The sequence below is a fragment of the Nomascus leucogenys genome, chromosome 6 (assembly GCF_006542625.1).
Source record: "Nomascus leucogenys isolate Asia chromosome 6, Asia_NLE_v1, whole genome shotgun sequence".
Lineage (NCBI taxonomy): Eukaryota > Metazoa > Chordata > Mammalia > Primates > Hylobatidae > Nomascus > Nomascus leucogenys.
The window spans coordinates 100,235,993-100,524,350 of NC_044386.1; the positions used below are offsets into that span (position 1 = coordinate 100,235,993).

General features: G+C 45.8%; 3 protein-coding genes across 6 annotated transcripts; 2 read left to right on the forward strand and 1 right to left on the reverse strand.

The window, feature by feature from the left end:
- The first annotated feature begins 11,054 nt into the window (after positions 1-11,054).
- On the forward strand, positions 11,055-190,804 carry CEMIP (cell migration inducing hyaluronidase 1). Of its 3 annotated transcripts, XM_030814900.1 has the most exons (29): positions 11,055-11,345; positions 112,580-112,689; positions 117,402-117,548; positions 118,391-118,529; positions 119,577-119,813; positions 122,842-123,021; positions 126,373-126,443; positions 127,396-127,491; positions 128,166-128,287; positions 133,702-133,834; positions 134,580-134,771; positions 145,352-145,527; positions 147,764-147,973; positions 158,624-158,829; positions 159,570-159,639; positions 160,545-160,673; positions 163,151-163,236; positions 164,168-164,299; positions 167,424-167,459; positions 167,541-167,696; positions 170,383-170,563; positions 171,763-171,978; positions 175,164-175,375; positions 176,308-176,493; positions 180,825-181,029; positions 181,200-181,286; positions 181,948-182,105; positions 185,979-186,079; positions 187,828-190,804. In XM_030814900.1, the coding sequence occupies exons 2-29, from the start codon at positions 112,596-112,598 to the stop codon at positions 187,953-187,955; spliced, it is 4,086 nt and encodes a 1,361-aa protein (XP_030670760.1). In that variant the 5' UTR covers positions 11,055-11,345; positions 112,580-112,595; the 3' UTR covers positions 187,956-190,804. The 3 variants fall into 3 exon arrangements, with proteins under 3 accessions (XP_030670760.1, XP_030670761.1, XP_030670762.1); XM_030814901.1 differs by lacking the exons at positions 11,055-11,345; positions 160,545-160,673 and having other exon boundaries at positions 111,546-112,689; XM_030814902.1 differs by lacking the exons at positions 11,055-11,345; positions 147,764-147,973 and having other exon boundaries at positions 111,546-112,689.
- MESD (mesoderm development LRP chaperone) lies at positions 186,340-237,266 on the reverse strand. Of its 2 annotated transcripts, XR_004030577.1 has the most exons (4): positions 236,883-237,266; positions 229,264-229,496; positions 226,064-226,797; positions 186,340-187,929 (listed from the first exon to the last, which is right to left on the reverse strand). XR_004030577.1 is itself a non-coding variant. In XM_004093043.3 (3 exons), the coding sequence occupies exons 1-3, from the start codon at positions 237,093-237,095 to the stop codon at positions 226,539-226,541; spliced, it is 705 nt and encodes a 234-aa protein (XP_004093091.2). In that variant the 5' UTR covers positions 237,096-237,266; the 3' UTR covers positions 225,491-226,538. The 2 variants fall into 2 exon arrangements, 1 of the variants encoding a protein (XP_004093091.2); XM_004093043.3 differs by lacking the exon at positions 186,340-187,929 and having other exon boundaries at positions 225,491-226,797.
- Positions 237,267-248,270: 11,004 nt separating this feature from the next.
- Positions 248,271-253,126, forward strand: TLNRD1 (talin rod domain containing 1). Its single transcript, XM_030814903.1, has one exon. The coding sequence runs from the start codon at positions 249,608-249,610 to the stop codon at positions 250,694-250,696; it is 1,089 nt and encodes a 362-aa protein (XP_030670763.1). The 5' UTR covers positions 248,271-249,607; the 3' UTR covers positions 250,697-253,126.
- Positions 253,127-288,358: the final 35,232 nt, after the last annotated feature.

Below are 288,358 nucleotides of genomic sequence, written 5' to 3' on the forward strand. Positions count from 1 at the left end.
ACTTACCTCATAATATTAATGTGAGGATTATATGAGCCTAGAACATACTGAGATCTCAATAAATACTAGCTATTGTCATCTGGAGAAACAGAACATTTTATTCTTTACTGAAGGGATTTTCCACATGAGCACGTTAATAAAAAGCCTCTTGGAAATGTATGGGAAATGGCATCATTCATTCAATGTGTACTGAAACTTGATTCATTCCAGGCCCTGAATCATGCATAAGAATGGCTTTTGTATATAACAAAAGCCATTGGCTTTTAATTTTTTTTTAGTAAGTATTTTCTTTGTAAAAATTGTTATCTTTAGAAACACAGGAAGTGTTTTCATTTCTCTTCCACATATTTAGAACCAGTGTCCTCCCCTCAGAAGGTTGCAATGCAAACACAAGCGTGCACAGCTTTTCTTCTGAAGACAGCGTATGTTTCTCCAGCAAAATGGTTTATTTTAAAAGAACCAGAATGGCCTGACAGTATCCAACACTTCAACTGATGTAAAGGGGAACAGTTTTAGGGTAATTTCACAAGTCAGTCTTTCTCTCTCACACACACAGAGACATACAGAAACACAAACACCACTCACCAATTGTTTTGTAAACTTGCTTGCCTCCTGTATTTGCAAATTACATCAGCTTATTGACATGGCTTATACTTTGACTAGAAGAGTTCATGTGCCCAGGCAGGACCTGCAACAAATACAGAATCACAAAACTAGGAGATTCCTTGACAAATATCTGGTATAAGATTACCCAAGATGGAGTGGGCCACAAATTTCTGGGAAGTAGGCAGGTGGTAGGGAAAAGGAGAGGAGGAGAAGAGAGGAAGAATTACTGCAATATATCCTGGAATTTATACTTTCTAACCATTATCTGTAAATGAAATAAATATATTTCACCTACATATTGATGGTTCTTTTCTAATGTATATGATTAATAAGCCATTCTATAAATTCATTTTACAGCATTTTTGGACTCATTAGGACCCTATTTTTGTAAGTATTTTCTTAACCAATAATTAAGTACCAATCCTATCATGCTGGATTCTAATGGTTCTCAGAGTGTGGTCATTAGACCAGCAGCATCACCTGGAAACTCGTTAGAAATGCAGATTCTAAGGCTGGGTGCAGTGGCTCATGCTTGTAATCCCAGTACTTTTGTTACTGGAAAGGGGTCCTGATCCAGAACCCAAGAAGAGACAGTTACTGAATCTTGTGCAATTAAGAATTCGGAATGAATTCATAGAGTAAAGTAAAAGCAAGTTTATTAGAGAAGTAAGGTAACAAAAGAATGACTACTCCATAGGCAGAGCAGTGACATGGGCTGCTCGACTGAATATACTTATGGTTATTTCATCATTGCATGCTAAACAATGGGCGGATTATTCACGAGTTTTCTGGGAAAGGGTAGGCAATTCCTGGAACTGAGGGTTTCTCCCCCTTTTAGACTATGTAGGATGACTTTCCGATGTTGCCATGGCATTTGTAAACTGTATTGGTGCTGGTGGGAGTGGCTTTCAGCATGCTAATACATTATAATTAGCATATAATGAGGAGTGAGCAGTGAGGACCACTAGAGGTCACTTTCACCGTCATCTTGGTTTTGGAGGGTTTTGGTCGGCTTCTTCACCGCATCCTGTTTTATTAGCAGGGTCTTTGTGACCTTTATCTTGTGATACCAGTCCTAACCACCTCCTATCTCATCCTGTGACTAAGAATGCTTAACCTCTTGAGAATGTAGCCCAGCAGGTCTCAGCCTTATTTTACCCAGCCCGTGTTCAAGATGGAGTCGCTCTGGTTCGAATGCTGTGACGCTTCTGAGGCGAGAGGATCTCTTGAGCCTAGGATTTTAAGACCAGTCTGGGAAACATAGTGAGACCCTGTCTCTACCAAAAATAAAAAAATTAGTTGGGCATGGTGGTGCGTGCTACTGGGGAGGCTGAGGTAGGAGGATTGCATGGCCATGGGAGGTCAAGGCTGTAGTGAGCTGTGATAACAAGCCTTTCCAGTAATTTGATCTGATTCATGCTATATTTAAATAAATAAGGCATCCTACTGAGAATTAATTGCTCTAGAAATAGTTTTTAGAAGTAGTTCCTAGAAAGGAAAATACTTACTCTTCTTTGGTCCTAGTAATAAGTGAGAACTGCTTTTAAAGCTACCCCAGTCCTTTGGTGACAACTTCCTTCTGTCAGTACACATGCTTCTGAAGGCCAGCCAATCAGCAACAGCCTCCCTCCAGGGACCATGCTTCTAAAGCTTTTTTAATCCCTAAAAACTCCCACCGCTGAGTCGGCCAACCTCCAAGTCCTGCACTCCCCAAAGCTCTACAGAGATCAACAGCATGCTGTGTTCACTTCTCCCATTGCCGAGCTGCTATAGAGCAGCGGCCTCTTCCTTCCACAACTCCATGGAAAAGCTGGATTCAGTCCAGAGGTCACCCCACTGACACTTACAGGGGTATACATTGCAAACACATGAGGTGAGCCAGGTGCGAGGCAACGCTGAGTAAATGTGGTGACTTGGAGAGGCTGTCACATTGCTGTGACACATATACACACCACATGGGCCAAACCAAGCCCATCAGCAGCCGTGTGGTCTACAGGCCATCAGTCTGCAACATCCAAATTAGCGCAATCCTTTGCTTCATACATTTAATTCATTTTAGGCAGTCCAGGAAGTATTAGGATTCTCTGGAGAGACAGAAAATTAAATATGCATATCAAATACTTATATATACAGTCATGTGCCTCATAATGATGTTTTAATCAATGATGAACCACAGTAGTGGTCCCAAAAGATTATATTATTACTATCATTTTCTTTTTGAGATGGAGTCTCACTCTGTCACCCAGGCTGGAGTGCAGTGGTGCAATCTCGGCTCACTGCAACCTCCGCCTTCCAGGTTCAAGCGATTCTTCTGCCTCAGCCTCCAGAGTAGCTGAGATTACAGGCACACCCCACCAGGCCCAGCTAATTTCTTTTGTATTTTTAGCAGAGATGGGGTTTTGCCATGTTGGCCAGGCTGGTCTTGAACTCTAGACCTCAAGTAATCTGCCCACCTCAGCCTCCCAAAGTGCTGGGATTACAGGCGTGAGCCACTGCACCCAGCCAGATTATAATATTATAATTTTACTGGACCTCTTCTATGTTTAGATACATTGCCTACAGTATTCAGTACAGTAATGTGCTGTACAGGTTTGTAGCTTAGGAGAAATAGACTGTACCATATAGCCTAGGTGTGTAGTAGGCTGGACCATCTAGGCTTGTGTAAGTACGCATGCTATGATACCCACACAATGATGAAATCGCCTAACAATGCATTTCCCAGAACGCATTCCCCTCATGAAGTGATGCATGACTGGGTATAGATATATGAGAGGGGATTTATGAGGGGGATTGGCTCGCACAATTATGGAGGCTGAGAAGTTCCACCACAGGCTGTCTGCAAGCTGGTGACCCGGGGGGCCGGTAGGGTGCCCCAGTCCAAGTTCAAAAACCTCAGAACCGGGGAAACTGATGGTGTAACTCTCAATTGGGGACCGAAGGCCTGAGAACCAAGGGGCCAATGGTGCAAGTCCTGGAGTCCCAAGACTGGACAGGCTGAAGTTCGCATCTGCAAGGACAGGAGGAGGTGAATGTTCTAGGTCCTGGAAAGAGAGAGAGAAAGACAGAGGGGAAAAAAACGTTTTTCTCTCCTTTTCTGTTTTATCCATGCTCTCAGCTGCTTAGACGATGCCCACCCACACTGCGGGCGGATCTTCCCCACTCAGTCCACCAACTCATATGCCAATCTCCTTTGGAAACAGCCTCACAGACACATTCAGAAGGGATGCTTTACCAACTCCCTAGGTTTTTTGTTTGTTTATTTGTTTTTGAGATGGAGTCTTGCTCTGTTGCCCAGGCTGGAGTGCAGTGGCGCAATCTTGGCTCACTGCAAACTCCACCTCCCGGGTTCAAGCGATTCTTCTGCCTCAGCCTCCTGAGTAGCTGGGATTACAGGCACCCGCCACCACATCAGGCTAATTTTTGTATTTTTAGTAGAGACGGGGTTTCACCATTTTGGCCAGGCTGGTCTTGAACTCCTGACCTCATGATTCGCCTGCCTCAGCCTCCCAAAGTGCTGGGATTATAGGCGTGAGCCACTGCACCCAGCCCTCCCTAGGTATTTTTTGATCCAGGCAAGTTGACACTTAAAATTAAGCATCACACAGGGGAAGGGAATTGCCTGAGAGCAGAAACTGATCTAGTGACAGTTTAAACACAGCCCATTCCCATGCTGGTGCATTTTGTATGCTTTGAAAAGAAGGTAAAGGATTTCATGGCATTATAAAAAAATAACAATTATGCTTATGTTGTCATTGAAACCATGAGGCATGAGCGTTCTAGCTAAGGATATTGGCAAGTCTACTCCTTAGTTGTCTATGGATGAGCTAGAGTACCTAAACAGCATTTTACCTATCCAGATGGCCCCTGAACAACCTGAGTTTGAACTACATGGGTCCATTTATACATGGATTTTTTTCAGTAAATATATTAGAACATGTTTTGGAGATTTGTGTCAATTTGAAAATACTTTCAGATGAACCTTGTAGACTAGAAATAATAAAAAATTTAAGAAAAAGTTAGGCATGTCATGAATGCATAAAATATGTGTAGATACTAATCTATTTTATCATTTACTACTATAAAATATACACATATCTAGTATAGAAAGTTAAAATTTATCAAAACTTATGCACACACTTATAGACCATACATGGCACTATTGGAAGTCCAAAGAAATGCAAATATAAAGATGCAATATTAAACCATAACTGCATAAAATTACCTGTAGTACATGCTGTGCTACTGTAATGATTTCATAGCCACCTCCTGCTGCTATTGTGGTGAGCTCAAGTGTTGTGAGTATCCGCTTAAAACGCCCTGTGACGCTAATCATCTCAACATGAGCAATTGTTGCTCCAGTAAATTGCAGATCTCAATGGAAAGTGATCTCTTGTGGTTCTTGCATATTTTTCATCCTCTTTAGTGCAATACCGTAAACCTTGAATAACACCATGCCTCTACTGAAGCTGGAAAGGGTTCCAAGGAGCAGAGAAAAGTCATGACATTACAAGAAAAAGTTGAATTGCTTGATATGTGTCATAGATTGCAGTCTGCAGCTGCAGTTTTCTGACATTTCAGACGGAGGATTCGTCTTGTAAACAGACGTGTAAACTGACGGTATTGATACAGAACAGTACTGTAAATGTATTCTGTCATCCTGTGTTTTTCTTAATAACATTTTCTTTTCTGTAGCTTCTTTTATTGTAAGAATGAAGTATATAATACATATAACATAAAAAATATGTTTATGTTATTGGTGAGGATTCTGGTCAACAGTAGGTTATTGGTAGTTCAGTGTATGAGGAGTCAAAAGTTATACTTGGATTTTCTACTGTGCTGGGAGTTGGTGCCCCTAACTCGGCATTGTTCATGGCTCAATTGTATTTTTATTTTTTAAGCCAGGAGTTTCTCCTTGGGATTATTGTATGAATTGTAGTGAAGAAATGTTTATTTATTTGTGTGTCTACTGAGCATCTACTCAGGTTGTCTTGTGCTAGTCTGGGAACAGAAAGATAGGGAAGATGCATCCCTGTTCTCCAGTGCTCACAGCTGGAGGTGGGGAGGCAGTGGAAGACATGCAGGGTTGGAGAAATCAGAAAAGGTTTCCCAGAGACAGTGACATTTGAGTTGGGTCTTAAAGCATACCTTCGCATGAGCCATGCAAAAATAAATAAGAACTCTTGAGAAGTGCCCAAATTTTCCTGAAATGCACACATGGGAGTGTTCAGAATGCTGAAACCAGTAACAGGGGAGTGATTATATAAATTATGTCCATATTAGGAAATGGCATAACACTGTAAAATAATATTGAAAGAAATTTAAGGCTGGGCGTGGTGGCGCAGCCTGTAATCCCAGCACACTGGGAGGTGGAGGCAGGTGGAACGCTTGAGCCCAGGACTTCGAGACCAGACTGGGCAACATGGGAAACCCTGTCTCTTCCAAAAATACAAAAATTAGCCAGTCTCATAGCCTGGTTTCAAAATATATAAATAAATAAATAGATTAAAATTTAAAAACAAAGACGTAAACAAATTTATTAAAAATGCTAAAAAAATGAATAAAAGTTTTAAAAAAATTTTAGAAAGAGATTTAAAATGCAGGGAAATGTGTTTGACATATTACTAGTTGAAAAAACAGGCTTATCATTATATACAATTTTGGCATTTAAAAATTATTTATGTTTTTCTTCTTTTTTAGAGACAGGGTCTCTCTATGTTGCTCAGGCTGGAGTGCAGTGGCTATTTACAGCGCTGATCACAGTACACACAACCTTGAATGATTTTTCTGCCTCAGTTTCCTGAGTAGCTGGGGCTATAGGCTCAGGCCGCCACACCCAGTTTTAAATTTTTGACTAGGTAATAATTCACTTAGTTCAAAGAGAAAAAAATTACAAAAAAGCACATAAGGAAAAGTTGACATCCAACCCCTCTTCCATCTTCCCACCCCTCACCAAAACTATCAATTGCCAAACAGGAAACCATATTATTAGTTTCTTGTGTGTCATTCTAGATAATTTCCTATGCATCCATAATTAATTGCAAATACAGAGTATTTTTCCTCCCCTTCCTTTTTGCACAAGTGGCAGTGTGCAAGCGTATCATATACACATTGCTCTACGCTTTAATTTTTTTATTTAATTATATAAAATTTACCCTATTCCTGGCCAGGCACAGTGGCTCACGCCTGTAATCCCAGCACTTTGGGAGGCCAAGGTGGACAGATCACTTGAGGTCAGGAGTTCGAGACCAGCCTGGCCAACATGGTGAAACCCCGTCTCTACTAAAAATACAAAAATTAGCTGGGTGTGCTGGCACACAACTACAGTTCCAGCTACTCTGGAGGCTGAGGCAGGAGAATCACTTCAACCCAGGAGGCGGAGGTTGCAGTGAGCTGAGTTTGCACCACCACACTCCAGCCTCGGTGACAGAGTGAGACTCTGTCTCAAAAAATAAAAATAAAAATTCTGTTCAGTTTTTAAACAGCTGTATAATACTCCATCATATAGATGCAACATTATTTAATTAGCCCTACTACTGGGCACTTATGCTAGTTTGTTGTTGTTGTTGTTTTACTATTAAAAATAGGGCTACAACGTATAACCCGGTGCTATTCGTTTCACACATTATAGCTGTAAGATAAATTCCTGGAGTTGCTGAGTCAAACATTATGTATAGTTTCATAAATCTTGTCAAACTGCCCTCACAGGTTGTACCAACATAAGGTTTCAACAGTGATGTATGCAAAGGTTTATTCTCCACCCTTACTGGCCTCCCCTGCAGCAGAGGTACTGTCGAACTTTTGGATTTTTGCCAGCCTGACAGGTATTTCGGCGTAGTATTAATTTGTATTTCTTCATTTATGTGTAAAGTTGAGCATCTTTTCAAGTGTTTGTAAACCACTTGGGTCTCCTTTTCCATTGCATGTATGTTATTTTTATAGGAAATGCTCATTCGTGTATTCATTCATTGACAGTGGACTACATGTGGACTTTATGTTGGGCACTATAGGAGCTACTATAGGGTAGATGGGTAAACTTGAGAGACACAGCCCTTGCCCTCTCAGAACATGCAATCTGATGGAAGAGAATAATTTTGAGCTAGCTATTGAACATTTATGGAACACTTACATACATTTATCTATTTGTGCAACTATGTATGTAACTTATACACGGAAAAATGCTTGGCTATATACTGAAATGAACAGAAATAATTTTTGAGTAGAAGTGATTTTTTTTCTTTCCTTTGTGTTTTTCTGTATTTTTCAAGCTTTTGTAATGTATACATGTTATGTTTGATGTTAGGTAATTTATTTTCGGTTTGTTCATTGTTTAAGTTTTTCAAGGTTGGTTGGTTGGTTGATTTTTTTACAGGGAACAGGTATGATTTTTTGCAGTTAGAACAAAAGGAAATAAATAATAATAAGACATCATACATACACCGTTTACCTATGTTTTAGACATAAATAAAACACAGGAAAGAAGAGTTCTTTCTCTAGAGTGATGGTGAGTTTGAAGAGGAAGGTGTAGAAATCCACTTTCAGAGCTGGGATTTGCTGTCATAAGTTCCAGCACAGGCCTTCACTCACCAGAAAAGCTGAGGACATGTCTCTCTTCAGCTGGGCAGCCTCTTCTGTGTCCAACAAGACAGGAATCCAACAGCTCTGAGTGCTGGAAATCTGGCCTCCGGATCCAGGCCTGGGAATTTCCCTTTTCTGATGCCAGCTTCAGGCCCAGTGTCTAAGGGCGACCCCTGTTGGTGGAACTTAAATATGCTCATTATTCGTAGGCTGCTTCTCCAAGGGTGGAGATGCTCAATTCAGTTTTAATTTTTTTGCGGGTCTGCTGGAAACCTTGAGGCCCACAGCCCACTCACACATTACCCTAACTACATCCTGCTTCCCTTTTCTCCTTGTCCCCCACCCGTCTACTCCAGGTTTCCCTGGACAACTGGGTCTAGAGGCTTGGCGTATGGAGCCACAGGTGTGGCCAACCTTTTAAACTGTAATAAGGCAGGCTGCTGTCGGGGCAGGTGCTGTCTTTGCTGATCAGCAGGTGGAGTGTGGAGGCCCTTGTTTTAGGGAACAGATGTGGCATCCTGTCAGTAGACTGAGGATGCCAGACTTGGGCAACTTGAGGCAACAGTGAGCAGGCAGGCCATTCTACTGCACAAGGATGTAGCTGAGGGGGCTGCATCCCACCTGAGGAAGGTGGGTTGGAGGCAAATGCAAAGAATGGAGGAAGGGCAGGCTTTCTGGGTGGCAGGTCACACCATTGATGGGCGTTTCCCTTCTCTCTGGAGACTCTCTGCTGGGAGATTTCGGCAAGAGCCAGAAAACCAACACAGCCTTTCTTGACCAGCTCTTTCCTGTCTCTGCATTTATAAGAGCAAGACCTTGGATTGGGGAAGTGTGGGTAGTAAATCCACCAGTGTCATGTTGCTATATTTATCCATAAAGAATTACCCGGCCCGCCCCGTTCATCACTGAGTGCTGAATGGCAGTGCTGAATGGAGAACTGGCTGGAGAATCTGGTTTTAGACATGCGGAGCCTGTTTGTAACTCATCAGCACTGCTCTTTCCCCCTGGGCATTGGCCTGTGATAAAGAAAACTGGGTACCAGAGGAATGTGCTGGGCATTTCAGTGCTTTGAGAAAACATAACCAAGCACTTCTCAGGGCCCATCCCTAGACAGGACCCTGCCTTTACCACTTCATCTCCCAGATGCCTGTGGAGCCAGCCCCTCACCGGAGAGCTACCTGGCTCCACTCAGGCCTCAAATCTACTGTCTGCTGATGGAAAATCCTGCATGTCGTGCCAAGCAAGACTGATTCAAGGTCGACCTTTCTCCATTTGGGCCAAATGCCCAGCACCCCCAAACCCCTAACACACAACTCTTTGTGGGTCTGGTTTCTGGGAGCTCCTTAAGGAAGAAACAAATAAACAGAAATCATGGCGAGGACTGGGGAGAGGGGCCCTGGGTGGGGGGGGGGACTCCATTTTATTCGGCTGGAAAGAAAAGGCTGGGGAGGAGGGCTTGCCATTGGATCCAGTTCATTACTTCCCAATAAACCAAAGAAGGGCTGAGAATCCTGACCACCATCCCCAGTAAGGATCAAGTTCTGCTTTCTGGAAGAGGCCTAGAGGTGGATTGCAGTTTAACCAGGTGACAAAGGCTTCTGCTTCAGCCCAGGAGACGTGATCACAGACTTCCACAACTTCTGCCGACCACAGCCTGGCCTGAAAGTCCAGACCTAGATTCCCGAAGCTAGTGTGTACTGCACAGAACGGAGACCTTGCCTGAGGAGCCGGTTCTCAGAGAACACCGGCAGGAAGGAAGAAAGAAATGTATATTCTAGGAGGCCTCTGCTAACCAGGAAAGGGGGCTGAGTCACACTTTAAAAAGTGGAAGAGGCAGAGAGCAGGTATCAACGCCCTCATTTTACAGATTAAAACAAAACAAGAAAAACAAACACTCCTCACCTCCCTGCAAAAAAAAAAAACTGCCCTGAGACTCAGACAGGGGAAGTAGCTGGCCCTGGTCACACAGTAGGTTAGCGGCAGAGTTGAGAGGAGTCTCCATATGCCCTAGGGATGTGTTGTGATGAACTTTTCCTACTGGTACTGTTTCCTCCCGCAGGGGAATGTCTAGACCAGCCGCACCTTCTTACTTTGACCCTTCAGAACTTTGGCCTGTCCAGTTAAAGAGGCACAGAGCCCTCCTACCCACAGGGAATGTTTCTAACTTACCAAGCACCTATTATGTGCTTAGAACTTGGACTTTCCTGATCTCGTTTAAGCCGCAGCATTCTAGTGAGGAAGCATCACAGAACCCATTTTCCTGATGAGGAAACTGAGGCTGGGAGGGGTTAAGATCCTGTACACGGTCGTAACTGGCATGTCTGAATCCAGTTTCAAACCAAGGTGGCTTTCGGTGAACACCCACCCATTTTCCTCTCGGATTAACTGCTAGGCCAATACCAAAATCTCTTTCTCAGGCTACTCTTTTGCTGCTGAGTTAAAAAGAGATCCTGAGACTTAGCCTGGGACCCCGACTCGCGGCGATTCTGTGGCAGGAGCAGGCATTTTCTCCTGTCCTCCACTGCCTCTTTGCCTCGGAGGACGCCCCGGGGCGCGAGCGGGGCACGGGCGGGCGATCCTGGCTCCTTGGAGGCCCGGGGACTTGCTCTCCGCAGTCCGCCGCGGCCGCTCCACCGAGTCCTGGCCTCCAGCGCCCTCACCTGGCTGCTGCGGGCGGGACTCCGCGCGCCCGGGCTCCGCGGGCTCGGGTCTGCGTCTCCTAGAGCTGCCGCCAGAGCCCGCCCCGGTCCGGCCCGGGCGCAGGGCCCCCGCCCCACTTGGGCAAGGCGGGGGCGCGTGGAGGGAAGCTTCATCGGGGCGCGAGGGAGGGAGCCTCAGTGCCGCGCGGGCGTCAGGGGCTCTGCGGGGGAGGAGTCAGTAAAAGTGGCTATAAAAGCGACCTCTCCGGCTGACGGCCGGGGAGCTAGCGCTCAAGCAGAGCCCAGCGCGGTGCTATCGGACAGAGCCTGGCGAGCGCAAGCGGCGCGGGGAGCCAGCGGGGCTGAGCGCGGCCAGGGTCTGAACCCCGATTTCCCAGACTAGCTACCACTCAGCTTGCCAAAGCCCCGGGAGCTCGCGGCGCCTGGCGGGCAGCGACCAGACGTCCGGGGCCGCTGCGCTCCTGGCCCGCGAGGCGTGACACTGTCACGGCTACCGACCCAGAGGTAAGAGGGCCTGGCTGGGGGCGTCAGGGATGAGTTGACGGCCCATGCCACGGAAGAGAGGTAAGAAGCGGGGACCCACGCCTCCACCCGGCACAGAGTAAACGTTACCCGCCTCAGTTTCTGTTTGTCTGTCCACCCTGTGCTGTGCAGTCTACCTCTGTCTGTTTGTCCATGCGTCTGTTGATGGGCACACGCCCCTGGCACTGTCCTCTGTGGGATTTCGCTGAGATCTTGTGATGCTTTACAAGCTGCAGGTGCCGGGGGGCGCTGGAGTCCCCAGAGGGCATCCAGAGGGGGCAGATTCCTGCTTTCCGTAGATTTTCCCCCTTCTGAATGGCACCGGGGGCTTGCGCCCGGGAGAATGTCTCGCCGAGAAGGGAGTACCACAAGGGTCAGGTCTCGGTGTCCTGCCGACTGGGAGCCAGCTCACGCCGAGCTCTAGCAGGCGTGCGCCTAGCAACAGGTCTGCGCCCTGCTGCTCCTGCCTCAGCACGCTCTTCCTCCCAGTTTCCCTCGCCTCCCAGTGCCTCCGGGACAGCGCTAGGCACCCAGCGACGCGCTGGCGCGGGGCCGAGCTGAGGCAATTGCAGTGTTAGATGAACCCGGGAGGCTCTGCTGATGTTTAGACTGAGACTCCAAACGTGGCATCGCTGGAAGAAGGTTTGGTGGTCCCCGGCAAAGAACGTCGGCTCCAAGAAAGGTCGCGTTAGGTTGGGAGGAAAGGCAGAGAGTCCTGGCAGAACCCTGGCCAGGTCTCCAGCTCGCCGCTCTGGGAACGAGGGCCAGTGACATTCTGGAATGGACCCCACGGGATGCGTGTGCTCATGAGAGAGGAGTGCTGTGCGCCCTGGGTCCTCAGCCGCAGACACTCTCCGCGACAGCCGCTGTTCCACAAGGGTCGGACGCTACGGCAGTCCCAGGAGCTCCGCCAGCGGCCGGGTTTGAGGTCTTGAGTCCTTCTCCAAGCAGCCAACGCTACCCACAGGTGAGAGCTCCCTTTAAAAACTAACCCTCTGATGTGTGAGCCAGTGCCTGGCTGCAGCCCCATCCCAGGAACGGTGAGCCGGGGAGTGCGTCTCTCCATCCCTGCGGTCTGGAAAGTGATCCAGGGAGCGCCCGAGGGCGGGGAGCCGGCGGCTTTGCGTGCCCAGGCGCGACGCCACCATGGACAGCTCCCAGCCACTTCCTCCATTCGGGGTCTGTGGCCCTGGGTCTCCGGGGAAGTCGTGCGCTTTCTTCCCAGACCCAAGGCGTTGGGGCGCTGGGAAAGAGGAAAGGGATTGATAGTCCTCGGGGGCCCTCGGTATTACCATTCAGGAGGCAGCCCAGCCCTCAGGAGTCTGTGGTTTGTGACCAGGTCCTAGCTGAGCCGGCAGTTCTGCAGGACCTCCCGGGGGCACTCTGTGGTTCTCTGGCTTTTCTATGACACCACGGAGACCCCTCAGAGCTGTTAGGAAAGTACGGCCCCTGAGAATCCGACCCAGGCAGTGAGATAATGCCAGATACAATTACGCCAGACATAATTAGGGATCCAGCTCAAACTGTTTTCTGTGTAGGGCACGAGTTCATGTGTTCCATCAAATTAAATTATTTATTTAGTAAATATGATATTAGGAGGATATATTAGATTCACGATTAATGATAGAATGCAGAAGAAATCAAATAGACCAAATGTATAGAGAATGCAATCGGATGCATTTGCAAAAGCAACTATGCTGTTTTCTGATCCTAATAGTTTTGTTCAAAGCCCATGACATTCTTAAAGCAATTTCCAAAGGCTCCTCTTTAGCCCAGTAGATGACTTTTCAAGTTGGTCACTTGAAACAGGGTGGAAAAACCTGTAGGGTTTAATCTGTGCATCAAATTAAAGATCTCCCTCCTCTGGTAAGAAATGACACTGGACGGGGCTCTTTTTGTCATTTCCACCCATACTGAAGTGTGTATCTTCCTTTATTTTAAAATTACAAGAAACGCACGTCTGCTTTTGTTTGTGACTGACAAAGGCGGATGGAGAGTAAAAACAAACACCTCTTATAAAACAAATTTTGAGACAGCATCTGTGACTTTGGGAAAGTTGCTCAAATGTTTTGTGCCTGTTTGCTGATATGTAAATTGGGAATAACACAATCCCATCTTGCAGGGTTGCCATGAGAATTACAGTAATTGGTACAATGTAAAGCATTTAATCCAGTGCTGAGCACAGAGAAATCTTTTTAAATGGCAGCAATTACAGGTATATTTTAAAGACAGTTGTGCATTTCTTTTGAATTATGTTCACCATCCCTTTGCCCTCTCTCTTAACCTAGTAACTGTTTGATAGGGACTCCATCTTCAAGCTATTTTTGCATCCGAGAATTTGTTGATGGAATTGATGAAAGTGCTGGAGTTGATCACAATGCAAAAAAAATTCTTATTTAAAGACAAATGGAAGAACTTTTATGTGATAAAAATCAGTCAACTGTTTTCCCCTACCTACACTACTTGGAGGAAAGATAAAAGTGAGTTGTTTTCAAAATATTATCACAGCCCTCTGGTTCAGATGATCAATTTTTCCTGATTGTTCTCTCACAAGAATGCAAGGTCTTCTAAGAGGCTTTGTTGTCTTTCTGCCAGTGAAGTACTCTTGGGTATTGATGGAGAGTGGCCTCCAAGGCCTGGTTTCTAGATCACTCCAGGATGAAATAGGGGTTAGCTTTATGGAGTGGAACTTTGCCCAGGGTTTCACTGAGTGGTCATTGCCAAGCAGGAAGCACCTTACTTCATGCTTGAGCCTTGCTTAGGTGTGAGATTCTGAACAAGACACTTGCTCTGCCCGGAGCAGTGGGCACTTATTTGATCCCAGCTGGACTGGAGGGTCCCCTCCAGCTCTGCATTTCAGGGTTCTGTCTGGTAGACATCACTAATACATGACACACCACAGAAGTTTGGAGAATGGAATTGTATAGCACCCAATCTTCCAGTTAGAGTTTTTTTTTCCCCACAAAAGTGTGTGTGTGTGTGTGCGCATGTGAGTGTTTTTATCCCTGTCAGTTTTACATTCTGGTGCTCTTAGATTTTTATTCTTCTCCTCCCTCTGCTCTTAATAGCTCAGAAGGAATCTTAGCTTCTTCCATCTAAAAGGATTGGGGCTGAAGAATACATGCTACAGATGCTCAGAATCTTTCTATGAGACTGCTGGTGACACGAACAGAGCAGGAGGACATGGGGCCTTGGATGACCTTGAATTCCTGGCTGTCTTCTGTGGACTCCCATGCAGATTCCAGTTTCCAGCATACGCTTGGCTTTCTGGTAAGAAAACTATTGAACTACAGGACACTCTTGGAGTGAAGGGCCAGTGAGGGGAGGAACTGTCATGAGAAGTGGTAGAAACGAGCTCTTCATCAGTCCTGTGGCATTCTGCCTGTTGCAGCAGTGTCTGAGTCCTCAGGACAGACAGATCAAATGGCAAGAGTGGCATTCAGTGGGGAAGGCCAGCAGAGCGAAAGGGGTGAATTCAAGTATTCTCATCAGCCTCCTTTGAAGCCTGCTGCTTAAGTGACCTCTTTTTAGTACCTTCTGTGGTATTGGCAAAGCATCACAATTTGATGGATTAAATGCAATTTGCATGTGCAGTTATAGCTCAAAAGAGAAATGCAAACATGTAGGTTGGGTTCCTAAAGGGGAACGAAGTTGCATTTGTGAGCCGCATCCACAAGACTGCATATCTTTGGAAAGTCTGGACTACACATCTCTTTCTATATGATGGCACAGACCCAGATGTTTGATCTTATCAGGGTAAAGCATCAGCTATCTCTCACTGCTTGGTTTTTACCATTATCTGGAGGCAGTTTCAGTTTTCTTTGAACAGTGCATAGGAAAGGATCACATTCTTACTCTCTTGTATCTGGTTGGGTTGGCAGGAGTCTGGAAGTGGCAGTGGGTACTGGGGGAGACTTCTCAGTGCTGGGTTCCTTTCTACTGTTTTGCAAGCTATTCAGCTGGGCCTGAACCTCGTTTCCCTAAAGTCTGGCATGTGGAAACTTTGCTAATTTGAGTAGGATGGTGACTATCATAGTGACTTTTATTAACATCTGCACGTCTTTGCTTTAGCCACTTTCTTCAGGGGCCATCTTATCCTCTCTGGCAGGCCCCCTAGTCCTTTTTCTCTGTGTGCCCTGGCACCAGGCTTTGTTCAAGCTTGGTTCTTCAGAAGGGAGGCTGCTTGCAGAGAAATGTCATCAAATATACATTTGCTGTCTGCTTAGTTCCCTTGGTGTCAGGAAACACACATGGCTACCCAGAGGGAGAGGAGCTGCTATTCCTCTCTGCCCCCTATTTTTTAGAGCCTGTCCCTAAAAAAGGCTCAGCTTGGCTCCAGGTATCTGAATCCATCCTTCCCTCCCCACCCCTTGCAGGTGAGTGAGCACTGGGGAGCACAAGCAGGCAGGCCTTCCTTGCACAGGCACCTGCTCAGAGCAAGGAGCTGGACAGCCTGGCTCCTTGCACTGGGATATCTTTGAGTCTTCTGGAAGGGCAGTCATATCAGGGGTTTAGATGCAACTTCAATTTAAAGTGCTTTGCCCAGACTTTGAAACCCTTTGAAGACCAGGTCTTTGAAAGCCCTGTGAATTTCTTTCTCTCCTGTCAGTAGGAGAGCTGCACCATTAGACATTTTCTGTGACGGAGAAAGCGCATCTAGATAGTTGTTCTGGCAAGGAAGCTGTCCATGCCAGATTGCTGTCTCACCTGTTTTTAGACATCACACAGAGCGGGGAGGGCCACAGGCTTCCCCAGGAGCCTGCTGCACTCTTTGGCCCTCTCTGAGGTGAGGAGCTCATGCTGTTCTCCAGAGTCTTTATGGCTGTAAGGTATGCACCCAGCCCTTGGGACGAGGAAAGTGCAGTGGCCTGGAGGACAGGCACATTTTTCTGTGGCTCTGCCAGTCAGGAAAGATGGGCACCATTGGAGTGTTCCTTGGAGACTGCTTACTGCATACTGTGACTGTACTCCTTGCCTGGACTATCAGCCAGGACCCGGGCAGGTTCTTTGACTTCTCTAGTCTTTTGTTTAGGGGTTAGGTTAGACCAGTGCTTCTTAGACTTAAAATATGCCAACAACTCACAGGGGCACGTGTTAAAGTGAGAGCTCTGATTTGGCAGATCTGAGGTAGGGCCTGAGAGTCCACATTTCCAACATGCCCCCAGGTGATGCTGCTGGTGCACAGAGCTGCCTTCAAGTCATGGGGGCCTATGTCATTACGACATTGATGACTTTCTGTGATTCTGATTCCAATTCTTTTTGGTGTAATTTAAGTCAGTTCCTGTTGTCCGAGTTGAGGAAGCCCAGCTGCTCTGTGCCCTCCTAATGACCTTATAATGACCCTTAAAATTCTTGGAGATAATTATTGTCACTCCTAAGCCATCTTATCAGCAGACTAAATATCTTGGCCCCCTTTAAGTTTCCACTTTTCCCTGTCATAATAAATTTTCCAAAGCCCTCTGGACTGAGCTACTTTTAAGCACAAGATCGTTGTGCAAATGGCAATTTATCTTTGCCTGGCAGAGGCATTTGAATGTAATTTTGGTGGTATTAAGAGATCACTTAGGGAATTTCATCTAACTCTGGCTCCAGACACTGAGAATGGATGTTTACATTTAAACAACTTTTTTAGACTCCAAAGATCGCAATTTCTTCTTTTTTGAACCTGAAAATGAAATTTAAGGCCCAATTATCTTCCTCAACCCCCTCCCTGTGGGACTCCTGGGAGGATGAACTGGTCATCACCAGTACATTCTGGGTAGCTCAAGATGCTGGTGTGCCATTGCGTTCTGTCACCCACCACCACAATCGGAAGCAGAAAATAAGTTGAGTACAAGTTTTTGATCATCTTCTATGAGGCAGGCCCTGAACGAGTCACTGAGAAGGCAGTTGAATACATGGTCCCTGCTCTCAAAGAGCTAGCAGCCTGGTGAGAGGACAGACATCCCAGTCAGAAGTTGTCATACAGGGTGATGAGGGCTAGGACAGATTAGTCAAGAGGAGTGGAGGGCAGGAGACCTGCTGGAGAAATTAAGAAGACCATTAATTCAGCCAGAGGAGATCCGAGGAAGCTTCACTGAGGCATATGAGGAGAGTCAGAAGCTCAGAAAGGCCTAAACCCCTTACTTCCTGCAACCTTTCAGGTGCATGAAGTTTCTTACCTGCCTCAGATGCATAAGCTCCCTTACCTGTCCAGGTACATAAGCTCCCTTACTTGCATCATGTGCACAAACTCCCTTAACTGCCCAGACTTTGGGCTACACTGGGCATGAGAGAGTGCTTCTGAGCAGCTGTTAGGCCTCTTTCCTTTAGGAGACCTTTAGTCTTCTAGACTAGTAACTTAAAAATTACTTGAACCACAAAATGCTTTTTTTCCGATAAAATCTTAGTAAATCCAATTTAAAAACTAGATAAGAAGTGGCTGTGGTTGGGGATGGGAGCCGATTTTTGTCTTGAGGTCTCTCAAAAATTTCCGCAGAGCTCTGTGGGTTCCAAGGAGCACACTCTGAAAACTTCGGTCCTGGGTCATTTCATTTTGCTTTTGGCAGTCGTATCAATAGTGTTAGCTTAGTTTTATTGTGGTTTGTGTTGCTGTGTCTTTTTGTTTTGTTTTTGTGACAAGGTCTCACTTTCGTCACCCGGGCTGGAGAGCAGTGGCATGAAGACAGGTCCCTGCAGCCCCAACCTCCTAGGCTCAGGTGATCCTCAAGCCCCCCAAGTAGCTCAGACTAATTTTTTGGACTAATTTTAACATTTTTGTAAAGATGAGGTTTCATCGTGTTGCTCAGGCTGGTCTCGAACTCCTGAGCCCAAGATATCTGCCCACCGCTACCTCCCAAAGTGCTGGGATTACAGGCGTGAGCCATTGCACCTGGCCTGCTATGTCTTTTTAATATTCTGGATGTCTTGCTGTGTGTGTGTGTGTGTGTGTGTGTGTCCATCAACAATTTTCAGTGAAAATTGAAAACCAGAATTAAAATTAAAAATGGAAATCTGGAATTATCGCATGTGTGATAATCCAACAAAGATGGGGTACATGGAAGACCAGTGGGAAAGACTGTATGTGATAGGTGCAGGAAACTCCAACTTGTAGCTGAGCATGGAACGGACAAACAAAGCTGTGAGCTTTTTGCAAAAATAGGCTTCTTATTTACAACCTGGTCTGTTAATCTTGTTAAACCTCCCAATATTTTTTATATAAAAGCTGGTAAGGAAAAAGAAATCTTATTTTCAGGGTTTAAAATTTGGCAAGTTCTATCCAAGATCTTGCATCCTTTTTCATTGATGTCAAAAAGCCAAATTTGATTGACTGCAAGATGTTTTGAAGGTGGGGTTTGAAAAGAGGAGGCAAGTCCGATAGAGAGGAATGGAAGAGCTCTGCTGCAGAGGCGCAGGGTTGGGGGTGGTGGCTCCAATTTTTAGCTGTGGCTTCTATCTGCCTCCTACAAAGCTCTCCTCAAGGGAGAAAATGATACCCTGAATGGGATAACACCCGAAGAGAGGCTGCCCCTCGCTGATGGGTGGTCCCAGTCCTTAGAAAGGGAACTGAAGAGCCCCTTCTGGGCCTGGAGCCAGCTCTCAAAACATAATCATATGAATTATTGAAGATGGTGAGAGTAAGGCTTGTTCAGTCTAGAGAGTTTAGACAGCACCTTCACCTCTGGAAGAACCCTGCTAGGTATGTGAGGAACTCTAGCAGAGGGAAGGGGCCCCCTGGCAGATGGGTTTCCCTCCAGGATGGGCATTTGCAGTTGCCTGGGGCTCCTTCTGCTGGCCATACCAAAATACTTGCCCTGGACAGTGTCAGGGAAGGCTGAGTGTTGGTGGGTGATCAGCAGCATCTCTTTCTGGGGGGATCCAGCCTCCTGTCCGGAGGTCTTTGCATCAGCCCACATCACCACAGCAACTGGAACATACTAAAACAAAGACTGACTCCCAGACCTTGGGATTCAGCCTCTCTCTCTCCTACTTCCTAGATTTTTCCTCAAAGCTGGACTTAGGTTGGCTCCTTGGTGGTGCTGATCTCTTAGCACTGGTAGCCACAGATGCTGGTTTCTAAAATTCCATGGAACTGTCTTAGGGGGCTGGCCCGTGGTGAACCTGAGCCATCCACTTGTACACAGTGGCTGCTGCCTGGGCTCTCACCGTGTGTGGGCCCTTCTTCTCTCCAGCTTCCAGAGGAGGCAGTGGTATCTGCAGGTAGAAGACAAAAACACTAATGCTCAGAGTTACAGAGGTGATACAGGTGGATGCCCTTGGGTGTCTGTCTGACTCCTAGTCCAAAGCATTACTTGTTTGCCTTCTCTGGAGGACTCTTACCATGCTGTGAGGGACTTATTCCCAGCTTGGTCTCCTCAAGCCCCCTAAAGGCTCCCCTCAGGAGTCCTACTGAATCCTGGGTCTCCAGTGCCTCCCAGGCCCCTGTCGGTGTGCAAAGTCATGCTCCTTCTTATAAAGAACAATACGAATGAGCCCCAAAGGGAGTGCATAGGGGAGCTAGTTTGGGTGAACCATTAAAAAAAATTTTTTTAAGGCCGAGTGAGGTGGCTCACACCTGTAATCCCAGCACTTTGGGAGGCCGAGGCAGCCAGATCACTTGAGGTCAGGAGTTTGAGACCAGCCTGGCCAACATGGTGAAATCCTGTCTCTACTAAAAATACAAAAATTAGCCAGGCATGGTGACACATGCTTGTAATCCCAGCTACTCCAGAGGCTGAGGCAGGAGAATTGCTTGAACCCAAGAGGTGGAAGTTGCAGTGAGCCAAGATTGCGCCACTGCACTCCAGCCTGGGCAGCAAGAGTGAAACTCCATCTCAAAAAAAAAAAAAGAAAAAAGAAAAACATTTCTTTTAGAAGAAACTGGTGGTTTATGACAAGTCTATTTCAAAGCTGATTGTGTTACAGGCTCTGAGTAATTCACTGTTATGCTAGTTTTCCAAAGGTTTGAGTTCAGGAAAACCACAAACATAGTGGCTAAGTACTTTTCCTTTCCTTTCCTTTGAAAACCCTGTTTATTTTCAGAGGCGTTTAATCCATATGTTTTAGATCCATTTCCATGTTACTCAGCAAAAGGTTGTTTTGCACCAACATTGCTGAGCCATGAGTGAGCCCGCTCGTCTCTCTTCCGCTCCAACTGGTGCTTGCAGCTGAGCCGCATGCTCACGGCCAGACGACTCTAAAGCTTTATTAGACACAAGGAAACATAAGCACTAGAGGCAAAAGAAAAATCAATAATATTGACCTTATCTTTATTTAGAATTTTGATATTTCATTCATCGTGAAATTGTTGGTGCTGATTTTGGTTTTTAAAGTGTTGCATTGCACTATTCTTTATAGCAATGATTGAGTTTTTTGGTGGCCTCTTCAGTTTTGCACCCAAGGCGAGTGCCTCACTTATCTCACTCTCATCCTGTCTCTGGTAAACACCCACCTCCAGGGCCCATTCTGTTTGGAAGGTTAACATCCCAGTCGGTGAGGGTTCTGCTGTGGTCTCCCAGGCAGAGATCAGTACCAGAGACAAGGCAGACAAGACCTTTGGTGATGCTAAAGGCTCCTCTGAGCCCTGTTGATTTGAATTTGGGGTGTGGGACTCCCAGAGAAAGTGGAGAAGAGAGGAACATGTGTCCTCTTCAGACTTGGGATCTGACGTTGCTCTCTTCCCTTCTCCCTTCCTTCCCTTCCTTTTCGGAGAAGGCAGGAATTGTGGTGCTCTGTAGTAGAATGTTTTGCAAATTTTGCTGGGCTGATGTGTCACTAGTCTGTGACCACTTAAGAAACCACCGAGTTCATCAGATTTCTCAATTCAGTTCCTGTAGTGAGAGAGAAAGCAGTTGGAGGATTTTGGCTTTGGGATTTCCATATGCAGAGATTTCTTCTTGCTTAAATGATTTTTTTTTTTTAAATAAAAGGGCATGGCCATCTCAGCAGTGTCTGTTTGGTTGGTAGCTTTGAAGAGGCTTGGAGATTCCTCTGACCACATAATTGTGGGTTATGTGTGTGCCTGAACTTTCCAGGTGACTGAGAAACAGCTGAAATCTGTTCTACATTTTAAAATCACGGTGTAATGTTACAAATGGTAACACATTAACATATCCTGGAATTTTCTGAGAATGACCATGTAGTGAAGTTCATTTTTACTTTAAACATCTCCATATAAAATTTATTTAAATAAAAAGCTATTTTTGACATACAAAAAAGATGATACTTCCATTGAATCTTGCATAATAAGCATGAACTCGAGCTTCTGCTCTGTTGAGGTTGTTTGAGGACATCACCCCTCTGAGCTCAGGGGAACGAGGGGCAGAGAGGCAGAGTCACTATTTGAATAGAGCCCTGCTCATGAAGGGCCCTTAGTGGCCATTGTGGGATACGTGGTGCAGAAGTCTGTGGTTTCCCTCTGGAGATGGCTTCTCATCTCAGCCACGTCCCAATACAATAAAGAGTCCTTTCTTCATTCAGAGACAGGACCCCTACTTGGCTCAAAGGCAGAGACTTTTCATGTTCTGTTTTACTCCCAAGGGCTAGCACATAGTAGGTACTCAAATATTTTTTAAATATTCAAATGAATGAGTCCTGCATCTGAACACCAGCCCCCCAAGCATGTGCATTTCTCACTACATTTGATGTTGACTCTCATGTATTCTGCTCTGGTATTTGAATGAAACTAAAGCCTACTAGTCAATTTCTCAGAGGTCTGTACTCCTGTGGCTTTATGGTTATTTCCATCAACATCATTAATATTCAGTGTTTATTGGGCAACTAAAACATTCAGACTCACGCAGACAGCATTGCATGCATCAACTTATTTAAACTTCCTGACAACTGTAAACAAGACATTGTCCTGTTTTGCAGATGGAGAAGACTCAGTGAAGCTGCATCACTTATGCAGCTCCAGGTGGAGGTCACTCGGCTCAAGGTGGTGGAGTTGGAACTCAGACCTATGTCACCGTGAGTCCAAAAGCTCTTCATGATAACTAATGTTGCTCGAATCTTGAGTTTTGAAAAAGCATGTTGGGGGAATATTAGAATTCACAGTAGATCGGACTCATAGAACAGTATTCATAGAGTTGAATTCATTGAGAGTAATTGCAACCCGAATGTACTCATCGTTGACCCGCCAATTCTTTCTAGATACATGGGTTTCAGAGATGACTCCATTGCATCTCCCTGCAGTGGAAAAGCTCACAGTTTAGTTGAGGAGACAGACATACATTCAACTACCTACAATCCATGCTGTAACAGAGGCGTAAACAAAGCAATATGGAAGCAGTACAAAGTGATGGTAAACTACTTTGCTGGGGAAAGAGACAAGGTAACATGGAGGAAGTGATATTTGATTGGGCCTTAAAGAAAAGTACAGTTTCTCCCAGGCCAGAGAATGGAGGGTTAAGAAGGAAGGAATATCCTGAACTGAATGCAGAGGATTGTATAAAAAAAAAAAAAGATATTTGGAGAAGAACTAGAAGTTTCCTGTGGCTGGAAATGAGATCATAAAAGTGGGGCAGGGCTGTAGAACCTTAAAAGCTGAGTCAAGGAGTTCAGCTTTTCACCTGAGTGAAGTGTGTGATCAGTTGGTGGGTGTTAGGTCCTTGTACCTGGTGGCAGGTATCTAAGATTGGGCTTGTCTTCCTGCCTCCCAAGGGTGGTGTTCTTGGTAAGAAATACATTCCAGAATCCCACTTCTCACTCTAGATTAGCGGATAATGTCACTGCTAGGGCTCAGTAAATACCCTTCGGCAAGAAGGATAACTGCACTCCCGAAGTGAATTGTTGGTACCAGGGTAATAGGGCCCAGAAGGCGATAGATAGAAGATTAAATCAGGGACATTTCAGGGGTCTTGTGGCTCGAGTCGCTGCCACCATGAGGTTTCTTTCCGCTGCAAGTAGAGGCTCCAAGCCCTTGAGGAAAATTTTCCGAGGCTCCTAATCCCAGGCCCTTGTCTCACAATAGCCCTTTGGACAGATGCACCCCTGTTTCCTGTATCCAGCCTCAGGGCTGGGGTGAGGAGAGTTTATCCTGTGGCCTCTGTGCTGGCTTTTTTGTGAGCTGTGCAGATATTACGATTTTTTCACAATTCTTCATGAATTCTCAGGCAAATTTCTAACCACCTTGTTGACTGACCTGTAGCACAGGCAGTGGAGGGAAAGTGGGATAAAGGGACAGCATTTCAAGTGAGACTCACCTTTGGGGAGGAGGGAGTAGTCACCGCGAAGGATGCAGATTCAGCTCAAATTTCCTCAAAGCTTAACTGGATGAGATGGAAACTCTGAATGCGGTCTGGTCTGCAGATGCCCCCTGGGTGATCTTCCATGTCCTCATCTCTTCTCTGCACTGTAGTCGTCATCAGACATTTGGGTGATTTTAGCAAACTAAACCCACCCACAAATATTCCTTTCGTGTCATCCCTGTACGTGGTCTTAAAGCAAATCTGAGTATGCTCACCAAGTAGCCAGAGGAGAGAAAGTCACAAAGGCTGGGTTCTGCCATTCAACAGAAACACATTAAATTCAGATCACCAATATCTCCAAGATGGTTCTAATCAGACAAAAAGAGAGAAATACGAAGTATTCCAGGAAGGGCCCCCTTAGGTTTTGTTGACCGCAAAATAAACTGTTCTCCATATTCTTTCTCCATCAATTTGCATGCTCTCTACTTTATATCTTCCTTGGGTTGTAGAATATTAGAGCTGGCATAATGAACTGGGAAAGGGCATAAGCTTTGGAGCCCAACAGTCCCAGTTATAAATCTACCTCCTGCACTGATTAGCTGCATGACTTTGGACAGGTTACTTCACCTTTCTTTGCCTCAGTTGCTTATCCATCCCCTAAAATAGGATGATTATATATTATTCTGAGTACTATGTGAACTAATACATGGCAACTTCTTAGAGTTATGATCTTGTACATACTAGGTATACAAAATAGCATGTCTCTTCTACTTGTCAACGTAGCTGATTGAATTAGCAGACACTGTACGTAGAGATGGCCATGCTGTGACTTTGGGGAAATTTACAAACTTTAAACCTTTGGCAAGCTATGGGCAGTAGCTGGTCCTAGAACAAGCATCTGAATGGCCAAGGCATGTGCTGTAGCGGTCCCTTGCAGAACAAGAGATTGTGTCTCCTCGGTGTGGTGTCTGTCAAGCTCAACACTCCGTGAGATCAGGAACTAGTCCATCTCAGTCACCATTGTATCTTCAGAACTGAAACATTCAGGCATGAATGTTATCCTGAGAGGAGAGCTACTTACTAGCATTTCCTGAGATCTACTACTTACACTCACTTTTTAAGTGCTTTACATATATCGGGAGGACACAGAATAGAGAAAGGTAGTCCAAATCTTCTGACTTCTGATGAAAATACAGTTTAAGAAGTGTAAAAAGCAGACTTGCTAGTATCTCTGTGCCCTAGCTCAGAATATCACATTAAGAGGGTAAGCGTTGGAGCTGCAGATTTTGAGATCTGCATGGGTGGTAGCAGATTGGTGCAACAGTGAAATTTGAATGGCACAAACTCCTTGCCTAGCTTGGCTGTGTAACCTGTCCAATTATTTGCTTTCATTCAGGATGTCTTTCCCTCTTCTGCTCTCTGAAACTGGAAGATGTTGAGAGGCACATAATTGATTTGGGTGTGTAAGACCAACGCCCTCAAAGTTCCTTATTTACTTGTCATTATGCATAACTACACACATTATCGACATGAAGTTGAGTCTTCTGTGGTGGGTGTTTTTCTCTTACCCAAAGTAAAGGGGAGTGGTTACCATTGAATGGTGGAACTCTGGTTATCACAGCTGGGTTTCCCACAGGTAGGGTTACCCACAAGACCAGAATAATTTATCACTAATTAAGGTTTTGGAAATGAAGCTTAGATGAGCCCTTCCTAAAATGTATTTCTCAGGAGCATCGCTTCCTTGAGCTGTCACTAGATATTCTGAGGTCAAACAAGTTTGAGACAAACTGGGCTAAACAAAGTTGACCTGTTTTCATTTTCCAAGGTCTTCTCAATGCCTTTGTAAACCAGCATGTACCATGTCTCTCAGGGAGAGGTGCATAGTGTATAGTATCTCCCAGACGTGTTGGTCTAGGGAATTCCCTTTCTATTTTCACAGAGGACTTTCTGAGACTTGGGTGCTGTGGGACCTATGTTGGGGAAACACTGAGCTAAATATTCATTAGTGGGATAGGATGAAAAACAAACACCACATGCAACTGGGCATCCCCGCCAGAAATTCTTAATAGGTGCTCATTACAGTTTTATTAACACTAGGGTCATCTTTGAACTTAAGTAGAATGCTTTTGTCAAGTTGTTTCTGTTATTTATGATTTTATTTTTAGGTCAAAGTGTTGCCGAGTGTGTTCCTGGTTTTGGGGATTTGAAAAGTGGGACAACTTGAGGTCAAAGACCCTCCAGCAGTTTATCTTTGCCTTTCTGTTGTCTGTGATTTTTATCTGGTTTAACCACAGATGACCGAGTAGTCCCGTTTGGCCTCTAAAGAGGGTTGTAGCTTGTTCCAAATGGTCCCAAATCAGAAATTTCTCCCTCACACAAAATAACAGTGAGCTTACGAACTTGTAGTATCCATATTCATATGATTATTTTTTTAACCAGAAGTTTTTCCTTTGCTTGTCTGACTCATTCACTCATTTATTGCCTCATTTAGCAGTTTACTGAAGTCAGCTTATAATATTGCAGAGGCTGCTAGGCTCTGGGGATGCAGCAGTGACCAAAATGAGCTGAGACCTGCCTGCATGGAGATTACAGTCTAGAGCAGTGCTGTCCAGGAGACATACAATGGGTGCAACATTTGGAATTCTGAGCTTTCCAGTAGCCCCACTAAAACAAAGTTTAAAAAGAAACAGGTGAAATTAATTTTAATAATATACTTTGTTTTCACCTCTACGTCCAAAATATTGTCACTTCAACAGGTAGTCACCATAAAAAGTAATGAGATTGTTTACATTTTTTCATACTAAATCTTCAAAACTGGTATATATTTTCTGCTTACAGCATATCTCAGTTCGGACCTGCTATGTTTCCAGTGCTTAATAGCCACAGGTGGCTAGTGGGATAGTGTAGGTCTAGGGAGAGAGACAAATATAAAAAAAATAGATATGAAAAAATCACGGGCATATGTGATTCCAAACTGTGGTCAGTGATATGAAGAAAAGTTGAAAGGTTTAAGGAGAAAAATAGGGGATCTGCTGCAAGTGGCTGGTGGAAGTAGAAGTGGGAGCAGGGAGAGAAAGCCTCTTTTGGGAAGCAACACGTAGGCAGAGCCTAGGAGGATGGTGAGTAGAACCTAGAAAGACCAAGAGTGGGGGCAAGGATGTCCTAGGTAATGAGGAGGCAGAGAGGCCTCAAGATAGAGAGAGAAGCCCAGATTGGCTGGGGCAGGGAAAGTGAGGTGAGGAGCAAGGCAGGACTGAAGGGGAGGCAGGGGTGAGGGGGCAGCAAGGGGATCATGTAGCATCTTTTAAACCATGCTCACAACTGTGAACATCATCCTGAAAGCAATGGGAAGACATGAAATGGTTTCAAGCAGGGGAGTTACATTGTCTGATTTTTCTGTTTTTTAAAGGGATCCCTCTGGCTGCTCTCTGTCTGGGTAGGTGGGGGTGATAGGCAATAGTTAGCAAAAATAAATGCAGGAAGATGGCAGGGGATGCTATGGCGCTGGGCTAGGGACCTGGTGATGGGGGGTTGGAGTGGAGGCAGCAGGGAAGGAGAAGTGTGGGTGGCTCCAGCTGGTGTTAGGAGTTGCAATGGACAGACGGGATGGTGGATTGGACACAGGGTGAGGTGTCCAGGAGAACTCCCAGGTCATGGGATGAGCATCTTGGTGGATGTTAGGAAGACTAGAGGGGGTTTGGGCTGGAGATTATACTCCAGGATACCTTGGGCACGGCCAAGCAAGAAACTTTGCATCTTTTCAACAGGAGTTAGTCATTGCTCTTGAAAAGCCAGGCTAGGTGCAGTGGCTCAGACCTATAATCCCAGTGCTTTGGGAGGCCAAGGTGGGAGGATTTCCTGAGCCCAGGAGTTCAAGGCCAGCCTGGGCAACACAGCAAGACCCCCATCTATAAGAAAAAGAAGTTGCCAGGTGCCGTGGCTCACATGTACAGTCCTAGCTACTTGGGAGGCTAAGGCAGGAGGATCACTTGAGCCCAGGAGTTTGAGGCTGCAGTGAGCTATGATTGTACCACTACACTCCAGCCTGGATGACAGAGGAAAACAGAATTTTAAATGATATGGAGTTTTTTGTTATTATCTCTGAGGAAATGATACAAAACTACCTCTGATTCATTTTGCAATTTATTATTGCAGTAACACACAGCTTGTACCAGAAAATATTTTCATAAAGAGATGGCTTTTCCCACAACTTTAAACTTTAAAAATAGCATTTAATAAGAGCTTACTAGGATTTTATTTTGATTTCTTTTTTTTGTTTATTTATTTAGTTGTTTTTGAGATGGGGGGGTCTCACTATGTTGCCTAGGCTGGTTTCAAATTCCTGGGCCCAAGCAATCCTCCTGTGTCGGCCTCCCGAGCAGGTGGGACTACATGTACATGCCACCATGCCCAGCCTTAGCAAGTATTTTAAAGAGGGCTTTGAAGTAGCTTCTCTTTGTGGATTACACTCAGAACTATAGAGTGCTTAGTAAATGGATAGGGCTGCAGTGAAATCCACTGTCACTAATGTGTGCTCTCAGTGGGTCCATTTTTCATCCTGGAGAGCTCTGATGGAGAACTTGAAACCCAAGATGTATTCGAAAGGAGACTGCCAGGAAATGAATGAGCAGACTCAGGGTATTCTGGATGAAATGCTCTTATTACAAGACTCTTGGTGCGTGTTCCATGTCCCACTTATGTGTGTGATAAGCCACCGATACATTTATCAGTCTGACCTGTTTACCGAAAAAGATATCAAGGCTTGAGAGCTCTGAGTCACTGCCAGGTAGATCAATAAAACCATGAGATACTGCAGTTGCTTAGACCATTTATTCAGCAAACGTTTATTAATCAATCACTCTACACCAGACACGGAGAATGCAAAACCCAGTAACTTATGCTCCTACCTTTCAATCCGGGAGCATGGGGTGGGTGACTGGGGTCAGGTGAACACATGAGATTAATACATTTTATGTCCATATAAGGCAAAGAGTGGGCAGAAAAGTGGGACCTCATTATTCTTGAGGGAATTAATCTTTGACTTGAACCTTACAAAGTATAGTAAGAATTTGTCTGTTGATTAGAGAGGGCTCTTTAGGCAAAGGGCAATCAGATAACCTGGTACATTAGAGGAGCTATGAGTGGCTCAGGGTGGCCGGGGTGTAGGGATGAAGCCGAATGTGGAGAGAGATGGGGCTCTGGCATGAAAGATGTCCAGAGATGTCTTATTAGGTAAGGCTTGGAAAGGTTCCTGTGACACTTCATAGCATCGGTTTAAAGAACCTGGCCAGAACTGCCTACAGGAATTGTGCACAGCAACCCGTGATTGTCAGAAATTGAGAAGTGGAGGTGATTGCACATCATTATAGATGATTATAAATAGAGCACAATGTGTATTTGAATATAATCTGGGATCATGATATCTTTGGTGTAGACACAATCTCCATCGCTATTCAGTGCCACAGGGAGCACCTACAGCGTCCCAGTGCTTTGCCAGGCATGAGCAGTGCTGGTGTGTGGAGGGTAGAGAGAGTGCAGGGAGGACAGAGGCGTGCAGGGTCCAGCTGCTCCTGGGGTGCTCATGGTCTAAGGGGATAGAGAGATGTGTATGCACGAAAAGCAGCAGTCACACTGTTCACCAACATCCAGTGCCTCTTTTTTTCTGGGCACAAAGGAGGATAATGCATTCCACACTTTCGATGTTAGTTGTGGTCAAGTGTCTTGTCTTAGTCAATGAAATACGAACAGAAGTTGTGTGTGTCATTTCTAGAAGAAACGTACAAAAACTAACACACGATTCTTTAGCTCCTCTTTCCTCTGCTGCAGTGACTGGCAATGGTCTGGATGGAGGGGCCAGCTTGGGTACTTAGGTGCCCATAACAGCCCAGGTCCTTGGACCTGGGAACTAGATGAGAAAGAAGTCCTACAGCTTCGGGTTCTCTATTACTACAGCAGAGCATAACCCATCCTCACTAGGAAGCAATGCCAGGCAGTCTCCACTGTGTTTTAGGCCACTGTGTAGAAAGGAAATGCTCCTTCATTAATTAATTCATTCCACAAACATTTGGGTCTGTGCTCTAAGCACTGTGTGAAACCAGCCTGGTTCTAAGACTTTTGGAGGAAGGAGCAATAACTAGGAGTTGGAGTGGTCAAGGGAGGCATTTTATTACTTTTTAAAAAAGAATGTACATGGTGCATGTGTATATACATATTACATATTTTTCCATTATGTAAGCCGTATAACCGTGTATTTCCTTATCACTTGGAAAGTACAGAAATGAAAAAAAAACCCATAATCCTACTACTGAAGATAGACACTATAGGAATTTTGATGAATATTTTTCTGGTGTGATTACTGTATATTTTTAACCTAATATTGATAGAATTTTACCTTATACATAACACATCTTAAAGTTTATTCATAAGCATTTTCAGTTTTCAAAGTCATCTTTTTAATCGCTATAAAATAACATCAAATTTCTTTCTAAATTTTTACTATTAACATTTAAAATGACCATTTTATATATGTTTTTTTCCCAAGTTTTGCTGATTTCCCTAGAATGATTTCTAGAAGTATAAGTAAACAAGAAAATGGCCTCCAAAGATGTGTTCAAATTAACACTCTCACTAATTGTGTACAACAGTGTTATTTACACTAATATTTGATATTACTATAACTTAAAAAATCATTTTAATAGGTTAAAAATCATAGCTAATAGGTTTGTATTTCTTTGAGAACTGGAGAGGTTGAAAGCCATCCTATGTATTTGTTTACTGGTTATTTTTAGTTTTTGGAATTATGTATTCATATCATATGCTGATTTATGGGGTATTCATATTTTTCTTTTGGGTACGTCTGATCTCATTACATATTTGAAGTTTTCTCTCCCACTCTTCCCTTTCGGTTATTTTGTAAAATATGTAAAATATTTTCATGCAGTTCAATGTGTTGATCATTTACATATTGACTTATATTTTAATGTACAATTCTAGAGCCTTCTAGAGGTTCTGTGGATTGATTTTTAAGTTCTTTGACCTGTCTCAAATTTACTTCAGTTCATAGTGCAAGGAGAAACTCTAACACAATTTTCCCTTCAATTTACTAACTTGCTGTCCCAGGACAGCTTCATGGAACAATCTTTCCTTTCTCCGTTGATTTGTCCTGCCAGTAAGAGCTTATTTGATCCAGTTACCAGTGTGGAAGATGACAGGAATGAGATAAAGCTAGCACAGTGGGAATTCAGCCAGACATTTGATCTGACCATCTGGGCAAACTTCGGAGATTCCATCTTAGCAGACCAGGCCCGGGTCTATCTCAGGTTTTGCAAAGATGTGGCCAGCTTAGGGATGGTCTGCACTAAGGATTTAGCCAAGTGAGGATTAGCCCAGAGTGGCACACTGGGCTGCCATTCGCCTTGTGAGCACTAGATCTAGGCAGTCCCTGCGCGGCACTGGTTGGGAGAGGAAATAGATGGCTCTTCCCTAGGGCCTCGTCTGTGTTCCTCTCAATGAGTTGAGGCCTGAAAGGGGCCACATTGGGACTCCCACTTGTGGCCCAGGCTAGGGAAGGCCTGATCTGGAGAGAAGTCACAATTTTGAGTGTCATATATAGTTTCTTCTGCAAAATGAGAGCTTATGAAAGGCTTATTCACAAATAGTGTATGGAATAGAACTAGCCTACACGATCCTTTTGCTGAGCGTCTGCCCAAAGGGAAAGAAATCAATATATTAGTTTCAAAGAGATAGTTGCACTTATATTTTTAGCACAGTATTATTGACAATAGCAAAGATATGGAATCAATCTAAGTGTCCATCCATGGATGAATGGATAAAGAAAATGTATATATATGCAATGGAATACTATTCAGCCACAAAAAATAATGAAATCCTGTCTTTTGCAGCAACATGGTAGTATAACCAGAGGTCTTCATCGTAAGTGAAATAAGCCCTGACTTGATCACAAATGTTGTAAAGAAATTTACTATTTTTTATTCTTTAGAGAGACAAGGTCTCTCTCCGCCTCCCAGGCTGGAGTGCAGTAGCATGATCATAGCTCACTGCAGCCTCGAACTCCTGGGCTCAAGCAGTCCTCCTGCCTCAGCCTCCTGAGTAGCTGGGACTACAGGCACATACCACTATGCCAGCTAATTTTTTTTGTTTGTTTGTCTTTTTGTGGAGACAGGATCTCATCATCTTGCCCAGGCTAGTCTTGAACTCCTGGACTCAAGTGATCCTCCCACCTCAACCTCCAAAATTGCTGGGTTACAGGCATGAGTCACTGCACCTGGCTGGAAATCTGTTAATAGCCTATGTTGAAGGGGTAGCTGAAATCACCTCACCATTCTCTGGGTTTCCAGAGCACCTCCATTCTTATAGCCCATGTGAGTTGTATGGTGGGGCATGGTTCTATGTCCTTTCTCTCCTTCTGTCTGGGACTGCCAAGAGAGCAGGGCTCATGTCATTTATTTGTAGAGTCTCAGGGCCTATTACAGGATCTGACAGAGTCAATGACTGCTACCTTTGCGGAATGAATGAATAAAATTATTCATGGCTGAATGTAGCTGGCTTTTCCACGTCTTCCCACAGCTGGGGTACTTAATACTGGTTGAGGCGACTCCTTTTAAACTGTTGGTATTTCTCTTTAATAAAATCTTGGGAAAACCTTGACTTTCATGTCATTTTACTTTGGGACTTTTTCCAAAATCCAAGCTTTATTTTTCATCAAACACATGTCATGATCATGCTCTTAAGGGGTCTTTACAAACCATCATCACGCTCTTGAGGGAGTCTTTTGAAAACCTTACTTTAGATCAGAGTTAGAGAAGAAATTCACATTCTAATAGATTTGCAGGGTAATTGACATTCTCACCATCTCCGTTCATATTTGAAATATTTCCGTACTCGATGTGGGGGCAAAAACATTGAGTTTACACCTTCTAATAACTTTCCAAAAACCTGTGATAAAGTAAAACTGTTGATTTGGAGGTTTGGGGATCTCTGGGGATACAGCTCAGCCTTGGGGCCCAGGGCCTACCGTAGCTGGGCTACACCTTCCTCTCCAGCTTCTTGTCCAGTTGCTTCTCCCTTTCGTTTTAGACTCTAGCAACATCCCAGGATTGTTATGATCCTGTTGATGCAATGCTACTTCTTGCCATCTTGCTGTTGTAAATGCTGCTTTCTCTGCTTAATCATTTAGCAAACTACCATTCATTCTTCCTGACCCTGCTGAGGCGTCCCCTTCTCTGTGAAGAGTTCCCTGTCTCCTTCTCCAACGTATCAGTAAGCTACTGCTGTGTAATAAACCACCCCCAAGGCAGTGGCTTGAAACAACTGTGTATTATCGTCCTGTGGGTTGACCAGCTGGTTCTGCTGATCTGGACAGGCTTGGCTAATCTCAACTCCGTTTTGTGTCTATCGGCAGGACAACTGGAGGCTGGCTGGTCTAGGATGGCCTCATTTATGTGTTTGGCATTGGCCAGCTCTCAGTTCAGTGGATGAGGGTGACTGGACCATGTGTCTCTCATCACCCAGTAGACTAGCCTGGGTTTGTTCTCAAGGTGACTGATGCTATTCTGTGAGAGAGAAGGAAAGCATGCACGGCCTCTGGAGGCCTGGATCTAAAAACCCAATGGCACACCAGCACTTCTGCTGCTTTCTTTTGGCTGAAGCCAGGTCAGTTCATGTTCAAGGGGAGGACATTTAGATTCTACCTTTTAATGGGAGAAGCTGCATAGTTACATTGCAAAAGACAAGGATCTGAGGGGAGGAGAGAAGGATGAGCGGAATGGTTGATTGATTTTTGTGATCAATCCACCACACCCACCTTTGATAGAGGTACTTACTCTGTAGTACAATTGGCCTTCCATACTGTGGGTTCCATACCTATAGATTCAACCAATTGCAAACTGAAAATATTTGAAAAATGTTTGCATCTGCACTGAACATGTACAGACTATTTTTCTTGCCCTTACAGGATAATAATACAGGATAACAACTATTGACAAAGCATTTACATTGTATTAGGTATTATAAGTAATCTAGAGATGATTTAAAGTATACAGGAGGATGTATGTAGGTTATATGCAAATACTACACTCTTTTATATTAGGGACTTGAGCATCTGGAGAGTGTGGTATCTGAGGGAGTTCCTGGAACTAATCTGCAGATGCCAAAGGACAACTGTACTATTGTACTTGGAAGTACTCATGGGGTCATATTGCATTGTTTCTTTGAGTCCTAATTCTGCCAACATGGCCTGGTGCTTGCATTAATCAGGCTTCTAACCTCTGAGTAACAAGGCACAGTAACAAGGCGCAGTAACAAGGCACAGGGCTGGCACCTGAGAGTGGAGGTACCCAGGAGGCAGGCACCCTAAGGTGGGAAAGGGACATATGTACAGAATCATAGCTGCATGTCCTGAATGCTGGCTTAAGCCATCAATGGCTGCCGGGCAGGGGCCAAAGCCCTGTTATCCCTTTCGCCCTTCCTGGTGGCTCTGCCTCTGCCTTCAGCTGGGCGTGGGCAGGCCCCACCCACCGAGGCTCCAGCCCTTACCCACAGTGTCAGCAATGCAGCCTCCAGAGGATATGCTCAGGCCCTGCCCACACACCCGGATGTTGACAGGGGCATGGCTCCAGCGCCAGCTCTAATGGATGGTCTCATCGCTTTTAAAATAATGACCATGGGGCGTGGGCTGGCGAGAGCAGTGACATCACTTTCCTGCAATTCTGGGTCAGTTCCTGCTGCTTTTCTCTGTATGTTTGAATGACTGAAATAAATCTATTAGTTGGGTACATTTCCTGGAAGACTTCTGACATGTTCACATGCCTATCTTGGAATGGTGGTCAGGAGAGCAATGGCTTTGGACTTAGAGGTCCTGGGTTCAAGATTCTGCTACTAGCTTGCTGTATGAACTTGGACTAGTAACTTAACTTCTCCAGGCCTGTGTTTTCTCATTTGTACAATGATGGGAGGAACACCCTTGGTTTTGTAAAGGAATGGTGAGGACGAACTGGGATCTTTTATCAGAGCCACTGTCTTAGTCAGTTTGGGCTGCTATAACAAAGTTCTACAGATTAGGTGGCTTGTTAACAGCAGAAATATATTTCTCACAGTTCTGGAGGCTGGAAGTCCAGGCTCAGGATGCCAGTATGGCTGGGCTCTGGAGGGCTCCTAAACACCGTTATTCTTCATTCACGCTTCTCAGAGCCCTAAGGAAGAGAGTGATTCCTCAGCTCAATTGTGAACTTCTCCTGCCACTCTGTACTTCCTCGTGTAAAGAAACCAGACTTTACATCATGGGTGACCACCCCCACAGAGTTGTACAGAACCTCCCTTGGGGCCACAGGATGGCTGGATTCTGTCCCCCCATATACAAGGAGGTTATTGGGACAGGGTTTCTCCCTAGAACAAGTGTGTATATTTCAGAAAGCTATGGATGACTTCCCATGGTCATCAGATCACTAGGCAGGAATGATATTCTCCTGATAGATGTGTGGAAAGTATTCAATTCAATTTTGACCCAAAGTTCTAGGCATTGGATTAAGAAATGTCAAACCCAAAACGTTTAACTTTAGAATTAAAAAAAAATGAAAAAGAATCTTACAAGCAGCAAAATATTATAACGGAAAGTTCCCTGGATGGGAAGACAAGGTGGTGAAGATGACAATGATGACGCTGATGGCCAGACACTGTGATGAGTATTTGCATTCATTATCTCCTTTAGACTTCCCAACAGCTCCATGCAGTTGGTTCTAGACTATCCAGATTATCTAGCTGAGAAATAAAAGGGTCTGAGAGAGGTTAAGCAACTGTTCCACAGACACGCAGCTAATCTGTGGTGTGGGAGAGATCTGCTGTCTGACCTCAAGTCTGTCTTGGGCTCCAGACCCACAGGTCTCTGCTTTGCCTCTGACTCATTTTCTGTTGTGGGTAAATGGCTGTCTTTGGACTGCAATGATCCCATCTGGAATATAACTCAGATGGACCCTGTATTATTCTGTTCTCATACTGTTAATAAAGACAAACCCGAGACTGGATAATTTCTAAAGAAAAGAGATTTAATGGACTCACAGTTCCACGGCTGGGGAGGCCTCACCATGATGGTGAAAGGCAAAGGAGAAGCAAAGGCACATCTTGCATGGCAACAGGCAAGAGAGCTTGTGCAGGGGAACTCCCCTTCATAAAACCATCAGATCTTGCGATACTTATTCACTATCAAGAGAACAGCACCGGAAAGACCTGCCCCCATGATTCAATTACCTCCCTCCAGGTCCCTTTCACAATGCATGGGAATTATGAGAGCTACAGTTGAAGATGAGATTTGGGTGGGGACACAGGCAAACCATATCAGACCCCAAGATCTCTTTTCAGCTCTATACGCTGATCCTTGTGACTTGCATCTCGCAGAAGAAAACAATGGCTTTTCAGTGCCTTTTTTGGTAAATAATATGGCTGCATAGTCAGAGAATATGGGAGACAGTGTCTCCTTTATTTTGAAGACATAATTGTGGTTTGGTGGAAAGAGCTCTGGACCAAGAGACAGAAGGCCTAGTTTTACTTTTAGCTTCAATACCATGTGGCCATGTGACTGGAGGAAAGTTGACTCTTCCGAACTTCAGTTTCTCTACCTGAGAAACAAGAAGCTTGAACTGGACTGGCTCTAGGCTCCTGTCAGCTCTGACATCTGGGCAAGGATGCCAGGCGCCTCACCTACTGCTCCAGATGTCCCAGGAGAGGTTTCCATGTAGGATTTCAACTTGCTGAAAGCACGTGTGTCTTTCCTAATGAATGACTGGGATTCCTTCACAGGTGAAAATCTCAAAACCACTGGGAAAGTCTGTAATGTCAGAGCAAACTCATATTCTTTGTATGATAAAACCAAGGTCTTTCCTCTGGTTGATAATAAGTGGAGACAGAGTTCTTGTCATAGCACTTGAACTAGGGGACAAGCAAAAGGGCAACACAGGAAAGGCTTTTGGTTGTTGCTTAATAAAAGCAATAATAAGGTTTTGGAAAGGCTTTAATTCATCGCTCATGTAGGAGGTAGCCAGGCCTGAATTTCTAAAAGATCCAAAGCTGGGAGCAAGTCACATGGCTGCACGGAGAACTACCATGGCCACCCTGGAACTGCACGTTTTCCCCTTTGTGCATTTAGCTAGCATGAGAGAGCCCCAATTCCTGTATCAACACCTATCCTCCCACCAGGTCTCACGACCACATGAAAGCAGGAGAGGCGGATTTATGCCTTAACAGCCCCCAAAACAAGCTTTGTGCACTGATAAAATCAGTGGCTGGCTTAGAGATCACATCAGCCCTGGAGAAACTGCTTCATGATTTGACAAGGCTGCTAAAGGCTGTTTGCATTCTGTGAGTCAGGTCCGAAGCAAAAGGAATACACAGAAGAAGATGATTATGGGTGTTTTGAAAACCTGCCCCTTCCTGCCCGCCCGGGACAATATTTACAAAGCAGACATGCAAACAAGCAGACCTTCTTTTCAGGTTTAAATTGCCTACTGAGCCAGGCGGTTCCCGTGCTGGGGTGCTTGCCCAGCACTAAGTTAGGTGTTTAAAAAACGCGTTTGCCAGCCAGCTGCCTGCCTTCCCTTTGGTGGTTACTGTGTGGTTAGGAAGCTGGGGAGTACTGTTGTTCTTACCTGAGTAAGATACAGACTCTTTTTAAGGGAAAACATTCCCAAGGATGTCCACTGTTGACTTAAATTACCTTTATTAGTATGTTATTTCAATTTGTACAAACATAAAACTGGGTATAAATTCCTCAGCTTATAGTTCTTACACATCTATAAATCTAAAACAAATTTACAAATGATATGCAAACAAAACTCTAACATGAATCAAATTTAAATTGTTAACATAAACTTGATATGCCAAATCTACCAATGTTGGGCTTCACAGGAAAAAGTTTTATCTCTCCATTTTGCATTTCACTTGTTTTGGTCTCGGCTTATTTAATTTTGTCCATAAAGGACCATTGTTTGAGTCATCCTGTGTCACTTTTTCCCACTTTTTAACGCTGAACTCATAGTGGGCCACTAATTTATTATTTTATTAAGCTGGTTGCTATAAAAGGAAATCTCCCAATACTTAACACTAAAAGAAATTTCAAATACTGGTTAATGGAATATTCTACACTGTGTATTTACATACTGGTACTGAATAATTGAACGCTGCTGAGGGCAAAGACAAGGTATGTAAAATGCGTTTGTGCGCAACCAGAATATCTTATAACACACTTTATTGGGGAGGCTGGCATGCTCATACCAACGTATGTCATGTGATGACTCAGTTCTTCTGCCACTTAATTCTAATTACTGTGAAAACTTTTGAGGTGCCTAGGTATTGTTTGACCTTGACTTGGTCCAAGGTATTCACTAGTGCAGATGGCATTGAAATTGTGTGCAGCACTTCATTACAAGGGCTTATCCAGTTGATCTAGAAGAAAGGCTTGTATGACACAGCCCTTGAGACTATGTCCATAGGAGTCTTTGGACCCCAATTCTGAAAAATATTCTGGAGAGAAGCTCATGGTGAGCACTCATAGAAGAAAAAGGTCTCCTTGCAATGTGGGATGACCCAAGAGAATAATTTTCTTCCAGGAACCAGGAAAGAGGAAATGGGGATGAATTTGTCCATTTGATCATTTATTCACTAAATATGCATGAAATCCCATCTTTTTCACATACCTAGCAGAGGGGATGGGGAAAGGGTCATGGTAAAATTAAGTATAATTACTCCCCTGGACAGCTGATTGGGAGAGTTTGAAAAGCTCTTTGCAATTGCTTTCTGAACTAGATTATAAGCTCCAGAAGAAAATTAATCTCTAACCTTTGGAGTTATACCACACTTTAGGCATAGTGTTATACTGTTTGATCATCTGCTCACTTTCCAGTTTTCTTTTCAAGTGACCACTGTCTATTTCTGGGAATTAAATCCTAAGACGGATAAAAATTTGCCACTTTTAAGAATAGTCTTGAGGATGTGCTGAAGCCTTAAGGTCCCCAGTTCCTCCAGAGGGTGTGTTAGATGAGATAATCATTTGCATGTCTAAGTTCTGCTGTGTTTAAGATAGAAGAGCCTCAGCTTACAACACAAAGCAACACAAGAAATAGTGCATGGAAGTCAACTGGTGATCAATGTCAAATCAGTGTCAGAAACAAAAAGTATTATGAGTTTGGGTGAGAGACTAAAATTGTGGGCTGGGCTTTCTTAAAACAGGTTTAAAGAAAAGATGGGACTAGACGTAGGATAGGTGAGAAATAAATTGTAGATAGTAGGGAAAGGGACATTTGAGGTTAAAGGAAGAGTACAGACGAAGTATCTAGAGAGGGTTTTTTGTTTTTTTTTGAGACAGGGTCTTGTTCTGTCACCAAGGCTAGAATGCAGTGGCACAATCATAGCTCACTGCAGCCTCAAACTCCTGGGCTCAAGTGATCCTCCTACTTCAGCCTCCTAAGTAGCTGGGACTACAGGTGCATGCCACTATGCCTGCTAATTAATTTGTATAGAAACAGAGTTTCACTATGTTGTCCAGGCTGGTCTCAAACCACTGGCCTCAAATGATCCTCCTGCCTTGGCCTCCCAAAGTGTTGGGATTACAGACGTGAGCCACCACACCTGGCCTGAGGAGAGGATATTTGTAAGAATTAGAGGGAGGATAAGTCTGGAAAAATAGATTGGATCCAAATTTTGGAGGCCTTGGAGGCCAGAACAAGAGTGTGCATGATACTGTAGTCAGTGGGAGCCACTGGATCAACTGCTGAGGGACAGTAAGACGTCATAGCTAAAGGCTGTCTTAAAAACATTGAGTCATCAAAAGGTTATCAGCCAGCACAGTGGCCTTCATTTAAAACATTTTCTTTCCATTTCAATGTTTCTGTCAGTGCTGTGCCATTGCATTGACATTTATGAAGATCTGTTTGTAGTAGGGGTAGTTTATAGGTTGCTGAGATTATGTCCTGGTGTTTGTAGGCACCTGTGTGCTCTGGAGAGAGCATGTGTCAGGGAGCACTTGTCCGCAGGCTCCTGCTGGCAGTGTCCACTTGATCTTCCCTCTCTGTGTCTCCCCTCTACCCATTGCAGCCCTTTGCCATGCTTCATTCTAAATATAATACTTAACCCAGGATTTGTGGGCAGTTTATAAAACTCTTTGACACTTGTGTCACTCTTAGTAACCCTTTGAAGTCAGGAGACTAGGCTAGGTATTTTTCTCTTTATAGATGAAGCTAAGGCTCAAAAAGGAGAACTAAGTCATCCAGACCACCATGGCCTGTTCAGTATCCGGCATATTAGGAATGGTGAGTGGTGCATAGACACTGACTGACAAGGAGGCAGACCTGATGCTGGGGATGGCGCACCTGCAGCCTTCCACCGCTGAGACCCTCACAGCAGTAAATGGAAGGCATTACATACAACGCAGCTGCCTCCCATTGCCCCCACTTAGGCGGCTGCATCCTTGAGCTGGGAATATAAACTGGCATCAACCAGCCTCCATCCTAACTTCAGGTCGGCAGGCAGGGTTCTAGCAGCACCCATAGAGCTGACCTATGAGATTCAGAGCATCTACCAGTATCACACCTGTGAAAAATAACAAGCCAGGATACAGTGGTATCATCACAGATGAATAAATTATATAAAAAACAAAAAACAAAACTTAGGCCCATGAAAATGTTATGGAACAGACAAGAAGGAAATAACCATAGCATGGAAAGGTAGAGAAAAAAACAATACAAAAAATTGCTACAGGAAATAGAAGTAGTTTGGGTAGCATCTGCTTTGAACTCTGCAATAAAAAAAAAATCAGTTCTATGAAGTAAGAGATAACAGGTTCAAGCGAAATAACATATGGGGAAGCTAAAAAAAAAAAATACCCGTAAAGAAGCCAACAATGGGCTAGGATGGTTTAAAGCAGAAACAGAAAAAATTAGAAAGTAGAACTGACTTTGCTAAAAATTGTCAGTGATTTAATTGATCAACACCATATGCTGTCCCAGAATTGCAGAGAAATAGAAAGAAATGCTAGTGATTGGGGACAAGATGATAAATATGAATGCTCGAGGATGAAGAAACAAGAGTAAGTTATTGATTTTTCTTACATTACCTACTTGTGGTCAGATGTGGGGATTTGCACAGTTTCATATAATGTCCGTGAAAATATCAATTGTATTGAAAGATTTAAAAATGGGTACTATATTAAAGCTAGCAATTTCACTTCTAACACCTGATGTTAAAGACTTTATCAGGGAAGAGCACAGGAATGCCTCTACAATAATTTTTATTATAGTGATGTTTATAATAGTGAATAATTGGAAACCTCCCAAATGCCCAGCTGTGAGGGAAAGGTTGAGTCAATTATTGTGTTTCCATATAATGTAATCATATGTAGCTATTTAAAATCTTGCAAAAGAATGTTTATTTATATGGGAAAATGTTCATATTGTGAAGTCAGCATTTGAATCTATCCGAGACAGAGTGCTGCTATTAAATATTCCTTCAATCAACTAGAAGAAAATATAACAATTCAGTTTCTATCAAGTGTGAATTTCGTTTTATGGAATTGTTCCGGATGAAACTGGTAGGTTAATTTCATGGTACTGCATAACAAATTGCCATACACTTAGCAACTTAAAACAACACCAAGTTGTTAGTTCACAGTCCTGTGGATAGGAAGCATGGTGCAGAGTGACAGGGTTCTCTACCCATGGTGTCACCAGGCTGAAATCAAGGTGTTGACCAGGCTCAGTTCTTGTCTAGAGGCTATGGGGAAAAATCCGCTTCTGGGCCCTTTCTTGTGGTTTGCTGAATTCATTTCCTTAAGCTGGTAGGACTGAAGTCCATTTCCATGTTTGTTGTTAGCTGGGGGCTGCTGTAAGCACACAGAGGCCACCTGTACTTCTTGCCATGTGTTCCCCTCTGTCTTCAAGCCAACAATTGTGCAGCAAATATTGTTTGTGCTTTGAGTATCTAGGTTCTCTTTCTGCAACCAGCCAGAGAATACCTTCTTCTTTTAAAGGGCCCACGTGATTAAGTCAGACTCACCTGAATAATATCCGTATCTTAAAGTCAACTGATTTGGGACTTTAATTACATCTTCAAAGTCTCTGTACTGCAGTACCTACATTAGTGTTTGATTGGGTAACTGTGAGCAAGGTATGTGTGTATACCAGGTTCTGGGAATCTTGGGGGGGGGATCTTAAAATTCTGCCTGCCACACAATTGATAAATTCATTTTTTTCTTAACTAATAATACGGATGTGCAATATTGTGACATTATTGAGACCAGGCTTCATAAGATTTCATAAAGTCTTATGAAACAGAAAAGTCTTACAAATATAGCCTACAACTATGTTTCCCTTTGATTTGGGTAAGATTGGCTTTGGACTCTCCTGAAGGACAACCTTCCATTTTCTTTTTTGAGTCATTTGTGTTTTTTTTTTGTTTTGTTTTTGTTTGTTTTTTTTTGAGATGGAGTCTCACTCTGTCTCCCAGTCTGGAGTGCAGTGGCACGATCTCGGCTCACTGCAAGCTCCGCCTTCCAGGTTCACACCATTCTCCTGCCTCAGCCTCCCGAGTAGCTGGGACTACAGGGGCCCACCACCACGCCCAGCTAATTTTTTGTATTTTTAGTAGAGGCGGGATTTCACCGTGGTCTCAATCTCCTGACCTCGTGATACAGGCGTGAGCCACCGTGCCCGGCCCACCTGTGTACTTTAAACTTGTACTTAAAATGGCTCACTGACTTGGCTCCTTGAGAACTTGTCTGCTCCTTGTCTATTCATCTATCCACCCACTAGTATCTCCATCTACCAAATCACCCACAGTATATCCATCCATGTCATCCATCCACTCATTCATTCCATCCATCCGTCCATCCATCCATCCATCTATCCAACCAGCCACCCTCACATTCAGCCATCCATCTACTCTTCCAACCATCTGGCTGTCCATCCAGCAATAAAATTACAATTTCCCCATCCATTTGCCTACTCAGTCTTCTGTCCATTCATTTGCCTATCTATTTACCAACCTACCCATCACCCAGACATCATGCTTCTCATTGATTTAATAAACTACTTTGAACTCTAACTACATGCTGGGCCTTGTAGTAGACACCAGGATACTAGGATAAACCCTCTTCTCCCAACCTACTTATAGTCTAGTGGAGAAATGAGACAAAAAACTAAATAGAATTCAACATGAAAATTCCTATAATAGAAGAATGTCAGGTGGTTAAGGAGCCCAAAGTGGAGTAGGAAGTTTCTCTGGAAATTGTGAGAAAAGATATATAAACTGGCACTTGGAGGATGATAGTTGTCCATTCCTGAATGAAATCCTGCAAGTTTTTACTGCATCCATCATGGAGCCCGGAGATTGCAAGTGTTCTCAATGTCTATGAAGGTGATATTTTCCCAGTGTGACTGATGTACTGTAGAAATTACAGAGCACAGTCCTGGAGGGCTGGATCAATGGCATTGATTTTGCTGTCTTCTGCACATGGTCAAGTGATAATGACAGGGAAGATTGAGACATGCCAGAGGCAACCTTGCTAAACTGATAGTGATGAGTGTCTCATTTTAAATCACACTTCCTGTGAGCCTGATTTTATTTATTTATTTATTTATTTATTTATTTATTTATTTATTTTGAGACAGAGTCTCACTCTCTTACCCAGGCTGGAGTGCAGTGGCATGATCTCAGCTTATTGCAACTTCTGCCTCCCAGAGTCAAACGATCCTCCTGTCTCAGCCTCCTGAGTAGCTGGGGCCATAGGTGCTTGCCACTATGCCCGCCTAATGTTTTCTATTTCTTTGTAGAGATGGGGGTTTCACCATGTTGCCCAGGCTGGTCTTGAACTCTTGAGCTCAAGAAATCTGCCCGCCTCAGCCTCCCAAACTGTTGGGATTACAGGCATGAGCCACTACACCCAGCCCATGAGCCTGATTTAAACCTAGTCCACAAACACCTGGCTTTCTCTGGCATAATTTGAGAGTTGGTTTGAGTGCCAGAGAATTTACGTCATTGTGCCTGGGAGCTCACACTCAGCATGGTTTTTGCTTTGACTCCACATCCCGGTTTGTTGTTGTTTTTAGGGAAGGGGCTTTCTCTCTATGTTGCCCAGGCTGGAGTGCAGTGGCTATTCATAGGCACCAGCATAGCACACTACAGGGGTGAACTCCTGGGCTCAAGCAAACCTCCTGTCTCAGCCTCTCAAGTAGCTGGGATTACAGGCGCATGACACCGGGCTGGCTTGATGTCCTGTTTTAACCCGAGTTGTTTGTAGCCAGCTTTGGCAAACCTCTCATGAGCATATTCTGCAATGTTATAATTACCTGGGTGGTGGCCTGCATCTGGAGATCACTTAAATGCTTTCATCTTCATGTCCGTCTGAGGATAATTTCAATGAGAAGCTTCTAGGTCATTTCCATAGACTCCTCTTCCCCTCTTGTTTGTATTACAAACTTGTGTAAAAGAAGAGGATTTTGGAGACAGAGACTTGGATTCAAATCCTAGCCCTGCCATTAGTCAATTGCATGGCCTTGTATACCCTTGTTAAGCCTCAGATCTCTCACCTGTATAATGGGCCCAATAGTACCTGCTTGTGGGCCTGTTGTGAGGATTTTTGTAAAGCGTAGTAACACACTCAGGAAATGGGAGATGCTTTTGTGGTTGCTGTTACTGCAGTGATTCCCAGGGACATTTGATATTTTAAATTACATTGGAAGAATTTTCATATTTTTTTCACAGGCAGAATTGGCTCATGGATCAGACTAACCAGATTTATGGTTAAACATGTTTATAAAAAACATGAAGTCATGTTTTTTTAAATGCAGCAGGAAAGCAAATCATTAGGTCTAATTTGTTAGGCTGAGAAAACACTGGAATGAAAGTGCTGTTAACAAACACTTAGCATAGGCTGGGCAATAATCACATGCGCTTTAGCTTGAAAGGTTTGTGTGCCCTGTTGGAAGGGGTTGGGTCAGAGGCCTATGACGGCTTCATTGAAAATGCAGAGTTGGACATAGCCATCCCTACACCAGCATCATGCTGAAATTAAGGGGGATAGACTTCAAAAGAAATTTTGTGTTTTACATCACTGCCATGTTTTCCCTTTACAATGCATGATTAATTTTAATTTTTCTAATGCATTTGTTTTTGTCAATAAAGGCAGAAGATGAGGAATGAAAATAAGAGCTAATAGTAACTATCCCACTTGACCTTGAGCAAGATACCCAATTCTTCTGTGACCAGAAGCTGGTCACTTCTGGGTTGATAAAATGGGAGCAATAATAGCACCTCCTTCAAAAGGTTGTAGTGAGGGTTAAATGAGTTCATGCAGATGTGCTTAGAACCGTGGTTGGCACGTAGTCAGTGTTCAGCAAGTGTTAGCTGCCATCCTCCTCCTCATCATCATTTGTAATAGGAGCAGCAGTACTGTCTTTTTTTTTTTTTTTTGACAGAGTCTCACTCTGTCACCCAGGCTGGAGTGTAGTGGCGTGATCTCAGCTCAGTGCAACCCCTGTCTCCTGGGTTCAAGCGATTCTCCTGCCTCAGCCTCCCAAGTAGCTGGGATTACAGGTGCTGCCACACCCAGCTGATTTTTGTATTTTTAGTAGAGACAAGGTTTCACTATGTTGGCCAGGCTGGTCTCGAATTCCTGTCTTCAGGTGATCCACCTGCGTTGGCCTCCCAAAATGCTCGGATTACAGGTGTAAGCCACCACACCCGGCCGGAGCAGCAATTCTGTCTTAAGAGCAGGAACCTGAAGCACTCTAAAGGTGAAATAATTCCCTCAAGGTCCAGTGGCAAGTGGAACAGTCCAAATTTGAATTCGGGCAGATGATTTCAGAGCCAGCAGTCTGAATTATACTTTTCAAAATGATTTTGATGTTGTATAAGTAAGACTTAAAATTTATATCAATTACCACTAACTTTCTAAAAGGCAACTTTGATGATTTTTCTCTCACTTAAAATCCACTAGCCCCTGGGCTTCTCAAGGGTGGAAGACATGTTTCATTCACTTAAGTATCTCTAATACCTGGCTCCACACCTGTAGCAGCAAAGGTTTATTGATCAAAGCTGAGACACCCTCTCCCATCCATAAAAGGATAAAGTCCAAACTCATTGGGTTTTTTTTTTTTTTTTTGAGATGGAGTCTCGCTCTGTTGCCCAGGCTGGAGTGCAGTGGTGCAATCGGCTCACTGCAAGCTCCGCCTCCCGGGTTCACGCCATTCTCCTGCCTCAGCCTCCCCAGTAGCTGGCACTACAGGCACCCACCACCACGCCCGGCTAATTTTTTTGTATTTTTAGTAGAGACAGGGTTTCACCGCGTTAGCCAGGATGGTCTCGATCTCCTGACCTCATGATCCGCCTGCCTCGGCCTCCCTAAGTGCTGGGATTACAGGCGTGAGCCACTGGACCCGGCCTAAACTCTTTGGCTTGACACCAGAGCAACCCACGGCTTGGCCACCATCTCCAGCTCAGCCTGGTACCCAGCAGTTCTCTCTCCTCCCCAGCTGGGGCAGCACATTGGTCATTGATTTCTTTGGCTTGAAAGATCTTCTTCAAGGTTCATATGTCCCTGACAATCTCCTACACTTCCTTCAAGATCCAGCTCAATGTCACCCCCTCTTAGAATTCTTCTCCTGCATCTTCCCTATTCCCCAAACCTCAGGGCAGAACATGTGGGTGCCTTGGAAGATTGCTCACTGAGGGTCTTCAGTTGGACCTCAAAGGATAGGTAGGCTTTGGGCCTGTGAAGAAGGGAAAGGTACCTTAGCCAGAGTAACAGCATGGGCAACACACAGACCTGGAGAATGAATGGCTCTGAGAGAGATTTCACTAATTCCTCCAAATCGTTATTTTCTCCAGTGTGAGTTGTATTATTTCCTCCTCCCCATGCAGACTTAAATTCTAGGGGTGTGCTTTCTTTTTCTCTCCTTTTTTAAGAGATGGGAGTCTCACTCTGTTGGCCAGCTGGTCTCGAACTCCTGGCCTCAGTGATCCTCCCATCTTGGCCTCCCAAAGTGCTGGGATTATAGACATGAGCCCCTGGGCCAGCCCAATGGTTGCACTTTCAGTACAGGTGGAGAGTGTCCCTGCTGCTTTTCCTGATCCCTGAGAGGGTCTTTCGAAGGAGATCACAGTAGCAATTCACTTCTTTGGAAAAACTAGTCCAAGTAAGGAAAACCTGCCATATATACCCTGTGTGTAGAGAAGCCATTGGCCAGGATGCTGGGAGAACTGCGTTCTTATCCTAACTCTGTCACTCACTAACTTTCAGACTAGAGGCAAATGCCTCAGCCTCTCTGAGATTAGGTTTCTTCATCTGTAAAATGGGTATCCTGTGGCCTGCCTGGCCCAGTTCCCAGTGCTGTGGTGAAGACCAGATGAGCAACACTCTGTCCCTATCTGGCTACAAGACATTGGGAAAGGCATTTAATTACTGTGCCTTGAATTCTTTGGTCATGAAAACGAGGCCAAGAATACTTTCCAGATTGTTTGGCTATGAGGATTAGATGAAGTAACATATGGAAAATGCACAGTACAGTGCCTGGTATATAATAGATATTCAATGGATATTCTTTTCTTTTTTCCTTCCTTCCTCTCTCCCTTCCTACCTCCCTTCTTTCTTTCCTCCATCCTTCCCTCCTTTCCTCCTTCCTTCCCTCCCATTCCTTCTCCTTTGTTTCTTAGTTATAAAAATGAGGAGTTAGAATAAATATCCTCTCATTAAATAGTCTAAGTCTGTGCCTTTAAAAAAAATTAAAGATCATGTTTTATTAGTGAGATATTATTTGGAAACCCAAAGAAATATATTTTCCAAGTAGGAGGGAGAAGATCCAGTTTTTTCTGCCCTGGGAGCTCCAGAAGTTTAAGGCAAAATGATAAACATGTCAGAATGACTTCTTTATTTCTATTTATAATCTTTGCCATACAGCTCGGTGGATGGTGAGGTGCTTTTTCCAGCATAGAAACTTTCCTTGGCCGAGGAAAGGCAAGAATAAATACTTTTCCTGGGATGAGTCCATTACTGGTGCCCTCTTTCCAATATTCCTCCAGATTGAAATTTATGCTTAAAAATCCAAGTGAGTTAAGAGAGACTGTGACATTCTAAAGCAAACTCTTTTGCAATGCTATTTTGCTGTGAAAAGTCAGCGCTATTTTTTTTTTTAAGTTGTGATGGCTGCATGTGGATTTCAGGGCAAAGTGGGTATATGGTAACCCTGAAGAATTGTATCTGATCAAGACCACAGGAGAAACTTTCCTATCTCAGCAGGGCCCCTTAAGCCCTAAACGCTTCCCTTCTCTGCATCACCACTCAGTGGTGGCTGAGGCAGGCTAGGCTAGCTACCACTCACAGTTTTCCAGGGAGTGGAAAGCTCCGAAATCAAAGAAATGGGCCCTTGAGGGAGGCAGGAAAGTTCTGTCTGGACGTTTCCTCTGACCCCTGTCTGCTTCCTACTGCAGGGCCTCCTGCAGGCAGGTGTTTATGCTGATCATTAGCATCTTATTACCTCTCCTCTCCTTGCCTCATTTCTGCACCACCTGGGCCAATCCTCCCACAAATAAGCCACACCTCCTGGCCCAGGTCAAGCTGCTTCTCCTCTGGGAAGAACTCCCTGATTACTCCAGATACCAGAATTTTCTTTCCTGGAGTCTTTAAAAGGTTGAATCATCTCCACTGAATGATCTCCTCCAACACTCTAACCTGACCCCATCAGCTGGATTGAAACTCTTCTCGTGTATGTTTGCATGAGGAAGGGTGGGGATGGGTCTCAGGACGGGCACTGGGAGAGAAGACAGAGGTCAAACGAGGGTGAGAGGACATCGTGTCCTTGTACCTGCACAGCTCCAAGCCCAGCAATGAGCACAAACCAGGTGAGCAATGAATACTTGTGATTAGGAGCCTGCAGTGCACAGTTACTCTAGGAGAGTAACTGCAAACAAAGCGGGAGACAGGGTTCTCGCTCCTCGGGCTTCAGCACAGAGATCTTATTTATATGCCTGAACAAAGTAAAGATAAGTCTATTATTATATTTTTATGTTTGTAATATATACTCTGCCTACTTCCAAAAAAGAATGGAGTTGGCTGATAGTAAAGAGTTTATAACAAGGCTACTTATATAGAAATAGAAATGGAAAGCCATGATGAAGGAGGAAGGAGCTAAAATGATGATACCTTGGCTGATGTAATTATTATGATTATACACAGCGTGGAGCTGGGGATGTGGAAGGCTGTGGGACAGGCTGCCCTGGAACATGTAGTGTCTGTCATTTGAAGGAAAAGTGAGGAGAAAGTGGCTCAAATAATTGGATATTGCTTATAGGAGAATAGGATTTGCATAAATAATGTGTGAGTAGGCTGCACATAGTGGCTCACACCTGTAGTCCCAGCACTACACTACTGAGAGGACGAGGTGGGTGGATAGCTTGAGCTCAGGAGTTCAAGACCAGTCTGAGCAACATGGCAAAACCCCATCTCTACAAAAACAACAACAACGAAAAATTAGCCAGCCGTGGTGGTGTGTGCCTGTAATCCCAGCTACTCAGGAGGCTGAGGTGGGAGGATCACTTGAGTCCGGGAGGTAGAGGTTGTGGTGAGTGGTGATTGCATCACTGCACTCCAGCCTGAGTGACGGAGTGGGACCCTGTCTCAAAATAATAACAATAATAATAAGAATAAGAATAATATGTAAGTAGAAGCAGAGAGGATTATGGGAACATTTGGGGGTATCTGGCTGACTGTGAGGATCCTGACAACTGCTGCAAAGACGAGCGAGAACCGTAATTTAGGAGGCTGTGGTGGCAAATTGTGGCTTTATTCTTAGATGATTGTGTTTGGTGCTTCTGGGTCAATTTTCAGACAATAGTTAATTTTTCAGTGAGATCTATGACTTGCTTAAATGCACTACTTCTTGTAAAAATTATATGATCAGAGCATATACATTTCCATTTTGGTGATAGGTTGGTCAGTTAATGTAAAAGCTTTCAGTGTTTCTTAATTATTTAACCTCTCTGGGCATTCGTCATCTTATTTATATGATGTGGATAGTAGCATTTTTCCTATTTTACGTGGTTGTTGAGAGGATCCGATGGAATGAGTAGTTGAAAGTGTTTGTAAAAGTCAGGATAAGTAAAGCAATACTGCAGGAACAACCCCCAAATTTCAGCAGCTTACTACAAAAAAATATGTATTTCTCACTCATGTTCATGTCCAATGTGGGTCAGCAAGGAGATAGTGTGTCTCATAGTCATGCAAGACCCCTTGCTGGGGAAGCTGCACCTCCATATGTGCTTCCACCATCACCAGGGCAGAGGAAAGGGAGCATGGTGGATCACACACTGGGTCTTAAAATTTCACTTGTGTGACATATGTCACTTCTACTCATGTATCATCAGCCAAACCAAATCACATGGCCATAGTCTCACTTGAAAAGGGGCAGGAGAAGTGCAAACTTATCATGGGCCCAAAGGAGAAGAGAATCAGAGTATTTCTGGACAGTTTTAATTTTGGCACAGACTTGAAAGTACTTAGAATTTGCTCCAAAAATATATGAATATTTTCATTCTCCGAGCAGCTGTATTTGTATCACAACAGAAGTCCTGAACTCTAAGCTGCAGGGAGCATTACTGATGTCAGAATAGCTCATCAATTTCAACAGGTCAACTCCACGATGTAGCAGTGGTCCAAACTGAAGCCAGTGCGCCACTTACTAGCTACTGCAGACAGGCTGGAGAAATCTCACCTCGTGCCAATTCCCATTGATTGTTAGTGACTTCTGGGAGATTTGTGTAAAGGATTGGTTCTGGGGCTTGTAGAGAAAGAGTTGTAATTGATTAATAATGTGTAACATGTGAACAAGAAGTGGGGGGTGGAAGCCGTTGCCAGGCCTTTGTAATCCTTAATCAATCGCATCGCTCAGAGGGCTTCACAGTAGCTGATGAAAGGATTTGCCTACAGAGATCCATCCTGGGGAGTGGCTTCCAAACTCCTCTCTTCCCAGCGTATATTCCAGGACCAGTCCACAGCTTACAAAGGACCAGGCTATCTCTGCATTGTCCCAGGTTCAGCCCAGCCTGGGCATCTTCAGTCTTCTTTGGCTGTACCAGGTAACACATCTTTCTAGAGACCCTGAGAGAATGCCATTTTCTGAGTTTCCACAGGCTAGCCAGAAAGGCTGTTAAATAACTCACCCAGCTAGTTCTTTCCAAAAATACCCAGTCCTATTTTTAAAATGGAGGATTATATAATTCTTCAACTGGCCTCACTTATTTCCCTTTTTGCTTAGATGCCATGGCTGTCAGAGTGTGGTTAGGAGCTCAGGAAGCCATGGAGAGGCAGAGGATTTGAAATCTGCAGCCTCATGAGACAGGAAGTTGATTCCACTCATGGCAGGGTTGGGTCCTGTCTAGTGGATGGTCACTCTTAGGGATGGTTCCAGATGTCTTGCTGGGTTCGGCTTGCTTATGTTTGCTTTAATCAGGATGCCAGTGGTGTGGTTCAGAAGTTGCTTTTCGTCTGGGATCTTTGTCATATCCATTAATGTCTTAATCTTGACAAGATGTGACCTGGAATGGGAACATTGGTACAATTCCTCAAATTTATGTTCACCAAGACCAATGACAGCACGCTCTGTATATTCCCCCTTTACCCTCTACAGCATTCACAAACAGAAATTGGGGACTTTAATCATTTTAAATGATGGGCTAAATTGCTTTCAGCCTATTTTGTTTTAAGGAGGAAAGAGGATCTTCTCTTAGAGAAAGAGGAAGGGAATGGGGGAACATTTATTAAGCACCTACTTTAGGCCCATGCCAGGTATTTCTTACACATTATGACATTGATTCTCATGAATATCCTTGGGCTATAGGTCTCAATAACCCTATTTTGTGGATGGAGGAAACTGAGGCTCAGTTAAGTTGGTTGACTTGGTCACTTGGTCACAATAGGACAGAGTCAGGATTCAAAGGCAAGTCTGTCTGAAACCCCTCGACTTCTGCAGCCAACCAAAGAATTGAATTGTAGACATCTCAAAGTGGCCAGCATGACAAGGGTGGGACAGTGAAGCTCAACCAGCCTTTCTCTTGCCCATGTTAATCTTTGATTCTCGGCTAAGGTCACAGCTCCTGCTCTGGACTGTTCCAGAATTCCGTGGGGCTGTGCAAAAACATGCCACCTCTTCTGTCTCCCTCTCTCTCTGAGTTGGATGTTTCTTTTCCCTGATTGATTTTCCTCTATTTAATCTGGAATTCTCCAGGGCAGTGGTATTCCATGGTAGTGCTGCTACCCAGACTGGTCAGAGGAAAGTGGGCAGCCTGTTCCTTATAAATACCGTGAGTCACATGTCTTCCCAACTGCCAAAAATATTCAAGCAGAGCCCAGTATTCCTTTGGCCTGCATAAATTTCTGAGGACTGGTAGCATAGTGTATCCTTTATATTCATAGATGCGTATGCTTTCCTGGGGTCTTCTTAGCTTAGGAACCTGGTTTTTGATGGGTCAAAGTTTTTTCCTTGATTCATCCAACCTGAACCACAGTCAGGATCATCAGTTACAAGCAGTAGCAGTGGATCCCAGCATAGGATGTGGATTCAGGAGGGCTGGCTTGGCTGCTGACTAGCCAAGTGACCCTGAACTACCCCCTCAACTTTCTGATCCTCAGTTTCTGAGTCTGTACAAGGGGGTAATAGTAGTTATTAAGGGCACAGGCCATAGAAGCTGATAGATGTGGATTTAATTCCCAAGGACGGTGGGAACTAGGTAACTGTAGTTAAGTCCCTCAACCTTTTCAAACCTCAGTTTTCTCACCTATTATAGAAAAGAAATTATAATAATACTTAACCCACTGCGATGCTGTACACAGTAAATGAATGTAAACGTGGGAACACTTAGGACAATTTCTGGTATTTAATAAATGTTAAATATGTTTTTAATATTACTATTTTATGTTATTATTAAGTAGTTTCCAAGGTTGCAGTGAGGATCAAGTAAACTAAAAATGTGAAAGTGTCTGATACAGAGTTTGGAACCCAAAAGATGCTTCAAAATAGTGAAATTTGCACTTCATCATAAAGATGTGAAACCTTTGAGAAGGCAGTAGTTGGAAAGGAACTGTTTGAACAACTGGCTCTGTGCTGGTTGCTCAGAATTTAGAGATGAGCTTCACTCATCTGCTAGCCCCTTGGAGCACATAATCTCACAGGGAAATAGCTGCTGGCAGGATGGCATTGTGAGGATGCAGATGACTCAGGAATGAGGGAGCAGGGAGCATGGGAGACTCATTATTTCCTGGCTTATTGCATTCAGGAACCTTAATTTCTGTTTTATTCCCAGTGGTTTGATCTACCAGTGCTGTCAGTGACCAGAAAGAGAAGCAGAGGTCAAGTTATAAAAGCTCATGTTAGGAAGTTATGACCCATATATAGCCAAGAGCTGTGGAAAGCGTTTAGGCAGGAGAAAGGATGAGTACAGGTGCATTCTAGGAAGATAGTTCTGGCAACTACGTGGATTGGGTAGAAGCAGGTAGATAAAAGCAGAGAGATTGGCAGGGAGGCTTTTTTCCATCAACCAGGTGAAAATAATAGGGTCCAAAAATAGAAGGGCATATTCAAGAGGTCTATGAGAGATGAGTAGACAGGTTCATCCAAGAAGACAGGCTGAAGGGTTGCCACTCAATCAGGGTGTGAGGGGGGACAGTGTGAGGGAGAGGGAATGAGGTCTTTGGGGGAGAAAAGACCTTTGTGTATCCTTCACATCTCTTTCTCTCCATTGGAACTTCTGATGGGCTACTTAGATGTGCCCATGGGCCATGGAACAGATTGGGGCTGAGAGCAGATGGAGGACTGTCTGAAGGCACAGCTCTGTGTGGCAGATCCCTGAAAGGGACTCTCAGGACAGTCTCCCCTTGGGATTAGAAAGGTATGCATGTCAGGAGCTCTTGGAAGCACTTGAACTTTCTAGAGGCTGCCACATTGGAAGGCTGTTGTTTGCCATTGGGCACCTGAAGAGTGACACAGCTGGTTTTCTTTTCCTCCTGGTTGCTGCACCTTGAGACTGTGGAGCTATGATTGGATCAGTTCATCCTCAAGTGGAGAATAACTGGAAGTGTGCCAATGTGTCCCAGTCTTACCTGGGATCTGATAGCCCCTGAAGCCATTGTACATCCAATTGGCTTCGACAGAAGCTCCCAGTCAAGACTGAAACTTTGATGCTTCTTGTGCACAGCTTCCTGGCTCCCCCAGATGTGTTTCCCATCAGTGCCAGTGCCGAGCCCAGAGCCTGGTTTTCTTCAGGCCCTCAGAGCATGGCTGTTGACTGAATGCATGAGCCTCCATTGTTGCCTGCCACTGGGGCTACCACCTCAGAGACCTTGCAGGAAGTGAGGGTGATTGATGTTTGTAATGACCTCATGGTGTTTTGACAGTCTTCTCATATATGCAGTCACAGCTCTGTCCCTTTCCAACCCAAACCCAGCCTGTGCCAGGCATCAGGTCTCTGAAACGAGGGCCAGGTTCCCCTTGGTGTGGATTCATGAGCCTCCCTTTAAGCTGTCACTGTCCGGTTCTTGTGCAGGCTCTATTTTCACAAGACCCAGTCTTTCGCCTCGATTTTCCACATGAAGGACAGAAAAGATTGTGAATAAGCTCAGAGCAGAAAGGTCTGATCTGACATTAGCAGTGTCAATACCACATTGAAAACAGTGGCTTGCCCAGTGATGGTGAACACTCTAAGGTGGCTCGGTTTTTGTAGGACCAAGCACAGCTGCTTTGGCTAACGATTTGGTTTTATTTCCTCCTCTCATGTTGTTTGTGGCATCAAATGAGGATATTTCCACTTTGAGAGTGTCCCTCCCCCCAACATGGTGCCATTTGGTTTCTATGCCTTGATTGACTTCCATCTGCTGCCACATAGGACACCTCCTCACTCTTGAGCTTTTCAAACAGATGGTCAGAAATGAGAGCCAAGTTTGAGAAACAGTCAAACCAAGTGAGAACATGGGGCTGGGAGTCCAGGGGCCAGAATCCAGGCTTGGATGAGCTACTGACTGATTGTGTGGTCCTGAAAAATTGCTTAACGTTTCTGGTCGTCCGCTATTTTGCACATTAAAATAACAACAACAACAACAACCCGCAATCCTTTCTTACGCCAAGATTTAAATGGGAGAGAACAGGGTTTCAGGAAGGGAAATGGAGAAACGGTTTGAATTTCTTGTTTAAATGAGAGTATGCCTCTGTTTACACCCCTGGGGAGTCTCGGCCTGTGTGGTTTTTACAGATATTTGTATGTGTTAATTCCCCTTGAGCTAAGTACAAGTCATTCCATTGATGGCAACTAGCTTCAGACACAGTTGGAGTCCCCAGAGGGTTGGCCAGGAGCAAAGTGTGTACCCGTGTGAGGCCTTTGGAGATGATGCCATCAGTGAGAGGAATCTGCCCTGGCATTCCAGGGCCAGAATTAGTTAGGGCATGGATGGAGACTTGGGATCCTGTTGTCAACCACAGACGTCTCCTGATGTGGCTCTGCTGGGACTTTTCAGTCTTAGCTCATCTTTCCAACAGGTCCACCTTCTCCCCCAGACCCTGGGGACCCAGTCCCTTTCCCCTTCTATAATCCTCACACCACCCACGCCATCACTTGGGGTCTCCTGTCCTGAGACTAGATATGAGGAGGCCCCATTTTCCCAACTCAACCCTGATGGTGGGTTCCAGCTACACCAGGTATGGGTACATCTTAACAGGTTTACTAATTTTTAAGATAGGGAGAGGTGATAAGAATGTTCTGTGAGTTGTATATTTGGACTGAGGTCAAAACGAAGGCACTTCCAGAAGGTGAAATGATGAATACAAGAAAAAAGACGATGGACCTTCCTTTCACATTTACCGTGTGCACAACAGAAGGCCAGGTGTGGGAATTCTCTCATCCACCTGTAAACTATCCCTGTCTCACAGATGGGGAAACTGAGCACAGCTGGTAAGTGGTAAAGCTGAGATTTAACCCCCAATGTGCAGACTCTAAGACCCCAGCACAGCATCAAGAAGGGGCCTGGTCAATGCACCCCTGAACTTGGCATGTCTGAAGCACTCAACTCTCCCTGCTGTTGGGGCTGTAAGTCTTTTCGTTAGCCTGGGACAGCAATTAGGCTTTGTCTTGCTTATCAACTCAAGTGAGAAGGACCGTGAAGGCACACTGGGGGGCCTTGGGGATGGGTGTTGTGTTTGATGAGTGACATCTGCCTGGAGTTTGAAAAGAGGAAGTGAGGGGATGTTTGCTTTATGTTTCATGGCTGTGCTGTAAGATTCGAGGCAGTCCAGTCCACAGCTGCAGCTCCCCCACCCTCTCCTGCTGGTGCTTACCCACTAGTGCCACCTGCTCTTGGCCTCTGGAGGCACACGGTCTTTCCTTGTTCGGGCCTCAGATTCTTGTCTTTTGGGCTTCTGGGTGAAACTGTCACCAGGGCAGTCCCCTCTGACACAGTCTCAGCTGGCATCCCTGAGGAGTTCTGCTTGTTGCTGCTGTCCTCTCCTCTTAAGACCCAAGAGGACAGTCTCCAGCATCCTCTGCTCCAGACCCGCAGCCTCTTGCCCCATGAGCACTTGCAGCCATCCATGTCCCCAGCCGCTACACCTCAATTCAACACATTTGGATATTCTGGCCTCTTTATTTGGAGGGGAGGGGGCAGGAGGCCTGCACCTTATTCTGACATCAGCAGGCTGGCCCAACAGGGTGGCCGGTTCTTTAATATTGTCTCAATTCACTAATTTACATTTTATAAGTAGTTTGAAAGATGGTTACTAAATAGGAAAGGCTCATTGTCTCTTGTCTTTGATTCTTCCCACCTCTTTGAGCTAGGTAGGGTGGGTGCTTATGTTTCTGGTTCCCACATAGTAAGCAGACTAGTTAGGACAGACTCAATAGGTCCACCTTTCTCCAGTTCAGAAAGTGACCTCGCAGGGCCTGTGGCAGAAGCAGTGTTTTCCTATGTTTGGGCTCAGCTTTTATCATCAGATTGGGACATATGAAGTTCTGGAATATTCTTTAGCTGTGAACTGTGAGCTTGAGTAAAATAGATCCTTTGATCTCCATTTGGGTCTGCATGTATTCCCCACCAGCTAAAGAGGGAGGAAGGGGGTGTCATCAGCACCCCAGGCTGCTCACGTCTTACCTATGGGCTGTCATAACAAACCTGTGATGTAGGTTTGAGAGGTCTTGGTATCAACATTTATAGAGGAAGACAATAACTGAGAGTTAACTGTGTACCGGATGGGCATTGTATCACTATGAAGTGTGTGTGCGTGTGTGTGTAAAACTTTAATAACTCACAACAAACCTATGGTAGCATTACCTTCAATTTATAAATGAGGAAACTGAGGCTCAGTAAGGTTAAATGATGTGTCAAGAAAAACACACAGTAGGGAATAGCTGAACCAGGATAAAAATGTACAGTTCCTAACTTCAAGGCCTAAGCCCTTTCCCCCACCCTCGGTGAAGCAGGCATTATTTTCTCCTCTTATTCTTGTAAATGTTAATAAAAATTTCCAGGACAGGGCTGGGCTAGAAAGGCCTCTGTCTGACCTGCTATTTAAACCACTCCAAATGCTGAGCATTGGCCAAGCCACAGCATGCATGGCCATGGTTCAAACAAGTAAGCAAAGCCATTGCGCCTTCTCATTAGCATCTGGGAGGAGAACAAAAGTGAGAGAGGCAAAGTGTCCATCTGCGATTTCACTTTGAAGCCAAGGCCCTGGATTTGCATCTGGCCAGATCTCTCAGATATCATTCGGGGCACAGAACGGGTGGCAAGATGCAGGATGACCCCTCGGGCTTTAAGAATGCTCTCCCCTTTCCCCAACTAAGATCTACAGATAGCCCTCCTGTGCTGTTGCTTCCACTGTCCTCTGACCATCACAGACTGCCTGAGGGTACATTTGTCTGTTACTTCCCAGACAACAGAAATATCTGAGATAAAGAAAAGATTGTGGGCACCTGGCCTTCTCTGTTTGTATGACATAGACTCACCTTTTAGACTCTCCCACCTACAATTGTACAAGTTGTTACTTAGGAACTTCACTGTCTGCACGTCTTTCTTTCTTCTGTACGACTCCATCCAATCATTTTCATTCATTTCGTGTTAACCAAGCACCTTCTGCGTGCTAGGCTGCTTTATGCATGGTAGGGAATTAAAAATATATGTGATCCTACTCTCAAAAATCTTGTATTTTAGATAGTGTTGCATTTTCTCCAGATGCTACAAATAGTGCATTATTTACAAAATTCATTTGCTGTCAAGTTACCAGTCTGGGCATTTTTGTTGTCTGTCTGGGTTTATTCTGCATGCAGCTCTTTTCTCTCATTTCCCCTGCTGCCTTCCTGGTGCATAGTAACCTTTAGTGGCCTTGGCTTCTATGAGGCTTCTACATCTTGCCTTATGATAAGCAAAGGGCTATTTTAGAATAACCTGGTCAGTACCATGACTATCACTTAACACTTTATGGTGCTGTCTTTTGTGGTCATGGTAAGGGTTTTCCTGGATTTTCAGTGTACAAACTGAGTTATAGGTTTATGCAGCAACTCATGATCAGAGTGAGTCTGGCAGAGAACTAAGACCTGAACTTGAGCTATAGTCTCTTGGCTTTTAAATTATGCAGGCCTCACATTGCAGAGCCTCCACCTTTTGCTGTTATAATTAGGGTGTAATAAGTATTATATAATCATATGTGCCAGACTTGGGGCAGAGGCCACAGTCATAGGCAAAATTTGGCCCACAGAAGTCATGCATTTGGCCTTCCAGGGATGGATGCCTTTAACTGTGGCATTCATGCTTCAGTGTGCCCTCCAGTTGGCCACAGCCCCTACCGCTCCTCATTGCCTCTCACCCAGCCTCTCCCTTCATTTCTTAACTACCTGTTCCCTGATGGGTTTGAGTTTTCACCTTCTGTTTAGCATAACATCCTCATTTAATCCTCTTAATAACTTGATAAAAACATTTTATAGGTGAGGAAACCGAGGCCCATTTAGAGGTTGTGTTACTTGTCCCAAGTCCTACAATAAGAAGCAGGACCAAGGATGGGTTTACTCTTTCTAAGGTCATAGTCCCTGCCCTTTCACTCCACTGTGCTGCTTCCAACCTGCTCCTTTGTCCATTAGACAAATCACTACCATGCACGGCAGTGGGCCAGCTCTGACTCGAGGATAGGTGACATGCCCCCAGTGATGATTTTGTTCCACCATTTGAAGCACAGGATTAACTCAGTTCTTTTTACCTGATATGAGAAAGGGAGAGAAAGAGAGAAAATATAGCTCTGCCCCTAAGGTGGTCACCATGGGAGTGAGTAGTGGGAGAAGGGAGACTGGCTTATAAACAGATACTGCAGTATAGCCTGATAGTTTTCAGTCCAAAGTCAATGATCTGCACAGAATGTTAAACTTCCTGAAATGGGCAGATCACCTGAGCTCAGGAGTTCGAGACCAGCCTGGCCAACATGGTGAAACCCTGTCTCTACTAAAAATACAAAAATTAGCTGGGCATGGTGGCATGTCCCTGTAATCCCTGCTACTTGGGAAGCTGAGGCAGGAGAAACTCTTGAACCTGGGAGGCGGAGGTTGCAGTGAGCCGAGATCATACCACTGCACTCTAGCCTGGGCGACAGAGCGAGACTCTTTCAAAAACAAGCACAACCACAAAAAACTTCCCCCAGGAAAATCCATTGCAAACCACCAAACAGATTATATTAGGAAACATATTCCTTTGCTACTGGGGGAAGTATGCATCTACATACCTGAGACTTGGAGAAATTTTGTCAAAATTATGATGGAGAGGAGACTAGAGTGAAAAATCTCCTCCCTCCATTTCCCTCAAAACTGTGGAATCCCCAAGCTGGCAAAATTAATTTACTGTCAGTTTACCAGTTTGGCATTCCTATAGCAAATCTAAATTATCCCCATCTCCCCTTCCCCATCTCTGAAAGATTTGGAACAGTCTCATACCACCTCTGTCAGAATCCTAAGTAGATAGATCCAGTTGAAATATTTGAATGTGAGGCATGAAGGAAAAAAGTCATTATCAAAGGGTTAAAAAAAGGATTTCATGTGAGGAAAAGTGCTTTGGTTTTCCCCAAGACTTCTTAAGAATGCAGGCCAGGTGTGGTGGCTCACGCCTATAATCCCAGCACTTTGGGAGGCTGAGGCAGGCAGATCACCTGAGATCAGGGGTTGGAGACCAGCCTGGCCAACATGGTGAAACCCTGTCTCTACTAAAAATACAGAAAATTAGCCAGGTGTGGTGGCAGATGCCTGTAATCCCAGTCACTCAGGAGGCTCAGCCAGGACTATCACTTGAACCCAGGAGGTGGAGGTTGCAGTGAGCCGAGACTGTGCCACTGCACTCCAGGCTGGGTGAAAGAGTGAGACTCTGCATCAAAAAAAAAGAAAAGAATGCTGAATGCCACTCAGCAGTCCCAGAATCCAGAGGTGAAAAGTCTGGTTCAAACATCCCATTGTCCAAAATAATAAGGCAATACACAATTTGAATCATTTGATCATAGAGCTTGATTTGAAAGACATATTTTGAATACTAGAAGGGTTGTTCATTCCTTAGAATAAACCTATGGCTAATCATTTGTAAAGTGAATATTCTTATATAATGAATTTTTTCTGGTGATGTAAATATATATTTCCTAGGCTATTTGTGAATTTCACACATGGAGTTTTCGAAAAGCAGGGCATAGTGGAATTGAATCTTCTAAGAAAAATAGCTGGCACTTGGAGATGACAGGAACTGGTTTTCTTCCTCTTGTTTTTCTCAGTCTGTGTTGCAGGTGCTGTAATTAAAAATCAGGCTTTGGAGCAGGTCTCCACTGGAGTGGTCTTGAGTAGACTTACAGATGGCTGCAACGCTTCCAGTGGCAGTTGATCTGCGTGAGCCAGGAATGGGGTAGAAATCTGGGGACTGGAATTTCAGTCTGAGTTCAGGATTGCTCATCTGCAACTGGGAACAACGGCCTCTTCCTCTTTTCCCTGCACAGAAAGTGGTCTGTGAAATTAAAGTGGAGAACAGCTGCTAGGAGCTCATGCTGGGGACCCACAGTGGAGGCCACATTTTGTGATCCCAGAGGGATGCCCAAGCCCGCCCCACAGCTGCTCCAGGCCTTCTCTGTTCTCCTGATCCCTGCCCTGCTGGAGGCCTGACCCATCTGGCCAGAGTGCCTTCAACTCCCACCTTGAAATACCTGTCATCGCCCACATCCCTGGCCTTCCTCAGGACTTAGAGGTTGAGGGGCTTGTCTTTCCCGCTTGGGCCCTTCCCTCCCACTCCTTCCGTCTTCTGGGTTCCTGATATCTGAGCACCCTCATATGATTCCTGATCCTCATTCAGCTGCTGCTGTTGCTCAGCCAATGCCTTTGGGAATGAGATGCCTGCATCTGCCACCCTTAGCTCCCTGTCACACAGTTCCTCATTAGCTCCTGCTGTCTCACTTCCACCTTCGTGGTTCCACAGAGCCTCTCCTTTTAAAAGCTACCCACATTTTTCATCCTTCTGGACCTCCCTGCCATGTTGGGCACACCTTAGATCAGTTCTCAAACCGTGTTCCACGGAACCCTAGGATTTACACAAAGGTTTCTCTGGAGTTTTGAGGAAAGGAGGTAATAAGCTGGTCTTCACCCTATTTCAGCCAGTGCAACTGCTCTTATCAGTTAACTACTGGGATGTTATGAGGAGTTTCTTAGAAGAGGGATTTGCTGCACAGGCTCTGGGCCTAAAGTGGATGCACCTAGAAGGCCTGCTCTGGGGCTGTGCACAGCAGAGGCAGGAATTTCTGCAGGTTGACCAAATACCTCTAAGGAGTATTGGGTTTTTACGGGGAGTATGGGAAGGCTGGTAAACCAACGCTTCCTTTACACAATTTTCCCAAATCTTACTGTGCAAATCTCTTCTCACAAATCTCCAGGCAGTTATCATAGGATTGATGCTTCTTGACCTAGTACCATAGAAGGGAGGTGTGTGTGTGTGTGTGTGTGTGTGTGTGTGTGTGTGTGTGTGTACGTCCTTCCAATAAGCAACCAGGCCACTGCTCCAGAGGTTCTGGCCACTCCTAACCCAGTTTTTATGTTGTAAGGGGATCTGGGACCTCTCTACACAAATGATTCCTTGTCTCACAATTCCTCATGGGCCAAGTTTCCTGGTCCAGGCTGATGGCTGGTCACTTTTACATCCGCCCATAAACTTCCTTTGTTCAACCCTCCTATTGGTCATTGGCTCAGCATTTTGTAATTTACTTTTTTTCATATTTATCTGTTAGCAACAAGACACAATTCAACTTCCTGTAGTCATTACTGTAATTACCATAAAGCAGCAGCCCTTGACTGTGAGCGTGATTCCTGTAGTAGCCTGTATCCACAGTTCTTTGTCTCTTACAGTGTCAGACTGAGCCCAGGATGGAGGACGAGCCAGGACTGGCATGCCCTGGAGGTGCCCTTCTGGTTCTAGGACTGTGATTTCTCTGAGCTGTCTGTTCTGCCCACGACTAAGGATGGCCCCAGAGCCCTGGAGCTCAATGGGACCAACCTTCCTATCCCCTCCCTCCTGCCTCAATGGTAGTTTGAGCAGGAAAGTGGCACCTTGGAGTTTCCAGGGGATGAACGTCTTTGTTTTTTTTTTTTTTTTTTTAAGGTGACTCCCTGCATTTTATTTCTTTCATCTTGTGAGCTCTTTGGAAGTCTTTGTGTTAACCGGAAATAAAATTATCTTTATTTTTAAGCTATGTTTTTAGGTTATCTACTCATGACCCCATGGGCTGAGTAATGTTACTAGATAGCAAGGTGTGGAGGATGCAGATGACCTGGTTCAAGCTGTGGTTCTGCTACCTGCTTGTTGTATGACTAGGCACATCTGTTAACTTCTCTGAGGCTCAGTTTCCATACCTGTAAAATGGGGGCAATAATATCTGCTTGTATCCATTAAGTCATTCAACATGTACTGAATGTTTTATGTGTATTTTGCCTATACTAATCATGTGCTGGGTCCAGCACTGACCCCCTGGAGTTCACATGTAGGCAGAAGTAAATCAAGAGGCAGTTACCGTGCTGGGAGATTATGTACTGTTAGTTTTGAGAACCTTGGTCTAGCCTTCCAACCTCCCTTCTAACCTGGAAATTTGGGAGGTGTGGGAAACGGGTGACCTCAGGAGGCTGATAGGGCTCCGTGTGCTTGAGAAAGAACTGGCTTTTGGTCTAGGTAGGAGGTAGAGGGCACTTTCCATGAAGGTGTTGAGGTTTAGGCAAGGTTGTGAATTATAGAACAGGAGCTCTGGAAGGTATCGTGGGAGAGGCTCAGAGAAAGCATGGGGTGGCTGGGGGATTGGGGGAGGATAGAGCGAGCCTGTGAGGATGTCTTTCTGGCAGTGTCTAAGGTCACCTGACAAGCAGAGCTCGATGGGCTCAGTGGGCCACGGCACTTCCCAAGCCACTGATTCCAGTTTCGTGGTGGGCACAGAAGTGCAGATTAGGGTTAAGTTGGGGGGACAGGATGCACAGAGTGTTGGCTTGGGATCTCTGGGAGGTGCTACCTGTGACCTGGGCTAATCATGCTACTTTCAGAGTCAAGCAGCAGCCAACTGGTAGGGAAAGACCAGCCTCTCTGAATTGGGTCCCACGTGGAGATAGTGAATACAGGGCACTGGTGAGCGTTCCAGATGACTCCAAAGCCCCTGCTGGAGTATCCAGGTTCCAACTGTGTCTCCTTACAGAGACCTGCAGCTCTGTGTGTCCAGAGGGGTTCATGCTGGGCAACTGTGGTGGTGAAGGTCAGGTGTCCTCAAGCTGACCACAAGTCACAGCTTGTTGTCTTTCTTGTCAGAGGGACTCTGAATGCAGCTGCTGGCCACTGGGCTCATTCAAGGGCGTTAGTGCCAAATTCCTTCTCCCTGGCCTTCCTCACGCTGATCTGTGTACAAATGGAGCTCCAGGGGAAAGGTGGATTTACAAAAGGAGTGACAGTGAGGAAGAGACAGAGATAGAAAGAACCTGTTGCAAACATTTCCCATCTATTGTCATTCAAATGGATACTGTTTTAAGTATCACCTGTTCCGGTCATAAAAGACAAGAATGTGTTTGTAGAAGCTTCTAGGATGCCTGGCATACACCATGCAGGAAGCACCCTTCCAAGTCAGCCGGCCTGCTTTTGTTTTGCAAAATCTGGTTTGAAAATTTTGCACTTTCCATATTTAGCAACATTTCAGTGGGTGTGAATTTATATTGTTACAGTCATGGCTAAAAGTAATTTACTCTTTGATCTATGTTGCCTATATGTTACTATATCAGACAGGACTTCAGGTTTCTGGAGCTTTGGTTTAAAATAAACTGTGTGTGTGTGTGTGTGTGTGTGTGTGTGTGTGTGTGTGTGTGTAAGAGAAACAGACACTAGGGCATTGCTAGTTCCAATTGGTGGGACTTGCTTGTGACCTGTTTGGTCCAAAAGTTGGTCAAAACTGTAGATTTGCAAATCAGCAGGATTCACTCCCGGCTCTCATTTTGATGTTTCAAATGAGTGCATGTTGTGCATTTGAATTAGATTGGAATGAGTTTTGGGGGTCTCAATGAGACACTCATACATGTCAGGATTTGCCACTTTGGAAGCTGGAGGCAGTTAATATGTCCATTAACCCAGGGTCTCAAAGTGGCAGCTCATGAGTCAGATCTGGCCTGCAGTTGTTTTGTTCAGCCCATGCAGTCTTTTAAAAATCTGGAAAATTCACATTAAAATCCAGATATTCCAGGTATCCTTTAAGGCTTAACTCTCTCAAAACTCAGTGATTTTAAAGAACAGTGATATTTATCTGTTTCTCAAATCTCTGATGTGGACAGAGCCAACTTGTCTCTGTTCTGCATCAGCTGAGAGGCTGGGGCTGGAAGCATCTGAGGCTCACTCACTCACATGCCTGGCAGCTGATGCTGGCTCTCAACCGAAACCTCCCCAGGGACTACAGTGGCCTTTCCATGTGGTTTTCTCACAGCATGTTGGCTGTGTTCCAATGGTGAAAGTCCGCAGAGAGAGAAAGAGAGAGAGAGAGAGAGACCCCCCAGTGGAAGGCACATCATTTTTCTAAACGACTCTTGGAAGTTACACTTCTGCTCCATTCTGGTGATTAGAAGTCAGTCATTAAAGTTAGTCCATATGCACAGATGGGAATTAGACCCCACTTTTTTATGGAAGGACTATCAAAGAATGCAGACATGTTTTAAAACCAACATGCCAATCTCTCACTTCTCTTGGGAAATTCGGGGACCCAGCAAGATATGGCTTGAGCAGTGGCTGCCCCTGTAGACAGGGCATGGGCCCTCCAGTTTGCTGGGTCCCCTCCACCCACCGCACCCAACCCCTGTAGGCATTTCAGCTTGGGTCTGCCACTCTAGGCTTTCCATATCTGAGGGTTCAGACTCACTTTTCAGCTCCTTCAATTTACAAGGAATTCTCATTTTTGAAAAGTAAGGACTCAGAATTTACTCAGAAGTAAATTTTTTTCCTCCAAAGGAATCAGGTTATATCCAAACAGGTGATTTTTCTGAGAACCAAGCAACTCATTACCCATCCTTCCTTTGGGTATCAGAGATGCAGTTTGGAGGGCTGTGTGGGGGGCACGGGCAGAGGCAGCCAAGATGGCCCCTAGGTTAGTGGTGGATGGCAGAGCCTTTCTACACCTCCAAGGCTGGAAGGACTGGCTGAATCCACTCAGTGTATGTATCCAAGAAAAAAACAAAAATCTATGCAATGCTTTGTGTTCAGTTATTGAGATTATTCACAAGAGGACATTTAAAATTCTATTTAAAAAATCTCCAGCCTGGGCGACAAGAGGGACACTCCATCTCAAAAAAAAAAAATCTTGTTAGGCAGACATAACATACATCCAAGTGCATAGATCATACTGCACAGCTCAAAAAACTCCCACAAAATGAACATTACCAGCTCCCCAGAACCCCTCTCGTGGCCCCCCTCTATCATGATCCCCTTCTTGCTCCTCAAAAGTCAACATCATGCTGATCTCTAATACCATAGTTGAGTTTTGCCTGTTTGCTCAAGAAACTGTATATAAATGGTATACTACAGTATGACTCTACTGTGCCTGGCCTATTTTGTTTATGGAAGTCTATCGTGTTCTTCTTGCTTGTATCTTAGTTTGTTCATATTCATTGTCCATAGTATTCCCTTGTAGGGGTATATCACCACTTATTTATCCAGCCTACTCTTAATGGGCATTTAGATGGTTTGCACTTTTTGGCTAGCATGAATACCAGTGTCAAAGTGTGTATATTGGTTTACATTCTCACCAGTAGTGCATGAGAATTCTAGTTGTTCTGCATCTTTGCCAACACTTGGCTGTTAGTCTTTTGAATTTTAGCCATTCAGAGTGTGTTGTAGTAGCTCATTGTGGTTTTCGTTTATATTTTATTTATGTTTTCCTGTTAATTAATGGGGCTCTTTATAGACCATTAGGATTTCCTCTTTTGTGAAATTCCTATTCAAGTCTTTTGCTTATTTCTCTGTTAGTTTGTCTGTTTTGTTTTGTTTTTCTTTCTTTTTTTTTTTTTTCTGATTAAGAACAGAGTTTCTGAGCTTCAGCACTATTCTTTTTTTTTTCTTTTGAGACAGGGTCTTGCTCTTGTCACCCAGGCTGGAGTGCAGTGGCATGATCTCTGTTCACAGCAATCTCTGCCTCCCAGGCTCAAGTGATTCTCCTGCCTCAGCCTCCTTAGTAGCTGGGATTACAGGCTTGCATCACCACACCCAGCTAACTTTTTGTATTTTTAGTAGAGATGGAGTTTTGCCATGTTGGCCAGGCTGGTCTTGAACTCGTGTCCTCAAGTGATCTGCCTGCCTCAGCCTCCCAAAGTGCTGGGATTACAGACGTGAGTCACCGTGCTCAGCCTTCTTCAACACTATTGATATTTGGGGCTGGATGATTTTTTGTTTTGGCGGGCTATTCTGTGCATTGTAGGGTGTTTCGTGGCACCCTTAGCCTTAATCCACTAGGTGCCAATAGCACCGCCACCTCCCAGTTGTCTCCAAAAATGTCTCCAGACATGGCAATATGTCCTGAGGGGGTTGGAAAAAGGGTAAAATCACCCCCAGTTGAAAGCCACTGATTTATCTATGTATCTGGATAGGAACCCTTTGTCAGTTAAATATTTTGCAAATATCTCCTCCCACTCTGCAGCATGCCTTTTCAGGCTCTTAAAGGTGTTTTTGATGAATAGAAGTTCTTAGTGTAGTCCAGTTACCAATCTTTTTAAAAATTGTTAGTCCTTTTTTATTTCTGTTTTACACATCTTTGCCTGTCCTACCTTTTCTTCTGGAAACTTTATTTTTGTCTTTCACACTTAGAGCTACCATCTACATTGGGATTGACTTTTTGCATGGTCAAAAGTAGAGTCAGGCTTCATTTTTAAAATATGGCTATTCAATTGACTCAGCAACTTTTATGGAAAACATTACTCTTTCCTTATTGCCCTGGGGAGCCACAGTTGTCATAAATCAAATGTCTATAATCCGTGTGGCTGTCTTTTATTCTGTTTCATTGGTCCATTTATGCATCCTTGTAATAATACTACACTGTCTTAAAGACTTAGCTTTAGCATATGTCTTGAAATCCAGGAGATTAAGGCCTCCCACTTTGTTCTTTGAGATTGTCTTTACTGTTCTTGGCCCTTAGCAGTTTCATACAACTTCTAGAATCACCTTGTCAGTTTCCATTAAGGGAAACATAGTGGGGTTTTGTTTGGGATTCTCCCTCTCAGTTTGGAAAAAAAACAAATATTTACAATATTGAGGCTTCCAGTTCATGAAGATAGGATCTCTCCATTATTTAGGCCTTTGAAAATTTGTCTCTTTCTCAAAAAAAAAAAAAAAAAAAAATTGCTTTAAAAAAAAGAGCATGTGGCAGCTTCTTATATTACTCAAGTGTTGTTACTTTTCAAAATACGGATTGTTTGCATTTTTAGAAGATTATGTTTCTTGGACTAAAAACTATTCTGAGTTCTCATTGCAGAGAGAGAGAGAGAGCAAGAGAGCATGCAGCCAAATTTCTTAGCTTGGCATTCAGTGGGTTTAGCAAGCTAGTTCCAGCCTGCCTCCTGCCCTCCTTCTTCCTGTCTTATATATCTTTTGTTTTGGCCCTATGAAGCTACTCCAAGTTCCCCCAATTCACCATGCTTTTGCTCATACTATCCTCTCCGCCTGGAATGTCAGGAAGGGCTTCACGGAGAATATAGTACCATCGCTGAGTTCCAAAGTAGGAATTTCTAGGCAGAAACAAGGGAATACCCATGGGCCACCAATGCCTAACCAAGCCCAAGACACGGTAGGAGCTCAATCAGTATCTGCCCACCTGGGATATTTGTCAGCTCCCGGGCCTGGGTGATAGGCAGGGGCCCTGCATGGCCACCCTTCACCCTCCAGGGGCAGCCAGTCTCTGCTTTTCTGGCTCAAAGAAGGAAGCAGTTTGTCTCAAACATGTGGAATCTACCAGCCCGTCTTTCCGTAGTCTGCATCTACGGGGTGCCCATAAAGTCTGGAAACAGATATTATTTTGTTCATTACAGATTGGAAATGTCCTTGAGGACATTGTGTATGTTCACCTGTGTGTCCAGGGTTTGTGGGCACTGGGATTTCTTAAGGGTTTCCTCTTTCTTAGGGACCTTGCAGGCTGGTGCTACGATCATCCACGGTCTCCTTTCTCCCATGGTCTGTTTCTCTCTGCCTCACTGTTGCCACAGACAGTCTGGACAGATTAGAGCCTTGCCCCAACTTGAACCATGGATTTTTCTTTTCGAAATAAAACATAATAAAATTTTGGTGAAAATGGAAATATCTACATGTTTATTTTTAAGTGTTTTTTTTTTAATGTTAAGTTTTTTGGTTGGTTGGGAAACATCAAAATAGGTCATGTGTAACTTGGTTTGCTCATAAAAAAAAGTGGCTCATACTTGGTATATTTAGAGAGGAGACGGAAGTGATTTTTTTTTTTGTATTCAGTTTTTCTCTATTTTTCTTTTTAAACCAAAAAGTGCTTGGAAAATTTCTCCACCCTCTCCACTGTTAGTGCATTTTCCTGGCCTTAAAATTCTGGTAAAGGCTTCTGTTGCCCAAACTGAAGAGTTAAGTGTGCTGAGCTTGGCTTGACCTTCAGTTCTGCTTCTCTAAGAGTGAAAAGGCATCTTTTTCAGGACTGGTGGTATTAATGGGCTGAGGAGGACAGTGTTCCGAAGGGCAGAAAAATGCCTTCCTCTGTGAGAAATTAAGGCAGTGATTTCAAACAAATTGTTTCGCCAATGTCTGGCATCCCTGCGGGTTGTCTCTGGTTTTCGTCCACTTGTACCAAATGCGTTCATGAACATGGCAGACATTTTGCTGAAGGTCTCACAGAGAAGGACGACTTGGAGACACACATTCCATAAAAAACAGCTTGAAAACCTTCCTCAAACATTTTTGTTTTCCATAGTTCCTTTTTCAGTAGTGTCCAATCCTATGAGTTCTTTTGTTTTTCCTTTTCCTCCTGGATTTTCTGCCACCTTACCTCCTGGGTTTTCTGCCAGCCTTACCCTCTACCTCCATCACATCCAAAGGCCTCCCTGCTTATTATGCAGAGAAATCTGGTCTGGTGTCAGCTTCCACGCCCAGATTTTAATTTTTTATCCAACAGGGCATTCAGCAAATGAAGACCCTGCAGTTACCAGGACCAGAGCAGTAGGAAGTTATAAGTGATATTTTGCAGCAAGGCAGAATAATGTAATAGGATTGTAAGGGCTAAGTAGTGGAGTCCTAGAAGATGTTCTGAGCCCCTGGCTGCCTTGAGTTCTATTTTGGAAGTTTATTTCTAATTTCTGCCCAGTCCCTAGCTCCCAACTACCAGAGCTGGCCCCAGAACCACTCTTCCCTTCACTGGGAACAGACCCACACCCAACATCCCTATTCTATCTGCAATCATCTGCTGACTATGGTCTAAGGGATGTGTCTGGCCCCCAGCACAGTCCCTGAGGCCAAGAAGAAGATGAGGTTGCTAAAACTCCAGAGCACTACCAGGCCCTCCTCAGTTATCCCTGGTTGCTCAGAATGATTTGCTTCATTAGCACTCCGAGACGCACAGATGGGGGAGAGTGATGTCATACCAGATTCCATGCTTGGCAGACAGACAGATAGATATGCAAATGGAATGAACAAGAGAGATGGGAGGGGTGTAAATGATGGGTGATGGAGTCTAGAATCAGGTAAGCAGAGGGTTTCCCAGGCTCCTCTGGAAGAGGAGTTCAAAATGACAAGACCCAAAGAACACCATTCTTTATGACAACCTGGTACAGAACACAGGTACCAGCTCATGTCTGTCCTCACAACACCCTTGAGACGTCACTGGAGCTCAGGAAACCAGGGGTTGCCCAGAAACATACAGTCAAAACTCAGATTCTAATGCCAGAGTGCCAGCCACTTCACCAGATTGCGTCCAAGAAGTTGCCACTGGTTGGCTGGAACTCTTGTTCCAAATACTATCTGATGATATTTTCCTTCTTCCCCATCTGCCTTCCTTCAAGAGGAAGTAAACAGATATTCCAGAGCATCTGAACCAAGCATCTTTGCATTTATTTGGGGACATTATTAGTGCTCATTTCTTTTCATTCAAGATGCCAGCTGTTGGGGGCAAAGTTGCCCCGCTGAGCTCATGATATAGACATGGGCAGTTGCTAAAGTAATCCCTCCCCACCTGGAGGTTTCACCTTGCATCCCAAATACCACCCCTGCACAGACTGGGGTCTCTCATTGCTTTCCTTTGCACCCTCCACTGGCCACATCAACTTCCTTGTTTACCCATCTTAGGTGAGAACACCCTTTCTCCCATGGACTTCTACCGATGCATTTCCCACTCTGCCCCTCTGGCTGTCCCAGGTGTGCTGTATGCAACAGCCCCTCCAGGTCTCTATGCTGCCGTTCCCTGCCCCAGACTCTCTGCTTGTCCAGACCCTGACCTGCGATATGGAAGTATGATAGAGGAGAGGGAATTCCAGGCAGAGTAGGAGCGGAGATGACCCATCCACTCGCGTTCCACTCGCGGGGAGTGGAGGGTGGGGACGAGTCACTCACAGGGACTCCACACCCAGTTGGGTGGAGCAACGGGTCTTGCAGGTCAGCCCAGCCTGTCAGGACCCTCCTTCCTGGCAGGGACCCTGCTGGCCCGTGGGCGATCCCCTTCTCCTTGGCGCTGCCTCCAGAACTGTGGCGAGGCAGCCGTTTTCAAATGTTTGTTTGGGTTTTCTGGAAGCTCTTTGAAGTTGGAATGAACAATCTGCCTGGTGGTTCTGAAATGGCCTCACCGGCTCAGCGGGCCTGGGTCCTGCATCATTCCCTTGGTTCAAGGCCGAGTGCAATGCCACCTCCCATTGCTGCCCAAATACGCATGGTTGGATTGAAATTCCCAGATATGTCATCGGGCCCCTTTGCGAAGTTCTCTTTCCTCTATGTTGTTCTATGCGCCTCATCCACTTCACTAGTCAGGAGGTCCTTGAGGATAAAACCCCCCGCGTGATTTGTCTTTGTATTCCCAAGACTTACCCCAATGCCCTATACTCAGTGGCAACCACTATTGACACAGCTCTTTCCAATTCATTGAGTACTTCCACGTTCTCTCTTCAGAAGTATAAGGAAGGCATTCCCATTTTGCAGAGGAGCACACTGAGGTTCAGACAGGTTGGGCAACTTGCTTTCAGTGACTCAGCTAGGATGGGGCAGACTGAGTATTTGACCCTGTGTGACTCCAAAATCTGTGCTCCCCGGCTTCTGCCCTGCTTTCTCTGGACAGCCAAAGCACTCCATGCATGTTTGGCGCTGAGGTTTTAAGGGGGGGTTAAGGGAGTTTTTAGGGGGTTTAAGTCACAGGGTGTCCAGCACTCAGGAGCTGAGGCCGCCCTCAGCCACCTTGGTTTGCAGCTGATCCCTCTGAGGTGACAGGAAATGGAGGCAGCGGGACTCGAGCTGGGGTTGAGGTGTTCGGGGTAGCAGGAGAGGAGGAGAAGCCGCTGATGTGGTGGCAGCAGCCACACTCAGTGAAGTAACAGGCGCCCCTGCCCAGCGGCCTGAAAGCCACTTCTCCTCAGCCAGCAGGAATCGCATTCCATAGCACAGGAAGCCTCTGTTCAGAGGAGGCCCAGTCAGGAGCGAAGGCTGTGGAGTCAAGGCTGTGAGAGTGTGTGTGTGTGTGTGTGTGTGTGTGTGTGTGTGTGTCTGTGTGTGTGTGTGTGTGTGTTTTTAATTTGTGGCTTCAACAGAGGCCAGACTTAAGAATGAATGAAAGAGACAAACAAGGGCAGCTTGTCCCAAGTGGGGGAGGGAGAAGTGTGGAGCCAGAGGACACCAGCTTCTGAGGGAGTCAAGTGCAAAGTCCTGGGCTGCCTGCAAACTGGACCCTGCAGGAGGGCCAGGCACCCTCAGTAGCAGCGGAGCCGGCCAGACCTCCTGGCCTCCCTCACAGCAGAAGGGTGGGCCTTCAGCAACGGGGCCCTGTGCAGTGGGAAAAGGCAACACTGTGTTTGCCTTCGTGGCTAACTGGGGCTATATTGCAAATGCTTCAGGAAGAGTCCCTGCAGGCTGAGAGGCACATTAGAAAGTTCCATCCCCTTCATCTGCCCACCTCCCTTGGACTGTGGGCTGCGGGCTGCATGAGGCACCAGCACAGGGCTGGATGTGTGGGGCAGTTCACCCTCCCAGGCAGTCGTTCCTTCTGGCTTTTTATTTGTCCAATATTCCTTCAGTCTCGATTATGTCCCAGGCAGTGCTAGACACATCACACACATTTTCTTCCCTTGCCTTCACAACAACCCTACCAGGTAGGCACTATCCACCCCATTTTATAGCTGAGGACACAGAACTGTAAAAATGAAGAAGTGACAAGTCCAAGGCCACCCAGCTGGGAAAGGTGGGGTGGGACTTGAAGCTGCTGAGTCTTCTTGAATCTCCTCCTCTAAGGGGTCCCCCACGCCAGCAGGGAAGAGAAAGTCATAAGCACCCAATTCTGGTAGAAGGCAGAAAGTGGAAAGGGGGGTGTCTAAGTCCAAAGGTGCTTCCTAGGGGCTCGGAGGGTGGTCCCAGAAAACCCCGGGGGATCAGTGTTCTCCAGGAGTCTTGAAGGGCAAGTGTGATGTTGAAGTGTGATAGAGAGGGAATTCCACGCAGAGTAGGAGCAGAGATGACCCATCCACTCGTGTTCTACTCACGGGGCGTGGGGGGTGGGGACGAGTCATTCATGGGGACTCCACACCCAGTTGGCTGGAGCAGCAGGTCTTGCAGGTCAGCCCAGCCTGTCAGGACCCTCCTTCCTGGCAGGGACCCTGGCTGGCCCACGGGTGATGCCTTTCTCCTTGGCGCTGACTCCAGAACTGTGGCGAGGCAGCTGTTTTTAAATGTTTGTTTGGGTTTTCTGGAAGCTCCTTGAAGTTGGAATGAAAAATCTGCCTGGTGGTTCTGAAATGGCCTCTCCGGCTCAGTGGGCCTGGCTCCTACAGCATTCCCTGAAGAAGTAAACAGCCCTGTGCACGGGGAGCTGCAGGGGCCACACTGCTGGACTGCTGGGTGTCCCTGGCCTGAGGCCTGGGAGGCCGGCCCTGGGCCCTGCAGTGCCCGAGTGTTTGCCCAGGTGCCCTGGACACACCAGCCTGGGGTGCAGGGGCCACTGCCGCCTGAGAGGGAGTCCTAGGGGGTCCAGAACAGGAAGCCAGCGGTGTTTTATGTTACGTTAGGAACACCAGCAGGCTTCCTGGAGTGGACTGAGCCTCGTGGTTGAGAAATAGGCAGGCTTGGAGGCTGTTGGGCTTCCCACCGTGCAGCCGCCATGCCTCACCTTCATTAGCTGACAAAGCAGTTCTCTGTCCTCACTGGCCACAAGGGGAGGAGGACACAGCTTTTGGAAACCTCCAGGCTGCTATCCTGGAACCTGGGGCCATGGCCAGGGACAGCCTAAGCGTCCCCTCCCCTCTCATCTCGTCCTCTGAGGGGTAGGCTGTGCCCCAGCTGAACGGGGCAGCCGTGGCTTTGCCAGCTGATGGCTACCAATTTGGACCTGGATTGCCAGATCTTCAGATTTTCCAGCAAAGCTGGAAATCCAGATGTTTGTATGAAACTTCCCCAATTTAAAAAATGCTTGAAAACACTATGCAGGATGACCTATAAACATCTGCAGGCCAGACTCGATCCCTAGGCAGCCAGTTAGTGACCTCTACTCTCTGCCTTCAGACACCCGGGGCCACCGAAGCAAAGGGCCCCCATGACAGTGATGGGGTCAGGGTGGAGAAAATGCTCTAGGAGGGACCCCAGAGTCCACAGGCAAGAAGGGCATGGGATCATCCTTCTCCTACTCCTCCCAAAGGGCAGGCACTGCTCCACCTCTTGGTTCCCGTCCACTCTGTTGGTACAGACATGGGGGAAGGGAGCGAGGGATACGACTTCTAGAATTTGGACCTTGTTTCTCTCTCAGGCACTTCCACTTGCCCTTGGCCTGATCTCCTGCTGGTTCAGTCCACCTGGTATGTTTATCAGGAGGCTCTTTCTTTTTCCTTCCTTCTCTTCTCTGTCCATGGCTTTCCCTCTTACAGGTCCTTGGTAGCTGCCAGAGCCCTCCCTCCAGGGTGTGTTGGCCAATGACAAGGCTGGGAGGCCAGGGCCGACCAATCAGAGCAGTTGGCCATATTCCTGGGAATTAATAGCAACATTGCATATGGGGAAAGCATGAGATTTGGGATCAAACAGACCTAGATTCAACTGCTTCCCTAACTGGCTAAAAGACCTTGAGATAGCTGCACAAATTTCCCACAACTCTGTTCTTCATCTGTAAATGGTGATGCTAATTCCTGGTGGGGATTACATACAAAGATGCATGGAAAATGCCTAGCACAGTGCCTGGGATATATTAAGAGCTCATCCATAGTTGTCACTGATCTGAGACAGTGACAACTATGGATGAGCTCTCAATATATTCTTGAGTTGCATGTCTATCAGAAGATGTGATGCCAGGTTCTCAACAGTCAACTTAGAAACACACTCTTGGAATAGAAACAAGTTGGGTACCATTTGTACATATATTATAGATGTATTTCCTTTTCATCTTTTACCTATTCTCTTGTAAACAAAATCATGGTGGATTAAAAGGTAATAAATTACGCACAAAGTAGCTTCTCACTTCTCACTGCCTTTCATTTTTCTTCTCCTCCTACTTGGCCTTTCTCCCCCACCAGAACCTTTACTCTGGTCTTCTGTGTTTGCTAATTCATTAGTCAACAAATATTTACTAAGCACAAAGACTCGTTCTTTGTTCTCAAGGGGCTGATAGCTAGGGAGGGAGGCAGACAGATGATTGCAGCAAGGTTGAGGATAAAGAGAAATCCAGGGTTGGATGTGGTGACTCACACCTGTACTCCCAGAACTTTGGGAGGCCGAGTTGGGTGGATCACTTGAGGTCAGGAGTTCGAGACCAGCCTGGCCAACATGGTGAAACCCCATCTCTACTAAAAATACAAAAATTAGCTGGGTGTGGTGGCAGGCACCTGTAATTCCAGCTACTGGGGAGGCTGAGGCAGGAGAATCGCTTGAACCTGGGAGGCAGAGGTTGCAGTGAGCCGTGATTGTGCCACTGTACTCCAGCCTGGGCAACAAGAGCAAGACTCCATCTCAAAAAAAAAAAAAAAAAAAAAAAAAAAAAGAGAGAGAAATCCAGGGTGTGGAGGGGCCTGGAGTGCAGAAGACATCTGGAGATCTTAGAGCAAGGCTTGAGGTTTGAGAGAGAATAAGGGTCATGGCAGCAGGAATGAGGAAGAGATGGATTCATGAGACCTGTAGAGGGACCTTCCAGGAGGTCCCAGGGGTCAGGGGATGGGAAGAGCCAAGAGGAACTCCCCATTTCTGTTTAGATGATTGAGTGGATGACATTGTCACCAACTGAAAGCAGAAGCAGCAGAGAACATCTTGCTAGTGAGAGGTGATGAGCTGGACCATACAAGGTGACCTTTAAAATGCTGGTGGGACATCCAGGTAGAACCACCCCATAAATGATAACAGTGAACCCACTACATGCCAGATTGTCTTAGGTGTTGTATCTTATTTAATCTCCATGATGGCCTTATGAGGGAAGGCACCATCCTGATCCCCACTTTTCAGGTGACTATTTTAAGGGTCAGAAATATTAAGTAACTCACCAGTCCAATGGTCACTGGTCCAAGTAGAGCTAGTCTGACTCCAGAGCCCATCTTCTTGCCCATTTCATGTATTTATTCAATTAACATTTACTGAAGACCTACTATGAGGCTGGCACCATTTAGATGCTTTGAATGTATCAGTCAAGAGGACCTGCCTTCACACAGGTCCTATTCTACTGCGCACATTGCCTCTGCTTAGAGACAGCTGAGGATATGGATGACAGTTCTGGCTGGAGGGATGGGGGGCTGCTACACCCACTCCCACTCTGAAATCTCACTTCCAGGGTGAGGGACAGGTGCTTCCTTCACCCACCCACATAAGTCTATATCCCCATACTAACCATTTTGCTTTGTGCCAGGCCAGGTGGCAGAAGGAAGGACAGATGCTTGAGAAGGACAGTCATAGAACGGTTCCTTCTAACCCTTTAGTGGCGTCAGTCTGAGGGTTTTTATATGGAGCTGGACATATCCCTCCATCTCTATCAGCTCATGGTGGAGACCTTGTGTTGAGGAGATCATGAAGGGGCTCTTCCTCTGGGCACTCTGCCACCCAACCCCCAGCAGCCCACCCAGGTGTCAAGAGACAGACCTGCCCCTCACTCCAGAGAATAGCTAGGATCCTGGTGGCATGGCACTTTGGAAAGTATGAGACCCCTCCTTGTTTTACAGAAGAAGAAACTGAGGCAGGGAGCAGCCAGTCATTGCCCAGGGCTTCCTGGTGAATTAGTGACAGAGCCAGGAGAGAATGCAGCCCGCGTTTGTGTTGCTTCAACTCAGCCCCAGATCCTTCACTCTCCATGCGGGCTGCTTTGGGGAAGCCAACTTTGCACCCCCACTTCCCTGGAAGGCAGAGCACTAAGGCTGCCACCCAGCCATCGCTCAGACGGGTCCACACAGCCCTGGGCCAGCCTCCCTGGCACTCACACCTAGTGTCCGGAGCAGCTGGTCGGTGGGCATGGAGTTCCTGCTTGTGTGCCCCCACCCCTGTCGCACCCTCCCCCTGCCTGGGATGAGCTGCAGCTGCCTCGGGGCCTCTCTGCCTGCGCCCCCCAGCCAGCCTGTGCCCTGCTTTAATGTCTCCTGGGGAAAATAGCTGGCAATGCTCAGGCGATGAGCAAAGGCCATTTTTTAAAAAAAGCCTAACCCCAGGATGAGGGGGCAGGAGGGGGTGGAAACAGCTGCAGGCTCCTCTTCCAAATTTAGCCAGGTGACTGCTTTGCCCTGCTCCTCCTTCTCTGGGGTTTTTGGGTGGCCATTGCCTCCACGGTAGGACCGTGTTCCTGATAAACCACCCCCCAGATGACTCACAGAGCTGTGGCAGCTCAGAGAGGAATGTCTATTCATTTCAGCTGGGGCTCTTTTAAGCCAGTTGGACCTGACCAGCGGCTCCACTGTGGCAGAATTGGGCTGCCTCCCACTTCCTGTGTCCCCATCTGATTTCAGGGCCTACCATCCCCAAAGTGACAGAAGATAGCATGGAATGAGACAGCCATGCCCAGATATCAGAGGTGCTGAAAACATCCTGAGGCTGCTGTAGAAACACAGTGAAGATTGGGGCGTGGAGCGGGAGCAGGAGAGAAGCCAGGTGGCCCAGGCTTGTGTTGGGAGAACAGGGCATGGCCCCAGCCCCAGGGTGCCCATGGGCAGGACTCAGAGCCCCAGAACCCAGCACTCACCATTTCCACTTCTCATTTATTCTTTAAGTGTTAGAGGGACCTTCAATTCAGCTCATCCAGATGTTTCTAAGTATGAATGATTTGTAAAACGATTTTATGGATATATATGGATAACATATATCCATAAATATTATCCATATACATATATAGATAAAGTTAAATTGTTCTGCATAACCAGTAATTTGACAGTTATTTATTGGGGGGTGAAGCTAATGTCTGAGGAGGAATACATTTCAAAAACATATTGAGGCCGGGTGTGATGGCACTTTGGGAGCCAAGGCAGGAGGATTGCTTGAGCCCAGGAGTTTGAGATCATCCTGGGCAACGTAGCTAGACCCTGTCTTTACAAAAAATTTAAAATTTAGCCAGGCGTGGTGGTGCATGCCTGTGGTTCTAGCTACTCGGGAAGCTGAGGCGGGAGGATCTCTTGAGCCTGGGAGGTCGAGGCTGCAGTGAGCAGTGATCACACCACTGCACTCTAGCCTGGGCAACAAAGTGAGACCCTGTTTCAAAAAAAGTACCCAGAAATATATTGAGCAAATATTGTGCTACATACAGTGTGGATGATGCAGGTAGTATGTGAACATGGCACTAAAAAACCTGTCAGTGGAGCCTACTTGAGAAAACATGGGAAATGCTGATCATCACTTTCCTCTTTGTTGTGGTTTTCTGGTCTTCTTCTCTGATCTCCTTCTCCTGGGTCTTCATCCAGAGAAGACAGTTCCATGAACTGATTTTGGTGTAATGGGATCTGGGACAGCAGGCATTCCAGCCTTTAACCCTCCCACAGTGACTTTGGCTGTGACCTGGGATGGGGTGGGCAGGCCATAACTGAGGTGGAAAATCCTGTCAGTGAGCTAGATCGAGTCACCAGGCGGGGCTGGATGGGACCAGAGAAAATGGCTTAGACCCTGGAGTGTCATGAAAAGACACATAAGGCAACTAGTGAAGCCAGCAGACATTCTAGCACCTGCCCTCCTCCCTCCATCCCTTAGATCTGGGAGACTCCTCCTGACACACCCACCTCAGACACTTCAGCCTGACCCTGTTCTGGGCGAGCATGCTCTCTGCTAGATACACTCCCACCCCGAAACCTCACTTCTAGGCTGAGGGACGGGTGCTTCCTTTACCCATCCACCTCAGTGTAAATCTCCATACAGACCATTTTGCTTTGGACCAGGCCAGGTGGCAGAGGGAAGGGGAGACACTTGGGAAGGACAGTCATGGAATACTTTCTATCTAACCTTTTGGCAGTGTCAGGCCCAGAGGGTTTCTATCATGGAGGTGGACATTGCCCCCATCCCCATAAACTCACCCACATAGGCCCGTGTGGGACATGCATTGACTCATTCACTTATAGTCATTCAACCAACCAGAGCGCTTTTCCCCCCTCTCTCTCTGGGTCAGTCATGCTTGTCTTGCAGGTCTCCAGATACCCCGAGACAGGCTTTTCCTCCCCCAGGAAAACCTTTCCTGTGCTTCACCTGCTGGGTGGATCACCTGTCAGTAGTGCTTAGCTTGTCCTAATCATCGTTGTAGGTCAGAGGCCTCTGGAGCAGCTATTCGTGTGCTTGGCCGTCTGGGTCAAGGGAACTGATGTTCAAACAGGATGTGTGCAAGCTCGTCTTCTCACTGGGGTGGTACTGATACTGCCCAGGAAACTAGTGAGGAGTGAACTTGATGACTAACAGCAGCTTAGAGACAATGTCATCTCTTTTCTCAAACCCGTGTGGAAGGGAGAAAGGCCTGCCTGCCAGTGGTCCCGATGCCACTCAGTGGGGCAGGATTTGAGTGATCAGCTCAAGATCTGAAAGATCAAAGGTGGCTGAAATGAAAAGGATGCTTTCTAAGCATAAGTGTGAAGTCCTAATTCCTGGCTCAGCAACTCAGCTGTTGATACTAGAGCCTAATAATCACTCATTCTGGTGACAAGACTTGGGGGCTTTAGTCAGTGGTTTCCATTTCCTGGCCGTGTACTGGAAGCCCTGAGCACATTTTTAAAAGATCAAGTCCTGGGTCCCATCCCAGAATGTTCAGAATGAAGATCTCCAGGAAAGGACTTAGGAAATTGTGTATTTTAGAAGTTCTCCAGGTGGTTCTTATGTAGCTTTTGATTATTTTGGAGGTGGGGTGGGCAGGACAGGATCTCACTCTGCCACGCAGGCTGGAGTGCAGTGGCACAATCTTGGCCTTGACCTCCCCAGCTCAAGCCATCCTCCCACCTTAGCCTCCCAAGTAGCTAGGATTACAGGCATGCGCCATCATGCCTGGATAATTTTTGTATTTTTAGTAGAGACGGGGTTTCGCCATGTTGGCCAGGCTGGTTTTGAACTCTGGCCTCAAGTGATCAGCTCACCTTGGCCTCCCAATGTGTTGAAACTGCAGGCATGAGCTGCTGCACCCAGCCCTTATGTAGCTTTTGGAAACGAGTGAGGAGTGAACTTAGGGCTTTATGGGAAGCATCAATAAATCACATCAATAAAGCAAATGTGAGCCAACAGAAAGCTTCCAGGTTGGGGTGCAGTCTGGGCTCACCACAGCTCCAGCAGCAACTCAGGATCATGTTGTGAAGAAAGTAAAGATCCAGTCCCTTCACTGCTGTACCACCTGGGAGTAGGACCCCCAGAATCCAGTATTTCAGGTATTTCATCCGCTCTAGCAAGATGCCTTTGACAAAGAGCTGCAATTTGTGCCTGTATGATGCTCCTAGTCACCAAGGGTGGTGGCCAGCAAGGCTACTGAGAAAATAGATCCTCACTCCATGGGCTCAGAAGGCTGATGCTGGGACCATCTTCTTTCATTCTGGCAAAACCGTGGGTTTCTTCAGAATGTCAAAGTGCAGAAGGGCGCTGTGGGTGGCAGGATGCTTGCTGGCCAGGTAGCAGATGCAAATCAGTGTCCCTGCCCACCCAGGAGAAGCCAGGAGCAGAAGGTGAAACAGTGAGCCATGGAGATGCTCGGCTCTTCCTGAGATTCCTTCCATGATTTCCAGAGACGGTGAAGTCACAATGCACAGCTCTCCAGCATGTGCATCTCCTCCTCAAATGCCTTCTGCAGGGACAAAGAGGACTCTGTCCTCAAGAGTGGGACATAGTTCTGTACCAAAATGTGGCAGGTTGAATGGAGATAATGATCTTGAGAACTTTAAGAAGGAGATGACCCAGATAAAACAGAAATGAGGTAATTTATCAGAAAGCCTGGAAAAACATCTGAGAGGGACCCCTGCAGGAGACTGAGGTCTGGAAGGGCTGAGGTAGCGTATTCTTATTCTGGCCTCCACAAGCCACATGGACTCCTCCTATCTGGCCTCGTCACCTGGCCTCCACCAGCCTTTTTCCTATAGAGAAGCCACTCATGCTCCACAGTTCTGGGAAACGGACTGATGAGAGATTTAGTTCCTGGACAACTGCCCCTCAACTGTTCCTGTTCCATGCTCTGACACCTTGGATTGGCCTCAGACAATCCACTCAACATCTTGTAATACATTCATAGACCTGTGGCTCAGGAAAAGCTGTGGGGAAGGACAAAGCTTCAGCAGGCCAAGCCCCAAGCCTGTGGGGCCTTTTCTTCTTGGACTCATGCAGTGGCTGGCATTTCTAGGGAGAGAGCTGAAGTTCAGTTCACATCATCCCATTTATGGAGGATCTTTCTTGGGGTTATTCTTCCAAGAAGCATCAGCAAGAAAGGAAGGAAGCCATCTCTTGATGTCCTGGGGCACCGCCTGCCCATAGATGAGAAGGGGTTCCCAGGTGGAAAGAAGGGGTGCAGGAAGCTGTGCCCAAGAAACCAGTTTCCCCAGCTTCTGAAAGTAGGGCCAGCCCTGCAATGTGGGGTGCAGCTGCCTAAGAGGGGCTAAATGGACCTTGCAGGGTCACTCCAGATGAATCTTTTTCTGCACTCCCAGAACTCAGGCCTCAACCTCCTCATGGTCAGTGTGTTCTCTGATGAGCACGTGCGCACCACACACACACACACCACACACACACCACACACACACACACCCTGGCTTCAGGGATCTCTTCAGAATTTTTTTTTTTTTTTTTTGGGAGAGATAGAGCCTTGCTCTGTTGCCCAGGCTGGAGTGCAGTGGTGCTATATTGGCTCACTGCAAACTCTGCTTCCCAGGTTAAAGTGATCCTCCCACCTCAGCCTCCCAAGTAGCTGGGATTACAGGCATGCATCACCACATCTGGCAATTTTTTTGTAGAGACGGGGTTTCACTGTGTTGGCCAGGCTGGTCTCAAACTCCTGACCTCAAGTGCTGCCTTGGCCTCCCAAAGCGCTGGGATTATAGGTGAATGAGCCACTGCACCTGGCCAATCTCTTTAAAATATGTCTAGAGTCCATGTCTCTCTCTTGATCTCTGGACTCACCTATGCACCTGCCTACTGCATCTCTACACTGGCCACCTGAAAGCATTTCCAATTCAGCAGGAACTTCCAGCCAGCTGGGAAATCTGCTCACCATTGCCTTGGCAAGGAGCCTACCCTCTACTCCAGCCACAAACCCCTGAGTCACCCTGGCCTCCTCCCTCTTGCTCACCCACTTCTCGCCGTGGGATCAGTTACCAACTCTGCCAGTGACCTGAGAGCTCTCGGGCCAGTTCACTCCTTAGGCCCAGTTCCAGTTACTCATGTACTGGACAAATGAGGTGGATGAGGCTACTCTTAATCTAAATGTCCTGTGTGGTTGAGCAGAATGACTACCAGAGACAGAGAGAGACAGAGAGAGAGAGAGAGTAAGCAAGTAGGTTAACTAGGAAGTCCGCTGTCAAATTGATGTTATCAGGGAGGTTCTCAAAAATGAGGCCAGATTTAAATATACTAAAGGAAGTGAAATACCTGAATGGGTAGGAAGGGATTCCAGGCAGGGGAGCTGAGCAAGTGAAGGCAGAGAGACAGAGATGCTCAAGGATGACCCAAGAGACAACGCATGGCCCACTGTGCCTGACACATGCTAGAGATGAGTTGGCCCAAGGTGTGATGAGTTAGGTAAGGGCCACCCTCTGCTAAGCCATCAAGAGTTTGTAAGCAGTGGTGGTGGGGAGGGGGTGGTACTGCAAGCTTTAGAACAAGACTGGAGCATAGTGAATATGCGTTTGGGAAGGTTCCATTGGCAAAGCGGTGTTCAGGGAGAGGAGGCTGTTATGGCTGTCCAGGCAAGGGATGGGCAGAGCAAGTAAATGTCAGAGTCAGGGGTGGGAGAGGTGGGAGGTACACGTAGGAGGGGTCAGAGGGGTGTCTTTGGCAGGAGCTGGCCAGGGGAGTGATTCCTAGTCAGGGGTTTTGGGCATGTGTAGAAGGACAGAGTGGTGGCAGCTTCTTTATTGTCGTCATCTTTTTTTTTGGAGATAGAGTCCCACTCTGTCGCCTAGGCTGGAGTGCAGTAGCGCAATCTCAGTTCAATGCAACCTTCACCTTCCAGGTTTGAGTGATTCTCATGCCTCAGCCTCCCAAGTAGCTGGGATTACAAACATGTGCCACCATGCCTAGCTAATTTTTTTGTATTTTTAGTAGAGATAGGGTTTTACCATGTTGGCCAGGCTGGTCTCAAACTCCTGGCTTCAAGTGATCCACCCACCTCGGCCACGCAAAGTGCTGGGATTACAGGTGTGAGGCATCACGCCCAGCCGTCATCTTCTTGTTATTTTCCCAAGGAGACATGTCCTGTAGGGTGGGTGAGGAGAAGCCATGTTGTCAGGGACTTGGCTGCTCCCTAAAGTTGATGGTGGGTGGGGGAAGGGGGTTCCTTTTCACTGCAGTGATCCCCATGGAGTCAGCTACAGCCTGGCTCAGTTTTGTCCCGGGTCTGTCAGCTCACTCCCTTACTCCTCAGGGCGCTGGGATTGTCAGTGACAGAAACCCAGCTCCAAGCCAACAGAGCAGGTGAAGGTGCAGGGAATCCGAGGTAGGATTGAGAAACGAAATTCTGGAAACATCTTTGGGGGAGGCAGGCTCAGGGATGGCTGAAAGCAGGGCTGCAGGGCTCCAGTGCCAACAGGGAACAGGGCAGCTGATGGGGCTGCTGCCTTGTACTGAGTAACTTTCACCCCAGCAATAAGACTGACTTCAGACTCTCTCTAGCTCCAAGCCCAGGATCCTGGGAAGCAACTCATTGGTCTGGCTTGAGTCAGGCATTGGCCTGTGGACCAGTTGGCAGGGGCCAGTGCCAGGGTGGTGCTAGCCCTCATGGGAGTCCCTGGAGTGACTATGTGGGAGGGGGAGGGGCAGGGCATAGAGGAGGGGAGGCAGGCAGACAATCCTGGGGTCACTGCAACTCCACAGCAGGGCCAGGGAGCAAACAAAGGGTGAACAGGAGACAGGGACGTGGCCAGTGATTGGCTAACAAATCTAATCCCTCTCTAGGTGAGGTTCTTTTTAGAGTTAACGTGAGTCATTTGTTCATTGATCCGTTGAGCGTTGATTCTGTGATTCATCCAACAAGGCTTTACTGAATTCCTATTCTAGGCCAGGCCCTCGATCACAGATAGAAAAGGGAAGAAAATAAGGTTCCCTGCCCTGCAGTAGTTCATGTTCTAGCATGGGAAATCCATGTAATAAAATTCTATAATAATAAGAGACTTATGCTGAATAGAGGTGGGAAATAAGGAAGAAAGAGTGATTCATTCTTCTTGGAAATTTATTAAAGGCTTGATGGGTAGTAGGGTTCCTCCAGGCATTGGTGCTGGAGAATAGCCTTCCAGCAGAAACAGCAGTGTGACAAAAGGCACAGACCATGAGCTCATGTTGGACATTGGATAGGCAGGGGGTCTTCTGGTGGTCGAGCGTGGCCAGATTGTAAGTTAGAAGGTGGCCAGAGTGTAAGTTACAAGGTGGCCAGAGTGTAAGTTACAAGGTGGCATGGGGCATAAAGCAAAAGAACGGGTGAGGTTGAGTAGACATCTAGGGGCCACTTCTCGAGGGACCTCACACAGCAACACGGGTTTTGGAAGGGTGTAAAATACAAGATTTGCCTTTGAGAAAGACTATCCTGGCAGCAGTGTAGGCGACGGACTGGAAGGAGGAGGAGACTGGAGATGGGCTGACCATCAGGAGGCCACTATGAATGTCAGGATAGAGAGGTCCTCCTGCACTGAAGAGATGATGAGGAAGTAGAAGGCTGTGGGTAGAACTTCAAGCGGGACAGGGTGAGTTCAAGAGCAAGAGTGAGAGGAGGCAAACTTTGCAGGGCAGGAAGGAGTGCTTGATTGAGAGTTCACTGCTGTCTTCTGATGGAACTGTTCATTCCTTGGAAGAGCAGAGTGGTGAGAAAATGCAATAGCTTGAAATTCTGATAACTAGAACCCTGGAACAGAAGTACCACTTGCCAATTATGTAAATTGGACAAATCACTTAACCTCTGAGATGTGGTGGGAGTTAAACCATGTAGTAAGCAGATAGCCTGATACCTGGCACACAGAAGGCCCTTGAAGTGTGACACTTATATCAGAATCAGAACCTTTTTGGATTCCATGGCTACTTCCAATGTGTGTGTGTGTTTTTTTTAACTGGAGAGGTACAATTAGTAACTAGTAGGAGCAACATTATTCTAGGTTGGTGCAAAAGTAATTGCATTTTTGCTGTTACTTTTAATAGTTGCGTATCGAAGACAGCATTTGTGTTTATGGCATTGGAAACATTCTGACTCAGCTTACTGACATTTCCTCTGCCATCATCTTCTTTCATACTGAAGTGTGGTTTAAAATATGTATATGTATATATATATATCATTTCTCCCCATTCAAAGAAGGGTTTACGCCTCTGCTTTCATGTCCCAACATACTTTGAGGGATAGTCTCACCCCCTCCCTTTTCCCCTTTTATGCCAGGACCCTGGAGGACAGCCAAGTAAGGTGGTGCTTATCTCATTTTCAGTCCTGAAGGAGGAGGAAGATCAAGTGTGTGCAGTGTTAAGTGTCTGGAAGGCGTTTATTTGATTTTCAGCTTGTCTTTGTTCCAACATGGATTGAATGGTAAACACACGAGAGTAGTTCCCAATAGGCGCCTGAATAGCTGAGGGGCAAAATGTCCCGGTGGCCCACACCCACATGTACCATCATCATGAGTCCTTCAAGCCGGCACAGCTCACTCCTGTCCAGCCCTGGGATACCAGGTGAGTCAGGAGAATGACTTCCTCTGTTCTTACAAAGTCCTGGCCACCAGAGATGGTACTGTTAGCACAGGAGAGACATTGAGAATAGGGTAGAAATCTATGCAGAAAAGTGTTTGTTGCGGCTGAGAGTTCCAATGCCCATTTAAGACCCTGGGAGAAAAAAGTCAGATCACTCATGTATGGGCTGAAGAACTAAGATTTTGGTTGCAAGTAAGAGAAACCAAGTTGAGCTAAATTTAGTCAAATGGAAAGGGGGAAAAAGCATGGGGTTTGGATTTATGATAAGGACATAGGGAGTGTCTCCCAGCATCAAAGGCAGGAATAAAGCCAGGCCACAAGGAGGGACTGGAACCAGGAGAAAAATAATCAGCCCAGCTTTGGTCCATTGTGCCTCTGGTCCAGTCTGTTTTGCCTGGGAGTCAGAAATCTCGCTGAACAAGCGTGACTCTAGGAGGTCCATTTTGTGAAAGGGTAGATCACAGAGAGGGCTCTGCAACAGAGTGGAGACCCTGGCTCAAGGCAGAGATTTGGGAAGCCTTACGATATGGTGGCCTTTGAAGCCCTAAAAAGGGAATTGACCCAATTCAAATGGCATGGATCTCATAGTAAGAGGTAGGACTACTTGAGAGAGAAGATCAAAACAGAGAGATTAGATTCCAAGGGCTCTAGAACAAAGCTCTAAGGGCAAGCATTGTTTTCTCATCTCTCTGCTCCCACAACCCCACTTCCCAGACTTAAGGACAATGGTGTATACATAAGAAAGGCTGAATAAACATATAGGTTGAATGGCATAGAACAGACATTCTTATAGATCAAGACAGTTGAATATGGACGATTTCGTGTTGTTCAACCTAATATGTGATGCACGAGCATTGAGCTGAATTGAGACCTTGCTTTGAACCTTTGTTATGGGACCTTGGGGCAGGTCATGGTCTCGATGGTTTTTAAGGTTATTCCTTGGACCCAGGTGCTGGAAGCACAACTTCCAAATGTTCAATACCCAGAAGCAAACTGACAGAGGCAGGAACAAGCTGGAGTCAGAGAGATCCGTGTTCAGATTCCAACTAGGCACTGTCCCCTGGGCCTCTGCAGGCCCTGAGTGAGCCATCGAGGCCTGCCCTGAGATGGCAGTGCTACCTCCTCTCTCTGCCAGGACCACTTTCTCTCATTTTATGGAGAAAAGCAAGGAATAACTTTTTCCAACTGAAGCCTCTGGAAGATCTTAGGCAACACAGCCGACTGGAGCTGAACCTAGGCCAGCATCCTGGGCCACAGCTCAGCTCTGCAAATGCAGCCAGAGCCTGAGGCGGGGGCTCTTCTCCCTGCCTGGCAACTTCTCCTGGCTATAAACCAAGCGTGGGCTGCAGCTCCTGGGAGACCAGGCTGAAGGCCCAGGAGATGCTTCAGGCAATTTGCAGTTGCTCCCTTGAATTCCATTTTTAATAGCATCTGTAGGGCAGGGAGCGCAAGGCTGACCTGTGAGCCTGGTGTCCTGACTTCTCAGGGCAAGACTCTTTCAAAAGTATTCCTTGAGCATCCACATTTGTTTTCAGCAAATCAGTCTCTGCTCTACCCTTTTGAAGAACACAGCTAACAATGGAAAACAACTTTTATATAAGAGAGCTAACTGCAATCCGGGTGCTTTCCTAAGCATTTTGTGTATGTTACTTCTTTGAATCCTCTCGAAACCTCAATTAGGCAGAAGATACTTAATAGCTTTATAAGCGAGACAGGAATCTTAGCCTAAAAATGCAAAGGGAAGTCCTGGGGAGGGAAAGGAGAAAACCAGGAAGAGGAAAAATAAATCCACGAGATAATGTTATAAAATATAATAAAGCCATACCTACTTTAAAAAAACCTACAGGAATTTCCCAGACCTGCAGAGCCACTAAGTGGCACATGCAGGGGTCAAACTATGTCTATGGTGGCTCACGCCTGTAATCCCAGCCCTTTGGGAGGCCAAGGCAGGAGGATCACTTCAGTCCAGGAGTTCAAGACCAGCCTGGGCAACATGACATAGTGAGAATAAACAAATTAAAAAATTAGCTCGGCATGGTGGTGTGTGCCTGTAGTCCTAGCCACTCGGGAGGCTGAGATGGAAGGATCACTTGAGTACAGGGGTTTGAGGCTGCAGTGAGATGTGATCATGCCACTGCACTGAAGCTCTTTGAGACAGAGTGAGACATCATCTCAAAAAATAAATAAATAAAAATAAAAGTCAAAGCTCCTCCTCAGCAACATATAGTAACATTTATGGAATACATGCTTACCTCACTCTTCCTCAAAACTGCTGTTTGAGGAAGGTCCTGTTGTCACGAGCATCTTTCAGATGAAGAAGCCGCAGAACAGGGAGATAACAGAACTTGCCCAGGTTCACACAGCAGATGAGTGGTGGAACTGGGAACTGAGCCGAGGACACCTCCCTCCAAAGCATCTTGTTGGGTTGGAGAAGGACAGTGGCAAACACAGCTCATTCTCACTGCATTTTGGTAGCAAAGTTGTGCCTTCTTTTTTTTTCTTTTTCTTTTTTTTTTTTTCTTTTTGTAGATGGAGTGTCACTCTGTTCCCCAGGCTGGAGTGCAGTGGCACGATCTCGGCTTACTGCAACTTCTGCCTCCTGGGTTCAAGCTCCTGCCTCCCGGTTTGGCTCCTGTCTTGGCCCCCAAGTAGCTGGGACTATAGACATGCGCCACCACACTTGGCTAATTTTTGTACTTTTAGTAGAGGCGGGGTTTCGCCATGTTGGCCAGGCTAGTCTCGAACTCCTGTTCTCAAGTGATCTGCCTGCCTCAGCCTCTCAAAGTGCTGGGATTACAGGTGTGAGCCACTGCACCCAGCCCGTGCCTTCTTTTTGCTCCCAAATCCCATCTTATTGGAGTTCCCTGAAGCAGTAATAGTAAGGCAGTTGTGTAGTAGAGCATATTAATGCAATTGGGTATTCCTTTGCCATTCTAGGAAATTATCTACTGATACACACAGCAACATAGGTGAATCCCAAAAACATGCTGAGTGAAAGAAACTTGTACAAAGGTCTACATACTGGATCATTCCATTTACGTGAAGTCCTAGCAGAGGCAAAGTGAATCTATGGAATGTTTCTGGTATTTCTCACTTAGAAGAGTGGTTGCCTCTTATTGGAATTGACTGGGAAGGGGATGAGGGAACTTTCTGGGGTGATGATAATGTTTTGGACCTTTCTGGGGATCTGGGTTTCAGAGACATATGCATTTGTCAAAACTCAACAAGTGTGCATTTTAGGTTTGTGTGTTTTATTTACATGTAAAATTTCCCTCAAAAGATGAAAAAAAAGAATATGGAACTCTAGTTAATAATACGCAGGTTGAAGTGTTTAAGGGGAAATGTGGTGGTGGTGTCTTTAATTTACTGTAAAATGCATCCAAAGACTAAGACTGATCTCTGGATGGATAGATAGATGTGCAATAACGCAGCAAAATGTTACTGGTAGCATCTAGGTTGTGGCTGTATTAGTGTTCACTGTGAGATTCTTTCAACTTGGCTGTGTGTTTGAAAATTTTCATAGCAAAATGTTGGGTTGGAGGGGAAAGCGATTATGTGGAACCCTGGGGTCCCCTAGTGGTGAGTTAGGGGCCCCGGAGCTCAGGATTTCGAGCTGAGATTATGCAGTCAAGAACTGTCATCCTTACATATCTCTGTCAAAGCTCCCTGGCCCTGAGTAAGCACTAAAATATGCATTTCCCTGGGTCTCACTTTAGAGAGAGAATACTGAGGCCCAGGGAAGGTCTGCCAAGGTCTCCCAGAACTAGAACCCAGGACTCCCTGTTTCTGGCCACTCCTCCCAGCTAGCTTTATCAGAACCCATTTTCTTCCATAGAACAGGGCCTTTTGTTCTATAGCCCAGGGCTGTAAATTTCACCTGCGTGCAGGGATCCAGGTAACTGATCCCATCACAATGAGCCGATGGCACTCAGGGCAGTAAAACAGGTCTATGCGTTAGAACCCCACCTGCCAGTGGCTTCCTGTAGGTGTATTTGAAGTACTAGGAAACCAGAGTGGTTTCTACAAATAAATAACCCAGGAAAAGACAAGCCTCTCAGATCAAAGGAGGACTCTGGCCCAAACTTGAACTAAAATCAAGCGTGCTCTTTCGACTCCACTCTGGCTGGGCAGAGGGAGGAGTGGAGAAAGTCTATCTGCTGTGCAAACATTCCCTGTCTCTGCCCTTCCTGGGTTTGTGTGAGTCTGAGAACAGGAGCCCGGGAGGAAGGCTGCACTCTCTGAACTGCTGCCAGGCCCTGCTTCATGACATTCCAGCCTGGCTTCCAGGCACAGCAGGTGCCAACAAATTGGCCTCTTGTGTGTCCGAGCCTAAGGGGCTCATTCATGGGCTGCACGCCTGTCTCAAGGCTCTCATGTAAGCCCGCAAGGGCCCCCAGCTCTTTGAGGAAATTTCATGGCATCCTCTGTGTTTCGTGGCCCTACTGGTTAATATTAATGCTTCCCAGGGGAAGGGAAGGAGAATGGAAAGAGATGGACAGAAGCCAGCAGCTCTGACTCCTTTCACAGTGGGGAAGGATGAGGGCAGAAGGTGTGTTAGAGCAGAGGAAGGACCCTTAGAAGTTGAAGTTTGCAAACTTCACTGTGCACATTAGTCACTGAGGATTGCCAGTCAGTGGCCTGGGGCAAGACCTCTGGTTTCTAACAGGCTCTTGGGTGATGCTGATGTTGCTGGTCCCTTGACCACACTCTGAGTAGCATCACCAATGGCCAAATCCCTCCCCTCGTGAAGTTAATGGACAATAAGCAAACTCATTAGTGAATATATGATTATAAACTGTGTGAAGAAAATAACCAGGATGCTACAAAGGGTATTGAGGGAGGGACCTTCAGATGGGAAGAAGATGGCAGGAAAAGCATCTGTAAGAACAGGACTTTAGACTGGTACCTGAGGGTGAGTGGAGTTGGGAAAGCATTCCAGGCAGTAGGAGCAGCATGTGAAAAGTCCCTGGGGCAGAATCAAGTTTGGCATCTTCAAGGAAATGACAGAGAGGCCCATGTTGCATGGGTGGAGACTGGCGTGAGATGAGGCTGGAAAAGGGTCAGGCCACACAGGGCTGGATAAAGGGCTCTGACTTCATTCTAGGTGTGATGGGAAGCCCTTGGAGGGTTTTAAGCAAAAATGTGCCATGATCCATGCTGGTGGATCTGTGGAAGATGGATTGGGATAAAGTGGGGAGTAGGCTGGTGTGTGGTTCTTGCACAATCCTTCATGAAATAGTCTTCAACCTTAGTGGTAGTAAAGATTTTCATTCTTTCTGATGTGGGTCACATTTTCTAGGGAACTGCATGTTTTGGGGACACAATACAATTGAGGAAAATAAGTCTTCTTTTCCAATAAAGTAATGTAAGGCCTCATTAATTAAATAAACACTTTATGAGAGCAAAAAGACTTGTAAAGAACTAACCTTCGGCTGGGCTTGGTGGCTCATGCCTGTAATCCCGGCACTTTGGAAGGCCAAGGCGGGCGAATCACCTGAGGTTGGGAGTTCAAGAGCAGCCTGACCAACATGGAGAAACCTGGTCTCTACTAAAAAAAAAAAAAATACAAAATTAGCTGGGCGTGGTGGCGCATGCTTGTAATCCCAGCTACTCAGGAGGCTGAGGCAGGAGAATCCCTTGAACCTGGGAGGCAGAGGTTGCAGTGAGCCAAGATTGCGCCATTGCACTCCAGCCTGAGCAACAAGAGTGAAACTCCATCTCAAAAAAAAAAAAGAAAAAAAAGAACTAACCTTCATCTTTCCTTCTCCTTTTGGCTTCTTATTAGTTAGGGTTGTTCCCATAGTGAATGTCAAAAACACAATTCAAATTGGCTTAAATGAAAAAGGAACTTTGTTGGCTCATGCAATTGAAAAGTCCAAGGATAGTAGTAGCTTCAGGCATAATTGGGTCTGGGTGCTCAAGTATTAGCTTTCTCCATCTCTAGGCTCCACATTCCTCTGTGCGAGCTTCACTCTTAGGGAGCCTCTCTCAATATAGAGCTAAGGGTGGCCCCAGCAACTCTAGGCTTGCCAACCACAGTGGGATGAGATCCAGCTTTCCCAGTAGTTCCAGCCAATGTCCCTTTTTTTTGACTTGGGTCATGTGAACATCCCTGAACCAATCACAGCAGCCAGGGGAATGGATCTATCCATTGGCCAGGCCAGGTCACACATCTACCTTAGGAGCAAGGTGAGTGGGTCAGCCCCCGTTGAGCCACATGGACTGAGAGTAAAGGGAGAGATGGCTGCAAAGGAAGATCAAGGGGCTGAATTCGGGAGCAGGGAATGAAACTCACAAATATCCTCTGTGGGCTTCTCATTCATTTTGAATGTAGCACCTTCTCCCATCAATCATTAAGGCTGGTTCCAATTCATCACCTTTTGTTCTAAACCCGTGTCTGGATCTTGCCTCTCCTGAAGACATCTAGCCCTGGGAGCAGAAGGCATCTTGCTGGCAGTGATGCCCTACCTGTCCCATCTCTCCTGCTGCTCCCAGCAGAATATGCCTTTGCCCAGGTCAGAAGGCCTTTGCCCCACAAGGCCCTTGTTTCCAGTTTGAAGGACACCCCTAGTTCACAGTCCACATGCTGGAAGGCAATGGTGGGCCTGCCGTGGGTCCAAACATAGATCTCAGTCCATGGCATCTGTGCTAACTCCAGGTAGACAGTATCAGAATCGAATGGATTGTAGAGCACCTAGTTATTGTGCACCAGGAACTGCAGAATTGCTTGGTTTGAAAATCCCTTGCACATTTAGTGGTCGGAAGTATTGGAGTAGTGGAGGGAAAAAGCAGTTTTTCCTTTAGTCAGTGGAGAGAAGAAAACCCGTTTTCCCCTTTCCGCTGTACCTCTAGAAGGGTTTTACCTGCATCAGAATCTTTCAGGGTGTCTGGCAGGGGTGCAAATGCAGATTACTGAGTCCTGCCCCAGATCCACAGTCAGAAGCCTAAGGGTAGGGTGCATCTGCCTGCTTGTCAAGCTCTGCAGAGTAATCTCCCTGTCTCTCACTCATACACAGTCACACACGCACACACACATACACACACAGGCACACGCACACACACTTTCTAGACCTTTCCAGCTCAGGTTGTTGGCTCCACCTGCTTTCAAGGCCGCTGGGTGAGTCTCTCCGGCGCTTCGTTCCCCTTGTTCCTTCGTTTAATTTGGAAAGTGGGTGCTTTAGAATTACACTTCTATCATACAAAAATAGTTTGAACACACAAAACAGAGCCACACATAGAACCATTCCAATAGCAGCTAACATTTTCCAGGATCTACCGGTTTTGAGAACTTCTTTCATGTCCAGGTGTGTATGGTATGGCCCACTTAGCTAGGATCCAGCCTTCTTGGACCCTGTCACATTACCTGTCTTCCCTCTGGGCACTAGAATCTTAAGAACAGTTGTAAGTTGGGCCCACACAGTCTGAGATGATGTACTTGCAGTGCCTGGAGGCATCGCTCCAAAAGGATTAGTTGTTAGTGTGAAAGCCGTGGATGGGATGAGAATGGTACAATGCTTGCTGCGGAGTTTATTTAAGCCAGCATTGCAGCACTGCAAACACCACATCCAGTGGTGAGGATTTTCAATGCCCATCTCACCTAACAGGTAATCAATGAAGCGCTGAGCTGAGTGGGCATCTGCTGCAGAGAAAGGCATCGTTTCTACAGCATGCCCTGCCTCAGACACTACGCATGTCCCTCCTTTCCCTTCTCACCCCCACTTTGCCTCCACCCCAGTTTCAGCCACCTGGGTGTTCACATCTTATCACCCTCAACTTACCCTACCCCTTAGCTGTGCTGACCCCTCTGCCCTCTGACCTCACTATGCAGCTCCAGCCCCTGCCTGCTGTACTCCCTCACGCCCTTCTCTTGCTGTGTTCCCTCTGCCTGTGTGTTCCCATGGCATCTCCTAACCGTGTTGTCTCTTTCTTCCGGTGCCTGCTTCAATGTCACCTTATCAGAGAGAGCTTTCCTCTCCTGTGCTTGATTTCTCTCTGTAGTTCTTTGGATGATCAAACATATATGGGATGCCTTTCCTTGCTGATTGGCTTCTATTCTTCCTCCTGTAACCCCTGTCTCCGACAACTGGACTGTGAGCTCTAACCTGATCCAGGGCAGGGGCTTTTCCTGAGTTGTTTCCTGCCGTGTCTCAATGCCCAGAACCATCATGCAGTAGGCACTAATAATAAACATGGATTGATTAATTAAATTCCAGCAGAGACCTCCAGGCTGCACTCCTATTCCCCTCCCATTCCTCCTCCCTGTCCCTGGCAGTGGTATCTTTTAAAAGTACACATCAACTCACTCCTCTGGCGGCTCCTGTCCGCCAGTGCCCCACACCCACGCTTTCAGGATAAAATCCAGACTCCTTAACTTTGCACTGAAGGTGCTTCATGAATGAACCCTGCACTAAGCTCATCTTTGCTGATCCTTGTCCAGGCATCCTCACTCTGCTTAAGCACTGATTTTCTCCTCTTTGAAACAAAGGTCTTCCTGGGACTAGGAGCCTCCCTTCCCCCATTGGGTCGGGAACCCCCCAGCGGGGAGAATGAGGAAAAAAGGGCACCTAAATAACCTCGATGAGGGGTGATGTGGGTCTTGACCCTCGTAGGGGGTGATGGGGAGAGGTCAGGGGGCATCTGGTAGAAATTTTTCTTGAGCCCCAGAAACAAGTAGGCACACATAGAATAACTTCAGGCCAGAAGAAATGCCAAGCCAACTGCTGATGCTAGTATTTTCAGTTAACAAATACAACTGATGAAGTGTTTATTGCTACAATCACTTACCAAGTCAGTACAGTGCATACAACCATCTGGGAAGATGTATAGCCCAGTGAGTAGACTTGGGTAGCTCCAAGTTCTGACTCAGGGTCTCAAGAGAGGCTCATCTTACCTTTGAGGTCTTTGAACTCTGATCTAGCTGCTCTTGGCATCACCTGACCTTCTAGCTGCCGGCTCTGAGGAGCCAGCCCACAACGCACTTGCCCAGGGAACTGGGAATAAAAAGGCTCATGGCGGGGCAGCCTCCTGGGCTCCCCTGATGCTGGCAGACTTTCCCTGCCTGGACGAGAGCCAGCTGGCAGAGCCTTCTGTGGATGATGCCTGGGGAAGCCAGAGTTGGGACTCAGGTCAACTCGTCTTTGACGTCAGGTGGCAGCTCCTCTCCTGAAATACCTACTTGCATCCACTGATTTATAAGGAGGCTGAGGAGCCTGGGCTGGGCTGGTGGAATTTAAACTGTCTTTGCAGATGAGGCTCACTTGTTTACAGACCATCTGATGGACTGGGAAGGCCAGACAGATGCTCAAATTCAGGAAAGGACAATAAGGCCTCCAAGAGAAGAATCCCATCATGGAAGAAGCCATCCTGTGCCATGCAGACTCAAAGTTGGGGCTGGAGGGACAGTCGGGAGAGGTTTAAGGTGGAGAGCGACCCAGCTACCAGAGCAGCATTCATTACCGGGTCCTATGTGTGTTGAATGAACCTCTCTGTTAGCCTCCCTAATACCGTGGGAGCCAGGTCACCTGGCTATGGAACATGTAACTGAGCATGGACTCTCCCTCTCCATGCAGATAAGATGGGCCACTTTCGCTGTGAGGTAGGAGGCAGCTTCCAGGGCAGGCTGGGCTGGGGGAGAATCCCTCATGTCCCAAGCACAAAGACAGCAGCAGGTGGACGAGGAGCAGGGGTGGAGATGGAGCTTAGCTAAACCCCCAGCGAGAGGCTGTGGCTGTGAAATCCCAGGATACTTGCAGCATGAGCTGGGACAGGATTTGTGTAGGCACCCGTGGGGAGTCCCAGAAATACCTGGAGGAATCATGCAAGAGGCCTGTCCTATGGGAATAAGTGAATCTCAGAGGTGATGGGTGTCTATGGCCTGGGGACTGAGGACAGGGAAAACTGGGACACTTGGCTTACCTTTTATAGTGGGTAGCACCCTCTCCAGAGAGTCCTGGGATTGGCAGGAGAGGCCAGGACCCTTCCTCGCTGCAGCCTCCAGTCACTCCAAACTGTAGGAGGGGCAGGCTGGCCTTGGACTTGGTGAGCCTGGGAGCACCTGTATCAGTAACAAGACTTCCCCTCTTGCTTTATGATGCTGGGAGACAAAACCAACTTTAACAGGGAAAATACTCTTTTTTTCCTCAATTGAGGGTAATGCTTAAATGACAAAAAAAGAGTAATGTATTTTTTTTAAAAATCTGTTCATTTTAATGTCTCCAATTTCTACTTCAAAATACACCCACCTGTTTTGATAGAGGTGTTGGACAGAGAGTTGAAAGTTGCAGAGCCGGCAAATAGCCAGATTCATTTGGCAAACACATTCACTCGGTCCAATGTTGACTGGGCAGCCTTGGTGTGCCAAGCTACTGAACTCTAAGGTCTGTTGGGAAGGAAAAATGTGTTCACGGAGTCCCTGCCCTCAAGGAGCCCGCAGCCCAGGGTGGAAAATGTTCTGGAACTCTGAAGACAGAATGAGATAAGTTTAAAGAAGGGTTTGATGAATATGATGTGGATGCAGAGGGACAAGGAATGGATAGGAAATTTAGGGCCAGGGAGAACCCTCTAGGGGAGGTAGAAATTATTTTATTTTGTAATTAAAACAAATTATGCATTTCAAAAGCTTGAGCATGGCAGCTGGGAGGATGGTCTGGAAGAGAAAAAACATTGAAATCAAGGAAGCAAACATCAGAATGGGGCAAGGCCTTTGGGGGCCAGGAGGAAGTTCGTGGGACTAAGAAGAGATCTGCTCCCTATATGCTGCATTTCCATCACCCTTTCTCTTCTTTCCCAGCCCCTCGCCCAGCAGGTGTTGTGTTTTCATTCATGGAATCCCCCAGAAGGGTGGGAATTTAATACTGGGATGGGTAAACAAGGCCATATTTTATCTTTTAATCCCTCTCCTCTCCTGTCCTCTCCTTTGCCCTCCACTCCCTTCCCCTCCGCTCTTCTCCCCTGTCTTCTCCCTTCCCCTTCCCTCTTTTGGGAGCTATGCTTTGCTTGAATGTGAGAGACAAGCAAAGCCCCCTGGAATAAAACAATGAGCCAGGCTGCCAGCAAGAAATGACCTCTTCTCATACCCCGGCCCTCTGGGGTAGCAGGAACCTCCCTTTCTCCGCTCCTGAATTCTCTGCTAGAAGGCTTACTGTTCCAGGACCCCAGGACTCTGGCTTGGTGCATCTGCCACACTTCACATAATCCAGGCAGAACTTTTGCCCAGAGCCCAGTGAGGGACTCTCATTAGGTCATATTTGGGTTTTTTCCCCAGGTCATAAACATATTGCCCAGCAGGGGTGAGTTTCCTGCATAAGCCCTCTGTGACAAGCTTTCGAGAAAGCACCTCTTGTTTAGATGTAACTCTCATCTGCAGACGCAGTTCTACCAATTTATTAGTGAAAAGGGCTACCCTAAAAAGCCCATGTAGTAAGCCAGGCTGATGGTCAGCTGCATCCATCACCGCCTGGGAGGCAGACCTGGGTAATGGCGACACACTGACCTTCATCCGGGCTGGCCCATGTACCACACACATTGCGTGCATCATCTCATCCCATCTAACAGACCTCTAAGACAGCTACTCTTATTCCCCCATTTTACAACTGAGCAGACAGAGGCTTAGATTGTTGAGTAATTGGCCAACTACACATACAGCCCTTAAGTGGCAGGTCTGAGACTTAAATTTGGATCTATCTTGTTATGATAAAGCCTGATACATTTTCAAATATTTAGGAGGTTGACATTTAACTGATGGCTGACAAGTGTCTTTGGGGATTTAATTAATACTCTGTAACTAATGGTTCTCAAATGTAAGCGCATATCAGAATCACCTGGAGGATTTGTTATGACAGCTTTCTGGGCCCCACCCTCAGATTTTTCTGAGTCACTTGGTCAGTAGGTCTGGAGTGGAACTGGGAATCTGTGTTTCTAACAGGTAGTGTGATGCTGCTGTTAGGGAATACCACCATGAGAACTGTCTCTCTGAACTGAATTGTAGCTCTAGTGTGGACCTCCTACACCACTCTGAGTCCTGAGGCTCAGAGCTGTTCCATAGAAGTCTCTACAGTGATAAATGTGTCCTGAACCTGTGATGTCCAATATAGTAGCCCCTAACCATATACAAGCTATGGAGCACTTGAAATGTACCTAGTGCAACTGAGGAACTAAATTTTTTATTTTTTTATTTTTATTTTTTATTTTTTTGAGACAGTCTCGCTGTGTCACCCAGGCTGGAGTGCAGTGGCTCAATCTTGGCTCACTGCAACCTCCGCCTTCCGGGTTGAAGCGATTCTCTTGCCTCAGCCTCCTGAGTAGCTGGGTCTACAGGCTTGCGCCACCACGCCCAGCTAATGTTTGTATTTTTAGTAGGCATGGGGTTTCACCATGCTGGCCAGGATGGTCTCTATCTCCTGACCTTGTGACCCACCAGCCTCGGCCTCCCAAAGTGCTGGGATTACAGGCACGAGCCACCACGCCCAGCCAAGGAACTAAATTTTTAATTTTACCTAATTATAATTAAATTTAAATTTACATAGCCACATGTGATTCATGGACACTGTACTGGACAGCATGCAGCCGTGTCCAGCCCTTTGAACGTGAGGACTTTTTTGCTGATCTGTGATGGTGGATATCATGAAAATTATGCACAGCCCTTTTTTTTTTTTAAGCTCATCAGCTACTGTTAGTGTATTTTATGTGTGGCCCAAGACAATTCTTCTTCTTCCAATATGGCCCAGGAAAACCAAAAGTTTGGACACCCTGCCAGATTTATCATTGTGGCTAAATTATTTACTCTTATGTTTAATCTCAAGTGAGTAATTACAGGTTGACTTTTCTTTTTTTTATTTTTATTTTATTTTATTATTATACTTTAAGTTTTAGGGTACATGCGCACAATGTGCAGGCTTGTTACATATATATACATGTGCCATGTTGTTTTGCTGCACCCATTAACTCGTCATTTAGCATTAGGTATATCTCCTAATGCTATCCCTCCCCCCACCCCACAACAGTCCCCGGAGTGTGACGTTCCCCTTCCTGTGTCCATGTGTTCTCATTGTTCAAGTCCCACCTATGAGTGAGAACATGTGGTGTTTGGTTTTTTGTCCTTGCGATAGTTTACTGAGAATGATGATTTCCAGTTTCATCCATGTCCCTACAAAGGACATGAACTCATCGTTTTTTATGGCTGCATAGTATTCCATGGTGGATATGTGCCACATTTTCTTAATCCAGTCTCTTGTTGTTGGACATTTGGGTTGGCTCCAAGTCTTTGCTATTGTGAATAGTGCCACAATAAACATACGTGTGCATGTGTCTTTATAGCAGCATGATTTATAGTCCTTTGGGTATATACCCCGTAATGGGATGGCTGGGTCAAATGGTATTTCTGGTTCTAGATCCCTGAAGAATCGCCACACTGACTTCCACAATGGTTGAACTAGTTTACAGTCCCACCAACAGTGTAAAAGTGTTCCTATTTCTCCACATCCTCTCCAGCACCTGTTGTTTCCTGACTTTTTAATGATGGCCATTCTAACTGGTGTGAGATGGTATCTCATTGTGGTTTTGATTTGCATTTCTCTGATGGCCAGTGATGATGAGCATTTTTGCATGTGTTTTTTGGCTGCATAAATGTCTTCTTTTGAGAAGTGTCTGTTCATGTCCTTCACCCACTTTTTGATGGGGTTGTTTGTTTTTTTCTTGTAGATTTGTTTGAGTTCATTGTAGATTCTGGATATTAGCCCTTTGTCAGATGAATAACTTGCGAAAATTTTCTCCCATTTTGTAGGTTGCCTGTTCACTCTGATGGTAGTTTCTTTTGCTGTGCAGAAGCTCTTTAGTTTAATTAGATCCCATTTGTCAATTTTGGCTTTTGTTGCCATTGCTTTTGGTGTTTTAGACATGAAGTCCTTGCCCATGCCTATGTCCTGAACGGTATTGCCTAGGTTTTCTTCTAGGGTTTTTATGGTTTTAGGTCTAACATTTAAGTCTTTAATCCATCTTGAATTAATTTTTGTATAAGGTGTAAGGAAGGGATCCAGTTTCAGCTTTCTACATATGGCAAGCCAGTTTTCCCAGCACCATTTATTAAACAGGGAATCCTTTCCCCATTGCTTGTTTTTGTCAGGTTTGACAAAGATCAGATACTTGTAGATATGTGGCGTTATTTCTGAGGGCTCTGTTCTGTTCCATTGATCTATATCTGTGTTTTGGTACCAGTACCATGCTGTTTTGGTTACTGTAGCCTTGTAGTATAGTTTGAAGTCAGGTAGCGTGATGCCTCCAGCTTTGTTCTTTTGGCTTAGGATTGACTTGGCGATGCGGGCTGTTTTTTGGTTCCATATGAACTTTAAAGTAGTTTTTTCCAATTCTGTGAAGAAAGTCATTGGTAGCTTGATGGGGATGGCATTGAATCTATAAATTACCTTGGGCAGTATGGCCATTTTCACGATATTGATTCTTCCAACCCATGAGCATGGAATGTTCTTCCATTTGTTTGTATCCTCTTTTATTTCATTGAGCAGTGGTTTGTAGTTCTCCTTGAAGAGGTCCTTCATGTCTCCTGTAAGTTGGATTCCTAGGTATTTTATTCTCTTTGAAGCAATTGTGAATGGGAGCTCACTCATGATTTGGCTCTCTGTCTGTTATTGGTGTATAAGAATGCTTGTGGTTTTTGTACATTGATTTTGTATCCTGAGACTTTGCTGAAGTTGCTTATCAGTTTAAGGAGATTTTGGGCTGAGACAATGGGGTTTTCTAGATATATAATCATGTCATCTGCAAACAGGGACAATTTGGCTTCCTCTTTTCCTAATTGAGCACCCTTTATTTCCTTCTCCTGCCTAATTGCCCTGGCCAGAACTTCCAACACTATGTTGAATAGGAGTGGTGAGAGAGGGCATCCCTGTCTTGTGCCAGTTTTCAAAGGGAATGCTTCAAGTTTTTGCCCATTCAGTATGATATTGGCTGTGGGTTTGTCATAGATAGCTCTTATTATTTTGAGATAAGTCAAATCAATACCTAATTTGTTGAGAGTTTTTAGCATGAAGGGTTGTTGAATTTTGTCAAAGGCCTTTTCTGCATCTATTGAGGTAATCATGCGGTTTTTGTCTTTGGTTCTGTTTATATGCTGGATTACATTTATTGATTTGCATATGTTGAACCAGCCTTGCATCCCAGGGATGAAGCCAACTTGATCTTGATGGATAAGCTTTTTGATGTGCTGCTGGATTCGGTTTGCCAGTATTTTATTGAGGATTTTTGCATCAATGTTCATCAAGGGTATTGTTCTAAAATTCTCTTTTTTGGTTGTGTCTCTGCCAGGCTTTGGCATCAGGATGATGCTGGCCTCATAAAATGAGTTAGGGAAGATTCCCTCTTTTTCTATTGATTGGAATAGTTTCAGAAGGAATGGTACCAATTCCTCCTTGTACCTCTGGTAGAATTCGGCTGTGAATCCATCTGGTCCTGGACTCATTTTGGTTGGTAAGCTATTGATTATTGCCACAATTTCAGAGCCTGTTATTGGTCTATTCAGAGATTCAACTTCTTCCTGGTTTAGTCTTGGGAGGGTGTATGTGTCGAGGAATTTATACATTTCTTCTAGATTTTCTAGTTTATTTGCGTAGAGGTGTTTGTAGTATTCTCTGATGGTAGTTTGTATTTCTGTGGGATCAGTGGTGATGTCCCCTTTATCATTTTTTATTGCATCTATTTGATTCTTCTCTCTTTTCTTCTTTATTAGTCTTGTTAGCAGTCTATCGATTTTGTTGATCTTTTCCAAAAAACCAGCTCCTGGATTCATTAATTTTTTGAAGGGTTTTTTGTGTCTCTATTTCCTTCAGTTCTGCTCTGATTTTAGTTATTTCTTGCCTTCTGCTAGCTTTTGAATGTGTTTGCTGTTGCTTTTCTAGTTCTTTTAATTGTGATGTTAGGGTGTCAGTTTTGGATCTTTCCTGCTTTCTCTTGTGGGCATTTAGTGCTATAAATTTCCCTCTACACACTGCTTTGAATGTGTCCCAGAGATTCTGGTATGTTGTGTCTTGGTTCTCGTTGGTTTCAAAGAACATCTTTATTTCTGCCTTCATTTCGTTATGTACCCAGTAGTCATTCAGGAGCAGGTTGTTCAGTTTCCATGTAGTTGAGCAGTTTTGAGTGAGTTTCTTAATCCTGAGTTCTAGTTTGATTGCACTGTGGTCTGAGAGACAATTTGTTATAATTTCTGTTCTTTTACATTTGCTGAGGAGAGCTTTACTTCCAACTATGTGGTCAATTTTGGAATAGGTGTGGTGTGGTGCTGAAAAAAATGTATATTCTGTTGATTTGGGGTGGAGAGTTCTGTAGACGTCTATTAGGTCTGCTTGGTGCAGAGCTGAGTTCACTTCCTGGGTATCCTTGTTAGCTTTCTGTCTCATTGATCTGTCTAATGTTGACAGTGGGGTGTTAAAGTCTCCCATTATTATTGTGTGGGAGTAAGTCTCTTTGTAGGTCACTCAGGACTTGCTTTATGAATCTGGGTGCTCCTATATTGGGTGCATATATATTTAGGATAGTTAGCTCTTCTTGTTGAATTGATCCCTTTACCATTCTGTAATGGCCTTGTCTCTTTTGATCTTTGTTGGTTTAAAGTCTGTTTTATCAGAGACTAGGATTGCAACCACTGCCTTTTTTTGTTTTCCATTTGCTTGGTAGATCTTCCTCCATCCTTTTATTTTGAGCCTATGTGTGTCTCTGCACGTGAGATGGGTTTCCTGACTACAGCACACTGATGGGTCTTGACTCTTTATCCAATTTGTCAGTCTGTGTCTTTTAATGGGAGCATTTAGTCCATTTACATTTAAAGTTAATATTGTTATGTGTGAATTTGATCCTGTCGTTATGATGTTAGCTGGTTATTTTGCTCGTTAGTTGATGCAGTTTCTTCCTAGCCTCGATGATCTTTACAATTTGGCATGATTTTGCAGTGGCTGGTACTGGTTGTTCCTTTCCATGTTTAGTGCTTCCTTCAGGAACTCTTTTAGGGCAGGCCTGGTGGTGACAAAATCTCTCAGCATTTGCATGTCTGTAAAGTATTTTATTTCTCCTTCACTTATGAAGCTTAGTTTGGCTGGATATGAAATTCTGGGTTGAAAATTCTTTTCTTTAAGAATGTTGAATATTGGCCCCCACTCTCTTCTGGCTTGTAGAGTTTCTGCCGAAAGATGAGCTGTTAGTCTGATGGGCTTCCCTTTGTGGATAACCCCACCTTTCTCTCTGGCTGCCCTTAACATTTTTTCCTTCATTTCAACTTTGGTGAATCTGACAATTATATGTCTTGGAGTTGCTCTTCTCGAGGAGTATCTTTGTGGCATTCTCTGTATTTCCTGAATCTGAATGTTGGCCTGCCTTGCTAGATTGGGGAAGTTCTCCTGGATAATATCCTGCAGAGTGTTTTCCAACTTGGCTCCATTCTCCCCATCACTTTCAGGTACACCAATGAGACATAGGTTTGGTCTTTTCACATAGTCCCATATTTCTTGGAGGCTTTGTTCGTTTCTTTTTATTCTTTTTTCGCTAAAATTCCCTTCTCGCTTCATTTCATTCATTTCATCTTCCATCACTGATACCCTTTCTTCCAATTGATCACATTGGCTCCTGAGGCTTCTGCATTCTTCACGTAGTTCTTGAGCCTTGGCTTTCAGCTCCATCAGCTCCTTTAAACACTTCTCTGTATTGGTTATTCTAGTTATACATTCCTCTAAATTTTTTTCAAAGTTTTTAACTTCTTTGCCTTTGGTTTGAATTTCCTCCTGTAACTCGAAGTAGTTTGATCGTCTGAAGCCTTCTTCTCTCAACTCATCAAAGTCATTCTCCGTCCAGCTTTGTTCCATTGCTGGTGAGGAACTGCGTTCCTTTGGAGTAGGAGAGGCACTCTGCTTTTTAGAATTTCCAGTTTTTCTGCTCTGTTTTTTCCCCATCTTTGTGGTTTTATCTACTTTTGGTCTTTGATGATGGTGATGTACAGATGGGTTTTTGGTGTGGACGTCCTTTCTGTTTGTTAGTTTTCCTTCTAACAGACAGGACCCTCAGCTGCAGGTCTGTTGGAGTTTGCTAGAGGTCCACTCCAGACCCTGTTTGCCTGGGTCTCAGCAGCGGAGGCTGCAGAACAGCGGATTTTTGTGAACCGCGAATGCTGCTGCCTGATTGTTCCTCTGGAAATTTTATCTCAGAGGAGTACCTGGCCGTGTGAGGTGTCAGTCTGCCCCTACTTGGGGGTGCCTCCCAGTTAGGCTGCTTGGGGGTCAGGGGTCAGGGACCCACTTGAGGAGGCAGTCTGCCCGTTCTCAGATCTCCAGCTGCGTGCTGGGAGAACCACTACTCTCTTCAAAGCTGTCATACAGGGACATTTAAGTCTGCAGAGGTTACTGCTGTCTTTTTGTTTGTCTGTGCCCTGCCCCCAGAGGTGGAGCCTACAGAGGCAGGCAGGTCTTGAGCTGTGGTGGGCTCCACCCAGTTCAATCTTCCCGGCTGCTTCGTTTACCTAAGCAAGCCTGGGCAATGGTGGGTGCCCCTCCCCAGCCTCACTGCCACTTTGCAGTTTGATCTCAGACTGCCGTGCTAGCAATCAGCGAGACTCCGTGGGCATAGGACCCTCCAAGCCAGATGCGGGATATAATATCCTGGTGTGCCATTTTTTAAGCCCGTCGGAAAAGCGCAGTATTAGGGTGGGAGTGACCCGATTTTCCAGGTGCCGTCTGTCACCCCTTTCTTTGACTAGGAAAGGGAACTCCCTGACCCCTTGTGCTTCCCGAGTGAGGCAATGCCTCGCCCTGCTTTGGCTCATGCACAGTGCGCTGCACCCACTGTCCTGCGCCCACTGTCTGGCACTCCCTAGTGAGATGAACCCAGTACCTCAGATGGAAATGCAGGAGTCACCCGTCTTCTGCGTTGCTCATGCTGGGAGCTGTAGACCGGAGCTGTTCCTATTCCACCATCTTGGCTCCCTCCCCCAGGTTGACTTTTCATTAGGACATATCTGGTTTGCTGGGAGGGTCACGTGCGTTATTTAGATTTCAGTGCCTCTTGCACAGGGGGATGGGACTGGGGGATCCTTGAGGGTGGGGATCTTACTTTCCTTTTCCCCCAGCACCAGTGTAGTAGCCGCCCACAAGGTAACGATGTGAGCTGAATGAATAGGAGGATGTTAAATAGTTTCAGAGCTACATTTCTCCCAATTGCAATTGCCAAAGGCTTTGGAACCATCCCTCCCCTACAGCTGATTGGTGGCGTAAGGAGGGATTTGGACTTGATGGCACAGCAGGATCAAATGGGATTCACTCTGCCATGCTTGGAGATAGAGTGAGTCCGTGAGGGTGAATTTCTGTTATCACAGGGAACTGTAGCATCTCTCCTCTTTGGCTCTGTAGGTGGTTCCCCATTGGAAATTTCCCATATCAATGTATTTTAGGAAAAAGATAATTTAAGACTCTTGGCTGGGCACGTTGGCTCATGCCTGTCATCCCAGCACTTTGGGAGGCCGAGGCGGGTGGATCACTTGAGGTCAGGAGTTCAAGACCAGCCTGACCAACATGGTGAAACCCCATGTCTACTAAAAATACAAAAAAAATAGCCAGGCATGGTGGTGGGCGCCTGTAATCCCAGCTACTGGGAAGGCTGAGGCAGAGAATTGCTTGAACCCAGGAGGCGGAGGTTGCAGTGAGCCGAGATGGTGCCACTGCACTCCAGCCTAGGTGACAGAGCGAGACTCTGTCTCAAAAATAAATAAATAAATAAATTAATTAAATTAAATAAGCCAGGTGTGGTGGCACATTCCTGTAATCCCAGCTACTTGAGAGGCTGAGGCAGGAGAATGGCATGAACCCGGGAGGCAGAGGTTGCAGTGAGCCGAGATCGCACCATTGTACTCCAGCCTGGGCAACAAGAACAAAACTCTGTTTAAAAAAAAAAAAAAAAAGACTCTATGGATACATAATAGGTACCCAAGGCATGTGTTTACTATCCAAATAATGATTTTAAGTGTTGCCTCAATAGAAACAGAAGAAGGAATAAATAGGCCTAGTCCTCCCCTCTCTCGCCCTTCCTCCTCCCAAGCAAGCAGAGTGACAGAGAAGATGATGTGCCTCGTAACTTGAGCTCAGATAGCAATTCCCCTATCAGATACTGGTTCAGGTTTCCATTTAGTTGCTCCTAATCAACATGAGCAATTCTCTTCTACTCTGTGGGCCTCAGTTTACAAATCTGTAAAATGGGGAGGGCGGGGATGAACTAGATCCTTGCTGCTTAAAGCATGGTCCACCAACCAGCAGCAACAGCCTCCCCTGAGAGTTTGTTAGAAACGCAGAATCAGACCCTACCCCAGACCTGCCCTATCAGAATCTGCATTTTAACAAGTCCCCTCCCCTATATTGATAGGCATAAGAAAGTGCGTGCTGGAATAGGTGTCTTATTTCAGCTCCTAACTTCTGTGAGCCTGAAGCTAAACTACAAGATGTTTTATTTTTCGGAATTAGAAGCACAGTTTCTGGAAGAGAGACCAGGCTTTGGAGGGCCTCTGGGGTTTTTGGTCTTTGCAGCAATGGGAGAGGTCTGGGCAGGTGTGTTTTCAAAAGGTAAAAGTAACTCATGCCAGAGAAACATGTTTCTTGCAGCATCCTGGGATGCCCCGATCTGCAGAGGCAAAGGGTTTTCTAAGTGCTTCTCTCCAAGGATGCAGGTCGGGGTGCCCTGTCCCTGGGCTCCCTGCACAGCAGTCCCACACATCCTGTCTAAGGAGACTGTGCTGACAGCAAGCCCTCTGAGAAAGGGCTGGCAGGAGGGAGCTCAGGGCTGCTGGAAGTTCCCCAGGCTTGGGACTCTTCCTGTGTTTATCTGTGATCCAGAGGGGTGCTTAGATTGTTCTGTCTCCCACTTCCTTCTCTCTAGGGATACTGTGTCAGGACCAGGTGACCAGAGAGATGCATTTCTCTGTCAGGAGACAGCTGGGCCTGGGGAGGAATAAGTGGCAGATGGATGTGGTGGGGCATGGGGGGCACGGTGTGTTTGGCTACCCCTTACCTGACCCAGGAGAGGAGGACAAGGCTCTTACTGGGCAATGTCAGAGAAGGGTTTCTGCATCACAATTTGTCAGGGAAGATTTCTGTCCTGTGTGAACAAGATCTCTGAGCTCTGCTTTCCTGTTTCTGTGGTTTCTGGTGTCCACAAAGGTGGACTTTTGGGTCCTTAGCCAGAAAAGGATCTTAGTGGACCCTGTGCAGGCGATCCAGTCCTCCAGGAGCCATGGCATGGATTTAAGAGTCCATGAACAAGAAACCTAGGTCAGAAAGGAAGGGGGAAACAGAAGCTTCCCTGGCCACCACAAGAAAGCTGGAGGGAGATTCTTGCCCACCTTCCCCCAAGCTCACCCAGGCTTGATTTCAAGATCATTATTTTGTCTACCAGGGGCAGAGAAATGGCTCAAATCGAGCATTTACTCTTCCCAGTAAACCTGGGTGAGAGATAGGCAGGGAGTGGTGTTCTTGTTCCCATTTTATAGAATGTGGGTTCTGGAGCCAGACCACCTGGGTTCAAATCCTGACTAAGCCACCTACTAGTTCTGTAACCCTTGGCAGCACCTCAGCCCCCAACCCAGACCTACAGGATCAGAATCTGCATTTCTCAGCAAGACCTACAGAATCAGAATCTGCATTTCTTAGCAAGTTTCCTGGGAAAACATAGGTGCACACTGAAGTTTGAGAAGTGCTGGCTCTATAATCTCTCATATTCCTACCAGCACCTGTATTCTGAGATCCTGAGATTATACTGCAAATAGTTTAATCCTTAGAAGCACAACTTCTGGAGAAGAAAGGCAGGCTTTGAACTTTGTCACCTACTTCCTGTGTGACCTTGGGCAAGTTATATACTTTGTGCCTCAGTTTCCCCATCCATAAACTAGAGCTAATAATGATATCTAGCTCAGAGTATTGCTTTGAGATAGTAAATTAGTCAATATATGAAAAGTGCATAAAGCAGTGCCTCGCACCTAACAGGACCCTGGTAGTGTTTGCTTCAGTTATTACTATTATCATTACAGGGGAGAAACCTGTGGGCTTCAGAAAAGCTAGATGATTTACTCGAGGATGCTGTATTAGTTTGCTAGGGCTGCCATAACCAAGTAGCAGGGACTGGGTGAATTCAACAACAGAAATGTATTTGCTCATAGTTCTGGAGGCTAGAAGTCTGAGATCGAGGTGTCAGGAGGGTTAGCTTCTTCTGAAACCTCTCTCCTTGGCTTGTAGATGGCTGTCTTCTCCCTGTCTCTTTACATGGTCTCCCCTTTGTGTCTGCATCCTACTCTCCTCTTCTTATGAGGACACCAGTCATATTGGATTAGGGCCCACCCATATGACCTCATTTTACCTTAGTTACCTCTTTAAAGGTCCTGTCTCCAAATACAGTCACATTCTGAGGTACTGGGGGACAGGATTTCCACATATGAATTTGGGGAGTGCACAATTCAGCCCATAACAGATATATAACCATTAAGTGACATATAAGCATAAACAAAACTGTGCCCAGAAAATTCACAAGGATGTGGTATTGATTCCAAAGCCTGCCACCTCTCAACAGGAGAAAAAATGACTTATATTCTCATATGTCATTTTAAGGAAAGTGTCCAGAGTCATTAGGCTCAAATAAAATATTTCCCTTGAACTTTGCTAAGTGAAGCAAAGAGTGACTATCTAGATTGTGCTATCCTGTCAATGGTACCATCTCTTTATTTTCCTTTGCCTAAGAAGATAGCGGCTTGCCATTTGGGAGTGCAGTTCCTTGTGTACTTGCCTCTCTCTCCTCTTGCCAGTAAGATACTCGAGAGGCAGGATTCACATCCGATTCCTCTCTGCACCTCCCAAAGCTCCTACTCCAAAGACCAGTGATATATATGAGTTGACGTTTTTCAAGTTAGTATATCTCAGTTGACCCTCACAACAATAACTCATGGTTATCAGTAGTAGTATTATTCCCATGTTCACAATGAGAAGGCACAGAGAGATTGAATGGGCTGCTGGAGGTCACACAGCTGATGAGAGCCAGAGTTGGAATTCAAACCCAGATTTTCAGGTCCCGTCTCCCATCTCTTCTCTCATGCCACGGACTGTCCTTGAAACCACGAGCCCTCATGGCTTGAGCACTGACCACGGGTCAGTGTCTCTTTTGATTCTCAGTGACCCTGGAATTTACAGTGCATCATCTCAGCGTTACAGACTTTTAAATGCGGTACAGGTGTCCAGATGGCACCCTCCATGTGAGCTGCATGGCTGGGATGAAAGACTCTGGAGCTCATGCTCCTGGCTACCCCACCGTCCTGCTAGTCACTGAGCTGAACCTTGCCTAGGTTTGCCTAAAACAAGAATCATATCATGCAGGGTGGGTAGGGATGGGGATGGCTGTCCCTCTGCTGTCTTATCCCAGGAACTTCCAGGTCACCCTGCAGGTCTCATCTCGCCTCCTACCTCACAGCTTAAACTGACCCTTTCTCTTACCTCCTGCTCCCTCTTCTTCCAATAATCCCTAGAAAAGATCCTAGCTTCTGTAGCCTCTCTGGGCAGCAGGAATCCTCATGCCCATGAGGTTGAGGATGCCATGGGAGTGCCTTGCTCTGCAGCCCCTCTGGAGGCTCCTGTTAACACTTGGCTCCTCTTCCCCTGTCTCCCGTTGCTCTGCAGGTGACAAGCCCTGGACTCCGGTGCGGCTGGGCCTGGGGCTACCTGAAGGGAGAGCAGAGACTCAGGTGCCCGGTGAGCAATGGCAGTGAGGAGAAGCAGAGAGCGACGCCAGCAAGCAATGCCTCCTGCCCCTGCTTTTGCTCTTGTGTCTCTTGACCCTGTGAAGCCCAGCAACCATGGGGACTGAGCAGCAGTTGGACTTGGGGGCAGCTGAGCTTCTGGAAAATTTTAGCTTGTTATTGTGAAGACTTGTGGAGTATCCCAAAGTGCTGGCTTTCGGAAAAGGGTGCCTGCATTTTCTTCTGCACGGGCTCTGCTGAAGGAGTTTGCTGCACCCTTGAAGGGACAGGCCAGCTCAGGTCCTCATGGCTCAATCTCTGAGCAGGCCTCTAACCCAGTGAGGACAGCGGTCAACCAGTCTCCAGCTAACAGCTTCCTGCAGAGACTTCCAGCATTGTTAGCTAACATGCACTCTTCTGAGGCCTTCAACAGCTGGAAACTGTTTCAGGACTATCTTGCCAGCTAAGAAGCGGAATCCCAGTTCTTGTTGCCAGGAAGCTTTTAATGGCCAATGGAGAATGCTGTCCTCCCTTGGTGAAAGAATTCCCAAGAGAAATTTGGGAATCTTTTAGGATTCACTTCAATGGAATGTTTCTCGGGACATGTGTCTTCAGGCACTGGAAGCCACTTAGGGGCAAGAAGGCACGGATGACCCCTTGCTCAGCAATGTGGGATTAGCCTCTTTGGGCAGGGGCAATCTCCCTGCCCCCAGTGGCTTAGACAGCTGGCTCTGAGACATAGCAGAAGGGCTCACAAATGTTAGGAAAAGGGGGTTGAGCATATTCCTCCATGTGGAATTATTTTTGCATTTATCCAGAAAGTGACTCTTTTTTGGTCTTTGAAATCACCTGTGATATAATTAGAAGATGTCAGAGCTTCAGTGTCCATGTCACCAAATTCCCCACTTGGTACCTGGGAAGTCTGAGGTCCGCAGAAGGAAATGTCTTAATGAGGGTCACCCAATAAGTTAGGGCAGGAGGGATGCCCCCACCCAGCCTACCTCCCATACCCTGCCACATCCAACCTTGCTGCCTGTCATCTTCCTTTACCAAGGAAGGGCTCCTCTGAAGCCATGATGATTTGGGGCCCTTTGGCAGCAGACAGCAAACTATTCATACCTTTGGTTTTTCTAAACTGGTGGAGACCTGAGACCAGGGTTCTGTTGTTTCCATGAGGACCATGAAATGCTCCTATTCCTGGTGTTCCCTTCTTTCTCTTGCAAGGAGCATGAAATGGAGCACTCCTCTTCTGGGGGCCATGGGAAAGGAGCCATTCCCAGATGCTGTGATTCATGACTTCAGCAATCTGGCTGAAGTGACTAGGATGGGCCCTGTCGTTCTCAGCAGAGCAGGCTTGGGTCAGGCAGGATGGCTGTTAAGAGGACACAGCTGGCATTGATTCTGGGAGTATCATGTCCTCCCTCCCCCGGCCTCCCAAGCACACCTGTGTGGGAGGTCCCAGGCAGCGGTCCCAGTGTGCTCCTTTCAGTCCCCTTGCCTGTCCCAACTCGCTGAACTCACACAAAGAGCTTCACTTTGAACCGAAAGGTCAGGGGTGATCAGATTTTTCACTGAGCTGATTCAAAGGGAGGAGCCTGGGCCGGGTGAGATAGATTTTGGCCCTTTTCTCAGTGTGGGAGAGTATCTGTTTGTTCCTGGGCACAACTACAGTCAGATTCAGAGGAGGAATTGGGGAGATGGCATAGATGCTGAAGCTGGCCACCCCCAAAGCCCATCTAAGTTCTCTATGTGTGCTACAGAGGGCTTGCACAGACATCTCTCCAAGTGATATTATAGCCTGAAAAGGAAATCTCACATCTTTCTCTTTATTAAGTTCCTGTCTCGAGGTTTACCTAGACAGATTCCCATAGTAAACTTCTATACGAGTAAAAGGAAAACAAATAACAGTGGCTTAAATAAAATCGAAGTTTAATAAACTAGAAGTTTAATTCAGGCGGGGCATGGTGGCTCACGCCTGTAATCCCAACACTTTGGGATCACTTGAGGTCAGGAGTTTGAGACCAACCTGGCCAACATGGTGAAATGCTGTCTCTACTAAAAATACGAAAATTAGCCAGGTGTGGTGGTGCATGCCTGCAATCCCAACTACTGGGGAGGCTGAGGCAGGAGAATTGCTGGAACCCAGGAGGTGGGAGTTGCAGCGAGCCGAGATCCTGCCACTACACTCTAGCCTGGGTGACAGAGCAAGACTCTGTCTTAATAAAATAAAATAATAAAATAACTTAATTCTCTCTCAATAAAATGAGTCCATCATCTAGGGTATTTTGGTTCTACACAGGGTCAGGGCCTAAGTTTTCTCTCTGCTTGCATTGGCATCCTCAGTGCATGCATGGCTCCTACTATATGGCCCAAGATAGCTGCTGAAAATCCAGCCATCACATCTTCCTTCCAGCTAGCAGGAAGGAGAAGGGAGAGAAGAAAGTCTCTCTGTCCTTCCTTTAAGAGAATTTCCTGGAATTCAAACACTACACTTCTGCTATATTGGCCAGAGCTGAATTCCAAGGCCACAACTAATGCAAGGGAGACTGAGGAATGTAATCTTTATTCTAGGTAGCCATGTGCCCAGATAAAAACCAGGGATTCTGTTACTGAGGAAGGAGAAGAAAACGAATATTGGGGACAATTAGCTATCTTTGCCACATCTTCCTCCTAGATAGATAAGAAGAGGGCTTATAACATGTGGGCATCTGTATTTATGTTTCCAATATTATTATCCAGGACTGGATTAGAAGCATAGACTGATAATGTAAAGGTTAGAAATCAGCCAGTCCACACCCTCATTTTAAAGGTTAGAAAACTGAGATCCAGAGAGATTAAACAGATCATCTGAGATCACACAGCGAGTTGGTGGAATCTAATTCCCAGCTCATGTTCAGTGGGAGTATTTTTGTTCTGCTCTGTTTCTTAAGAAAAAAGCTTCATTCTGGAGGGGAGGGAGTTTTGAGTGCCAAGGATGAAATTCCACCCATCACTCGGTCTCTGAGCTGCAGGACACAGGCAGGACAACGGTAGGATTTTCATGCCCCAATCTGCCCGGCCTTGAGTTGTGGCAGCTGGGGAAGCCACTGGTGAGGACGCCGCACTGGAGTGTGGGCTGGCTGGAGTGTGCCCATTCTGGCACTGCCTGTCCCGTGTCTGTGCGTGTGCATGTGGCTCTGTCTGTCTCCATGTCGGCCCTGTATACTGACTCCAGCCTGCCAAGGCTGCATGTCTGACTCTGTGTGTGCTTCTCTTTCAGGGAGCACGCTGCCAGGATGGGAGCTGCTGGGAGGCAGGACTTCTCCTTCAAGGCCATGCTGACCGTCAGCTGGCTCACTCTGACCTACTTCCCTGGGGCCACATCCACAGGTGAGCACTGCAAACAGATGGACCTCTGTATCTCAGCATGGAAGGCACGGCCCCTCACTGGAGCAAGGCTGCTGTTGGGGGAGCCAGGAGAAGGAGCCATGGGAGTGGGTCAGGGTGCCTGGGCCTTGGCCCGACCTTACTAAACTCCTTGGTCTCCGGCACGTTTCATCCTGGGCTTCAGTTTCATCATCCACAAAATGAAGGGGTTGGACTAGAATCAGGGATTGCAAACTCAGTGCCTACAGGAGCCAGGCACCTGATACAAATGAGTGAAGCTGACCAGGTAGGGACTGTGGTCAACTGGAGAACTGAGGCCCTTCTAAAGGGAAACACTGTCCTCAGTTCTAGCCAGTTGCTACTGTGGGAAGGTGGGTCCCCTTTTGCAGGATCTGAATTTTTAAGAGAAGCCAGACATCTAGAGCTTTATGTAAAATCTCCCTGGTTTTTAAATGTTACCAGTGAATTCAACATGTACAAACCACTCTAAGAGGCTGTTAAAAAAAAAAACAAAACACATATCTGAGAGATATCTTTCCAACTCTGTCTGGACCACCTGGTCTCAATGCTCCCTTCCTGCTTTGGTGTCATAGGATCTGGGTACATTAAAGTACTTTTCAGTCCTAATGCTCTAAGCCAGGTTTAGATCTGTTTTTCTATCTCAACATTGTCAGCTTTTTCTTCAAGTGATTTTCGATTAACATCTAGAAGTGTAAGGTAAGTTTCCCTGGGCTACAGGAAACACTGATCAGATAATCCAAACTTGGGACAGAAGACAGTGAGAGACAGGGACAATTTTTAAATTTCAAATGGGGGTTTAGTGTTGCAATATTATCATCACCATTGATTGCTCTTGTATTAATGCTATTTTTATGTCCATTGAGTTTGATGCTTTTCTATAAGAATAAAGAACCTTACATTGAATTTATATTTTGTTTTTCTCAACCCATTGATAGAAGAAAATAATTGATAACTAGTGAAATTCCTTCACTGTGATTTTTTGAAGAATCTTTCTGATCCTTAGGGGACATAGCAAGTAGCATTTTTTTTTTTTTTTGAGATAGGGTCTCACTCTGTTGCCTAAGCTGGAGTGCAGTGGATATGATCATGGTTCACTGCAGCCTCTACCTCCTGGGCTCAAAAGATTCTCTCAGATCAGCCTCCCTAGTAGCTGGGACCACAGGTGCACACCACTATGCCTGGCTATTTTTAAAATTTTTTAGTAGAGACAGTGTCCCACTGTGTTGTCCAGGCTAGTCTCAAACTCCTAGGCTCAAGGGATCCTCCAGCCTTGGTCTCCCAAAGTGCTGGGATTACAGGTGTGAGCCACCATGCCCAGCCAGTAGTCCTTATTTTAACTTTCCAGGCAATAATTGGCTATATTACCTGAATTCATTCATTTATCTTTCTTTCATTTATTCAATTAACAAACACAAAGCAAGCATTGATTCTGTGCCAGGAACTGGGTTTGGGTTTATCTTTTAGGGTGACTTACCCTAAAAGTGATCCACCTTGGAGAGGTGCCCTCAGGTACTTCCCTTGATTATTTCTTCCCGCATCCTGGCACCTCTCTTGCTGTTTGCATATCAGCCATGTGGAAAGGGGCTGAGCCTCTGGTTCCCTCTGGCCTGTGCTTTTCTCTGATGTCAGAGGGATGTAGAAGCCAACCCTTGCTATTCATGCTCCAAGTAGGTCGGGCTTGCACTCCCTCTCAATCCCGCTTCTAGTGGCCCCTCCTGGAAAAGTGAGGGTGGTTTCCATGGTGATAGTTCAGCAAAAGCCCTGGCCCTCTTTAGACACTTTCTGATTCATACAAATGAAAAGCCACTGACACTGGCCTTCACCGAGAGGAAAATGTCCAGCTCCAAAAAAGGAGTGTCCATTCAAGGCCAGTCTTGCACTTGCTGTGCTTTAGCCATGGTGTCAGAGCTTCTGGAGAGCTGGGATGTATGCTCACGCAGGTCAGACTGACCACCTCCAAATCCAGATGCAAAGTCTATGCAAACTCTTGCACTTGGAGAGTGAAAAGAACAGTCAGGATTGTCCTGGCAGATGCGGACTACGAGGCTGCAAGGCTTTGTCCAGTGGAGTTGCAATGGCTCCTTCCCAGCATATTCATGGCTCCTTGCCTGGACCACTGGGATCCTCAGTTGGCCACATATGTTCCCCACGTGGCTGGGAATTCACCACCTTGGAGCCTGACACTCTTGTCCAGGACTTGCTGGAAGGCAGCCCAGGGCCTCTGACTGGCCCCTACTGGAAGCCAGCCAAGCACCTGACCCCGTCTGGAGATAAAACCAACAGTGGGTTTCACAGCCCAGCCTTCATGACCATCCTTGGCTGCTCAGTATCACCGCAGAGAGCCCACCCCACCACTGGCGACTCTGCTCCTACATTAAAATGGAAAGTCCACTGATGAGCAAGCCCACGTCTTCCCACATTTTTTCCTTTTGTTGCCACTGCTTGAGCCCCTTGACATTTACAATAGCTGGAAGAGCTACTTTGGTGAAACTCCAAAAAATGTGAAATTCTTTTCTTAATGAAAGAGAACCAAAGCCTGCACTAGGGCTGACAGCAAGGCAGAGGGAGCCTAGAGGAGGGTTGTTATGGGGCTGGAAGCGGGGATGAGGATGAGACCCAGCAAGCGGACACTGAGTGCCTACACTCTGCTTTGCAGAGAAGAGAAGGGCCAGTAGCTGCCTTCGGATGGGCAAAGAGGACAACTCAGTGTGGGTGTGGGGTCCGTTATCTGGTGCTTGTTGAGTGCAGATGAAGGGGGAACTTCCAGTTTTCCTTGACATATATAAACATGGGACAGACACTCTTACTCTGGAGATAGCTGAACAAAAATCAAGGAGCATTTAGAACTGACATGCCCGTCATTGCACTGTATTAGTCTGTTTTCACGCTGCTGATAAAGACATACCCGAGGCTGGATAATTTGTAAAGAGAAAGAGGTTTAATAGGCTCACAGCTCCACATGACCGGGGAGGCCTCACAATCATGGTAGAAGTGAAAGGCACATCTTACAGGTCAGCGGACAAGAGGAAATGAGAACGAAGTGAAAGGCGATTCCCCTGATAAAACCATCAGATTTCCTGAGACGTATTCACCACCACGAGAACACTATGGAGAAACCCCCCCATGATTCAATTACATCCCACTGGGTCCCTCTCACAACACATGGGAATTGTGAGAGCTACAATTCAAGATGAGATTTGGGTGGGGGCACAGCCAAACCATAGCATGCACTGAAGCCAGAATCCCTCCCAGGGTTCATGGCACCTTCTTTGCTCGAGAGACACAGCCTCTCCTAGGCTCCCTTCTGCAGGGCCTGAGCTGTGAGCTTGCTTCCATTCCTTCCAGTACTTGCCCCAGAGTTTCTCATCTGAAATCTTGCCCTGCTATGAGCTTACCTGCACGTCACCTTCCCACCTCCTCACCACTACCCCAGGTTGATTTGAAAGCTACTGTTTCATACTTAGCACCCTTCTGGTCACAGAAAAAAGGAGGGCATTGGGGCTTGTTCTTGGAGCCAGTTCATTCTTGTCTTGTTTTGTCCATTGTCTCTTCCCGCCTGTTTCCCTCTGGATTTTCCATGCTATTGATGGAGATTGTTCCAGTTTCTGTGACAGTGCCAGTCCTCCTCACTCAAGCCCACCTCAGGACACTGCCGGGTCAAGTCTTGTTAGCCATGTGAACATTGAGACTCCTTCCTGTGCTTCTAAAGAGGTCAGGGAGAAGTGCCGCTGCAATACCCACCCTGGGTCTTTTTAGGCTCAACTAAACATTCACACTGGTGACCACATGTCACACTGGTCATCAGACTGCTTTGAAAAATATAGAATAGGAAACACAGATGCCATCAGAGCAGCATAAGCCTCCTCTCTTCCATGGGAGTGGTCCTGGCAGCCTTCCAGACAGCCATCCAGAAGCTATTCTCTTTGGTTCTCTAGGTGACAGCTCAGGTGAGAGGAAATCAGACTGTAACTGGACAAGTGTGGAGACCACTGTGTCTTAGAAGCCTCATGCCCCACTGGAGCCAGTAGCAACTCCATAGATGTAACTTTCAGGGTTCTTGCAAAATGTCCCATTTTAAGAGTCACTGCACTCAGGGAAGCCTACAGTGTGACATCTCTACCATGTATAAATATAAACTATAGTTCCTCCCAGTTTAGATGATATTCACCAATCAGGGGTCACTTTGTTATAAATAATGTTGCTAGGTAACAATTTATATAATACTATCTTTCTCAGGTTTCCAGGGGAACAGAGCTAGAAAATTAACCAAAGGTCTAATTCTCATGCAGAAAGGGAAAGAGCTTTATTAGCTATTCAAATGTTGCTTTCCAGAAGACAGAATGTCTTGGAATCTGAGTAGTCTAGGTAAATCATTGCATAACTTCAGAGCTTGGAATGTCCTGAGAAGCCATCTGGTCTACGCTTTATTTTGTAAATGGGGAAACTGAACCCAGAAAAGGGAAGTGACTTATTCACAGATATGTGATGAATTCATGCGAAATATATGACTGGTCCCCAAGGTGTCCTGCCTCCTATGTCAGGAGGTCTCTCAGCTCTCTAAGGTCTTGCTTTTAGCTCTAACAGAGAGGAGGCAGGGGCCTTAAAGATGCATGGGAGCCCCCCTTTTGGCCTGTAGCATTCTTGCTTGGTGAGGCTGGTAGATGGGAGCAGTGACATCTCTCTGTCCTTGGTAGTGGCTGCTGGGTGCCCTGACCAGAGCCCTGAGTTGCAACCCTGGAACCCTGGCCATGACCAAGACCGCCACGTGCATATTGGCCAGGGCAAGACACTGCTGCTCACCTCTTCTGCCACAGTCTATTCCATCCACATCTCAGAGGGAGGTAAGCCAATCTCTCTCTGCTGTTCCCTCTTCCCTCCACTGCCCCGGAGCTTAGCAGATAGGATGCAGGTTGCCATGAGCTCAGGTGGACAGAATAAACATCACATGCTTTGGGTTCATGCTGGCATTTGGTTGTTTGAGATAACCATCAGCTCTGAGCTGTTAGGAATGGCTTGTCGGAGATCCAATCTTAGTGAAAGGAGCATTTATAGAGGAAACTCCTTATTAGTGTTTTGAGTAATTCTGTTTATCTTACCTTCAGAGGCCTGGTCATTGAATGCAGTACATGCAGTGATGGCATTTGACCAGACAGGCATTATTTACACATTGCAAAGAGAGAGCATAGAAAAGTAATTACAGCCAGCCATCTGTATCTGTGGGTTCTGCTCATGAATTCAACCAATACCAGATTGAAAATATTCCAAAAAATTTGCACCTGTACCAAACATGTACAGATTTCTTCTTGTCATTATTTCCTAAAAATACAGTTTAACAACTATTTATACAGTATTTACATTGAACTAGGTATTATAAACAATCTAGAGATGATTTCAAGTATATGAGAGGATGTGCATAGGTTAGGTGCAAATATGCAAATACTATGCCATTTAATCAGCTACTGGAACATCCATGGAGTTGGTATCTGGGAGGTGCTGGAACCAATTCCCTTCAGATACTGAGGGATGACTGTACTTGTACACCAAGTATAGAAATGTTTGGAAGATATGCCTTTTTACCTGCCCCAGTGAGATTGGGAGTGCTTAGGGAGTCTGCCCTTGGCTCTGATATAACCTTATCCTTAATGCTGTGTTATTAAACCTCCTCCCAATGCTACCTCTTCAGGCAAGCTAGTCATTAAAGACCATGATGAGCCGATTGTTTTGCGAACCCGGCACATCCTGATTGACAACGGAGGAGAGCTGCATGCTGGGAGTGCCCTCTGCCCTTTCCAGGGCAATTTCACCATCATTTTGTATGGAAGGTGCGTAGACCACTCCTACAGATCAAATGCTACCCATGGATCTGACAAGAGGGAGACTTCCCAAGACAGAGAGAGAGGCAAGAGGGCAAGCTTGCCTGTAAGATAGGAATCATTCTGTCCTGCCAGATGGGGATCATGAACAAGACAGACGTGGTGATTTGGGAGAGCTGAAGTCCATAAGGCATGTTATTTATAGTGGCCTGGATGCTGTACTTGTTTTAGAGACGGACCTGCCAGCCTTTCAGCAACCTTCCAATCATGTCATGTTCAGGGAGGCTCTGCAAGCGTTTATATAATAGGCTATGATAGACAAGATACAGGAAAATTCCATGTGGTACTTGCCCCTGGCTGTGTTCCTCTTTAAACAATTAAGAGTGCTAAGAAGTGAGAGCCAGGAATGCACAAGGGTATGCAGTGCATGTCCAGGTGATTCCGCATCTGATATGGACCAAAATACAAAACACTTAGAACTGAATGGAAAATGTGCCAACCTGTGAACTAATAATTGGCACGTCTGCTTGGCCCTGAGGGCTTTATTTTGGTCTGGCTTACGAAGACTGGGTTGCTAACGTTTTTGTTGTTATTGTTGTTGTTGTTGTTTTGAGATGGAATCTTGCTCTGTGGCCCAGGCTGGAGTGCAGTGGCATGATCTCAGTTCACCACAACCTCTGCCTCCTGGTTCAAGCAATTCTGGTGCCTCAGCCTCCCAAATAGCTGAAACTACAGGCGTGTTCCACCACGCCTGGCTGATTCTTGTATTTTTAGTAGAGATGGAGTTTCATCATGTTGGCCAGGCTGGTCTTGAACTCCTGACCTCAAGTGATCTGCCCGTCTCGGCCTCTCAAAGTGCTGGGATGACAGGCATGAGCCACAAGCCCAGCCGCTAGTGTTATTTTTACTGACCTTAGGTGATAAAAGTGTGACTGGCTCTATGGTGGCCATGGTGGGGGATCAGGGAGCTGAGCTGTGACTCCCAGGTTCCCTCTGGGTTCAGTATCCAGTAAACAGATGTGTCAGCCAACTTTGGGAAGCTGTTTTCTCTTGCAGGGCTGATGAAGGTATTCAGCCGGATCCTTACTATGGTCTGAAGTACATTGGGGTTGGTAGAGGAGGCACTCTTGAGTTACATGGACAGAAAAAGCTCTCCTGGACATTTCTGAACAAGACCCTTCACCCAGGTGGCATGGCAGAAGGAGGCTATTTTTTTGAAAGGAGCTGGGGCCACCGTGGAGTTATTGTTCATGTCATCGACCCCAAATCAGGCACAGTCATCCATTCTGATCGGTAAGGTTTGCCTTCACTTAAACGTATACTCATTCATTCAAAGTACACTTATTGAGTGCGCTCCCTGGCCAGGTGCCACTCTAGGTGCTGGGAGAACAGCAGTGAATGAAACAGATGGGAATCCCTGCCTTCAAGGAGTTCTGTCCTTCCCCAGGCATTGGCCTAATGATGCCGAATTGAAGAGGATCAAGCATGCCCACATATGTACACACAACGTAGTTTCAGATTGTGATAATTTGTAGTAAGGGGGAAAAAAGACAGAGTGAGATGCTAGAGTGTAACTAGGGAAGACCACTTTGGATAGGGTGGTAAGGGAAAGGCAGCGTAAGGACGCAACATTTGAGCTGAGAAATGAAGGGTGAGGATATGTCAGGGAAAGAGTGTTCAAGACAGAGAGCAAGTGCAGAAGGCCAGAGGCATGAAAGGGCATGACATTCTCAAATGATGGAAAGGCCACCAGAGTGGTGGGAGCACAGCAAGTGGCAGAAAAGCAGCATGCAGTCACATGGGAGTTACAAATGGGGGTGGGACAGGACCTTGGAGGCTGTGGTAAGGAGGTGGGTTTTCTTCTAAATGGGATGCAAAGTCACTGAAAGGCTTTAAGAAGAGCATGATCTGATTTAAAATCACTTTCTGGCTGCCATGTAGAGAATGGTTTTAATTGTGGAGGCAAAAGCAAAGACAGTGCAGGGGGTTAGGAAGCTTCTGCTGTGGTCTAGGCAAGACATGGCAGTGGTGAGGACCCAGAAGGAATGGCTGCTAGTGGATGTACCTGAGAGATGTTTGGAAGGCAGCATGGGCAGGTGTAAGCTGGCAGATTCTGCCAAGGCTGGACCTGCCCTGCAATCCCAGGGGCTCTCATCCTGGCCCTTTAGAGGGAAGGACAGAGGTGGGGTAGACAAACAGGGACAGAGCTATCCTGGGGCTGCTGGGGAAGGGAGACAGGCATTCCTCAACAACAGGGCCCGAGCTGTGGGTGTCACCATGAAGGCAGCAGGAGCCAGCTGCGGTCAAGGGCAGGGTGGGCAGGAGCTGAAGTGCTTGCTGGTGCTCACAGACACCCAATCTTGCCAGTAAACATTAGTAACTATAATAGTCACTGGACTTTCTCCCCGCAAAACACTGTTCATCACTTTACCTGTCAAATATACTTCAATCTTCATCAAAATTCTGTGAGGCAAGTTCTGTTATTATCCACCTTGTAGAGATGAAAGCACTTAGGTTCACAGGGCTAAATTTACTCAGTCACAAGGTTGGAAAGTGTTGGAGATGGGATTCAAACCCAGGTGTGCCTGTATTGCCTCCACGGATAACGGCTGACACCTTGATTGACACAAAGTATGTCAGGTAGCCCCTGCCTTCATACTAGAGAGGATGTCCTCTTCAATTGTGTGCTGATCTTTTTGGTGCTGTTTCTTAAGTACAACACTGTTACTTGAAGAGATCCAACTTAAAGTTTATTTACTGACCTCTTAATGAGAAGTGATCTGGACAGATGCTGTGGAGATGGCAAGGACAGAATGTCTGCTTGTTCTGAATGTCTTTTGCTTAAAGTATGTGTTGGAGATCTCAATAATCTGATAGATGAATGTGTATGAGTAAAGATATTAATAAGCGCGCACACACACACACACACACACACACACATACACAAGTAAATGCAGGCAAAAGTCATCTGAGAAGATTACTTAGAGAAGCAGGAACTTAGGTCAGCTCTTGAAAGGTAGTAGGTGTTTGATCAGGTAGAGAAAAGGTGGGAAGGAATGATGAAGACAGGAGTGGGCAGGTGAGGTGGTCACTGGGCACTGAGGAGCACTAGGCTTGCAGCAGGAGCTTCCTGGGGAGAGTCAGTGGAGGGCGCGAGGTTAGGTGGGACTGGATCAGATTGTGCCAACAGTTGGAAACAAGTGTGAGGACCCAGGAGCAGCTATCCAGCTACCACCGGTACCAACACTGTTTTTCTTTTCCAAAAACCTCCTTAGATTACTTTTCCAGATTCATTTTAGAACTATTTTCCTTAAGTTCCAAGACATACTCTTTAGGAATTTCCACTGTAATTGCACAAAATCTATATTCTTACATGGAGAAGAGCTGGAATCATTACAAAATTGTGTCTTTGCTTTGTAAATTATTCTCACCAGGGGTATAGATTTTTTGTGTGTGATTTGTATTTCATGGATATTTTATGTGTATGAGGGTAGGTTATCAGTCAATTTGGAGATTATTAATTCTTGCTATTATATCTGCTGTCTAACATTGCAAAATCTGTATAGTACACTTAAAATTTTAAGAGGGTAGATCTCAAGGTAAGTGTTCTTACCACAATAAAGTAAAATAATTTTTAAAAAGTAAACAGGAGAAAATAGCAATGCAACAACATTTACAATACTCAAATGTTATATGATTGCTACTGTGTGAATCAGAGATTACATTTTAATGATTCTAAGATGCATTATCATAAGAATCATGAACAGTTCAATAAATAAACTTTAAGTTGGATCTCTGCAAGTAACTCTCTGCAAGCTGCTCTATGGGTGGGAGAAGGGATTTGGGATAGTCTCCATGTCATTTCCAAGAATTCTGGGATTGGTGTTTTACTCTGGATCAGAGATATAAATTCCTAATGCCCTAGCTATCGGAACTATCTCCTAAAGTCAGGCTCTTGCAAGAGGCATGATCCTCTGCCTCCAGGATGAAAGGGGAACATCAAAAGGCCTAGACCTCAAGTATGTGACCCACTCAACATCCTGGAGCTTGAAGTCTTCACTGCTGCAATCATTTCTTTGGCATTTTACTCAGCGAATGAACATTATGGTCAAGTCAAAACCCTTCTTCTTGGATATCACTGTATGGTATGCAAAATAATGAAACTTGTTTGCTCTTTAAAGAAAAGGCTTCCTTCTTTAAGAATCGCAGCCCTGGGATCATCAGATAGCATGTTAGCTGTTGCAGCACAGACATGTGCTTAGAGCTCTTTGTTTTGGCTGCTGTCAAGACTATTCAGATCTCTTCTCTCTGCCCTTTTTAGGTTTGACACCTATAGATCCAAGAAAGAGAGTGAACGTCTGGTCCAGTATTTGAACGCGGTGCCCGATGGCAGGATCCTTTCTGTTGCAGTGAATGATGAAGGTTCTCGAAATCTGGATGACATGGCCAGGAAGGCAATGACCAAATTGGGAAGCAAACACTTCCTGCACCTTGGATTTAGGTACTGCCCCTCACTTCAGCTTCCACTGGGCTCTGGGACATTGAAGTCACCCTATCCCACTGAGAATTTACCTTTCCCATCTCCTCTCCCCACAGCCGTACCATCCTAAATGACCTAGTGGATGCAGGCATTTGCATTTGACATCTGCATTTGGCATATTTGGGAACTGTTCTTAAAGAATGCTTGTTTTTTCTTACAAGCATAGTTCACTCAAAAAAAAAAAAAAAAAACCAAAAGCTCTCTGTTTATATGAACTCATTCATTTAGCTGGCCACTTACAAAATATTGAGTATCTACTGTGTGTAAGAGCCATGCCTCCAATGCACAGCTAATATTCGTTTTCCCTTTCTTTGGCAAAGAGGTCATGTCATGGCTTGGGGATTGGCAGACAGTTTTTCAGAGATTATGTAAAGTGTCTCCGCTGAGGCAAATGACCAAGGAGAAGCAGCCCTTTGACATGTTCTGATGTGTGTTTTGTTTGCCTTGGAGTGCAGCATCATGCCTGACATTGGCATGCACACACATTGACACCAAGAGGAAGCTGTTTGCCCCATAGTAAACACGCCTTTTTAAAAAATTTAATTTAAAGTCCCAGAATATATATGCAGGACGTGCATGTTTGTTACATAGGTAAATGTGTGCCGTGATGGTTTGCTGAACTATCAACCCATTACCCGGGTACTAAGCCCAGTATCCACTAGCTATTTGTCCTGATCCTCTCCCTCCCTCTGCCCCTCGCCCCTGCCAGGCCCCAGTGTGTGTTGTTCCCCTCCCTGTGTCCATGGTAAGCACACCTTTCTATCATGTTGAATCAAATCTCAGCTCAGTGGAAAGTTGAGGTTATCTGTCCCATGGCTGTTTAGAGATTACAGTGCTCCTCCCTTCAGCTTCCCACATCTGGGAGCAAGATCAGAGGGAAGCCAGAGACTTTTCTGGGCTTGGAGCAAAGCAATTTTGCTGGCTGGGCAGAAATTCCCTGGGCGAGGGAGGGGTGCTCCAGGTTCCAGAGTGCATTCTCCGACAGCCCAGAGTCTACTTCTTCTGGACAGGAAACTCAAGCAGGAAACTTAAGCAGCCAAAGATGACAATGATACCTTGGCATTGCAAGGCTCCTTTGTTAGAAAACACTAAGTGCACTTCCATTCTGTTGTTTTATAAACCAAAAGGCCAGTTTATTAATTTACAGTGAGAGTTAGAAACACCAGGAAACTGACTACTTAGGGCCTCAGCAGAAGAAGAACGTGGCTAAGGGCCCAAGATCTGGCATCCAGTGGCTTGAGTTTGAGTCTGGGTTGCACCTTCTAGGAGGTGTGACTGCAGAAAAGTGACTCATTCTCTTTGCCTGGTCCTGCATCTGTAAAATGGGATATACCAGGAGCTATCTCAAAGGACTATAGGACAATTAAATGTGATAATATGAACAAAATATTTGTCATCATGTCTGGCACCGAATAAGTACTCCATAAATGTTAGCAACTATTTTCTCCTTATAAACGAGCCACTGGAAAGGTGGGCACTCGCCATCTTTTGCCAGGGCTGTTCACATGGGCAAAGGAGATACGTACGCGGGAATTACATGTCCACACCTCATTTGTATAGAGACATTCTTTGAGTGATAAACTTGAAGCATGTAAAATCAGTAGGAGAACTGAGACTTGGACCCTTCATTTGTTCACCCATTCAGGAAATGAACACATACTGGTGGGAGGTACTCGGTTAGACCAGGTGTCCTGAGCTCCTGGGGGAAGGCAGGTATGAATGGAAATTGGTGACGGGGCATGAGAGAGCAAGAGAGTGGGCAAGTGTAGTTTAGTGCAGACGAACACATGAGGATGAGGCCGAGCTGTTTCCCATAGACAGATCAGCAGCTTCGGAGGCCCAGGGGCAAAAGCGTGCTTCTCCCAAAGAAGGTGGGGATGGCCAGGCAGTGGCAGTATATGAGAGAGGCAAGGGGTGAGAGGTGAGGCTGGAGGGGGGCGGGGGGCAAAGGACCTTCGAATCTGTGCCAAGGAATTTGGATTTTATCCAAACGGCAATGGGGAGCTACTGAAGGATTTAAGCAGGAAAGTGGACAGTCAAATCCCCAACCTCAGTTAAACACCATTCAATAGTGACTCATTTTCGAAGACAAGAGATCAAAACAAGAATAATGAGAGCTATTCAGCACCAAAATCGATTGATAGCTTATAGTAAGAGAGGGCTACTGTAGGAGAGGAAAATCTCTTTCCTTCTGCTCTTCTAAGTTCTTGGCTGGAGCACCTGCAACAAATCACTGATTAACAGGAGAAAAGCACACAAATGTATTTCAGATAGTAAGTTTTAAACGACATGGGAGCCTTCATAAGGAAATGAGGACCCAAAGAAACAGTTAAACCTGCGTGTCTGTAAACAAGGTTTGATGAAGTGGAGAGCTGTGGGAAAATGTGGTAGGATAAGGGGCTTGAGTTAAGCACAGTAAACAGGGGAAACTTAGCAAGGTCTCTGTTCCTTCAGGTTCCTCTTGGCTTCCTTCTGTGTTTGGGGATAAGGATGACCTTTTTCTCAGAATAAGGAAGGCCCTCTCACATAAGGGTCTTAGACCTGCTTCAGGGGAAAGTCAGAAACTCCTTCCTGCCATTTCACAAATTCCTTGAGCTTGAAATATTCAATATGCCAAGTTGCCATTTTGGGGGATAGCATCTCCTGAACTTCATTACTGCATTAGGCATTACACAAAATGCCTAAAACAAAACGGGGTAAGAAAACCTTCCTGCCCTAAAGCAGCACATGCTTTCACGGAGGAAAGATGGATGTACAATTTTTCAAAACCTTAGACCTTTTTTTTTGCTTCCCTCCCTATTAAGAAGAAGAGAGATTTCTCTCCTTTCCACGGCCCAAGGTGGATGGCTAGGGTAGTCAGTCACATTAGCCTCTGGTATTTTCCTCGAGCTCAACTCTAGGGGAGCTGAGCATGAGAGAAATAACCTTTCTCTCTTGGAACATATTTTCCTGAAGGTATCCAAGCACTTGCTTCAGGACATAATTGAGCTTGGCGGGTGGTATGGTAGGTCTGTTGGCTTGTTTGTTTATTTGTGATTCATACTCCCATCTTCTGCCAGAATGGAGCTGAAGAGGCTCACAGGGAGCAAACATCAGGCAGGCCAGGGAGCGAGGAAGCCCAGAGGAGTGCTTGTAAAGAAAGGTGCTGCTTCTGGAGAAGAGAAGCCCAGCAAGTGAATGAATTTCCCCCAAACAGCAGGGAGGGACCCTCTTTCACCTGACGCTGCTTCAACTCTGCCCCATCCCCCCACACCCTGTGCAGGTTCAGACTCGTGCAGAACTTTCCTTTTTGTTATTTTTTTCTTTTTTCAGACACCCTTGGAGTTTTCTAACTGTGAAAGGAAATCCATCTTCTTCAGTGGAAGACCATATTGAATATCATGGTAATACATAGCTGGCTGGAGGCCTGATTCCCTCCAGTGTCTCTCTGACCAAGAGGTGCAGGGCTTTTCTGAACAGCTCACTTTTCTCTGAGCATGATTGCCCAGCTCCCAACGCCTAGATGAGAGAGCAGCCGCTTAACTGGCCACCTTACATGGAAGTGGCAAAGGCCAATGCTGGCCAAAGGCCCATCACTTGCAATAATATTTACCTTTTCATGGAAATCTTCATTGATTTAATCAAAAACCTAGAATTGGCATAGAAAAGATAAGAACTGAGATAGAGCCCGCAGGGGTGGTACTTTCAGCGCTAAAATGAGGCCAGGTGTGGTGGCTCACGCTTGTAATCCCAGCACTTTGGGAGGCTGAGGCGGGTGGATCACTTGAGGTCAGGAGTTCGAAACCACCCTGGCCAATATGGTAAAACCGTGTCTCTACTAAAATTACAAAAAAAAAAAAAAAAAAAAAAAAAGCCAGGCATGGTGGCGGGCGCCTGTAGTCCCAGCTACTTGGGAGGAGATTGCACCACTGCACTCCAGCCTGGGCGACAGAGACAGATCCCATCTCAAAAAAATTTAAAATAAAAAAGAGCTAAAATGACACTTTAGATGGGCCTTCAGGACACAATGGTAGCCTCCTTTGCCCAGCAAAGGCTGTGGGAAGTGCTGCAGTTCTAATGCCAAGGAGGAATTCAGACCATGAGACATGCTAGAGCTCTACAATCTGAATTTGTTGGGAGGCTGGAACTAAACTTTCAAAACTGAAACAAAAGAATGGATGATAATCTGCTTCCCAAGTGAACGAATGTCCTAATTTTCTTTTATCTACTTAAAAAAATATTTTTAAAGAAATGAGTCAATGTCCATGTGTGTAGGGGGGTTTCCTTGCCTTGGAATCACAACTTTTTGAATTAAGGGGTCTGTCCAGCTCCTAAAAGATCTCGTTTCTCTGACAGGACATCGAGGCTCTGCTGCTGCCCGGGTATTCAAATTGTTCCAGACTGAGCATGGCGAATATTTCAATGTTTCTTTGTCCAGCGAGTGGGTTCAAGGTGAGGAGTTTCAGACAACTTGGTGACATCTAAGAGTGGGATAGAAGACCAGAAATCACTGTCTTTGCAGAACTAGGATTTATCTCTTATACCAGTAGGACTACTTTAATTTTTGCAGAATCAACTAAAAATGTGCAACCGAAAGTTGTCTTTAATTAGACAAGCCACTTTAGACCATAGCCCAGAAGGATGTTCTCCTCTGGCTAAGATTTCAATTTCACCTCAGTCAGGGTCTGCGGCATTCAGCTGAGTTCATGAAATATCTTTAATGTGGCAGGCAATGGCACTGAACAGGAAATGCAGATAGGAATAGAACCTGCCCTTCAAAGAGCCCACACGCAGGGATTGCAGAAAGCAGCAATCCTAGTTGCAGTCCTTGCATAATGGGTTTACAGATGGATTTTCTTTCTTTTCTCTTTAATTTGCTTTTGCAATAACAAAGAATATAAATTGCTTTTATAAAAGTAAGAAACTCATTAAGAGAAACTCCTTTTTTAATTAAAACTTGGGAGTGTAGGCCGATTGATTAGAGCCACCCATGCCCCAGCCTGGTGCAACCACGGACAGATAGTATTCCGTTCCCATGGTGCTGAGGATGCTTGGAGACAGCACTGAGTGTGACTTGCCCTCACGGACAACCTCCTGTCTGACTGTGCTGTTTGCTTTCTGCCTAGATGTGGAGTGGACGGAGTGGTTCGATCATGATAAAGTATCTCAGACTAAAGGTGGGGAGAAAATTTCAGACCTCTGGAAAGCTCACCCAGGAAAAATCTGCAATCGTCCCATTGATATACAGGTACCAAACTCACAGCAAAAATAGAAAATAGAAACGTGTTGTTTTGAAGAAGACTCTATAGATCACAGACATTCTTGTCACTTGGGTGCTGTGATTCTCACGGCCCTCCTGTGAGGTAGGTCAGCCAAAGAGTGTTTCCACTTTAGAGACTGAAGCAGAGGCTTACTATCTGCCCAAAAGCCAGGGTTCAGATTCTCTCCTGGGTCCAGCTTCTGAGTTCCTTCTCTTTAACTCGCTTCTTCAGCCATGACTGAGTGTGTCCCCATCACAGGGGTGGGTTTGGCCTCCCCAGCCTCACTTCCCAGTCGATTTCCTTAGGGACTTTGAGTGCACAGGATGCAGCTAGGATTTGGGGTGCAGGCCAGGCCAGCCCAGATGGAGAACACACGCAAGGCCTTATTCTCGACTGAGCTAAATCAAAGCCAGCATTCATAGAATGGACGGTGTTTGCTCAAAATCTTCACTTGGAGTTAATTCCATCTGAAGGGGACCTTGATGTTCTCAGTTGGCTCCATCAAGAGAGTGTTGAATAAATACATAAGCCTCACCATTAACCAGCTGAGCCAGTGGGATACTAGGCTTTGGGAACAACAGGAGAGACAGAAGAAATAGGCAAGGTAAATGAGATTTATTTCCTTATGCCCAGTCTCATTCCAAGACAAGATTTGAGGCTGCTTAAATGCTTGATAGAGAATTAGAAGTCATTTGAGCTGGGCTCAGTGGCTCATGCCTGTAATCCCAGCACTTTGGGAGGCCAAGGTCGGCAGATCACTTGAGGTCAGGAGTTAGAGACCAGCCTGGCCAGTATGGTGAAACCCCCTCTCGACCAAAAATACGAAAAAAAAAAAAAATTAGCTTGGTGTGGTGGCGGGTGCCTGTAGTCCCAGATACTCAGGGGTCTGAGGCAGGAGAATTGCTTAAACCCAGGAGGTGGAGGTTGCAGGGAGCTGGGATCGCACCACTGCACTCCAGCCTGGGTGACCGAGCAAGACTCTGGCTCAAAAAAAAAAAAAAAAAAAAAAAAAGCATTTGAGAAAGGCCATCTCCACCCATCTTATCCTCCTTCAGCCAATAAAAATAGCTACCACATTTGTACAACACTTTTTCCTAGAATATCAAAGCTTAGGTCCCAGGTCAGCTCGAGTCCCAGGCCATCTGTCTGTGCTTTCACCCCACCACGCCATCTGGGCAGAACTCCTGCCCTCTGTCTTGCACTGTAGGAAGGACCACTTATCCAAGGGAGGAGCCCTGTTCTGCACTTAGCAAAGGCTGAGGAAAACATTCTCATTATTTGGCTGAGGCTCTTCCCTTCACATGCCTTCAATGTTATTGAGAAGGATTTACCCAGATTAAGTTTCAAGTTGCAGATTCTCCTTGGGTCCAACAGAATCAAAAAGCACTGATCCCCCACAGCACATTCTTTCCAGATTTAATTTTAATTTTCTCTCATAACCTTGAATGTTCCAGCTTTAATTCTGAAATAGCCATAATCTTATCCCTCCAGTTCACTTGACCACAGGAAGTCTAGCTCTTCACCAACCTCCCCTCTCCAAATACTTCTGGAAATGCTCAAGGAATGCTAACATGGTCTACAAATCTTTCCTGGTGTTTGCTCTGCCAGTCATCTGGCTCCAGACACTGTTGATTGGAAGACCACCTCTCAGTGCCAGGAAAACAGCATTCCTTAGACATTCCCCACTCTTGCATTTACTTTTCTCCCAGCACAGACACAGGCCCTTCCTAGAGTGTCCCAAAACACAATTAAACCCAGGCTGAGAGCTCCATAAGCCAAGACCTTCATAGGGACCCAACCCTACACTCTATAACTATTAGTCTGTTGCCATATTGCAAGACCTAGTTTTCTTCTAACAAAAAGAGTTCCCTTGGCAATACATTCCCCAAATTCAAGTTCTCCATTATTTGAGGTTCAGAGAACAGAAGATTCAACAGCAGTGTGGTCCCCTTACTCAGAAGCTTAGGGAAGTCTTCCCACAATGAAAGCATTCAGAACTCCCAATTCCATAATAAGACCTTTGGCTTTTTCTTGGCAAAACCAAGGTCTATTGAGATGGTCATCTAAAAGATAAGAGTCATGTGCCTCCAAGGGTGAATTCAAACCTCCATCTCTACCAAAGAGAAGGTGTTGCCACGCTGGAGAGATCAGGCTTACTCCTAATTCTCGCCACCAATCTTTAATCAATGTTCATCCCCAGACTTAGCTAGAGCATCTCTTCATACTCATCAAAGGTAAAAATGGTGATGTAGAATATGCTCCTGGATGTTTCCAAGGCCAGAAAAGCAAAGCTAGTCTTGTCTACGCTCACAAGAGGTGAGAGAAGCAGGATTTCCTCATTTTTAGCAGGTGACAAATGCATCAGCCAAAAGCTAAATGCCCTAGTTAATTAACCCAGGGAGAGACTAAAATGAAACAGAACTCCCCACATGCTTATTTTTGCCACTATTGCAAAAATGCAGTTTTTCTCTGGTCACCTGGTGCCTCTCACCTCCCCGGGCCCTGAGCTCTTACGTGCTCCTCTTCCTGCTTGTGCCTGCCCCCAGTGCCCAACTCCGTGTCATACATAGTGGGTCCCGGGATACCTGCCACGCACTGACATAGCCAGATCCTCTGGGCCAGCGAGTGTCAAGGACATTTGCAATCTAGGCAAGATTGGAGGAGGCAGGTTGGGAAGAAAGAGGAAGCAGCAAGACTGCACAGTTGACCTTAAGAAAAGCTTTTCCAAGATCTGATATTTTGTGATTCTGAAAAAAATAATAATAACAAAAACACACTGTTTCTATGTCTTGCCCTTCGTTCGGTTCTCCTTGGCTGAAAATCCTCTTGCCTCCCACCTTCTCTCTTAAAACCCAGCCACCCTTCAAGGCCAGTGGGATCTACTGGACTCAGATTTCCTTGGGGACATCAGGCAGTCTGTGTGTTCCCCACAGCAGCTGGTGCAGTGGCTAGAGGTCGGCCTGATGGTAACGAAAACATATTTTGAAGCCAGAGAGATCTAAGCTAGCCAGAGCGATCACAGCTCTACCACTTGTGAGCTTTGGCATATCAGCAAGTGAGGTGCCCACGGTGCAAAATTTAAGGCAGCCCGCTCCCTCCAGTGCCAACTCTGCACTTGCATGACCCTAAGAGTGGGTGCTGTCTTAAATTTTGTGCCCTGGGTACCTCACTCACAGTCTTGTTACTTAGTGCCTCAGTTTCCTCACAGTAAAAATAGGGATAATAATTGTTTCCTCATGGGCATGTTTTGTGGATTCAGTGCAATGAAGTGTGCAGACCGAAAAGTGGCCCACACGTTTTTTATTATTTAAAATTAATTTATTGGCTGGACTGGTGGCCCATGCCTATAATCCCAGCACTTTGGGAGGCCAAATTGGGTGGATCAATTGAGGTTAGGAGTTTGAGACCAGCCTGGCCAACCTGATGAAACCCTATCTCTACTAAAAACACAAAAATTAGCTGGGTGTGGTGGCGGGCACCTGTAATCCCAGCTACTCGGGAGGCTGAGGCAGAAGAATCGCTTGAACAGGTGGAGGTTGCAGTGAGCTGAGGTGGCGCCATTGTACTCCAGCCTGGGCAACAGAGTGAGGCTGTGTCTCAAAATAAATAAATAAATGAAATGAAATGAAATAAAATAAGTTTACTATTAGTTATAATATTGATAATTATTTTGTTAAAATTTATTATTATCAAGAATAATAGTAAACTCAAGTCTACTTAAAGATCTGTTTCTCTGAATGATGATGGATTCCTTTTACTCTTCTTATTCCCAAACTGAGATCATCCTTCAGGTTAGAAAAAGGACAAAAAGAAGAAACAGCAGAATTGAGTAGACGTTCTCCTGGAATTATTGTTGGATGTTGTACCTGGAAAAAATCTCCAGCCCCCTTCCATGATGTTTTCAGGCTCAGTTCTCAATCTTATGGGGTCTCCCATTGAAGAACATGCTAGCCTCAGGGGAAAATGTCAGGAGGCCCGAGGAGCTGGGCTTACCTTAACTGACCTTGAGCTTACATCTGAACCCCTCTAAGCATCAGCGTTGACCTCCATCTAAAAGCAAGTTTGCAACCCCTGTCTCTCTGGCTACTGCAGAGACCACCTGAGATAGTGGGTGTGAGTGTGTTTTTGCAGGAAATGACTGAGTTTTAATTGTGGCTGAACTCACATCCACATGGCTCTTCTTTCAAGCCAAAGATAACGGATCTGCTGGGTTTAAAACAATGTTTCCTAAAAAGTCTCCTCTTTTTTTTTTTGATTGGCTATACTTTCCTTCCTTATTACCCCAGTCTGGTCCCTTTGGTCTCTATGCCAAAGATGACAGCAGCTGCAGCCCTTGCTCTAAATTGCATGTCTCTGAATGATAGTCATGGTCAGGATGCAGACACACCCTGGCTCTGGGATGGGCCCCAGCTGGCAGGGATCATGCCCTCCCTGGAAGCCTGCTCCCTAAATTCTCCACCTGGCCTTGTAGCTGCTCACCAGCCAGCCCTCATCCACTGAGACCTCACTCTGTGCCAGGCCCTGGGCTGAATGCTGGGGACAAGGGGGCAAAAACCAGCTCTTTGCCCTCCCAGAGCCCACCATGTGGTGGGAGGAGGCAGACATTTGAACAAAAGACATTAGGCGGCTTCTGCCTTAGGGCAAGAGTGGATGGGGCTTAGAAGTGTTGCGTTGTAGTTACATAAGTCTGGGTTCAAGTTTTAGCTCTGCCACCTACTGGCTTTGTGATCCTGGGTAAGTGACTGAACCTCTCTGAGGACGAGTTTCCTTATCTGTAAAACTAACAGCAGCCTGATAGTTTTGCTATGAAGATGAAATGAGATAATATAGGTAAACATCTAGCTTTATAACTACACAAGTGGTTCTCAAACTGTCTTGCCCATTAGAATCACCTGGGCAACTTTTAAAAGTCCAGATGTCCATGCTGCACCCCAGACACAATCAAATCTGAGACTCCGAGGATGGGGACTGGGCATGAGTATTTTTTAAAGACTCCTCCCCATGGGATGCGGAACCATGTTTGGACTGTTGGCTGCTGTTCATGGTGCTGGTAGTGGTGGTGCAAATTGTAAAAAATGGCCAGCCCAGATCCTAGAAGAGTGGCTACTTATTGTAGATGCTCCGTAAAATGTTCACCCAGCCATAAGCAGTAGATCACTGGTTTCGATATTGAGTACTGTAGGACCTCAGGCCAGGCATTTTTCTATTCCAAGACTTTAGGCTGTCTTTCTTATAACAAAACTGATGGGGGCAATCACTGGGATAATCATCTCGGGCCGTTGTAAATAGTGTTGCAACAGGGACAATTTTAGACTTCTGAGTATATGTTTAGAACATTAATCATCACCTTCCTTCTTTATAAAAAAAAGACTTTGCTCTGTAATTTGTGTGTCATTCCCAGGCCACTACAATGGATGGAGTTAACCTCAGCACCGAGGTTGTCTACAAAAAAGGCCAGGATTATAGGTTTGCTTGCTACGACCGGGGCAGAGCCTGCCGGAGCTACCGTGTGCGGTTCCTCTGTGGGAAGCCTGGTAAGCAGCCCCTTGTCAGGGACACAGATGCAACTATGGCTTGGTTTCTTGAACTGGCAGCTATGCAGGCAACTTCCAGACCTCTCAGTGAGACAGTGCTCCCAAAGGAGAGCACTTCTGTGACACGGGAGCAGTGGGAGGATCCTTGGAGTTGGCAGGAGACAGCAGAACCCCACCCTGCCCGTAAGCCTTTCAGGAAGGGGAAAGGCCTAGTCTAAGACAGTCAAGGTACAGATGGATAGAGCTGTTCTCCCCTGCAGAGATGTGCAGCTCTTTGCCTCTTTGGGTGCTATTATTTTAAACCCAGTTCCTAAGGTGCTTGTTAGAAGAGATTGGAAATGGTTGGGTTGTTCTCGGAGGCACTTGGCCATCTCCAGAAGGCAGTCATTAGGAATGAAAGTTTAGGGGGAGAGGTTTATGGCTACCGAAAATAATAGTTGAGAGGAACTATATTTGTTTTACATCTTGAGCAAAGTGGGTGGGGTGAGGCAGCCACATTTAACTCCAGCTAAGAAGTTAGTGGAAAATTCCCCCACCCAGAGCTAATGAATGGCTCTTTTCTGGTAGGGTTTTGTTGACTTCAAAACCCTTTACCAAGAGTGGGATGGCGCAAGCCAGTGATTTGGGTTTTGGATAGGCAAACCTGGCATTTAGTTATTTAGGGAGGGGAAGGGAAAAAAGAGGTAGCCAAAAGTTTGCCAAGAGCAAAGGGCTCTATCTCAGTCTTTCCTGTTTTGGGTTACAGTGAGGCCCAAACTCACAGTCACCATTGACACCAATGTGAACAGCACCATTCTGAACTTGGAGGATAATGTACAGTCATGGAAACCTGGAGATACCCTGGTCATTGCCAGTACTGATTACTCCATGTACCAGGCAGAAGAGTTCCAGGTGCTTCCCTGCAGATCCTGCGCCCCCAACCAGGTCAAAGTGGCAGGTAGGACTTTTACTAATCCCTTCCTAGACTGGATGAATCTGAAAATTGTTAGGCTTAAAGTAAACTGAAGTTACAACAAATCTGTATCAGTCAGCTATGGCTGTAATATGCTGCATAACAAAAAAAAATCTTAAAACCTCATGACAGGTCTTTATTTCTTACTCATGTATCTGCAGGTTGTCTAGGGATCAGCTTCTCTAGACTGAGCCTGACTCCAGGCTGAGAGTTGGGTTCAAGTCACTTCCATGTGACTCCCATTCTTCCCAAAACATGTTCTTCTCATGGGGGAGATTGCAAACTCCTAGTGGTGAACAGAAACACAGAACTCTTAAGGCCTAGGCTCAAAGATGGCACATTCTCACACTCACATTCCATTGGCTAAAGTAAGTCACATGGTAAAGCACAACACAAATAGGCTAGGGAAGCATATGTCTCTCACCAGTTTGAGGGGGAGGAAGTGAATATTTGTTAGACAGTTATTCAACCTACTACAAAATTTTTAATCTCTTGTATCTGTGAGTTTGGGGTTTTTCTTTTTCTTCTCCTAAATCTTGATTTAGATGTCCTGTAATTTATGTTATTGGAGGTTACTGGAATCACAGATTGTTGAAGGTAAAAAGAGACTTCAAATATAATCCAGGTCAATTATTCTTAGTAGGGGGAGTTACGTATCAATTAGAGTTCTTTGGTTGTTAGCAACAGAATCCAACTTGACTATCTTAAGCAAAACAGGAATTTATTGAGAGGCTATTCAACTTGGAGAACTAAAGGAGAAGCTGAATAACTAACCTCCAAAAGGACAGGGAACAGGGTAGCTTCTGATATCTGGGTAGCAGGAACTAAGGACTGCATCCTTAAGGCATCATCTTTAAGAACCATGCTTAGGCCCTGGGACATAGTGCTCAAAAGTCACCTTCCAGGGAGAGAGCATCTGCTTGGGCTGGTGGCTTGTGTGCTCACCCTTTGGCTAGGAAAGGCAGGAACGGTCATTGAAAGTTCTTCTAAGACTGCATCAAGTGGATAAATGGCTGTTCCCCAAAGGAAAATTGGGATGTATTACCAGAAGAAAGGGGAATCAGCACTTAAGGGGTGTTAAAAATATCACATGCTACAGGACCGTAGCACCTGGAGGAGTATTAGAATATGGGGTTCGGAGAAAGACCATGGATTGAGAAAGCATATCCAATATACTCACCATATCTATTATTTTGGAAAGAAACCCACAGAACATAAAATTCAACACAATCTTTTTGGCTGCCTGAGATGTGCTTGCAGAAGAATCTGTGGAGGCAAAGTTTAAAAAATCTGAGAACATTGATGGAATTCAGTCCCCTTTTCTCACCCACTGGGGAGGCGGACCCTGGAGGTCATGTGGCGGAGGCAGTCCACAAACAATGCGGCTGTGATGTCAGGGTGCCCACCTTACACCTCAGACCCTGAAAAAGAAGGCTTACATGTTTTGGAGGGAAATGGTAATTTGGTGAATGTAGCTAAAGAGAGGGAAAGAAGTAGCAGCTTGTGGGTAGAGGCCGGGATGACTAGACGTTTGTTCCTTGACAAAGTAACAGAGTCTGCTTTTATAAATGACAATATTTGAAAAAGGTTTCGGGGTATCTTACCATAAACACAAGTCCAAGTAAATCTGGCAACGAGGATAAAAAAGATGGAAGGAGAATAAATTCAGCAAAAGCAGAGGGGGAGGTGACTGAGATTAGCAGAAGAGCAGAAGATACTAAAATAGACAATAAACTTTATCTCTAAGCTATCTGGAAGCCAGAGCAAAGAAAGCAACTTCACAAATTACTTAACTATCATTATCCACTGAAAGGAAGGCAACAAGGAGCCCAGAAGACCAAGAGGGACAACTTTCCCTTAGCTCTGAGCCACTGAGGAATTTGCCACAGCGGTTTTCATAAGAAAGATATTCACAACAATGTGAGCAGCAATGCTGGGAGCAGTTTTATGCAAAGATGCTCTGTGTGGGGCTATTTGCAGTTTGACTCCTAATAGTAGATGGGGGACATGCTGTTGGTCACATTCTATGAAGACGTTTTGAAGAAGACATTTTTGGTTTGGGTTTTGTTTGGCAGAGGCAGAATAGAATAAAGAATGTGGGCTTTGGAACCAGACACCTGGAATTTGGGTTCCAGGAATGCCAGTTATTTGCTGTATGATCTTAGACAATTACGTAATCTTTCTTTATGTCAGCTTCCTCATCTGTAAAATGGAGATAATGATTGTGACTACTTCATGGGATTGTTGTGAGGATTAAAGGAGTTTGTATATGTGAGGCACTTACAATATTGCCTAGCACACAGTAAGTGCTTAATGAATGTTAGCTCTTATTATTATCATTAGTGCAATAATTTAGCAGCTATGCTTAAAGATGGGAAAGGAGGAAGGGGTGTGGCTAACAGCAATCTATACCAATTCTGTTCCTTTGGGACATGCAGGTAGAGGGTGTTGTAGTGAGAGGGAAACAAACTATTTCTATCATTATTATTATTGTTATTTCTTTATAGAGACAGAGCCTCACTATGTTGCCCAGGCTGTTCTCGAAATCCTGGGCTTAAGTGATCCTCCCTCCTCAGCCCTCCCAAAGTGCTGGGATTACAAGCATAAGCCACCACACCCGGCTATCATCATTATTAATGAACATAGGTCTGTCATAGGCCTGCAGCTATTTCTCTGCATGTCTCCAGTGCCTCAAGGTGTGGATGCCATCTCTGTGCGTGTGCATGTTGCACACTTCCCCCACCCTTAGGCTGGGCAGGTGGCCTTGCCCCACCCTTCCTCCACGAGGAGGTGGGCAGGAGCATTTCATCATGTATTCAACAAGCCATTAGAAAGCATATACAGGCCCGGCGCGGTGGCTCACGCCTGTAATCCCAGGACTTTGGGATACTGAGGCAGGCGGATCACAAGGTCAAGAGTTCGAGGCCAGCCTGGCCAACATGGTGAAACCCCATCTCTACTAAAAATACAAAAATTAGCCGGGTGTAGTGGCACGTGCCTGTAATCCCAGCTACTCAGGAGGCTGAGGCAGGAGAATCACTTGAACCTGGGAGGCAGAAGTTGCAGTGAGCCAAGATCATGCCACTGCACTCCAGCCTGGGTGACAGAGTGATACTCTGTCTCAAAAAAAAAAAAGAAAGAGAGAAAGAAAACACATACAATGTGCCAGGCAGTGTGCCAGGCTTGCATATGCCATGGTGAGCAAGACAGATGCATTCCCTGTCCTCAGGGAGCCTGCAGTTCAGCAGTGAAGATAGATATCCACCAAAGTATTGTTCCAATCAAAATAGAATTCCAAAATAGAACGATGACAACTGCTATCAAAGTGGAATATGGGAGGTGCTGGGAGTATAGAAAAGGGAGATTTGGCAAAGACAGACAGGCATGTGAGTCTTCCCAGAGGAATGAGTGACTGAGCTGAGACAGAATAGAAGCTACCTAGGGAAAACTACTGCCACAGGGGAACATAAAGTTGAGGGGTGCATGAGGTGTTCCAGCTACCAAGAGGCCGGAGTAGCTGAAGTAGAGAATGGGAGAGCTGAGCTGTATGGGGCTCAAGAGAGAGGGAGGGGCCGTGGTGCAGTTAGGGGCTTTATTCTGAGTGCACAGGGAAGTCACTGAAGGGCAGAAGCCTATTGGATTTCCCCTGGCAGGGAAAGACTGTCTAGATCTGTGTTTATAGGAGGGAGCCAAGAGAAGCAAGTTCCTAATGATTGTTAAACCCTTGGGTCTTCACTGAATGACTATGTGTCACCCAGGGACAATTGTGAAGAAGCCTCTGGGAGGTCAGACGTCCCCCTGGACTCTTGGCAGGAGAGGCATTCAGACCATCTGAGCTGATGTCACTGCTCACTATAAGATGATCCATGGACTTGGGGTAGCATTTGGACTATTTAGGAGGGTGAAAGCCTGACTGTGGGCCCTTGCCTGCATGGAGATGGGAGGGCATTCCAGGGAGAGGTGCTCGGGGTTTCTTCAGACCAGTCCCCATCTGCACCCCAGGGTGGGTCACCCCGAGGCCTGCATGGGAGATCTGACTTTGAGCAGGTCCTGACAAGGCAGCTGTGGTGCTGAGGGTGGCCCTGAGAATGGAGAACCTGTGTGCGTCGGAGCTTTCTGCCTCAGCCTACAGTGGGGTTGGGGTGTCCATGCAGGAGAGCTGCTCTTCTTGATCACGTTTGACTGCCAGGGTCAGCTGCTTCTGGAGGTCTCTGAAGGCTGGACAGAATGCAGGGGGGCAGCTCCAAGCCTGGAGTACCAAGCGGGAGAGGATAAGTGGAGAAGATGCTGCGCCCACCTCAACAGCCCCCACTTTCCTTGGGGTTAGCACTGCCTGGGCTTGTTCTCCCATTAGCCCCACCCCAGCCTACCTCCCCTCCCTTAAAGACATTCGGCTCGGAGTGGCCACCTCCTTTGCCCTGCGCAGGAGCTGTGGGGCCCCCATGAAAACAGCAGCTCCTGGTGAACAGCACCAGAAAAGCCCCAGGTAGGGGTGCGTGTGTGTGTGTGTGTGTGTGTGTGTGTGTGTGTGTGTGTGTTGTGTCTGTCTGTTCTGGAGGGGCTCACATTCCTCCTATTCATCCCCAAGCCCATTCTCTGGCTCTCCATCTTCCCCTTGACAGGATCAAGGACTCCACCTGCTTCTCCCTTTTTTGTGAGCCCCACCCACCCACCTAGGGACACAGCTATCTCTTAGGCTTCTCTTCCCCAGGCTGGCTGCAGACACGGACACGATCTCCCTGGGTCCTCCTTCCTCACTGCTCCCAGATTTCATTCTACAGGACTGTTTGCATTTCCCTTAAGGCCTTTCTGATGGGAAACAGAAGGGGGTAACATAGTAATGAAAATGCATGAATCATCTAAAAAAAAATTTCAAAATTTTGTCAACCACACTATGATTCCCAACATCTCACAGTGTGGCAGTTGGAACTCTCCTCCCTTGATTTTCTGCCTGGTTGTCTTTGCCACCTCCCCACTTTGCCCGTGAACACCCCTCACACCTTTAAAGAATGCCGCTATTAGCTAGAATTAACATGAATTTCGTTTTCTGGGATATTCCAAGTACTTCACATAAACCATCTTGTTCACTCTTCACAACAACCTAATACAGTAGGGGCTACTGTTTTCTTCATGACACCAATGAGGAAACTGAGGCTCATGGAAATTAAATATCTAGACATTTAATTTCCATTATGGTGGCCACCAGCCACATGTGGCTACTTAAATCTAAATTGGATTAAATTAAGTCAAAAGTTCTATTCCTGGCCGGGCGTGGTGGCTTACACCTGTAATCCCAACACTTTGGGAGGCTGCGGCGGGTGGATCACTTGAGGTCAGGAGTTTGAGACCAGCCTGGCCAACATGGTGAAACCCTGTCGCTACTAAAAATACAAAAATTAACCGGGCATGGTGGCAGGCACCTGTAACCCCAGCTACTTGGGAGGCTGCAGCAGGAGAATCGCTTGAACCTCAGAGGCGGAGGTTGCAGTGAGCTGAGATCGCATCATTGCACTCCAGCCTGGGGGACAAGAGTGAGACTTTGTCTCAAAAAAAAAAAAAATTTGATTCCTCAGTCACAGCAGCCAGGTTTCACGTGTCCAGTAGCCACCGGTGACTAGTGGCTACCATACTGGACAACCCACAATACAGCATTTACTTTATCACAGGAAGTTCTAGTGGGTGGCACTGATGTCGGTCAAGCAAGTCAACAGCTGAGCCAGGATTCCAACTCAGAGCTATCTGGTTCCAAGGCTACACGCACTGCTTCATTCTCCCTCCGTGAAGGCCCTTGTTCCCAAAGTCTCTACCTGAAGATGACTGCGAGGAACCTGGGTTTAAGTTTGCTTTCTGGGGCCCTCCAGCTTGAGTCCCTCTGGGCTTGTCCTCATACCCGATCTGAGAAGGTCAGGCCCCATCTCCCCCTCCACCAGACTCACTGAGTCCTGCTAGGTCTGAGCGGCATGTGCACACTCTGGCTCCTTCCATTGGAAGGTCCTTGATGTTTTTTCTTCTCTTGACCCCGGCGTACCTAGCACCCTGTGTACTCTGTAGAGAGGTGTCTGTGGGTTGTGGAAGCAGGACACCTGCAGAGTAAAGACTAGGGAAGGGCGGCACCTGCAGCCTTGTGTAGGGCAATTGTGCAGAACCCCTCTGCTTCCCAGGCCTCCTCCCCACTCACCCAGGTGCTCATGGCTTTTCTGGATTATTTGAGACAAGGCTAGTTTGGCCACATCTGCTTTTCCCTGGTTGGGCTTCACGTATCAGTACTTTGAGGAGGAAGGGAGGAGTGGAGGCTGGTGGGAGAATTCTGAGGCAGGATGGGGTGCGGGGGAGTCAGGCACACACACTGTCCCTCATCTCTCAGATAGCAGCCTGGGAGTGGCCAGTGAAGGCGGCAGCAGGACAGATAAGGCGGCTGCCGCAGCTAACAGCCACGGCCAGGTCTTGTAAAAGGTTCTGATAGGACGCTCTGTAGCCGGGAAGACGGCTGTGGGACTGAAATATTCTTGCAGCTCTCAATCTGACTTATATTTCCTTGGCTGACAGAAGTCTGATAAACACAGTGCCTCCACCTACCTGACAGTCACTCCTACACCCTGCCCAACTTCCCCTACGGAACAAAGAAAGATGCCAAATTTGCTATCTACCAACTCCCGTTATTATAGGTGTGAAGCCAGCGGTGGGAGCCTTGGGGATGGTGCTAGTGACAGCTGCAGGTGTCATTTCTGTTACACTAGCCTCCTACCATATGCCAGGGGCTTAATTTCTAGGCACATCTCATGGATTAACTCATTTAACAATCACAGCCAACTTTTGAGGTATGTGCTATTATTATCTCCATTTTATAGATGAAGAGCCTCAGGTTCCAGGAGCTTAAATATGCTCAGGGACTCACAGCTGTGAGCTGAGTTGGAATCTGACCCTCCTGGCTCCAAGTCTGGCTCCAGAGTCACAATCCTCCCCATCACATTATCTTACCTCTGCAGCCACGTTCAAGACCAGATCCCTGAGGAAGGTCCTCTGGCCACCTACGAGAGCAGAAGCCTCTAGTCAGTGTCCTTCCTGGACACCATATTTTAAGTTGGATTCTGGCAAGTTGAGAGAAGCACCCAGAGCACCATGATACACGTGCTATGAGGGATGGTTGGAAGACAAGGATGAATGTCCTGCAGGCGGGGAGGCTCAGCCTGGTTTCCTGGCTCTGCTGGGCACTGCAGGAACTCCCAGAAGGAAAGACTAACACTGAGTGTGGTCAGGGAGGACATCACTGAGAAGGAGAAACTGGAGCTAAGTGGGACAAAGTGGAGAAAGCTTGCTGCAGGTAGAGGGAGATACATGAGATTACATCTCAGATGCATGAAAGCTCTGAGATGTAAAATAGCAAAGGCATGTTCAAGGAAGGATGATGGTCTGGTCTGGCTGGAACAGAAGAGGGTTATGTGGGAGTGATGAGAGATGAACCCACAGGAGTTGGAGTTTCACTGTGTCAACCCCTTAGACTGGTAAACGGGGCGCTGAGTTTTGCATGGAGACCTCTTCGCCATCCCCTGCCTGGCAAGACTGAGCCTGTTGCTCTCTGTGCCTGTTCCCTCAACATGCTCAACCCTTTGGGGAGTTTGGGAAGTCTGCTTCCTTTCCTTGGTGAAGTTTGCTGTGTGCTCTCAGGATCCACTCAGAAGCCAGTGCAAAGCTCTATTTCAGAAAGATTCTGCCCCCCATACCTGGGAAGGCCCCGTAACTGAAGGCCACAGAGCTGATGGATGGGAGATGAGTCAGGGATGGAAGGAGAGGTTTTTCTGTGGGTGGCCGGAGGGAGCCCTGCTTCTGGATCTTAGAACTGTAAAGACACATGGCCCTGTAGCCCAAATGAGAAGCCATGTTCAGTGGGCTGCCCTGGAGGAGGGGGCTCCAGCATTCTCCAGAGTTAACTCATTTCATATCATTTCCCCTGGTTGGTGTCAGAACCCTGGATGAAACTGAAGGCCTGACAGCTTCCACGTGTGGTGTCCACTCCTGACCCCTTTGGCAGGGCACAGAGCTTTTTGGCATCTGCATATCAGGGAATAAGAGTCCATTGCAGTAAATGAAATCTTTCTAAGATGATTATTATTTAATGTCTGACACTTATTTAAAGAAGGATTCTGTGCTGGGTGTGGTGGCACCCACCTGTAGTCCCGGCATTTTGGGATCCCCAGGCAGAAGGATTTTTTGAGCCCAGGAGTTCGAGACTACAGTGAGCTGTGATCACACTACTGCACTCCAGCCTGGGTGACAGGGCAAGACCCAACCCAGTATCTGCAAAAAAAGGAGGACTCTGTGATAGATGGAATAATGACCCCTAAATATATTCATGTCCTGATCTTCAGTACCCATGAATGTTAGCTTATGTGACAAAAGGGACTTTGCAGATATGATAAATTAAGGTTCTGGAGATGGGAGATTATCTTGGATTATCTGGGTGGGCCAAATGTGATCACAAGGGTCCTTAAAAGAGGGACATAGGAAGGTCGGAGTCAGAAGAAAGTGACGTGATGACAGGGGCAGCGACTGGAGTGATGCACGTTAAAGAGGGCGGAAGGGGTCATGAGCCAAGGAACACAGGCAGCCACTCAAATCTGAAAAGGGCAAGGAACACATTCTTCTCTGGAGTCTCCACGAGGAACCAGCCCTGTTGACACCTTGATTTATCCCCGTTAGATTCATTTCATACTTGTGACTCCCAAGGCTATAAGAGAATAAATTTATGTTGTTTTAAGCCCCTAAGTTTACAGTAATTCGTTACTGCAGGATAGGAAACTAATACCAACTCCACAGGAGAGATTTTCTCGAATTTGCCATGTGTCAATTTCACATCTTGAATAAGATACTTCAAAAAAACACCCACAATCTCCCTGAGTCTGCAGAATCCCAAAACAGTAAACATCCCTAGAAACACTGCAGGCACATAGGATATGTGCAGGGTGAAGGGGCAGGCAAGAGTCAGCTCTTCCTGTGGAGGAGACAGCAGGACAGTGTCACTGGAGTGGGTGTTGCTCAGGGCTAATTATAACCATGGCCTTCACATGTGAACACTGGCAGTGTCTGGGGGCTGAGGCCGGTGCTCCATTGCTCCAGTTAATATCACAGTGAAAGCCAAGCCGTGTAGGTGGTGTGGTTCAGGCTGGGAATCCACATGGGAGGTTATTGCTGTCTGTAATTGCATCCTCAAATGGAAGAGAAAGTATCCATAAGCCAGGTCAGCAATCTCAGTGATGAGCCCAACGAATTTAGAGCCCGCCTAAGATCTCTTTATTCCATAAAAGAGTGTGGGATTGTTGTGGAGGCAGAATTTGGGGCTAGAAACCAAAGGCAGTTCCCAAGTTTGAATTCTGTCACCCTGCACCGTTCTTGAGATGCATTTTCTGCACAGAGTCGGGAGGAAGGGACTGCAATTTGGCAAGAGATTGAGTGGAGTGATGGGAGGGAGAGAGTGGAGAGAAAACGGAGGGGTTAGGTGCAAAACACAAGTTCAGGGGCTCTGATTACAGCAGGAGAGAGACTGGCAGTTGCTAGGAGGGGTAGCAGAACTGGAAAAGGTCTTTTGTTTGTTTGTTTTTTAAGGATGGGAAAGTCTAGAGAAGTTTGAAAATGGAATATAAGGAGCCCAAATGAAGGAAGAAATGAAATTACTAGTGGAGGGAGTCCAGGGCCTTAAGGATATGGAAAGGGGTGAGACTGGGGGTCAGCGCACAAGTGGGGAGAGCATCCTCTCCACCGACACCAGAGGAAGGGTGGGGGATGGTGAGGAGCTCAGTACAGAGTCGGGTGGAGGCCGTTCTTCACTGCTCCACGTGACTCTAGGTGGAGGCATCTAGAGCCAGGCCACAGTGTTGGATGCAGAAGCTCCAATCTGGCTCTTTCTGGAGTCCCAGGCTGTAGATACACACTCTACATGAGGCTGAGGTAAGCAGAATAGGGATTTGCCTGCTCTAACAGATTATGAATTTGCACAGCTGTAAAGCAGGGGCTTTAAAGACAGAGGGGTTCTGTTTTATATTCCTAAGATTGGCAATCTATGGTATCATCCAGACACCAGGTTTCTTCTCTCCCGTTGCTCTGCCATCTCTGGGGCATGGTGCTCACCTGCATGGGCGAGGCTGGCCTGCCAGCCCCCAGGAAAGAGCAAGAGGAGGGCAGTCTGGAGGTGGCACTTATCACTTCTCAAACCTTACGGCCACACCTAACTGCAGGGAGACTGAGAAATGTCATTCCCTTGGGTGGCCCTGTGTCCAGCTAAAATGCAGGAGTCTAGGACTGAAAAGCAGAAGAGGAGACAAATATTAGGGGACAATTAGCCATTTCTGCCAAGGGCTTCAGACCTAAGCGTGTGTAACTGTGAGATCTGGCTCTGCATGCAAGCGTGTGACTTCACCTCCCTGACCTTCATCCTTCTGTAACATGAGACCACTGTGCACACCAGGCATGGCGATGAGTAAGCAGCAGCCATGGAAGCACCTGGCAGGGGCCCGGAACTCAGTGGGCATGCAGTGCCTGCTGTTGTTTACCTTCCTCCCTTTCTGCCCTAGGGAAACCAATGTACCTGCACATCGGGGAGGAGATAGACGGCGTGGACATGCGGGCAGAGGTTGGGCTTCTGAGCCGGAATATCATAGTGATGGGGGAGATGGAGGACAAATGCTACCCCTACAGAAACCACATCTGCAATTTCTTTGACTTCGATACCTTTGGGGGCCACATCAAGGTATGTGTCTCTCTGGCAGAGCCTTTCAACCCAACCAGGAGAGTTCCTATGATGTCAGCCTCTAGACGGGCCTTCTTGGTAGGGATGAGGGTGGGGGAACAGGAGGTGGGATCAAGGGGAGGGCGCCTTCTGGGAGTTTGAGAAGTCTTATGTATTATCCATTGGTGTGCAGCTCCCCCCACCAATATTTGGGAATAAGAGAGATGATGGAGCTAACTCGGCAACAAACAGCTCTCTGCTCTCGGCCACATGATACACATCACACTGTTTCAACATTGCCTTAATTCCTTGTCTTCATTATTTCATGATTACTTCATTATTGCCCTGATCACTTCCTAAAAGAACTAGCACTTAACTTGCAAAAGGTCACATTTACAATAGATCCATTACCATATAGATAAAACAATAAGCATGTGAGAGGAACTAGAAGTCGTAGCATTGGCTGGGCACAGTGGCTCACACCTGTAATCCCAGCACTTTGGGGAGCCGAGGCGGGCGGATCACCTGAAGTCAGGAGTTCGAGACCAGACTGGCCAGCATGGTGAAACCCCATCTCTACTAAAAATAAAAATATTAGCTGGGCTGGTGGCCGGCGCCTGTAATCCCAGCTACTCGGGAGACTGAGACGAGAATTGCTTGAACCCGGGAGGCAGAGGCTCAATGAGCCGAGATCGCGCCACTGCACTGCAGCCTGGTGACAGAGTGAGACTCCGTCTCAAAACAAAACAACAACAAAAAGAAGTTGTAGCATTAAATTTACCTGTGAGTTTCTTGGCTAGAGTCAAGACAAAGAAGAGACATAGTGAGCTGCAGGGTTCTTACTGCACAATATAGAAAAACGATACTAATTTATTGGTGCTTACATTTTCCTAGTATTAAGCTCAAAGAGGAATTCTTTTTATACCACAATGCGAAGTGCCTTGCTTAAGATACCCAAAATTTCTTCATGTGGTAATTGGTTTCAATGCCAATAGCATAATATTACCTCTGAGTTTTGTGAAGACAGTTCTTGTAAAGCTAATATCATGCACTTTAAGAATAAGACTTTTTGGTAGTGGAACTGAAGAGACAAATAGAGTGAAACTTACAGCATTCACAATGGGGGCCCTACTGGCATTTTATGTGAGATAATTCTTTGTCACATAGGCCTATATTATAGGATTTCTATCATCCCTGGCCCCTACTCATTCAATGCTAGCAGTGCTCCCCAGTCATTATCACCACCAAAAACACTTCATATATCCCGTCATCTCCTGGGTATAGGGTGGGGCAGAGGTGACAGTACTGTCCTCAGTTGAGAAACTCATTAGTGATACTAAAGCAGAAACAGCAGGTCTATGTTACACAAGCTGCTGTAGCCCCCTTTCCAATCCTGAGGGCAGTCCCTGAGTGATCAGGGGACTCTTTCCCACTGAGCTCAAACTAGCCCTCAGAATCATTCTCAACACAGCTCTCCAGGGCAGCCACTACTGGAGTTGACACTCCAGTTGACACCTATTTTTGGAAGAAATGGTTAGCATGCCAAGATTATCCTTCTTTAGTAGAGGTTAGCTGAGCCTAGGACTTTTGACAGGATTCATTTGCAGACTGTGTTTTCATGGTGAGCACCTGGAGGGTAGGAGTTCCGTGTGGTCAAGTGGTTTTCTTGAGCCTGAAAGGAATGGCTCTATGCATATAGTGAAGTGAGTGTGTGGCGGTGGTGTCCCCTCCACTCACACACATGCCACCAGAACATGGGCTCATGAAGATTTCTGAGTCGGTGTTCCCTTTCCCTCTACTAGGAGAAGGTCTTAGGTGGGAGACAATGGCAAAGGCTCTTGCTGCTCCATAGTTCACTGTAACCTGGATTCCTCATGCTCATAGGGCATGCTTTTTGCCAGCCCACTCCTCCAGATTATCTCAGAGTTATCCCTTGCTCATAACACTTGATGGTTTGGGAGACAGGAAAGGAGGTTCAAAGTGAGCCCCAGCTATAGCATAGCCCTTCAGAACATCTCATTTCCAAGCACTCCGTTCCTCACAATGTCCTCTGTCATTAGCAGTGCCTTGCCTGTCTTCCACAGTATAAGAAGGGCCAGGCATTCTAACCCATTTGCAGAGAATATCTTTGACTTACTGAGTACTAGGCGGGGACTGACAAAGAACAATGCCTCTGCATCTTTGGAATATGGGCACCAGCCAGGGAAATCACAAAGCATCTCATGGGCTCCTCTGACTCTCAGTTCTCCTCTCCTAGTTTGCTCTGGGATTTAAGGCAGCACATCTGGAGGGCATGGAGCTGACGCATATGGGACAGCAGCTGATGGGTCAGTACCCGATTCACTTCCATCTGGCCGGTGATGTAGACGAAAGGGGAGGCTATGACCCACCCACATACATCAGGGACCTCTCCATCCATCATACATTCTCTCGCTGCGTCACAGTCCATGGCTCCAATGGCTTGTTGGTAAGAACCTCCTTCCCTCAGGGAACTCTGGGGATGGGCCATGGATGGTTAGCACTGGAGGGCTCTTTGGATGTAGACACTTAATCCAGGGCCTTTGGGGGTTCAACCATCCTTAGCTCAGGTTTTAGAAAGATATCAACTGGGAGCAGATCACCAACCAAACAGGAAGGAGAAAATAGACGTTTGTCCTTACCAAAGGTACCAAGCAGAGATGGGAGAGTGATTACTTTGTGGTGGTTTCTGGGAGTCCAGTTTTTCCTGTGCTTCACTGGCATCACATGAAATCTGGAGATCATTCCATGGCCACACAGCATGAAAGCTCTGCTAACTGCACACAGGGGGTCATGCCAAGACTCGGCTGTGGTATCTACCCAACGGATTTGAGATGGTGACAACAATGGGCTTTTTTTCTTCTGTTGAACCAAGTGTTCCTTCAGAGCAAGTGCTACTGGGAGAAATACTCTTATTAGCAAATTGTCATGTGTATCAGAGGCTTGTCTTGATTTCCACAAATAATTTTTATACTAAATTGACCCTTCTTGAAGTGAACTACATTTCTATCCTCTATAAACTTTAACACTGGACATCACAAAATGGCACCCTGCAAGCTGAATCTAGCAACCTGATGTGTTTTGTTTGGCTTATACTGTGTTTAGAGAAACATTTGAACATTTTTACAATAAATTGATAATTTTACACTAAATTGGACTTTCTTTAAATGAACTACACTTTATATCCTCTATAAACTTTAAAACCGGATGTCATAAAACGACACCCTTCAAGCTGAATCCAGCTACACGATGTGTTTTGTTTGGCTTAAAGAGTTGTTAAAGAAACATTTGAATTAGTTTCCATTATTTAAAAATTAAGAGATTCTACATAAAAATCTGGATTCCTGGCTTCTTTTGAAAAGTAGGATGAGTTGGCAATACCCATCCTGCCTCCCTGCATGGCAACAATGGCTTAGAGCAGAGTCAAGGCTGCCTCCGCTAAGACAGGTGTGCATTCTCCAGTGTGCAGTGGGCCTACCATGGCTGTTACAATTACTGTAAACCCCCCCAGGCCGGTGCCACTCCTTTCATTGCCTGCTGGCCCCTGTGGGCATTTGAGTTTGTAAGCCCTGCTTTAAACCAAGCAGAGCGAGCCTCACCAACAGGCATATGGTTATGGGAAAATGAGGAGGCTGTCCGTGTGACACTAGTGTGGTTCTATTCAATATACTCTTCTATTATAAAGGAGTGTCTGTTGTTTCTGTGTTTTACATGCTCTGATTTAAAACCTCCCACTGAGTAAAGAGAAGAGATCATTGGCTTTGGAGCCCAGTCTAGGGGGGCCTGGGTTCAAGGGCTTGATCCACAGATTGTGAGCTGTGGGACCTTGGGCAAGTAGCTTAACCTCTCTGAACCTCAGTTTCATGCTCAGTCAAGTGGAGAAACAACACCAAACACATAGGGCTGTCGTGAGGAAGAATGAGATGCAAGTGGGTTTCATGTGGAGGTGCTGTCCACACATGAAGGCTGATTCTCCCCAGCAGGTGGTAGAGGACTGTGCTGGAGCCATTGCTGGAAGATGTAGGATTTTTTTCTGTCTCAAGGAAAAAGGAAAGGAGAATGTTTTCTGGCTGAAGCTGAAAGACATCAAGATTTACAATAAATTCAGAATGTCAGGGATACGCATGGGCTCTGGAGCCAGACTTCCTGGGTTGCAGTTGGAGTTCTGCCACTTACAAGCCGTGCGATCTTGGGCCAGTCATTTTACCGCTCTGTGCTTGTGTAAAATGGAGAGGATGGCACTGCTTACCCTACATGGTTGCTTCCAGGATTGAGTAAGCAGAGAACATGGAAAGCATGGAGCCCAGTGTGTGGCCCACACTTTGCCCTGGATGCAGGCTTCAGGTCTGTCCTGCTCCCCCATGCGATTTGCAGAACCAGTGCAATGGATGCAATCACACCTTTCTCACACAGGGTGGTGATGGAGGTCAAGATACATGGTGAAGAGAACAATGTAGAATTGGTTAGGAAAGATAACAGGCTTCACTGAGTCTTTGGAGCTTTACTTGTTCTAAGCATTTTTGTTGAAGTTCTGTTCATAAATGTAGCTTAAATTCACCTATATTTAACTTTACTAAAAAGAAAGATATTAAGATTACTGGAAGCCTGTAATTACAGATCTGGAGCAGTTTGAATGGAAACTGTTGTGAATCTCAGGGAAAATACACACCACACCACACACACACACACACACACACACACACACACACACACACACCCTGAGTGTGGATGTGTGGCTGTGCTTTCTCACTCACTTGCTGTGTGACCGCTGGCAAGCTACTTAACCAGGCAGGTCTTCAGTTTCCTCACATGTGCTGTGGAGAATGTGATGGCTTCCTCTCAGGGTGGTTCAGTTAGAAAATGCCTGTGAAATGTTTTTGGCTGTCTTTGGAATAGCAAACCTTTCTCAGAGCGCTGAGCCCAGGTCTCAGCTGCAGCAATGGACTCGAAAAGGGGGAAGCGGTACAAGAATGGCTGGTGGCAGGGGCAGAGGCCTTGGGCACTCTAGGACACCCAGCAGGGCAGTGTTGAGAGTGAGCATCCCGGCAGGGCTGCAGGCTGGGAGAGGCTGGGATTGCTGGGAAAGGCTCAGAGAGCTGGGAGAGGCTGGGATTGCTGGGAAAGGCTGGGAGAGCTGGGAGAGGCTGGGAGAGCTGGGAGAGCTGGGAGAGCTGGGAGAGGCTGGGAAAGATGGCACAGGCCTTGAGCCAGGAGTGTGAGTTCATGAAGATAGACTGGGGGATTGAGAGATACGTGGGGCAAGAGGGAAGGCAGCAGATCAGGGGTAGCCCACGGAGCTGTATCTGGAGCAGCCACGTGGGTCACTTGTACCCAGAGTGGAGGTGGACTTTTGTAGCCAGAGCCTTGGACAACCTCTCAGAACCAGAAGACCCTTGCTGCCCTGTATGCCAAGGTCTCCCTCCAGCCTGGCTCTCAGGGATGCCAGCTGCCAAACTGGGAGGGCCATTGTCCAGACACTAGGTGGCCAAAGTACCAGTTACAGCTTGGTCCTGGTGGCCACATAGGACTCCAGCCTCACTCAACTCAGGGCTGAGCTTGATGGCCAAGCTGGTGAGTTAGGATTTGGAGTCTGCAGCCCTTGAGGCCTTCCCAAGGTAAAACCAAATTGTCCTGGCTTAGAATCTAGATGAAATGCAGGCCTCTAACTCTTTAAGCCAGACAGACAGCAGGGTAACGGAGCACATTCCAGTGCCCTTCCCTAAGATTTCCAAGAGCCATCCCCCGCATGGGAATTGGGTTTATGGATTGGCACCTCACCCTGTAAATGCTCCACCACTGGGGCAGAGATTTCCACATTCGGAGATGCTGCCTTGGGAACTGGATGATCTCCATCAGTATTTTACATTTGCTTCCTTCATTTTGGCTTGAAGGATTTACTCACGGCTGACTATGTTTGGAAAGATGTTTTTAGCTGATGGGACAAAAAGAGGCCAAATACAGACAAAGACGAGATCTTGATTTGGAATGCAGAGGCCACTCAGTAGCGTCACAGAAGCCTTTTTCCTAACAGCATCCCTGATCTGAAGGAGGAAAAGATTCCAGACAAGCAGATACTGGCTCAGGAGAAAGAGGGGTTTGTAGGTGTGCAGAGCCAAGAGTGCCTTAAAGCCTGGTGCTGGGTTGATCCTACAGTGTCCTGGGAGCCCCTTGCTCATGAGCTCCTCTCTCCCTGCTGCCTGTAGACAGGCTCTGATATCCTTTATCCTCAGAGGACAGCTTCCCTCATCCCTAATTCCCCCTTGGGCAGCCACCTTTGCTCTTTCCCTTTCTTCACCACCAACTCTTGGGAAGGGTGGTCTGAAATTCCACCAACTCCTACTTCTTACTCCTGTCCTGACACAAATGTGGCCTTCTCAACTTTTGCTCTCTCTGAGCCTTGGTGATGGTTCTCAACAATGTAATTCAAAATGTCACCACCAAGCTCAGCAAACCCACTGCTGTCTCTCCTGCTTCATTCAACTCCTAACTCTTTCTCGATATAACAGTTATTGTGGGCTTCAGTAGAACATTGAGGTAAAAGAGCATAGAGTCACAGAGACCTGTGTTTTCATCTGCCAGTATGGCCTTGGGGGACTGATGGAAATTTTGTGGGACTCAGTTCCTTCCTGTGTGAAGTGAGGATGATGATAGAACTAACTTCAAAGGGTCTTTAGAAAGACTAAACCAGATAATGTATGTGATATAGTCAGCAATGATATTAAATAGTACTACTTATTAAATAGTATCACTATGTGCCTCTGTATCTAACTGTGTTCTGTGTAAACATCGCTGGTTCTGTGAGATAGTAGCAAGTATCCAAACAAACAAAAAGAGACTGGTCTCTGTAGTTAAATGACCTTGGCAAACACAGCATACATGCTTTCTTTCCCTGTTTTGGAAATTCATGATGCGTGCTAGCAGAGCAAAGGCTTGCAATAAAAATACACGCTTAGCTTTGGTTATCCTAGCGATGCCTAAACTCCTTCACATCTCACAGAGCTGGTGTTCTGTAACACAGTTTGGAAAATGCTTCTCACTATGTTGATATTATCAATGGTGTCTTTCTTGAAATGCAATGGTTAGCGCCAAAGCTGCAGGATGCAGGCAGATGTGGGGTGCAGTCTGCCTTCAAAGGAATGCTCTATGGCACAGTATCTGTAGGCTGGATAGTGGCGGTGGGGGATGCAAAATGGGCCCCCACTTCATCTTAACATGTGTTTCTGAACTGAGGCAGGACATAGGGGGATTCGCCTTCCTGTTTTTTCCTGGAGGAAATGAATCCATTCCAGTACTTTTGTGGAAAGACAAAATGACTTCAATATGGGTTCTGCTTGTTTCCTCCTCCCTTCCCTCTTTAAGGCAGAGAATGGGAGAAGAAACCATGCCCTTTCCTTCTTTTCCTCCTTGTGCATTGCTCAAAATGTGCTACCTTTGACATAGATGCTTCCAATAGCCACAAGATGCTTGAAACCAGGATGTCCCCAAAAGGCTGCCACATGTGGCCCTGCAGGTTGTGCCCTGCACTGATCCAGGGGTGCCATCTATATGGACTGCAGCCAGTCCCCAAATGCCCCAGCCCCAGGGACACATCCTCCCTCTGGCATTCTATGAAAGATGGCTGAGCCCCATGTGTCTTTGGCAGGAAATCCAGTGCCCTCTCTCCCCGACTCAAAGCTCTGGGATTTGTGGGAGAGGCTTCTGTTTTTCCTGGTTACCTCCCTCTTTCAGGTTCTTGAATTCATATTCTCAATTCTTGATGCATGTAGCTGCTCTCATCTTGGAACTGCTCAACAGGCTCACCTTTCCTGCTACTTAGACAGAGCTGATTTATCAAGACAGGGGAATTGCAATAAAGAGTTTAATTCATGCAGAGCTGGCTGTATGGGAGACCAGAGTTTTATTATTACTCAGATCAGTCTCCCCCAAAATTGGGGGATCAGGGTTTTTAAGGATAATTTGATGGTTAGAGGGTCAGAAAGGGGGAGTGCTGACTGGTGGGGTCAGATATGAAATCATAGGGAGTCAAAGCTGTCCTCTTGTGCTGAGTCAGTTCCTGGGTGGGGGCCACAAGACCAGATGAGCCAGTTTATCAATGTGGGAGGCACTAGCTGATCCATTTAGTGCCGGATCTGAAGAATATCTCAAGCACTAATCTTAGGTTTTATAATAGTGATGTTGTTCCCAGGAGCAGTTGGGGAGGTTCAGAATCTTGTGGCCTCTAGCTGCATGACTCCTAAACCATAATTTCTAATCTCGTGGCTAATTTGTTAGTCCTACAAAAGCAGTTTAGTGCCCACCCCCCCGTAAGATGGGGGTTTGTTTTGGGAAGGGGCTGTTACCGTTTTTGTTTCAAAGTTAAACTATAAACTAAGTTCTTCCCAAAGTCAGTTTGGCCTGCGCCCAGGAATGACCAAAGATAGCTTGGAGGTTAGAAGCAAGATGGAGTTGGTTAGGTCAGATCTCTTTCACTGTCATAATTTTCTAACTCTTATAATTGTTGCAAAGGCATTTTCAATCTCTCCTTTCCATATGAGCCCAAATATGAAACTCAGACTCTTGTCCTTGATTTCCCCAAAAGTTTCATTGGCCCAGGGCTTTTACTGGTGGATTGGGGTAAGAGATGGGAGGGAGAGGGGGTACGTTACAGATCAGCACCGAAACCAACAGTAAGAGATGGATTAACAAGTCCCTCTATAGACCAAATACTTCCCCCCAGGCTGCTCCCTTCCCATCCCCAACCTGGTTGTTGAGTTCTTGTCCCCTCCTCCCTCATTCTCCCATCCTCCTCCCCACCTCTCCTGGGCTGCCTTAGAAACTCATTCCTGTCCTTGTTAGGCAGAGTAATTGGGTTGTCCGGGTTTTTTTCTTCCACCCAGTTTTAATTTGCATATTCAAAAACTCATTAAGACACTCTAAAACAAATGACCCACCACCCTACTCTATGGCAATCTTCAGCAGTTCAAAAAGAAATTTTTAAAAAAGTAATGGCAGAAGATTGGAAATTCCAGTCTTCTTTATAACATGGCTGTATTTCTTGTCGAGTTTCTCATTAACATAAATCATATCATACCCACCCTAGAAGGCAGAAACAAGTAAAGTTCACTTCTGTCTGCATTTGTTTGTTTTAAACAGCAGTTTCTTTTACTTGCTGAATACAGGTTGATGGTGGAAATCATTACATACAGATATGTCCTGATTTGCACAGAATGGTCCATTTTAGACTTGTTGTCCCAGCTTAACTACTAATCACACCTCCTTCACTTCAAACGTGTCCTGGTTCAGACCATAAACCAAATAAAATGATCACACCCTCCCCCGCCACTGAAGCAGTCCCTGCAGGCTCTTTCTAGCTCTTTGTCAGGCAGAGCCCAGGAGTTTTCTCCTACATAATCTTATGCCTGGACCGCACCTAACGACAATTGAAGACTTAAAACAGTGTTCAGGAATTGCTTTCACGACTGCCAACCATCAGCAGGTAGGAAGATATCCAGAAGAACAAAGGGAAAAATACAATTTGTGCAAAAGAATTGGGGGAGAACTTATGTATTACTTCTGTTTGGCATACATAGGGACTGAATGGCCACTGTGAATCTATATGCATGTTTGTTTATGCAGCTACTATTTATGTATCTGCTATCTATCCATCCATCTATCCATCTATCTACATCTGTCATCTCAAGCTATGTCACAGTTTAAATATTTAACTCTGGTTAATGTTCTAAGGAGGAACAATCCCGGAATTTTAGAGCTGGAAGAAACTTTAGACGTCATCCCATCACACAGGGACACTTAGGCAAGTCACACACAGCAAGTTTGTGGCTGAGTAACTTGTGTCTTCTACCCCCACCCCAGGGCTGTCCTCGGCCTTATCATGCTTCCCTCTTGATTCTGTGTGCCATCCTCACCCCACTCCTAATGAGAAGAAAGAAATGCAGCCCAAAGTGAGAGCGTCTTTTTCTTTCTGGCATTGTTAAGTATTGATTAACACACAGGTTATGGACTCAGACAGATGGGGAATCAAGTCCCAATCCGGTCCGTGCAAAAGAAGTGACTTGGGGCAACTTTCTATGTCTGTGTCACTTATAGAATCGTAGTTGCGATGAGGTTTAAATAAGACAACATGTAAAAACATTTAGTATCCAATAAACAGTGGTCATTTTTCTTCCTTTCAATGAGGCTTTTTCTCTCAGGAGGGAATTTCTTTCTCTGGCAATTTTTAGAATAAGAATATACCTAACTCATTATTTACTCCTATTCAGAGAAAGACTACCCAAAGTATGAACCACACAGCAGGGTAAATGGGTCCCTAAGATTTAGAAAGAGCTATGGGCAGGAGGCAGGAGGCAAGAGGCCTGAGTTTGATCACAGCTGCAGAATGAGGTTGCTGAGCGTCCTGGGACACTCCACATCCCTTCTCTGGGCCTTGGCATCCTCCTCTGTAGAGCTGAAGGCATTAAACTTGACCTCAAATGTTCTGGCCAGCTCGGAAAGCCCACATTTCCTTGCCTTTTTCTCCCATGCTTGTCTGTCCAGGCTATTTATAACAAACTTTTAGGGCTTAATAGGAGAAAGGAAAGCAGTCCCATTGGCTGACCTTGATATTGATTGACCTATTAAACAGGTGAATAGGATTCAAGATCATACCCTTGCCTATTACTAAAGATGAAGGGAAGGATGTTTATTCAGAAGAACAGACAGCTTGCCTGGAACAGAGCTACTTGTATGTTGGGCTGTCCCTTATGGAGTGAGTGGACACAGAAAACTATGCTTCCTGCCTTGACCTTGTACATATGGCTCATGTGACCTTTGGCAAATCACTTGCCTTCTCTGAGTCTCATTTTCCTCATCTCTTAAAAAAATTAAAATTGAATAGAGGATGGTGTGAGATTTCAGCCAGATTGAAAGGTGTAAGAGGCCAGTCCAGTGCTGGGATATGGAGTGTGGTTTGAGGATGCTTTTAAAGAATGGCTGCCTGGGAGTTGGGGAGTAGGTGGCTGTCATATGAAAGACCCTGGGCCAGGTGCAGTGGCTCATGCCTGTAATCCTAGCACTTTGGGAGGCCAAGGCAGAAGGATTGCTTGAGCCCAGGAGTTTGAGACCAGCCTGGGCAACACAGTGAAAGCCCATCTTTGCCAAAAATACAAAAATTAGTCATTCGTGGTGGTGCACACTTGTAGTCCCAGCGCCCCGGTGGGGGCTGAGGTGGGAGAATGGTTTGAGCTCAGGAGGCAGAGGTTGCAGTGAGCCGAGATTATGCCACTGCACTCCAGCCTGGGCAACAGAGCCAGACCTTGTCTCAAAAAAAAAAAAAAAAAAAAAAAAAAAAAAAAAAAAAAAAAAAAAAAAAAAACTGGAAGGAACTGTGATGTCTACATCAGGGCCTCTCAATCAGGGATGATTCTGTCACCCTTCCTCCCTCCTACCCAATGGAATATTTGGCAACGAATGTCTGGAGACAGTCTTGGTTGTCACAGCTGAAGAGGTTTTCCTGGCATCTAGTAGGTAGAGGCCAGGGAGGCTGCTAAACATCCTGCAAGGCATGGGACAGCCTCTCGAAATGTTCACAGTGCCAGGGGTGGGAGGTGGAGGATTGTTACTGGTTGGTATGTGGATTTTCCAGTGCTTGGCATGGTGGCAGGTACTGAATAGGCATGGGTTGAATTGATGTCATTGGGAATCAGGAACTCCCTTGGTGGATGACATCATCGGGCAGTGTGTACCCAGGGGTGGGGATGAAGGGTGTAAGATAAGTGAGGTTTTTCTTGCCATTGCCCCATTGTGGAACAGGCCACCTTGCAAGGAAGTGAGCATCTCTCTGGAGTGTCTGAGCAGAAGCAGGGTATCTGTTTGCCAGTTATGCTTGGGAACAGAGTCTGGGATTGGACGGGTGGTAGGGCCCAGGCTACAGGCCCTCTGAAGACCTGAGTTCTGAGACTGATAAGTTTAGAGATTCAGACCCAGAAGGGGCTTCAGAGATCATGGAGTTCAAGTCCTTCATTTTTGCGGTGGAAAAAAAAGTGACTGAAGAGAAGATAGGAGGCTTGTCTAAGATCCCCCTGCTGCTTGGATGTGCTGCTGAAACTGCATCCCTGGTATCTCAATATCCATGCAAATGTTCTTTCTGCTTTCCCCACTAACTGTGTGATTCCAAGAAGGAAACCAAAGAGCTGGAGTTTGCAGCCCTTTCTAGTTCTGAACCCAGGCGTTGCACATGTGGCTTGATGTGCGTCTTGGGCTAACAAGCTGGCTTGGATTTCTGAATGAGGGTACAATAAGGAGTATCAATATTGGTCTTAATAAAAAGCACACCTGCTCCAGCTCAGGTGCTGCTCCTAGATGAAGTTCCCTCATCCACCCTTACTCAGTGGGATCTCCTCTGTGGAGTCCCTCCATGGCAAGTCCTTGTACACAGGGCACTCAGCTGTGTGCTCCATCAGAGTGGGTGCACGTGGCCCAGCCTATGGCCTCCTCTTGGATTCACCTTCTCACGTATGATATCTTGCCCCCTTTCCTACCCTATAGAGCCTCACCACCCCCAACTCCTCCAGCTGGAAAGGACTTTTAAAAGTCACCATCCCTGGCATGGCACGGTGGCTCACACCTGTAATCCCAGCACTTTGGGAGCCCAAGGCGGGCGGATCACGAGGTCAGGAGATTGAGACCAGCCTGGCCATCATTGTGAAACCTGGTCTCTACTAAAAACACACAAAAAATTAGCTGGGCGTGGGGGCATGTGCCTATAGTCCCAGCTACTTGGGAGGCTGAGGCAGGAGAGTCGCTTGAACCCTGGAAGCGGAGGTTGCAGTGAGCCGAGATTGTGCCACTGCACTCCAGCCTGGACGACAGAGTGAGACTCCATCTCGAAAAAAAGAAGTCACCATCCCACCCCTTGTCCCACTTTCCCCAGGCCTATCACTTGTGTCATATTCATCTCCAAACCTCCAGTGCTCCTCCCAGGGCCTGGTGTACGGCTGAGACTATTTAGTGTTTGTTGAATGAATGAATGAGCACATGAGGCTATTTAGTGTTTGCTGAATGCAGGAATGAGCACATGAATAACTGGATGCTTGGTGAAACATCCCTGTCTTGACCCCTGCAGATCAAGGACGTTGTGGGCTATAACTCTTTGGGCCATTGCTTCTTCACGGAAGATGGGCCAGAGGAACGCAACACTTTTGACCACTGTCTTGGCCTCCTTGTCAAGTCTGGAACCCTCCTCCCCTCGGACCGTGACAGCAAGATGTGCAAGATGATCACAGAGGACTCCTATCCGGGGTACATCCCCAAGCCCAGGCAAGACTGCAAGTAAGTGCCTGGACCGGCTCTGTATGCTGGGGGGAAGGGGTGTACGTGTGTGAGCATGTGTTCACTCAGCTCAGCCCAGCACCAAACTTCTGCACTCGGGGCTCTGAGCAGCTTGGGCCTCACAGCCCTTAACCACCTACGGCTCCAGCTTCCTGCAAAGCAGGCGGGAGGGAGGGGGTCTTCTCCCTTCTCCCTTCTCCCTTCTCAGTTTGCCTCATGTGCATTTTTCTTGTCCAAAGAGGATCCCTGTTCTCATCTGCGGGGCTTCTCCTGATCCACACAGTGCTCTTTGATGAGAAGTGGCTGCCACCTCAGCTGCCACAGAGGCCCCGACCACATGGACACTTTTCTAGATATTAGAGAGAGAGAGACAGAGAGACGGGGTGAGAGCTCTCTGTGCAGCCAGCCTTCCGAGTGCAGGGCCCCTCCCTTAGAAAGGGCTACTTTCCTGGGTTCTTCTGACCTACATGTATTTTACAGCCAATCTCAGACATCACTTGCACACTGCTTCTATTTTCAAGACGCATGCTCTTTTTAATTTCTGAATATTTTAAATGCTTAAACTAGCACCACACTTTAATCAGAAAACTGGGTTTCAGATCAACAAGTCAATGATTTCTCAGATCTCTGATAGGAGACTCTCAGGCCAATATCAGAGTGCCCAGCCTGCACCCGCCATGTGGCAGGATGACCCCTGGTGGCCTTTTATCTGACCTCAGGTATCTCTGCCCTCCCTGCAGTGCTGTGTCCACCTTCTGGATGGCCAATCCCAACAACAACCTCATCAACTGTGCCGCTGCAGGATCTGAGGTGAGCAGAAATATCCCTTCTTCGGCAGAAAGTGAGGGTGGGGGCTGGAGTCAGGGAGACAGCCGAGGCTTACCTTGAAACATGTGTGCTCTAAGCCCCAAGCCCAGATATCCATGCAGACAGGTTTAGCTGCAGTGAAGAGGAAAACAACAGACTGGGGGTGGTGGGGCAGGGGGCGTTCTTTGGACTTGGTTTTAAAGGACAGCCCTGTCACTTCATAATACTGGTGACCATAGTTAGTGAACACTGAACGCTTTATATATAATAAATCATTAGAATGCCATGATTTTAGCTTAGAATGGTACCTGACACATCAGTGTTGTAGGCTCACATAATTTGATTTTTGTAAGAACTCAGTGACGTAGGTACTATTATTATCCGCATCTGATGGGGGAGGAAGCTAAGGCTAGGAGTGCTGACATGCCCAGGGGCACACATAGCTGGGAGGTGGCGCCCAGGGTGGCAACACAGCATTCCATCCACACGGCCCTGCTCTCACCCACCAGTCCATGCTGCTGGCCTTCCATGGGACCCTGACCTTGACCTGGAACTTAGCTTCCTTATCTGTAGAATGAAGGGGAAAGCAGAGAACACTCATGAAATCCCCCCATTGTGTGTCAGGAAGAGTTTAAGCCCTGCAGTAGTTGAAACGCAGCAGTTCTGAGCCATGTCTGATAGAGTAGGAGCCCATCAACGGCTTTAACTGTCACGGTGGGCTCTACTTTTCACTGTTTTCCCTCCAGACTGGACCACATGGAGGTGTGTTGGGGGTGGGCATCGAGGGCTCCTGTGGGTGATGGCACTAGGTACTAGACCCACCTCCGGCATGGGCCGTGTGGCCACCTTGCCCAGGAGCTCTCTGGGGCTGAACGCTGTGGCTTTTCCCTTGTGTCCTTCCCCAACAGGAAACTGGATTTTGGTTTATTTTTCACCACGTACCAACGGGCCCCTCCGAGGGAATGTACTCCCCAGGTTATTCAGAGCACATTCCACTGGGAAAATTCTATAACAACCGAGCACATTCCAACTACCGGGTGAGTCTTTCCAGGCTGCGCCTCTCTGGCCAGCCTCTCGGTCCCCTTCCCAGGCCTGCAGATGATTAGGGCCAGGACAGCCAGTTGGCGACAGCTGGGAACAACTGCATTCTTAATGCTGGTCTCGAAGAAAATGGAGCAGCCTCGCGAGGCCTCCCAGGCCATTGGCCACATTCTTCACACAAACCTCCTGTGGTGGTTCCTGCACGGGCATGGACGGAGAATATGGCCAGAGCCAAAAGGAGCAAGTTGTGCCTTCACTCATGCTGACGGGGGGAGAGCTTCTCTTGGTGGCCCCTGAGCTGGGCACTTGAATTTGGTTTGCAATTCACTTGGCGGGGCTGGATGTAGTCTCAACTATGAAAAGTTAGGCCTGATCCATAAGCTGAAGGAAATCAAGACGTGGTTCTGAAGGAAGGTGGAGGCAGCATTGGCATCCTCTCTGCTGTTCCCTCTTGTCTTGTTTCTTGGGAAATGAATGGGTTGCTGCATCCACACAGAGCTAAGTGGGCAGGTGGGACACAAAGTCCTCAGTCATCTTCATTTGCTCATCAACATCTCCTAAGCACCTGCTGTTGTGTCCAGCACCAAGCTAGGCACTGGGGGACAGAGGGCATACCAAGATGACTGGATCTCGAGTCTGTCAAGGACCTCCCAGTAAGGACAGCAGTCAAGACCAGAGTCATGGGGCATGGGATTGGAGCTTGGAGCATGGCTGAGACCAGAGACGCTGTTCGTTGGGGCAGAGGTGGTCTCAAGGATGCCAGGGCAGTGCACATACAGACTCCCAAATGCCTAGGCTGGTGTTCTGGTCCAATCCCTAATGGTACTGATGAAGAAAAACTGACGTTCCTCAAAGGGAACAATACATTCAGAGGCAAAAAGTAAAAAGATTTTTAAAAGCCCAACCAGAGAGAAGACCAAAAGGAAGAGATGCAGTCTCAGAATAGACCTGTGCTTACACCTAGGAGATGGGGTGGGGCAAGGGGTGAGCAGTTGCAGGGTGGGGTGGCAGAAAGAGAAGAAGAGTCCCCAGGCAGTTGTCATATCCCAGGAACTAGGAAAGAGGGTAGTGTCATGGGGCAGTAAGCAGAGGTGTGGAGGACAACAGTCTCATCTTGACAGAGGAGAATTAGTGCAGGGTATCAGGGCATTTCTGAGGCTGACATGGCCCTCAGAGGGCTGTCTCCACACAGAGGCAGGTGCAGGAGGCATATTGCTGTTGGTGGCAGGGGGAACAGTGGAGAGAATGTGTTGGCTGCTTGTCGAGAAACCCCCCACACTCACCCTTTGGGAAGGCTTCCATGAGCAGGGAGGTGGGCCACATAGAACCTAGCAGGGGTGGAGAGGCTGGAAAGGGGAAGAGTGCATGCAGGTGAATGGTTTCTAACAAGCAGGCACGCAAGGGCTCATGGGTGCGGGTGGGGATGGGCCTTGAGGAAGGTGGCAGGTCTCATTCTCTGAGGCAGGGAGGGAAGGAGTGAAGAGGAACCTCCAGCTGGATTGATTCAATTGTTTAAGCCAAGGAAGAGATCCCGTCCTTGGTGTTCATGCCCGGTAAGCCTTGACTCCACATCCACAGTGAGAGGCACCTATTCCAGAAGGCTTCACCTGGGCTTCTCTTATGGGGTCCTCATAACCATCCTGCGACATAGGTGTGACTAGCCCATTTTGCAGATGATATGACTGACGCTAAAGAGGTGAAGGGACTTGCCCAGTCATAGTTAGTGGGAGTAGAGCTGAGAGTCAACCCCATGTCATCTGACTCACATCGCCATTGCTGAATTATAAGCCAGAGGGAGAATGAAATGGCCACAGTGCCCTCCAGTTATCTAAAGAAGAGAAATCTGAGTTTGAGCATTCACAAGAGGCCAAGAGAATCCAGACAGGAATGAAGACCAAATGGTGGCCTCCCTGGGCAGCATCAGTCAGCTGCCTCGATTTCTCCCTATCCCATGGCTGACAAAGTGGACATATTTGGAGTCAAACAAGAAAGCCAGATTCTCTCTTCAAGACAGGCAGGAGCTAAAATGAGACTGTGGGAAGGTCAGTGACCCCCGCCCAAGGTAAAGATGGGACTTAGGTTCACCATTTCCTTTAACTCACAGCAGATAAATTTCCTAAGAGTGTACACCTGTTGTTCCTGACTTGGGGCCTGGGCTAATAACTATCCAAAACAGTGTGGGTTCTGCACATGGACTTTGCTATGTGGCCTTGGACGAGACACATAACCTCTCTAGACCTCAGTTTCCACATCTGCTCCTCAAAGAGGTCAAATATTCCAGATTTGGTCTGAGCAATGCAGAATAAGGCAGCATGTTCACCTCCCTTACTGTAGATCCTCTACTTCTGTTGATGCAGCCTGAGAACAGAGCTGGTTTTCCCAGAGCATTCAGAAATATGCAGTGAGGCTGAGTGTGAGATGCCTGCAGCCCACAGTAGAAGCTAATGTGTCCCTGAATATCTCTTCCCGGCAGGCTGGCATGATCATAGACAACGGAGTCAAAACCACCGAGGCCTCTGCCAAGGACAAGCGGCCCTTCCTCTCGATCATCTCTGCCAGGTAATCAGCCATTGGGAAGACACAGTCCACGGTGACCTTGCAGTCCAGCTCCTGCCTCCCCCTCCTTCAATCACTCATTCATTCCCTGAGCATCTGTCGAGCCCTTGCTTTGTGCTGAGCATTGAGCTAGTTGCTGGGGGTACAATGGTGAAAACCTGAGCAGGGTGAAATCTGAATTAGGATTCCGGCTCCAGTAGCTAAATGAAGATAGACATTCCCAGAGGTTTCTAGATCCCTCAGCAAAGTGAATAGCTGGTAAGTCAACAGAAATGAGCAGGGCCATGGTAGGTTGGGCCAGGATGAAAAGATGAAGAGAATAGAAAGGAAGAATTTTACCATCAATTTAATAGGAAAGAACATGCAGGTCATGCCTATAAATAAACCTACTGTTCAGCTGAAGGCCAGGGGCAACTTTTCAAAGGTACTTTTGAAACCTCAAGGTAATTAGCAAAACCAATCTCCTTTAAAGAGACAAGTTGCTTGGTCTCCATCAAAAGTGGGTAACACTGGTAACATGATACTGCACTCCGTTTTGTAGCTAAGAAATGCTCATAAAAGGCACTAGTTCAAGGTGACCTGCCAGTTAGTGGAAGAGCTGGGTATCTCCAGACTCTTCTCTTGGGCTACGAGGACTGTGTTGCATGCCCTTGTGGGAATGGCTGTCTGAACTGTCCTCTGTGCTTTGACCCCATTTGGGGCAGGCTCTTCAGTATGCGAGGGGCCTCCATGGGCTGGTGGAGGAGTGACCTCTTGCTTCTGTGATGAACTCAGAAACTTCATTCCAGAGCCCAGGCAATGCGAATGGGTTTCTGTTTAGTCGGTGCCTTCCCGGGCACTGTGAGTAGAGAGAGGCTCACAGAACCCAGAAGGGAGTCAGCAGAGGCATGCCCCCAACACCGCCACCTGTGCCCTCCCCATGGTTGTGCTGCAGATACAGCCCTCACCAGGACGCCGACCCGCTGAAGCCCCGGGAGCCGGCCATCATCAGACACTTCATTGCCTACAAGAACCAGGACCACGGGGCCTGGCTGCGCGGCGGGGACGTGTGGCTGGACAGCTGCCGGTGAGTCAGAGCGGTGTGTGGCTTTGGCACAAAGGGGGCATGGCGCATCTTCCCCTAGCCCCCTACAGAGAGAGGAGAGCAAAGCAGAGAGGGGAAGCCAGACATACTGACGTTTGGCCTTCTGGTCCCCCAGCCAGGCAGGGGCATAGAATGGCAGCAGGCAGTGGCCAGAAAAACACAAAACCTAAAAGCAGCATATTGGCTTCAGCCCACAGTGCCAGGTGCTGTGGGTTATGATTTGCTTCCAAATAGTCACTGGGCTTGGCTCTCTCAAGGTCACGCATCCCATCAGCTAAGGGAAGGAAGAAGAAAGAAGCCAGAATAGTCTAGGCACTTACTATGTGGAAGCCTTGGTTGCATTTCTTTCTTACCATGTTTCTCAAACATATAAATTATGATCTCCATTTTAGAGATGATAAACTGAGGTTCAGTTTAGTGAATTTCCCAAGGTCACACAGTTAGCTAGACTTTGAACTGGAACTTCGAGCTACAGTTCACTGGACTCCAAGACCCAAATGAAAAAGGCAGGGAATGCTGAGCTCACATATGAGGTCCCTATGTAAGTGACTGGCACATGCTGGACAAGGACCAGAAGGCACAGGCAGTGGAGCTGGGATTTGTTTTCAGGGAGTATTGTGAAATGTCTCCTTGTCTGCCTTTTGTGTTAAAAATGGGAAATCAGAAACCCTATTAGGAAATAAACATATTTCTCTATTTTATTGTGACCAAGTAAAGGAGAAATAAGGTGAAAGGGAACAAGAGAAATTGAAATGTGAGGAGAAAAGCAGAGACACAGCACTGACAGAGGGAGGCAGAGAAAGGCTGCTCAGAAATGCAGAGATCTGGGGAGAAACTGACTTAGCAATGGAGCCCCAGGAAGATGCATGAGAGACAGAGAAGGGGAGGTGCAAAGGCTTTTGGGTCCCCCAGCCAGGCAGGGACATAGGATGGCAGCAGGCAGTGGCCAAAAATAAACAATAAAATTTTTTTTAAAAAGTCAAAACAAAACCTAAAAACAGAGGCAGAGAGACTGAGGGAGACTTCTTTTTTTTTTTTTTTTTTTTTTTGAGATGGAATCTTACTCTGTCACCCAGGCTGGAGTGCAGCGGTGCAATCTCGACTCACTGCAACCTCTGCTTCCTGGGTTCAAGCAGTTCTTCTGCCCCAGCCTCCCGAGTAGCTGGGATTACAGGCATGTGCCACCACGCCCAGCTAATTTTTGTGTTTTTAGTAGAGATGGGGTTTCACCACATTGGCCAGGCTGGTCGCAAGCTCCTGACCTTGTGATTCGCCCACCTCGGCCTCCCGAAGTGCTGGGATTACAGGTGTGAGCCACTGTGCCCAGCCGAGGGGCCTTCATTTTGCACAGGAGAAAAGAAGTCATTCGTTTTAAGAAGAAGGGAAGGGAGAAAAGGGAGCTGATTCTGGGTTTCTGAAGGGCATTTAGGGGAAGGGGGCAGGGTTGTTCTGATTGGCTCTAGAAGGCAGAAATGATAGGCGTGGAGCAGATTCCAGCTCTGGATAAGGAAGAGCCTTCCTACCATATGAGACACCAGTCTATGGGATAAGCTGCCAGGCTCCTCATCCCTAGAGCAGACCCTAGAGCATCCTTGGGAGGGGCACTACACAGAAGGTGGGTGGCAGCCCTGGGTTGAAGAGAAACTAGATGGTGTCAATGCCAAAATTCTTTGCAATATCCTAAGTTTGGTAAATCTCTTGGTTCTGGTTGTTGGGCATTTCAGAGTTTAGGTCCCTAAAGAGATGGTAAATGCCAGATTTAGGGCAGCAAGAAAAATTGCAAAGACCCCTCCTGCCAAAGTGGGTGTGTCTTTTAATCCCCCACCAGACTCATTCCAAGGTAGCCTAGGATCTGGCTGGCACCAAGGCTGTGGTCCTACGTGTGGACAAGGTTGGTGCAATTGGGGCTGATAGAAGATAGGGATCCCTTCAAAGATTGGAAGAATGAGGGGACCAGGAGCCTAGCACTGGGGGACAGAAGCAATGAGGAAAAGCCATGGAGGGATCTGGGAGATAAGACTCAGGAAGTTTGGGAAAATAAATGGAGAAGATAGTGCCCTAATGATGGGACTGGAATGATTGATTTGAACTAAATGGGCTTCGGAAACAGAAAAAGGTCCATGTGTCTGAAAGAGGGTGAGCAGAATATGAAAAAGTACATTGGGAATTAGAGAGCATGTCTGCCACCGGGACCAGCCTGGTGCAGCTGATGTGGATTCACCAGGCCCTTGAGCTTGGATCTATGAAGGATATAAAGCCACGGAAGTTTTAGGGAGCAGAGAGGTTGGTGAGAATGGCACTTTGAGATGAGCCTAGCAGGGTGGACAGGACAGGTGGAAGGAGCAGAGGCATGGAGACCAGTTAAATCTACCCCTGGGACACAGGAAGTGAAGGCGGCCACTGTATTTGGCCCTAGAGTCTGTGGTAGCACAGACCCAAGGCTCAGCTCTGGATTCTGTGTAATCCCTTGTCCCTCGCAATCAGACGCCCCCCAGAAGCATGCTCATTTGACCCCTAGAAAGGGCAGAGGTGAAAGGGAGCTGACGAGATGGCCCCAGAGCAATTGCAAAATGACTTCCTGCCCTTCTCAGGGCCAGCATCTGCGTGGCTTCCTGGAAACTTGAAAAGTAGCTATTGGTGCCTCTCTCTGTGGCTGAAACAGCAGTGAAGATGGTAAAAGAAAAAAAATAGAAGTGCATTCACATATTCCATCTTTCCCTGGTGCTGGTCCTGAGAGCGGAAGGCCCTTCAAGTTCTCCTGATCCAACCTCAAACTATGCCCTGGAATCACAGAGGATGGGGCTGGAGAGGGAGGCACATGGACCCCAGTCTGCATGCTGTCAATGCCGTTGAACGTGGAGAGCCACAGGGGTTACCGTTTTCTCTCTAGAGTCAGAGTCGGAGTGGGAGGGGACCCAGAACATCCCCTTCCTGTGCAGAACAGGAGAGCCACAACTCCCTGAGCACGCCTCTGCTTACGTAGAGACCCCTTCCTCTGCACGGTATTCAGTTTGACTCCAAGGGCAGGGAAGTGTCCTTCTCTCCACGACTCCACTGAATTTGAAGCCAGGGCATGCTCTGACTATCTATCTGCTCTTGCCCACAGGTTTGCTGACAATGGCATTGGCCTGACCCTGGCCAGGTAAGGGCAACTGTCATTGTACTTGGTCCTCTGTGGGATCTTGTCTCTGGACATTTCACCTTAAACATCTTCTCTCTACAGTGGTGGAACCTTCCCGTATGATGACGGCTCCAAGCAAGAGATAAAGAACAGCTTGTTTGTTGGCGAGAGCGGCAACGTGGGGACGGAAATGATGGACAATAGGATCTGGGGCCCTGGCGGCTTGGACCATAGTGGAAGGACCCTCCCTATAGGCCAGTAGGTTTGCAACCGTGTAGCTCCTTGTTCTGAGTGGCTTAACCTAAGTGGCTGTGATGGAAGGGAAAAAGTTAATGGGTAGTTTCTACCTGTTGACTATGAATTCTTCTGTCTTCTACCAGCCAGAGGAATCACTGAGGTGACTAAGACTAACAATTAAGGGATGAAATCTGGAATGGGGAGACAGAAGTCAAAAAATGGTGTTGAATATGAGTCAACAGGGTGATGTGGCCATCAAAATGCGTAATGCATTCCTGGGCTATGTTAATGGGAATTTAGTGTGTCTGGGATCAGGGACCGTGAGTCCTTTTCTCTGACAGCACCCTCACTTGGAGTGTAGCATCCATCCTGAGGATGGCAGAGCAATAGAGTCAGGCCAAAGCACACTTAAAGGAGAATAACCAGGAGGGTGACAAAAGCTGAAGCCATGTCACATGCAGGTTGGGGTCTTCAACCAGGAGACAGGATCATCACTTCGGGGACAACATGGGGGATATTGTTACATGTTCTCAGAGCTGCTGTGCACATAGGGGATGAGACTCATTCTACACGGGCCCCGTAGGTTAGGGTTGGTTTAGTGCAAGAAGGATGGATCTTTTTAATGTCAGATATGCTCAACAACAGAATAGCAGGACTGTCCTGAGGAGTCCTGGGCTCTGCGGCTGGGGGAGTTCAAATGAAGGTCAGATAGATGATAAGCAGGTGGGTAGAGAATGAATGGGTGACTTGGAAGGTTGATGAGCAAACGGATAATGGACTCAGTCAATTCCTTGGAAAGCCACAGGCTGGGTCACTGGTGAGGAAATCTCCTTTCTTCTGCTGGTGTTTCTGCTCAGGTGTGAATTCAAGCCAGACAGCAAGGCTCTGAGCCTGTGAGCAGCATGGTGGTCCCTGTGCTCCTGGTGATAAGATCAGCCCTTCTTGTCTGTCTGAGCTTTCTACTCTTTCTCTAGGAAGATATAATTTCTACTACTAGAGTCAGGACACAAAATACACATTGACCTAAAACTTCCAACCCAAGTGGACATGGAAAAGACTTTGCAAAGGCAAAATCATGGTCTCCTTCAACACAAGCTGTGAGAAGCCCTTCCTTTTGTCTAACCTGAGTGATGGAGCAGTCCCTTTCAGCATTTGTATGAGTGACCCTGAATCTGCATGTTCAAGGTTTCTTTGCCAAGGGTTACCAGGCTCCCAGGGCCGGAATGCTCTGATGACTTCCAAAGGTGATCCTGTTTATGGAAACCTGTAAGATTGAGGCAGGTTCCTCAAATTGCATCTGCAAGTAGGAACCTAAGACCTTGCAGTCCTAATCATGGTTGATCCATTTTGTATAGAGCTAGGTCAGGGTCTGAAGTCCAAAACCTAAGTATAGAGCTAGTAAAAATGGACTGTCCCTAAAATATGTGAAATGAAAAAATGCATGGAGCCACCCCATGAGAATCAGGATTTTAGGTCATGATGTTAATCAATTAGAAACATAAAAATATAGAAATGCAAGGAGTCTTTGGTGCCCACTGAAGGCATGTTACCATGACTGATGTGTCCTCAAGGAACCATATTGGAATGGAAGGGAGCCCAGGGTTGAAGATCAGGGACAACTGGAGTATGGTCTCTCCCTGTGGGCAGATATTTTTTCTGCTTCTTTTTCCATCTTTCTATCTTTTCTTCTTTATATTTGCTGTGGAAGAGAATGGGCTTGACCCAGATATAGAGACACCAGCATAAGCATACATGTTGGGTTTGGAGAAGGAGCAAGCCTAGACTGGGGCCAGGCCCAAGGAGGACCACCAGGAAGCCCAGCCAGCCTCGCAGACCCTCGCTTCCTGTGCTATGCTCAGGAGTCTGAGGCAATGGGAGAAGTGTGTCTGAGCAACCTACTCCATGCTAGGCCAAGGCAAAATCTTCAAGTCACCAGTTCTTGTCCAGTCTCTCCTACCTCCATGTCCAAGCCTGTTGCCACTTCCCACCTCTTTCTGGGTTTCAGGGCCTTCTTGGGGTTCTCTGTCAGCCCACAGTCTTGCTTTTCAGTGGGGCCTCCCTTTCTTCTAGGGGTGCTGAAAATGTTGCCTTACAATTATTTTTATCACATGTTTATCACCTTCCATTCTGTGTCCTTTTCCCGTTTCCCAAACCCAGCACACTGCCAATGTGAAAGGCTTACTCACAGAGGAGAAACTCATGTGGGTCTTAATCTGATTAAATTGTTATAGCAACTAAAACTAAGGCGATAATGACTAACAGCTCTATCTTCCCAAGAAACATAATATTGGCACGTTCCAGTGGTATTTACAGTATTTACCCAATGACTCTTTATATAATGGAAAAATTGGGGGAGATGTTGAAATACAGAACCATTCTCCAAACTCCAAACTAGCAACTAGATGGATATTCATCCACTCATCCATCCATTCATCCATCCATCCATTCATCCGGCAGTCATTCATTGACACTTAGTGTGTCTATACATGCTTTAAATTAATGATTTAATAATTAATTAATCAATAACGATCTAGGGCAGGGAGAGTTGCTAGAGGTGGGGATCAGGATTGGTTTTACCCAGGAAGTCTCTGCTACCATCCACCTCAGAAGGGGCAAACAACATGGCATTTAGACTGACGTCTTACTTCCTTAACTCCATAGAAATGGACAACATTTAGACTGACATCTTACTTCCTTAACTCCGTAGGAATTTTCCAATTAGAGGAATTCAGTTTTATGATGGCCCCATCAACATCCAAAACTGCACTTTCCGAAAGTTTGTGGCCCTGGAGGGCCGGCACACCAGCGCCCTGGCCTTCCGCCTGAATAATGCCTGGCAGAGCTGCCCCCATAACAACGTGACCGGCATTGCCTTTGAGGACGTTCCGGTGAGTGAGGCACCAGGGCAGACTAACGGCAAACCCAGACTTTGGATGGTGATTCACAAGTCCCCTGGGGCCCAGAGTTTGAGCTATTGCCACCACCACAGGGGTTGAAAAGCCTCCTCTAACTAGGCTGGGCCATGTACCAGTTTGCTCTTCATCCAAACTGGAAAAATACAAGCGTAGGTTGCCCCACAGGTCAGGTCTGGGTAAATGCCCGCTTGCTCTCTCCCTGCTCAAAACTCAGGCAAGCCTCCAGAGGAACCCGACGTGTGGATTGGGATTCCTAGGCTGTTCCTCCAAGGGACTTGACTTTGACAAACTGAGTCTTGTGACCAGGCCACCCGAGTTGGCACAAAGAATCTAACAAGCCCCACAGTTTCCAAGGGAAGTCTTAACTGATGATGTTCTGTTTAATCTCTCCCCGAGAGCAGACTATAAACAGAGGCCTCCTTGCCCTAGACAGAGAAGGCAGAAGAGGGGCTGAGGATTTAGGAGATCAAGAGCAAGGGCTGCCCTGTGAGACCAGCTGGGGCCAGGCCTCCTGTGCACTTCCTTCAGGTTATGGATTCCCAGACTTTTCCCTCCTTCTCCTCCCTGCTCCTGCCTTTTGCCTGTTTGCCCAGTTCCTGGCAGGCTGAGGGAAACGATGTGAAACTGAAATGACTTAATGTCTTTACTCAGGCAACTGAGGGCCTGAAAGAGGTCAGTCATGGAAATCTGCAAGGGCTCATGCTGCAAAACTGTCTTCCTGAAACATGCCACATGCACATTTTCTCTCGCACATGGATGCCCCCGTGTATGTGTGTATGTGTAAAAGTGTGTGTACCCTTTCTCATACACACATCACCACCACCTCCCTCTCACACACACTCACAGTCCTCAGTCCCCCTCCTCCATCTCTGCAGTTGGTGAAGTCTGTGTGTCAGAGCAGTCTCCAAGCTCATCCACAGCAGCCAACCCTCCAGTGAGCAGAGGCCAAAAGCATGTGCTAGGTCTGGGAGTTGAGGCACGGTGAACCTTTGACTGTGACTCCAGTTGCATCGGAGGGGGTCAGCCATGCGGTTTCTCTCAGTGCCCGAGAGCATCTTTGTTTTGGCTGGCTTGTAATGTCAGTGGAAATCGGAAACCTCGCCCTGGCCTGATGACGGCTGCAGTTTCCCTTCACCTTCTAGCCCTGCCTAACTTTCCTGGGCTCTGTTTAGATTACTTCCAGAGTGTTCTTCGGAGAGCCTGGGCCCTGGTTCAACCAGCTGGACATGGATGGGGATAAGACATCTGTGTTCCATGACGTCGACGGCTCCGTGTCCGAGTACCCTGGCTCCTACCTCACAAAGAATGACAACTGGCTGGTCCGGCACCCAGACTGCATCAATGTTCCCGACTGGAGAGGGGCCATTTGCAGTGGGCGCTATGCACAGGTAGGGACACCTTTCTGGGGGCCGGCCACTCACTTATTCACTCATGCAACAAGCATTCAGTGAGTGTCTACTGTATGCCTGGCTCTGTTTCAGGCCAGAAAGAGATACAGAATTTTTTTTTCTTTTTCTTTCTTTCTATTTTTTCCCCTCACCCAGTAGGATTTTTACAAAAGTTAAAGTCAAAACACTTGGTAAGCAAAATGCTTAGAAAAAAAGAACCCTCTGGGTCAAATGCTTCGATTCAAGTCAGGCTCCCACACTTACCATTGGACCTTGGGCAAATTACTTGGTCTCTTGGAGCCTCAGTTTCCTCACCTGTAAAACAGTTGAACTTTCCTAGTGAGATTTTGGGGGTGGCTTCAGAAAATACATGTAAAATGTTTCACCAGCCCTATCCAATAGAATGCCACACATGTAATCTTGAATTTTCTGGTAGCCATGTTAAAAAGTAAAAAGAAACAGAATTTAATTTTAATAATACTTTAATTATATTCAAAATACTATCATTCAACATGAATCAGTGTAGAAAATCATTAAACACTTCTCATTTTTTTTCTAAGTCTTCAAAATCTACTGTGTACTTTACACTTACAGCCCACTCAATTCTCAACCAAGGGAAGCGCAGTCCTACTGAAACAATAACGTCGTGTTTAATGTGAATTTCTTATTTTTAATTTATTTTTGCATTTTTATTGCTATATCATAGTATATTCTCTTGGAGCATGTGTGATATTTTGATATATGTATGCGATGTGTAATGATCAAATCAGGGTAATGGGATAGGAAAAAATATTTACATTGCTTTTGTTTTGAAATTTAAATGAATTAAAGTTTAAAATTCAGATCCTGAGTCACAGTGGCCACATGTCCAGTGCTCAGTGGCCACATGAGGGACAGGGCAGGTCTAGACGGTGCCTAGAACAGGGCAGAACTGAAAATATTAGTTAGCTATTATTATATTATTGTTACTTCTAGTATTTTGATGAATGACTAATGAATAAATGAGTAATGGGAGAGAGGCCTGAGAAAATGAACTGTCAGGTTCACAGTGAGCCAGCTCGTCTCAGAGAATGAAGGAAACATGTATGAATGAAGACACTGTCTTCACAACGATCCTACAAGGCAGGCATTATTACCACCACTGTGGGTGTCAGGAATTGGGGTGTGAGAAAAGAGCTAAATGGTGGTTTGGGGGTGGTGGAGTGATAGGAGAGGGAGATGGTGTCTGGCTGAAGGAAAAGGGCCATAAGGGGCAAAGACGGCACAGGGTGCAGCTGGTGGGGGTCAGGTGCCAGAGTAGGTGGCAGGGCTAGCATTTGGCAGGAAGAAGGACCAGAGGAAGATGGGGCAGAGGGCAGGAAGCTGAGGGTGTTTCTGCAGTAGAAGGTGATGTCATGTGCTGAGAATGTGGGGACTGGGCTTGAGGAAAGTAACCTCCAGAGAGCGATAAAGATTTGGAAGAGCTGCTGCAGAGTGGAAAATGTTGACAAGAAGCTTGTGGAAGGAGCGCCTGGCAGTGTTGAAAACCCAGTGGAGACTGGAGGCGGTGCATTTGCAGAGGCACCTCTCTCCCAGGCTGTGGGATTTTCTCAGCCCTGCTCAAGAGCCCTGGGAGAGGCGGAGCTGTGCAATGAGCCATGGGGAGGCTTCTGCTGCAGGTGTGGGCAGAGGAAGGGCCAAGATGCTAATGGGAGTGAGTGGATGATATGATGGTCTGAGGAAGATAAGAAGGGAAGTGGAGTCAGAAGGGAGCTGATGGAGGACAGTCATGTCCTGAATAATTGAAGGATGACCAAACCCTCAAGCCTGGCATCCATGCTCTCAGCATTACACAGCCTCAGCTCAAGGTCTAGGTATCCCATATGGAGCCTTGATTTTCCTTCCCACACTTTCTTTCTGATATGTTGCTTATCTTCTGTGAAAAAAAGCTCATCGTTAGAGCTTGCCAGATTATCATAACTGGCAACTGGTTAACTGTTATTCATAATATTTTCCCTTCACTTTACATCTTACAAAATGCTTTAATGTACCCTTTACCTTCTGATACTCAGGGCAACTCCCTAAGATGGGCAGGGTTGGTTCTCTTTCCATCTTATATGCGATAAAACTAGAGGAGAAGATAACCACTTCCTTCCAAAAGCACAATATCATTGCACATTGGTGTGACTGTCTCTCTTGGCCACAGTTATGGGGATATTGTCTTATGAATTTGGGATGTGCCATAAAACAGGACACAGTGGGTTTTTTTTGTTTTTTTTTGTTTTGTTTTTTGAGATGGAGTTTCACTCTTGTTGCCCAGGCTGGAGTGCAATGGCGTGATCTCGGCTCACTGCAACCTCCACCTCCCAGGTTCAAGCGATTCTCCTGCCTCAGCCTCCCTAGTAGCTGGGATTACAAGCATGTGCCACCATGCCCGGCTAATTTTGTATTTTTAGTAGAGACAGGGTTTCTCCATGTTGGTCAGGCTGGTCTCGAACTCCCAACCTCAGGTGATCCGCCCGCCTCGGCCTCCCAAAGTGCTGGGATTACAGGCATGAGCCACTGCACCCGGCCAACACAGTGTTTTCAACCAATGCTGGGATAAAGCATCCAGACTCTTAGGTCCCTGGAACTCAATGGCTGACAGTCTTGCTTTCAGTTTTTCCTCTGAAATTAGGCACCCATTTATTCATGCAGTGTGTTGTGGCACCACAAGGACTGGCCTCAGGGGCCAGACAGAAAGGGAGTAGGAGGGAGAAGTAGGCCAACACACCCAGGCACTCTCTCAAATGCAGGCAGAGCAACTGCCAGTTATAGGCAAGTTGCATTTTATGGTAGAATTATAAAAGTTCTCTCTCTCTCTCACTCCCTTCCTCCTCCATCCACATCTCTGTCCTTTGTCCAAAATCTGCCATCTGACTATTATGCAGACTCTTCTCAAATTTCCACTGGAAGCTCAACAGAGCACTTTTATGAAGATGAACAGAAAGCATTAGCTGGATTACACAGTAAGGCCTGGGCTGCGTCCACCAGCAGAAAGAGATGTCCCCTTATTTGGCCTTTCTTTCATTCAAGCCTTCTAAAAAGGGTTCTGTAAAGAGAAAGTGCCTTTGAAAGTGCGGTCTGTAGTCAGATGTTAGCCAGACGCTCTTGGAATAATCCTTCGTAATAGCCTCATTGTGTGTTTCCTTTTTGGGTTTTAAAAGATGTACATTCAAGCCTACAAGACCAGTAACCTGCGAATGAAGATCATCAAGAATGACTTCCCCAGCCACCCTCTCTACCTGGAGGGGGCGCTCACCAGAAGCACCCATTACCAGCAATACCAGCCTGTTGTCACCCTGCAGAAGGGCTACACCATCCACTGGGACCAGACGGCCCCCGCCGAACTCGCCATCTGGCTCATCAACTTCAACAAGTGAGTGGGTATCCCGCCAGGAGCAGTGAGATCTGGGGGCAGCTGCTCTGGCTGAGCTCAAAGCTGATAACGATGCCTTGTTGCAAAGTCCTGGCCTTGCGTTTAACAGAGCCACAGGCTAGCCCATGTGATCCCTGCAGGAGTACCTAGAGGGGTTGATATCACCCAGGAGTTAAGAATTAAAGGACACAGGCCAAGCCCCTGCTCCGGCATGGGTGACCTTGGACAGGGCATGTAACCTCTTGAGCCTGAGCTCCTTGATCTTTGAGTTGAGGATAGTATTACCTTGCAGGAGTGCAACGAGGACCTAAGGGAGATAAGGTATGGCGGGCACCCAGGACCTGGCATTAGCCAGTGCTCGATAGATGACAAAAATATCTGGGTATTGTTGTCACCACCCTACAGAGAGGGAAATGAGGCCCTGCGAGATAAAGTGATGAGGCCGAGAGCATCTGGATAGGGCTTCATATATTTAGATTCCAGTATTTTCTATGCACATTATTTACTTGTCACAGTATTTCTGTGAGACAGACATTTACCAGATGTGGGAAATGAGACCAAAGAGATGAAATGGGCCCTACAATCAAGCTGGACCCAGAAGGGGCTGAGCCCAGGTCCTTTGGATCCTGTGCTCTTTAACTACAAAAAGAATGTCTTTTTCCCAAGTTCCATATGGAGCACCCCCAGGGTTGGCCCTGGAGACACATCAGTGAGGCATTCAGACTCTGCTCATGGGCAGCCATTGTCTCTCCCTCTCTCCTTGAACACTGCAACTCAGTCACCATGACAGCAAATGTTCTTTCAAAATTTCCCATACAAAAGTGGAGGTGTCATTTGGTGGAGATTTTTTGGTCTCTTTCTCCAAGGCATGCTCCAAAGGCCCTGTGGCCTGGACACCCTTGCTTGTAACCTGACTCTACTTCCAATCCTAGGGGCGACTGGATCCGAGTGGGGCTCTGCTACCCGCGAGGCACCACATTCTCCATCCTCTCGGATGTTCACAATCGCCTGCTGAAGCAAACGTCCAAGACGGGCGTCTTCGTGAGGACCCTGCAGATGGACAAAGTGGAGCAGAGCTATCCTGGCAGGAGCCACTACTACTGGGACGAGGACTCAGGGTGAGCAGGTGCCCACTTGGCTACAGGAAAGTGGCTCGACCTCATCCTGTCTCCTTGGCCTTTCCAATAAGTCCAATAAGAACAGCCATGTAGTTAATGCCAATTAATGTAAGACACCTTTCTAGGCATTTTGACTCTAAGGCTGACTGTCCCATACATTAACGACATTTTTAAAGCTACTAAGCTTTAAAAGTAAAATAGACACTCTATTAAATATACATGTGAATTGTAGGGAATTTACATATTTCAGAAAAAAATAAAGTGAAGGCAGTAAATCTTAGAATCCAGAAAACATGGTACATTATCTCAAATCCTCACAACAACCGACTTGGAGCAGAGGATTAAGAGATGGGCACCCTGGCGTGGTGACTCACGCCTCCCAGCACTTTGGGAGGCTGAGGTGGGCAGATCACGAGGTCAGGAGTTCGAGACCAGCCTGGCCTACATGGTGAAACCCTGTCTCTACAAAAAATACAAAAATTAGCTGGGCATGGTGGCACGTGCCTAAAAATCCAAGCTACTCAGGAGGCTGAGGCAGGAGAATTACTTGAACCTGGGAGGCAGAGGTTGCAGTGAGCCAAGATCCTGCCATTGCATTCCAGCCTGGGTGACAGAGAAAGTGAGAGATGGGCAAAGAAGGCACAGGGAAAATAGGAGAGACTTCCTGAGATCATACCATAAAGTTGACCCAGCTGGATTTGAACCTAGATCTGTCTTCAAAGCCCTCACCCTTTTGCTAACCTGCACTAGGTTCTATTCAATAGAGATATAATGAAAACAGAGTATCTGTTCCTGGGAGTTCTTCGATCCCTTCTCTTAACAAGAAATTTAGTCTAATATCTTAAGAATGCCAACCCAGCTCCACGGTGATATCAATAGCAAACTGTGAGGAGTAAGGGTAGAAGATCATTTGATGGCCAGTTTTCTATTCTTATATGGAAGTCAATGATAAAGAAACTGATAACAGGTGATCCATCTTATTTATGGCTCCATCAGTTTGATTAAGGGAAAATTAAAATTTAGAATCAAAAATATAAGTAAAATGTTGGGATGGGAGGGCAATAAAAAACACCTCTTTCCCCACACAAGCGCTAAGCCAGTTGGGGGCACACAAGCTGGCAAGTGAAGAGGAAGTGATCCATTTTATTGATGATAAAGCTGTTGGAGAATAGAGCTTCCCAATACCATCCCCAACTTTACCTCCTCCGCCCCAGGGAGCACTGAGCAATTACAGGCTCCCCACATAGGGCCCAGCCCCAAAACCTCAGAGCATGGAAGACAGACCAGAGTGCCCCTGCTCTACGGGCTGAGCCAAATACCCAAAACCAACCAATTGTATGAGACACTCTCTTCCCATGGGAAGAAGTGGATGAGGGGAAGGCCCAGGGGCCAGAAGTATTTAGGAAAATCCTCCCATATGAATACCAGAGGAGGAGGAATGAGACATGCCCCACATACCACTAGGAAATATTATGATTAAAGTAACAGAAGTTGATAAGGTAAACTCCCTGGGATACCATCCATGCAGATTTTCTTTTCGGCTCATGAGTGAAATGTTCAAAAGATGTGAATTTTTCAAATGGAAACTTCTACTAAGTAAGTTGAACCTCTTTGATCAAAGTCTTAAAAATCTAACGCTGGTCTGCTTGTCACCTTACGCACATTTTTTGGTTGGTAGCTTAGCTCAGCCCTATGCCTGTTGATTATTACGTTGTGTTTCAATTCAGCAATGCCTTAGGGACCAGGAGTTGGGTTATAGGGGGTCTGTTTCCTATGGAGAAGGGCTGCAAACTCTTGGGCTTTTAAAAATCTTTCTGCCTTATACATTTGTTGTTTAAGACAGGAGCCACTACTACTGGGACGAGGACTCAGGGTGAGCAGGCACCCACTTGGCTGCAGGAAAGTGGCTCGACCTCATCCTGTCCCCTTGGCCTTTCCAATAAGTCTAAGAACAGCCATGTAGTTAATGCCAATTAATGTAAGACACCTTTCTAGGCATTTTGACTCTAAGGCTGACTGTCCCATACATTAACGACATTTTTAAAGCTATTAAGCTTTAAAAGTAAAATAAACACTCTATTAAATATACATGTGAATTGTAGGGAATTTACATATTTCAGAAAAAATAAAGTGAAGGCAGTAAATCTTAGAATCCAGAAAACATGGTACATTATCTCAAATCCTCACAACAACCGACTTGGAGCAGAGGATTAAGAGATGGGCACCCTGGCGTGGTGACTCACGCCTCCCAGCGTGAGGGAGGCTGAGGTGGGCAGATCACGAGGTCAGGAGTTCGAGACCAGCCTGGCCTACAGAGCACCTGCCTGTAGCAGCTACCTTCTAATAATCTACTATGGGCTAGGATACTTAACAACCAGCTTGCTATAATTAGGGGTAAAATTAAAATAAGTCAGCTAAAAGGGAGGGGGTTTCAAAGTGTGAAATATATAAGCTCTGAATCATCTCTCATTTTTTCCAGGTTAAAAAAACTGTTAAGTGATTGTAGCTGTGTTCTGGATAGCTAAGTTTGCTTACCACCACCTCAGTGAATTATTATAATGATTCTTACTAAATTATAAACAAGTATGTTATTTAAGGTGCACAGCCATCAGGAGCGCTGCTCTGCAACATTACTTGGTCATAGCCAGGATTTGAGCACTGGGCTGGCAGGTGCCCAGGCCATGCTCCTTTCATGCCTCCCAGGGCTTTGCAATTCAGCCTTGCACACTTCCAAGTTGTAGGTCAGGATTAGGGAAGGCAGCTGCTACCTACCATGGGCTAGATGGTCTTTTAGGTCACTCCCGGTTTAGATAATCTGATATATAATGGCAACAAGGAAACGTGAATACTGTTAAATTTTGTGCAGAAGCGTCAGGACCAATCCCATTTCTGTGCCTTGGTCCCAGGAGTGGTTTGGAGCATGTTGGGAGCCTCCAGGGAGACGTGACCATGGGCAGCACTGAACTGCCTTCCTCCTAAGCTGCTCAAAGCGGGTGCTCACCTGCCTCCTCAGCTTCCCCACCATGCAGGGCATGGAATGCAGATATGGCTGCTCTGCTCTCAGCCCTGAGCACAAGGCCTCTGTAACAGTCAGTTTCTACTTTACTCTGAGATCACTTGATGTGGATGGCTTGAAACATAAAGCCTCTCAAGGAAGCTCAGATTAAGTGGAGATGCTAGAGAGAGAAGACCAAGGGGTCTTCAAGAAATAAAAACACAGCTGGGCCTCATGGGCTCAGGTGCTGAAAACAACAAAGCCAGCAGGGAGGAGGTAGCCTGCCTACCCCTTGTGTCTCTCCATCTCCCCATGTTCACACACATACGCACACATGCTTGGCCTCTTGTTTCAGCTACTTGCTACAAACTGCCTTCCTCTAGCGATTCCTTAGCAGGCACAGGGCACAACAAGGTTGTCAGCCCCAACTCCATGTGGTCTTTTAGTTCAAGCACCAACCAGTGGTGGACAATACCTGCTAGGTCCCATAAGAGCGAGAATCTTGGTTACCGGGTAGCCAATTCATGGCCTGTCTGAGTCCAATGTGTGCCCCTGGTCTGAGCAGCTGTGTGGTAGGGGTTTGGGGCCGATGGCATTGTGGTGCAAACCCAGCTCCCTAGTCTGACCAGACTCAGTGAAGGGTTGGTTCCCAGAGCAAGATGGGTGGTAGATACCCCATATCCTATCTTCCTATGTTTCAGATGCAGGACTCAGCCTGAAAGCGCTTTTCTGCACTAAAAGAACAATAATGAATCCCAAGTTAGTACTGTGCTTTCCTCATAATCTGACTCCCTGTAACACTGGGTCAGCTTCCTTTACAATAATAATTATTATTTTAAATAAATCATAAAATAATTTTTGGAATAAATTATGGTTTGGAGAAAAGTAGAGTTAGGAAGACAGAGCATTTCCTCACCGGGCACCATGCTGGGATGGAAAATGCTGGCTCTGTCACTTCCCAGCTGTGTGGTCCTGGGCGAGTCACTTCACTTCTCTGAGCAACCATTTTCCCATCCAGGAATTCAGGATGATAATGGTACCTACTGGACAGGATTGTTTGAGGATTAAATGAGATATGTCGATTTATGATGTGTGCATGATGTGGCACATAGAACATGTTCAGAATAGAATTGCCATTCTCATTAGCTTCTTCTTCAATGCATTTGTTCCTTAGTTCTCCAACTACATAGAACTCTGTGGTAGACGTGGTTCCATTCTATAAGGTCACTGGGTCTACCTGCTGTGACCAGCTCAGAGTAAATGTCTCGGTGGGTGGGAGGAGAAGAGGGAGGTTTGAGTGTCCAATCAAATGCCCAGCAATGCTCCTTGTGTGCAGGCTGTTGTTCCTGAAACTGAAAGCTCAGAACGAGAGGGAGAAGTTTGCTTTCTGCTCCATGAAAGGCTGTGAGAGGATAAAGATTAAAGCTCTGATCCCAAAGAACGCAGGCGTCAGTGACTGCACAGCCACAGCCTACCCCAAGTTCACCGAGAGGGCTGTCGTGGACGTGCCGATGCCCAAGAAGCTCTTTGGTTCTCAGCTGGTGAGTGGCTGAGAGCAAAGCCTGGACCCCTCTGCCATTCAGTCGGGCCCAGACCCAATTAGATCCCTCACTCAGCTCCACAAACCATTTCCTATGACTGGGGATACGGGAAGAGGAGGGGAATGACCACCCAAACCTAACAACTGCATTGGGTTCAATGTGTTTTCCAGAAAACAAAGGACCATTTCTTGGAGGTGAAGATGGAGAGTTCCAAGGAGCACTTCTTCCACCTCTGGAACGACTTTGCTTACATTGAAGTAAGTGCCTCTGGCCCCTGGAGGATTTGGGTTTGCTCATTGAGAGGTGATACTGTGTCCTGGGGCTGCTGTCACAAATTACTACAAACTGGGTGGCTTGCATTAAACAAGAGAAAGTTATTCTCACAGTTCAGGAGGCCAGAAGTCCAAGAGCAAGGTGTTGGCAGGGGTGGTTTCCTCCGGGGGCTCGGGGCAGGGAACCTGTTCCATGCCTCTTCTCGCTCCTGGTGGAGCCGGCACTCCTGCGCATGCCTCGGCTTGCAGACACATTAATCTCTGTTTTTATGTGCCTTTTCTCCTGAGTGTCTGTGTCTCACCTCTCCTCCTGCCTTTCTTTTGCAAAGGCACCTATCTTTGAATTTAGGGCCCACCCTAAAAATCCAGATGGTTTCATAAAAAAATCTTTAACTTAATTCCGTCTGCAAAGATTCTATTTCCAGATAAGTCCACTTTCACAGGTTCCGGGTGGACATAACTTTTGCAGGGCTACTATTTGACCCACTACTGAGGGCTACAAGGAGTTAAGTGGATAATGGAGTTTATGCTTCGAATAGCTGCACAGGCAACTTCTGCCTTCAGGGTCTGCTTGGGAACCACCTGGGCAGGAGAACCTTGGGGCTTTGGCACCCCGCCTCACACCTGGATTGCTCTGACTCTGCAGGTGGATGGGAAGAAGTATCCCAGTTTGGAGGATGGCATCCAGGTGGTGGTGATTGACGGGAACCAAGGGCGCGTGGTGAGCCACACGAGCTTCAGGAACTCCATTCTGCAAGGCATACCATGGCAGCTTTTCAACTATGTGGCGACCATCCCTGACAAGTGAGTCTGTGCCTCTGCTTCTGGAATTGGCTGCTGGCACAGCAGACCCCTGGGCAAGGGCCCCCTCCCTCTCACAAAGGCCTTCATCACAGATCAGTCTGGAAAAGCTCAGGCAGTCTCTACAGCCTGCCCACAAATAATGGGTGTTGGACGAGAGCATCCTTGCCTGTGGACTCTGGTGTTGGAGCCGGGCTGCTGTGAATGTAGGTCAGGCGGAGGCAGGCGGGACAGCCCCGCTGCACATGGGAAGGTTGCCCTGGCCCTCCTCACTACACTCCCGGCATGATCTCATCCCCTCCCACACCTTCAATATGATCCAAGTGCTGGTGGCTACTATCTCCAGCCCGGATCTCCTTCCTAAGCACCAGACACTCCAATCCAACTGCTACTTGGACAACGCCACCTGGACGTCTTGTAGGGAACTGAATTCTCAGCCTTTTAAAATGTTTAACCTCCCAAACCAGCCACTCATCCTACTTCTTCAGTTTTGATGAAATCATCACAATCCATCCTGATAACCAGGCCAGAATCTGGGCATTCTGTTTGTCTCCTCTTTCTTTCCTCCACACGCTATCATCACACCCTATCAATTCCATCCGCATTACTGCTCGCCTGCTAGTTCCCTCCACAGCGTCCTCTCTTCTGCCGCTCTGCCCAGGCCTTTGCTGGTCATCACCGGCACTGTTGGCACAGTCTCCTAACGGGCCTCCCTCTTCCAGTTGCCCCAACTCCAACCCATCTTCCATATTGGCTGCTGGTTTAAACTTCTTAAATATAGGGAAAACCTGTGCCCCCTTTCCTTAGGAATCTTTGGTAATTCCCTAATACCTTACAAGTCTCCCCACATCACCTCCTCGGTGAGGTCTTTTCCCAGCCAACCCAAAAGTTCTACCTTGGCAGGGCGCATTGGCTCACACCTGTAATCCCAGCACTTTGGGAGGCCGAGGTGGGTGGATCATGAGGTCAGGAGTTTGAGATCAGCCTGGCCAATATGGTGAAACCCCGTCTCTACTAAAAATACAAAAAAATTAGCTCGGTGTGCTGGTGCGCACCTGTAGTCCCAGCTACTCAGGAGGCTGAGGCAGGAGAATCGCTTGAACCCGGGAGGCGGAGGTTGCAGTGAGCCGAGATTGCGCCGCTGCACTCCAGCCTGGGTGACAGAGCAAGACTCTGTCTCAAAAAAAAAAAAAAAAAAAAAAAGTTCTACCTCTGCTAAAGCACTACTCACAATAGGTCTGGTGGACACATCTGTTGCCCCATCAAGAGTGTGGCCTTCTCAATGTTGGGGCCATGTCTAACTTCCCTTTGCATTTCTAGCACAGAACATGGCTAGTTAAGTGAGTGTACAGTTCACTCAGGAGCCACAACCTGGTGGAAAGTCTAAGCGCTTCATGTGGTACCTGCTACATAGTAGGTGCTTAGTAAACATTTGTAGTTATTAAATGAAAGCAAATATACTTCCCAGATGCTGACTCCATGAGGGGCATGACGTGAACTGGGCACCTGGTGAGATTTTGGATAATGGGATTTTGCTTAACCACATTTACTCCCTCCCTCATTCCCCCATCAGATGCTTCTTTGGCCTTCTATTTTTCATATGCAGATTCGGACAGAAGGACAAGGTTGACCAAATTGGGAAAAACAGTTATCCTCTAGAGATCATGCCGTTTGGGGCAGAGAATTTTCTTTTGAAATGAAAGAAGATGCAGAAGTTTGGAATAAGAAACTAGACTGCAGTGCTACTCTGTTTGGAACCGTGTGCAAGGCTCCTTCCAGCCCGAGCAGCAGCACCTCTCTGGGGGAAGCCCTCACTGGAATGGGCCACTCCCTGGGCTGGCTCTGGGTACCCAGGCAGGCATTGGTACCATTAGACCCCTCTCTAACCTCCTGGAAAGCAGCAGGGAATGAGGCAAGGCAGATCCTGTTCTACTGTGGCTGCGGGCCCTGCCTAGCCTGGCCCATGCTTCCTACCCCATCCAGCAGGCCACTATTGGCCCCAGGGTCCTGGGGAGAGAAGAGGGCAGCTGCTCACACCAGAAACATCTAGCATGGCTTCTGAGAGCTGCCTCTGCACTGCCACTCTGTGGGAGACCCTGAGCTGGCTGCTGCATGGGCTTAGAGGCCATGAGGATGGCATATCAGGCAAAGAAGTGTGCCCAACATAGGTAGGCAGGCTTCTGGGCATCAATGGGAGGCGGTGGGGACACAAGAAGCCCGTCTCCCTGTCCCACTCCTGTGAGCTAACCTAGATCCCCATCAGAAGGGCAGGACCTACATTTGAGTCCCCCTAGTAGGAAGGCTGAGCTCCAACAAAGGACCATTAGCTTTTGTTCTGAAATGAAACAATGCAGAAATATCCTCCTGAGAACAGATCCTGAATCTAGAGTGGAGGATGTGTTAGCGATAAAACCTGTCTCCTTAAGGGGCCTCACCCTACCAAGCCTTTGGGCCTCCCTCTCCAGCCTTCCTCAAGGGCTTGAGGCAGCCCCAGCTCCCTTCCCATCTATCCTTATTTCACACAAGCCCTTTGCATCTTAAGATCTTTCCTGCTGTTCCCAGTGGGACACAAATGGGGGTAACAACAGGTTCCAGAATCCTATACGGTTTTTCCATGTCTGAACTGTGGTCTGTGGTTACAGAGTTCCTCTGAGATACGAACTGGATGCCCCATTGAGCTTCTGCCCCATTTCTATTCCCAAGGGAGGTGCTCACTTCCTCCTGTCTGGCCCAGCGTGCTGAGTCTGCCACTGTGAAGGCTATTTTCCCAGCACTTTGGACTGAATACACCCCGAGGCAGGGGATAGACACTCCTTATTCCCAAGTCGAACTTTTGCAAGTTGGGACCTTCAGGCTGGGCACACACATTGCTCCAAACCTCTGCCTCTGTTAAGCACATTTCCCTTTGGCAGGTCCTCTGAGATACTTGGTAACTATTTGCTTCAATCTCCCCATTTGCAAAATAGAGGCAATAGCCCTGTGTTGCCTAACCAGAGAGAGAGGTGACATGAACGTAAGAGGTCAATCTGAGCTCTTGGTATAACCCAAGCATCATGGTAACGATATGGTGTTCTCCCCAGAAAGACTTCAAACCTGGCCATGCTCTTCCTGCAGCTCAGAGAAGGCTGGCTCTGGACTACACTAAGCCTGTGTCCATCAAAAGAAGACAGCAAAAGAAAGACGGGCTCCAAGAGAAATCCTCTAGCATGGGGCTTCTCGAGCTTTAATGTATACATGATCACCTGCAGATCTTGTAAAAACACAGATTCTGACTCAGAAAGTCTGCAGTGGAGGAATTCTGTGGTTCTAATAAAATCCCAGGGGATGCCAAATGGAGCTGGTCTCTAGAACCTTCAGGATCTAGAACCTTCAGGAGCTCCTGGATGGTTTTATGGTTTGACAGATACTCCCCCTCCTCCTTCCCTCACCTCCTCTCTTTCTCATCGCTTTCCCCTTCCTTCCTCCATCACCACATTTCTATCTGGTCTTACCTAACCAGGGTTGAGAACATTCAAGGGAAGAGATACATATTGAAGTCCTACTGTGTGCCGAGCCCTAGCATGGTATGCTCTGCTTACATCCTCTCCTCTGTTTGGAGAGAGACATGTAAACGCGGTGAGCCGAGTCCAGGCTTGGAGAAGGCTGTGGGCACCAACTGTGGCCAGATGCGTGGGAGGGAGCTCAGGATGTTCGTCACCACATGGAAAGAGCCCGTCAGCTGGGAACACAGGAGAGGCTGCCCTTTCCCGAATCCCTGGACAGGCCTCTGGGCACTGCTAACTCCAGTCCCACCATGCACAAACCAACATCCCTCCCCATGCCCACTTTCTCCAGTTTGCTCTCTCCCTCTGGTCTAATTGGTTTCTTCTCACACAGTTCCATAGTGCTTATGGCATCAAAGGGAAGATACGTCTCCAGAGGCCCATGGACCAGAGTGCTGGAAAAGCTTGGGGCAGACAGGGGTATCAAGTTGAAAGGTAAGGGTTTGAACTGGGGTTTAAACTGACCCCAAAACCAGAGAAGGCAAATGCCTGGCATGGAGGTTGCTGTCATCTTTTGCTGAGTTGAGAATATGCTTTGTACTAAACTTGGGTACAACCTCAGAATCCCCCACACAACTAGTGGTCTACTGGAATGGATGGGCAAGATGCCACCTGTTTACCAACCCTGCACTGCAGCAAATTTATTATAACTTGCTACCAGCCACTGAAAGAAAATTGCTATAGTTGTTCACTCATTTGCTTGGAAAGTGGCCCTTTATTCAACAAAAGTATCATAAGAAAAGTGGCTTAGTCTCACCCTCCTACCCAATTCCTGCTATTCAGAATGGCCAGGGGTCCTGCATCTTCTTCAACATTCTACCTGATGCCTAGCATTTGCACAGTCCTTTGCAGCTTGCAAAACTCTTATTTGTTCCTCTGAGACAGGTAGATGAAAAGAAAACTAAAGCCCAGAGAACCTATATGGCTTGTCCAAGGCCAGGCAGCTTCGGTGGTGAAGCCTAGCACAGGCTTGCTGGCTGTGCTGGAAGAAGCCATTCAGGAGGGACACGTCAGCATGACACCCATTATCATCACAAAAACTAGGTGCAGGGAGAGTCCTCAGAGAGGTTGTGTGGGCAGCAGAGAATCTCCACGGGCAATAATGATAATGATCATTGGGGTTGCTATTTAATGTTCAGCCTTGCACTTTGCAGAACATGTTATAATTATCTCACTTACTCATTAATAACTTGTGCAGCAGGTACTATTATTTCCATTTAAGATGAGGACACCAAGAATTTAACAGCCAAGCCACTTGCTTAAGGTTAGGACTTGGATCCTAATCTTCCTAACTCAAAGCTGGGCTTCTTAGTTATACACCATCCTCACTATGGAAAACATCAAAATCAGAAGCCCATCATATAGGGTGATGAGAAAGATCAGAAGCAATGCAAACCCTTCAAACCAGCCAAAGGAGGACATAAGGAAAAGAGAAGTATCCTTTCCAGCCCAGTCCTGAAATCATTTTGGAGCCTCTGTCTTTTAAATTAAGATCCCGGTTGCCAAAAGCTGATGTATGTAAGGTGACCTAAGTTGAATGGCACTTTCCTGGTGGTGATAAATGCATGTTGCCTGCCAAGATGGGCTGAGTACAGACGTAGTTTGCCATGCCCCTTGGATGCTCAAGCTCTGAACTGCAAGATAGAGAGTGCTGGTGGGTTTCAGGGGTTTAGAGTTCTAATCTGGGGTGCACCATTTACTCCACACTCTTGGTCAAATTCCTTCACCTCTCAAAACTCCTTCTAGAGCCACAGAGTGATAGAGCCGGGGAGGAGATCTTGTAGATCAATGCCATCGTTTGACGGATGGGAACACTGGGCTTCAGAGAGGGGCACGGACTTGCTGGTTGTCCTAGGGGCAGCTCGAAGGTAGGCAGGTTCCTAGGAGGTCTCCCCCCTTACAGTTTGCCCCATTTCCTGCTGTGCATGGCTCCCCTGTCTATAGCAAAGCCATCACCCTGCCTAGGTGGCAGTGAGGCTCAGGTGAGACCCTGCCTGCCCCATACAAACACATGTCAGGCACCATCAGTAGCTGAGCACAGCTCTTCCCAAGGGACAACAGTGCAGTGTGGCTAGGGGTTACCTGGTGGGGGTGGGGGGCTGGCAATGGGGAGCCATGGAACGGGGTGGGGCAGCCGTCCTCTCATAGGGCTTTTGCTCAGGAGACTTATCATTGCTTTTCAGAGCAAATGGCATTCGTTGGCTTCAAAGGCAGCTTCCGGCCCATCTGGGTGACACTGGACACTGAGGATCACAAAGCCAAAATCTTCCAAGTTGTGCCCATCCCTGTGGTGAAGAAGAAGAAGTTGTGAGGACAGCTAACGCCTGGTGCCACCTCGTGGTAGACTATGACGGTGACTCTTGGCAGCAGACCAGTGGGGGATGGCTGGGTCCCCCAGCCCCTGCCAGCAGCTGCCTGGGAAGGCCGTGTTTCAGCCCTGATGGGCCAAGGGAAGGATATCAGAGACCCTGGTGCTGCCACCTGCCCCTACTCAAGTGTTTACCTGGAGCCCCTGGGGTGGTGCTGGCCAATGCTGGAAACATTCACTTTCCTGCAGCCTCTTGGGTGCTTCTCTCCTATCTGTGCCTCTTCAGTGGGGGTTTGGGGACCATATCAGGAGACCTGGGTTGTGCTGACAGCAAAGATCTACTTTGGCAGGAGCCCTGACCCAGCTAGGAGGTAGCCTGGAGGGCTGGTCATTCACAGATCCCCATGGTCTTCAGAAGACAAGTGAGGGTGGTAAATGTAGGAAAAAGAGCCTTGGCCTTAAGGAAATCTTTACTCCTGTAAGCAAGAGCCAACCTCATAGGATTAGGAGCTGGGGTAGAACTGGCTATCCTTGGGGAAGAGGCAAGCCCTACCTCTGGCCGTGTCCACCTTTCAGGAGACTTTGAGTGGCAGGTTTGGACTTGGACTAGACGACTCTCAAAGGCCCTTTTAGTTCTGAGATTCCAGAAATCTGCATTTCACATGGTACCTGGAACCCAACAGTTCATGGATATCCACTGATATCCATGATGCTGGGGGCCCCAGGGCACACGGGATGGAAAGGTGAGAACTAATGCCTAGCTCGAGGGGCCTGCAGTCCAGTAGGGCAGGCAGTCAGGTTCATGTGCATTGCAATGCCAGGTGGAGAAATCACAGGGAGGTAAAATGGAGACCAGTGCCATTTCAGAGGGGAGGGTCAGGAAGGCTTCTTGTTTACAGGAATGAAGGCTGGGAGCATTTTGCTGGGGGGAGATAAGGCAGCCTCTGGAATGGCTCAGGGATTCAGCCCTCCCTGCCGCTGCCTGCTGAAGCTGGTGACTACGGGGTCGCCCTTTGCCCACGCCTCTCTGGCCCACTCATGATGGAGAAGTGTGGTCAGAGGGGAGCAATGGGCTTCGCTGCTTATGAGCACAGAGGAATTCGGTCCCCAGGCAGCCCTGCCTCTGACTCCAAGAGGGTGGAGTGAAGTCCACAGAAGTGAGCTCCTGCCTTGGGGCCTCATTTGCTCTTCATCCAGGGAACTGAGCACAGGGGCCTCCAGGAGACCCTAGATGTGCTCATACTCCCTCGGCCTGGGATTTCAGAGCTGGAAATAACAGAAAATATATAGTCCAAAGCCTTCATTTTAACAGATGGGGAAGTAAGCCCCCGAGATGGGAAAGAACCACACAGCCAGGGGAGGGCCTGGGGAGCCCCACCCTAGCCCTTGCTGCCACACCACATTGCCTCAACAACCGGCCCCAGAGTACCCAGGCACTTCTGAGGTAGCTTCTGGAAATTGGGACAAGTCCCCTTGAAGGAAAGGAATTGACTAGAGTAGAATGACAGCTAGCCGCTCTCTTCCCTCCTGCTCCCAGCGCACACAAACCCGCCCTCCCCTTGGTGTTGGCGGTCCCTGTGGCCTTCATTTTGTTCACTACCTGTCAGGCCAGCCTGGGTGCACAGTAGCTGCCAACTCCCCATTGGTGCTACCTGGCTCTCCTGTCTCTGCAGCTCTATAGATGAGGCCCAGCAGAGGGAGGAGGGCCCGCCATGTTTCTGGTGAGCCAATTTGGCTGATCTTGGGTGTCTGAACAGCTATTGGGTCCACCCCAGTCCCTTTCAGCTGCTGCTTAAGGCCCTGCTCTCTCCCTGGCCTACCTTAGAGAGAGCCCGAAGAGCTCCTGTAAGAGGGAGAACTCTATCTGTGGTTTATAATCTCGCACAAGGCACCAGGGTCTCCATGGGTCTTGTGATGAACTACGTTTATCCCCTTTCCTGCCCCAACCACAAACTCTTTCCTTCAAAGAGGGCCTGCCTGGCTCCCTCCACCCAACTGCACCCATGAGACTCGTCCAAGAGTCCATTCCCCAGGTGGGAGCCAACTGCCAGGGAGGTCTTTCCCACCAAACATCTTTCAGCTGCTGGGAGGTGACCACAGGGCTCTGCTTTTAAAGATATGGCTGCTTCAAAGGCCAGAGTCACAGGAAGGACTTCTTCCAGGGAGATTAGCAGTGATGGAGAGGAGAGTTAAAATGACCTCATGTCCTTCTTGTCCACGGTTTTGTTGAGTTTTCACTCTTTTAATGCAAGGGTCTCACACTGTGAACCACTTAGGATGTGATCACTTTCTGGTGGCCAGGAATGTTGAATGTCTTTGGCTCAGTTCATTTAAAAAATATATCTATTATTTGAAAGTTCTCAGAGTTGTACATATGTTTCACAGTACAGGATCTGTACATAAAACTTTCTTTCCTAAACCATTCACCAAGAGCCAATATCTAGGCATTTTCTTGGTAGCACAAATTTTCTTGTTGCTTAGAAAATTGTCCTCCTTGTTATTTCTGTTTGTAAGACTTAAGTGAGTTAGGTCTTTAAGGAAAGCAACGCTCCTCTGAAATGCTTGTCTTTCTTCTGTTGCCGAAATAGCTGGTCCTTTTTCGGGAGTTAGATGTATAGAGTGTTTGTATGTAAACATTTCTTGTAGGCATCACCATGAACAAAGATATATTTTCTATTTATTTATTATATGTGCACTTCAAGAAGTCACTGTCAGAGAAATAAAGAATTGTCTTAAATGTCATGATTGGAGATGTCCTTTGCATTGCTTGGAAGGGGTGTACCTAGAGCCAAGGAAATTGGCTCTGGTCTGGAAAATTTTGCTGTATTATAGTAAACATACAAAGGATGTCATCATCTTGTCTGTTTCATTTTCTATTAAAATGGGCTTCACCGGGTAGAGACACAACCAAAAAAGATAATTTTAGACCAATATCCTTGATGAACATTGATGCAAAAATCCTCAATAAAATATTGGCAAACCAAATCCAGCAGCACATCAAAAAGCTTATCCACCAGGATCAAGTGGGCATCATCCCTGGGATGCAAGGCTGGTTCAACATATGCAAATCAATAAATGTAATCCAGCATATAAACAGAACCAAAGACAAAAACCACATGATTATCTCAATAGATGCAGAAAAGGCCTTTGACAAAATTCAACAACCCTTCATGCTAAAAACTCTCAATAAATTAGGTATTGATTTGACGTATCTCAAAATAATAAGAGCTATCTATGACAAACCCACAGCCAATATCATACTGAATGGACAAAAACTGGAAGCATTCCCTCTGAAAACTGGCACAAGACAGGGATGCCCTCTCTCACCACTCCTATTCAACATAGTGTTGGAAGTTCTGGCCAGGACAATTAGGCAGGAGAAGGAAATAAAGGGTATTCAATTAGGAAAAGAGGAAGTCAAATTGTCCCTGTTTGCAGATGACATGATTGTATATCTAGAAAACCCCATTGTCTCAGCCCAAAATCTCCTTAAGCTGATAAGCAACTTCAGCAAAGTCTCAGGATACAAAATCAATGTACAAAAATCACAAGCATTCTTATACACCAATAACAGACAAACAGAGAGCCAAATCATGAGTGAACTCCCATTCACAATTGCTTCAAAGAGAATAAAATACCTAGGAATCCAACTTACAAGGGATGTGAAGGACCTCTTCAAGGAGAACTACAAACCACTGCTCAATGAAATAAAAGAGGATACAAACAAATGGAAGAATATTCCATGCTCATGGGTTGGAAGAATCAATATCGTGAAAATGGCCATACTGCCCAAAGTAATTTATAGATTCAATGCCACCCCCATCAAGCTACCAATGACTTTCTTCACAGAATTGGATAAAAACTAAAGTTCATATGGAACCAAAAAAGAGCCCGCATTGCCAAGTCAATCCTAAGCCAAAAGAACAAAGCTGGAGGCATCACGCTACCTGACTTCAAACTATACTACAAGGCTACAGTAACCAAAACAGCATGGTACTGGTACCAAAACACAGATATAGATCAATGGAAACGAACAGAGCCCTCAGAAATAACGCTGCATATCTACAAGTATCTGATCTTTGTCAAACCTGACAAAAACAAGCAATGGGGAAAGGATTCCCTATTTAATAAATGGTGCTGGGAAAACTGGCTTGCCATATGTAGAAAGCTGAAACTGGATCCCTTCCTTACACCTTATACAAAAATTAATTCAAGATGGATTAAAGACTTAAATGTTAGACCTAAAACCATAAAAACCCTAGAAGAAAACCTAGGCATTACCATTCAGGACATAGGCATGGGCAAGGACTTCATGTCTAAAACACCAAAAGCAATGGCAACAAAAGCCAAAATTGACAAATGGGATCTCATTAAACTAAAGAGCTTCTGCACAGCAAAAGAAACTACCATCAGAGTGAACAGGCAACCTACAAAATGGGAGAAAATTTTCGCAAGTTATTCATCTGACAAAGGGCTAATATCCAGAATCTACAATGAACTCAAACAAATCTACAAGAAAAAAACAAACAACCCCATCAAAAAGTGGGTGAAGGACATGAACAGACACTTCTCAAAAGAAGACATTTATGCAGCCAAAAAACACATGCAAAAATGCTCATCATCACTGGCCATCAGAGAAATGCAAATCAAAACCACAATGAGATACCATCTCACACCAGTTAGAATGGCCATCATTAAAAAGTCAGGAAACAACAGGTGCTGGAGAGGATGTGGAGAAATAGGAACACTTTTACACTGTTGGTGGGACTGTAAACTAGTTCAACCATTGTGGAAGTCAGTGTGGCGATTCTTCAGGGATCTAGAACCAGAAATACCATTTGACCCAGCCATCCCATTACTGGGTATATACCCAAAGGACTATAAATCATGCTGCTATAAAGACACATGCACACGTATGTTTATTGCGGCACTATTCATAATAGCAAAGACTTGGAACCAACCCAAATGTCCAACAACGAGAGACTGGATTAAGAAAATATGGCACATATACACCATGGAATACTATGCAGCCATAAAAAATGATGAGTTCATGTCCTTTGTAGGGACACGGATGAAACTGGAAATCATCATTCTCAGTAAACTATCGCAAGGACAAAAAAACCAAACACCGCATGTTCTCACTCATAGGTGGGAATTGAACAGTAAGAACACATGGACACAGGAAGGGGAACATCACACTCCGGGGACTGTTGTGGGGTGCGGGGAGTGGGGAGGGATAGCATTAGGAGATACACCTAATGCTAAATGAGGAGTTAATGGGTGCAGCACACCAACATGGCACATGGATACATATGTAACAAAGCTGCACATTGTGCACATGTACCCTAAAACTTAAAGTACAATAATAAAAAAAATTAAAATTAAATAAATAAATAAAATAAAATGGGCTTCATTTTATCTAGGGATAATAACTTATCTAAGGATAACCTAAGATAACCAGTTACCTTAGGATAATAAGGCTGATGAAATCACCCCATGTGTCTGCCTTACTTCCATGGCCTTATTCCCAAGAGCTAGTCATATGTCAAGATCCTACTTTGCCCCACCCCAAGGCAGGGTGTCCGTAAGAACAGGTGGAGATGGTTCAAAGAAAGAGAAGATATCATTCATATGGCCGGCCATGTCCAGAACATGCTGTGTCCTCCACATTTCTAAGCCGTCAGGAGGCTGTCAGTCACTTCAACTCCCCTCCCCGATGGGGAAGCCAGGCAGAAGCAGGACCCTCTTTTCCTCCCAGGCCGTTTGGCTAGAGGCCAAACACATGTTTGACAAGAGAATGGGGGCTGAGGTGGGAAAAACAGGTCCAAATCAAACTGGCAGACAAGAGAGGCAGGCACAGGTATAGGGCACCTCAGGCAGCACTGGAAGGGGCTCAGGGGTCTGGAGGGGAGAAAGTGAGGGGCAGAGGTTAGAGCAGGTGAACTGGGAGTGGTCCAGAACTGCCAGTCCAGGAGGGCAGCCACTAGCTTCATGGGGCTACATACATTTAAATTAATTTAAATTAAATGCAATTAAAAATCCAGTTCCTCAATCACATTGGCCACATTTCAAGTGCTCAATGGCTATGTGTGTCTAGTGACTACCATATAGGATAGAGCTGATATAAAACATTTCCATCATCACAGAGAGTTCTTCTCTTGATGATTTCCAAAGACCTCCTGGGTCTTATACATTGGGCTTAAAAACAAAACAACTATGTTTCATGTGTGTGTGTGTGTCTGTCTGTCTGTCTGTGTGCATCTGTGTATAGTCAATTCACTTAAAGAGGCTGGTACCAGATTGGTGGTTTTAAGCTGCCAATACACAAATATATCTGGCAGACTAGCTTTGGGCATAAAGTCAGCTGTGCAGTAGAGAGTACATGGCCTCTACCTTCAGGAAACTTTGCCAGGAGAAAGAGATCACATTTGCACACTCAGTCAACAAATATTTTTGCACCCCTGCTCTACGCCAGGCACAGTGCACACAGAGGAACACAGAATCACCCCATGGAGAACATGAAATTACCTGCCCAGTGAGTGGTGTGGCAGGGTTCCGAGGGCAGTGAGTGGTCATCACCTGGATTGGTCAGCGAAGGTCAGTGAGTGGAAGTAGGAAAGGTGTTGGCCTGAGAGTCAGAGATAGATAAGAGAAGGGCCTTTTGTAAGAGGCACAGTCTGACAGAGGGGCAGCTATCAGGGTATGGGCTTGAGGACACCTGGGCATAAATCAAGGATCAGTCATGACAGGCAAAGTGGAAGGTGGGTTGGGCCAAACACAGGGCCAGCTTTAGGGCCCACTGGCTGTGATGATAGGGGGTGGGAGGTTACTAGTGACTTCTCAGCCAGAAGTGTCACCGCATGAAAGAGCACAGCCCACTGATTCAGTAGGGGCAATAGAAGAGGCATCCAGGGAGGACTAGGAAAGATGCCAACAAGGAATCGTCGAGCAACGGGACACTGCACCCAGCTAGACGCACAGCAAAAGAAGCCAGAGAGGTTGGGGTGGAGGGACAGGCAGGCACTTCAGGGTCCTTCAACATTTGTCCCTGCAATAGTCACCACATCCCACAGGTAGTCACCGTGCAATGCATTAGGTGACCAGTGGGCACCTCCCATTCCTGTCCACAGGGAGACAGGATGATCTGCTCTGCCTCACCAGCCTGGGAGGGGACAGGTCAGAAAAGCGTGGCAGAGGAAGTTTTGCAGAATGCATAGGAATGAACTAAGTGAAGAAGGGCAAAGAACATTCCTGGTGAGGGAATGGTGCTGAAAAGTCCTGGAGGCGATGTGTAGGAGTTGCTGGAGGAAAGGGGGTGGGGTTCCTCCCCAGACTGGAGGGGTGAAGGCGTGGGCGTTCACTCATGGAGGCTGGGGTGGCCTTAGAGGTCAGTGCAGTGACAGCTAAGAACATCTGCCTAAAGAAAACGCAACGGCACAAAGCCAGAAGCAGGCATTTGGGAGAATTTTGTTCCCATACCCACAGGCACACAGGGTATGCTGAGTTGGGCACACAGTCCCTGAGGTGGCATATGCCTACATCTCCAGTCTGGTCACCCATTCCTTCCTCATCCCCAATCCCCAGATGAGCCCTAATCCTCATCCCCTCCCACTGGCTCAAGGATCTTAGAGTCCTCATAACATGGCGGATGACCTGACCCACCCTGCCCTCTCTCCTCTCGGTTTGGCTCATGCCTACTCATGTTCCAGGGTGTAGCTCCACACAAAGCCTTCTCTGACCCATGCTTGGCAGCTTTCTCCTTCCTCTCCTGGGCTCAGGGCCCAGTGCCTTGATATTGCGCCCCCTGTCCCAGGCTGTCACTCACCCCTTCCCTTAGACTGTAGCCTCCTGCAGAGCATAGGCCATAGGTTTTCCAGTATCTGGCAGAGTTCTGTTGGGTAATGCATGCTTGCTGTGTTGAACAAAGGCATAAAAGCCGACCCTGGCGCAACTCTTGTGCCTCCAGTACTGAAGCCAAAATCCTGAGCCCTTTGACCCCATCCTAGCTGTTTTAGCCTGGGGGCTAGGTAGGTGGCAGAGGTTTTCTCAACGGCAGGGAAAGGAGTAGGATGTGGGTGGTGGGAAGGGCTTAATCCTGGGAGGATCAAGTCCACAGGTACCTGGCAGTGCCCTCATGTCCTCAGGGCTGGGTTGGGGTGAGAAGGGGAGCAGACAAAGGTAATGGTGAGGGTTGGCGGGGGGATGGAGGAATAGAGGAGTTCATTGTCCCAGGAACTGCCCTCCCTCTCAGAAAACAATCAGGAGCATCAAACAGAATCAACGACATGCATGACTCAGCTTTGAAAGCTATAAAGCAAGCTCATCTAACCCATAGCCAGTGGGCTACATGCAGCCCTGGATGGCTTTGAATGCAGCCCAACACTAATTCGTAAACTTTCTTAAAATATTATGAGATTTTTTTGCATTTTTTTAAAGCTCATCAGCTATCGTTAGTGTTAGTGTATTTTATGTATGGCCCAAGACAATTCTTCCAATGTGGCCCAGGGAAGCCAAAAGATTGGATGCCTATGCTCTAAAGCCTGCTCCTCAGTGTGGTCCATGGGCCAAGGGCATCAGCATCATCAGCATCAGCTGGGGGAGGTGGTTCACACCTGCAGCCCCAGCACTCTGGGAGGCTGAGGCAGGTGAATCGCTTGAGCCCAGGAATTCAAAACCAGCCTGGGCAACATAGCAAGACCTTGTCTCTACTAGAAAAAAAAAAAAAAATTCAGCACCACCCAGGAGTATAACCAGGAGCTGGTTAGAAATGCCCAATCTCAGGCTCTCCCAGATCAGCTGAATCAGAATCTGCATTTTAAGAAGGGACCCAGGGTAGTTGTTTGCACAGTAAAGTTTGAGAAGTGTGTGTTTGTGTGTGTGTGTGTGTGTGTGTGTGTGTGTGTGTGTGTGTGAGAGACAGAGTCTCTTTAGCCCAGGCTGGAGTGAAGTGATGCGATCTCGGCTCCCTGCAACCTCCGCCCCTCAAGTTCAAGCGATTCTCCTGCCTCAGCCTCCTGAGTAGCTGTGATTACAGGCCTGAGCCACCATGTCTGGCTATTTTTTTGTATTTTTAGTACAGACGGGGTTTCGCCATGTTGGCCAGGCTATTCTTAAACTCCTTGCCTCAGGTGATCCACCAGCCTCGGCCTCCCAAAGTGCTAGGATTACAGGTGTGAGCCACTGTGCCCAGCTGAGAAGTGTGGTTTTAGGAGTCTCTAAGAGACCAGGCACAGTGGCTCACGCCTGTAATCCCAACACTTTGGGAGGCCGAAGCAAGAGGATTGCTTAAGCCCAGGAGTTCGAGACCAGACTGGCAACATGGCAAAACCTCATCTCTACAAAAAATACAAAAATTACCCAGGCGTGGTGGTGCATGCCTGTGGTCCCAGCTACTCAGCAGGCTGAGGTGGAAGGATCACTTGAACCTGGAAGGTGGAGTCTGCGGTGAGCCGAGATCACGCCACTACACTCCAGCCTGGGTGACAGAGTGAGATCCTGTCTAAAAAAAAATAATAAAATAAAATAAAAAAGACCCTAAGAGCCTAGTGTTAGGCCTCTGAGCCCAAGCCAAGCCATTGCATCCCCTGTGACTTGCACGTATACATCCAGATGGCCTGAAGTAACTGAAGATCCACAAAAGAAGTAAAAATAGCCTTAACTGATGACATTCCACCATTGTGATTTGTTTCTGCCCCACCCTAACTGATCAATGTACTTTGTAATCTCCCCCACCCTTAAGAAAGTACTTTGTAATCTCCCCCACTCTTAAGAAGGTTCTTCGCAATTCTCCCTACCCCGAGAATATACTTTGCGACATCCACCTCCTGCCCCCAAAACATTGCTCCAACTCCACGGCCTATCCCAAAACCTATAAGAACTAATGATAATCCACCACCCTTTGCTGACTCTCTTTTCGGACTCAGCCTGCCTGCACCCAGGTGAAATAAACAGCCATGTTGCTCACACGAAGCCTGTTTGGTGGTCTCTTCACACGGACGCGCATGAAATTTGGTGCCCTGACTCGGATCGGGGGACCTCCCTTGGGAGATCAAACCCCTGTCCTCCTGCTCTTTGCTCCGTGAGAAAGATCCACCTATGACCTCAGGTCCTCAGACCGACCAGCCCAAGAAACATCTCACCAATTTCAAATCCGGTAAGCGGCCTCTTTTTACTCTCTTCTCCAACTTCCCTCACTATCCCTCAACCTCTTTCTCCTTTCAATCTTGGCGCCACACTTCAAGCTCTCCCTTAATTTCAATTCCTTTCATTTTCTGGTAGAGACAAAGGAGACACGTTTTATCTGTGGACCCAAAACTCTGGCGCGGGTCACAGACTGGGAAGGCAGCCTTCCCTTGGTGTTTAATCATTGCAGGGACGCCTCTCTGATTATTCACCCACGTTTTAAAGGTGTCAGACCACGCAGGGACGCCTGCCTTGGTCCTTCACCCTTAGCGGCAAGTCCCACTTTCCTGGGGCAGGGGCAAGTATACCTCAACCCCTTCTCCTCCACCCTTAGCGGCAAGTCCCGATTTCCTGGGGCAGGGGCAAGTACCCCTCAACCCCTTCTCCTTCACCCTTAGCGGCAAGTCCCGCTTTCCTGGGGCAGGGGCAAGTACCCCTCAACCCCTTCTCCTTCACCCTTAGAGGTAAGTCCCGCTTTCCTGGGGCAGGGGCAAGTACCCCTCAACCCCTTCTCCTTCACCCTTAGCGGCAAGTCCCGCTTTTCTAGGGGGCAAGAACTCCCAATCGCTTATTTCTGCACCCCGACCTCTTATCTCTGTGTCCCAATCCCTTATTTCTGTGCCTCAACCCCTTCTCTGCTCTTCTGGAGGGCAAGAATCCCCCACCCCTTCTCCATGCCTCTACTCTTTTCTCTGGGCTTGCCTCTTTCACTATAGGCAAGCTTCCACCTTCCATTCCTCCTACTTCTCCCTTAGCCTGTGTTCTTAAGAACTTAAAACCTCTTCAACTCTCACCTGACCTAAAATCTAAGCATCTTATTTTCTTCTGCAATGCCGCCTGACCCCAATACAAACTCCACAGTAGTTCCAAATAGCCGGAAAATGGCACTTTCAATTTTTCCATCCTACAAGATCTAAATAATTCTTGTCGTAAAATGGGCAAATGGTCTGAGGTGCCTGATGTCCAGGCATTCTTTTACACATCAGTCCCTTCCTAGTCTCTGTGCCCAGTGCAACTCATCCCAAATCTTCCTTCTTTCCCTCCCGCCTGTCCCCTCAGTCCCAACCCCAAGCGTCGCTGAGTCTTTCTAATTACAAAGTACCTTCTTAAGGGTGGGGGAGATAACAAAGTACATTGATCAGTTAGGGTGGGGCAGAAACAAATCACAATGGTGGAATGTTGTCAGTTAAGGCTATTTTTACTTCTTTTCTACAGACCCATCTGACCTCTCCCCTCCTCGCCAGGCCGAGCTAGGTCCCAATTCTTCCTCAGCCTCCGCTCCTCCACCCTATAATCCTTTTGTCACCTCCCCTCCTCACACCCGGTCCAGCTTACAGTTTCGTTCCGTGACTAGCCCTCCCCCACCTGCCCAGCAATTTATTCTTAAAAAGACAGCTGGAGCTAAAGGCATAGTCAAGGTTAATGCTCCTTTTTCTTTATCCCAAATCGGATAGCGTTTAGGCTCTTTTTCATCAAATATAAAAATCCGGCCCAGTTCATGGCTTGTTTGGCAGCAACCCTCAGACGCTTTACAGCCATACACCCTAAAAGGTCAAAAGGCCGTCTTATTCTCAATATATATTTTATTACCCAATCTGCTCCCGACATTAAATAAAACTCCAAAAATTAGAATCTGGCCCTCAAACCCCACAACAGGACTTAATTAACCTCACCTTCAAGGTGTACGATAATAGAAAAAAGTTTCAATTCCTTGCCTCCACTGTGAGACAAACCCCAGCCACATCTCCAGCACACAAGAACTTCCAAACGCCTGAACCACAGCAGCCAGGCGTTCCTCCAGGACCTCCTCCCCTAGGAGCTTGCTACAGATTTCTGTGCCGGAAATCTGGCCACTGGGCCAAGGAATGCCCGCAGCCCAGGATTCCTCCTAAGCCGTGCCCCATCTGTGCGGGACCCCACTGGAAATCGGACTGTTCAACTCACCTGGCAGCCACTCCCAGAGCCCCTGGAACTCTGGCCCGAGGCTCTCTGACTGACTTCTTCCCAGATCTTCTCGGCTTAGCGGCTGAAGACGGACACTGCCTGATCGCCTCGGAAGCCCCCTAAACCATCTCAGACGCCGAGCTTCGGGCAACTCTCACAGTGGAAGGTAAGCCCGTCCCCTTCTTAATCAATATGGAGGCTACCCACTCCACATTACCTTCTTTTCAAGGGCCTGTTTCCCTTGCCTCCGTAACTGTTGTGGGTATTGACAGCCAGGCTTCTAAACCTTTTAAAACTCCCCAACTCTGGTGCCAACTTAGACAATACTCTTTTAAGCACTCCATTTTAGTTATCCCCACCTGCTCAGTTCCTTTATTAGGCCAAGACACTTTAACTAAATTATCTGCTTCCCTGACTATTCCTGGACTACAGCCACATCTCATTGCCACCCTTCTCCCCAACCCAAAGCCTCCTTCGCGTCTTCCTCTCATACTCCCCCACCTTAACCCACAAGTATAAAATACCTCTACTCCCTCCTTGGCGACCGATCATGCACCCCTTACCAACTCATTAAAACCTAATCACCCTTACCCCACTCAATGCCAATATCCCATCCCACAGCATGCTTTGAAAGGATTAAAGCCTGTTATCACTCGCCTGCTACAGCATGGCCTTTTAAAGCCTATAAACTCTCCTTACAATTCCTCCATTTTACCTGTCCTAAAACCAGACAAGCCTTACAAGTTAGTTCAGGATCTATGCCTTATCAACCAAATTGTTTTGCCTATCCACCCCATAGTGCCAAACCCATATACTCTCCTATCCTCAATACCTCCCTCTACTACCCGCTATTCTGTTCTGGATCTCAAACATGCTTTTTTTACTATTCCTTTGCACCCTTCATCCCAGCCTCTCTTTGCTTTCACTTAGACTGACCCTGACACCCATTAGGCTCAGCAAATTACCTGGGCTGTACTGCCACAAGGCTTCACCGACAGCCCCCATTACTTTAGTCGAGCCCAAATTTCATCCTCATCTGTTACCTATCTCGGCATAATTCTCATAAAAACACACGTGCTCTCCCTGCTGATCGTGTCTGATTAATCTCCCAAACCTCAATCCCTTACAAAACAACAACTCCTTTCCTTCCTAAGCATGGCTAGCGCGGTCAGAATTCTTACACAAGAGCCAGGACCGCACCCTGTAGCCTTTCTGTCCAAACAACTTGACCTTACTGTTTTAGCCTAGCCCTCATGTCTGCGTGCAGCGGCTGCCGCTGCTTTAATACTTTTAGAGGCCCTAAAAATCACAAACTATGCTCAACTCACTCTACATTTCTCATAACTTCCAAAATCTATTTTCTTCCTCATACCTGACGCATATACTTTCTGATCCCTGGCTCCTTCAGCTGTACTCACTCTTTGTTAAGTCCCACAATTACCACTGTTCCTGGCCCAGACTTCAATCTGGCCTCCCACATTATTCCTGATACCACACCTGACCCCCACGACTATCTCTCTGATCCACCTGACATTCACCCCATTTCCCCATATTTCCTTCTTTCCTGTTCCTCACCCTGATCACGCTTGATTTGTTGATGGCATTTCTACCAGGCCTAATCGCCACACACCAGCAAAGGCAGGCTATGCTATAGTACAAGCCACTAGCCCACCTCTTAGAACCTTTCATTTCCTTTCCATCGTGGAAATCTATCCCCAAGGAAATAACTTCTCAGTGTTCCATCTGCTATTCTACTACTCCTCAGGGATTATTCAGGCCCCCTCCCTTCCCTACACATCAAGCTTGAAGATTTGCCCCTACCCAGGAATGGCAAATTAGCTTTACTCAACATGCCCCGAGTCAGATAACTAAAATACCTCTTAGTCTAAGTAGACACTTTCACTAGATAAGTAGAGGCCTTTCCTACAGTGTCTGAGAGGGCCACGCAGTCATTTCTTCCCTTCTGTCAGACATAATTCCTCAGTTTAGCCCTCCCACCTCTATACAGTCTGATAACAGACCAGCCTTTATTAGTCAAATCAGCCAAGCGGTTTTTCAGGCTCTTGGTATTCAGTGAAACCTTTATATCCCTTACAGTCCTCCGTCTTCAGGAAAAGTAGAACGGACTAAAGGTCTTTTAAAAACACACCTCACCAAGCTCAGCCACCAACTTAAAAAGGACTGGACAATACTTTTACCACTTTCGCTTCTCAGAATTCAGGCCTGTCCTCGGAATGCTACAAGGTACAGCCCATTTGAGCTCCTTTTTATTAGGCCCCAGTCTCATTCCAGACACTGGACCAACTTAGAATGTGCCCCCAAAAAACTTGTCATCCCTACTATTATCTGTCTAGTCATACTCCTCTTCTCCATTCTCAACTACTCATACATGCCCTGCTCTTGTTTACACTGCCGGTTTACACTGTTTCTCCAAGCCATCACAGCTGATATCTCCTGGTGCTATCCCCAAACTGCCACTCTTAGCTCTTGAAGTAAATAATCTTTGCTGGCAGGACTATGCTGAATCTCCTTAGGCACTCTCTAATCAGATGTCCTAGGTCCTCCCAATTCTTAGACCTTTTATACCTGTTTTTCTCCTTCTCTTATTCCATTTAATTTTTCAATTCATACAAAACCGTATCCAGGCCATCACGAATAATTCTACATGACAAATGTTTCTTCTAACAACCCCACAATATCACCCCTTACCACAAAATCTTACTTCAGCTTAATCTCTCCCACTCTAGGTTCCTACGCTGCCCCTAATCCCGCTTGAAGCAGCCCCGAGAAACATCGCCCATTCTCTCTCCATACCACTCCCCAAAAATTTTCGCTGCCCCAACACTTCAACACTATTTTATTTTTCTTATTAATATAAGAAGGCAGGAATGTCAGGCCTCTGAGCCCAAGCCAAGCCATTGCATCCCGTGACTTGCACGTATACATCCAGATGGCCTGAAGTAACTGAAGATCCACAAAAGTAAAAATAGCCTTAACTGATGACCTTCCACCATTGTGATTTGTTTCTGCCCCACCCTAACTGATCAATGTACTTTGTAATCTCCCCCACCCTTAAGAAGCTACTTTGTAATCTCTCCCACCCTTAAGAAGGTTCTTTGTAATTCTCCCTACCCGAGAATGTACTTTGCGACATCCACCCCCTGCCCCCAAAACATTGCTCCAACTTCACCGCCTATCCCAAAACCTATAAGAACTAATGATAATCCACCACCCTTTGCTGACTCTCTTTTCGGACTCAGCCCGCCTGCACCCAGGTGAAATAAACAGCCATGTGGCTCACACAAAGCCTGTTTGGTGGTCTCTTCACACGGACGCGCATGAAACCTAGGCAGCCGGTTTGGAATGGATTTTATACAAGGCCGCCCAGCTATGATGACATGAAATGTGGTGGACAGAGAGCTCTGGGCTAAGAATCGGAAGGCATCCAACTGCTCCCCTCAACTGCAAGATTACTTCTTTCTTCCCCTGGTCCCCACACACTAATTATTGAAGACAAGGAACATGTCTACAGAAAAGTTGGGCTTAGGTGTTATTCATGGTGAGAGCAAAAGAAAACAGTTTTTGGACATACAAAGGCTTAGAAAGAGTAGCACTTGGGTGTTCTTCCAGAAAACATTACTCTAAGCTATTCTCTAAATCAGATAGAGAAACAAAATCAAGAAATTAAAATTGGGGTAAGGAGAACAGGAAAAAAAAGCCAGCAGCCAACCCTAAAACCACAAAGATATTGCAATAAGTTTTATAAATATAAACACAGAATTCAGTGCAAAGCCAAAAGCAATTTTGAGATAGCCGATTGTTAATATTGACAAAGGAAAGTTGGGTTTTACAAACCTGGGATATATGGTAATAACAAGCACAACAGATACAAGGAGGGAGCGTGCAGAGGGGGTGGCTGTGTTAAACTCTTCATCTTCTTTTTTTTTTTTTTGTTTGAGACAGAGGGTTTTGTTTTGTTACCCAGGCTGGAGTGCAGAAGCATGATCCTAGCTCACTGTGGCCTCAACCTCCCAGGCTCAAGGGATCCTCCTACCTCACCCCCTGAGTAGCTGGGACTACAGGCTCATGCTACCATGCCCAGCTATTTTATGTATTTATTTATTTATTTATTTATTTACTTACTTACTTACTTACTTACTTATTTATTTATTTATTTAGTAGAGATGGGGTCTCACTGTGTAGCCCAGGCTGCTCTCAAATTCCTGAGCTCAAGCAATTCTCCCACCTCAGCCTCCCAAAGTGCTGGGATTATAGATATGAACCACCATGCTCAGCTTCTTCATCTTCTCTTGTGGGAAGAAATTGTCTCATGTTGTTTTAGACATTAACAGAGTCATAATTATAGGTTTAAGAAGGAAAACAAAAACTAATGATGATAATGAATAGTATTTAAAAATGAGACATCTCCCTACCACTGCAGAAGAAAAAAAACAAACAAAATAGAGTCTCCATAAAGAGAGGACAGAAAGATGACATGAAAATGACCACACAGCACTTCGGTAAAGAGGAGTCCAGCCATTACAGCGGTTAACAGTATGTAACCAACCTACATTTCCCAGCTAAAAATGAAAGACCTTCAGGTTCTGTTAAGAAAACAAAATTAAATTATTTGTTGCCTACAAGCTTACCACTGTAAACACTGGCTGCTAGAGCATGGTCAGTTTTTAGAGACCACCTTTCCTCTCTTCATATTTAGCTGAACTTGCTTAGGCTCCCATGATTGGAAGAAACTCGGCAATCCCCATCCACTGCAAAACACACACACAACACACACACACACACACACACACACACACGAAATTGGTTCATGCAATTACAGAGACCAACAAGTCCTAAGACTGGCAGTCTACAAGCCTGAGACCCAGGAGAGCTGATGGTGTAGCTCCAGTCTGAAGACTGGCAGGCGCTGAGACCCAGAAGGAGCCAATGTTTCAGCTCAGCCCAAAAAGCAGTGTCTCAGCTCAAAGGCTGTCAGGCAGAAGGAACTCTCTCTTACCCAGCCTTTTTGTTCTATTCAGGCCTTCCACTGGTTGGATGAAGTGCCACCCTCCATATTAGGGAGAGCCATCTGCTTTACCCAGTCTACCAATTCCAATGTCAATCTCATTTAGAAACATTCTCACTGAAACTCCCAGTATCATATTTGACTAAATCTCTGGGTAGCCCCTCGCCCAGTCAAGTGGACACATAAAATTCATCCCAGATTGCCTCTTTTCTTCTTGATTTCCTCAAATTACAAAACACAAGGAAGTTATTTATAGCAGAATTTTGCTGAAGATTTAGGAATATGGCATAGCAACAGCTTCAAATAGAATATTAGTCATCATTTCCCAGAAGTTCCTCTACCCTCCCATTCGCCTACACACACCTTAAGTAAATTCCTGGGTCAGGCCGCTAGTAGAACATCAGAATTCTCCTTGCCTTATCAAGTATAGAATTGTTGCTCTCTCATCAATAAAAAGATTGGTCCCAGGCATTTATATTTTTTCAATTAATTAATTAATTTAGAGATAGGGTCTCACTCTGTCACCCATGCTGAAGAGCAGTGGTGCGATCTTGGCTCACTGCAACCTTCACCTCCCAGGTTCAAGCAATTCTCCCACCTCGGCCTCCTGAGTAGCTGAGACCACAGGCATGCACCACCACACTCAACTAATTTTTTCTATTTTTTGGTAGAAATGGGGTTTTGCCACATTGCCCAGGCTGGTCTCGAACTCCTGAGCTCAGGTGATCTGCCTGCCTTGGCCTTCCAAAGTGCTGGGATTATAGGCATGAGCCACCGTACCTGGCCTTAGGCATTTTTTTCATATCCAAACACTCACCAAGGTGCTCTGCTGAGCAAAGAACTGTCTCTCAGGGGTCACCACCCTTTAGCAGTATAAACAATCTGCAGAGGCCTTGCAATTGCAGCCTGTCTTCAATGTGATCAGGTTGGGAGCAGGATTGTCTTTTCAAGGTCCTTGATGTGTCAGTTTATGGAATGGGAATTGTTGAGGCAATAGATGACAGTTACCCCCATATTCTGAGGAAAAGCTCCTAGAGTAGCCGTGAAGGACTTGGTAAGAAGTGGTGACCCACCTCCAGGCTAAGGAAGAGTAGGCTGGAGAGTCATTGAAGGGGAGATGCCCTGAAGGAAATTTACAAGAGTCAATGTGCTATTGGGTTTCCCCTGTCTCAAAGGGTGCATCCCCTAAGCCCAGTGAGAGGCTCCAAGAGAACCCTTCTTGGGGAGATGGCGGAGATTTACAAAAGGAAGAGACTGACATTTTACTTCTCAGCTGGACACTTGCTGAGTGCCTAAAACTCACAGGTCATCCAGCTGCTGTTGGAGTTGGGGGAGACAGTTTTCCGGAGAGCCTGCCTTGCATGCCTGCCATGTGGGAGGGTAGAGGTTAAAGGTGCTTCTCGCCCAGAGGTGACCGAAGGTAGATGGAGGCTGGAGCTGCTGCAGTGCCTGGAAGGATGAAGGGCAGCCTCTGGGTCAGTGCATTCACTCCTTTTGGCTGGGCAAGGATGTGTGAGGCTTCCCACGAGTCAAGTGTACATTGTGGAAATTAGTGCGGCCCTGGTGTGAGCTAGTTTGAAAGGGCCCTGTTGCAAGTGGCTGCCTGCTTAGCTGAAGGGGTTCCTGATAGAGGATATAGGGTAACTCCAAGGGGTTTTACCAGTATTCAGCTGGAAAATGTCTTGCTCAGATCAAAGTTGGTAAGGGGGATCTTGGGCATATTCTCCAAACATGCCAAACAGCCAATAAATGGACACCTGCCATAACAGAGAACACTTACGAACCCTCTTTCTACCATAACACAAATTATTAAAGATTTTTAACCCCTCTTCTTCCAATCCCCCCACCTCTGTGCCCCTGCAGGAGCCAGCAGGAATAGAAGAGATGGGAGAAGTGGAGAGAGAAAGCGAAGTAGAAGAGAGAAGAATAGCTCATGTCCCCATTATCTCCTGGAAGTGCTCAAAAAGAAGTGGGTAAGAGCAGTGGTGTGCAGGTAAACTCAACTGGAAGCAGGGGGAGGGGGGACGTGGGTGGGAGAAGCCCTGTTCGTAGTATTTGTTGATGCCCATAGTGTAAATTCTCCCATCATGGCTGATTTTCAGCTGCAATGGTTTCGCAACCAGCTTGTAAAATTCCTGTCTATTTAACAATTGGTTTTCACCAGCTGGTCCCAGCCAGCTCATCACTGGCAGAAGGCTGAGTCAACAAAGGGGGATTAAGACAGTACTGAGTCCAGGCGTGGTGGCTCACACCTGTAATCTCAGCACTTTGGGAGGCCAAGGTGGGCAGATCTCTTGAACCCAGGAGTTCAAGGCCAGCCAGGGCAACATGGAAAAAACCCCATCTCTACAAAAAATACAAAAATTAGTTGGGTGTGGTGGCACCCACCTGTAGTGCCAGCTACTCAGGAGGCTGAGGTGGGAGGATCACCTGAGCTTAGGGACGTCAAGGCTGCAGTGAGCTGTGATTACACCACTGTAATCCAGCCTGGGTGACAGACAACATCCTGTGTTAAAAAAAAAAAAAAAGACAGCATGGAGAAAAAAAAAAAAACTCTTTCCCAGTTTGTATCTTTCAAGATCAGCACACTTAACCAACCAATTACACAAAGTGGAAAGGAGTACAAGGACTTACACTCCCTTGGAAAGAAAGAATTAAGCTGTTAAAATGAAATTCTACTTATTTGCATCTTTTAAATAATTATTTCTCCTTCAAATTCTAGAGGGAAAACACTCGCTATATGGTTGAATAATGACACAATGTTGGGGATGAGGAATGCTTTCTTAAACAAAACATCAAATGAAAAATAATCAAAATTGGTTGATATGACTACATAAAATTATTGAAACTCTAAACAATATTGACAGTAAATAAGCTGAGGAAATGAGTTTAAAATACATATCCTAGAAAAGAAATTATTATCTTTGGGTGTCTAGTCATCTTCTGTTTGCCTCCAGATCAATTGTAGAATTGATCTTCCCTGCCCTGTTTAAGGCCCCAAGAGGCCGAAACATGTCCAGCAGCTGTTCCCTGGCCCTCTGGCTCCCTGTTGGGTTTGGCCAATTGGAGGCACCATGAACAGATGGAAGGGAGGAAGGAAAGTCCTGGGTTAGGGAATTCATGCCACTGTCTCCCTTTTTACTGTGTCTCTATGAGTTGACTGTATCCCTCTAAGGAAGATGAGAGCTTTGGTTAGGAGCCCTTTCGTGGTCCCAGTAATTGCCCTCTCTTTCAGCATTGCCAGGCTTAGGGGTGGTAACTGGCCCCCAATTTTGCAAGCCCAGGGCTATTGCACTACTCCTTGTTGGGATCACTAAACTTTATGCACACAATTTGCAAACAATCCTGCCATTAAATGCTCCTTAAGATGCCATCTGCTTTTGCTGAGACTCTGCTGACATTTTATATGAGAGGCTCTTACAAAGCAGTAAGGAACAAAAAAAAAAAAGAGGGAAAAGAAAAGAAAAACAACAAAAGGGGGCCAGTTTACATAAGAAAAAATATAAATGGCAAAATGGCAAAAGATATATTCAAAAACTAAACCTTGTTGGTAATTATAAAATGCAAATTGAAACAACAGTGAGATGCAATTATCCACCTAGTAAACTAGAAAATATTAAAAAGAACTATAAAAGACAGAAGAAATGAATGCTCTTAGACAATGAGGATAGAAGAATAATTTGGTGCAAATTTTCTATAAAGCAATTTAGTACTATGGAAAAATGACTGCAAAATGTATTCAGACTTTGGCTCCAAAATTCTGTCAAAGAATTTATCCTAAAGAAAGAGCTACAGAAATGCACAAAATTTGTGACAAGGATATTCACTGCAGCATTTTATATGATGATGAAAACTGTAAAACAACCTAAGTAGTCAACAATCAGATATTGGCTAAAAACACCATCACAAAGAAGATGAAAGAAAAAACATTACAGACAAGCAAATGGTGAGAGATTTTGTCACCACCAGGCCTGCCTTACAAGAGCTCCTGAAGGAAGCACTAAACATGGAAAGGAACAACCGGTACCAGCCACTGCAAAAACATGCCAAATTGTAAAGACCATCGACACTATGAAGAAACTGCATCAATTAACGGGCGGAATAACCAGCTAGCATCATAATGACAGGATCAAATTCACACATAACAATATTAACCTTAAATGTAAATGGGCTAAATGCCCCAATGGAAAGACACAGACTGGCAAATTGGATAAGGAGTCAAGACCCATCAGTGTGCTGTATTCAGGAGACCCATCTCACGTGCAAAGATGCACATAAGCTCAAAATAAAGGGATGGAAGAAGATCTACCAAGCAAATGGAAAGTAAAAAAGAGCAGGGGTTGCAAACCTGGTCTCTGATAAAACAGAGTTTAAGCCAACAAAGATCAAAAGAGACAAAGAAGGCCATTATACAATGGTAAAGAGATCAATTCAACAAGAAGAGCTAACTATCCTAAATATATATGCACCCAACACAGGAGCACCCAGATTTATAAAGCAAGTTCTTAGACACCTACAAAGAGACTTAGACTCCCACACAGTAATAATGGGAGACTTTAACACCCCACTGTCAATATTAGATCAAGACAGAAAATTAACAAGGATATCCAGGACTTGAACTCAGCTCTGGACCAAGCAGACCTAATAGACATCTACAGAACTCTCCACCCCAAATCAACAGAATATACATTTTTTTCTCAGTACTGCATCACACTTATTGTAAAATTGACCACCTAATTGGAAGTAAAACACTCCTCAGCAAAAGTAAAAGAACAGAAACCACAACAAACTGTCTCTCAGACCACAGTGCAATCAAATTAGAACTCAGGATTAAGAAACTCACTCAAAACCGCACAACTACATGGAAACTGAACAACCTGCTCCTGAATGACTACTGGGTAAATAATGAAATGCAGGCAGAAATAAAGATGTTCTTTGAAACCAATGAGAACAAAGACACAACGTACCAGAATCTGAGGGACATATTTAAAGCAGTGTGTAGAGGGAAATTTATACCACTAAATGCCCATAAGAGAAAGCAGGAAAGATCTAAAATCGACACCCTAACATCACAATTAAAATAACTAGAGAAGCAAGAGCAAACACATTCAAAAGCTAGCAGAAGACAAGAAATAACTAAGATCAGAGCAGAACTGAAGGAGATAGAGACACAAAAAACCCTTCAAAAAAATCAATCAATCCAGGAGCTGGGTTTTTGAAAAGATCAACAAAATAGACCACTAACAGGACTAATAAAGAGAGAGAAGAATCAAATAGATGCAATAAAAAACGATAAAGTGGATATTACCACCAATTCCACAGAAATACAAACTATACCATCAGAGAATACTATAAACATCTCTATGCAAATAAACTAGAAAATCTAGAAGAAATGGATAAATTCCTGCATACATACACCTTCCCAAGACTAAACCAGGAAGAAGTTGAATCTCTGAATAGACCAATAACAGGTTCTGAAATTGAGGCAATAATTAATAGCCTACCAACCAAAAGAAGTCCAGGACCAGACAGATTCACAGCCGAATTCTACCAGAGGTACAGAGAGGAGCTGGTACCATTCTTTCTGAAACTATTCCAATCAATAGAAAAAGAGGGAATCCTCCCTAACTCATTTTATGAGGCCAGCATCATCCTGATACCAAAGGCAGGCAGAGACACACACAAAAAAAGAGAATTTTAGGCCAATATCCCTGATGAAGATCAATGTGAAAATCCTCAAAAAATACTGGCAAACTGAATCCAGCAGCACATCAGAAAGCTTATCCTCCATGATCAAGTGGGCTTCATCCCTGGGATGCAAGGCTGGTTCAACACATGCAAATCAATAAATGTAATCCATCACATAAACAGAACCAAAGACAAAAACCACATGATTATCTCAGTAGATGCAAAAAAGGCCTTCGACAAAATTCACCAGCCTTTCATGCTAAAAACTCTCAACAAACTATATTGATGGAACATATCTCAAAATTAAAAGAGCTATCTATGACAAACTCACAGCCAATATCATACTGAATGGGCAAAAATTGGAAGCATTCCCTCTGAAAACTGGCTCCAGACAAGGATGCCCTCTCTCACCACTCCTATTCAACATAGTATTGGAAATTCTGGCCAGGGCAATCAGGCAAGAGAAAGAAAGAAAGGGTATTCAATTAGGAAAAGAGGCAGTCAAATTGTCCCTGTTTGCAGATGACATGATTGTATATCTAAAAATCCCCATCGTCTCAGCCCAAAATCTCCTTAAGCTGATAAGCAACTTCAGCAAAGTCTCAGGATACAAAATCAATGTGCAAAAATCACAAGCATTCCTATACATCAAGAACAGACAAACAGAGAGTCAAATCATGAGTGAACTCCCATTCACACTACAAAGAGAATAAAATACCTAGGAATCCAACTTACAAGGGATGCGAAGGACCTCTTCAAGGAGAACTACAAACCACTGCTCAATGAAATAAAAGAGGACACAAACAAATAGAAGAACATTCCATGCTCATGGATCAATATCGTGAAAATGGCCATACTGCCCAAGGTAATTTATAGATTCAATGCTATCTCCATCAAACTACCACTGACTTTCTTCACAGAATTGGAAAAAACTACTTTAAATTTCATATGGAACCAAAAAAAGAGCCTGCAAAACTAAGACAATCCTAAACAAAAAGAACAAAGCTGGAAGCATCATGCTAGCTGACTTCAAACTACACTACAAGGCTACAGCAATCAAAACAGCATGGCACGGTTGCCAAAACAGATATATAGACCAATGAAACAGAATAGAGGCCTCAGAAATAACACCACACATCTACAACCATCTGATCTTTGACAAACCTGATGAAAACAAGCAATGGGGAAAGGATTCCCTATTTAATAAATGGTGCTGGGAAAACTGGCTAGCCATATATAGAAAGCTGAAACTGGACCCCTTCCTTACACCTTATACAAAAATTAACTCAAGATGGATTAAAAATTTAAATACAACACCTAAGACCATAAAAACCCTAGAAGAAAACCTAGGCAATACCATTCAGGACATAGGCATGAGCAAAGACTTCATGACTAAAACACCAAAAGCAATGGCAACTGAAGCCAAAATTGACAAATGGGATCTAATTAAACTAAAGAGCTTCTGCACAGCAAAAGAAACTATCATTACAGTGAACAGGCAACCTACAGAATGGGGGAAAATTTTTGCAATCTATCTATCTGACAAAGGGCTAATATCCAGAATCTACAAAGAACTTAAACAAATTTACAAGAAAAAAACAAACAACCCCATCAAAAAGTGGGCAGAGGATATGAACAGACACTTCTCAAAAGAAGACATTTATGCAGCCAACAGACATGAAAAAATGCTCATGATCACTGGTCATCAGAGAAATGCAAATCAAAACCACAATGAGATACCATCTCATGCCAGTTAGAATGGCGATTAAAAAGTCAGGAAACAACAGATGCTGGAGAGGATGTGGAGAAACAGGAATGCTTTTACACTGTTGGTGGGAGTGTAAATTAGTTCAACTATTGTAGAAGACAGTGTGGCGATTCCTCAAGGATCTAGAACTAGAAATACCATTTGACCCAGCAATCCCATTACTGGGTATATACCCAAAGGATTATAAATCATGTTACTATAAAGACACATGCACACGTATGTTTATTGTGGCACTATTCACAATAGCAAAGACTTGGAACCAATCCAAATGTCCATCAATAATAGGCTGGATAAAGAAAATGTGGCACATATACACCATGGAATACTATGCAGCCATAAAAAAGGATGAGTTCATGTTCTTTGCAGGGACATGGATGAAGCTGGAAACCATCATTCTCAGCAAAATATCACAAGGACAGAAAACCAAACACTGCATGTTCTCACTCATAAATGGGAGCTGAATAATGAGAACACATGGACACAGGGAGGAGAGCATCACACACCAGGGCCTATTGTGGGGTAGGGGACTGGGGGAAGGATAGCATTAGGAGAAACACCTAACGTAAGTGATGAGTTGATGGGTGTAGCAAACCAACATGGAACGTGTATACCTATGTAACAAACCTGCACGTTGTACACATGTACCCTAGAACTTAAAGTATAATAATAAAGAAAAAAAGAAAAGAAAAAACAAATTGGCTAAATTGAGGTATATCCTCCTCCCCAAAATAAAGATTAAAAATGATTATTAAAATGTTGATAATTATTAGAACTGGGTGACAAGGAATGGTGACCCACTCTATTTTTTGTGTGTACATTTAAGATATTTCCATGATAAAGTTTTTGAAAATTAGAACTAACCATTTTAGAAAATACTCAGCATTACCAATCGAGAACTTTAAAAAAATCATCATCATTTTTTTTTGGACCTACTAATTACATACATATCTGGAGATTTAGCCTAAGGAAATAGAGCATGGGTATAAAGATGCTCATTGTAGCATTATTTATGACTTGACAGGTTCAAATAACCTAAATGTTCATCTACACAGAAATGACCAAATAAATTATGGCCTCATTTGATGAACTATTGTACCTCATCAAAATAATATTTACAAAGGGTTTGTAATAACAAACTACTCATTTGCAGAGCCAGTGGCAGAGGCCCTTTGGTTTCTGAAAGTCACAGAGTGTTACAGACAGAGAGACCTGAGAGCTCAACCAGCCCAGTGCCCCCCATGTTAGAGGTGTGTTCACACACACACACAAACCAAGTTCCCACCCCTCCTGCTGTGCCACTGCCCCAGCTTCCAGGCTGCCTCTGCGCCCACTCATGCCTGCTCAAATCTCAGCTTAGTGGCCACCTGCTCCAGGAAGCTTTTCTCTGGCCTCCCTTGGAAAATCCCTCTGTTGCAAGCTACGAGCACCTTGCATAGTTGCCACTGTACACTGTGGGTGTGTGTATTTGATTCAGGCCCTCTTCTTCCATACCCTGCTGCCTCTCTGCTCCACAGCCTTTGCACCTCTTCTCTTCCTCCTGATTCTGCATCTCAAAGGCCCAAAGAACTGGCTTGAAGTGGCAAACTCCTCCTTATTGGGCACTTCCGCTGGTTAAATTCCTCTGGGAAATGCTGGCCCATTCCAACTGAGGCCCATCGAGGTGATGCGCTCAAGGCATACATTGATTTTAAAACTAGAAGTAGAAGCCCTTGGCTGGGCGCAGTGGCTCACTCCTGTAATCCTAGCACTTTGGGAGGCTGAGGTGGGCGGATCACCTGAGGTCAGGGGTTTGAGACCAGCCTGACCAACATGGTGAAACCCCCATCTCTACTAAAAATACAAAATTAGCTGGGCATGGTGGTGCATGCCTGTAATCCCAGCTACTTGGGAGGCTGAGGCAAGAGAATCACTTGAACCCAGGAGGTGGAAATTGCGGTGAGCCGAGATTGCACCACTGCACTCCAGCCTGGTCAACAAGAGCAAAACTCCATCTCAAAAAAAGAAAAAAGAAAAGAAAAGAAAAGAGGTAGGAGCCCTCAGGGAGTTTTAATTTACAGCAAGGACCTCAGAGAATTTGTAAGGAAGGTTCTATCCTAAGGGAGTCAGCGACCTCCCTTGCATTAGAATAAGGATCCCTATTGTCTTGTTTCTTCCAGACCCTGGCATGTAAATTCCAGGCCTGGCAGGACTTGTCACCCTGTTTATAGAAGAGTTGAGGCCCAGGAAAAGCAACTATGGTACTCAATGTCATCCAACTTGGGGCTGAGGTAGGAGGCATGGATCAAAGGGGCCCCAGTGTTTCTAGGCCTATGGCTGAAGCTCTCTCCCGCAGGAAGAATGCAGGCTGGCCTGAAGAACAGATGCAAGGCAGACCAGATGTCCCTGGGCATTCCTTACATTCCACCGACTGCAGCCCTCCTTGGCTGAGAGCTGCCAAGTGCAGGCTTCCAATTCATCAGCTTGGAAACTGCACCTCAGAAACTTCAGCAGACTTCTCTGGAGAAAACAAAAATTGCCCTAGGTCTGCCAGGGAACAGTGGTCAAACATTTAAAATTGCAAGTTGGGCTGCTCAGATCCAGAATTTGACAAGCCCAGGTTTAAGCTGATTCAACAAGATCTGTGGAGAGTTGGCCAAGTGGCCCCAACTGCAGGCTCAGGTTTTCCCAGATGCTGGAACAAGTGGAAAGGGGTCCAACATCTCAAGTTTCTGGCTTGTAACACTTGGGTGGGACCTCCTGAAATCTGCCTACCAAAAATTTCCTTGTACCAGCAAGCAGCATGGTCAAACTGCAGTCTCCTGCAGACCCCTTGGACTCTGGCAGCTCTGCTCCTTTCAGGGCAAGCCATCTCACGTGACAGCAGTCCTCAGCCATGCAGGTATCTGAGAGCAGAGCACCAAGGTGGTGGGAGCAGCAGATGTTTCTGCCTGGAAGGAAGCTGACCCTCTCTGCTCTGGCATACCCTACACTGGGCAAGGTGGCCATTCTCCTTCTGGAGCAATCTCTGTGGCCCATGTAGAATTCCATCCCAGCCCCTCCTTTAAAGTGTCAAGCCACAGTGAAAACTGCAGTGCCTCCAGAAGAAAACAGCCTAGGCGGGATGTTGTCCTGCCTTTTCCTAGCTGTGACTCTGGGCAAGGGGCTTAACCCCTACAAGCTTCTGTCTAGTTACCTGAAGCACAAAACACACACACAAATGATAATAGCTAACATGTACTGAAAGCTGTGTTGGCCGGGCACAGTGGCTCACACCTGTACTCCTTTGGAAGGCCAAGGTGGGAGGATCGCTTGAGCTCAGGAGTTTAAGACCAGCCAAGGTAACATAGTGAGACCCCACCTCTTTACTTTAAAAATAAAATAAATAAAAAAGAAAGCTGTGTTAAGTGCTTCACAGGGACTTGCTCATTTAATCCTTATAATACTTCTCTGAAATGGGAACTTTTATTAGCACCTACATGCTTAGATGAGTGAAGTCCTTAAATAACTTGTCCAAGATGACACAGCTAATAAAATGCAGAGCTGGGAAGTCCAACTCCAGAACTGTGCTTCAAAGGGCCACATATTAAATGTTAATTAATACCAACCTTGTGGGGTTGTGAAGGGTAAATGAGGTCGGGCACAGTGGTTTCACACCTGTAATCCCAACACTTTGGGAGGTCAAGGTGGGAGGACTGCTTGAACCCAGGAGTTCAAGACCAGCCAGGGCAACATAGGGAGACCCTGTCTCTACAAAAAATATTAAAAAATTAGCTGGGTGTGATGGTGCACACCTGTGGTCCCAGCTACCCAGGAGATTGAGGTGGGAGAATCACTTGAGCCTGGAGGTCGAGGAGCTGAGATTGTGCCAGTGCACTCCAGCGTGAGCAACAGAGTGAGACCCTAACTGAAAACAAAATGAGAGTAAATGAAATAAAGTATGTAAAGACCTGCACACAGTGGGTAGCATGTCAGGTAAGGATGTCCAGAGCCTGCACACAGTAGGCACACTCCATGCTAAATGACGTTGTGTATCTTTTTTCAACCTGTAAATACCAAGAAGGCAGGGACCTTGCCTGCCTCGCTATCTTTATCTCCACTGCCTGCACACTTCCCGAAACTTATTGGTGTTCAGCACTTACATGGGGAGTGCTTGTACCAACACTTGGCACGTGAGTCCGAGAAGAGGTCCAGAGAATGGCAGCAGCCCCTCTCCCAAGCAGATTACAGTGACTGGTGTCAGTTTTGGAGTCTGCCTGAGTTTAAATCCTGGGTTTGAGGCTGGGCATGGTGGCTCATGCCTGTAATCCTAGCGCTTTGGGAGGTCAAGGCGGGCGGATCAGCTGAGGTCAGGAGCTTGAGACCGGCCTGGCCAACATGGTGAAACCCCGTCTCCACTAAAAACACAAAAACTAGCCAGGTGTGGTGGCGGGTGCCTGTAATCCCAGCTACTCAGGAGGCTGAGGCAGGAGAATCACTTGAATCCGGGAGGCGGAAGTTGCAGTGAGCCGAGATGGTGCCACTGCACTCCAGTCTGGGTGACAGAGCAAGGCTCTGTCTTTAAAAAAAAAAAAAAAAAAAAAAAAAAATCCTGGCTTTGTCACTGCCTTGCAGCGTGACCTTGGGGAAAATACTGTATGTCTATGTGCCTCAGTTTCCTTGTGTGCAAAACGGGGATGACAGTATCTACTGCATAAGGCTGCTTGCTATGAGGATGAAGTAAATTAATATTATTAGAACAGTACACGTGGATAAGATAATCCCTTAGATTTCCAAGAGAAATTCAGAGAGAGAGGTGTATGCAGATTCTCACAGATATTTTGCAAGCAAAGACTGAGCAGTCTTAATTAAAATAATAGCTGAAGAAGTCTCACCAAAGGATCAGCGGCAAATTAGAGCCACATGGTGGGGAAGCCGTGAGGCACAGCTGGTCTCTGCTGCCCCCTAGCGGGTACATCCTTTAATTTTTAAATTGACTTTCCTTTAGGAGATAACCAACCACTACAGACAGCTTTGGAAAAAGGTTCTAGCCAAATCACTTTCCCAAGCTGTGCTTTGGTTGTATGGTGGAGAGAATGAACAATTCTACTTCGCTTAATAGGGGTCTTACGGAGTAGTAAAGGCACTCACTGGCCTTGTGATCACTGGCAAGACCCCTTCCCTCTGGGCTCACTCACCTGTAAACTATCTACTCCTCCACTGCAGGGCAGGTGTGAGGCTCACATGCAGTCCATAATGGGAAGTGTTGTGCTTTCTGACATCAAAAACGTGTTCTTCATAATTATCGTTGTCTTCCTCTCTGCTTTCCGGCCCCAAATGAACTCCGTAGCTAACTCAGCCACTCCTATTCTTTGGAACTTTCCCTCTCAGACCTAGTCAAAGAAAATCAGTGTCTGACAGTACTTACGGCAGTAAGAACAGATTTAAATCAGGAAGTATTGCAATAAGGGGAAAGAGACCTCAGTACAGAAGTGGGCTCAATTCTGAATACAGCATGCACAAACAGGTTTTTACCCCAGCCAAGGAGCAGGATGGGGAGCAGTAGATGGAAAATGACTAAGAGGAAATGTCAGCGGTAGCATGGATTCTGGTTAAACAGACCTAACAAGGATTATGCTGAAGGTAGGCCTGGGTGATCAGATATCACCTGGGGGCGGGGTGGAGGATGGAGAATTTGATCAGATATTAAGAGTGATTAGATATGAAGGGTAAGAAGTTCTCAGTAAATTGATTAACAGGATTCTTGCTAAAATGGGCAACTCAAGCACCACAAGAACGGACACTGAAAGTCAATGCTTCAAGGGCTTCAAGGAGCCTCACTGGAGCCTGGTCAAGAACAGAATATTTGTTAACTTCTACCCCAAAGGATTCCTACTGCAAGTCTATGTGAAGAGCTTGATCTCTGCCTGCAGCAAATGGCTTTCAGCTCCAAGCCCTGGCCTCACCCTACCTGGTCAACAAGGTACCTGACAGCCTAGCATAGGAAAACGTTGGCCATCAGATTGCACAGTCAAGGGTTAATTTCTATTTTCAGTAAAGAGCATTCACATGCAAAGCCCTAGAAATGACAAAGACCCCTCCTTAGAAACTTTAGTTGGGCTCCTCTGAGCCATCTCAGCTAGGCCTTGACCTTGGACTGCTGAGCCCAAGGTTAGCAACAATCCTAAACCAGTTAATAAGAATCCCCCTGCCCTGGTATCTAATCAAGTTCCTCTTAGTAATTCTCCACCCACTGACCCCCTCACTCAGCTCTTCTGCTATAAATCCCCAATTGTCTTCACTGTATTCAGAGTTGAGTTCAACCTCTTCCCTTATTCCAATAGGAGAAATAAAGTCTTAAAACAATTTTTTTTTTTTTTTTTCCAGCCAGGGTCTTACTCTGTCCCCCAGGCTGGAGTACAGCGACACAATCACAGCTCACTGCAGCCTCTATCTCTCAGGTTCAAGAGATCCTTCCGCCTCTACCTCCTGAGTAGCTGGGACTAAACAATAATCAGGGACACAGGAAAAAGTAGGACCTGAGACAAGTAGGATCACACCTGTAGTCCCAGCTACTTGGGAGGGAGGCTGAGGTGGGAGGACTGATTAAGCCCGGGAGGTGGAGGTTGCAGTGAGACAAGATTGCACCATTGCACTCCAGCCTGGGCAACAGAGTGAGATTCTGTCTCAAAAAAAAAAAAAAAAAGAAAGAAAGAAAGAAAAAGAAATCGACACCAAAGGACTAATCTTAAGGAAGGAAAACTGCTCATTTAAACATTATTGTTAATTGTGGATAACTAAAAAAACTCAAATATAGAAAAAAATAGTGCACAGATACAGGCCCGGTGCTGGGGACTTTACACATGTGCTTCGTCTCACTCCCTCACATAGATGGATAAAAAGAGATCAGGAGAAGTTACAGTGAGAGGATCAGACCTGCAGAAACCTCTTCAAAGTAGCCCTAGAGAAAAGTTTCTCATAGGAATCCAGAGCTCTCAGAATTCAAGGAAAACTTGAATATCAAAACTCAGGAGGTCGAACACTCAGGGCAAGTGTAGAAACTTCACTAACACACATTCTTGCAATTCACTGTGGCTGCTGCACTATTAATTCCTCAGCTATCAAATCATCCAGTCTCTGGCTGAGAGAGGATCTGATTTGCCAACCTGGTTGATGGTGACCTGGGTCAGATGCCCACCTCTGGTCCAAAAGACCATGACCATCCAGGGAGGGTGGGAGAGCAGGGCAGGGCTGTGCATGTAAACACGGCAGCCAGAGCTGTGGATAGAAGCACATGCTCCTAGAAGGGGATATGGATAGTGAGGCAGAGATTGGACTCAGGCACATGTGAGTAAACAAAGCCATGCCTGGTCCAGCCCTACTGTCTTCACTACATCAATCTGTTAAGTAGAATGATGGCACAGCAAAAAGATGGGAATATTACACAGCCACTAAAACGCTGAACGCAGAGACCAGGCAGCAATATAAAAACTTCATTACAGGTTGGGCACAGTGGCTCACGCCTGTAATCCCAGCACTTTCGGAGGCCGAGGTGGGTGGATCACGAGGTCAGGAGTTCGAGACCAGCCTGGTCAACATGGTGAAACCCTGTCTCTACTAAAAATACAAAAAATTAGCCAAGTGAGGTGGCAGGCGCCTGTAATTCCAGCTACTTGGGAGGCTGAGGCAGGAGAATCACTTGAACCCAGGAGGTAGAAGTTGCAGTGAGCCAAGACCGCACCACTGCACTCCAGTCTGGGCGACAGAGCAAGACTCCGTCTCAAAAACAAACAAACAAACAAACAACAACAACAACAAAAAACCTTCACCACTATATAATGCTGAGTGGAAAAATTGTAAACCAAATTCTGTTTCTGCTGTGATGACAAATATGGGAATATAACGCTCAGACGTAATGGACTCAAAGGGAACTTGGCCAAATGAAAACAGCTTGGACAGCTGGGATGGTGTGATGGTAAATGAATTTCTTCCTTTTATAGAGAACTTTTAACATTGCTGTGCTATTATTTTAATAAAAATAAAGATTTCAAGGTGGGTCAATCACTTGAGCCCAGGAGTTGGAGAGCAGTCTGGGCAACATGATGAAATCTCGTCTCTTGAGAAAACAACAACAACAACACCACCACAAAAACTAGCCGGGCATGGTGGCATGCACCTGTAGTCCCAGCTTCTTGGGAGGCTGAGGTGGGAGGATGGCTTGAGCCTGGGAAATCGAGGTCGCAGTGAGCCATGACTGTGCCACTGCACTCCAGCCTCGGCAACAGAGGCCCAGTCTCAAAAAAATAAATAAATAACTAAAATATTTCAGTTCTTACTATGAACGCAAACCCTGGGATTCAGGGAATATGAACTTTTAAGCACGAGGACATAAATACCAACCACAGACTGCAGGAGAAGGTGGTGAATCTGCCCCTGGCCCTGCCAGCCTCACCTCACCTCACCGCCTCACCCTATTCACCCCCTCGACAGATCCTGTCTTTATTTAGAATGCTCATCTTTTATTCATCATGGTTTTTTTTTTTTTTTAAAGAAAACATTTTTTGGTTTTTTAAAATATTGCATTAAAATATTATTTAATTACCGAGTTTTGTGCTGCCCTTCAAATTGTGTGCCTGGGGCAAGTGCCTCCTGCCCTTGCCCAAAGCCACATATTGCATGACCTTTCTTCTCCAGAGATTGGAAGAGAAAGGGTTACTAGAGAGTGCAGCAAAGAACATCCCGGCCTTTCCCTTCCTGAGGGGAGCAGGAATTCAAGCAAGGTCTGCTGCTAAGGTGGGGGACTCTCTGAAGTCTTGGCAACCATTTTTCCTTGTAATAGCAATTATGGTTCCCTCCCCCAATGGGGAGGAGAACCCTAGTCTAGGACACTCAGGAAAGCCACAGGAGAGCAGAGGCTACCTGTCAAGCAGAGCCACACACAGCCTTGTCTGAGCCCCTCTCCTTTCCGGTTCAGCTATAGGAAAGCTGAGAGAAGGCAATACTCTGCCCTGGAACTGCAGCTCCTGGGGAAGCATACAACGCTCAGATGAGGAGGAAAAGGAGCCAGCGAGAATTCACCTATAACACTTGTGCAGGCCAAGGTCTGGGAAAAGCTGTGTCTGCCTAAGCAAGAATAAGAGAGGAAAAAAACAAAGATGTGGCATCTATCCAAACATTTTGGAATTAGAAAACAGCAGCAATAAAAGAATGTAGCACACAAATACAGATAAATATTCAATCCCGGGGGAAAATATAACCCAAGGTGAAGATTCTCCATTTGGATTTTTTGAGTGATATAAGTTAATAAAAACTTGAATTTTAATAAAAACAGCTCAAACATGAGATAAAAACAGAATATTTAAAAATATAAAATGTATATCAGAGCTAAAAAAAAAAAAAAAAAGGAACCCAAGATACCAATACAAAACTAAAGTTAACAGAAGATAAATTTTTCCAAAATAATGGGGGAGCTGAATCTGCAATCAATTAGAAATTACACAGCATGCTCTAGAAGGATTAAGAAAAAAGATTCAGAAAAAAAAAAACACTAAGACTTTTCCTAGAAAAATTACTAAATGTTAAGTATGAGTTGCATAAATAACAAGGAGCTGAATGCTATTTATTAATTTAAAAAAATTATTTTAAAATTTTTTTAATTTTTCAATTAAAAAAAGAATGAAGAAGAATCCCTAAGAAGTTTGAGAAAAAGCAGTCATAAAGGAAAAATCTTTTAAAATCAGTTACAAAATCCCCCAAAACAAACAAAGAAACATAAAAACAAATTTAAAAAAAGAAAAAGGAGAAAAAGCAGTCACTTCTAAGGGAAAGACAGGGGTGGCCTCACACCTCTCCAATGGAGCCATGTGTAAGAAGTGCTGAAAGGTAGAGCTGGGCGTGGTGACTCACAACTTAATACCAGTGAATCGCAGGCTGAGGCAGGAGGATTGCTTGAGGACCAGCCCAGGCAACATGGTGAGACACCTCCATTTCTCCAAAAAAAAAAAAACCTAGCCAGGCATGGTGGTGCATGCTTGTAGTCCTGGCTACTCGGGAGGCTGAGGCAAGAGGATGGCTTGAACCCAGGAGTTTGAGGCTGCAGTGAGCTACGAACACACCACTGCACTCTAGCCTGGGTGAGACAGCAAGAGACCCTGCCTCTTAAAAAACAAACAAACAAACAAAAAACTTCCAGGAGAAAAAGCAAGGCTCAGAAATGTCCTACCCTGCATGCTCTTGTCCAAGCATAAAGGCGGACATTGTGGGTGCAGAAGGTGGATATTATGTATCTTGTCAGTGTACAAACACTATTAAACAATAATCAGGGACATAGGAAAAAGTTTCTGAGTCCCTTTCCCTTGTTCAGTGGTTAATGCATACTAAGTTGGTTTAATTTAAAAAAAAAGAGGTTTAACAGTATAAAGGAAACCACTAGAAGTACAAAAGCCACAGCATCACCATCAAAACCAGAAAGCCTGAGGATGAAGGAAAGATGCATATATCTAATACAGGTTTCATAGTTGATAGTCAAAAGATATCATCCAAATTTATTAGATCACTAGATATTAAAACAAACAAGACAAAAAGGAAGACAAATTCGTTAAAAACAGGACATTTCTCCCAGCTATTTGGGAGGCTGCCTTGGGAGGATCGATTGAGCTGGCAGGTAGAGACTTCAGTGAGCCGTGATCCTACAGCACTCCAGTGAGGGCAACAGAGTGAGACCCTGTCTCAAAAACAAAAACAAATGGCATTTCTCTTAAAAAATTTTTGTTTTGTTTTTTTGAGACAGAGTCTCACCCCCTCATCCAGGCTGGAGTGCAGTGGCCTGATCTTGGCTCACTGCAACCTCTGCCTCCCGGGTTCAAGCGATTCTCCTGCCTCAACCACCTGAGTAGCTGGGATTACAGGCGCACACCACCACACCCGGCTAATTTTTAGTAAAGACAGGGCTTCACCATGTTGACCAGGCTGGTCTCAAACTCCTGACCTCAACTGATCCACCCACCTCGGCGTCCCAAAGTACTGGGATTACAGGCGTGAGCCACGGTACCCAGCCCAACATTTCTTTTGCTATGAATCTGCAGACTGGGCAGACTGTTTCTCAGCTCAGCTTATGTTGGCTCCCCTCAGTGTCAACTGGGATGGCTTGAAGGCTAGGGCTGGAAATGTTTAAATCTTATCCACATGTCTGTGCCTGGGCTGGGAAGACTCATGCAGCTGGGGTTGGAGCAGGTGGGCCTCCTGGGTATTCCTCTCTCTACGTGAAACACTGTACGCAGCCTCTCCAGTATGGTGGCTTCAGGGTAGCCAATTAAGATATGGTTTTACAATCTATTAAATTGGTAAATGTGATGCCCAGGGCTGGCAAGGATAGATCTATTGTTGGCAAGGGTAAGCTGACTAAACCACTTGGGAGGGCAATTTGGCAATACACACCAAAATGTTAAATTCTGTTTGCTCTAATAATTCTACTGCTAGGAATTTACCTTTCAGATATAAACAAAAGTGAACCGAAATATTTTGTATGAAAATGTCCACTGCAGCACTGAAAATACCAGCAAATAATCTGAACACTCAATTGTCCATCAGCAGGGACTATGCAGTGAAACAGTGGTTCAAACCTCACCATCACCCTGCTGCTGTAGGACACCTTCAGCTATGGCCTGCACTACTGAAGCACCTCCCAGCTCACAGCTCACAGCTCACACCTGCTGGGGTCCTCTTCTAATCACTTCTCCCGTGCAACCAGTGCAACCTGGACTGCCTTTCACACCCACCCCATCACAATTAAGATCCACCAGGGTATCCCAAATTCCTGCCAAACTCCATATGCTACGCTCCTCCAACCTGGGCCTGCACTGGGCCCCAGCCTCCCCGCTGGCCTTCCTGCTGCTTCTCCCTCTGCCACTTCTAGCCACAGGGTCTTAGCTAAGACTGTTTCCTCTGCCTGCCTTACTCTATTTCTCCTCTTCTCCTCTTGCCCTCAGAGAAAGCCTCTGGCTGTCCCAACCTGGTCAGGGAAGATTCTACCTCCCCCTACCCTGCCCCTTTCATACTTCTAACAGCTGCCATTTTACTTTGTACGTTACTGACACTTGTCTTCCCCCACCAAACCATTGAGTTTTACGACTCAATGGCTGTATCTATACTGTCCTGGCACCTTGTAGTACCTAGTACATAACAGACACACAGAAACTACTGGCTGAAGAGGTGGCACACTGCCCAACAAATAAGGAGACAGATCTGCACATTCTGACATGGGAAGGCTCCTAAGTGGAAACACGAGGTACAGGGCAGAGTGAAAGCTCTGCTACCTTTTGCTTAATTAAAGCAATTATCTCATCAAAACAGCTGCTTTATACTGGGCCATTATGGCTATGCAGGACAGTAACCCCATCAAATTGCCCTAAGTAAAACAGAAAAAGCCCACGGACAGGGCTTGGTTCAGCCACGGCACAATTCAGGGACTTGTTTATGCCACCAGGGTGTGGCGCTCTCTCCCCACTGTCTGTCAAACGGCTCTCCTCTCCAAGGGCGGGGCCTACAACAGCTCCTGCTCCAGGTTCAAAATGCAGGAGAAACAAGAAAAGCCTCTTTCAGGGCCTAGTACCCTAGTACCGTAGATCACACAGGCTTCACCCTGGAGTGGGCATGGCCTGGAGGGTGGGGGGACTGCAGGGCAAATGTCCCATCCAAAGCAGAGAACTGAGAATGCAGAGGGTGTGGTTCTTTCGAGGGAAATGTGAGCTACTAAATTAAGGGGAAACAGATGCTGTGAGGCCAAAACAAACATACATCACCATATCACCATAAGTACATTTACATAAGCAAATGTACTTTTTTTGGTGGGTGGGCAGGGAGGGGGATGTGGGGGGACAAATTGTTAACAGCAGCTTCCACTGGGACAAGCTACCGGCGGCGGCAAGAAAGGGATACACTTTTCACTTTGTACCATTCTTTAACACTGACATTTTCTAACCATGTAATGTGCTATTTTTAATTTCTTAAAATCACAATTGAGGGTTTTTCCCAAAGAATTTTAGTTCTTAGAAATGACATCAGTATATAAATGTTCTAACTCTTATTCAGAGTAGGCACTAACATATGAACGGCAAAATCAGACATTAACAGTAGCATATCATGTTACTCCATACAAAAGCGCAGATTTAGGCACTTTATCAAAGAAAAATGTTTAGAAACAAATGAGGTTATTGAGTCTTCTGTCACACTCTGCAAAGGACTCTGATTCCCTATTTAAATCCTTTAAAACTGTCAAATTAAGTTGAACATATAACCCCTCGACACCAGCAGTACTCTTTCCTAAACAAGGAAACAAAACAGAACCCCTAACTTTACAGACCACATAAAACCTGACAGACACCAAGAGTTCTCTTTTACTGATGAGTGAGATTCAAGTCAAAGAAATTCAAAACTACTTGGGATTTCAAGTGATATATTTTCTATTCTCCGCATTTCCTGCATAGATTTTGGATTTACACACCCTGGCTTCCTGGCTATAGATATCTGAGTTCACAAAGCATATTTTACCTTTAACATGATGAAAATGATGTATACGGCATGAAGAGTTTACTCAATTAAGAGTTTTAAAGTCTTCTCTGATCAGAATTTGCTATCCTCCTAGTTGACAGAAAATAAAAAACATGGACACAGCAGGCCACCCAATCACAGCAGGTGCTTGGAGGGGAGTGGAATCTCAGCAGAGTCGATGACTCACCAAGTGTAAATGGGAAAAAGCAACACAGTCACATTTCCATGTAAGGTGATTTTATAGTAAACATGAATTTGTCAGTGTCCAGTATTAATTAGAAAACATCTGTCTTCTTACTTGAAGCCTATTAAACAGTAATTCTTTGACCACAAACTGGTCATGCGGCAGACCCTTTCTAGAAGACACTAGAATGTCATCCAGTGTGCAGTTGCCTGAGACCACTCCCACCCCACGAGCTGGGCAAAGAGCTCTCCACATCCACCTGTCCCTCCACACCACGTCACTGCTGCCCCATCACAGGTCTTCTCTTTTATTCCCAGCTCGATTATCTTCCTTGGAAGACCGAGATTTCAGATCTCCTTCCTTCTTTTTTTTGCCCTTGTCTTGCTTTGTTTTATTTTTCTCTTTGCTTCCTCCTCCTTTGCCAGGGTACACCTGGCCCTCCAGAGTTACATCAGCACACCTGTCTTGACCGACCAAAAAGTCCTTGATCTCCCAGGCGTAGCTCCCATCGCGAAGCATGAAGATAGCACGGTCTGATCCCACAATGAACCTTGGGCAGAGAGATGCAATCAGACAGTCAGCACGTACTAGTAAGGTGCTAATGGGTCAGAGCAATTCTCTGGCACTTAACATGTTTATTTCAAATTCTATATGAATATGGAACGAAAAATTGGATTTTCCAAGGTCTAGCAGCTACTGATATCTCATGTATGAAAATACTAGCTTGCTGAAGTATTAAACACCCAGCTCAGATTAAAATAGAAACAGACATTGGATATTCCTTTGTGGTATAAAGGGATGCCCATGTTAAAAGCGAACATTTGGAAAACCTCCCCAGGACACTGCAGAGGTGGCTCAGGGGCTGCTCCTGGGGAGGTAAAGAGGCAGCTTTGATCTGATCTGTATCTGTTTTATATTCTAGAGTGTCCCGTTACAATTTTATGGGACAAAAGACTTCTGCTGATAAAGGTGGAAAACCAATGGCTTAGAGTAGGTCACGATAAGAGGCTATGAAGGACTCAAGGGGACACTTGGTTACTGGACAGAAATCCTAGCCCTTGAGCTTAGCAGCAAGCAGCCCAGCTCATCCACACTCGAAAGGTCCCAAGGAACAAAGCGGAGAGAATGAGGCCTGGGTGGAGCACTAGTGTGGCCAGCGGGCATGATTCTTCTGTTCCTTAGGGACTACACCACGCGTTCCCCCTTCAGTTTCTAACGCTTCCACTGCTCCACAGAGACCAGTGGGCCTTCCGGAGCAGACATCACCAAGACATTTATTTGTTCTGTCTAGGTGTCTATTTAAGCTAATTGAAAATATTCTGCTGGTCGGACACTCTCTAAGTACTCCTCCCATTTCTTGTCATTGCTTTTATATTTCCTAAACCAGAATGTTTGCAGACCCCAAATTTGAGAACTGTTTTTGAGGAAAAAGAAGATTTCTTAAAATTGTACCTCAGGACCATACTCAGGTGTGAAAACTGAGCCTCTTCATACTGAATTAGTTATCTGTTAACAGCATGGCCCAAACTTTATGTGTGAACATAGCTACACACAAAAGCCCTCTCCACTGAGCAGAAACTTCTAGCTGAAGCTGTCAAACTATTAACTAACTTTGTCCCTCAAAGAGGCTAAACTAAGCTATACACCCTACTGTTCAGATGAAATAAAATCTAAAGATCCAAAGATAAATAAAACTTTAGGATCAACTGAGATATTAAAAAAAAAAACACACACACCAGGCACAGTGGCCAATACCAGTAATCCTAGCACTTTGAGAGGTTGAGGCGCAAGGATCACTTGAGGCCAGGAGTTCAAGATCAGCCTGGGCAACACAGTGAGACCTCGCCTCTTCAAAAAATAAAAACAAAAACTTAACTGCTTTTACCAACAATAAATGCTCTTTTTTTTTCTTCCCTGAGATGGAGTCTTGCTCTGCCGCCAGGCTGGGGTGCAGTGACACGATCTCGGCTCACTGCAACCTCTGCCTCCCGGGTTCAAGCGGTTCTCCTGCCTCAGCCTCCAGAGTAGCTGGGATTACAGGCGTGTGTCACCATGCCTGGCTAATTTTTCTGTATTTTTAGTAGAGACAGGGTTTCACCATGTTGGCCAGGATGATCTCGATCTCCTGACTTCGTGATCCGCCCGCCTCAGCCTCCCAAAGTGCTGGGATTACAGAAGTGAGTCACTGCATCCGGCAATGCTCTTCTTTACATTAAAAAAGTCTAGATAGGCCGGGTGCGGTGGCTCATGCCTGTAATCCTAGCACTTGGGGAGGCCGACGCAGGCGGGTCACGAAGTCAGGGGATTGAGACCCTCCTGGCTAACACGGTGAAACCCCATCTCTACTAAAAATACAAAAAATTAGCGGGGCGTTGTGGCAGGCGCCTGTAGTCCCAGCTACTAGGGAGGCTGAGGCAGGAGAATGGCATGAACCTGGGAGGCGGAGCTTGCAGTGAGCTGAGATTGCGCTACTGCACTCCAGCCTGGGCGACACAGCGAAACTCCGTCTTAAAAAAAAAAAAAAAAATCTAGATAGATAAATAATTTTAAAAGAAAACCTAGAAAGGAAAGGCGGAGGTCCTTGGGAAATACTGCCAGAAAGGACACCCTGCTAAGAGCCTCAGGAAAAGCCCCAGCACAGGGCCAGGCGTGGTGGCTCACGCCTGTAATCCCAGCACTTAGGGAGGCCGAGGTGGGTGCATCACCTGAAGTCAGAAGTTCAAGACCAGCCTGGCCAACATGGTGCAACCCTGTCTCTACTAAAAATACAAAATTAACCAGGCATGGTGGCGGACGCCTGTAGTCTCAGCTACTCGGGAGGCTGAGGCAGGAGAATCACTTGAAACAGGGAGGTGGAGGTTGCAGTGAGCCGAGATCACACCACTGCACTCCAGCCTAGGCAACAAGAGCGAAACTATGTCTCAAAAAATCATCATCACCATAATAATTAATAATAATAATAAAGAAAAGACCCAGCACAGCCTATGATTCTCTCAGCTGGTTGTTGCTGTTTTACCTCTGGACGTCATAGTTGGCATTGAAAAGGCTGCCCTGCCAGAGGCTCGTAATTTCCTCTGTCTCCTTCTCAGTGGGGCTTCCTGATACAGTGACAAACATCATGAGAGTCTTCCCTTTTTTCGTCATTTTCAATATGCTTTCAGGCTTGCTTGGATCTATCTTTGAGAAGTCGACAGGTGCTGAAGGTCTCTTGTGCTCTGGAAGATCTCCTTCTTCAATGTCATCATCTTTCTATTCAGATTGGGGGAAAAGCATAAAATCTATCATCAGAATCTTGCTTTTCAACTGGCACAGGCAAAAACATCTGCATGATGTCAGGTGCATGTATATGACTTAAATTACAACATAAAAATGAAAACTAGGGGTTTTCTTCCTCTTCTTAACTTTCAAGATAGTCTAAGTTTCAGGCAGCACATACTACCCACACCCAGGTTGCCAATCACAGAGCGCCATGTGCTGGGTTTCTAGAGCTTTTAAACTCTCATACAATCTACCCAACACGGTAGGCTGTAAAAATGGCCACATTCTGGTACGGTCACACAATGAAATACTTTACAGCAACAGAGAACAAATACTGATACATGTAACAAATCCCAAAAATGTTAAGTGACAGAAGCCAGGTACAAAATAAGATCTACTACGCAATTCCATTTATTAAAAATTCAAGAATGAGCAAAACTAATCTAGGGTAACAGAAATTAGAACAGTGTTGCCTGTAGAAGGGGGAACAAGGTAGGATTCACTGAGAATGAACACAAGAGAACTTTTCTGGGGTGATGGAAATGTTCTACATTTTGACAGGGGTGTAGATTACACAGATATATCCATTTATCAAAATTTATTGCAGGCCAGGCACTGTGGCTTAGCTTGTAATCCCAGCACTTTGGGAGGCTGAGGTAAAAGGATCACTTGAGGCCAGGAGTTCGACATCAGCCTAGGCAACATAGTAAGACTCTGTCTCCAAAAACAAAAATTTTAAAGTAGCCAGGTATGGCAATGCACACCTGTAGTCCCAGCTACAGTGATGTACACCTGTAGTCCCAGCTACTCAGTAGGCTGAGGTGGGAGAATTGCTTGAGCCCAGGAATTTGAGATCAGCCTGGGCAACATAGTGAGATCCCATCTCTTAAAAAAAATTAAAAAATTAGTCAGGTGTGGTGGCAGGTGCCTGTAGTCCTAGCTACTCAGGAGGCTGAGACATGAGGATCACTTGAGCCCAGGAGATCAGGGCTGCAGTGAGCTATAATTATGCCACTGCATTCCAGCCTGGGAGACAGAACGAGACCCTGTCTTAAAAGAAAGAAAAAAAAAAGAAAAGAAATACTCCCTCTTTGCACTGTATACTTAAAATCTGCACTCCATGTATACCCATTTCATTTAATAGGCATTGTACAAGAATATTCAATTCCAGTTAGCAGGTTTGCTTTCTGTAGTGGTATGGGCTAGCAATTCTGAAACTATCTTATGTGACCTCTACGATTGAGAAAAGGAGTAAACATATTGAGGGTAATGAAAGCCAGGTTCTTAACTTCCGGGAAGGAAGTTACAAATATGAAAGGGGGAAGAATGAGCCCTGTGTTATTAGGCTGGAATTGAAGGCATCAGGAGAATCATGGTTTTTCATAGATTAACAGATGAGTAAACAGATTAATGGATAAAAATATTTAAAAGAGCCTGGGTTCCTTGGAGAACAGGCTTATAGCAAGAGAGACAGAAGATGAGCCTAGAATAATCCTGCATCACAAAGTAGTAAAGTGCTCAAAGAATCGTGGAACATGTCAAAATGACATGGAAGCCAACTTGAAGCAGCTCTCATGGGCCAAATTTGAAATAATCTCAACATCAAAATAAATAATAGTATGACTTACAACCCTTCAAACAAAATGAGATGTTGAACTCATAATGATCAAAACAAATGAATAAATTACTAATAGAAAACAGTAACTTTTTTTTTTTTTTTTTGAGACGGAGTCTCGCTCTGTCACCAGGCTGGAGTGCAGTGGCACGATCTCGGCTTACTGCAACCTCTGCCTCCTGGGTTCAAGCGATTCTCCTGCCTCAGCCTCCCAAGTAGCTGGGATTACAGGCATGCACCACCACATCCAGCTAATTTTTGTATTTTTAGTAGAGACGGGGTTTTGCCATGTTGCCCAGGATGGTCTCAATCTCCTGACCTCGTGATCTGCCCACCTCGGCCTCCCGAAGTGCTCGGATTACAGGCATTAGCCACCATGCGTAATAAATAGCATACAGACTGACAAATAAAGAATCTTTAATAGAACCAGGTTCCTTGGAGAAAAGACTAATGCCAGCAACAAAAAAAAATGAAGTACTGGCTGGGTATGGTGGCTCACAACTGTAACCTCAGCACTTTAGGAGGTCAAAGCTGGAGGATCACCTGAGCACAGGAGTTAAAGACCAGCCTGGGCAACATATCATGGCCCCATCTCTACCAAAAAGAAAAAGAAAAAAGAAAAAAAGAAATGAAGTACTGATTGATAATTGAAAATATTATGCTAAGTGAAAGAAGCCAGATATGAAAGACTACACATTCTATGATTCCATTTATAGGAAATGTCCAGAATGGATAAATCTGTTGAGACAGAAGGTAGATTAGCTATTGCCCGGGGCTGGCTAGGGAGTTGGGAGAACATAGGGGAGGAGTGGTTGAAGGTTTCTTTTGGGGATGATAAAAATGTTCTAAAATTGATTTTGGTGATGGCTGTACAACTCTCTGAAGATACTAAAACTAAAATGTACACTTTACATGGGTAAATTGCCTATGGCATGTGATTTCAATCTCAATAAACCTGTTACCAAAAAAAAAAAAAAAAAGCCCCTAAGTCACTCTTACTGAACAATATCTGAAGGGCCAAGGCTTAAGATACCATTAATAATGTACTATATTAAAAATAATTTTAGTAAAAAGTTAAAATGAAAGAATTCTACGCAGTGCTTGAAGGTGATCCATACCGACATCAGACCTGGAATCTGGTTTCAGTTTTGCATAACTAGCTGTGTGACCCTGCCTAAGAATCCTTACTCCTCGAGGCCTGTTTCCTCATCTACAAAATGAAAAGCAGAATGAAGTGATCTCCAAGGCCCCAGCAACGTGACCACACATAACACACCAACCTTCTTTTCAACTCTGCCACCCTCTCAACTGACATGTTTCTTCCTCATTTTGCTTTGAAAGAGCCACTGATGGTGACTTGCAGACAGGGGCATGGGCTGTGCTGTCGGATGGATGCGCTCCATCACTATGTGGCCTTAGGCAAGTTACTTAGCCCATCTGAAAATAACTTTCCTTACCTATAATGGAAAGGTGAGGGTAATAACAGCTTCTCCCTCCTAAGGTTTGTTTGGGGATATAATGACTTAAAGGCAAGCAGTACTCAGTACTTTATCTGTTGGCTATGACATTGCTGACTCCTTAGGCCTCTGTGATCTGGCCTCCAACCACAATCACTGCATGGAAATTATACTCTCAAGTCACAAAGGACCTCCTAGTTGCCAAATTCACAAGTTGTTTCTGAATTTATCTTAATTCTCCATAACATCTGTTACAGTCTCCTTAAAACACTTCAAGACTTCCAGTTGGTTCAATACCCTAGAATATTTGTATTTTTCAGACTGATTTCACTAATAATCATGAAATTAACTCAGTAGGTCCCAAACAGCATTTTTTTTTTTTTTTTTTTGAGATGGGGTCTCACTCTATTACCTAATTTGGAATGCAATGGTGATGGTGCAATCTTGGCTCACTGCAACTTCTACCTGCCAGGCTCAAGTGATCTTCCTATCCCACCCTCCTGAGTAGCTGGGACCACAAGTGCATGCCACCACACCTGGGTAATTTATTTTTGTATTTCTGGTAAAGACAGATTTCACCATGTTGCCCAGGCTGGTCTCGAACTCCTGAGCTCGAAGGATTCACCCGCCTCAGTCTTCCAAAGTGCTGGGGCTACAGGCGTGAGCCACTAAGCCCAGTCCAGCACTTCTTTGTTAATGCAAATATAATTAAATAGTCATAAGTCTAATGCATATAGTACGGGTAAAAATTGTTTCAAAAGACTTAAAAAAAAGCAGCTTTAATTTCCATTGTATATGTGTGTGTGTGTTTCAGTTACAGAAAAGAAAATTGCAAAATAGTACCCTAATGAGCCTGGAGGACATTATGTTAAGTGCAATAAGCCAGACACAGAAAGACAAATACCACGCATTCTCATTCTTACGCGGACCTAAAACAGTTGTGTTCACTTAAGTGGAGATTAGAATTGTGGTTACTAGAGGTTGGGAAGTGGAGGGGAGATAGGGAAAGAGGATGGTGAATGGATACAAAATTACACTAGATAGGAAGAATAAATTCTAGTGCTCTATAGTATTGTAGGATGACTATAGTTAACAATAATTTATTGCATATTTTCAAACAGCTAGGAGAGAATTTTAAATGTTCCCAACACAAAGAAATGATTCATGTTCAGGAGACAGATATGCTAATTACCCTGAATTGACCATTACATTGTATACATGTGTAGAAATACAACTCTGTACCCCATAAATATGTATAATTATTATACGTTAAAATTGAAGTGTAAAAATAGTACCCTAGATGTACATAAATATCCAGTTCTACCCTTAGTCTGGGTAACCTAACCTGTTATGATCAGTGTGTCTATGCTGAAAACAATCCAATCTTTACCCTGAGGCAGAGGTGGGGCCAGGGACAAGTCAGGCAGTCCCCTGACTCCAGTCCTAGCCCTGCCTCCAGGCCAGTCTTGCATTTTCAACTGGCTTTAGAGCTCCGTCATTACTGTTTGTCAGTCAATAGCTACAAAGCTGAGCTCCCCTTTCTGCAAATCCTCTTCTTCCTCCCATGGTTCTTGATATTAATAACAAGTGACATCTACTGAGTAGCTACTAAGTCCCAGGCACTCTACATATATTATCTCCAACCTTCAGAACAATCCTACCAGATTCCATTTAATACACAAGGAAGACGATGTTCAGAGAGGATAAATGATTTACTTAATTTACTCACATGCTAGAAGTGCAAACCACATTTCTGGCTCCAAATCCCTCCAACTGCCACTTCCCATTATACCTGGCTATCATAATGTAAAATGAAATAACCACCTTTGGTTTTTCTACACTAATTGAGACTCAGAATTAGTTGTAACACAATGGAAGGAATTCTCACCTCTCCACACCTCTGAGGCACAGCCTCTCATTGAAGCACTGTTTCTCACACTGCTGGGGAAGGAGTGAGGGTATGGATTTAGAGATGGTCACAAGAGAAGAACTGCTTCCTACAGAAAAAGCACCCAGAGATGGATACACTCTCCCACATAAAAAACACTGCTACTGGGGAAGGGTCCTCATGCCTGTAGTGTCTACAAACATTAACTCATTTAATCTGCATGGCACCCTGCAAAGTAGGGCGTTATCTGGCTTTACAGATACGTAAAACTAGGATCAAGTAGCTAGTGAGGGGTAAAGCTGAGTCCAAAATCTGTCTTTTTTTTTTTTTTTGGAGACAGAGTCTCACCCTGTCGCCCAAGTTGGAGTGCAGTGGCATGATCTTGGCTCACTGCAACCTCTGCCTCCCTGGTTCAAGCGATTCTCTTGCCTCAGCCTCCCAAGTAGCTGGGATTACAGGTGCCCGCCACCATGCCCGACTAATTTTTGTATTTTTAGTAGAGATGGGGTTTCACCATGTTGGCCAGGATGGTCTTGAACTCCTGATCTCAAGTGATGCACCCGCCTTTGCCTCCCAAAGTGTTGGGATTACAGGCGTGAGCCACTGCGCCCGGCCAACCTGTCTTTTTACTACATTATGTGGCCCTGCTATTCACAAAATCAATCAATTGCCCAGGCATGGTGGCTCACGACCGTAATCCCAACACTTTGGGAAGCCAAGGTGGGAGGATTGCAAAGGCCAAGAGTTCAAAACCAGCCCAGCCAACATAAGGAGACCCTGTCTCTATAAAAAATAACTTAAAAAACAAAATCAACCATCAAGTCCTGTTAAAAGTATAAAAATCTCACATTTCTCCCTTCTACTCTGCTCCTGCAGTTTCTAGCTTAATCCACGTCTTCCTCACTATCCTTCATTTGCACTTCTGTTCACCATGTGTGGCAGCACAGGTAAAACAGTTCAAAGAACTGGCTCTAAAAGTCGTGACAGAATTTGAAACTCAGCTAGCTTGTTGTGCGATGTGGAGCAAGTTATTTAACCTCTTTGTGCCTCAATGTCATCATCTAAGAAAATAGGGATAAGTACCTCCCTCATGGATGGAGTAAAAGGATTAAATGAGATAATGTGTTTTTCTTGGCCTTCAAAGTCTCTCCCTGCTCATCCATCCTGTTATCTACTGTTCCCAGGGCAGTCTTTGTTCATCTCTTCAGCACCCTCTTCGTCTAGCTCAGGGTCTGAGTAGGTCAAGGGGAGGATTTCTCATGAGGTGATGTTCTCACTCTGGCAGATCAAAAGGCTTTATTTGCTGGAGTCCAAAAAGAGACAAGGAGATTGCAAGGGAGATGGTGAATGGGGACGTTCTCTCTACACTCAAATCTATCCCAATCTTTCCATCAGCTGCTGATGACCACATGAAAACACAAGCCTGCATTCTTTTAGTCAGATGCATCAGGTGGTATTTTAAACTCTTGTCTGGAAAGTCTTTCCCTCCTCCCGCAACAAACACAGAGATAATCACAAAATAACAAAACATCAGTGTTGGAAGGAATCTTAGGAACCATCCAGTAAAACCTCCTCATGTTGTAGATAAGGAAACTGAGGCCTAGAAACTAGACATAACCTGACTAAGGTTCCACAGCTGTGCAAGTCAACCAGGACGATACAATCACCTTAGGAAGGGGAAAAGGCAGCAATGTGGTTTTGGCCAGTAATCTTTACCTTAAAGGCTTATAACACACTCCCTGTAACTGCACACTCCGGTGCATCCAAGTGACAAACCAGAAAACTTACTCTCCTTTGAACAAAAAGCGTGAGTTCCACGATACAGAACCACTAGCCATTGATACTTCTCCCCTCAGTAAAATAAATCCACCCACAAAAAGCACAAAATTCCCAGCAGCGACATATACCAAAATAGGAAGTCTAAAATTATACTGATGTAGAAGACAGCTGAGATAACCATTAAGGAAGGCCATCTTCACCGCAACCCACTCTCCTACCCACTCACCCCAAAACAAAAGGAAAATGAAGGAAATGCTCTTTAGTAGAGTGGGAAAGAAACCCCCCGTATGAAGGGCTCACTGACCACAAGGATGAACGCAAAGACAACCAGGGCACTGAAGGGTGAAGGGAGAGCAAGGCTGAACAGTGAGGGGCTGACCCGTGATTGGAGTGGCTTGAGAAGTGGCAGGGGTAACAGGGCACTGGAATGAGAGAGGGTTGGAGCGAGGGTCAGCAGGGCGCGCGGGTCAGAGGAGGAATGGAGGGTCAGCAGTGGCTTCAGTGGGTCAGTAAGGATTCAAGGCATGAGTAGAGGAGGTTAGGGGGTCAGAAAGGTCCCAAGACAGAATAGGTAAGGGGTCACTGGGAACAGGGTCCCGCACAGAGAAGAGCCGGGAGGGTGTGCGCGCGCCGCGGACCTCCCACTGCTCCAGAAGACGCGCCATGTCTGCATCATTGTAATCGCGAATATCCTTCTTCTTCTTCCGGGGAGGTGGAGTAGACTCGTCGGGCGTCCCGGGTGAGCCTTCGGCCGCGCAGGACCCAGGCGGTGGTAGCAGCAGCAGCAGCAGCAGCAGGTCAGAGGCACAAAGCAGGACTACGGCCTTGCGCGCCCAGCTGGAAGCCGCCATTTTGACCGCCCCGCGCAGCGCCGCAGACACGCTGACCTGACCTGCGCAAGCCTCCCGGGTCCCGCCCCCGGCCGTAGCGGGCGCGAGACCCCGCCTTGCACACGCCTTCCTCTCCGCCTTCCCGAGGCCCCGCCTCCCTGCCCTCGCTAGCCTACCGGGCCCCGCCCCGTCCCAGTCCTCGGCCCCCGCCTCTGGAAGCCCCGCCCCTCCGCCATTTTGGCCCCGCCCCATTGGCTCCTCCCCTTGGTCCGGCTGAGGCGCTCTGCCCCTGCTGGGTGGGTCCCCCAGTGCTCATTTTTCGTTTTCCGTCAGACGCCGACTTTTTTCTCTTGAACGCACAAGCCAGGTCCAAAAGTTCCTTCAGGGCTCCAGGAACCACTAACCAACGTCCCTGTTGACCTCAGTTTCTCGCCTGTGAAATAAATTGGAACTGGAAGTTCTGGAGGCTGCCTCAGCTCTAAAAAAGCCCATTTCTGGATGTTGGACGTTTATCCTCAGTCTCTTGCAATTTCCTTTGAGAACAGCCAGTTAAAAAGAAGTGAGTGGCAGGTAGGGCAACTTTTTTCAGAAAGTCATAAATAGGTCGAGCCCACTGTTTTCCTCATCAATAAAGAGGATTCAGTTCAACCAGCTTTCAATATTTGTCATCTCCTAAACTTGAAGACTTTTTTTTTTTTCAAAAAGATCATTACTATTCATCCAAAAAAAAAAAGCTTGCCTTTCTTTGATTTCAACCTAATACTGTAGGCTCTGACTAATCCTTTTCAAGGCTGAATCACGCTACTTTTTGTTTCTTAAAAAGATTTTGGCCAGAGATGCTTTGAGATTCTTCTTGTTTTAAACGGCTCGTCAGCTGATGTCTTTAAAATGTTTAATTACATAAGGCCTTTAAAAAAAAAAAAAAAAAAGGCCGCACGGTGGCTCACGCCTTAATAATCCCAGCACTTTGGGAGGCTGAGGTAGGACGATAATTTGAGTTTAGGAGTTTGAGACCAGACTGGGCAATAAAGCAAGACCCCCATCTCTTAAAAAAAAAAAAAAAACCCTTTCATTATTTATACTGCTGCACAGTTTTATTTGGTATTGTTAAATTAATAGTTTATTTTCCTATTGATGGGCATTTATTACCAATTTTTCTGCTATTACAACAAAAAAGAGCTGTAGTAAACATTCAAGCCTTGTTTGGATAGGATTAGTAGTCTGCATATGAAAGAAAACTGACTTTTAAAAGTGGTTTAAACAAGATCAAAGGTTTTATTGTGATTGACTTTTCTTTCACAGAAGCAGTGTAAACTCGAATCTAGGGCTGGTATAGTGGCTTCTCAGCCATCTGGTACTCAGCCTCTTCCTCATCCTTCTATCATATTGGCCTGTGGCTTCCACCCTCAAGGTCACAAATTCCAGGATGGCTACTGGAGCTCCAGTCATCAAGATAACATTCAACCAGAGGAAGGGAGAAGGCAGGCAGGCCAAACCAAGCACACCTTTCAAGTGGAGTCAACTTCTTTTAAGCAGCCTACTTGAACATTGCATACATTTCTGTTTACATCTCATTGGCTGGAACCTAGCTCTCCAAGGGAGGCTGAGAAATTGTCTTCTAGCTGTATACATTGTCATCTCAAATAAAATTAGGATTGTTATAAAGGGAAAAGAATAAAGTGGAGGTTGAGTAGGCAACTACGCCTGCTTTCCTTCACTCTTAGGACCAATGCAATTTAAATTCTCTCACACTGTAGGGGTGGCTGATATTCTACATATTCATGCATGCATCTATATGTAAACACACTAAGCTATGACCTTTCCTATTGACATTGAGCAGAAACAACTCATAAGAAAAAGATTTTTTCTTTTGTGAAATCATAGGGGAAATGTCATGAGCTTTCTCCCCAGAGCACATTGCTCCACCCAGTGGCTTGGAGCCCTATCCTGGTGCAGTCATACTAAAAAACATGCACAGCTGTGGCCGATCATGTGCTCTATTGGGAGGGGTCACCCTGGTAATTCATATTGCCAGCTTCAAAGTTAAGGGGCAAACGTGCTGGGATTCTTGGCCCACATATCTAGTTATAGAGAATAAGATCATTGGAAGTTTTACAGAAATTGTTGGGAATGTGTAGAAAGTTTCAGGGCTACTGACTTTCCTCTAAGGAGGAAATCAATTCAGCATATACCACTGATGTGAAAACATCTGGATCAATTGCATTTTCAACATTTGGATATTTGAAACTTACCTTAATATTTGGAACTTGATTCCATTCCACTTGGGAGGAATTTTATTTACCAAAGACCTACTGTTAACCAAGAATCAGGTGAGGCACTGATGCAAAAATGAATATAACAATATCCTTACTCTGGCAGAGCAGATAAACAATATGCAGTAATTTTCATGCAGATTACAGGAGATCCGAGCCCAAAGGGATGATGTGATGATGATGATAATATCTCCAATTTAAATAAGAGGAAATCCTGGTTTTACAATTACACAATTTGTCTGAGGCTGCACAGCTAGTGCAGCGGCAAGGCAAGAATCTAAGCTGAGGTGTACTGGACAACAAGGTCCAGTCTTTCTTGGAGTCCTTCTTCCACCACAGCACCATCTAGGTTAATCAGTGAGGCACTCAGGATGGTTAAATTGGGAGCCAAATGGAAAATGCATTGAAAAGTCTGGAGCCAGGAGCACTCAGATGGGACAAGAGTCTGTGCCAGGTACCAGGTGGTGCAGTGTAGACTGGAGAGGACAGATGTGAAAGATTGTGTGCTCATGGCCTAAGTAAAGCCACAAGTCTCTTCAGTGCTCTGGGGTTAATACTACCCCTACCTCTAAGTGATTCAGTGACTGTGGATGGTAAACCTGAATCTCAGATCTAATTATTGTCTTAACCTGAGCTCATCCTGGCACGCATCATTCCACAACAAAGGAGGGTGAAGCAAGACTTTCTAGTACTATTTGGAAGCAGGCGGGGGTAATATTCAAAACGTTGAAAAACTGGAGTAGCACAATTACCAGTTAATCAGAACTGAGGCAGATGAGCTGATGGGTACAGTCACCATTGTGCCAAACATTAACCCTCCAATGACTGACTCGTGGGAAGGCATAGGAGGAGAGGCCTGGGGATGGGCTGAGAGAGGTAATGAGTATTTACCATTTTGCACTTTTGTTGCTTTTTAATCCAATGTAAGAACAGACGTACTGCATACTTCCTGGGTTTTACCAGCCCCTAAATTTACTCACTTAAAAAATTTAATTACATAGACACGAATCATTCATTGTAGTTGTTAAATATTGGTAGCAACTAACTTGTTGCCTTTTGTTGGAATTTCAAATTTTCAGTAGAGAATGTGACTGGCCCAGTCTGAGGCAGGTGTCCATTCCTGGTCACCACCATTATTTTTGGGCAGAAGAGCAACTCACAGAGTTAAACATAATAATTAAAATTGTGTTTTCCTGGCTGGGCATGGTGGCTCATGCCTATAATCCCAGCACTTTGGGAGGCTGAGGTGGGCAGATTGCCTGAGGTCAGGAGTTTGAGACCAGCCTGGCCAAGATGGTGAAACCCCGTCTCTACTAAAAATACAAAAATTAGCTGGGTGTGGTGGCACGCACCTGTAATCCCAGCTACTCGGGAGGCTGAGGCAGGAGAATTGCTTGAACCTGGGAGGCAGAGGTTGCAGTGAGCCGAGGTTGTGCCACTGCACTCTAGCCTGGGTGACAGAGTAACACTCTGTCTCCCAAAAAAAAAAAAAAAAAAACACTTATAAATCAATAAGAAAAAGATGAACAACCAAATGAAAAATGGGCTAGGACATGAATAGGTAATTCCCAAAAGAATAAATATAAATGGCCAGTTCACATATGGCAAAAACAAAACACAGAATCTCTCTAATATCAAAAAATGCAAATTCAAACATGTTATAATTTTTAAATTATCAGTTGATCCTGGATAAAAATACAGACAGTATACACTGTTGACAAGGCTGAGGAAAGAAGTCTTCTCACTCACTTCTGGGGGGATGGAGTTTTCTGCTTGAAAATTAGGTGAAATGTATCAATTCCCCCTCCCCACAAAAAAGTGCATAATCTGATTAGCAATTCCACTTCCAAGAACTTGACTCTGAGGAAACAGACAATGAAAATAATAGTAATGGTAATATTGAGCACTGACTATGTGACAGGCATTCTGCTGAGTGTTTTCCGTGTATTTCTTCACTTACCCAAAGTAACAATCCTATAACACTCTCCATGAGTGGGGAAAACAAGAACAACTTTAGGTGTTTCAAAAATTGTAGACTATAAAATCTACATTTACAGTTGCAAGCTGTATTCCACACATATGATGGATAATATGCAATCATTAAATATATATATTTGTTGCTACTGAAGATGTTCATTTTATACTATTAAATGATTTTAAATGCTATTAAAATTATACAAATATGTATCCATGTATAGGAAAAGAGCTGCAAATATGTATATCATGGCTGTCTCTAAGCAGTGAGATTCCAAAATATTTTAACCTTTTCTCTTTATTTTCTATTTTTCTTCACATCTAACATACATCAATGGTGGTGTGTTGTTTTTGTTTGTTTGTTTGTTTGAGCCAGGGTCTTGCTCTGTCACCTAGACTGGAGGGCAGTGGCGAGATATTGGCTCTCTGCAACCTCCACCTCTCAGGCTCAAGGGATCCTCCCACCTCAGCCTCCCATACCACACCTGGCTAATTTTTGCATTTTTTTTTTCTTTTTTGAGACAGAGTTTCTCTGTGTTGTCCAGGCTGGAGTGCAGTGGTGCGATCTCAGCTCACTGCAACCTCCGCCTCCCGGGCCCCAGTTCAAGCAATTGTCCTGCCTCAGCCTCCTGAGTAGCTGGGATTACAGGCACATACCACCATGTCCAGCTAATTTTTGTATTTTTAGTAGAGACAGGGGTTTCACCGTGTTGGCCAGGCTGGTCTTGAACTCCTAACCTCTTGATCCACCCACCTTGGCCTCCCAAAGTGCATTTTTTTTTTTTTTAAGAGATGAGTTTTCACCATGTTGCCCAGGCTGGTCTAGAACTTTTGGGCACAAGTGATCCACCCACCTCGCCCTCCCAGAGTGCTGGAATTATAGGCAGCAACTGCTGCGCCTGGCCCACTTGTGCTTGGAAAGGAGAGACACATGTAAACACACTGCTGCTTACAAAATATGAATTCATACCCTTCTTTCCACCAATATGTAAGGGGGAAAAATGTAATTCAATAAAAATTATCAGAATAATACATGTAATTTAAATTATCTACAATACTGCAATGGCCTTGAAAATTTGGGGATGAGATCTGAATCTCTGAAGAAGGCAGGACTTCTATCTGTGTCATCTGAAAAAATTACATGTACTTTGCAGCACAGATATATGCAGTTCTGTTTAGAAAATTCAGTCTGTTTCCAAAGAATCACCTCCCTGGACTATCCCAAACAAGCTGTGAGAAAAATGAGGTGAACACACTTGCTAAGCAAACAGGCCTCAGGCCTCCCCTTCAATCTTAGAGTTGTGAGCTGTTAGGTCATGACCAGACCTAGACCGTACCCCTGCTGTTGTTTCATGAATGTCTATGACTTTCTGTCTGTTACTGAATAAAAGTTGTGAGCAGCCAGAGTTTGGTTCAATAAAAGGGTGCCTTTCTTGCGCAGAGACTTAACAAATAAATAATTCATTAACTTATTAATGCCATAAACAATACATTAAGCGTGGGGGAGAGATGCATAGATCAAGTTCCTGCCCCTACAGAGATGATAGGGTTGTGGAGAGAGTTACACCAACAGCTACAAGTACTTGACGCCACTCTGAAGCTGAGCAGGCATCATAGTAGCTACAAGGGGGGAAGAAATATCTGGGTCTGTCTGAAAGATCAGGGAGCCTCCTTGTGAGGCACCAATACATCTAATCACTCTGTAGTTACTGACTACTAGGCACCATGAGAGATGTCAAAACTTGGTCAGGCATGATTAGTATTAGAAGACCAGGGTGCCTGAAACTTAGCACTTGTTTTTTCTCTTCTTCAGGATGCTGGAAAATGGAAAATACATCCAAAGATGACTGGCCAGTAAATGAATGGGGTACAGAATTTATTAATCTGTGCAAGCAAACTTTGCCTCCATGGAGGGTGCTCTGGTAAACTACTGCAGAAAATTCCAGCTCTCCTAGACTTCAGGACCTGCATGCTCAGGCGTGCCTGCCAAGGTGTAACTGGTCCAGCACACAGGGCTCCCTCACACACCCAGCTGCAGGTGAACAGAGAGAAAGCATGGAGGGAGGGAGGGTGGAAAGTGGGACTGGGGAGGAAATGGGAGTGATGTGTGAGGTACTGCCCAGGTGTTCTTACTGGATGGGAACAAAATATACCAGAGAGCAAGAGGACATGCCAGGTAAGGAGAGTGAGCTGTTAGACAGTGATCTTGCTCCCTGGTGAACCAGGGGCTGTTGTCATGTATCACCTATGATAATGAGGGAATCTGGGGAAAAGAGGGAGAGATATAAATTCCTCTCCTTTACAATAGATAGTGAAAGGGAAATAATGAAGGGTGATGTCTGCATATGTATAAGAAAGATAGCCTGAGATGTAATCGGCCCATTTGTGTGCACAAAAGCAAAACAGAGGGACACTGCTCCAAAGGGAAAAATAATTAGGGCAGAGAATGCCTCTTACTGACCAACAGGTGGCACTACAGACCAAATACAGCGTGGTTGTTGGTCCATAAAGTGTGGGGTAGTGTGAAAGTTGGGTATCAAAACCCAGAGTGTCCAGACAGGCTCACACCTGTCATCTCAGCACTTTGGGAGGCTAAGGTGAGAGGACTGCTTGAGGCCAAGGGTGTGAGACCAGTCTGGGCATCAAAGTGAGACTGTGTCTCTGAGACTTTCTTGCTACTAAATAAATAAATAAATAAATTTTTGATAGAATGAAAAGATCCGGAGTGCTTACAATGGAATACCGTTCGCCCATAAAAAAGAAGGGAAATTCCCATGTATGCTACAATATCAATGAATCTTAAAGACATTATGTTAAGGCCGGGCGCGGGGGCTTATGCCTGTAATCCCAGCACTTTGGGAGGCCAAGGCAGGCGTATCACGAGGTCAGGATATCGAGACCATCCTGGCTAACATGGTGAAACCCCGTCTCTACTAAAAATACAAAAAAAATTAGCCAGGTGTGGTGGCGGGCGCCTGTAGTCCCAGGTACTCAGGAGGCTTAGGCAGGAGAATGGCATGAACCCGGGAGGCAGAGCTTGCAGTAAGCTGAGATCGCGCCACTGCGTTCTAGCCTGGGAGACAGAGCGAGACCCCGTCTCAAAAAAAAAAAAAAAAAAAGATATTATGTTAAGTGAAATAAGCCAGGCACAAAATAACGAATATTGTATGGTTCCACTAACATGAGGTACCTAGAGTAGTCAAATTCATAGAGAAATAGAATGGTGGTTGCAAGGGACTGGAGGAAGGGGGAGTGGGGAGCAGTTACTTAATGGGTATGGAGTTTCAGCTGGGGAAGATGAAACATTTCTGGAGATAGAGGATGGTGATTGTTGCACAATAATGTACTTAACAATGGGTAAGATGATATTATTTTACCACGATTTTCAACATAAAAACAAAACAGAATGCCCATAATGTTCTCTTATACCAAGTGGTGGATGCACCTTCTAAAACAGGCAAGAGAGGAGGTAAAAGATGTTTCCCCAATCCTTCCTGTCTCAGCCTGTCAGTTCCACTTGTCCTGCCCAAATCCTCAGTTCTCTCTTTGCAACTTGTTCACTTACTTTTCATCAAATGCCTATTCAGTGTAGGCCTTGAGCCAGTACTGAGAATGCATCCTCTAGGGGCCAGGCCATTTACCAGCTCCCTCTCATCCACTCCATTTACCTTCCCTCAGCCAATCCTCAGTCCACACATTTTCCGCTTTCTTCTCTCACTGAACATCCATTAAAAAAAAAAAAAAATACTGTCTTAGTCCATTTAAGCTGCTATAACAAAATACCTTAGACTGGGTAATTTATAACTAACGGAAATTTATTGCTCACAGCTCTAGAGCTGGGAAGTCCAAGATCAAGGCCCCAGCATGGGCCCATTCCTCATAGATGATGCGTCCTCTATGTTGCTGCATCCTCCCATGATGAAAGGGCAAAAGAGGCAAACAACTCTCTCACACCTCTTTTATAAGGCCACTAACCCCATTCAAGAGGGCTCCACCTCATGACTTAACCTTATCTCCCAAAGGCTCACCTTGTAATACTGTCACATTGGTGATTAAGTTTTAACATATGAATTTGGGGGTCAGATCATAGCAAATACTTTTGATTTATATTTATTTTAATTTTAAGAGAGGGTTAGAAGGGGTAATAGGTAGTTTTCTAAAGAAAAAGCCGTTGCTTGAGTGACTCTAAGGGCAGACACCAACAAGCCATCCTCTAATTAGACTAAAAATATGCAACAGCAACAGACAACCCTCAAATCTCTGTGACTTAACACACCAATAGTTTACTTTGTGTTCACATTACATGTCCACTACAGATCAAGAGAGTCTGCTCCACATGGTCACCTAAGCTTACAGAGGCTCCACCAACTAGAATGCAGTCTCCGTGGTAGTTATAGGAGGGTAAGAGTCAGATTGGCTTTTCATTGTCTCAGCCTGGAAGTAACCTACATAGCTTCCCCTTACATTTCATTGGTCAGAAAGAACCACATGGCCCTGCCTACCTACAAATATTGTATCTGTGAAGCCCAATTATCTCTGCTACAGGTTTTTTACTCTGTGCTCTCACTGTGCCAGTAGTGAAATTGTGGCTGTTTCTTGTGAATCTACTCCTCTCCCTGGACTCTAAAGAGTGGGGGCCTTATATTACAAATTATGTAACTTTGGTGCCTAGCACAAGACTGGTGCCCAGTGATTGTGGAGTGAATGAACAATGGGACAAAGTAAAGGTGAACCTAAAGAAAGGTGGAGGCAGTGCCTGGGAGGATCAGTTTAGAAGGAGCATCCCTATCTGAAAAATGAAGCAGGGAAGGCCAAGAAAACAATGCTATCAGTTTTAAAAATGAAACCAAACCTCACTGAATAGAGTGGACAGTCTGTGTGTAACACAACTCATTGTTGGGGTGGGTTTCCATCAACAACAAAACAGACTGCATATGTAGAAGAAAGGGAAAATGGGACCCCCAGGGGCACTACGTGGCTTTGGAAAAAAAATCTCCTGATCTTAGAGCAGCCTCATGAATAAACTAGGCACGGAAGAGTCTGACTTCCCTCTCATACGTTTTATTTATTTATTTATTTTTTGAGACAGAGTCTCGCTCTGTCGCCCAGGCTGGAGTGCAGTGGCGCGATCTCCGCTCAGTGCAAGCTCTGCCTCCCGGGTTCATGCCATTCTCCTGCCTCAGCCTCCTGAGTAGCTGGGACTACAGGCGCCCGCCATCATGCCCGGCTAATTTTTTGTATTTTTAGTAGAGATGGGGTTTCACTATGTTAGCCAGGATGGTCTGGATCACCTGACCTCGTGATCCGCCTGCCTCGGCCTCCCAAAGTGCTGGGATTACAGGCGTGAGCCATTGCGCCCGGCCCCCTCTCATAAGTTTTTGGAGCTAAGAAGGACTAAGGTGCAATTCCTGGGTCACCATGGAAAAACCTTGACTTATCCAACTGTTTTTTCTCTTGTAGAATAAAAAAAAGGAATTAACCCTACATAATTGCTTCCTATTTCAAGTCAGTTTTATTGATTTCGGTTTGCAAAATAAGTGGGTTCATCTGGATTCTAAAGATTTTTAAGGATACTTTCAGTTATAAGTAGGATGACTATCCATCCAGGTTTGAACCTGCTGTTTATGGTTAATTTATTAATAGCATGTCTCACAGTTCATTCTCAGAAATGCTTGGATATGGCCGATACATTGAAACATCATCCTAGTTACAAGTAACATTTTTAACTGGCTGGAGAAAGGTGACTTGGGGTTCTAGGAAGGGACAGAGGAACAAACATCCCGTTGGCTCAGCACGCCCAGCCTGTGTTGGGCTGGGCACCTTAGAGGACCTGTTTCAGGACTGCGAGAATGGCGTTTTGCTCGGAGTAGCCCAGATGTTTTAACCACTTCCTGAAGAACAAGGTTCGGTAAAAAGAGGCTGGGGGTGGGCGTGGGCTCCTGTCCCTGCCATATGCTGTCTTCCTGATCTTTGGAAGTCACTTCAAGCACCTGATCATCAGTTTCCTTATCTGTAAAACTAGAGTAATGATGTTTCCCTCCAAACGCCGTCGTATTTAATTTATTTAACAGCAGCCACTATTATTCCATTATACAGATGAATAAATAGACGTTATGAGAGGGCAAAGTGCGCTGATCAGGGCTCATAATAATTCTAACAGCTACTGTTTAGGAACCAAGTACTCAAGCAGCCTGTGCACAGTCTCTAATTTCTAGAAGAGAAGACGGATACTTGGAAAGAGAACTTGAACAAGGTCATGGAACTCATAAATGGCTTGAGAAAGGCTGATCCTAGGAAATCTGGTTCAGAACCCGCACTCACGGCATAAGGCATATTTCAAGGGAGAAACGAGCAAGCATCTAGCACCACTCTTGGGACTCCCCATCCAGTGCTCTTTTCCTCTTTTCGTTACACTGCACTGCTGGTCAGAAACCCATCGTGGAAGCGGATCAAACACAACAAAGGGCAGGGGGCGTTGGAAAACCGGGCGAAGTCGCGCAGACCCAGATGACCCACCGGCCCCAGCAAATCACTAGGGGCCGGTATCCAGTGTCCTCCTCCCTTCAGCCCAGAAGCCAGGTCACCTTTTAGACTTGCTCTCTTGGCGGGGAGGAAGCGTGGAGCCCCCTGGTCCGGCTAAGAGCTTACGTAAGGCCCGCGGGCGGCTGCGCCCCGGTCTCCCATGGGTGTGCGCAGAGCCCCCGGCCCGGAGCAGGCCTTCCTCTGTCCGCTACCCCAGTCTCTCGGCCCAGGACCACGGGGGAGTCCGGGACCATCGGCCCCACGCCGGCGGCGTCCGCGTTGGGCGGCGGCGTCCCCCGCAGCCACCCAGCTTCCCGGGGGAGGAGCAGCGCATCGCGCAAGCATCCGGGAGCGGCGGAGGGGGCGGGAGGAAGGGCGAGAGGAGGAAGCGGGATTTAAACGAAAGGCGGTGACGCCACACAAAAGATTTCTATAGGCTCCAGGGAGGTTACGGCCGAGGCGGCGGCGGCGGCGAGCCCGGGGGCGAGGCGCGGACGGGAAGAGGAAAAGCCTCCGGCAGCCCCTGCGGGCGGCGGCGCAGCCACGGCCGCGCTCCGAGGTGAAGCCGCGCTCTGAGAGGAAGCGGGTGTTTTCCCCTCAGCCTTTCAGCCCCCGCCCTTCCTTTCAGTTTCTCCCCGCTCGCTCGGAAGTTGGCGGTTGACAAAAATGGCAGGAGCCGGGGCCCGGGCCGGTTGCCGCAGCGCCGCGCGGACCTTCTGAGTTGGCCCGGTCGCAGGGAGACTCGTGCTGGGGCGTCCGATGCGCGGGGCCCGGGGCCTCGGGAGAGCTCAGCCGCTGCGGGCCCCAGACGAGGAGGCGACAGGGATGGACTTGCGTCGACAGCCAGCGCCGGGCCGCCGGGCGCGCGGTCTGGGAGGGCGTGCCGCCGCGGCGCCGGGCCGCGCTCTGTGAACCGGCGAGGCGGGAAGGGGCCGCCGCGGTGCTCGGCACGCCCGGGCGTGGCGGGCGGGCGAGAGCTTGAGCGCGATCCGGGCGGCCGCTGTGCGCAATCAGTGCAGGCTCCCGCCCGTCTCTGACTCGGCGCGGCCGCGACAGTGCCGGCCACACCCTCTGCCCTGCTGCCGCCGGCGCCGCTTCCCGAGAGCGGGAGGCAGGAGATGCGCCCGGGGCGGCCGAGCGTCCCAGAGAGCCAGCCCCGGCCGCCGTCGCGGGGAAGTGCCGCCTGGCGGGGTCACGGCGCCTGAAACCCACGTGCGCCGCCGAGCCCGAGGTGGCCTCGAGCGCGGCGGCTGACAGCACAGCCCGCCTGAGCTGCCTCCCGTGCTCCTCCCTGAGGAAAGGATTTTGATTTCAAAGGAAGGAAGGAAGGACAACTCCCAGCTTCCCCGTCCCGCCCTCCCCACTCCGAGGGCCGGGCCAGGCCATGCCCAAGAAGGCGGCAGCGACAAAGCAGCAGAAGGGACTTTCCTGGCAACCCGGCGACGAGGAGCGCGGACAGTGAGTTTGCTCTGCCCCGGTTCATGGTTCCTGCAAGCCCACTAGGAGGCCGAAAGCTGCAGCCCCTCCCCTTGCCCCGAAGAGCCTTCCGCGTTCTCTGGCCCTCGGGCCCACCCCGCGCCGCCCGGGCTCCCGCCGCCGCAGCCCAGTGCCCTCTGCCCGCGGCGGTGGATGGCATGATGGTGCGGGGAAGGCACCGCGGCCTTGGCCACCTGAGTCGCGACGGCCGCCGGGGCGGCGGCAGTGGCCGCGGCAGCGGCGGTGGTAGCGGGCTCCCCAGCGGCATGCCAGTGCCCCCCGGGCGCGATGGCTAGCGGCAGCGCCGGGAAGCCCACTGGCGAGGCGGCTTCTCCGGCTCCTGCGAGCGCCATCGGCGGGGCCAGCTCGCAGCCGCGGAAGAGGCTGGTATCCGTCTGCGACCACTGCAAGGGCAAGATGCAGCTGGTGGCCGACCTGCTGCTGCTGTCGAGCGAGGCGCGGCCCGTGCTCTTCGAGGGTCCCGCCTCCTCTGGTGCCGGCGCCGAGTCCTTCGAGCAGTGCCGGGACACCATCATCGCGCGCACCAAGGGGCTCTCCATCCTCACCCACGACGTGCAGAGCCAGCTCAACATGGGCCGATTCGGGGAGGCGGGGGACAGTCTGGTGGAGCTGGGCGACCTGGTGGTGTCGCTGACCGAGTGCTCGGCCCACGCGGCCTATCTGGCGGCTGTGGCCACGCCGGGCGCCCAGCCCGCGCAGCCGGGCCTGGTGGACCGCTACCGCGTGACACGATGCCGCCACGAGGTGGAGCAGGGCTGCGCCGTGCTCCGCGCCACGCCGCTGGCCGACATGACGCCGCAGCTGCTGCTGGAGGTGTCGCAGGGCTTGTCGCGCAACCTCAAGTTCCTGACGGACGCGTGCGCCCTGGCCAGTGACAAGTCACGGGACCGCTTTTCGCGGGAGCAGTTCAAGCTGGGCGTCAAGTGCATGAGCACCAGCGCGTCGGCGCTGCTGGCCTGCGTGCGCGAGGTGAAGGTGGCACCCAGTGAGCTGGCGCGCAGCCGCTGTGCGCTCTTCAGCGGGCCCCTGGTGCAGGCAGTGAGCGCCCTGGTAGGCTTTGCCACCGAGCCGCAGTTCCTGGGTCGCGCGGCAGCTGTGAGCGCCGAGGGCAAGGCGGTGCAGACCGCCATCCTGGGCGGCGCCATGAGCGTGGTGTCGGCCTGCGTGCTCCTGACCCAGTGCCTCAGGGATCTGGCGCAACACCCCGACGGGGGCGCCAAGATGTCGGACCACAGGGAGAGGCTGAGGAACTCGGCCTGCGCCGTGTCTGAAGGCTGCACCCTGCTATCTCAGGCTTTAAGGGAGAGGTCTTCGCCCAGGACTTTACCGCCAGTGAATTCCAATTCTGTGAATTAGCACCCCACCCCCATACCCCTTCTTCCACCCCCAGACTAAAGGAAGATACTTACTCTCTGCCCCTCTCCATTTATACCAAAGAAATCATAGGTGAAACCCTCTACCCTCCCCAACGTTAAATGCTCGAGAGGAATCTTCCACAAGGCAGGGCCATGCACACAACCTGCACACGCACTTGGAGGGCCCAGGTGTCTGTCCACCAGCCCCCACGCGGTAGGGACTGGAAGATGGAAGATGTGTCATCTGCTGGTTGTGTTATCACTCCCACCCCGTACCCCAGCCCGTCTTCCGGAATTTCTCAACTAAATTTGATTACTGGGCAGGAAGGAGGTCATGGGTTCATTTCATTTTTTTGTGTGTGTGTTTTTAATTAAAAGAAAGGTTACCTCAGTTTTCACTCCTTAGACATGGATGTAGCTACCTTTTTTTTGTATGTCTTTTTTTTTTTTAGCAGTCGTGTTGAATTAGGAGTATACTTGGTGTGGAAAGAGTATGAATTTGCCATGTGATTTGCAAATGGGGGGAAGCTACTGTAAGCGTGTGTTTTTTTAATTTACACTATAGAGTGATTTTTTTCCCCCAACGTCAAGTTTTTACCTTGCATGTACTGGAGTATTTATTTCATCTATTAAAATGTTATGTTTCTCAGATGGCTTTTTGCAATTATTGTTGATTTTTCAATAATTGTAATTTTGCATGCTGCATGTCATGTATGGGAAGGGTCTGTGGGAAGGCTATTTCAATAGCAGTGAGGTGGGCCCCCAATTCCCAACCCTTTCTACTTTTTCCTCAAGAGAAAGTGCTGCTCAAGAAGTACTCCCTTGAGCAGCCTGGAACTGAAGAGAGGACTATGTGTAACATTCTATTTTAAAAGGCAGGTGACACAAATGGGATTGGGTTATGTAGAGTGCTTGGGACGGTTTTGTCTCATTTTTCCTGGAAAGTGATTTAGTTCCCTTTGTCTCCACTTATCTTTCCATCATCATGAACAGTGGCTCAGGCTTCTTGAATTCTGATTTGTATTCTGCCTATCATTTTCAGATTAAATCCTAATCCTGTGTGGTATGCTAGCCTTCCCAACTCAGAGTTTCTATGGATGGAACTGTAAAAGTACTGTACATCAAGTGAGAATAGTTAGCATCTTTTATGTACACAAGTCTATTCAGACAAGATCCTCATGATTTTAGAAAAAATATAGAGAGGGTCCTAGACTGCTTAATAGAGGAAAGAAGTATCCTGAAAAACTTGTTAAGAACGTTCTAGAGCCACAACGTAATTTTAGGCCAAGGGCTTATTTTTGTGACCTTGATCTAAGATAATGCCATGGTTGATTGTATGTTGGAAGAATCTTTGATTGAAATTTGGAGTAATATTAAGGTAGTTTGTCTTTTCTACAGACATTTTTAGGAGTCTTTTTGTGTGAGTGGTGGTGGAGTGTATAGTTTTGTTGAACCTAGTTAAATTCTGAATATCTTCCCACTAAAAGCACAACAAATCTATTTACAGTGCCTGAAGCCTGGGAGGGCCACATGAGTAAAAACTCGTACGTGGTTTAGATTTGTTCCATTTACATTTTTCTTGGGATTTGTTGTGCTTAAACCTTTGCAGTTCCCACAGATCTGAAAAGAAAGCATTTTTCACTGTAATACATTAAGAGAGAGAAAAAAGTCATTGACTGTTTTACTTGTTTGAATCGCTGTTTTTATTACAAGGACGTGAAATGCAACGTGTAAAAGTCTTTAACCTGTGTTGGCTAAGGCTAGGACTGTTTCACCGCCCTGAATTTGAAATTTGAAAAAGTCTTAAAGGTAGGGTACTTACATTTTTAAAAAAATGACCATGGGAGCAGTTTTTCTCTCTTAAATTCTGGTAAACTTCGGGTTTTTGAAGACTTTAAAAGATGAAAATGACCTTGAGCATCTTTATTCCTTTCCTCTGCCCTTTAATGTTGGGATGGGGTTCAGGATGAAAGGGAGGTGGGATTCTAATTCATGTGCCAGTGACAATACTGCATGCATATAGAAATTTTTATTTATTGAATGTACACAAGTAATGATAGAGTTTGATTATATGGTTCATTTTCATTTATCCTATGCAGATCACAAAGAGTAAACTGAAAGGAACAAACACTAAGTAAAATAAGGGCCAGAAATCTGTAAATTTGGTATTAGATTAAGAAAAAAAGAATTGCCAGTTTTTTCCTGGACTCTTTCCTTGCAGAAGCAATTTTCAGGACAACTGAAGCCAATTAAAAAAAAGAAAATCACTTTCCCTATCTGTTTGGATGAAGTTAACTAGCTAGTCACTAACTGACTTTTGAAACCTCTTACCTAAATGATAGTTGCTGTTGGTGTTTCTGTATGCTCTACATTTGGTCATGTAACATGCATAATCTCTATCCTCTGAAGTTGATCAAAGTTCTAAACTTAAGTGTTTTCACTGCTCCTGCATCCCCCACCTCCCATTTATAACATAAAGTTCAGAGCTTTTCTTCCAGCAGGTGTCTTGAAGTGAATTCTGCTTGTACTTTTTTTCTAGAAGATTTCAAGAAGCCAGAGTGAGGAATGCTAGGCAAGGGAATTGGGCACAGGTCTTTGACGTTTTAACTTTTCTCGAATGTCCCAGGTTGCTAAACTTGTTTTTTAAATAGCCCCTTATGTTTAAAAAAAGCAGCGTCTCAGACCTATTTCATAATAGGGTTTAATAAGGTCAGCAGAGATACTGGTTCCAGGAATAAAATCAGAGTGGCCTGTTTTTTTTGTTTGCTTTTTAATTTTTAAACTAGGGTTAATTTAAGACATTAATCCTTGGGTTCTTCTGACTCCTGAGGGCAAGTTTTCTTACACAGGCTTAATGCACATCATCTTGACCAGGGAATGTTGAGAACCTTCTTCCTTTGAATGGTCATGAGAAAAGGAAATCATGATTGCTAAGTTCTTTGGACAAAAGACATTATTTATGATAGTCAACTCAGTAAATGGAACAAAAACAGTCTTTCAAACATAAGACTTAACCAGAAAAAAGCACAACTCCATCTTTCTTTGCCTGTTTTAAGCATAGCATTTATTATCCATTCTGGGTGATGTTAGGAAACACAAAAATTATGTGTGTGTATTTGCTTTCTTCCCCACCCCTCCCCACACCCCCACGCCATCCTCATTTTTATAATTCTGGAAGCATCAGTTACATCTGATTGGTTATTTTACACACACTTTTTTTTTTTTTTTGAGACGGAGTCTTGCTCTGTTGCCCAGGGTGGAGTGCAATGGCGGGATCTCCGCTCACTGCAAGCTCCACCTCCCGGGTTCACACCATTCTCCTGCCTCAGCCTCCCTAGTAGCTGGGACTACAGGTGCCCGCCACCACGCCTGGCTAATTTTTTTTTTTTTGTATTTTTAGTAGAGACAGGGTTTCACTGTGTTAGCCAGGATGGTCTCCATCTGCCGACCTCGTGATCCACCCGCCTCAGCCTCCCAAAGTGCTGGGATTACAGGCGGGAGCCACCGCGCCCTACCTTTTTTTTTTTTTTTTAAAGCTGGCATAGGGATTTAAAATATTTGGCAGTTTGGAACAGCTAATTTTAACAGAAACACCTGTTTTTCCGAATGAATTTGACTATGGTAACATGCAGATCAGGCAGAGGCTTTGAAAAATGACTGCAAAAATTCTTTCTGAGCTTTGTTCAGTGAACGTGGAAGGATTTAGAGAAGAACTCCTTAAAGATTTAGTAGCATTTTCACCTGGGACTGTTCCTTGGGCTGCCTTGTGGTACAGCAACTGGAAGAGGATTTAAGGAGACCATCTCTGAGTTTCCAGTGTTGGGCACAGGTATTTGTGTTCCTCCCTGGCAAATTCTTGTCTTTACTTTTTTTTTTTTTTTTTTTTTTTTGCTAGGAGTATGTATGCAATTAATTGCTCCATTTTGACTAAGCAGCATTTTACTTTAGGTTCTTCAGATAGGTGAGTTGTCTGCTTTGACTTCAGTGGCAGAAGGCTTTAAGATTTAACTGTCCAGGTATTATAAGGAAAAAGTGTGATACTAGTGTCTATGATTGCAGTCAATTTAATTTAACTGTGGACCCCTTAAGGTTAAGGGCTATAGTGCCCAACATATGTGTAATTTTTTTTTTTAATGAATCTGTATATAAGATACTTGCAGCAAGTATACATAAGCAAGTAGTAAAATTGTTCCTGGAAATGAAAGTTATAATGGTCATTAATTCGGCAAATATTTACTGGGGACCAACTGTGTGTGCTACTAGACACTGCTGGTGCTGGTGTGCAGCTGTGAGTGAGACGTGTTTCCTCTTGGGAAGGCTGCTGTCTAGACTCAGTGCTAGACTCAGACCAACCTCAGCTTGGTCTGTGGGACCCTCAGCCTCAGTCTCATCCTGGGCCCTACCTTTAACCTATTCCATCAGAAACTCTTGAGGTGTGGCAATCTGTGTTTTATCAAGCCCTCCCAGTTGATTCAGATGCATGCCCACGTTGGAGAACCACTGCCCTACAGGGGCTGTGGGTTTCTTTTTTATTCTCTATCAGGAGGCATCAGCATTTCTGCAAATTACATGTTTGCTCGGGTAGTTTTGTTCTCCTGGATATTTTGAGACCATTTCTCCAGATAAAGAAGACAAGTTGGTCTCTTGTTAATTTGAAATCTTTGAGAATCCAGGTTTTTCTTTTGGAGAGGGGGATGTGATTACAAGTTCAGGGTCCTTCCCTACCTCCAACCACCCTTTTAAGATGAACTGAAATCATGTAATAGTGAATTGGCAAAACAGCTTTCTGTGTTTTTACATGTCATTGACGCTTGTCCTGGAAAACAGAATGGCAGACGATCTAATTAAAATTCAACCCTTTAGCTCTTTGGTCGCCCAAGAAAGAACACTTTGATACTGAGTTTGTAAAGTTCTATACTCAGAATCAGATGTAGTATACAGACTTATCCTAAAGCTCACTTTAAGGATAACCAAAGTCTGCAATATACTCAGGAAATACACTATCTAAGGCTGACCATGCACCAGGACTTAGGATGATCTTTTAGAGTCTCATTCCTCAAAAGGGTGGCCCCAGAAGCTGGCATTGGCATCACCCAGGAACTTGGTAGATACACAGACTATTGGCCCTCCCTGGCCCAGATCTACCCAGTTAGAGCCCTCTTTTTGACAGGTCCTCCAGGTGATTTCTGTCCCATAAATATTTGAGAAGCAGATAAAAGCAGTGGCCATGACTGAATCATAGTTTCATTCTTTAGTGTGGGAACCTAGGCATTTATTATGTTTACTTAGATCTTTTTGGTTTATAAAGTGCTTTCATGTTTATTATGTAATTGGGTCCTTAGTGCAATCTTGTGAAGTGGGCAGGTATTACCTTGGATGTCATCTAAACATTTGTGCCTTGCTTTTCCCATTATAAAAATTAAATGAATTCACATGAAATGTAAGCCCTTGTGATGAGCTTTAAGATCTTGTGATGAGCTTTATAAGACCAGTACCTGCCAGGCATGGTTGCTCAGGCCTGTAATCCCAGCACTTTGGGAAGCTGAGATGGGTGGATTGCTTAAGCCCAGGAGATCGAGACCCACCTGGGCAACATGGCAAGACTCTGTCTTTACAAAAAAAACAAAATGTTAGCCAGGCATGATGGCATGTGCTTGTAGTCCCAGCTACTTGGGAGGCTGAGGTGGGAGGATCCCTTGAGCCTGGGAAGTTGAGGCTGCAGTGAGTCACCATCTCACCACAACACTCTAGCCTGGGGGATAGAGCAAGACCCTGTCCCCCCACAAAATTTAAAAAAAGACTAGTTCTGTCTTCTTCATAAAGTAAACAAAAGTATGATCTAAAAAAACTATGTTAAAGTCAGTTTCCCTTAATAACCTTGCCTTTACCCTTCCAGTAATTTGACACAGCAAGTATACTATAACATCCTCAAGGATGGCCCAGATGATGAGCATAGCTCTGTTTTCTCAGTCTCCCTCTGGGAAGGATTCTGTGTGGTTTCAAACCTCCTATCCAGATTCTCTAAAACATTGGGTGTCTTATAATTTTAAAACCATGTCAGTCAAACATTTTAGACTTCAGGTAAGATTTGAATGCTAATTAAGATTTGTTAGCATAATTTAAAAGTGAATCCATTTACTGATTTTAAACTTTATAATTCATAATTTGATTGACAAGTCTGTTTAAATGTCGAAGATAACATGTATCCAGATTTTGCTGAAGTAGACATAGAGAGGAAATCTTTTAAATCCAGTGTTTCAGGAAGGGAAATATATATGCTATGCATTGAAATTTAATGAACATACTGACCTGAAAAACTGCTGAAATTATAGTGCATCACCTAAGCTTTAATAGCTTCTGATTTTGTTCTAATTTTCCCAAATACTAGGTGGTACTCCAGATACTGTTTAAGTGAAAAATCATTTAGTTACCTTGGCTATCTTACCAACTTTTTAAGAGACCTACATTGATGATAAACCTCCAGAAATTGGAGATTACTGTAGGAAACCCAGGTCCATTTAGTGTTCAATGATGTCCTTTCAGTTTAACTTTTCTCATTTTGATGATCATCAGCTTCCTGTTCTAAAATTAACTGGCAAGTCATTCTAGCATCTCTCTTCAGATAGAATTTTGGGTTAATGATTTTTCTAAATGTTTACTTGGCAGCTAGGTTTTACTTAAACATTCCTTCTCATGCAGGTTCCATGATAAAGGTATTTCTAAAAACATAAGCATGCTTCTGCTTTAGTTATCTCTTCGAATTTGATTTTTAAGGTATGTGGGCATTTTGTGTTCGAAATGCAATGCAAAGCTGTCCGTAAAACTGACACAAATAGATCACCTGATATTTTAGCTGTCTTCATGATGGAATCATACTACTCTGGAGCAATTTTTATTATACTGTTTCTTTAAACTGCTTCTGTTGTGATTATTATGTAAGTGTGGCTGTGACGAAGGAGAGCCCCATGAAGATGGCTTTATATTCCGTTTGGCTCAGCAACAATGACTCTAATAAACCGGATTGAAATGGGAGTTTTTCTACCTGGATTATACACATAACTAAAATGGATAGGTAAACTCAACTGAATAGATATGAAATCACTTTAAAGAGTCATCCTTTTTCTTTTCTTTTTTTTTTTTGAGACAGTCTTGCTCTGTCACCTAGGCTCCCAGGCTGCAGTGCAATGGTGTGATCTCGGCTCACTGCAACCTCCACCTCTTGGGTTCAAGCAGTTCTCATGCCTCAGCCTGCCAAGTAGCTGGGACTAATTTTTGTATTTTCAGTAGAGACGGGGTTTCACCATGTTGGGCAAGCTGGTCTCGAACTCCTGACCTCACGTGATCCGCCCACCTTGGCCTCCTAAAGTGCTAGGATTACAAGCATGAACTACAGTGCCCACTAAATATGCATCCTTATAGGTGGCTCAAGTGTTCCAGTTCCCCTCATCCCTCTCTTTCTGGAGAGCAAGCAAAGCTTCTTGCTCACGAAGGTTTCTAGAAACACTGGCAATTCTTGACTTCACTGGGACATTTTGCTTCATCCTGGGCAGCCACAAAACACCTTCTAGATTCACATTAATAATAAATGAATGGTTTAGCCCATTGTCACGTAGGGGCAAGTTGCTGGTAATGACTCTTACTATGTCATTCATTAGTTGGGTCTAGAATAGTGTCAGATTTAGCAAGGCCAGTGGTAAAAGTTTCGATTTAGCAAACGTTTACTAGCTGTCTGGGACAGTATTAGGCATGTTCTCTGTATTAAAATATTACCTTACTTAAGGAGTTATTCAAAGTCACACAACTACTATTAGAAACAATCCTAGAACTAGAAACAACCCTAGAAACCCAGTCCTTTGTCTTCCCCAATAAAATCAATTTGAGATGCTGTTTGTCAGGCTTAAGACATTTTCCAAATGCATCATCTGTTTGTGTTACATTTACTTAACTGGAGAAAACAGAGGCCTAGGAAAGCATACATTCAGTGCTCATTGTTCGGGTGACTGGGGAGTAGTATGTAGGCATTGCCATGATGCACCACAGCATCTTCTCTTTAGGTGTGATAAATGGTTTAGGTTTGACTGTGTCATGGGTGTTGATTCTTTCCTGGGTATATGAGAATTATTGACTTTAAATGCTGCAAGGAAAAAGTTTTAAATATTGAAAAAAACTAAGCCTATTTGATTTTTTTTTTTCGTTGTAAACATGTCCATGAAATCGCGTATGGTCTGAACTTCTATGGCTTGTCAAATTTCAGAGCTGAGAGACTAGATGCTTCTACCATCTTACAAATAGCTTAAGAAGTGAATTCTGCATTATCTATTGGGAGTTCACTTAGAGTTTTTGGAAGAACTTCCTAATTGCCTAACCTAAATTGTTCCTTTTGCATTGTTTTGCCCTGTGTGTGTGTGTGTGTGTGGCTGAGAGGAGAATGACTCACAAACTCCATACAGAGTATAGGACATTAGTTGGAGCCTCCTGGGGATATCAAGATATTGGGATCTTCACCATGGATTTTTCAACAGTGTTCAGTAGACCTTTCTTAAGCCTGACTGTACAGAGAGGATGCTGAACTTAACAATAAGTGTTGGGAATATGGAGAAGAGCTTAGAATGCAGTGGAAGTGATAGCAAGATAAAACACATTACAAGGGACCAGGATAAGTGCCGTAATTTATGTTCCTAAGGATCCTCTAATCTAGATCTTTGGCTATTTGGGGCCTCATAGTCCCTAGATTTGATCATCTGGATATATTATCCTGGTGACCAGGGAGAAGGATGTTGACATCAGAACCCTTGTTTCCTATTCTCAGTGCCAGGTGACCACATATAATGTAGGTGGGAATTCCATCGAATGTATTTTCTGTGCAGCCAGAGAGCAGTTTTTAGTTAGAGGTTGCAGGTGCCTTAAAAAGTAGGCTTTATTCCAAGGCTCAGGGATCATTTTCTGTTCTGCTCTTTGGTTTTTTTTTTTTTCCCCAAGACAGAGTCTTGCTCTGTCGCCCAGGCTGGAGTGCGGTGGTGCCATCTTGGCTCACTGCAGCCTCCACCTTCCAGGTTCAAGCAATTCTCCTGCCTCAGCTTCCCGAGTAGCTGGGATTACAGGAGAGTGCCACCACGCCTGCCTAATTTTTGTAAAGATGGGGTTTCACCATGTTGGCCAGAGGCTGATCTCGAACTGGCTGGTCTCAAACTCCTGACCTTGTGGTCTGCCCTCCTTGTCCCCCCAGAGTTCTGGGATTTCAGGCATGAGCCACCATGCCTGGCTGCTCTTTAATTCTGAGGTGGTGTAGATGCAAAGGGTGAGGCTATTGCTGGATGGGGTCTGCACTGTAGGAAGCAGAACAGCTTTCCCCCACTTCACTGAAGCGGCTAACCTGGCCTTGGATCAGCAGCCCTGGCTGGGGCCAGTGGGCCCAACTCACTTGCAGAAGAGTCCTGAGCCTGGCTGCCTGCCATTTTGTGGATCACCAAGAACTGAACTGGGCTCCTGACGATGCACCTGTCCGGGAGAGTGCACCTGTCTGGCTGATAGACTGGGAGCTTTTCAAGGCAATCTGTTGTGTCTTTTTCATCTGTCATCCCTAGAAGGTGACCAGGATGCTAAATTGTTTGTTTAACGAAAGAAAAACAATAGCTGGCATTTTTTTGAGCTCCTGATACATATGCTAGAAACTTTACATCGTGTCTCTCAGTCCTTAAAGCAACCCCTTTGAGGTATGAAGAGTCGTTCTCATTTTACAGATGAGGATGCTGTATTGAAACCACTTGCCTAGGGTCAAAAAAACTAGTAAGTAGGGGGATAAAGGTAAGAATCAAGGTCTTGTGACAGAGACAGCATTCTAGCCACTTGGCGACAGTGAATGATTTTTAGGATACAGTCCCTCTGCCCATTGAGGTGAAATGCTCCTCAACTCTGTTAAATGTTTAATCTTTCCAATGACAGTTCCTGTGGGTTTCTTCCTAAGTGTCACTTAAGCCTTTGGTCTGAGCTCCTCTTGGACCATTTGTGGAGGGCCCTGGATGCCCACAGGCCCCTTGTAAAGACTCAGGCAGAGCTGATTCTATGGACAGATGGCTTTCCACCTGCTTCATGATCCTGGTATCCTAAGGGATGCTTGAAGAAGATAAACCTCTGGTTTGTCAAGTAACTTCCACTTGGATTTCTAAAATGCAACTGTCTTTGCTCTTCACCTACTTGCAACACTTCCATAGTTCTCCCATGGACTTTAGGATAAAAGGCAAACTCCTCATTGAGGCATTTCTAGCAGGTCTGGTCTCTCACAGTCTACCCATAATTATACTTTTTAGAGGTCCTTCCAGTGTCATGCTCTCTTCTTGCCTCCGAGCTGTTGCACAAGCTGTCCCTTGGAATACTCACCCCACATCCTGCTTCTCCTTAACCCGCTTCCGCAGTCCTCAGCCTGGGTGGCACCCTCTCCTGCAGGTCCCTGTAGTACGCTGCACTTTCCCTATGTTAGTATTTATCAGGTTACTGTAATTCTGTGTTTACCTATCCATGTTCCCAGTATGGATCATCATCAGGTGGTGGCATCATCTTTTTATCTCCGGTGATTAACGCAGTTGCCTAACACATATGAGGCTCTCAATAAACATTTCTGCATGAACAAATGTAGTGTTTATAAGTCATATCAAGCTTTTAGAAATGAAAGGCCCCAAGAGAAAAATAGTTCATTAACCTTTTCCTTTGGATAGATTCCCTTTAGTCAGTTACCAAATTCTTTCAAATTCTCCTTTCTCGTACCTTTTGCATCTGTTTCTTCTCCCCAGCTGCACAGCCAGCATCCTAGCCTAGGCCCCTTGTTGACCCTCACCTGAACAATGCTGCTTAATGAGTCCCTAGCTACAGTCTGGATTACCTGCCCAAATTAGGCATGCTTTCATCACCTCCTCCCATCAGCCATGTCTTTTGTGCAGTAAATCTAGGCCCTAAACTGCAACTTCACATAGTCTACTTATTGAGTACTGACAGTATACCACTGGACTGGTCCCACAGGGAATAGGACCAGGCCCTTATCAGGCCGTGGCACTCATCTCCCACCACCCCCAGCCCAAGCCTCTGTTCCAGCATGATGGGCAGGACTCAGGCCTTTTCCCATGCTGTTCTTATTCCTATATCTGTGCTTTTGCTTTTGTTGGTCTCTTTATGTGAAATGTCTTTCCCGTCCTTCTGAACACGTGGTAACCCTTTGAGCCTAGATGACTCCAAAGACTAGGACTGTCCATCTGTGCTGCAGAACAGGGCGGCCTTGGCATGTCTGGTCTTTCGTGGCCTTCCCAGGGATCTGGGTGGCTTCCAAGGCCCTGGATGGCCCAAATTCTCTTCCCTTAACTGGTCTAGGTACCCCAGGGCCTCGCCTAAGTTTGAGCCCTGAGCTGGAGGACTGGATGCCAACCTGGTGATGATTCTTGCCCCTCTCCTCAGGGCGGTATTAGGTCCAGCAGGGGTCAGGAAACAAAATGCCACCTCAAGAAGGGAGTCTTTTCCCACAAATGAACTTAGAACCATATTCCCTGGGGAGCCCTTGAAATCAGCGTGAGAACTGACTGAGGGAGTGAGTCCTGGCTTTGAGTCCCATAATTGTTATAATACAGAAATTACTCATGACTTTCCATAATCAAGTTTTGGTGATAATAGCGTACTTAAGCTGGGCTCTGGGGTGAGCAGTGCCCACTAGCAATCTCTGCCTACTTCTTTGCTTTCCAGGATCAGGCTCCTGTGAATGGAGGAAAGAAGCTAAAGCCTTAGCGAAGGAAAAGAGATCCTATGCCAAAGCCACCAGAGAATGCAGGGGGACCCTCAGGTCAGCAGCAAACTGGCATTTGGGCATTCGGGCAAATTAAAATTTCCAATGTGCAACTACCCATTTGAATCATTTCCTTAATTTTTTTTTTTTTTTTTTTTTTTTTTTTTTGCGTTTTCTCATTGACACTATCTGGAAATAAAAGATTATGGTTATCTTACCTAAATTAAAGGGCTTGTTTAAAACAAAGGTATTATATCTATTTAATTATTTAACTTCTTCCTTCCACATCCTACCTGCTCCCAGCCCAGCATTTCCAACCACTAGCGCTGAAATTCTGGTTTCAGTGAAGTAATAAGCAGATAGAGTTACCATGGTCAATGGCCACTGATGATTTCCATAAAAAGTGAAATGCGTTGCTCATGCCCCCTTTCTGGTGGTGCAGATTGTGATGTGGATCATAATCACATTGGATGGGGGTGGGGGCACTGGGGCACAGCTGGAAGCCTTGCACTTGCCACAAGCTGAGTGGCTGTGTTGTGGGGTCCTGGTGTGATGCTCACCAAATGACCCGGCCTCTCTCAGACTGTGATTTCCAGCTTTGAAAGGAATTCTGTGAGGACTCAGTGAAAGGAATAATGACTTTAGCGATCCAGCTTCAAGCACATGCAAAAGCTTGCCATGGGGCTGGGAGATACAATCTAGGCTCCTGTTCTCCCAGCACAAGGAGGAATCACAGCTCACTATGAAAGGGCTATTGTGAGAGGTGAATAATCTGTGCTTTCTGTCTTTGGACCTCTCTGCCCTCTCCCCAGATAATCCCCAAATATTTCTTATCCTAGGATGCCTGCATCCTAATCCCTGAGATTAGCTCTTAGCAGCTGAAGGCAGGCTCACCAACCTTCTCAGAATAGTCTTGCCTTTAATTTCCCCAAGGGAAGCCCATTCTCAGCTCAATGTGTTGCTTCCCATCACGCTGGTCCACTGCCAGCCTGGGTATACTTGAGCCATTCAGCTTGCAGTTCCTGGCAACCTGCTCTGGGCCAGGCATCAGTGATATAAACGTAAGACCTAATCTGCATGCTCAAAGAGGAATTAATGGAATTACTGCTCATAGAACAAAACTTGTTCTTCAGTAGCAATCACTGAAACCTTCAAATCCTGCAAGGCTCAGAGGAATAAATCTGAGGTAGTGCTTATTGGGGCAAAACATACTGGGACAGAAGTCTGGACTCAGCACCCTTTGAATCACTCAACTGGCCTCTCTATGCCCTTTATTCTCATGATCCCGTCTGTGAGCACCAATTTCAAGCCTTGCCCAAGAGGGAAGATGTCATACTTGGCTCCCAGACAATCCATCCAACTCATAACTGAAACTGACAAAAAAATTATTGAGATTGTACTTGGTAGCTTGTTCCCTGGGAGGGAAGTTCTCTGTCCCTTTAGCATTGTGATGGGGTCATCCTGGGAAGAGGGTGGTGGTTTACACAGGGTGTGACTTCTGTCTGTATAAATGGGCCTTACTTTTGAACATTGGTAACAACATACTCTGGCTTAGTTATTATTTTTGGTACTAAAGATTGGGGAAGTGTGTGAGTTGTTTTGTAGACATTAAGCCTTGAGGCCTGTATGGAACTGAGATGTGGGGAGAAGTAGAATTTGTGAGTTGCAACAATTTGGTGCTGAAAGTTATAGCAGTGCTTGGTGCTTAGAGGTTTCCACTTCTGGTACAATTTGGAAGCCTTTGGGTATTACATAATGTCCTGGGGAATAGGGAGTTGGCCTTAATTGTCACCTAGTTCAGTGGTTCCAAGATACTGGCTGAGGACCAGAGCCTATGTGTGTCAAAGATTTCATCAATCTGAGCAAAATGGAAAACAGAGGACTGTGAAATGTCAAGTTACTAATAGCACTATCATGGACTTTTCTTTATTCAGAGATTATATCATTTCTTAGTCTTTGTTGTTAAAAGCTCATTTCATGAATGTAATGGTGTTAGTTTTAATTTTAAAAACTATTCTTGCATTGCAAAATTAATTATCAACCTAATTTTGGTGCTTCCAACATTTAAAAAAAATCACTGTGTTCAGAAATCTTAAAGTCTGAGAACTACTGACCGTGACTACCTATGAATGAATTTCTTGTGTTTGTTTTTAAGAGACATGATTTTGTTCTATCCCCCAGGCTGAATGCAGTGGTATAATGACAGCTCACGGTAACCTCAAACTCCTGGGCTTAAGCAGTCCTCCCACCTCAGTCTCCCAAGTAGCTGGGACTACAGGCGTGTACTACTACCATGCCTGACCAATTTTTATTTTATTTTATTTTTGTAGAGACAGGGTCTCACTTTGTTGCCCAGAACCAGGCTGGTCTTAAAGTCCTGGCTTCAAGCGATCCTCCTTCCTCCACCTCCCAAAGTGCTGGGATTACAGGTGTGAGCCACTGTGCCTGGCCCCATGAAATATTTTGAGTCCTAGGGCTTTTTCCCCCACAATATTCATTTGAGTTAGTACAATCATTTTTTAAAAAGCATATGTGAAAATATTTCCAGAGGTGAATCCAAGTAAAGAAGCATTTCTTAAGAGTGGGGACATCCTTTGTTACAATAAAACCACTACTTAATTTTGTTAGTAAATTCATCTTCAGTTTAACCAGCTTAAGGAAATATGCCTGTGTACTCTAGATAGTCCAGGCCACTGGTTCTCAAACTTGACTGTCCATCAAAATTACCTGGAGAGCTTATTAAACACAAGCTGTGGGACCCCAACCCCAGTTTCTGAATCAGTAGGTCTGGGATGGGACAGGGCCTGAAAATTTGCACTTCAGACAAGTTCCAAGTGATGCTGAGGCTGCTGGATGGGACCACACTTTAAGAACCAATGGAGTAGGTCACTGATTATCAGCCTTGGCTGTACAGTGGATTCACTTGAGGAGTTAAAAAAAATACTGATGCCTGGATCCTATCCCCAGATATTTGAACACCAGGGTTCTTAAAAGGGCCCCAAGCGATTATGGTAAGTAGCAAAGTTTGAGAACCACTGGACCATAGTGACTTCAGCACAAAAGTTTATTTCTCATGCCAGTGTAGTATGGGGGAGAAAAGGGAGAGAGACTTGGTCCACACAATCACCCAAGTACCTAGGCTGGTGGAGTTGATGCCATCTGGAATTCATAATCTTTGTGTCTGCAGCAAGGAAAAAGATAGCCTGCTGGTTCTTCAATGCATCCACCCAAAAGTGACTCGGAAGTGTTCTGTGTCACAGCTAATTGGTCAGAAACAGTGATGTGCCCTAGCTGCAAGGTAGCTGGGAATTTAAAGAAGCACATGGCATTTGGGATCAGTAAATTTCCCTGCCTCAGTGACACTTCCGTGATACAGTGTAATCTTCTAGGGGCCTTGTCTTAGACTACTTTATGTTGCTATAAAGGAATACCTGAGGCTGGGTAATTTATAAAGAAAAGAGGTTTATTTGGCTTATGGCCCTGCAGGATGTACAAGAAGTCTGGCACCAGCATCTGCTTCTGGTGAGGGCCTCAGGCTGCTTCTACTCATGGAAGAAGATGCAGGAGAGCCAGTGTGTGCAGAGATCACATGACAAGAGGGGGAATAAGAGAACAGGGGAAGATGCCAGGTTCTTTTTTAAGAACCAGCTCTTGAGGGAACTAATGGAGTGAGAACTCACTCGTTCCCCTCTTCCAGGGAGGGCATTAATCTATTCACGGGGGAATTCACCCCCAACCCAAACATCTCCCATTAGGTCCCACCTTCAACATTGGGAATGAAAAGTGAACATAAGATTTGGAGGGATAGACATCCAAACTATAGCAGGCCTGATGCAGATGCCCTTCTAAAAGATAGCTTCTCAACTGATGCTTTTACAGTAACCTTTTCTGTCATAAGAATGCCTACCCACTGTAGACAATTTTTAAAAATAAAAAAAAAAACCCTTAAAAAAAGAGAAATCTCTATAACATGCTACTACTGGGAGATTACCACTCTAAATTTCAGGCATATGTCCTTCCAATAATTTTTTTCTATACATATTCTTTAACATGGTTAATTGCTTAGAATATTTTTTTGTAAACTCCTTTTTTTTTGAGATGGAGTTTCGCTCTTGTCACCCAGGCTGGAGTACAGTGGCACAATCTCGGCTCACTGCAACCTGCACCTCCCGAGTTCAAGTGATTCTCCTGCCTCAGCCTCCCAAGTAGCTGGAATTACAGGCACCCACCAGCATGCCCGGCTAATTTTTGTATTTTTAATAGAGACGGGGTTTCGCCATGTTGGGCAGGCTGGTCTCGAACTCCTGACCTCAGGTGATCTGCCTGCCTCAGCCTCCCAAAGTGCTGGGATTACAGGTGTGAGTCACCACGCCTGGCTGTAACCTGCTTTTTTTTTTTGCATAGCATTTTTACCATTTTGTTAAAATTAAACGAATTTAAATGAATTTAAGTGTTATTAAAATACTATTTTAATTCTACTGCATGGGTATACTACAATATAATTGGTCATTTCCTCCTCATTAGAAATGTTGGTTGTTGTTTTGTCAATAGCTTACTATTATAAGTAGTATTTGCATGAACATCTTTATGAACAAATTCCCCCCATATTTCTGATAATTTACTTGGATACATGAACAGGATTATTTTAAGTTATCTATTATTGTACAGCAACTGTTTCTGTACTTAGTAACGCATATTTAGTAAGTATTAATACTGTGCAAGGCACTGATGGAGAAATGATTGAGCTTGATCCTTGCCTTCTCTAGTAGCTCAGAGTCTAGCTGGGGAATAAGATAGAAACACAAATAGCCCTAATCGCAAGAAGGAGAAAGAGACCTAATGTTGTTTCTTCAAGTGATTTTCCCAAAACCATCCTGTCTATGGTACACAAACTCCTAGAACAATGAGTCAGTGCTCTCTGGCACTCAGTGGCTAAGAGCTCTAGTTGAGGCTCACCTCTACCTCCCTGCATGACCTTGAACAAGCTTCCCTCTCTAGGCCTCAGTTTCCTTATCTTTAAATGAGGGCATTAGACTAGGTCATTTGTAGTGGGGCCATTCTGTGCCCCCTAAATAGTTGAAGGGTATGAATCAGCATGACTGTGTACTTTCCTTTTTTAGGTGTCTAATTATGTCTAGCAATCTGGGACAGGCTCTTTAGGGACTTGCTGGAAGGCAGTGGGATGGCCCAGGGTCCATTTCTGCCATGGGACTCTAGGAAGACATCTTTGTGCAAACCAAATTAATAATGAAAGAGCAGGGTCTGGGCTTATAGGCAAGGAAGAGCTGAGAAAGAGCTCTTAAGAGAAGGAGTTTAAAATGAGGGGCAGTTTTTTGGCATTGGAAGTAAATATTAATGCTAACAATAATCACTAGCTATGCTTGAGGTACCTCCAAACCCATTCCATACATTATTTCATTTGATAAGTGTTTTTAACCCCATTTTAAAAATGGCGACCTTGAAGCTCAAAGAGGAGACCTGAACTGCTTTGTGGGTGTTGCCGCAGGGAAAGTCAGCTCATCGCCAAAATTGCAAAGAAAAGCAAAAAAAGTGAATTCTTTTTTAAAAAAAATTTAGTTACTTTCTTTCTCTCTTTTCCTTTTTAAATTTATTTAAAATTTTTCCCTTTATTTTTATTTTTTGACTTTTTCTTTTTTATTGTTTTATTTTTATACTATATTTTACCTGGTACTATCCCTACTGAATAAAAAGCAAATTCTTATTTTTTGAGTCTAAAGGCTGAGGTCAAAGTCTAATGAAGGGATTTTATGGGATTTTTTCAGAGGATAATTGTAATAATAAGCACTTTATTCTTAGATGCTGTGTTTATAAAGGAATAGCCCTCCCTCCCCATCTGTCCCAAGACTCCAGTGCATTTTTCCCTCTGCCACAAACTTGCATCTGTTTCCCCTTACAGTTTTCTGTTTTCATTAGGATGCTTTAGGATGAACCAGATAAGGCCTTACCTCACGTAACAGTTGATCAAAGCTGGTAGTTTGGAGCCTCAAGTGCATTTTGCCTGTGGAAAACGTACTAGAACTGCTGCTTAGAATCCTCAGGCAACCCCCACACCTTCGTTCGCCAAAATGTGGCTCGGCTGTAGCACAGAAGCTGTTCTCCATGTTGGCAGCAAAAGACAGTGGAAATGGAAATGGCTAGGTTGCAGAGAGAAACAGTGACTCTAGCCAGGCCCCTGAGTTGGGAAATGGGAGAATTTGTCTTCAGCATCATCTTCCTTGTAATTTCATATCCTTTGCCCCAGGCTTTCCTAATAATAACTGACACTTACACGATACTTTCTATGTTCTAGGCGCATTTCCAAGCACTTAGAATTGTTCCTTTGTATCTGTGGGGGATTGATTCCAGGACCCCCTTGGATACTAACATCCCTGGATGCTCAACTCCCTGATGTAAAATGGTGTTGTATTTGCATATAATCTGTGCACATCCTCCTGTATACTTTATTATTATCATTTTGAGATGGGGTCTTATTCCATCACCCAAGCTGGAGTGTAGTGGCACGATCATGGCTCACTGTAGCCTCGACCTCTAGGGAATCAGGTAATCCTCCCTCTTCAGCCTCCTGAGTAGATGGGACTACAGGTGCGGGCTACCACATGGGGCTAATTTTTATATATTGCAGATTAATTTTGCAGATTGATAATTTACCACCAGCATGTGAATGACTCATACATATAGTCTTCATCTTCACAGATTAGCTTCTATTTTTTTTTGTAGAGATGGATTTCACCATGTTGCCCAGGCTGGTCTTGAACTTGTGGGCTCAAGCCTTCTGCCTGCCTTGGACTACAGAAGTGCTGGGATTATAGGCGTGAGCCACTGCACCCAGCCCTGTATACTTTAAATCATATCTAGATTACTTATAATACCTACTACAATGTAAATGTTATATAAATAATTGTTATACAGTGTTGTTTAGGGAATAATGACAATATAAAAAAGTCTCTACTTGTTCAGTTCAGACATCAGACATGATTTTTTCTTTTCTTTTCCCTTTCTTTCTTTTCTTTCTTTTTTTTTTTTTTTTTTTTAACAGAGTCTCACTCTGTTGCCCAGGCTGGAGTGCAGTGGTGGATCTTGGCTCACTGCAACCTCTATCTCCTGGGTTCGAGGGATTCTCCTGCTTCAGCCTCCTGAGCAGCTAGGACTACAGGCATGCGCCATCATGCCCAGCTAATTTTTGTATTTTTAACGGAGATGGGGTTTCACCATGTTGGTCTTGAACTCCTGACCTCAAGCGATCCACTTGCCTTGGCCTCCAATAGTGCTGGGATTACAGGTGTGAGCCACCACACCCAGCCCAGACATCATTTTTTCTTTCAAATATTTTCTGTCTGCAGTTGGTTGAACCCACAGATGTGGAGCCCACAGATACAGAGGGCTGACTGTATACATTAACTCATTTAATCCTCATGATAACCCTAGGTGCGTTGGCTCACACCTGTAATCCCAGCACTCTGGGAGGCCGAGGCAGGTGGATTACCTGAGGTTAGGAGTTCGAGACCAGCCTGGCCAACATGGTGAAACCCCGTCTCTACGAAAAAATACAAAAAATTAGCCAGGTGTGGTGGCAGGCACCTGTAATCTAAGGTACTTGGAAGGCTGAGGCAGGAGAATTGCTTGAATCCTGGAGGCGGAGGTTGCAGTGAGCCAAGATCACGCCATTACACTCCAGCCTGGGCAACAAGAGCAAAAATCCATCTCAAAAAAAAAAAGAATGTAAGGAAGCAAAAAATGTGAGGGAGTTTTTGCACATGGAGGGTTAATAAACTCAAGATGGCAGGGGTTCACAAAAGCCCATAGAACATACTGTCTATTTATTGGGCTCTTGCTATGTACTACACACTTTACGTACATTCTCATTTCATACAACACCTTTATGAAATATGCACATTTAAGAATCAGAGTCTAACAGACCTTAGGCAAGTTGCCCAAGGTCATACAGCAGATGAGTGGCAGAGCCAGAATTTGGACCCAGGACTCTTTTGACTCCAGCATTTCCAATCTCAAATCGTGTTTCATTGGCCTTTTTATGGCTTGTGGATGACTACTGTTGTGAGGAGGATCAACGGTGCAGAGTCAGAAATGCAGTTTTGACTCCTATTGTTGGCAGGCAAATTACTGCTTGCTTCTGCTAATTTGCTTCCTGTCCTGCTTAGGCTGCAACCGGGGCAGAGTTTTGTTGGCTCCCTGGGCAGCTGTCCTGCCAGCATTACCTCATTCCATCTTGAACCCTCCCGCAGCCCAACGGGGAAGGGCTGAGAAGTGCGTGGCCCAGGCCAGAAGTCCAGGAACGAACTGCCTCACCAGGGACTCTAGCCTTGATTCTCTGAAAAAACGTGGTTTGCTCAGAGAAGCTTTTACCCAAGAGGAAGGAAAACTACGGCAATCGAGTTTCAGCTGACCTTAAAACCCCTGTGATCTTAGTCCCCGTCATTTAGTGAATTCTGCGTATTACTCAGCTTCTCCATTGTGTAGCTGGAGGAAATATTCATGCTGTGTCATCTTTGGTAGTCAGTGGGCAGTTTTCTCCCTGCCGAGTTTACTTTTTCTCTATTTTGAAGTTCAAGATCAGGTTGGGTGTTTGAGTGATCTACTTCTGGGAGCCAGAGGAGGTTTTGTATTCAATGATGACCAGCATGTGTTCCCAGCCTAAGCATGAATGAAAACAGTTGAGAACATTTTTTTCCTCTCCAGCTCCTTTCAAGGGGCACGTGCCCATAAGGCCAACACTGAATGATTTGGGCAAGTAAGTATGGACAGCCAAAGCTCAGAGGAGAGAGGAATTGGATGAGGCTAATGTCAAGGTCTTATCGGGAAGGCTAAAGAAATCTGAGTTGGTCCTGGGAAGAATGAGCAAGATGGAGTGGGCCTGGGCTTTCTCTCCTGCTCGGGGTTGCAGGCAGAAGCCACAAGAGTGTGCTGACAATGAGGGAGGAGGGGACCATCTGGCTGGAGAATTGGCTCATTAGGGAGCACAGACTGGACGAAGTTGGAAGGGACGTGTGGCCTGATTTTGAAAAGGGCGGCCTGAGTGCCATGCAGAGAAGCTGCATTTTATCACGGACTTGATGATGGTGGACTGAAAGTTTAAAAGGAGGATTATGATGAAAGCAGAGATCCAGAGCAAACACTTTAAAAGAGCTGGATGGGACAGACAGGAAGCAGGGAGCCCAGAGAGGCAACGATTTCATTCATAACAGGTCCGAGGGGTTGAGGCCCTGACTGGGGAAGTGAAGCAGGATGGGAGGGGACAAACGCCAGCCACACAGAAGAAAGATCCTACAAAGCCAGACTGTGGTGGAGGCAGGGGGAAGGAGGGGTTGGACACCTCCCAGGTGCTGCTGCGAAATCACTAACAGAAAAGAGGCTTTGATTTAGAGGTGAATGGTAAACTTTTCCTTTTTCTAAGTAAACTTTTAATTCAAGCGTAACCTATATACAAGTGCACAAATCATGGGTATAAATGTCGATGAATCTTCGCACAGTGGACACGCTTGTGAAACCAGCACCTAGATCAGGAAACATCACAACCATCACTGCAGACCCGCTTTCTCTGTGTCCCCTTCCTTTTCCGAACGCCTCCTGCCAAGGATACCGCCACCCTGACTTCTAAATACCTTAGGATTACTCTTGTTTTTCATTCAGTATGTTGTGAAATTCATCCACGTTGTTGCACATACTTGCAGTTCATCCATTCCCAATATTGCACAGTATTTCACTACGTAAATGTAATGCAACTCTTTTATCTCATCTGTTGTTGGGAGACATTTGAGTTGTTCCCAGGTCAGCGCTGTTAGGAACAGGGCTTCTGTGAGCACAGTTGTGAACGTGTGCTCCTAGCCTACATGAACGTATGTCTCTTGGTTGTGTACCAAGGAGTAGGCTTGCCGGGCCATAGGGCATGCACATGTTCAGTTTGCATAGACATTGTCAAACACACACATGGGATTTTGTTTTGTTTTGTTTTTGAGACAGAGTCTCACTCTGTTGCCCAGGTTGGAGTGCAGTGGACCCATCTTGGCTCACTGCAACCTCTGCCTCCTGGGTTCAAGTAATTCTTATGCTTCAGCCTCCCAAAAAGCTGGGATTATAGGTGTGTGCTGCCACACCCGGCTATTTTTTGTATTTTTAGTAGAGATGAGGTTTTGCCATATTGGCCAGGCTGGTCTCAATCCTGGCCTCAAGTGATGCGCCTACCTCAGCCTCCCAAAGCGCTGGGATTACAGGCGTGAACCACCACGCCTGGCCTGCACATGGGATTTAATAATTGAATTTTAAGTAGCAGGTATGGAACAAGTTGGTAGGTGGGTTTAGGGCTGCAGCTCTTGATAGGTGAAACACAAGTTCAAATTTTGTATCATGAAAGAAAGTTGAAGGAACATCTTACTTGCTTTTGAGACATAGCTCAAAGTCACTTTAGTCCTTGAGCAGTGTGCTGGAGCTGTGTGAGACGAGACCACACCCCATCCCAGCAAAGAACTGCCAACAGTCATGTTAGGTTTCCTAGACTCTCAGCTAGGAGGATCCCTAGGCCAAGTTTCTTTGTCTCTTCCCCTTAATGGAATATGTGGAAAGTATATATATTTTTTAGTTTTGTTTTTTTTTTTGAAGTGTTGGACTTTCCCCTGGGTTTATGACATGTGCTCCATTGTACTAATCCATTTCTCACAGTTCCATCTCTCATAGCAATTCATGTAATTGCTGCAATTTTAACATTTTGGAATGTATGTAGTGGGGGAGGGGTGCAAGAAGATCTGGCAGTTTCTGCTACAGCTAGCTAATGGCTAATGGGGGTGCCCCATAGGTCTTTGTGGCAAAACAAAGAGTTAGACAGTGCAAAACAAGCTCTGGAAGGAACAGGGTCCGGCAGGAGAGATCATCTTTCTCCAGGGAAGCTTTTGCCTGCAGACCAGAAAAGGAGTTTTCAGACTCCTTTGCATCTTAAAAAAAAAATTCTGTCTTCTGTACAACTAAATACTTATGTAGCCCAGATGTTAGCTTGAGGCCTCCCTACCCCACAAGAACTTTGCAAAATTAGCTCAAACCTCTACCAATTCTATGGTCCACAAAAGTTGAAATTCTTCCCCAAGATTTCTCCTAATTTTCAGGGATCTTATGCTCAGGGCCATGTGGTCCTTTAAAGTTTTGTTACCCAAAGTAGGTCCAGAGACCAGCAGTGCTGCTATCGCCTGGGAGCTTGTTAGAGATGGAGACTCTCAGTTTCAACCCTGGAGTCTGAATCTACTGTTAGGACATGAACGTGTCCCTTAAAGTTCACATGTTGGAAACTTATCCCTAAAACAACAATGTGGAGAGGTGAGACCTTTAGGAGGTAATTAGGTCATGAGGGTTCTGTCTTCATGAATAGATTAATGCTGTTATAGCAAGAGTTATAAAGAATACATTATAAAGAAGGAATTTGGCCCCTCATCCTCCACCTCTCTTTCCCCGTGTAATACCTTCTGCCATGTTATGACAAGGTAAGGAGGCCCTCACCAAATGCCAGCCCCTTGATCTAGGACTTCTCAGCCTCCATAATCATGACCCAATAAATTCCTGTTTATTATAAATTACCCAATCTGTGATTTTCTGTTATAGCAGCACAAAACAGACAAAGACACTTACTGAATCAGAACCTGCATTTTCCCAAGGCCCCCAAGTGATTTGTGTGCATGGCATAATTTCAGAAGCACAGCTGTAGAGGAACAGAAGAGGCTCTAGCATCTAACAGATCTGGGTTCAAATCCTAGCTCTGGCATTTAGTAGCTGGTGACCTGGCACATCACTTTCCCTCACTGAGGCTTGGTTTCCTCCTCTGTAAAATGATAATTGCACTCTCAATGCCACAGCATATGGAAGCCAACGGATTACCAGAAGATTCAAAGCCAGCATGTGGAGATTCTCTAAAAATATCCTCTGTCCTTCCTGGACTCACCCAGCCTCAGAAACAATGGAATGCATGCATCCTCTCATATCACAGGGCTTCTAGGGATCCCAGGGATGCCTTCTTGCCTGACTTCAGCAGGTCGGCGTGCATTGAATTTTTCTGGAGATGATGACAGTGGGCATACATAACTGCTCATACTCTCCAGCTTCACCCATTAATCTCAACACTCACTGTTGTGGTACATGCCTGGGTATATCAGACTGAAAGAGAGACAGGGCTTTTCATTCCTTAATCTATGGATGGATGAATTCCATTGCTAGCATCATAATATGGATGCAGGTAACCATGCCTCTATTTCCACTGTGTTTAAAATGTCACAATATTATAGCATAGCATAGTTAGGATGTGGGTCCTCCCACAGTAATGGTACCTAAGGAAGGAGGTGAGGCCTTGGAGAATGACTTTAGTCTCTTGGTTCCAGGCAATAGAAACCTGGCTTAACCCAGCTTGTACAAAAGTGGGTTGGTTCATGGTCTCCTAGAAGGGAATGAGCCAAAAAACAAAGGCATAGCAGGGCCTCAGGAAAAATCAAATCTTGGAACCTTGAATGCTTACGGACTTGCTCTCCATTTTTTCTTCTCTGTTTCTTTCTGTGTGTTAACTTCATTCTCACTGAGCACCAGACTTTTCCCAAATGGTAAGAAACGTGACTACCATTTATGGTCCATATGATAGGAAACATATTCTATATCCATGCACGAATAAATGATAGTTATCTATATCTATGTCTAGGTCTGTATTTATATCTATGACAATATAAAGTAGTTCTTCACACTAAAGGGTGAAATAAGCCCAACATATCAGAAGTGTCCTTCCTGTGAATAAAAGCAATCTGCATTTCAGTCTCTCATTTGGGATTTGTTCCCAAGTTACCCACAGCTCAGATCCTTTCTACATGCCATCAGAAGGTAACCAACCCCCAGTGAAAAGGTAAAGAACAGTCTGTAAATTTGGTGGCTGCAACATCTTAAAATGAAGAAGGGCAGTAGTGCAGAGAGAAGAGTCACCAGTGCAGTCTAGAGAAAGGAGGCTGGGGGAGTGGGCAATAAGAATCTTGGGAATTTGGAAGTGGCAGAACCAAATGCTACAATCTCTGCATTGCCAATCAGTAGGAGCCAGAAGGATAGTTTGATCCTGACACCTCCAGTGGGAATTAATACATAGGGAAAAGAAGCATGTCAGAAACTGAGGATGCAAGTGGGCCTTGGGAAAGCATTCCAATATTTGTACCTTTACAAAAATCATATACTAAATTAAGATATTATCAATAACATTCAGCATACTTCATATTAGTAACAGTAAATATTATGCAAGAAATTCTCATTTATCATTCCTTATTTGGTACAAGCTTTTTAGAAACTTCTTCCTCCTCCATTTTAATTAGATGGTCGTGAATTCATTTTGTGTTGCTGCTAAAGATATGCATAATACACCAGCATCCGCACAGTCTCTGCACCCTGTTTAAAATCTCTCTATTTTTAAGATATGGGATTGCCAGGTTCTGCTGCCAGTTCTCACTGGGTTCCAAAAATCTTTTCCAGGTCTTCCCTCCCAACAGGGGTGTTCTGAAGTGCTCTACTGCAGGACTTCTCAAACTGTACTGTGCATGTGAATCCCCCAGGGATCTGGTTAAAATGCAGATTCCTACTCCACAGGCCTGCAGTGGGGCTGAAGGTTTGCATTTCTAATGAGTTCTCAGGTGATGCAGAGGCAGCTAGCACAGAGACCCCCACTTTGAGCAGCTCAGCAAGGCTCTCTGTGGGCTTTTCCTTCGCTGCATTTGGCTTTATGCCCCCCAGTCCTTCAGCAGGAGGCTTCACTTCTTTGCCGTCTGCTTGGCTTCTCTTTCTAGCCCCCATATTCTCATCTTCTAATTATCCCCAACAGGAGTGCTTTGCTTAAATAAAATTTCCCCAGGTTTCTCAGGAGTAAAATCGGAATGGCTAGAGTTTCTCACCAGGGAACCTCCCCAATGAGGATAAGGAGTGAAGGATGGAAAGGCTGGGAGTAATTGGACAAAGAACATAGATTTTAGAAAAGGAGAGTCAGCAAGAAATAGGTGTCACGCTAGGGTCAGAGGATCTCAAAGGGTCTATATTGCTTCAGGACTGGGAGGGTCTGAAAAATGATATTCCAGTCATGTAATTGTGACTCAGCCTGTGGAATGAACTTTGTGCGCTCACTCATACATGTTCTTTTCCTTCCTGGTACTCATTTGCCTACCCCCTTGTAGTTAGGTGGGGCCATGTGATGAATTCTGGCTGGTGGTTTACAAGTGGAAGTAATGTGTATCACCCCTATGCTGAAGCATTTACCTGCTGATATAAGACCCTTGAGCACTCTCTTGCCCTGCTGCATTGATGAAGAAGGCCACCTGTTTCAGTGGTGCAATATAGGATGTTGAGCCTTTGTCAACCTGTTTTGCTGAGTCATCATTGCTTTGTCAGCCTGTTTCGTGGGTCATCATTGGTTGAATGATCAAGACTTAAACCGTTGTTTGTCATTGCTTTAACTAGGAGCAGTGTTTGTTATTGCAGCAAAAACTAGCTTATCCTGACTAATATACTGCACAGTGAGAGAGGGAAGGAGGAAGCATGGAGGGAATTAGTGAAGCTTCGTGGAAGCTCCTCCAGGTACAGACTTAGACCATTTATAAAAGATGGAGGAAGCAGGGCTGCCTCCAAACAGAGCTCAGGAAGAACAGAGGTTTAAACTAGAGATTGAGAAGAGCAGAGGCTTGGGGAAAATGCTGAACTCATCAGAAGGAGGTTTTATGCTCTGTATAGATCAAGAAGAACAAGAAAAGGAAAGACACATTGTTTGGAGGAAATGATGTAAATATACCAGGGAACAAAGAGGAAGCAAAACTGCTCACCTCCTACTTTGCTTCCATTTTCCATAGCAAGGGAAATAATCTTTAATCTAAAAAGGATGAAACAAAAGGCATGCAGAGGGAAGTGGTGTTTAAGACATTAGACCATGAGCTTTGTCTCTTCAGCATCTAACATTGCACTGGCACAGTGGTGTTGCTCAAGAACATTTGCTGAATGAATGAATAAAAATATGTGAAGGGGTAGGAAGAGGGTCTAACTTTTCTCACTGGATTCAAATCCTTGGGCCTAGACGAATTAAATTCTAAGGTCCTGAGAGGAAGTGCAGCTGTGACAGCAGAAGCAGTGTTAGTAATCTTCCAGAAATCAAGGGCAATTGGAAAGGGAGGGGTCAGATTAGAAATCTGAGTTCTTTTAATAAAGGGAGGAATAAAGGAGGAATCCAGAACCTCTCCAACAGTGAATTAATTTTAACTTCTGGCACAATTCTAGCAGCATCTATTCCCATTTGTCTTCTAGAAATGAGTCTATTAAGTTGATGACTTAGGAACAACTGGGAAATAAAATAGTTATTGGGAGTCTATTTATACTTAGAATCACTTATTTTTATTGAGGACTTACCTAGTGCCAATCAATGTGCAATCAACAATTGCACATTGATTATTTTAGTCAACGCTCATCATCATCTAATGAGGCACCACATTCTTACAGTTGAGGACATGGATCATACCATCAAGATCCACATCCTGCTCTCCCTGACTCCAAAAACAGTGCTCTCCACCATGAAGCTGCAAGAGCCCCCACAACTGGTGGAGAGCTGTTGGGGGAGGGGAGAAGACTGGCTGGAGGGTGGGGTAAGTTAAAGCCCCTTCACCTGTGGCCACAGAGACCACCCTACATGCTGCCCTATGTTTACAAAATCAGAAATGGCCCGGAAGTCAGCATGTGGCTGAAGCATCCCTTGACCAGGATGCACAGCAGAGCTTCAGAACCACTGCCTAGGAGGATGGAAATGGCGGTCCTCACCAATTTGAAGGACATTGATGTGAAAGAAGAAAAGGGGAAGATAACTTATTGTTTGGATATTTGTCCCCTCCAAATCACATGCTAAAATGTGATCCCCAGTGTTGGAGGTGGACCTAGTGGGATGTCATGGGGGTGGATCTCTCATAAATGGCTTAGAACCCTCCTCCCGGTAGTAAGTTCTCGTTCTATTAGTTCATGTGAGATCTGGTTGTTAAAAAGAGTCTAGGTCCTCCCTCCTGTCTCTACTGTTCCCATTCTCACCGTGTGACACCCCTACTCCTCCTTTGACTTCTGTCATGATTGTAAGCTCCCTGAGACCTTACCAGAAGCAGATGCCAGCTCTATGTTTCTTGTACAGTCTATAGAACTCTGAGCCAAAATAAACCTCTTTTCTTTATAAATTATCCAGTCTCAGGCATTCCTTTGTAGCAATGCAAAATGAACTAGTGCAATATGTTAGCTTTAAATAGCCAATTTCCCTCTTGTTGATTGTCGTCTGTTGATTTTTTCCTTCTGTGCAGCCTTCGCATCATTAGGGGAAAGCCATAGGCTGATTTGCTCACAGGAAGGAGAGGACAGTTGCATGACAGAGCTCATGGGGCAGTGGGAAATTATTGTCAAGCAGAAATGAAGTTAGAAAGATTCTCAAAGGAGAGAAAGATGGGCAAGAGGTGCAAATGAGTATCTGCCAGTTCCTCAAACTCCCACGTTGCCCTCAAACACCACTAGAGTCTAATTCTTGAGTGGGGGTGGTGGCAAGTAAAGGCACACACGAGTTTGAGAGAATCCCAGAGCATGGCAGATTTGCAGCTTCCCAAGGCATGTCCTGGTAAAATTCTAAGCCCTTTAAAGTCCACCCTCAACTCCCCAAAGCCAATACTGTATTAATATCTGGTCATATTTAAGATGCATGACACATTGTTCCAAAACCCTTAGTGCAATTCCCAACTTTAATAACTTCAGAAGTATAAATGAAACAAACTTACAAAAGAAGTTATATAAAAATGTAATTATTTAAATTCCATTTACACTTACTGCATCTGTGAATTTGAAGCAATGTATTTTTTAATTTGACATTTTTAAAAATGATAGACTCCTCTTGCAGATGGTAAGCATTGACTGAAACAAACAATTAAAAATGGGATTGTTCTAAATTCACAAAACTAAAAAGGTATAAAAGAAACTTGAATAACTAAAACTTCAGATTTTTTTTGGTAAAGTTTGCAACATTTATTTACACTTCTGCAGTGATTAAAGCTTAACACGGGCAGGGCATGGTGGTTCACACCTATAATCCCAGCACTATGGGAGTCGAGGTGGGAGGATTACTTGAGGCCGGGAGTTTGAGAATAGCCTGGGCAACACAGTGAGGCCCTATCTCTAAAAAAAAATTTACAAAGTAGCTGGACATGGTGGCATCTACCCATAGTTCCAGCTACTTAGGAGGGTGAGGCAGAAGGATGGCTTGGGTCCAGGAGTTTGAGGTTACAGTGAGCTATCATTGTATCTGCTGCACTCCACCCTGGGCACCTGTCACCAAAGAAAGAAAGAAAGAAAAAAGAGCTTAAAACTTCTCTAAGATTTTGGAAACACTGTATAAGAAGGCAGTTTCTCATCCTCCACTGTCAAATTACTTTGCAGGCTGAATCTGCAAGCTGTGCAAACAGCAATTTCAGTACTAGGAGCTGTGGGTTGCTTATCAATGACCAATCAGGACTTTGAACTTTAAAATTCTGTAATCATTGCCAAGTCCTCAGGCATATTTGGAGTTTCCGTTTCTTTGGCTTCTGTTTCTGTTTGTTGGCTTGTTTTATGAATTTTGGTTTGTTTTGTAATTTATAAGAGCTCTGAGATCCAGGTAAGCCTATTCCTGTAGTGAAGCAAAGGAGGTGCTGTGTGTGTGTTTTAAAAAGATTTGATCATGGAAGCTTTCAGAAATACAAAAAGTAGTATAAATCCCCATGACCCAACCCCAATCACTATGAATGTTTTATTTATTATTTTGCTGAAGTGTTTCAGAGCAAATAATCAATGTGTAAGGTTTTGTTGAGCTTAAAAACACAGCTTCAATATTGGAAATGGAACCAAATAGTGTTAGGGTAATTGTCAGAGAGAGAGAAAGAAAGAACAAAAGAGGGAGGGCGGGAGGGAGAGAAGACACTGAAATAGAAGAACATCCACAATGAGATTCCTATATTTATCCCCGTGTTCCTTCCTGGCCCCTTTCCACAGTTTTCTCTACTTCCCACCTACTTAGTTCTTTGCTTTGAAATATCAACAACCTTGGCAAGCAGAGGCATCTCTAAATGAAGATTTTGTGTCAGAATGAAGGAAAAGGAAGCCTGCACTCTTTTCTGCATCTTTCTAGGCCTCTCTCCTGCCTATCTTCCCTTGGAGTTTGCATCTCACTGCCAGGCCCTCAAGGAGGTAGGTGGCTTCCTTTTCCTTTTCTGTGCAGAAGGAACTTAACTCTTAATCCTGGAACATAGCCATTTTTCCTTTGCTAGCAAGGCTTGGGAATAGGGCAGGGAAAGGAAAACTCTATAGAGTGGAAGGGATCTGTCTTTCCTTGGGGACACCTCACCCTGGAACAGCATTTCCTCAAACTACAGTTCTATGAATGTCTAGAATTCTGATTAATGAAACTAGGATTTCCACTAATAAAGCTCCCCAATTTAGTCTGGGGCACAATATTTACAAGAAACAGCCTGTTAAAAACTTAAATGATACACAATAAAAATAACCCTCTTTAACTGTGTCTTAGTTTAATAGTGGAACTTTTTTCTGACTACCTATTAATATATCACTGTATATTAGTTTTTTGTAAAGCACAGTTTGGGGAAAGCTGTCTTGAAATTATTCTTTCTGATCTGAAACAACAGGTTGGGATAAATCACCTCTCCCAGCTTGGTAAAGGACAGCTCATTCCATTTGGATATTTAGATGTGATGGAAGGTCAGAAACCAGAGAGTCAGAGCTTACTAAGGCAATGTAGGGTCGTTAGATCCTACATGGAAAATATATGATGATTCCAGAGGGCCAGTGTGATTACTGATTAAGGCAGGCAAAGCCATCAGACAAAGCAGAAAAGAGGGGTACTCGGGTGCCCACTGGCAGCCTTGGAATTGTTGTGGGATCTTACAGAGACCCGAGATGGAGTCAAGGGAGGCTGTTGCTCTGGTGGCTCAGGGCATGGGCTGCTGAGGCTAGGGTGATCTCAGACCTGTTCAAAGAGAACATTCATTCTTGAAATGGGAATGCAAAGACCACCAGCCCAAGGGAGGACACGTTAGCCCAGGAGTTAGAAAAGCAGAGGAAAAATAACCCAACAATTATGTATATATGTATGTATTTTTACAGCATGTGTCTGTAAGGAATTTTTACATTTTCAAGATGTTTTAGAAGTAAATTAAAAAGCAATCTCAAAAGACAGCATGATATTTAAATGATTTCATCGCCCACTTTTAGCACTTTCAAACTATGTGTTTGCCATTCTTGAGATCTTAATTTTGATTCATTCTCAAAATTGTGCCACTCTTTTGTGAAGACTACGCTGTTGTTTTCTTGGTATTTAGCTGTAGAGACCAGCTTGATCTGTGTTCCTCTATATATAATTTGTTTTCTTTTAAAGGCCTAGATTCTTATGGAAATTTATTTTAACTTTTAAAACATTTTAAGCTTTTTATTTTGAAATAATAGACTCATAGGAAGTTGTTAAAATACTACGTAAAGTACTGTGTATACTTCACCTAGCTTCCCCTAATGGTGACATCTTACTTAACAGTAATACAATATCTACTTATTTGTTTATTTATTTATTTTTAAATAGAGTTGGTGTCTCGCCATATTGCCCAAGTTGTCTCCAACTCCTGGACTCAAATGAGCCTCCTGCCTCGGCCTCCCAAAATGTTGGGATTACAGGCGTGAGCCTTGGCACCTAGCCTATTACACAGTATCAAAACCAGGGCATTGACATTGCTACAATACTGTTAACTAGTCTACAGATTTGATTTTGTTTTGTTTTTTGTTTTGAGAAAGAGCCATGCTCTGTTGCCCAGGTTGGAGTGCAATGGTGAGATCTTGGCTCACTGCAACCTCCACCTCCTGGGCTCAAGTGATTCTCCTGCCTCAGCCTCCTGAGTAGCTGGGATTACAGCACCACCAAGCCTGGCAAATTTTTTGTATTTTTAGTAGAGATGGGGTTTCACCATGTTGGCAAGGCTGGTCTCGAACTCCTGGCCTCAGGTGATCCAGCCACCTCAGCCTCCCAAAGTGTTAGGATTACAGGCTTTATTGTAATCCCAATCCTTTCATTGGATTACAGTCCCTTTGTTGTAATCACCATGAGCCACGACACCCAGCTGTTTTTGTTTTTTTTTTTTACCAGTTTTAATATGCATTCATTTGTGTATGTTTGTGTATGTATAGTTCTATATAATTTTAGATTAGATTCCAACATTTATCTTACATATCTTTTCCTTCCTTTGAGCCCTTTTGAAGCCATTGCCTTAGTTCAGGTCTCACTGTTTCTCACCTGTAAGATTCCAGTGATCTCCCAGCATCCTCCATTCTTTCCTCTATTCCCTCTCATCTGTCACGTACCCTCCCGGCAGAGTTATCTTTCCAAACCATAAACCCCTATTTATCTTCCAGCTTTAAGGCTTTCAAGTAATCCTCTATTGCTAAAAGATAAAGTCTAAACTGATTTTGGATTTTGCCCTTGTATTTCTCTCTCTGACCCTACATCTTTCTCACTTATAATCTGCACTCCAGTTGCTGGGAGCTGCCTTGCTGTATTTTTACTGGGCTTATGCATTCACACATACTTTTCCTCCTGCCTAGAGTACCTTCTTGCCTTTGTGCATCTGAAAAATTCCTTTTGCTCTGTCAAGAATTTGCTCAACTGCTGCCTTTTTCTGGGAGGATTTCTATTCTTTGCTCCCATAATTTCTTTTTTTTTTTTCATTTTAATTTTTAAGTTCAGGGGTACATGTACAGATTTGTTATATAGGTAAACTAGTGTCGTGGGAGTTTGTTGTACAGATTATTTTGTCACCCATTAGTTATTTTCCTGATCCTCTCCCTCCTCCCACCCTCCACCCTCCAGTAGGCCCCATTGTGTGCTGTTCCCCTCTATGTGTCCATGTGTTCTCATCATTTAGCTCCCACTTTTAAGTGAGAACATGTGGTATTTGGTTTTCTGTTTCTGCATTAGTTTGCTAAGGATAGTGGCCTCCAGCTTCATCCATGTTCCTGCAGAGGACATGATCTTATTCTTTTTTATGCTCCCATAATTTATTTTTCTTACCTGTTAATATACCACTTCTTGCATAGCTGTTTTTATTCATGTAGGCATGCATTAGAAATGTATTCAAGCAATCGAGTCCTGAGTACAAATGGTGGCTTAAACAAGTGGAGGTTATTTTTCTCATAATAAGATATATATGCAGACGTAAGCAGTTCGTAGGTAGGAAATGCACTCACCAATGTCATCAGGAACACAGGGACTTTACATGTTACTCCTCCATCCATGGTCTCTGGCTTGTCACCCCTTCATCACTAGATGGCTGCTGTATCATGTCTACATTCCAGACAGGAAGCAAAAAGCTGTGTGTGTAGCTGTCCCTCTTTCCATGTTATAGCAAAAGCTTTTCCAGAACACCCCTCAGCAGACTTCTGTTTATATTTCCTTGACCTGAACTGTATTTCATAGCCATTTTTAGCTCTAAGGGAGAGTAGATAAACAAATATTTCACTCTGCAATCTCTATAACAGAGAAGGGCAAGGGAGAGGAGAATTGGAATTATGTGTAGAGTGAGTCAACCTACAGTGTCTACTACAAACAGTGTCTCTGATGGACTGAGAGCTACCTCCTAGAAGACAGGAATATTCTATTAATACTAATTTCTGTTCTGAATTCCTTTGTGTCTAGTACAGTATTTGGCCTTTGGTAAATACTATTTGAAATTCATAAATATTTGCTTTGTTTTTAAATTTTATTTCATTTTTTGTTTTTTATTTTTTGAGACAGAGTCTTGCTCTATTGCCCAGGCTGGAGTGCAGTGGCAGGATCTCAGCTCACCACAACCTCCATGTCCCAGGTTCAAGCGATTCTCATGCCTCAGCCTCCTGAGTAGCTGGGACTACAGGTGTGCTCCACCACGCCCAGCTAATTTTTGTATTTTTAGTAGAGACAGGGTTTCATCATGTTGGCCAGGCTGGTATCGAACTCATGACCTCAGGCGATCCACCTACCTCAGCCTCCCAAAGTGGGGGATTACAGGTGTGAGCTACTGCATGTGGCTGAAATTATAAATATTTGAATGAACACATGCATGCAGTATACCAAACATTAAGAAAAATATGAAGGGTTTTAATTTTTATTTTTTTGATGTACTAGAGAAGGTCGTTTTTCATTCACAGTCTGAAGCTGTGCACAGGTATACAAACACAAAGAGGCAAAGATTTGTGTGCTATTAGGTAGAATAACAGTAGCAGTTAGGACCTAAAGCCTCAGGTCCATTCTCTGCCCTTCTCTGTAGGTTACTGTCTTACTGGTGGGAGAAGAGGGGAGACTAGATCATAGGGCAACCAATAACCTTTTTTTTTTTTTTTTTTAAACGGAGTTTCGCTCTTGTTGCCCAGCCTGGAGTGCACTGGTGCGATCTCAGCTCACCACAACCTCTGCCTCCCGGGTTCAAGTGATTCTCCTGCCTCAGTCTCCTGAGTAGCTGGGATTACAGGTGCCTGCCACCACGCCCAGCTAATTTTTTGTTTTCAGTAGAGACGGGGTTTCTCCACATTGGGCAGGTTGGTCTTGAACTCCTGACCTCAGGTGATCTGCCCGCCTCGGCCTCCCAAAGTGCTGGATTAGAGGCGTGAGCCACTGTGCCCGGCCATAACCCTCTTGAGTAGCAAATGCTGACTGGACACATGGAGGAGGAAAGAGGAGAGTCGATTCAGAGAGAGGGGAGCAATCCTGGGAACTGGGGTGTGCCCACAAACCATTACCCTCACTAATGGTCTTTAACTACTTGGGAGAGATTATATTCTTTTGGATGGTGAGACTGTTCCTATTTTGAAAACCACTGTAAATTTATTCTACTACATTGCAATTCCCTTTAGCTACCCAAGCTCTTCAGTAAAATGAGCCTCACACATACAGCCTTATGAGGTGGTGTTGTGGAGGCCAATAGGATAGTGAAGATTGGGCTTTCCCAGGTCACTCTCCCGGAGGCCAGTGTGGCAGAAGCAACCCTGCATGGACACAGATAACTGTGAACTTGCTGGGGCTGGCTCAGCAGTGAAGATGGGATATTATGGAATTGTCAACAGCACCACTGACAGAAGCGGGAGGGCACACCTGCCAAGAGAGCGACTCAGGATCAGACTCGGGGCTCATGGCAAACCGTATCATCTCCAGATATATTGGAGAAAGGAGTCTCTGGAATGGAGAGGAGGGATGAAGAGAGGGTTGCCAGGATCCAGTGTTGCATCTTATGAATTGTGACCTTCAGCAAGTTACCATCCTTTCTAAACCTTATAGGACCAACACCACGGGGTTATTGTGAGGAGTAGAGGAGAAAATGCATAGAACACACTTAGAACATAGTTAATGCTCAATAGTTGTTACCACTATTTTGGAAATCTTAAGTTCTACTTCTTATCCCTCATTATAAACAAGGGGAAGCTGAGCCAAAAGGTTGTAAAGATTGTTCCAAAGTACAGTGCTATGTTGCCATAGTACTCTAGGCATAGCTCCATGTCAGTCCTTATCATATTGCTCAAAAATTGTTTTTGTACCAGTTTCCACCACTGGACTATTATTTGGAGGGCAAGGGCTGCCTAAGCCAGCTGACACACCTGACACAGGGCACATGCCACAGCATGTAGTATTGCTCAACTAATGTTTGTGGAGCTGAAGTGTCACACAGCCAATCTCTCCACACTCTTATTCCGCACGCACTACCTCCCTTACCAATGTGACCTCTCTCCAACCTCTAACCTCTCCTCTGGCTGTTTGGAGTGTCCTGGAAAACCTTGAGCAGGCGTTTTCATTCTACAAGGACTTCCAAGGGACAACCACCCTTTCCCTTCCTGTCCGTTCTTGGGCAAGGCAGAAACTCTCAGTTCACAACAGGAAACCAATAGCTTTGTGCTATCAGAAGACATTTCCTTCACAGCACAAAACGTCTGAGTAATAATTTCAAGCTGGGCTTCACCCATTTCCTGTGAAAGGAGGCAAATTTGCCTATCCTTGTCCTGCAGAGCCCTGGCTTTCCAGGCCTGCAGTGGTGCAAAGCCTTCTGCACTGGGAAGATGAGTCTATCTTCTCCCTTTCACATGCCAGATCCAGCATCCTGTGTAGCAGACACACTTGGGATGGCTTCTCAGCATTTATCCGGAACACAGTCACTGTGACTAATTTGTGCCCTGTTCTGAGTATATTTCATAGGCAGCTTTGAGAGTACAAAACTCCTGGGTAAAGAAAGTCACAGCTTTCTCTGAAAGTCAAGAGCCAATTTGGCTACCAGTAATTGACAGAGGTTGGGGCCATGAAAGGTCTGCGGGGCTGATTTTCAGTAGCTCCTCTGTAACTGATTTTTGTCTGTATGGAAAAATGACCATAAAATTGTTTTTCCTGACCATATGGTCCACTCCACTGTCTTGGGACAGGTGTTAGAGAACCTGGGGCATATGACACTATACACTCTAAGATTCTTAAAATAACCTAGTGCTTCTTAGTGATCACATTCGATCTTTTAATGTTAAGTCTGGAAAAGTTAAGGGACACTCTTATTAAATTGCCCCCATTTTACAAAAGGGAACACTGAAACCTCCACAGGCAAATGACTTCTCAGAAGCTGCAGAGCAGGAGTGTCAGAGCCAGGTTAGAATTCAGGTTTCTTCATTTTTAGAAACATTGCCTTCCCTCCTCCAAAGATGAACGTTTTGAATTCCTCTCTTTTAGTATTGTCTTAGAAGCTTCTTATGTGGGTAGCAGAACTCCTTGTATTTCTACAAGAAAAAGCCAGCAGGAACTCCTGGGTTTTAGGGAGAATTTAGACACCTTTTTCTTCCCACATCATGTTAGGCAGGAAGGGAAGGAACAGGCTTATTTTGAGCAGCCCCAGGCAAAGATATTTAATCATATGAAGTAGAAAGAGTTAATGAGGGAGGCAGTGACCAGCCAGCTTACCGTCATGGTGGAAGGTGAGCCTGTCAGCAGCAGTCAAAGCAAAGTATGCCTCCAGTTTCTACAGCAGTGGTCATGCCTCATCCTTGGGGGCTGAGCTGGAGAGACCAAGCAGAAGCATCAAGCATGCATTTATTTGTGGTAAAACTGGCATTGGAATCATTCAGTTTAGAGAACAAGGATGCAGAACCCGTAGAAATCAGTTGGCTGGGTGTGGTGGCTCAAACCTGTAATCCCAGCACCTTGGGAGGCCTAGGCAGGCGGATCACCTGACGTCAGGAGTTCAAGACCAGTGTGGCCAACATGGTGAAACTCTGTCTCTAAAAATACAAAAATTAGTTGGGCATGATGGCGGGTGCCTGTAATCCCAGCTACTTAGGAGGCTGAGTCAGGAGAATTGCTTGAACTCAGGAGGCGGAGTTCACAGTGAGCAGAGATCACGCCATTGCACTCCAGCCTGGATGACAGAGGAGACTACATCTAAAAAAAATAAATAAATAAAATAAATAAATAAATAAATTGACTGAAAGAGGCACTAAAAGTAGTAAGAGTAAGGCACTAAAAGTAGTAAGAGTAAGGCACTAAGAGTAGTAAGTAAGTTTTCTAAAGCAAGAAGGGGAGGTCCCAGATCTTGTGGGACAGGAATAGTGTAGGACATATAGGTAACCACGTAGACTAGACCAGAATTGTTTCTCTCGCCACACTTGTTACAGTGCCTCGCCAGTGCCTTAGGAAGGAGAAACATGTCTGGATGCTTGAATCTAAGCATGTATTCGGTTGGTGCAAAAGGAATTGCAGTTTTTTCCCATTACATACATTTTCCAGTTTTCAGTTCAGGGAGTGGGCTTCACCATTTTCTGTTTTCTTTTCTTTTG

Bases quoted from the DNA above. Each gene is read 5' to 3' on its own strand.
- MESD (XM_004093043.3), bottom strand. From the start codon at position 237,095: ATGGCGGCTTCCAGCTGGGCGCGCAAGGCCGTAGTCCTGCTTTGTGCC. The intron at 229,497-236,882 runs GTCCGCGGCGCG...CAATCTGAATAG, and splicing joins GTCTTCTGGAGCAGTGGGAG to AAAGATGATGACATTGAAGA. The intron at 226,798-229,263 runs GTAAAACAGCAA...TCTCTGCCCAAG, and splicing joins GCCAACTATGACGTCCAGAG to GTTCATTGTGGGATCAGACC.
- TLNRD1 (XM_030814903.1), top strand. From the start codon at position 249,608: ATGGCTAGCGGCAGCGCCGGGAAGCCCACTGGCGAGGCGGCTTCTCCG.
- CEMIP (XM_030814900.1), top strand. From the start codon at position 112,596: ATGGGAGCTGCTGGGAGGCAGGACTTCTCCTTCAAGGCCATGCTGACC. The intron at 164,300-167,423 runs GTGAGTCAGAGC...TCTTGCCCACAG, and splicing joins GTGTGGCTGGACAGCTGCCG to GTTTGCTGACAATGGCATTG. The intron at 167,697-170,382 runs GTAGGTTTGCAA...TTAACTCCGTAG, and splicing joins AGGACCCTCCCTATAGGCCA to GAATTTTCCAATTAGAGGAA.